At 41.8% G+C, this 243,575-nt stretch overlaps 3 protein-coding genes, 1 non-coding gene and 1 pseudogene across 4 annotated transcripts; 3 read left to right on the top strand and 2 right to left on the bottom strand.

Annotated features, from left to right (window-relative positions):
• Window positions 1-1,127: 1,127 nt before the first annotated feature.
• On the top strand, window positions 1,128-164,653 carry Ptpn13 (protein tyrosine phosphatase non-receptor type 13). Its single transcript, XM_051198176.1, has 48 exons — window positions 1,128-1,490; window positions 36,555-36,674; window positions 50,279-50,457; window positions 54,251-54,316; window positions 56,782-56,967; window positions 59,339-59,426; window positions 70,123-70,686; window positions 84,961-85,056; window positions 85,556-85,646; window positions 90,414-90,633; window positions 93,191-93,265; window positions 93,374-93,548; window positions 94,374-94,527; window positions 96,137-96,275; window positions 97,087-97,239; window positions 98,977-99,159; window positions 102,154-102,316; window positions 106,562-106,976; window positions 107,114-107,208; window positions 108,944-109,000; window positions 115,809-115,898; window positions 116,282-116,389; window positions 116,986-117,117; window positions 118,872-119,329; window positions 120,152-120,298; window positions 122,226-122,319; window positions 123,106-123,191; window positions 123,733-123,895; window positions 125,578-125,792; window positions 125,887-125,985; window positions 128,526-128,893; window positions 129,562-129,745; window positions 132,313-132,471; window positions 134,070-134,241; window positions 134,338-134,548; window positions 138,099-138,169; window positions 141,623-141,684; window positions 144,848-144,941; window positions 145,598-145,735; window positions 146,388-146,482; window positions 149,833-149,879; window positions 153,748-153,854; window positions 155,794-155,942; window positions 157,007-157,097; window positions 158,230-158,567; window positions 160,720-160,935; window positions 162,177-162,239; window positions 163,468-164,653. Exons 2-48 carry the CDS (start codon window positions 36,560-36,562, stop codon window positions 163,546-163,548), a joined length of 7,452 nt encoding a protein of 2,483 aa, XP_051054133.1. The 5' UTR covers window positions 1,128-1,490; window positions 36,555-36,559; the 3' UTR covers window positions 163,549-164,653.
• Window positions 139,438-139,955, top strand: LOC127232186 (60S ribosomal protein L21-like; annotated as a pseudogene).
• Window positions 164,654-169,469: 4,816 nt separating the features above from the next.
• On the bottom strand, window positions 169,470-183,746 carry Slc10a6 (solute carrier family 10 member 6). Its single transcript, XM_051198165.1, has 6 exons — window positions 183,366-183,746; window positions 176,961-177,079; window positions 176,100-176,188; window positions 174,722-174,894; window positions 171,659-171,816; window positions 169,470-169,895 (listed from the first exon to the last, which is right to left on the bottom strand). Exons 1-6 carry the CDS (start codon window positions 183,740-183,742, stop codon window positions 169,717-169,719), a joined length of 1,095 nt encoding a protein of 364 aa, XP_051054122.1. The 5' UTR covers window positions 183,743-183,746; the 3' UTR covers window positions 169,470-169,716.
• Window positions 183,747-199,351: 15,605 nt separating this feature from the next.
• Window positions 199,352-204,390, bottom strand: CUNH4orf36 (chromosome unknown C4orf36 homolog). The gene is made up of 4 exons (XM_051198179.1): window positions 204,297-204,390; window positions 203,700-203,834; window positions 199,771-199,925; window positions 199,352-199,536 (listed from the first exon to the last, which is right to left on the bottom strand). Exons 2-4 carry the CDS (start codon window positions 203,762-203,764, stop codon window positions 199,403-199,405), a joined length of 354 nt encoding a protein of 117 aa, XP_051054136.1. The 5' UTR covers window positions 203,765-203,834; window positions 204,297-204,390; the 3' UTR covers window positions 199,352-199,402.
• A 745-nt stretch (window positions 204,391-205,135) lies between these two features.
• Window positions 205,136-205,297, top strand: LOC127232500 (U1 spliceosomal RNA). Its single transcript, XR_007835376.1, has one exon. It is a non-coding gene; the product is annotated as a U1 spliceosomal RNA (small nuclear RNA).
• Window positions 205,298-243,575: the final 38,278 nt, after the last annotated feature.

Genomic DNA, 243,575 nt, shown 5'->3' with positions numbered 1-243,575 from the left:
ACCCAGGCTTGCAGCTCCCCTGGAGAAGCCACATGACTAGTGTCTCCATTTTGAGACGACCCATTAAGTAAATAATGATCCATTTAGGGGTCTCGGGCAAAATTAACTTTGCGTGCGCATGCGTGTGTATGTGTGTTAGTGAGTATAATAGAACGCTATGTAGTACTTCCAAGAACAACAAAAACTTTCAAACCCCAGATCACAAGATGCTATTCTGTTCACGAATTTTGCAAGGCTTCCTTACAAATAGTTGAAACTAAAATGTTTTAGTTTGCAGGAAAGAAATCACCATTAGGATACGCCTTCGTCAACCTGCAGTGTGTTTAGAAAAATAGTTTGTTAATCGTGTCCTTTTACTGGAAAAATTTAAACGTTGGGGTTACCAATTTCACAAAATAATAGGACAAGAATTCCCTTGACTTTTACGAAAACGTGAGCCTTTGAGATTTCCAGGGGCCGGGGCGTTTGGGATTTGGGGGCATTCGGGATTTGGGGCTGTGCTGCCACAGCACACACCCTTGGGAGTCCCTCCGCAGCTGTGGGAACCCCGCGGAGCTGTCTCCACTGTCCACACCGTTTCTCGGTTGCCGTGTAGCTGGGGGAGCTGGCATGGCGATGCTCGCTCGCTCCCTCCGCTTCCCCCTCAGCTTTTCACAGAGCCCGGGTCCGGCCAAGAGAATCTGGAAGCCAGGCTGCAGGGAGGGGGAGGGGTCGCTGAGATCGACCGGGCAGGGGTTGGCAGCCGCGCGTTTGTCACCCTCGCCCAGACGCCTTGCGAAAGTTGTTTCTGAAGTTGAGGAGCTGTGAGGATTTTGTCCTCAGGTCGGCGCCACGCAGGAGCGCGCGCAGCAGCAGCCGCAGAACTTGGCTGCGGCGCCATCACCCTGAGCGCGGGGGCTCAGTCAAAAGAAGAGCTCGGCGCCCAGGCCCCAGGCACCGGTCGCCACGGCAACCATGGCGCTGGTCTCCCCGGCGATTCGGTCCCTAGAGACGGGGCGGGGCGGGGCTCCAGGCGGACCAATGAGGCGGAGCGGAGCGTGAGGACCGAGACCCGCGGTCTTATCGGGGCGCGAGCGTGGTTGAGTGACAGGGAGAGGGGGCGGGGCCGGCGCGTCGGGCCGAGGAGGAGCTGCGCGTCGGGCGCGCGAGGAGCAGGGCCGGTCGCGCCGCGGCGAGGGAGGGTGGCACACCATGGTTACAGCGGTGCCTGGAGGACTCCGCGCCGCTGCCGAGCAGCTCTCCCCGGCTCTCCCGTCCTCCTCAGTCTCCTGGGCCGCGCCGCGCGCGGGCGGCCGTCGCTGAGGCGCTGCAAAGTCGCCGCGGGCCGGCGGTAGCTCGGCGGGGGTCGCCGCCTGGCGATGCTGCTGCTTCTCCGGCCGCCGTCCCTTTCCGCGCACGCCCGAAGCAGCTCGGGGAAGAAGACGCGGCGGCTCCCGCTCGGCGCCCGCGCGCTGCGCTCCGGTGCCCGCACCGGGGCTCCTCACGCTCCGGTAAGAGGTTCGCGCGTCCCGGCCGGGTCCCCCCGCCGCCCCACGGTCTCCTCGGTCCCGCCTGTCCCCTCGGCCTCCTCGGTCCCCTCGGTTCGGGTGGTATGCTTGGTGCGCCGAGGGTGGAAGCACGATTTGCAGGGTCACCCAGGCGGAGACCCCCACCCCCACCCCCGGAGTGGCAGCGAAGGGCCGTGTGGGTCGCAGCGAGCGACACTGCCCCGTGGAGCTGGTGCGGGCGGAGCGCGCGGCGGGAAGGGCTCCCCGAATCTGTTTCTAATTTCTGTAAATGATTGCGGAGCTGGTGTGGTGAGAGGCCGCCCTGAAGGACGTGTCTGTGAAGGGATCAGAGAAGGGGGTGGGCATAGGGGGTACGGAGCCTGATCAAGCCCTTCTGTTAGTTTGCCGCTTCTTTGCTCCAGGTCAGTTTTGCTGAATCTTTCTTTTGCTTGTTTGCGGGAGCGCGGGGAGCCGCAGAGTTAAAAGTTAAGCCAAAGTCACGGAACTTTGGAAATCTAATTTCCTTCTGTTGTGTGTTAGAGGAGTGGGGAGGGGGGACAGGGACACACAGGGACGAGTTAGTTGCACAGCAGTGCAGGTTGCTTTGGCCTCACAGGAGTTAAGATGGACATCTCCCCACATTTGCGACTAATCTTTTCGACAACCTTCTGTTATTTTCGCTTAATTGCATCTTTGAAATAACAAACGCGGTGACTTCATAGGGAGCTAGCTGCCTGGAGCAGAATTTACCTCTCTGAAAATGGGGCAATCGGGTTTGTTTTCAAGGCAGGCCCTGCACAAAATGTGGGACATCTGAACTGTGGGTTGAGGGACGCTGCTAATTAGGAAGATGTAAAAAGGTGTATCTAGAGAGTTTAATAAAGAATGGGAAGGGGGGGGGAGTACCAGTATTATGAAACAGGGTTGGTATTTTCCCAAATTCTTCATCTGGGTTGACAGGGTTGTGGTGAAAACCTGCTTCATTCTCTTTGCCAGTAGTGGTGATGAGGTACAAATTATTTCTTCACTTGAAGTTTTTTTTTCTTCTAAGTTCCTGAAGATAATGACTCAATAAATCCATGAATTCATTCAGATAAATACAATGATATCCAGTCCTACGGTATGCTTTGCAGTGTTTTTCATAACATTATGTTCTAAATTCCAGTTTTCCTGGAAGTACCTCTGGGAAGAAAGGAGAAGGCTATTAGAATTTAAAATAGAAATTATTCAGGATTAGTTAGGAAAAAGGATACATAGTCATAGTGTCTTTCACTTTCAACAATGAGAACTGTGACTTCCTTTAGCATTACTTAGATTTATTTTTGAATTTAAATTGTTCCACCAGCACTTTCCTTTCCTTTCTTTATTTTCTTTTCTTTTCTTTTCTTTCTTTTTTTTGAGCACGATTAGCAACATCCAAAAATATACTCGAGTTTTCACGTTGCAAGTACACACACACACACACACACACACACACACACACACACACACACACACAGAGTTCAGTTTAAAGGACAGATTGGAATACCACAATAGGGTGTCAGAAGTTGTACAACTTGTTTTATCTTCTTGTTTGTTTTTAAGATGCCTCTTAAATGCAAAATTTCAGCAGGGGAATTGACTAGCCATTTGTTTTAGGGTAGATAGTAGGTGTTCACCTTTTAGATGGGAGTGGGGATAGGGTGGGTATAGAACCCTAGGACCTTGCATAGGCTAGGTGAGTACTCCATACTAAGCTGCATACCCACACCTAGGTCTTTATCTTACAGAGCTTATCTTTTATTTAAGAGAAATGAGTCTAGCCATGTTTCACCTTTAAAAGATTAGGGGTTGGGTGGATGAGCATTGTTACTTGTCCATCAACAGCTGGATGTTTTTCCATTTCATCTTCTTGGCAAGTCCCAAATATGTTCTGGAAAAAAAAAAGTATCTGGGAAAACTGGAAATTCTTTTTTCTCTATTCTTCCACTTTCTTTCTGCCATTACAAAACCAAAGCAAAACAAACAAAGCAACAACAAAAAAACTTTTATAGTGTAGTCAAATTATAATTAATGCTATTCAAAATTGAGATGAAACCCGAGCCAGTACATTTGTGGGCATATTCTTATTTGGGATATGTTTTGGGAAGTCTGTACCTCTCATTAAAATAGTGAGTTTAAAGTATTGTTATCAGGCCTCTGATGCAACTGGCATGACTACTTTGAGTTCATATCACTTTAAAAAGTAGAAGCCTGAGAAAGGAGGCCTGATACTGCAGCTTAGGCTAGAAAGCTCTTCTATAATGGCAAAGGTAGGGCATTTGCAACTCTGGATTCTCCCACCCCACTTTCTTTCCTGAAGGTTTTTCTCCATTTAAAAATTAAATCGGGTCTGACACACAGGACCTTTTTTTTTTTTTTGAAAGATAGCTTTTCATCAGTAAATTGATATGAGCTAATTAAAGTTATAAATTTCACATCATATCAGAAGTTGCATGCTAGCTACACTGATTGAGGGGAAAGTGGAAACATTTTGTATGTTGTTCTGGAACTCCTTATGTAGACCAGGCTGGTCTGGAATTCACAGAGCTCTGCTTCCCCCTTCCTCCCAAGTGCTGGGATTAAAAGCATGCATTATAGCCTTCTATTCTGGTGTCATGAGCAGATACCTTGTTCTGTCCGAACTCTATCCCCAAATGTGTCGCCATTATTAATAGCTTGTAAAGCAGAAGGAAACCAATCATTTAATTATTTACAAAAACCAACAAAACAAAAGAGTAACTCCTAAGAGATCACATATAGAAGCTGATGTAGATATAACCCTTAAAGTGTTTCTGTCATGACTTGGTATCTGACGCATAGGATCTTCAGGAACAGAGGCTGCTATATTACAGACATCTACTTGTTTAGATGTCTGATTACCCTATACCTGCCCAAAGAGACTTGCTTTCTTCTTGTTTTGTTTTCATGATGAAAAAGTGTGAAAATGTTTTCAAAGGAACTGCCTGGAGCAGAACCCGTGCAGTGGAGTTCAAAGGACCCAACTGTCTGTCAGAGTTCTCCAAATCCCAGAGACCTTCTGAAGGCCATACCTCACCTGTAAATAATTCAACAATGTCTGCCTCCAGTTTAGCTAGAGGACGAGATTAAGTATATGCAGACATGGTTAAGTGCAAGTTCACAGTCTTGTTGAGCCTGTTTGCCCTCCTTGCTAAACTTTTACAGAATGAAATAGCATTCTTAACTATAGAAACTTGTGACTCTCCTGAGAATGTCTAGACCAGTGATTCTCAACCTTCCTAATGCTGTGACCCTTTAATATAGTTCCTCATGTTGTGGTGACCCCCAGCCATAAAATTATTTTGGTTGCTACTTCATAACTGCAATTTTGCTACTGTTATGAATCATAACATAGATATCTGATATGCAGGATATCTGATCTGTAACCTGGGGGTTTGCAACCTACAAGATGAGAACCACTGGTCTAGACAGCTTAACTCACATTTAGCATTAGAGTTCTTTTGTGTTGTTGTTTTGTTTTTTGTTTGTTTGTTTGCTTTTTACTTGAATCTGTGTTGTCAAAAGGCCATCAAAGAAATATCTACCTCATTTAGCATCTGTGCTTCATTTCTCATGTTGTTCCTAGCTTAGTGTTACCTAGCTACATTATACCTTAGAGTCACTTAGATAGGTTTTAATACTTTGTATGCTCAGATGTCAGCCATATCAAATAAAACAGCCCTTAAGGTAAGATCCAGGCATCTGAAGTTCTAGAAGCTATTCAAGAAATCATACCATAGAAACACCTTTGGAAGCAATGCTCTGGTCTCACCTACATTGTATAAAAAACTCAGTTCTCACAAAGGCACAATCTTTAATGTCATTATAGTCTTTCTGTGTGTATATGTATGTGTATGGGAACAACTGCACATGCATTTGCATGTGTCTTCTGAGTCATTTTTCTTCAAGCTTTTAATTTAAGCCATGTGCAGTCTATTTACTTGCCTTCTTCAATTGCTGGGGTTAAATCTGGAGCCTTGCTTATGTCCACTGATTCCATTCCAGCCTTGAAGTTTTTTTCCTCTAAGCTTTGTTTTATTTGTGTGTTATGCGTGTTTTTGCATGCAAGTATGTGTGTGCACTATTTGTGTCTGGTCCATGGAGTTCGGAAGGCAGCACTGGATACCATGGGATTGGAATTCCAGGCACTTGAAGCCTCTGTGTATGTGGGTGCTGGGAACTGAGCCTGGGTCTTTTGCTAGAGCAGTAAGTGACCGCAGAGCCATCTTTCCAACCCTCCAAAATTGTTCTTTTAGGAAGAGATAAGTGACATATCTTTTTTCTTTTCTTTTTCTTTTTTTTTTTTTTTTTTTTTTTTTGGAGGGTTGTTACAAGCAGTTTTTCCCCGCCCGCCTGTTCCCACAGCTGTGCCATCCCCAAATTACACACAGAGACACTGTATTAGATATAAAGCTGATGGGCAGTTACTAGTATTTCTTATTGGCTAGCTCTGTCTTAAATATTAACCCATTTCTAGTCATCTAAATATTTCCACGTGGTCTTATCTTACCGGAGAGAGGGCCCAGAATCCTATTCTCTCTGTCCTCCATGTTGAATCTCCTCCCTACTCCTTCCTGAATCCTCCTTGTCTCCTAGTCCTGCCTATCTTGTTTTCCTATTGGCCAACAGTGCTTTATTCACTAACCGATAAGAGAAACATTTACAGAATGACATATCCCATCAGAGGGGGTTTTTTTTTTGTTTGTTTTATTAATAAATTTTGTTGTTTGACAATCCCGGTTCTGCCTCCCTCATCCTCTCCTACTCCCCTCCCCCAGTCCTGCCAGTCCCCTTTTCCTTACAAATCTCTTACCCACAGTCGTGACCTTCTGTCTTGTTCTCACAGACTTTAACCAGGGCTGTCTTTGTGACCACAGTTTTTGAACTATCCATTAGAGCCTGGCGTGCTCACCAGTGGGTATGCAACTTGATACTCTGCCTCCCCATCTCCCCAGATGTTGCTGTATTGGCTGTTCTAGGTTGTCAACATGATTTCATCTAATTAAAAGCCAAATGACTGGGCACACCTATGAGGTGTGTTTGTTTTTATTTTTGTTCATTTGTTTTGTTTTGTTTTTTTCTTAATTAAATCATTTGGAGAGGGAAGATCTGTTGTTCTTTTGCTGCAGCTTATGCCTAAGAAACACAAACACGAGACTCAGCACCCACGTGGAGTTTATTGAGAGAAGGGAGAGAAAGAGGGGGTAGCTGGTGGCCAACGGAAAACAGGAGAGAGGGGGGGAAGAGAGAGAGAGAGAGAAAGAGCAGGGGGGCAGAGAGAGAGAGCAAGAGAGAGGCGCGCTTGGTGCACTTGCTTTAAAAGGGGGGCTTGCGCATGTGTAACTGAGTCCTCTGGCAGCCAGGTAAAGCTTTAGCCACCAGGTAAGGCTGATGTAGCAATGACAAGGCCATGAGCATCCCACCCATCGTGGGGGGCGGGGGTCAGCTGGCTGCTAGTTCCTAACAAGATCCACCTTTAATCTGGGCCACACCTTCTGCTGGCAGCCTGTATAAAGGACATGGAAGAAGGAAGCTTTTGCTCTTTGCCTTCTTGTTCTCACTGACAAGTCTGTTCTTTCACTAGAGCCCACTTCTTTGGACTCTGTCATATACAGTAGACCAGATAAGACATCCAGCCTCATGGACTGAACAATTGCTGGAGTCTTAGACCTTCCATTACTAGACAGCCATTGTCTGACTACCTGGGCCGGCCATTAGAATGTAAGCCATTCTAATAAATCGCACAAATATTTGTGCATGCATATATCCCTTCTGTGAGTTCTGGTCCTCTAGAGAATCCTGACTAATACAGTTGGCAACAGTTTCACAGGAAGTGATAGGGCTGTGTTATCCCTTACTCATCCACAATTGGTGGATGTAGCTTGTATAGGCCTGGTGCCAGTAGATGCAGCTGCCATCATGCCTAGAAATTGAATTGTGTAGTCCTTCTTACCTAATGGCTCCTCCATTCATTCTGTCCTCTCTTATGCAGTGCTCACTGACCCAAGGGGGGCTGCATAACTGTTTAGGCTGAGTCCTCAAGTGTCCTCTACCAGCGTCTTGTGCAGGGCTAAGTTTCTGCAGGCCCCTCCTTTCATTGCAAGACATGTAGAGATTCGAAGGAGAACATACCCATGTGCCCAGGTGGTCGAAAACCCGTTTCTGTTTGGTGGTGCTATTTGGGTAGGTTTAGGAGACATTGCCTTGCTGGAGGAAGTATGTTACTGGGGAAGCCATGTGCCATCCCCAGTTCTTTCTCTCTGCTTCCTGCTTATGGTTCAAGATGTGAGCCCTTGGCTTGCTACACCAGCCACCGTACTTCCTGACTGCCTCCTTGGCACAGTGGACTCCTCTCCTTTTGGAACCATAAGCCCAAATAATTCCTTCTTAAGTTGCTGTAGTCTTGGTGTCTTACCACAACAATAGAAAAGTCATTAATACAAGCAGTTTCTCTGATTAAAACTAAGTAGCCTTTGTTTGTAGGTATAAACATTGATATTTAGAATGTGGTTTGATGGTATTAATTCAACCAAGAAGCAGTATTGTATTCCTACCTGTATGTAGTCCAAGACCTCTTCTGTCATTGGTTTTGGACTGGGTTTGAAGGACTAGGTATGGATTCCCTCTTCGTGGAGCAGGCCTCACTTGAAGTCATCTAGCAGTTGGTTACCCCCAAACAGTTGTGCCACTATTGCAATAATGGGTTCTTGCCTGGTAGGCTGGTATTGTACTACCCAAAGTTCCCACTGGATAAGACCATGCAGTAGTATGAGAACCAGTAGCAGGGAGAAAGCTTCCTGATTACCTCCAGCTTGATTGCTCTCTGCCTTGCATCCAAGGTGTGTGATCTTGTCAGTAGTAGGTTCTTATGACCTAGCCCTGGAGAGTAACTTTCCTAGTTAGCTTTTTCTTGCTGTGGTATAACACCCTGACCAAAAAACACTTGGGAGGAAAGGGTTTATTTGACTTATACTTCCTTAGCTCATCCCTGAGGGAAGTTGAAGGCAGGACTGAAACAGAGACCACAGAGGAATGTTGCTTATTTCCTTGTTTAGCAAACTTCTTATACAGCTCAGGGCCACCTGCCCCTGGCATGCCACTTACAGTGGGTCCTCCTACAGAAATCATTAATGAAGAAATGTCCCACAGACATGTCCACAGGTCAGATCCCCTACAGAGATATCCTCTTTTCCAACTTCTGTTAGGTTGACAAAAGTTAACCAGCACAGTAACCAAGGCTCCCAAAAGCAATACAGGTTCTTGCCATTCTGATATAAATGAAGTGGGAAATTATATGGTGTGTCTTTTCTCACCATATAATTTCTTTTGGCAACCCTGACTTGTTTGAGAAGATGAAAGTTGTAAATTTTTTGGTGGATATTTAGTCATCCTAAAACAAATTATAGTAGATATTGGGGATCCAGTTATTCTTCCCTCTGAATTTAATATCTTGTGTCTGTCTGTCTATCTGTGAGTGTATGCCTGTATGTTTTGTTTTTGAGGTAGCATCTTGCTATGTAGCCCAAGCTGGCCTTGGACTCTTTGCTCTTCATTCTCATTCTCCCCACAGCTAGTATTACATTTGTGTGACCACACAGGGTTTCCATTGGATACTTTGAGTACTGCACATGCTCCTTGGGGAGTCTTGCTTATGGCAGTAAGATCATTTGGTACCTTTGTTCTTTGCATTATTTGGTACTTCATTCTTGGTAATATATCATTCATTCATGCAGTTGTTCAATGAGCACTTGGTCTACTATTGACCCACTAAGATGAGTTAATGTTAACATTTTAACAAAACAAGTCAATGTCTATTGTAACCATTCATAAATGTTTAGTTTTTATAAAAACAGAATCCAGAGTGTCATGCTTTGTTTATTCACATTTGGGGGTAGTTGGGAAGCACAGCATAGCAGAAAGAATTCAGATGTTTGAGTTTAGGTAGTCCTTTGTGTAAATTTTAGTTAATGGAGTGATTTCGGATTTTTTTCTGAGTTTGTTTCATAGAATGGAAAAAATAGTATCTACTTGGTAAGGTTTTGTAAGATTTATTTTTTAATGATAAATATACAAATAAGTTGAGTTTATAAGAATTCCATTCTTCTGTCTGCTTGAGGAAATAGAAGCCTAAGAAATAAATTTCCATAGTGCTGAGCCTGTAGCCTGAGTTTTCTCCTTATCATTCAGGGTTTAGCTGCCCTGGTTCACAGTTTTGTTTTGTTTTATTTTGAGGAGTTCTGCCTGTGCTTTTGTTTTCATGTGAGGTTTTTAAATGCAGCATAGCTGTGCATGAGCTGCTTTAGGATTAAAAAAAGGAAACAAGGTGGGTAAACCTATCCCCTGCCTTTGAAAATGTGACATAAGGGAGACCGATGAGGAATGCTCACCAAACCTTTACACTATAGCTAAGACAACAGCAACAGTTGTCAGTGTTTCTGTACATCATTTTGTTCCTGATGTAAACGGTTTACAAGGCTGTAAAGTCTTTCTAGCCACTTAGTGCTCAGGATTACTGTATTTTGAGAAATATACTTTAAGAAAAACTGGGGTGGGGTTGGGAGGAATGGTGGTGTCTATTGCCAAACTCAGTGGATAGTTTTTTTTTTTTTTTTTAAAGCATAGATAAGATAGGAAACCATTGTTTATTGTACAGTAATAAACAGAGTAGGAATTTTCACAAAGAAAGTGTGGGCTGAAGAAGAGAGAGGACTCACTCGGAAGCACAGCATGGTGAGCCAAACCTTAAAACTATTAGACATCCAAAATGAGCATGTTGTGTCCTAGAGAAAACAAGTGAATGCAGGAGAAAGTAAGTGTGCAACCAGAAGAGCTTGAGATGGCTTGAGAGAGTGGGGGAAAAGAGAGGATGGATCCTGGAGTCAGAGACCAGGCAAGTGTAATGCAGTGCAGGGAGTCAGGGGGGACAGTGGCTACCAAGCCTGGGCAGCTGGTGAGGTGAGAGCCAGGCTAGTAGGAGAGGAAGAACAGCCTGGCAGCTGACATCGCAGCCCAGCTGGAGAGTCTATCCCTGTGTTGATGCAGGAAGAGGGAGGAAGCAAATTAAAATTGAGTGTGTGTTGAGTGACAGTGAGGAGAGGACCCGAACCGATTTTTTTCTGAGCAGGGGATGGTCTAGACTGATTCTGTGAGATTCCTGTGGCAGGAAGAGTAAGAAAGACACTCTCCTGTCTCTTTCTTTGGGAGGCTCTGTCTGGAAGGAAAGGAGTGAGATTTAGGTGGAGGTATTCCTACAGAGCAGCCAGATCACTTTCCCTGGGAACCGGGGGAGGCTGTGTGGGTGTTTTCAGCAAAGTGCAAAATTGCTTTCCCCAGCACTTTGTGAATTTACACAGCAAGCCAGCTATTGACTGAATTAAATTTATTTACCGAGTACTTCTGCTATCTGACCGTTGTTAGAGCAGGCCAGGGGAGGATCTTGACTCTTGATAAAATGTGTGAGGTATTAGTTTCATTGAGAATACCTTGTGATAAACTGGCTGCTTGATCACTTAATCTAGGCCTGGAGCTTGTGTTTAAAATGAGCCAGACAAGCTGTAAATTCAGAGATGGCTTAAATGAAAACAAGTGTTTTCATTTGCCCAGCACTCTGCTATTGGAGCTGCATTTAATTTGCCATTGGGGCAATTTTACTGTCAGCCTCAGCTTTTATGCTTATTTATTGGTGATGATAATCACTCTGTTTCAAATCTTTAAAATAATTGGCAATGCTTTCTGAAAATTGTTTTGAGTACAAAAGAACTTTCCGTCCTCTTCTTAGAGATTAACGTTGAACTTGGCATGCATCTACTAAAAGTTTTGAAATGAATCCTAACTTTCCATCTAAATCCAGGTAAATGTTTTATCTGGTTTACCATCAAATGTGATTCAGTTCAATAAACATGGTAAGTATTTGACCACTTGATGTTAACTTTTTAAAAGCTTTTAAATTTATTTTGTGTGTGTGTGTGTGTGTGTGTGTGTGTGTGTGTGTGTGACACAGCACATGTGTAGAAATCAGGACAACTTTATGGAATTGATTCTTATTTCCACTTTATACAAGTTCTGGTGAACTCTGTTGTGAGATTTAGCAGCAAGAACCTTTGTTGAGCCTTCTCATAGGCCCCTGATGTACACTTTTCATTTTCAGAAAACACACGAGATTTCCTCACTATCTACAGATATTTAATCACTTAATCTGGAAACCTCATGATGTGGTACAAGATTCTGAAATGGCATCCCAATTAGCCAAGTCTTGACAGGTACACACACACACACACACACCCCTACCTCAGTGGATGTGACTTGAGTGTATATGGTACAAGATTCTGAAATGGCATCCCAATTAGCCAAGTCTTGACAGGTACACACACACACACACACACACACACACACACACACACACACACACACACACACACACACACCCTACCTCAGTGGATGTGGCTTGAGTGTATATGAAACCTCAAAGCCTGCCTCTACTACAGTGACACACTTCCTCCAACAAAGCCATATCTCCTAATAGTGACACTCTATATGAGCTTATGGAGCCAATTACTCTCAAACTACCAGGGTCCCTGGTTTTTGTTGTTGTTTTAATGAAGAATTTCACATAAAAGTTAAAAAGTGGGAAGATGCCCCCAATGGTGATATGTAAGAGGAACCCAGCTCATTTTCAGAGTGTTAGATTGTAAAGAATCTGTTGAATTGAGAATTACAATATCTGACCTAAAGATCCTTTTTAAATGTGAAATAGGCTGATTGATTCCGGTGAGTTGTATAATTTAGGCCAAGTGTTTGTTATAGAAATAAGAAGTACTTAGGCTGGATGGCTCCCTGCGAAGCTGGTTAGGTAAAAATATACTGATTTCAAAAAAACTGCTTTAATGTAGAAATCTGATCCTCAAAGCAACTCACGACATATGCCCCTGTAGTCTTTCTTTTTATAGATATGGAAATTGAGATAACACTAGATAAATTAATTTATGCAAAGTAATATAGATAGTCAGTGGAAAAGTCCACATTTTGCATCTATGCAATCTGGTTCCAAGCCTGCACACTAAGTATTTCAAGTAAAAATCATTTCTAACTTTTGGTTGGGACTGGAAATAATGAACTAAGATAAGCCTGATAGAGACAGTTTTCACCAGCTCTAGGCTGTGCACTTAGTGCAGAAAATCGTTCCTTGGTTTGTTTGACAGCTGCTATTTATAGAACTCCGAACTACTACTAAGTAGTAGTCCTTCCCTTTCTTACTTTGATCATCATTGGAGGGGTAGAGTTTGCACCCTAAGAGTTCTTGTAGACACAATTTAAATCTCCATTAGCCATATCTCTCCACTCTGTTCATACAATCTTTTTTTTTATTTTCAGGAATTCCATATCCACAGGCAGGTAGGTCACATGGCCATGTAGCTCTTTTGTAATGCAAATGTTTCTGTTGTCCACAGAAAGGCAGGAACTGTGTGGATTTTAGTAGTGGCAGATGTTTACCCTGCACTTACTAACCTGTGGATGTCTTTGTGTGGACTTTAGTAACTGTGGCAGGTGCTTACTCTGCAATGGTAACCTGTGTGTATCTTTAGTGAACTTCAGTAACTGTGACAGGTGTTTACTCTGCACTGGCTAACCTGTGTGTATCTTTATGTAGACTTTAGTAACTGTGGCAGGTGTTTATTCTGCACTGGCTAACCTGTGTGTATCTTTATGTAGACTTTAGTATCTGTGGCAGGTGTTTACTCTGCACTGGCTAACCTGTGTGTATCTTTATGTAGACTTTAGTAACTGTGACAGATGTTTACTTTGTACTGGCTAACCTGTGTGTATCTTTAGTGGATTTTAGTAACTGTGACAGGTGTTTACTCTGCACTGGCTAACCTGTGTGTATCTTTATGTAGACTTTAGTAACTGTGGCAGGTGTTTATTCTGCACTGGCTAACCTGTGTGTATCTTTATGTAGACTTTAGTATCTGTGGCAGGTGTTTACTCTGCACTGGCTAACCTGTGTGTATCTTTATGTAGACTTTAGTAACTGTGGCAGATGTTTACTTTGTACTGGCTAACCTGTGTGTATCTTTAGTGGATTTTAGTAACTGTGGCAGGTGTTTACTCTGCACTGGCTAACCTGTGTGTATCTTTAGTGGATTTTAGTAACTGTGGCAGGTGTTTACTCTGCACTGGCTAACCTGTGTGTATCTTTAGTGGATTTTAGTAACTGTGGCAGGTGTTTACTCTGCACTGGCTAACCTGTGTGTATCTTTATGTAGACTTTAGTAACTGTGGCAGGTGTTTACTCTGCACTGGCTAACCTATGTGTATCTTTATGTGGACTTTAGTAACTGTGGCAGGTGTTTATTCTGCCCTGGCTAACCTATGTGTATCTTTAGAATAGATAAAACAGTGTACTATACCACCCTGCAATATAGTCTGCCACCATCCTTCTTTATATCTAGGTCCCTCCCTGAGTTACTTTCTGCAAAGCCAGGAGGCAGGATTGCTGATGCCACTCTGATCTGCTTGTCTTCCTTAGCGTGGAGTGTGCCAATTCTCCTAGTACCAGGTAAATGTATGCCTGCTGAAAAGAGTTTTTGCAGAGGAAGTCCCCTTCCCCCATAGATTATCACATACTTTTCTTTTTCCTTACATTACCTAATTTGTCAAATTTCCTGACATTTTGACTTATTACCTAATTATAACATTTAAGATGGAAGTTTCCTTTTAATGGAGTTGCTAATACTGAATAAAACTGGAGCAATATCATTGTATGTTTGGGAAGAAGGATTTTCATCTGTTTCAGTTTCCTTAGAGGATGAAGGTGCAAGGAAGCCAGGTGTACTGTAGTTCTCAGTTGTTTTGTTTATTTATTTATTTATTTATAGACAGGTTCTCATGTAGACCAGGCTGGCCCCAAATTTGCAGAGATCCACCTGCCTCTGCTGGTGTGCTGGGATTAAGGGCCTGTATTCCATACCCATCCTTTGCATTTTTTAATTCAAAATTAAAAATATATATATATTTTTTTTGTGTGTGTGTGATATGTGTATATGCCTACTTGCCACAGTATGACTGTTGAAATCAGAAGACAACTTAGGGAAGTTGATTCTTGCCTTCCACAGTGGGTTCTGGGGGCTCACACTCAGGTCATGAAGATTGCACAGTAAGTGTCTTTGCAGCTGAGCCACTATACTAACCCTGTAATTTCTAAAACCATGTTTATTTTTTGACTTTTGTTGGTTTGAGCATGAGCACAAATGCTGGGTACTAAGTGTGCACTTTGTGTGCTTCAAGGTCAGGTTATTTTTCCTGATTTCATGGATTGAGAAAAATACACATCTTTTTAGGGATCTTCCATTTAGGAATTGGCTATTTTGATTATGATTTTATGCAATTCCTCTAAGTTAAAACGACATACAGCTTAATGTACTGGGACATTACTATACAGTTGTTTTTCTCCTAAATGCCTGGAGGAGCACCTGAAAAGGGCAACCATAGTGATGGGAACCACAGTGAACTGAAGGTTACCATAGCCCCTAACTCTTCTCCAGGATTTCTCCGAGAAATCTCTCTTAATTTGTGGAATCTTCTAATTTCTAACTATTGGCTGAAATGCATGCATGCATGCATGCATACATACATACATGCATGCATACATACATACATACATACATACATACATACATACATACATACATACCTTCTTTGCAAACTATGGTGTAGCCAGTTGCCCTGCCTACCAACCAAAACAAGTCTGTAGGCTAAACCAAGGCCGTGGCTTGGCAACATGTGTTCTAGTTTGTCGTAGCTTCACTCACATGGACTCATTGTACTTTCTTTTGACATTTATTGGGGGATAATAGTGACAGTGATTCCAAATGACTGATTAACATTTCCCCCTCACATATCACTGAAGTAAAGAACAGGCTATCCCTAAAACGGAAGGAAGATATCTTGAGTGTACATTTATCAGGTACTTGGTTTCCAAGGTTTTCTTAGAAAAATTTTATTGTCAGTCTTTCTCAGGGCTAGCCATTCCTTCTCTTGCCTTCACATTCAATATCTCTGTGCTGTTTCTATGACTGTTCTCATTGACCAGGGTTGTAAAAGGAAAACCCTTCTTAGAGAAACTGAAGAAGGAAAGTCATAGTGGATCTGACTTTAGCTGCACAAACTTGCAGGCATTCTTCCTCACAGTATTAACATTCCTTAGCCTTAACACTGTTCCTTTCAAATGGGCTTTCCTAAACAGAAGAATGGCCGGCTTTAAGGCTCTTAATGAAAGACCCACAGAAACAATCTAGGGATCCAACCTCTTAACCATGTAAGATCTGACCCCAGTCCATCCGGGGTTGGGACTGAGCAGCCGTTAACTGTGGCCTCGTTTAGAGAAATGCAGACAGCAGTCTGGTGAGAATTGTGCTTCTAACACAGGTGGAACAGCAGGAATGAAATTGACTCAACTTCCTGAAACAACTATGTAGACAAACTAACGAACAATTTTCAATACACTGAACATGAAGTAATGGAAGGCAGTAGTCCCCAAGAGGTGGGCATGACTTGGGCTGTTTAACTTCTCAGCTTACTTCATTGAAAGAGTTTCCAGGATGTGGGGGTGGGGTGCTGGGTTGTTGGAAAAATGACTGTCTGGGTTCAGATGCAGCTGGGTGTCAAGAGAGTCATGGAGAGACTACTGGAAGGTGGTGGGGCCTTTGAGTTTCCAGTCAAGTAACCAGAATCATTTATGTGTGAGGAAACTGCCTCAGGCCAAAAAGGAACCAAACAAAAGAACTAGAAGAAACATTTGTTTTTACGTTAGGTCCAGGATAGCACCTGTTCCTGCAAAGTAGCCTGGGAAATCTCAAGACATCCAAGTATATTGGGTAGGGTGCACAGAAACAAGTTGCCTAGTAGTATGCAACTGTTAGCTCAGACTGAGCCCTGGCCTGGATAAGCCTAAAACATTTTTAAAGCAAGACCTCAGAGAACCATACTTCCAATTCCTCAAATAATCTCACTGACTTTGTACAAGAGAAAATTCCAGCAATTTAAAATTCAGATATATAGCATCTAATAAAAACAGAGATGCAAATAAGCAGAAAAATAAAGAGAAGTAAATTAATAATCAACACTGACTCATGAGTCACAAAGAAGTTAACATTGGTAGGTGCACTAATTTTCATGTTGCATACTAACTGTGTTTGAAAGTTTAGAGATCCAGCTGTAAAGACTCAGGCATTATGCTACTTTGTCACCAGGCAGAAGGCACTCAGGCAGTACCCTTTAAAAGTCAGACCCCACCCACTTAAGCTCTCAGCCCCCCTCTGTGTATGTGTGTCTGTCTTTACCTCTTTTCTTACCTCCCCCTCAGTTAAACTTACACTAGAGTCATATCTACAAATATCTGTTTCTCCATTGCCCAGCGTCCATCACCCCCCCCACCCCCACCCCACAGGACTGGGATTCTCATTGTCCCAGCCCCATACTGGGGACTGCCACCTGCTGTCCCAACCCATTATTCATTATTCCTAATACCAACTGTTATGAACATTGAGGTTTTGGTATAAAATGACCCCAGCTGAAGTCTTGGTTCCCTGGCTGTTGAGGTAAGTAGATTTTGAGGGTACTAACTTTAGTGATGGGTTAAGTCTCCAAAAAATTCTTAGCTGAATGAGCTTTTGGAAGGTGTGGCCTAGTTGGGAAAGTGGGCCTCTGGGAGCATAGATTGACTTCTCCCTCTTCCTTCTCCCCATATTCTCTCCCAGCTTCTCCTCCCTTTTCCCCTCTTCCCTTCATCCTCTGTCCTTTTTCTCCTCTTCCCTCTCCCATCTTCCTTCCTACCCACTGTGAGGGGAGTAGCTTTGTCCCAGCATAGGTTGCCTACTGTCATGTTGTTCCTCACCACAGTTCACAATCAGTGGAGCCATGTGGCCATAGGCTGATACCATGATCCAAAGTCAATCATTTTTCCTTTAAGTTGACTTTTCTTTGGTATTTTTGTTATAGCAACAAAACATTTAACACAACAGGAAACTTTCTAAGATTGAAAACGAGCATCACTGAGTTGTGGCTCAATAATTCACGTGAAATTTGAAGCCTTGAAGAGGACAGAGGCATAAAATGAAAGTTTGAAAAAATATTGGCTAAAATTTTCTAAGTGTTATTAAAAACTATTAACTTATAGGTTCAGACTTTTCATGTATTAGGGCTCTCTAGAAAAACAGCACTTATAGAATGGGATATAGGTGTGTGTGTGTGAGAAAATTATATATATATATATATATATATATATATATATATACATATACACACACACACACACACAGGGAGAGAGAGAGAGAAAGAGAGAGAGGTGTGGGATTGAGAAAGGGGATTTATTGGAATGGAGACAGGCTGTGAACCAGCTAGTCCAACAGTGACTGTCTACCAACATAAAGTCTAAGAATCCAGAAGGTGTTTAGTTCATGAAGCTAGCTATCTCAGCTGCTCTTTAGTATATACTGGAACCCTGAAGAAGTAGGCGCTAATGCTGGTGGAAGAATGGACTTGCTAGCAAGGTGAGAGCAAGCAGGCAACGAGCAAAAGCTCCCTTCTTCTGTGCCCCTTATATAGCCTGCCAGCAAAGGTGTGGCCCAATTTAAAGGTAGATCCTCCCACCTCAATGGTCTGGATTAAAAGTGGGTCTTTCCACTTCAAATGATTTAATTAAGGAAAAAAATCCCTCACAGTTGTACCGATCCATTTGAGTTTCAGTTCACCCCAAATGTAGTTAAATTGACAACCAAGATCTACCACACTCCACAAACCTCGAGCACATGAAGGAGAGAATAGCACTGAGGTATATAGCGCTGTTGTCAGTCTTTGACAAAATCAAGTCACCAAAGAAAAGACACAGACTAGTTATAGAGGATCTGTGATAAGGACAGCAGTGCAGCCAAACTATAAAGTGCTGAGGAAGTTGTAGCCATAGGAAACAGCTTCCATAAACAAAGCTATAAGAAATGCTTTTAGAGATACAGTACCTTCAAAGAATTAACCATGAGAGCTTGTTGTTCATATAGAAGGTAATAATGATTACCAAATGTATCTACACAACAAAATGAAGAACTACAGATGACTACATTGATGGGTTTACACTCATACACATTCACATACTCAACAAGGAGAGAAGGAAAGGGGAGAGACATGTCTGACATTAAGAATAAAGAAGTGATAAATCTTGTATTGTTTACTTGCCTATTCACTCTGTTGCTCTGAAATATTTACCCTGAATTTGTTAAGTTTTATCACTTGGTAGTTGCAGTAAATACAGTCTGTAGACATCATCCTAGCTAAAACACAGCTGCCGCAACCTGTCAGTCATTGTCTATAGACATCATTCTAGCTGGCCTTAAAAGGTCCTTAAGGTTAACTTTGTATTCCATGGTTTGCCAAGAGGGTTCAGTATAACTGTTTAAATGACAAAGACTACAGTGCAATTGCAAAGAGAAAAGGCAATTGGGCAAAGTGTAGAGAAAATAGACACACATTTCCAAGAATTCTGTCCCACTAGAGTCACATTGGCTGTGTTTAATTCTCAGCAGTGAGTTGAGACAATGCCTGTGAAATGTTGTCTTCCAGGAATCTTTACTGAGAACCAGAACCAGGCTATTACTGGTAGTTGACTGTGTGGGCGCACTTGGTCTAATACATGTTTAAATTCCAGATTCCCAAAAGGAATGCAGGTGTTAGCAGAAACCACCTTGTTTGCACAAACCATTTAGACACAGTAAACCACTCAAAAGAGTTCTGGTATTGCTTTTTGGAAGTGGTGGGAACCCTCCTGCAGTGTAGGTTCCCAGATGTCAGCCAGAAGTCAACATTGCAAGATGACTTGCTGCTTGAACTCTTTCTGCATCTCTGTATGCAAAATAAATACTTTTCCTTTGCTAGATTCTGTCTCCCTAACGTTAGCTAGAGGTAATGGACGTGGGTTGCTGGTATTCTAACTGCAGTGATCCAAGAGTGCTGGCTTCTACATCTTTTTTTTTTTTTAGATTATTTTTATTTTCATTTTATTTGTTTGTCTTTTTATTCTCTGTAGCCGTAGTTGTCCTGGAGCTCACTCTGTAGACCAGACTGGCCTCCGTGTAAGAGATCTGTCTGCCTCTGCCTCCTGAATGTTGGGATTAAACATGTGTGTCTCTGTGTGGGTATATGCATGTGAGTATAGGTGCCAGATGAGGCCAGAGGTATAGAAGCTAAACTTCCTAAAGTGAGTCCTATAGAAGAGCAGTAAGTGATTTTTGTCTACTGAGCCATCTGCCCAGCCCCTCCCTCTGGACTCTCCCTGAAGATAAACATGACCAGCAAGAGGAGAACATGAGATGTAGCTGGGAGTGATCTTGAACTACTGCTCCACTGGGCTGCACTATATTGATGTTACTGGTGTGTGCTTGAGCACCCACACCTGTTTACATGTGCTGGGGACTGAACACCAGGCTTTGTGCATGCCAAGCAGTCTACCAACTGACTTCGGTTCCAGTCCACTGAAGACAAAATCTCTACCAGTAAACCAAACAGGAAATCGAAGTCCCACTTACAAAGCAAGCCAAGAACCCCACTCATAATTGCTTTTTGTTGGTTCATTAAAGACACTGCTTTTGTCTAAGCTACAGTACTGTATTTTTCCATGCAGAGAGCTTTGCCTGTGCTACTTTTAAAGTGATCACCTTTTGTAACATATGGACCTTCATCATTTCCAAGTTACTGTTTCTTGTTTTGACTCAGGAATTTTCTGTCCTGGAATAGAATACTTCTGTTGTAGTCTTTTAATCAAGTTGTTAGTGTAAATTAAGCTAAAAACTAGTTGTGATTGTCAGATATGTGTAAAATGGGCATTTACAGTAAAATACAATGATTGGAATCCATTCCTGATAGGAAAACTGCTTCCTTGTAAATGGGTTGGAACAGAACAAACAGTTCTGTAAGAAATGCAGAATTTGCTATCTAAAAACTTCAGTCCTGAAGAAATGCTACTGACTAGTAAGATGTAATAATGTTTACAAACACTTGTGATATTAGGCTACAAATTGTAGTCAGGTTTACAAACGATGAAATGCACTTAGAAAATGTTTGCTCACTCCCATTAGTCCTGGGAACAGGGCCAGAGTCATGCTCAAGCTAGATATGTTTGAAGTTTGAATTAAAAAACAGTCAAACCTGGTAGGAGTACAACCATACATATCCTGTAAAACATGACGACTATTTGAAGTTAGAGATTACCCTGGAGTCTGATTGTCTGTCCCCTTACAGATTTGAATAGCCTACTGAGCCATGTGTCTCGTCCTGGTGTATATTTTAGTACATTTTAGCTAATTTGTCAAGATCTCATGCAGTTTACCTATTCGTTGGAGACATTGAGTGACTCTTATGTTTGGGTTGCTGCTGGTTGAGTCTAAGTGACACTGTTGAAGGCTTATGCTGTTGCTTTGCTTTTATCTCATTTAACAAACACTTAAGAATACTGACTCTAATAGTGCAGATAATTGAAGACAAGTGCTGGGCTATATTAAGCCACAATTCATTTCTCAGTTGGTCTATGAATATAGACAAGTATTGTCAGTTTCCTAGATTCAGTCTGTTTTACATGACTGTTCTACAAGCACAGATACAGCCTGTTTTTAATCATTTAACCCTTTGGATTCCTATTTTCATCCCTTTCTGTCAACCTTAAGAATTCCTAATTATAGCAAGCAGGAAACAACTGGCCAGAAAAATGACGAGTTCATAGACAATATGACATTGCCTTGAAAGACCTGGTAGAGATCCTGTAGGCTCCCAGACAGACGGGGAGATCTCTGATAGTCCCTGCAGATTTGTTCTGCAGTCTGCCAGGAGCATCATGGAAAACACTAGTCTTTCCCAATGACAGGGCTTTACCATTAAAGAAGCCAGGCATGGCACTACATATCCATGATATATAAACTCAAGAGGCTTCGGCAAGAGGCCCATGAGTTTAAGACCAGCCTGGGCTTACACATTGGTGTGGCAATCTCTAAGGCTACTCTTTTGTTTTCAACTAAATCATGACCTTAAAGAACTTCCAGGCTGCTTTTGCCCTGAGCTGCACATGTTGTCTAACGTGAGCACTTACAGATAGTTAGCATTGTCTGAATGCGTGAATATGAATATGAGAGTAAGCAATTACTGATATTTGAGTTATCATTTAATATATACTTACTGAGAATCTGTGTGTCCTAGGCACACTGGGTCGCCACTTAATTAAACAAAGCCTACAGGTTCTGTAGCATATTGTCAGGCCTGGAGAATGCTGCGGAGTACTCTGTAATTGGATAATGATGTGAGAGAGACTGGTTGGGACTGGACAGAGCAGCTGCTTCACACTCAAAAGCCTCTTTGTGGAGTAGCAGTTGATCATGTTACTGAATGAATTGGCCAGCACCAGTCAGTCGCTAAGGCTGGAGTTAAGAGTGTCAGGACCAAACTCAAGAGAGTGAATTGTTGAAGTGGAGAGAAGCCCCATGAAGAACCATGGAGGGAGCTGTAAACTGAAGTCGTGTTGTACATTTTCATTTTAAGTGTGACGAGATGTCATGAAGCAGAGAAGTAATATGGTAGACTAGCACTGAAAAGGGAGGAGCTGCAGCACCCTGTTACCGTAACTTCACTGTATAGTATGTCACTGATCATGTATACATGGTCATTGGCATGTACAGTAAGTGAAATTAATAAAACCACGAAGATAATATTCCCAACCACAGTCACATTTCAGAAACTTACAACGAGCCTTCTGTGTTGTGACTGTTTGAGCAGTACAGACAGACACATGTCATGTAGCACTATGCTAGACAGTTAGGAGGAGTAGTTTGCTTTGTAGTGTGGCAACAGAGGCATAGAACTTTATTTAAGACATAATTTGAAAGTAGAGCCAACAGAAAGTTTAGACGAATGCTTATGGATATCAGGGGAAAGTATCAGTGGACTGATGCCAAGTAGATGATTTTAATTCTGTTCAAAACAGAGGAAAAGTCTAGTAGTTGGGATCAGATTCAGTCATGTTGTGTTTTGTTTTATATGGTGCTGGAGAATGACCGTAGGGTCTTTTGCATGTGAGGCAGATGCTTTGCCATTGAGTTAAATGTCCAGCCCCAAGAATTCAGTTTTAGGTTTGATAAATGACATTTGTTAGATTGATTATCTACAAGTAGCATTAGGTTTAGCTACGTGGAATTTAGTCTTGTAAAACTCATACAATTATGAATTTTATATTAATCATCTGCACTGAAACATGGCAGATCTATATACTATGGAGTTTTCCTGTCACCGAGGATACAACTATTTGTTCTATAAATATGTCAGAAAAATCCCCAGATTTCCAACTGAAGGTTGGGTATATTTATGAACCATTTGCCTGATCATTTAGAAACTCTTAACAAAAAAGTGAAGTAACTCTACCTAGAAACTACAAAAACTTCTAAGTGGGCATAAAGAACAATCTATACCAAGGCAGAGGAAATCAAGTGAAGAAAATGCTGAGTGAGATTCTTAATGCTTACAGAATAAGGGGGGGGGCATTTTGTCCATACACTGAAGAGTATATGACAAGCAGTTAGGCATGAGAGGCACCAGGAATGGCATATACTATTGGAAATGAGGGTGAGAGTTTACAGATTTCATGTGATCCTGGCATGGTAGCCGATGCCTGCAATCCAGCTTCCAGGACATTGAGACCAGCCAGGTATACGTGGGGAGGTTCCAGACCAGCCAGAGCTACAGAGTAAGACCCAGTCTGCTCTGGTTAGTTTTGTCAACATCCACAAATCTAAGCAGCTGGGAAAAGGGTGTCTCAACTGCAGAATTGCTTTAGTAAGGTTGTCCTGTGGTCATGTCTATGGGGCATTTTCTTGATTAATGATTGATATGGGGTGGTACCACCCTGTTACCTGGGCAGGTGGTCCTGGGAGGTCTAGAAAGGCAGACTGTGCAATCCATGAAGAGCAAACCAGCAAGCAGCTCCCCTCCATGGACTCTGCTCAAGTTCCAGCCTCCAGGTTCCTACTGCCTTGAATTACTTACTGCCCTGGCTTCCCTTAGTAATGGACTCTGAGTAGATGATGTGTGAGCCAAGTAAGCCCTCTCCTCCCCAAGTTGCTGTTGGTCACAGACCTCATCACAACAATGGAAAATCAAGCTAGAACCATGACATAATTGGAGAAAATTATGGTGGAGGGAATTGCAATGAAATGCTAAATGTCCAAGTCATTTTCAGGGGATTCCTCTACTACTGCTTAAGGAATTGCCTTTTATATGCTATATGGCAAGTTCATTATAACCCATCATCCCTTTTTTTCCTCTATTCTTTGTATAATTCCCAGTGATAAAATGGGATAAGCTAAAATTTAGCCCTTAGAACCACTAGAAAGTAGGGAGACTTGAGCATGGATTTAGAGAAAACACATCTGAGTGTATTGTTTCATCTATTATAGGGAAGCAGAAAATATACACAAATAAAGCAGACTTTGTGAAGGAACTGGAAATTTAACTGTAGTTGAGGATGGTGTATATATGCATATGTATATCAGCAGTGGTGGCTGTTTAGACATGAGGTCGTGACATAGTTCTGGGTCATGAACCTTGGAAAAAGTTTTTTGAGTTTTCACTACACTCCTCTACATGAATATATGTACTGTATTAATGAGCCATCATGTCATTTGTCTTACATATAGCACTTTCTTAAGCTATATTTCATGTACAAATACCACTTATTTAGTATTTTTTGAATGAGTCATTTATATATATGAAATTATTTCAATAAAATGGAGATAATAGATTGTATTATTACTACCTTGAATGGAATAAAAGTCAAATGTTCTGTAAGTAGAAGATAAGTACAAAGTCACTAACACTGTGATCTGTGAAAATACAGTTCTGTGTGCTATGGGCGGGTAGCTTGCCTGTGCAGCAACACTTCGACCTGGGGCATGTTTCTATCTGTTCAAAGGGGAGATTAGCAGCATCAACCACAGACTGGGAGTTCTGCCATTACCCAATCAGGAGAGCCAGGACAGAATTTAGAGAGCAGTTTGCATATTGTTGGCAAGCTTTTCTAGAATCCAATTTGAGAACTAATGTCTCTTATCATTAGCATCACTCTGAGAAAAGCTGTAGTTTAAGCCAAAGGTGATAATCATACATGCTAGAAAAATGTAGTATGGTGATAAGAATTTGTCTTAGGGTTTCTGTTGCTATGAAGACACACCATGACCACAACAACTCTTTTTTTTTTTTTTGTTGTTGTTTTTCGAGACAGGGTTTCTTTGTGTAGCTTTGGATCCTGTCCTGGAACAGGCTCTGAAGACCAGGTTGGCCTTGAACTCACAGAGATCTCCTGCCTCTGCCTCCCTAGTGCTGGGATAAAGGCATGCAGTACCACTGCCCAGCCAGCAACCCTCATAAAGAAAAGCATTTAATCAGAGCGACTTGCTTGCAGTTCAGAGGTTCAGTTCATTATCATCATGGTAGGAAACAAGGCAGTGTGCAGGCAGACAGGGTGATGGAGAAGGAGCTGAGAGTTCTAAATCTTGTTTAGGCAATAGGAAGTGGTCTCTCCCACTAGACATGGCTTGAGTATATATGAGACTTCAAAGCCTACTGCACAATGACACACTTCCTCCAACAAGACCACACTTATTCCAATAAGGCCACATCTCCTAATAGAGCCACTTTCTTTGAGGGCCATTCTCTTTCAAGCTCCCAGAGTCTACTCCCTTGTCCCCAAAGGCTTGTAGCCATATCATAATTCAAAGATATATTCAGTCCAACTTCAAGTGTCCCTGTAGGTGTAACAGTCCCACACTTCCTTAAAATTCTCAAGTCCAAAGTCTCTTCTGAGATTCATACAATCTCTTAATTATAATCCCCTATTAAATCAAAATAAAAAGCAGATCGCATACTTTCAATATATAATGGTACAAGATATACGTTACCATTCCAAAATGTAGGGAAGGGACATAGTTTGGAAATATTGGACCAAAACAAGACTGAAAACCTTGGGGCAAACTACAAACTCTGCATCTCAATGTCTGATGCCAAAACACTCTTGAGATCTTCAACTCCTCTCAGTTTTGTTGACTGCAGCATGCTTCTGTCTTTTGGGCTGGTCCCACTCCCTTTTGGCAGCTCTCCTCAGCAGGTATCCCATGGCTCTGGCATCTCCAACATCTTGGGGTCTCCTTCCTTCATGGCTTCATGCAATGGCCTCTCTAGGCCTCCATGCCTGGCTTCAGTGGCTTTCCTTAGTCACAGAAAGAAATTCCAATATTCTTTTCTTTTATCCTTGACCCTAGAGGCAGAACTACCTGGCCAAAGTTGCCAAGTTCTGCTGATTGGGGCTGAAACATGCCCCCATTTTTCACTAGCTTCCTGTTTTCAGTGGTTTCCTTCACTGCCCGAGCTTGGCTGTTCTGGAATTTGCTCTGTATACAAGGCTGGCTTCAAACTCAGAGATCTGCTAGCCTCTGCCTTCTGAGTGCTAGGAATAAAGGCTTATACCACCACACCCAGCTCTAAGCTTTTCTTAAATTGGAAGCTTAGCTGGGTGGGATTTTGCCCTGATGTCACCACTCCCTTTATTCCATTTCTTAATCTATTTATCTTCTTAAACACAGGGTTTAGTTCTGTTCGACTTGCTCCTTTTCATTATAAATCTGCATCAGAGTTAACACTAGTAACCACCCAACAGTCTATACTAAACTGTTTTGAGATTTCCTCTGCCAAGGGAATTAATCTAGAACTCTTCACCTTAGCTTCAGGCAAACTTTTCAGACAAGGGCAAAAAGCAGCCACATTCTTCCCTAAAATATCCCAAGAAAGATTCCCTAGGCAATATATTAAAACTCTTCACCTCTGAAACCTTTTGAACAGTTCAAGTCACTCTTAGCACCACTATCTTCCATGCTTCTCCTGGTATACCCCTTTAAGCAGTGCTTAAAGCATTCCTCTCCTTTCCTAACCCAAAGTACCAAAGTCCAAATTCCTTCAAACAAAAATGTGGTCAGGCCTATGACAATAATATTATAGTATCTTCTTCTATTTTAGGATTTCTGTTGCTATGAAGGGACACCATTACCACGGGAACTCCTATAAAGGAAAACAATTTTGGTGGCTTACATTTTCAGGAGTTTAGTCCATTATAATCATGGTGAGAAACAAGGCAGCATGCAGGCAGACATGGTGCTGGAGAGGTAGCGGAGGGTTCTACATCTTGCGCAGGCAACAGGAAGTGGTCTGTCTTACTAGGTGTGACTTGAGCATATATGAGACCTCAAAACCTTCTTTCACAGTGACACATTTCCTTCAACAAGGCCACACCTCCTAATACTACAACTCCCTTTGAGGGCTGTGGTAGTTGGAGTGCAATTGGCCCCCGTAATCTCATCAGGAGTGGAACTGTTATGAGGTATGGCTTTGTTGGAGTGTGTATGGCCTTGTTGGAGGAAGTGTGTCAACTGTGGGGGTGGGCTTCATGGTTTCCTATGCTCAGGATATTGCCCAGTGTATTGGTCAGCTTCCTGTTGCCTACAAGATGCAGGACTCTCAGCTACTCCTGCACCAAGTCTGCTTGCATGCTGTAATCACTGAGCTCTAAGTGAGGCCCCTCAATTAAGCATTTTCTTCTAAGAGTTGCCATGGTCATGTTTCTTTGCATAACAATAGAAACCCTAAGTCAGGGGCCATTTTCTTTCAAACCACCACTGAATTAAACTTTAGATTTTTCTCCCTCCTCATCTACTTTTCTTTCTGTTGCATAAGAGTTTCCTGCATTGAGCTCCTTAAAGAGAAAGAAGGTAAACAATTCAAAGTAGCTTCAGAAGTCCCTGAAACTGAGCAGATTCTTTGGGCCCCTCCCTGCCAGAGTAAGCAAAAAAACCCAGACTCCCTTTCATACAAGCCAAGATATGAAAATTCTGAGATCAGACCAGCTGCCTGGGAGATCAGAAATCAGCCAATCTGCCTGGAAGAGGTTTAGATTAGAGCTACCTGAAAAGGTCACTCTCCAACCTGATAAGCTGCCTGCAGGCTGTTCAGTGTGCTCCTTGTTCCCAGCTTTGTGAGCTGTCACCCATGCTGGGGTGGGGTGATTCAGTTGTCTGAGTCATTTCTGCGAAAGTAAGTGACCCCTCACCCACATTTCTGTTAACAGGATCCCCCCCCTCCAACGAAAACCCCTTGTGATTCACCAGGTTAGACTTTGATGGTGTCTTAGTCACTATTCTGTTGCTGTGAAGAGACACCGACGACCAATGCAACTATTATAACAGAAAGCATTTAATTGGGGGGTTGCTTATAGTTTGGCGTTAGAGAGGAAAAAACAACCAAAGCCAGTAACTTATTAAGTCCTTTTAACAGGACAGAGGAACTACTTCCTTTTGCTGTGTTTCAGGAACTAGAAAAAAATTCTTCACTGGCCCCTTTGTTTTTGTCTTCATCTTCTTTCTCCTCCTGCCCCCCCTTCCTCCTCCTCATCTCCCTCCTTCCCTCCTTTCTTTCTTTCTTTCTTCCTTTCTTCCTTCCTTCCTTCCTTCCTTCCTGCCTTCCTTTTTTCCTTCCTTCCTTCCTTCCCCTTCCTTCTTTTCTTCTTCTGTTACTACTACTACTACTGTATGAGCAGAAAGACTTAAAGTCTGGTGATTGTTTTCTTGTGAGTTTATAATATTAACACCAGTATATATTTTTTAAAAAATTATGTCAGTATTTTTGTACATGATCCTAGGTAAACCAACTGACAAAAATTAAGATTTGCGAATCCCAGTTCTTCTTTTTTAATCGTGTGTGTATGTGTGTGTGTGTGTGTGTGTGTGTGTGTGTGTGTGTACGCGTGCGCATGTGCACGCACACACAGGCACTGTAGGTGGGGTTTTCTGTCATGCCAGCCTGATCATAAATAACCACATAGAGACTTCTTATTAATTTTAAATTCTTGGCACATAGCTTAGACTTGTTACTAACTACCTCTTTCAACTTAAATTAGTCCATATTTCTTTTTTACAATATGCCATGTGGCAGTACCTTTTTATAGTTCTGCATGTTCATCTCTTGCTTCCCCTGTATCTCGTTTGTGACTCTGTCTGCCTTCTTCCCCATGCTGTCTTTTTGTCTGCAAGACCCACCTAACCTCTGCCTGCCTACCTATTGGCCATTTAGCCCTTTATTAAACCAAATTTGAGTAACAAATCTTTACAGTGTACAAAAGTATCATCCCACAGCAGATACACATTGTTGTTTATGAATGCAAGCATACATATGCCATGCTTGTGTGTGGAACTTAGAGGACAACCTCAGGCATCATGCATCACCTTCTTAAAGCTCAGTTCTGAGTGGAACATTTGGAAACAGAGGTCTTTGGAAGGACATCAGCACCCTGTGAACTCTGTATACCTTTTGCTTTTGCATGATTCCCCAAACTGAAAGTTACTTCATAACCCAACATTTCATGTCTATGTAGATAAGTAAAGTCCTTTGCTGATATGAATACAGAGAGGTATTCTTAGGCTGCTTCATTCATGTAGGCTCTTGCTCATGTTTCAGATACTATAATTACTGGGAAAGTTCATTTATTATTGGGTCACATTTCTTCATGCTCATTAGTCCAGTTCCTATGGTTAAGTTTTATTTCCAGAATCTAGAACCCTCATCTATCTTAGATATTGTTAAATAAAATCACTGGAGTAGAAATATTCTCAGAAATAAATGTCAAATAACAATTAACATTCTGTGTCCACATATATGTTTCTTTTCAAGTACCCCAAAGTTTATAACTAATTGATCCTGGGTAATAATTTATTTCTTGTCTATATTTAAGAATTGGGTGTTTCTTGTGAAACCTCCCCATTTCTCCACAAAGCACATAACAACTTGTTGTGTTTGTGATACCTCTAACTGGATGTTACCCCTACTTTCTGGCTTATTGAATTCTATACACCCAGCAAGCAGACTGTATGCTGGGGTGCATGGCTGGCTGTGGTGGTATAGCAGGAAGAAGTCCTTTGTGGGACACATTAACAATTCTGGGATTAAAAACTCTTATGTTCACTTTAGGAAATTTAATCTTAATTCAAAATGGTATCTCCCTTCTCAAAAGCAACCTCTCAATATCATCTGCCTTTACCTTTAAAATTTTTATTTGGGTTCTGTTCTATCCTTGAGTCATGGTTTTATGTCTCACTAATCACTAGGATTTCCTCTAAGGGCAGCATGCCCCCTTAACAAAATTTGTGCTCATGATCACTGTAAGAAGTACGAACAGATTGCCACTCTCTTGAACCCCTTTTAAAATACTTGTTTTCTCCTTTTTGGAAGTAAGACCTTACTAAACTGATAGGAAGAAATCATTTGTCCCACTTATTGTGGACAGTCATACATTTCCTTCAGAATTATTAATGTAGTTGGGTTGAGGGATGCTGCCCAAAACTTTGGAGAGCTTGTTGACAGTATGAACACAGTACTACTTCTGTAATCTGAAAAACTGTCACTAATGATGTACAGAGCATTCAGAGATTGTCGTAAGGTTATACGGAAGACGTATTGGTCTGTTTCTATTTTCTTTTTCTTTCTCCTTTTATCAAACATACATACATACATACATACATACATACATACATACATACATACATTTTTCAAGACAGGGTTTTTCTGTGTGACAGCCCAGGCTGCCCTGGAATTCACTCTGTAGACCAGGCTGGCCTTGAACTCACCGACACCCCTACCTCTGCCTCCCAGCTGCTGGGATTAAAGGCATTTGCCAGCACAGCCCCAGCTCTTTTAAAAATATTTTACTAGTCTACCTTAATTGTACGAAATAGTGGATTTTGTGATGACATTTTCATACATGTATGAATGTTTCATGATTATATTCACCCATTACCTCTCCTTCCTTATCTTCTCTTCCCAAGTCGTCCCTTCTGCATTTACTTTTTAATAGTTTCTATAAATAAAAGAAAACATGACCTATTTGTCTTTTTGAGCCTGGCTTATTTCCCTTAACATGATGATCTGGAGTTGTGTTTTTGTTTGTTTTTCTGGAAAAATATACTTTTGTTGCTGTGTTTTAAATTAAAATTATTTTTCTTTCATGTGGATCCCTTCCAGAAAGCCTTTCAGTAAGTGCTTCTATCTGCTGAGCCATCGCTCTAGCTCCAGTGTACAGTATTTGTTGAAGAATTTCATATCCGTGTTCATGAAGGAAATTGACCTATAGTTTATTGCATTCTTATCTAATTTGAGAATCAAAGTAATGTAGACCTGAGCCTGAGTTTGAAGTGCTTCTGTATCTTCTTTCATAGGGTAGTCTGAGGAGTGTTTTTGGTAGTTCTTTACAGGTCTGGTAGAAATCAACTGTGAGGAGAATGGGTTGTTGTTGCCTGTTACCACTATATTTGGACCTCTCTCTCCAGTAGTGCTTGTTGTATAAATTTAGTCCATCAATAGATGAAGCTTAGCTGTTCACCATTATTTTGTTACCTGCGGGTTGCCCTCATAATAGTTCAGTGAGCTTTATCACTTTAATTTTGATTTGAAGTTTGATTGGCCAGTATATTCGCTCTATCGTTGCGTTAAGATTCCATTTATTTAGAATGTAATTTTCCTGGGTGGTGGTGGTACACACATTTAATCCCAGCACTCGGCAGACAGAGATAGGGGTTCTCTGAGTTTGAGGCCATCCTGGTCTACAAAGTGAGTTCCAGGATATCCAGGACTACACAGAGAAAGCCTGTCTCAAAAAAAAAAAAAAAAAAACAAAAAAAAAAAAAAAAACAAAACAACAACAACAAGTATGTATATAGTTTTCCATCCTTTTATTTTCAGTCCATATGTGTCTTTATCCAGGAGGTGAGCTTCTTCTTGCAAACAGCAAACAGTTGGATCTTGTGCTTTAATCTGTTCAGATAATTTGTCTTATAACTGGAAATTAGTTTAGTTACTGAAAGATAACTGATGTCTCTCTTTTTCATTTTGCTCTACTGTGTTAATGCTGTGTAGTTCTTCCTTAATTCTCTTTTGACCTTAGTTGGCACTTATTTTGTTTCAAGGCATGAAGTATCCTGTCTGGGTTCTCCTGGGCTTGATGTCTCTGCTGTTACTCCGAGGGGCCAGTTTCTTAAGTAGCATAACAGTTCTCTCCTGCCTCTTATAGTTTTAATTTATTCCTGATTTGTGGCATTTCATCTATGATATGGGTTGGATTTTATGGCCATGCTAAATTAGCTTGATGTACTTAGATGTCCATTTCTTTTCTGGATTTGATGGCTTTCTGCTATAGTTTCTGTGAACAGGTTTCCTATGTCTTTAGTCTGTATCTTAGTTCTTGCTCTTATACCACAAACAAATAAGTTTGGTTTCTTAATAATTTTTGTTTTTGTTTTGTTGTTTTTGATACAGGCTTTCTAGATCTCAATTTTTGCCTCAATTTGTTACATGACTGAGGGTGAATTTGAATTTTTGATGTTTCTGCCTTTGTGTCCCAAATGCAGAATTACAGTCATATGCCAATAGGTCTGGTTTTTATGTGATAAACGGATCAAATTCCAAACTTTACATATATCAGACAAGCACTCTATAAACTGAGCTACACTACCAGCTCTGTCCTGAGGACTTGAGTGCTAGGATGGTCATGCTTGTTTTGGTGGTGGTTGTTATCGTAATGTTATTCTTCATCCGTCTTCACTTTCTGGGATTCTTCTGTCATCCAGATCTAGCATGTCAGTGAGTGCTATTTAATTTATTGACCTTTCCAAACCCCTCTCCCTTCATTCCTCCCAGTTCTACCCCATCTTCCCTCTCCCCCAAGAGTTCCCCCTTCAGTCTCTGTGAGCACCCGTGAGCCCTGCTTAGTTGGTTATGTGGGCCCATGCTCTCCTGGTGTGGAGAAATCTGTTTTTTAAACAGCTTTTCAACATGAAATTTACAGAGCCTGAAAGTCGCCTGCTTAGTGTATTCCTGCTGTGGCTTTAGTGTCTGCACAGAGTTGTGTAACTACTGCTACTGCTTACATTTGGGGGCATCTCATCCTCCAGGAAAGGTTTCCACTGTGCAGAACTTGCCCTCTGCCCTCTCCCATCCATGAAAATGTGGCCAGCTTTGATGACATGAGCCCCCTCACATGATGACATGTGGGACCTTGGGTGATAACCAATGTCTTCAAATGCCTGTGTGTATCAGATGCTGGTCTAACTCCAGAGAACACGTCAAGCACTTCACATGGTCCCAGTGCAACCTGTTTCACTCCCTGGAGAGGAGAGGAAGGCCCCTTCCCACACCCCTTCAGCTTTAGGGGAGACATGAAAACCAGCACAACCTTCTTCAAAGAAGCCCTGCTTGTGCAACTTTATGCAGGGTGTGTAGGCTTAGGAGCCATCCAACCGGTTCTCAGCCACTTTGGAAACTTGCTACAGGGTATACCTTCTTACAAGTCATGCTAGTATCTGATTGCTAATAGTATCTTGATGCCTCTGTTGAAACTTCAGTTTATTAAAACATTTCATGAGGAAGATAATAACCCACATATCTCTTAGCAATGCATCTGCTCTCATAATGATATGCTGTTGTTATAATGAAGCACATGAAAACCTAGACACATTTGGTGTGGGCAGAGGTAAATAACCTCATTTCTTACTTAGGCTTCTCAAGTAGTATATGGTTTTTATTTGTTTCTTCGGGATACATATAGATAGGTTAAAAGACAAAGTTGATCTCACTTGTAGCTGGAACTCTCTCTCTCTATGTTTCTCTCTCTCTATGTCTCTCTCTCTCTCTCTCTCTTTCTGTGTGTGTATATGTGTGTGTGTGTGGTGTTCCTAAATATATAAGTAGAACCTGCTCAGTCTGTATGTTACTTGTATGTGAATGTTTCCTGGTCTGACCATTTGGTATTGGATAACCAATTGAAGTGGGTTTCTCTGGAGAATACTTTCCCCTGACCTTAGCATTCCTTAGTTGCCTATAGTTCTTTGTCGAGGATTGAGGCCTATTGGGCTTTTCCCCTTCCATGTTAGCATGCCTATTGGTGATGTCCTTGTTCAGCTCATGTTTAAGCATCCATGCTGATGAGTCTGAATGTAGCTCTTGACATTTATAAGAGACACTCTCACAGCAAACTCTGTCCCTCTCTGTCTCTCATGATCCTTTTGACACCTCTTCCACAATGATTCTTGAGCCTTACTTTGAGGCAAGAGTTGTAGTGTAGTTACATCAGGTGATGTTACTGGGCTCTACATCTTTGCATTTTCATCAATTACAGTTTTATGTAATGATCTCTGTTTGATGCAAAGACAAATTTTCTAGTAGTAGTTGGCTAGACTTCCAGTACCAGGCATGGTTTTCCTCTTGTTAAGTGGGTCTTAAGTTCAATTAGAGAGTTGTTGGTTACCTAGAAGGTATATGTGCCAGTACTGCACCCTTAGGGTTATCATGCTGTGCTGGCCATTGTGTGGATCATAGGCACCATTAGATGTGTATGACTATTGGTTGCTTTCCTCCTTTGGAAACTTGCATGACATTTTCTGGTACCATGGAAGTTAGTTCTCAGGGAGGAGGCATTCACTCAGATCCATCTTTGTCTCTGGCCCGTGTGTCCAAAGTGCACAGTATCTTCAAGAATCCGAACTTTCCTTCTACCTCTGCTAGAAAACTAGCAGCAGTAGAATTAGCCTATGTTTCGGGAATCTCTTGAACAACTTTGACCAACAACTAAAATGAGGGCTTCTCATACCTGGCATTGTGGTTTTTTTTTTTTTTTTTTGCCAACCAGTCTATGGTTCTTGTAGGGATCATTGTTAGCTGGAACGGAAATTTTTATTTAAACTATATGTGTACATTTGTACACCAACTTGGATGTTTTACAGAATCCCTACTATTACAATGTTACCCTCCTGTATCTATCTTCCCTCCATCCTTACTATTGTATGTTACCCTCCCCCTGTATTTATCTTTCCTAACTAGAGGCCACCTGTTTTCCATTTATCCCTTCTGATCACTTGAATGTCTTCTTGGTGGTTGGGTAAATTCAGTCACCTGTCTAAACAGATGTCTTTGTGGAGTGTGTGTGTGTGTGTGTGTGTGTGTGTGTGTGTGTGTGTGTGTAGTAAGTTTCCATTGGCTTAAAATTTCTTAAAAATCAAAACAAAGATTCCTATGGATTTGTAATTTGTTGTTGATATTTCTCAGTTTTTTTTTTAACCCATAGTAAAATACTAGTGTAAGGACTAGGAATACTGTGCACACTTGTCACATTTCACTTAGTCTATGAACAGCATGATGGTATTCAACCTTGAGTATTAAGAATTGCTTTTAAGTGTTGGCAATCATAGTGGTACATTATGAATTTTAAATGACATCCCTATTTTAGATGAGTTAAAATGTGAGAAAATTAAATTGGGCATTATGTCATACCTGCATCCATACCTATTTGGAGGCTGGGGCAGTAGGAGAAAAGTTTTGGGCTAGATTAGTTAACAAAGCAGACACTATCCCAAGGTTTGAAGACGTAATGAGTATAGTTAAGATGACTTCTGCGCTTAAGCCGTGCAGTCCCTCCAGTCTGTTTATGACCCTGCTGGCATCTGTCTGTCTACCAGCTAGTGCTCATCTACATTAGCATCTCAGTTAGGCAGACTTTGGGGACCACAAGTCTCAGAAGTCTGTAAGGATCCTCTTCTCTGAGATCTGTTAGCTCAGGAAAATACACATGGGAAGACTTGAGAAGCTAAGTTTCCTCCTTCCCAAATTAAAGTAGAATTATTAAGCTCAATAGAAATAGATTGGCATATCACCTAGTGAAACACTAGAAAAGTTGTTATAAAAATACTGCCTCAGAGAAACTTTTCTGTGCAGTGTTAAGTCATAAAATATGGTCACAGACTTGACCTCTTTTGTCATCATAGCTACCTACCCAAAGGGGCTTCCCAAGCCACAGATGTGTAGTGATATATTATTTATGATGTTTTTTAAGCTTGCCTGAGGAGTCAGAAAGCAAAGTGAGGCTTAAACTATAGAGATCAGGCAGTGGTAGCACACACCTTCAACCTCAGGAGACAAAGGTAGACAAATCTCTTAGTTCATGACCACCATGGCCTACACAAGAGTGAAGAGGAACAGCTCATGCCTTCAATCCCAGCACTTGGAATCTCAAGCCTTTAATCCCAGCATTGGGGAGGGGTGGGTATATAAGACAGCAGCAAGGTCTCAGAGCTGGCATTCATTCTCCAGCCACACGAAGGATAGGAAGACTTTGAAGCCTCATGGTTCTCCAGCCACACCAAGGAGAGGTTACAGTCTGAGGTTGAGGTTTTGTGGAGCCAGGAACATCTTTTATTCTGAAGTAGAGGTGAGAGCTAGTGGTCAGATGCTTTGCTTTTCTGATCTTCAGCATGAAGCTTGAGCCCCAATATCAGTCTCTGGGTCTTTTATTTATAGTAACACAGATGGGAAATAGGTGCCAAGGGAAATGCCTTTCCTGGGAGCAAGGGGGTTAACTAAAAGCATAGTGAGTCTAGGAATAGTTAATTCCCTTCAGTGTAAAATTTTCATGATAACATATATCTTTACGAAAATCAGTTAATGTGCACAAGGAATGTGTTTGTATTTCATTTTCATCTTCTGATGTCTGTGGGGTCTTCTCTCTATTCTTTATATTTGAGATGGAAAGGATGAAACTTGGAGCTGAACATCAAAAACCTTGAACTATTTATTTCATCATCTATAGTTTGCTGACTTCCTGGTCTCCCATGCTTTCTATCTTCTCTCATGAAGTAGTCACCTTGGCTCTTCCCAGTAAGTTGCCTTTGTGGTTAATGCTCTTAGGCAATTGAGGGGCTTTCTTCTAGGTCCTTCACTTTTTCCAAGTTTAAGTCTGTATTTAGATTGAAGGCCACACTGAGAAATTAGGTAGAATGGCGGGCATAGCTTGTCTCTGATACAGAGACTTCTCTGATAAAAGTGAAGTTCAGTTGTTCATGGATGGCTTTCTCTTTTACTTCCTAGATAATATGCATGTGTCACTAGCAGAGGCCCTGGAGGTTCGAGGTGGACCACTGCAGGAGGAGGAGATATGGGCTGTATTGAACCAAAGTGCTGAGAGTCTCCAAGAACTATTCAGAAGAGGTAAGTTATGTTTTAAGACATTTTTGTTTCTGTCTTTTTTTTTTTTTTTTTTTTTTTTTTTTTTTTGCATGTTGAGTAGCTGAAATACAGATAACCAATAGTAAATTGTATTTCTGTTTCAGTAATCCTGGTTTTGGTAGAGTGTAGAAAGAATTGCTTCATCACGTCCTCCTCAGGGATGGAAAAGTTCAGTCTGCTAGTATTAATTTGAACTCACTGCATATGCCTGCCATAGCACGAGTCAGCACTTCCTATCTGTTGGGAGCTTATGTTCCAGTGCAGAAAGGAACTATTAATAAAACACTGATACAAGCAAATGTAACTATGTCAAGGTCGTGAAGCCAGGGCAGTCAGTGGCTCTGTAAGATCTCACAGGAAGATTTGACTTGGCTGACAGGAAGAGTAGGAAGGTTTCCATGCATGAAGTTTCCCCAGAACTCATGCCTCAAAGAACAGTAGGGGTTGGCCTTGTGAGGGGGTGAAGGAAACACCCTGGAGGCTGCTGTGGTCACATTCCTGTTGCTGCATCTTGGGCAGTGAGGACTGAATGGTGGTCACTTGGTCCAGAAGGCTGAATTGTATCTGGACATGGAAGTTAGTTGCACTTCGGTTGTCCAGGACTATTTGCTGTGGTGTGGTTCATGTCCCATGCACACCACCTGTGTGGACAAAAAGTTTTATCAACTGGAAGAATAGTCTCCAAAGTTTTGTTGGTGACTGGGCGTGGTATCACACACCTTTAATCCCAGCAGAAGGAAGGCAGAAGCAGGGGGATCTCTGTGAGTTCAAGGCCAATCTGGTGTACAGAAATACAGAAAGAGTTCCAGGGTAGCCACAGCCATTACATAGAGAAACCTTGTATTCCCCCCCCCAAAAAAATATAAAGCAAATAAATAAATAGCCTTCCAAGTGTGGGATCTGGACCAATGGTAGACCCTCCTGGAACCTTGTTAGATTGTACATGATCAGGCCTGCACCACAGAGACACTGAAGTACAAGGCTCTCAGGGGAATCCAGGAGCTTGTCCTTGAGGACATGGTGATGCATGCTGCAGTTTGAGAACAAAATTGCTAACCACTGTGTGCCATGGGAACTCCTTGGGGAGGCACAGAAGGGAAGATGAGTCTAGAGCAGATATGAAGAATGTTTGGAGACCAGGGCTCAGGAAGATGAATGACACTTGGGTACTGATACTGTTGATTTTGAGGTCAAGGGAGAACTTGGCCCAGGGTGCTGCATGTTACTTGGGGGGGGGGCTGCTTGTTCCCCAGAGGGACTGCTTATTACCTAGGGGAGGGAACTGCTTGTTTCCCAGGGATCTGCTTGTTGGAGTTGGTGCTTTTTACCCATTGATTTGGAAGACTGTTAACTGAGATATATGAAGACCTTTATTTATAGCTGGGATTACTCTAGATAACAGAATTCTTTATCTAAAATCAGTCACAAAACTAGCTTTTTTTTTTCTTTCTTTTCTTTTCTTTTCTTTTTTTTTTTTTTTTTTTTTTTTTTTTCCTTTTCCTTTTTGGTTTTTCGAGGTAGAGCTTCTCTATGTAGCTCTGGAGACTGTCCTGGAACTCACTCTGTAGGACCAGACTGGCCTCAAACCCACAGAGATCTGCCTGCCTCTGCCTCTGCTTCCTGAGTGCTGGGATTAAAGGCATGCACCACCATTGCCCAGTGACAAAACTTGCTTATTTTAAACAAACTCTGTTGTTCCACTTGCTTCACTAAACTTTTTCAGAAAATTCAGAATTATAGGGGCAGTCCAAAGTGTCGAAGTCTATAGCCAAAGCATAGATCGTATAGCCATGCTTCAAAGTTGTCTTACTCAATGGCAGTTAGCAATAGTCAATTAATATTAAGAACTTCTCTTTGTGAGGAATTGTGGGAGGGGCCAACGAATGGAAGGTGTTGTTGTTGCCCTTTGGGCATCGATTCAGATCAGACGGCTCTATGTAAGAAATTACCACTTTCAAATAGTGTGCCAGAGGAATGACAGAGACAGGGAGCACTACAGATGTTCCCAGGAGGGAGTGAGCAGCTCTTCCCTACACCGAGTGCCCATGACTCACGGCATGGGAAGCAGGATGCCTCCTCCCAGTACCCTGAGGGGTTTTCTTCTTTTGAGTTTCATAATTCTGCTTGTATTTACAGCTCTCATCTTTGAGCAGTGCTTGTTACCTAATACATGGGCACTTAACAATAAAGATGCATTGGCTATATTTTACAATTCACTGTGAGGCAGCTGTGTGCATCTGTGTCTCATACACTGTCCAGTGGGGATTGCTTACAGGATGACCCTCAGTGTAAGTAGCTAGCAGAATAATATCAGTAATAAGAACAAATTAAGTTTGACTCCTTTCACAATTGGGGAATCACCAGTTATTGTGATTGCCAATTGGCAATTTCGTCTTGTTAGGAAAAAGCAAATGTTTGTTTGATTGACAGGAAATCTTTGCATTTGATAATGCTGCATTGTTTTTCTACAAGTTTTTCTCATGACTCTGATACAGCAAACAAATGAAATTATTGCTAATCATTTAGCTGGGGATGGACTGTGGTTGTCTTGATGCTGTAGATATGTTTATCTAAAGTTAGTGGAAGATAAAATGTATATACCCCCGCAGATAAAATATGTATTCCCCCACAGATAAAATGTGTATCTCCCCCCACAGATAAAATATGTATCCTTCCCCAAGATAAAATATGTATTCCTCACCCTTGCAGATAAAATGTGTATTCCCTCAACAGTTTATTTTTCTGAGCTGTGTCTTTCCATCTTGGCCATCTTCATCTTCTTGTGTCTTTTGTATGAACCTTCTCTGGTTCTTGTTGGTGGCTTTTCCACAGTCGTCTTGAGCCTGCTGCTGTACATCCTTTCAGTGTAGATGTGCAGTGTCCTGCTGAAATCTCTGTGATAGGAGATGGGAGCAGCCCTCCTGGGAGAGTACTGAGCAGAGAGCAAGAAAATAACCCAGTCTTCCGTTTCAATTGAAGCTTTTAGCATCCTTTCAAACCTAGGTCTTTCTTACTGTTCTTCATGGGACATTGATGCTAGAGCATGGCCTTGTTGGAGGACACCATCTTCAGAGGAGCGTCTCCCCGAGAAAGGAGGGCAGGAAACTGTTACCATCCACTAACCATGCCAGAGACCCGGCAGTTGTCTTCCTTCTGTTGTGTCTTTTTGTAGCTCTGTGTCCTGAGTTTATACCACCCCTATAATTACTGATAAAGTTTTGAGGATTTCTTGTGGTTGCACATACGATCTAGCTTTGTAGATGCTCTGTGGTGAATGAGAAGAATATGAAGACTCAGTTTCTAGGCTGTAACTCGGGTTTGTTAATGATTGGATATGTGAGCTGTAATAATTCTTAGGGACAGTGGTTGATATTGATGGCCTGGAACTTTCCTTTTTACTGCTCTGAACACTGTTCTCTCTAATCTGTCCTGACCACTGCTACCTTGTGACCCTTGTCTTTGTGGTTTGCTGTATGTCTTCCCCCCATTTTCATGTATTCTGTGCTGTAACTGTAATACTTTTTTAATAAGTAGAAAGGAACATAGTTTTACATTTTTACCTAGGTGGGTAGTTGTTATTCTTTAACTTGAATATGATAATGGGAATGAAATTTCTATAGGAATTTCATCCAGGGTCTCAACACATTATGCCTTCCTAGTTATGTGACTCTTGATCTGTCTTTGTTGTCATTGTTTTGTTTGCTTTTCAAGACAGGGTTTCTCTGTGTTGCCCTGGCAATCCTGAAACTCTCTTTGTGGAACAAGCTAGCCTCACAGAGATCTGTCTGCCTCTGCCTCCCCAGGGCTGGGATTAAAGGAATGTACAACCATACCTGGGGTCTTGGTCTCTTACCTAGCTAATTGGGAAGTAGAACTGTATGGGCAGGGGAACACAAATATTTTTTTTAAAAGTAAAACAAACAAACAAAAACAACTCCTCAATTTCTCCTGCACACTGCTATGAAAAAACAATTGTATCTCTACATAATAGCAATTAGAAATTGAATTTTTCAGCTGATCATTTTGTAGAAATGTTAGCAGTTAAAAATATGAAAATAAAAATATAAAAAATTATAAATAAATCTAAAGAAAAATAAGTGAAGACCTATTTAATGAATAGAGAGCAAAATAAATGGAAAGCTATGCTTTGTTCCCAAGTGAGTAGACTTCTTATTAAAAAGATGGCAATTTTCTCTAAATCAGTAGTGAATATAATCCCAACAGGCTGTAGTTTTGCACAAAGTGAGAACATCCTAGAATTTATACAGAAAAGTATTGGAATTAAAAGTAGCTAAAACATATTTGAAAAGAAAAAAAAAAAAAACCCACCCAATGCTAAAGACTCAACACTGCCTAATTAGATTTACTATGAAGCTATAGCAATCAAAATAGGCAAATTAATTAATGAACATATAGAGTCCAAAGGTTAAGTCCTGCTTTGATAATGAACTTCAACTTTGCTTTCTGGGACTTCCCAAAGCCTTTATAGCAAAATAGAAGAATATTTTTATGGACTGAAAATTTTCAAGTGAATCTTTAAAAAGTAGGTTCAGCTTTTAAAAGAGTAGGCCCTACCTAGTCTCTTTTATTGCATTCCTATTTATCTGCTGTCATATTGAGTTGATTAAGAGAGTGTATCAGTTGTCTTGGACATGCTACATCTTGCCTTGTATTTGAAAGGCCAGAATTAACAGGCCCTTCAAGTTAAATGTGTTTGAACTAGATGAAATTGCCCTATTTGTTCCCTGAAAACAAACTATAAAACATGAAATTAAATTGAGTATTTGACATGGTGTAGGTTGTCTGACAAGTGTATGGAGCACTTGTGGAAAACAGTCCCCTACCCTGCAAACACACCAGCTGTGTATATTGACTTTTTTTTTTTTTTTAAACTTTATGCCTTCTAAATAGGCAGTTTAATATTTATTAAAGAGCTTAGAGGGGAAGGTTGCCATAGCTTTTGTTCTCTAGTCCCATCCTTGGTGAGAAATGTAGCTTCATCTACTGGATTTGTTTTCATTTTTACACTTAGAAGAATTTTTTAAAATGTAGGTATAATGTGTACAGTAAATAGTATTGTTCTTGATTGTACTACCTAAAGAAGAATAATTTCAGTTTAATTTCTCAAGAATTAAATTTTTATACAAGTAGTTAAACATTCCTTGGGTAAAATAGTTACTAGTTACACTTTTTGGCTTGCCATAACTCTTGATTTTGTTTTCCTTCTAGCTTTATAAGCTGCAACAACAATAACAAAAAATATAAGTGTCAAGGAAGTATATGAAGCCATATAAACACCATTCTTTTTAAATACTTGTTCATTTTGAGACAGGGTTTCTTTCTGTATAGCCCTGGTTGTCCTGGAACTCTGTAGACCAGGCTGGCCTTGAACTCACAGAGATTCACTTGCCTCTGCCTCCCAAGGATTAAAGGTATGCACCACAACCATCCTACTGCTTTTTTAAAAATTATTTCTTTCTTTACTTACATACTCATTTATTTTGGTTTTTCAAGACAGGATTTCTCTGTGCAATAGCCCTAGCTATCATGGAACTAGCTCTGTAGACCAGGTTGACCTTGAACTCACAGAAATCTGCCTGACTCTGCCTCCTGAGTGCTGGGATTAAAGGTGTGCACCACCATTGTCTGGCTTATATATATTCCATTCTATAATGAACTTGCCTATTGCCATAAAATTGAAATAAGGACAAGAACAAGCAACAAGTTTGTTGAGCTGTGGTCCCATCCTTTTATAACATTGATTTTTCCCCCCCACAGAAATAGCAGTGGTTCTCACTTGTGTTGGTGTGAAAATGTGAAATACTATGCAGCATCCTGTGTAACATATCCCTTCTTGAGAATTTACATGAAAGTGCTCTTCGGCTCAGAAACACAGGCCCATGTTGCTTCTTAATGACTTAAAACACCTAGAGTCAGACATTTTACAAGTATGTTTGGATCATAGTTGAATATCTAGCCATACAACATTGTAGGGCCAAAGTATTATTTATAATGAAATGAAAAACAATCTTTTGTGACCTGAAAAGTCCACAATGATGAGTTATAGTCATAGTGGAGCAGGGATGCAGGGCATGCTTAAAGCTTATGGCCTGTGGAATAAACTGAAAATGTAGACACATTTATTCTTTCAAGTGTAGTCAGCTCTCCACATGTGTGAATTTTACCCCATGAGTTCAGACAGCCACGAATTGAAAACATGGCTAGGCCTTGGTGGCTCTCTTGACTGAACACAGGCAAGGCTTTATCTTGTCATTATACTCTGAACAATGGCAACTGCTTACATAGCATTAGGTATTATAAATAATTATACAGGAAGATTGTATAGCTTGTATGTAAATGATGTACCATTTTATGTATAGGATTTGAGTATCCCCTGGTTTTGGTATCCATGGAGGGTTCTGTAACCAATCACCAAGTGATACTGACAGACCACATTATTATATATAATGACATTGTACCTGTTCTTTAGATAATTCATAGTTTCTAATAACCATTTATTTGTAGAAGAAATGTGTGGAGTACAGTTATAAAACATTTTATTCACAATTTGTCTTAATTTTTGGAGGTGTAATTTTATTGATAATAAGGTTTAGTTTGATTTATTTGTTGATAAAACATCATAGTCAAAAGTAACCTTGGGATGAAAGGCATTTATTTCATCTTTCAGGTAGTAGTCTACCACTGAGGTGATGGGACAGCAACCCGGAGGCAGGTGCTCAAGCAGGGCAGGAATCCGGAGACAGGAACTGAGGGCAGGGACCTGGAGACAAGCTGAAGCAGTACCACCATGGGGAAATGTTGCTCATGGGCTTCTCTCCAGTGTTGTTTACTTAGCCTGCTTTCTTGTATAACACAGATTACCTGCCCAAGCGTAGCCCATATCAATCAAGAGATGCTCAACAGGCTCACCTACAATTTAATCTTCCAGAGACATTTTCAAAGTTGTGGTTCCCGCTTCCCAAATGACTCTAGCTAATGTCTAGTTCAAAACAAAGCAAAACAAATCAGAAATCTGAGCAGGACAACTGGAAAACACAGGGAAGCAAAATGTAAATTAGAAAGGACAGTGTTAGTATGTGGGAAAAAAAACTTAAGCATATCTGAGATATGATGGGAAAGGAAGAGGGGAATGGAACTTCATTCTTAAACTGTTTGAGTTAGGTGGCTAGATGAGGTTGAGGAAGAAGAAAGTAAATGTTAGGACCAGCTTCCTCCACCCATGACCAGATAGTTGAACCTTATTCCTTTTAAACAGTAATAACTAAGATCTCACTAATTCTGTATTACCAAGTTGCATGATTCTAGGTTCTCCTAAAGAATCTTGCAACCACTTAACATAAATTATGAAGTGCCTGATTATCAGGAGCAATGCCAAGATTACAGTGGTGGGTGCTTAGGCATGCAATTTGAATCACTTGATGGAAGAAAGGAAAGGGAGGGGGGAAAGGGAGAGAGGCGTTCATATGACTGCCATTGTTAATAAATAAAATATTGTGTTCTACTCCAGTGAAATTTTAAAAAGCTCATAAAGTTGATTGATCAGATTGGATGACAATTTTCTATACTTTTGGTTACCAGACTTCTACAACTTCTATCATAAATAAAACAAATTCTAAAGCTGATACTATGGTGATTTATATTCACATAAATATTTTCATTAATGAAACCATGTTGTAGTTCAAGATAATTGCTAGCTACAGTAAAACATCAATTTGGCAAGTAGTGTAATTAGCTACTCGAGTACTAATTGGCTGGATTGTCAAACTTTAAGCCAGCTGTTCGAACTTGAGGACTTTGCTTACTAGGTGTGCCTTTAGTAGACTACTGAGAGGACAGACATTCCCCGAGGAATTTAATTCTAATTAGAGAACAAATTCACATCTCATAATACTTCCTTCTTCAAATGGTTTGCATTTCTAATTTGACTTGTAAGATAAAAGACACAACGATAAAAGAAACAAACTCAGAACTCTTCCCAGACGTGGAGAACACAGCAGTGTATAATCTAGTTTCTGAAACTCCAGGAGTTGTCTGTGCCATACTCCCTGTTGTCCTTTAGGAGAAAACAGTAATTGGCTGAGAGTAAACCTGAGTAGAGACTTTCCTTAGTTGTGGTGTTCACACTTTCTGTCTTTGAGAATTTTAATTACTTGGTATTGATGGAACTGTTCTACACACTTTTCCTAGTAATCCTCTCAACAGCTTTTTGGGCTCAGGGCTGCCTTCCAGATGTGGGAGGTGAGGGCAGAGACTAAGTTGCTCCTAAGATCACAGTTCTGAAGTCTGAACATCAGCTAAGGACTTGAACTTCAGATGACTTCTGCTCTTGTCTAACTCTAATTGAATGAAGTGCGCATTATACATATGAAGGTGTTATTCCGGAGGAATGAAAAGAAGTAGGCAGTTTCTCTGGTGCTTTCTAACTTTGTGGATAAGCTTTTGGATTTGGGTGATGTCTTTGATCTGGGACCTACTACAGTGCAATGTAAGTACTAGAGACTCAACCTTGTGGTAGCATACACCAAACACTTTTCAAAGACTGGCTGTATCAGAAAACTCAAATGACGTCAAATGCCTTTGAGAGCATTATGAGTGTTGTGCGTTGTCACAGGTGTACTTGAAAGCATTTGTGCAGTTTTATTTTCAGAAAGTGATTGTTCTGTCCTGTTTCATAGTAGAGAAAGTGACATTTAATAGTAATAGCAAAACTTAGGAATAAATAAGTTCTCAATTTAAAATTAACCACTGTTGTGTAATATTTTGTTTGTGTTCTGACAAATAAAGCTTGCCGGAGATCAGAGGGCGGAGCTAGCCATTAGTTAACCATGGAAGCTGGGTGGTGGTGGCTCACGTCTTTAATCCCAGCACTGGGGAGGTAGAGACAGGAAGTGATGAGATGGGGTAGAGACAAGAACTTGGCTCTTTTGGACGAAGGGTGGAGATGGGTAGGAAGCAACTGGTGCCTGCCATGGGTTTTCTGATCTTCCCAGTTTTTACCCCGATATCTGACTCCTGGTTTTTTATTTAGATTGATTAGATTGATTCTTCAAACCACTCTGTAGTATATACTATAATTTCAGTAGATCATAATCTATCACAAAATGCTACTGTGATGAAAATGCTGAGCCAGTGACCTGGTTCAGCAGATAAGACACTTGCCATGTAAACCACTTTAAAAAAAAAAAAAAAAAAAAAAAAAGAGGAAGAGAGAAAGAAGCAGAGATGTAGAGGAGGAGGGTGACAGGAAGGCTGAAATGAAGAATGAGTGTTCTAAACAGTATAGTTTCAATACTAACTTGTATCAGGTGATTGGTTTAATGATCTAGTCTATGAAAAGAATTGAAGTTTTAGTGAATTTGTATTAGAGGGTAACTTTATCAAATCCTTCAGCAGTTTGGACAGTTACCTCTGCATGGACTGTTGTTAGTGACCCTGTCAGAACACAGAACAGGGAGTCTGTAAATTCTCCACTGGAACTAGTTGAGCTGGAAACAGTTTTATTCTGATGTCTAAATTATCCCCTGGTGCTTTTGCCTTTATTCCCGTATACCATGTTTATAACCTAATTATAATAATTTGCCTAATATATTTTTTTAAGACAAGATTCTTGTTATGATCCCAAGATGTCCTTAAACTACTAAATAGCCCAGGCTGTCCTCAGACTTCCAGCCTCCTGAGAATGGGGAGTTATAGGCATAGTTTGAAGTGGAAATCTAAAGGAAATGGCAAGTGTCCAAGAAGAAAGCATGGCTGTTGAATGGTGTGTGGGTTTTTAATTAAGAGAACACTGTAATGTGCTCTAAGTTGTTTCTTTCATACCAAACTTCTGCTTTTTCCCAACTCCATGTCTAGCTGCTTGAAACTCTGTCCCAGCAGCCCCTCCCATGGAATGTTCAAGTCCCCAAACAGAACAGCATTGGCCACTGGAAATGGTTATATCAGATTCACTTTTTCATAATAATGAAATGACTTGAAGTACAGTCAGCACGCAACTAAAACATGGGACATGACACTGTAAGCTTCTGGAATCTACTTTTTAAATATTATTTTGCAAACATTCTTGGAAGGATTTTGAAAACATTTGCTTTAAATTCCTTCCTTTTAGTTTCAGGATGTGGAAATTAAAGAGTGATTCTAGCCACAACCCTTAAATTCCCTCACGTGTAAGTTTGCTTAAGGCGTTATAATTATTTAAAAATATATTTTGTGGTTTGACTACATTACCTCAAGAATCTAGTACTTAAATGCCGTGACTGTGTCTTAGAAGTTGACAGTGGTGCCTTTTGTGGTCAGGATTGCTCTACATTTACTACATGGCACTTTAAAATCACTTTGGAAATATCCGTGGTATTTCTGTGTGTTTTTAAAAGAGTAAAGTCATGGCAGCCCCCTCCACTTTATAATTCAGTTTCTCCATGGTTACTACCATTCTTCTGCCAAAATTGTTGCTATTCCCTCTCCAGACTTAATCTGCTGACTGCCTTTGGGTTGTCTGTTTCTCTGGAATCCAACCGTCAGTCACATGCAGGTGGACATTCTCCTTTTAAAGGGCCACATGCAGTTAAAACAAGAAACAAATATATTTTGTGGTGTTGTGGTTCAGGTAATTTTTTTATTCACAGAACTACCTTTTGTGTTAACCTGTTTCTCAGCTGTTTTATGCATTGTCTTCTGCTTATGTCTATAGTCTGTCTCCCCAGTAGTAATTGAGAGTCTAATAACAAATGACCTACATGCTCTTAATTATCTTAAAATACATAATGATTAAAATTATTCACATACATTAGATAATTATAAACACACAGACAGCAAAAGTTAAATATATATTTTTTCCCATGATAATAATTGTAAATGACGTTCGCTTTGCTGGTGAATGAATACATTTCTTCATTTCAAAGTGATAAGCAATATTATATTTATTTAGTTTTTACTTAATGTGTGTAGACACATGCATGCAGAGGCACAAGTATGAGGTCAGAAGACAACTTTGGGGAGTCAGTACTCTCTTGATGGGATCTGAAATTGAGCCCAGCTCCTCAGGCTTGCTGGCAAGTACCTTTGCCTGCCCAGCTGTTTCAGCTGCTCAGTAATGGGTTTTTTAGATTTCATTTTCCTGCCTCAGTCCTCTACCCCATGCCCACCCTAGGCTGGTAGTGGATAATTTCATCCTCAGTACTTTCTAGTTTCCACTGCTATGCTGAAGATGAGTATAGCAGGTCTGTGGGCGGAGGACAATGTTGGCCAGCCCTCTGCTGATGTGTTGGAAACCAAGCATCCAGGATAGCGAGACAGCACTTAGGCTTCTCGGTAGCACTGAGTCTATACGTTCAAAGTGATGGTAGGCATCCAGAGATTATAAGGACTGACTCTAAGAACTGGTCCTGTGCGGGGGGTGGGCTACCTAGTCCCTAGTGGATGGTCCACACCTGTTCCCATATGGTCAGCACCAATTTGCCCTGAGGATAATCGTTATAAAAATAATGACAATAATAGTAGTCGCAGTAAAGATTGCATGAAGTCAGGAAGAACACAGGTTGGTGGATTCCAGAGAGTACAGGTGATGGTAGGGGAAGGGTATAGATAAGGTCAAAACACTATGTCTACATGGATGAAAAATTTCAGAGAGTAAATAAAAATATGGTTCTTTAGAAAGAATTGGCCCTGAAGTTTAGAATCCCAGATTCCTGGTTCAAGTTCAGATGAGTGATGGGGAGCTGGCCAGAGGCTAGTATGAAGGACTGAGATAGCAGTGTGAAAGAATGGTATTAGAGGGGATTGTGATACCATACTTCAAACCACAGGTTGCTGGATGGAGGAGGAACCATCAGCCCTCACAGTGGGAATACTCGTCCCTTGATCTTCAATTTCCATCTTAATTATTTAATTGGTGATCAAACCTCATGACTTTCAGTACCATCATTACACCAACAATTCCCAGGATCGCATATCCATCCTTGACTTTACAGCACACACACTCCAAATCCAGCTGCCTCCTTGAAGTCTCCAAGTGAATATATTAAAAGGTCTTCAATAAGTCCCAAAGAAGAGTCTATTTCTGCCACTGCCCTCCTGCTCCCACTGCTGGCCTGTTATCCGTAGTTCCCTCTGTTAAAGTTGATGGCGACAACATTTTCCAGTTACTTGAATCAAAACCACCATCTAGATTCTTCTCCTGCTCCTACTCTGTCTAAACTTCCAGGAAGTTCTGTTATCACTACCCCCGGGGCCTTAGGTCATGCTGCTGCAGCTATCACTATGTCTGGGACCAAACAACATGCTACTGCAACCTGACTGCACAGTTGCATCTCCTTGCACAGATATTAATGCATTGGCTTCAGTCACCTAATGTTTGCTTCCTGAATGGGTAATCTGAAAAGAATCCATTCTAGACTGTTTTGTTGTGTCTCCTACATCTCAAGATGCTGAGTATCACATCTGCCTTGTTTGAATCATTTTCCATCTGAATTGTGTGTACTGATTGTTCATAACAAGAGAAAGTTTTGAACAGAAAATAATGTGTACAGTGGCTGGAATTTATTTTTATTTTTAAATTATATCTCATTTATTTGTGTGTTTCTATGTATACATAGGGCTTGCATGTGCCATAGCCTATGTGTAAAGGTCAGAGGACAGTCTGCATAGTTGGTCCTCTCCTAACCCACGTGGGACCCTGGGATTGACCTTGGTTTGTCAGGCTTGGCAGCAAGCTCCTTTCCTCACTGAGCCATCTAATGGGGCTAAATTTTTATTCATTTATGAAAATGTTTGTGGAAGATAACAGCATATGCAGGATTTCCCTGTTGTTATGGTCCTGTGAGACACTGAAGCGTGAGAACCTGAGTTTGGATTTTTAGCTCTTATATAAAACAACAACAACAAAACAAACAAGAAAAACAACTATAGCAGCATGCATGTGGAACTCCAGCACTGGGTAGGCAGAGGCAGGAGATCCCTAGGGTGTATTAGCTAGCCATTATAGCCAGTTGATGAGCAAAAAGTTCAGGAGAGGCATTGTTCAAAAAAATAGAGTAGGGGAGCCATAGAGAAAGATGTTCAACCTCAACTTCTCCCCTCCCTCACACCCTAACCACTTACCTAAACCAAGTTCTTAATCTTTCAATGTGACACCTGAAAATGAGCTATAGGAAGGCCAATGCATGAAGTTTTATGTTTATAGCCTGTGTCTTGAAATTAAAGTTTTCTGGGTACTCAGAGGAATGAAAAACAGAGAAGTGCTGATCCTTTCCCATTTCTATGGAATGAAAAACATAGAAATACCGATCCTTTCCCATTTCTATGTATCAGTATAAAACAGTGGAAACAGGCCTAACTTTGGTGACTAGACATTGAGTGATGAAGCCGAATAAAGGCATTATTGTGAACATGATAGTAGCTACGTTTACATGACACCTGCTCTCATATCATGTTAGCTCTGTGATGAAATTGCATGTTGATGTCTGTGAAGCTGAATTGGGGTATTTACTGAGGTGGTTGTAGAGTCTTCCAACTATAGTTTTAAACACTTACCGTTTCTTTTCTTTTTATTTTGTGCTCACACAAACCAGCGAGCATCACTGATCCTGCTTCCCTTGGCTTCATCATCTCTCCATGGTCACTACTGTTGATGCCGTCTGGCAGTGTGTCCTTTACAGATGAGAGTGCCTCCAATCAGGACCTTCGAGCGTTCACTGCACCAGAAGTGCTTCAGAACCACTCACTCACTTCCCTCTCAGATGTCGAGAAGGTAAATATTGTCTTCCTTTTCATTGTTGTTGTTAGTATTTTGGTAGAAGTAGGGCCAGATCACAACGATGGACCACCTTTACTCAGTTCATGAAAAAATCCTTTGAATTTAAAATAATTACATGTTGTAAGATGTATGTATGTATATGTATATTGTGTACACACATACACAAACACGCACACAGACATATATTCAGGAAAAGGTATTAACCAGAGAAAAAAATATGTTTTTGGAGAAAAATATTTTAAAAGGTGAAGCATAAATGATTCTGATGACTGAAGTATGCACTGTGACATTGACTGCCCAGGGATAAGGTAGGTGGACACAGTAAGCCCCTGAAGGCCAGTGGGGGTCTACAGTTCATGCAAGGAAAATGGAGAAGCCGCTTAATTTTAAGTAGGGAAGGGACAAGATCACACACTTTCAAGACACTGATTCAAGGTGAAGGATTGGATTTGCCAGGAGCAAGGCTGAAGATGGGGGCTTTAAAGTGCATGATGATGTACTGAACTGAAGTGGACATTTGATAATCAACAAGTGTAGACAGATACAAAACACTAACAGGATTTTGCAACAGGATTTTGAAGAAGTCTGAGGTGAATGAAAAATTTCCAATGAAAACATAGATTTTTCTTTTCCTTGTAAACTGGAGAAATGATCAGTTCATTTGTAGAAAGTGGGTAAGTGTAGAGAAGGCATCACTACCTTGTTGTGCCTTTGTTGTCTCTGTCCAGCAGTGACATCTCCCATTAACGTCTCCCACTTGCAGTCTACTCTGCAATCAGCTCAGCCTCGGCACGGTGTTACCTGATTGACGGTGCACCTGAAGATGCTTCTTACCATGTCCCCGTGTGCCCTCGTGCACTTATTGTTTTGGCCTTGTTTTCTTAGTGAAGATTTGTTATGGAAAGAGTCCTATTTGCCCTATTTAATACCGTGTCCCCTGTGTCCTGTACCAGTGATTCCTCACCTGGATAAACATAACTAGCAATATCGCCATCACCTGGGAATTTGCTGCTAGAGAAATTGTCACCTGTAATCTTAGCCCCAAGAAGGCTGAGACGGGAATTTCTCTAAGTTTGAGGCCAGCCTGAGCATTTTTCTCTTATTCAGACAGAGGGCTGATACCAATAGATACACTAAAGTGGATGGGGAGGCCTCAGCCCTACACACACAATTTCAGGCTGCTGAGTGAAACTGGGAGCGGAGGGGTGGTGCTCCCCAAGGAAGAGCATACCAACTGACTGTCCAGTGCCAACTGAAGACATACAAGTGACATGATACGCACTAAGCAGGTTCTGTTTAGGAACAGATATGTAATAATAATTTGTGACAACTGAGGCTATGTATTTGAAGGAGATTGGGGCAGAGTTTATGAGAGACTTTGGAGGGGAAAAAGGGAAGGAAGAAATGTTCGAATTATATTTAAATCTCAAAAGTTAAAAAAAATTTAAAAATTATGAAAAAGAAAGAAGCCACTTTACACATTAAAAAGTACAGACATAAAAAAGTACAGTGATGGCACATGCCTATAACATTTGAACTCAGGAGGCAGAGCAAATGGATCTCTATGAGTTCAAAGCCAGCCTGGTCTACAGAAGGAGTTCCAGGACAGCTGAGGCTACACAGAGAGACTCTGTTTCAAACCACCTCCCCCAAAAAAGTAAATACAATAATCTTAAAGCACTAGCACATCTAAAATAATCACAAATCAAAACAAATTAATCTTTTATTCTTTATGTGAAGCTTTTGAAAATATCCTGTGCATAGCTTCTTGAAATGTGGCTGAGGAGATGATGTGATCAGATGTGTGGTGTTGAAATGTTAGTTCCAATGGACATAGTCCTGGCAGAAAGGAAACCTACAAGTCTGGCTGTAGAATTGATCTGGAGATTAGTCAGAGGGAACGTAAAAGTCACTAAGAAGAATTAAAATTAAAAAAAAAATAAATGGAAGTACTGAAAATGGAACAGGTTTTCTAATCTATAAACTGGGAACAAATTTAGGTGGCAATATAAGAAAAGTGCTGTGACATTGTAAGAATAATGTCAACATTTTATTCGCACGTAGATTGTTTTTTCCACCATTTTCTAAAAAGAACTGGAAACAGGTTACAAGATTTAAAAGCAAAGTTTAGAAAACAGGAACCAACTAAAATACAGGCAATAAAACATGAAAAAGCTTAAGTAAGGCCACCCCCACCCCCAGATCCCCTAGAAATTAAAACCCTCACGTGATGTTAGGCAGGGATCTCTGGAGAACAGGGCCAACAAGATGTGTATCTATCAGAAAGGGGGACTTACTTACTAGATTGGTCTACACACAGTAGAGGCTGGGAACCCAGCCAGGGGCACCTGCACATTGGAGATGCAGAGAACGTGGTGGTTGCTCAGTCCACAGATCTGGTTCCCTCGGCGACCTCAGCCCAGGGTTAAATTTCTTGGACATTAATGGTATGTAGTGTGTGCTGGAAGGCTGAAGGATCCAGAGCAGCAGTTCTCAATGTGTGAGTCTTGACCGCTTGGGGGGGGGGGTTCTCATCAGCTCTCCTGCATATCAGATATTTACGATATGATTCATAACAGTCTCAAAATTACAGTTATGAAGTAGCAGCAAAAATAATCTTCCAGTTGGGGCTTACCACAACATGAGGAACTGTATTAAAGGGTTTGTTGCAGCATTGGGAAGGTTGAGAACCACTGCCTGAGTCTGGGGCAGCAAGGGCAGCAGCTGCAGAATATGCAGGCAGGCTTTTCTTAGGCTCCCTTACTAGGACATGGATGCTGTGTTCTCTGCCTCCTGCAGACAATCATGCATGCCCATCTCCTGCCTATCAGTAGGATCCCAGCATCCCCCTCTCCAGCCTTTCCCATGAAGTATCCTGCCAGCATCACAATAGGTTATTTTTGAGCAAATGACAGAAAGGTCCTTTGACTCCTCTTCTTTCTCCTCTCCCAAACCCACAAATATGCTAATCAAAACTCAAGTTAGATTTCCTCCTCACTTTTCAGACTGGCAAAAAAATCGAAATGTTATGTGGAAACTTTTCTATGTTGCTAGTTGAAATGAAAATGATAAAATTTCTGAATGGAGAAATATGATTCTTTCATTCTATGTATGTTTGTGGGCACCAGTGTGCATGTGTGCACAGGTACAACTTTCATATAATTTCAGAACCAGTTTAGGAGAAATGTCTGCATTTAAAAAATAATGTTCCCTGAAACGTGTAGCATAAAGTTTGGGAAACTCTTAGTAAATAGTACTGCTATAGACGCAGTGAAAAGGGGTTAGCTCTCCAGCAGTCAACACAGACACAGCTCTACGGGTAAATTAAAACACAAGGCAAGGTGGTGCACACCTGTAATCCCAGCCCTTGGGAGGCAGAGGCAGGTGGAATTCAAGGACTGCCTGGTCTACAGATCAAGTTCCAGAATAGCCAGGACTACACAGAGAAGCCCTCTCTTTGGAGGGAGTGAGATGGGGTTAGGGGAAACAAGGCATAGAGTCCATTTTAAATGTTATGTAACAGGATTAGGAATATATGTTCACGTTTGCATAAAGATACTAAATAAAAGCTAACAAAATGACTATTCATTGAAAGCATACTCTGAATTGATGGCAGGATTGTGTGTCTAGTCTAATCAGAGCCACTCTGACTTTTTATTTTAAACTCTTCTGTGCTTTTATAAAGTACAATGGAAAATTACACTTCCTTTGGAGCAAAGAAAGCATACTACTTGTTAAATTTTTTATTTTACCATGAAGTGATTTTTGTAAAATATTCTGTTCCTAGATCCATATTTATTCTCTTGGAATGACATTGTATTGGGGGGCTGATCATGAGGTGCCTCAGAGCCAGGTAAGTGAGACCTCACTTTCATATTGATACATGTTTACACTTTTAACAGGGCCCTTTGGTGTGATTGTGTGTTGTCCACAGGCTGCTCACATGTGTGCAGGCAGAGTGTCAGAATGAGCTAGCAGTGAGTGCTAGTGAACATGCTTTGAAGATATCCCAGGAATCGTAGCAGTCACTGCCAAGGTTTCAGTGACCCAGCCTGTGAGAGGCTAGGCTCTTCCATGTGAATAGGAGAATATTTTATTTCTCACCATCTCCTGATTTAGGAGCAGGATTTAAATGTCTGATGAGTCAATCTTGCACTAACAGGAGTGGGAGTAGCAGTTCTGTCCCATTCTGTCTATGGTGGCAGAGATGGTGCCTCTGTCTCAGTCAGCTTGTCACTGGGAAGTAGCACACACATCCCTGACTCAGCTGGTGGTAGGGAGATGGTGCCACTGTCCCAGGTGGCTCTTGGTGTGTCAGAACCCCACTTCAGGGCTCCTGTAGGGGCAGAGACACATCTGAGCTTAACTCTTGGGCCTTGAATTCTGATCATTGGGCCTGGTTTAGAATGTCTTATTCCTTAGATCTCTGTTCATCAAAGCTAAGTTGTAGCATTTAGTATTTCACTTAGGGCTAGGGAGAAGGCTCAGACAGTAAATTGCTTGCCTCACAAGCATGACAACCTGTTTGGATCTCTGTCACATACGTACAAGCAAGGCATGATGAAGCATATTTGTAACACTAGTGTCGGGGGATGGGGACAGGCAAATTTTTATCGCTCACTGGTCAGCCATGTTACTAATGGGTGGCTGTAATTTAGTGAAAGAGCCTGCCTCAAATAACAGTGTGGAAATGGATAGTGGAAGACATCCAATGTACACATACCTACAAGAGCATTCACACATAGCACAAACACCACACCACACCACACACACACACACACACACACACACACACACACACACACACACCAAAGTAAAGGGAAGAAGAGGAAAACAAAGAGGAGGAAGAAAAAATTTGGTTTATTTTAGTCGTTTATAAAAACAAAAGCAGCTGCATTTTTTTAATCTATCAGAAGAATTAAACACCTTAAGCTTTTAGTTCAAAATTCATGCATCTTAAAATTCATGAAGTGAATGATATTATTTAACTTAATTTACCTCTTGGAAATTTTTGTATATTTCCTTCCTTTCCTTAGTTTTAATTCTGTAAATATATGTGCAAAAGTTAGTTGTTACGGAGATATTGATGTTTTTGTCATGTAAAATAACTGTCATATAAAATGTAGCAGTCTGCAATTACATTTTGTATTTTTTTTCTAGTAGATGGAAATAAAGTCAATATCAATGATACAAAATAATATAAAGTCATACTTTATGATCATAAATCATTATCATTTTAGAAATGTATAACATTAATTTACAAATATTTAATATGTATATCTTGTATCGGACAAAGCACATGCTGTTGGCTATACCTGTGGAATCTACTGGAAGATACAAACAGCTAAGTAGATAATTACAACATGATGTAATGATTGCTCTGTTAGGAAACAAGAGCATGGCTGGATCTTCTGGTTAGATCCCAGGTTAGCATAGACTTTTTTTTTAAAGGATATCACATCTAAGCTTTGATGTCAGTGTTACCCAGAAGCCTTGGCTAGAGCTTAGACATGGATGGCAGTGGCTGGCCAGTATGTACTTTATTAGATCTTGAGTTTGTTAAACACATTTTTTGGGGTACTGGAGGTTGAACCTAGGACCTCAACGCGTGCCAGGCAGGTAGGCATTTTACAGTGAGCCATGCCCCTAGCCCAGCAGTGCGTTTTCATAGTCTTTTTAAGTGCTTATTGGCCATTTGGATGTAGAAACTTAAAAATTCTTTTTAATTAACAAATAATTTCATATTCTGATTTCTGTTTCATATGGTTAATGAGACTGCTCTTGAGTTATTTCAATATCTGGACTTCTACCTTATCATAAAATATCAACTTATATAGAGGAAATATATCTTATTGAACTCTGGATATTGAAATGCTGCACCTATTTCTCAATATATTTAAGCAATCAAAGAATTCCACTTCTGCAGACATCTTTAGTCCCAGCACTTGGGAGGTAGAGGCAGGCAGATCTCTATGAGTTCAAGACCAGCCTGGTCTACAGAGAGAGTTCCAGGTCAGCCAGGGCTGTGCAGTGAGACCCTGTCAAACAAAACAAAAACAGAATCTATCTCTTATCACAAAATACACAGGGTTGTTTTTGTTTGTTTGTTTGTTTAATCATATTTTATATCTAGGAAGACATGTTAGCTTCCTTATGTTAATATAGAAGGGTTTTGGGTTATATGGGTGAGCAAGACATAATTGCAGTGGAAAATAATTCATTTCCTCCAAGCATATGCTGTGTCCCTGAGATTCTTACAAAGGCTGTTCTTGTGGTAGATCTACTTAGCTTCTTCATGTGCTTTGCCTTTCACTTTAGCCCATCAAGCTGGGAGACCATCTCAACAGCATTCTGCTAGGCATGTGTGAGGATGTTATCTACGCCCGAGTGTCAGTGCGGACTGTCCTGGATGCCTGCAGTGCCCACATCAGGAATAGCAACTGTGCGCCTTCGTTTTCCTATGTGAAACAGTTGGTAAAGCTGGTTCTGGGAAATGTTTCTGGGGTAAGATACAGTTCTAACTTGAAAGCATAGTTATAGTTTGAAATAGCAGTTTTTGAAAATTAAGTATGAAAATGGAATTTACTATTTTAAATTTCATTGTTTACTCCAGACAGTACATTAAAATTTAGAATTCTATTGCAGTTAGTTTCCCACATTTTATGAAAGCCATTCATTTTTTTGTAAGTATTATATTTTAGAAAAGACTGTAGAACGTAATGTTTTCTCCCTGGGAGTCATCTGTCCTTCCTACTCTCCCCCTTTGATCTTTCCGCACAGAGCTCTTAGATCTTAATGTCAAAAACACTTAATGTGCCTCCTATTTCCAGACCTTTTTCTTGCCCTCGTTTGTCAGGACCCCCCTGTAATCTTCAACCTTCTCCACCTTCTCTGGTGGGAAGAGATCATGGTCTGTTCTTGCCTGAGATGTGGGTGCCTCCCTTTTCTCTCATCCAGGATGTAAAGAACTAAAGAACAAAATCCACATCCAGTAATCCCTCCTCTGCTCTTCATCCCTTAAGCTGTTCTATCTTGCTCTCTCTGGCTGGCGCTGTCATTGTGTTTGCTCACTCTTACCATGTGATTGATGGTCCTTCAGTGTGGGCCCCAGATTTGTTCGGTCACAGTGTTCTTTGCGGCTTTCTGGTAATTCCTTGTTTTTAGGTTTAGTTCCTCCATCTTAACCAGGATGCTGCCTGGTGAACAGAATATGTACTACACACTTTGTCATTTGGTGAGAAATGGACTCAGAGTTCTCCTAAACACATTGTGAGCTGTCTCCCAGTAAACCATGGAGATTGTATGATGGGAATACATGTACATAATGGGACTGATGGATGGAATTCTCTTCCTGTGACTGCTCCCATTTTATTTAATTTGTTTGTCTTACTTCTATATGTTCATTTGAGAAACAAAACTAAGCTGCTAAGACATGCTGTGAGATATAATGGAGACATATTTGGAAGCAGTGAGTCTCTGACCCAAAGGTCTTGCTGTTCCTTCCCTTCTGCCGAAGGTGTTATTTCTCCAGTGGCCATATCCGTAGCACTTAAGGTTAATCAGCTGTGAGTTAGTCAGCAGGACAGCTCCAGTGCCTTGGTTCGTCTAGTCTTACAATATAGTTACCTTAATTTTGAGCAGATATAAATTACGATCATTACTATAGAGCTTCTGTCTGTGTTACCTAAGACAGGTGTGAAGGTAACTGAGCTGCCTCCTGGTACTTCTTTCTACATGTGGCTTTGCTATTTCAGAGCATCTGTAATCGTTATGAAAAAAGAATGATGTATACTACACAAAGTTGTTTTGAACATTAGGCATAACATTTGTAATGAACTACACAGTGCCTGGCATAAACTAATTGTTAGCTAAATGGCAATTGTTATTAATAGCTGCCTCAGAAACAGACATTCACAAGTATGTGTAATATTTACTGTTTTCCTGTCACCAACAGTGTGGTATGATCCTTGACTGACACCAGTTATGTAATTCAAGGACAGCATCATTTCAGAAATACTTCCACCTAACTCTTCTCTTAAATATGAAATAAAATGCTTTGAACTGTGATTGTGTTACCCGAGACAGAATTTTAATCTACACTGGAAGTTCTGTAATGGAGAAATATTAAAATGTGTGTGCATATATACAAGCATGGACACATGCCTTTGACCACACTGACTATGCTTAACTTAGCATCACTCTTCTGTTTTCAATTTTAATCTATATTTATCCTGGTTTTGATTGTCTAAATAAATCAGTATTCTCTAACTTTTTATCCTATATAACAAAGAGTATGACCTAGTTTGGGCTTATTTTATATAACTATCCATGATTAATTAACGTCATGGAAATTTCCGAGCTCTGAAGCATTTTGTTACAAAGAGGATTCCGTGGAACATCAATTTAAATTGTCATTTGCCAGCATACCCAGTTTAAAAATTTAGCAGACTATGTAATTCTAGCAGACTGTACCTAGGAAATTACTTCTAAAATAACTTAAACCGGTGTTCTCAGTGGATAACTGCAACCAGAGGAAGTCTTATAAATAATATCAATACAGCTTTAAAATTGTATGTCTAATTTGAGAGATGAAAATAGTTATCAGGAAGAGACAAAATGAATCCCACAGTATTGCTTGCAGAAGAAGCTGACTTTACCCGAGTCCCCAGGTAGAGCACTCTGTTGCCTTAATGTTCCATGATGACTGGCCAGTCCTAGTCCCAATGAGTCTTATCCAGGCCATAAAATTGCAGTCTGCTATGGAGTCTCTGCCAACCAAGCCCTCAAGACTAGCTAAGGTGCTATTCTGTGGGCAGTCCCTGACAAAAGGGGGAGATCATTTTATCAAACTTGATTTTTGATTACCTATGTACAGACGGATCAGCTGTCCAGTAGCAGTGAACAAAAACCTGATCGAAGCCAGGCTATTCGAGACCGGCTGAGGGGCAAAGGACTACCCACAGGTAAGAGTGTGCTGATAGGAACGCTATAGACCTTAATCTTACTCTCTTGTCTGTGAAAATGGGCTGCCTGGTTTAGAAACCCAAGCAGTCGCTGCTGTGGCTCATGAGAATATAAGGATGCAGAGTGGAAGCCAGGAACAGAGAAAAACATCAGGCAGTACTAAGTAAACATTACAGTTATGTAAAAACCTCAACTGTCAGGGCTCCCACACATACTCTGTCCTTTCTAGTGTTTACTTACGTTATCAAGGTGTTTATATTAAAGTCAGGTGAAACCATAACCAGATGAGCACATACATGTATTTATGAACATTGACACCACTGAAGTGAGAGCCCCAGAGAGCAATACCACTCTTACTGCACGCTGGGATTTTCTAGTTCTCTTTTAATGCTCGTCACTAAAATGCTAATCACTGAATTGATTTCATGAGTATGTTCTAATTTGCACTTGTCAAATACTGCCATAGGTTATGGGATGCTTGGTAAATAAATATGGATAGTGATTGGTTATTATATAATGGGTTTTTTAAATTCATGGAAATTTTAAATATTTGAGATTAAAGTAGATATAAAAATATAGGGTTAAAAAAATTTTTTTTGAGACAAGGTTTCTCTATGTAGCCTTGACCTTCCTGGGACTCGATCCACAGACCAGGCTGGCCTTGAACCCACTAAGATCCACCTGCCTCTCTAAGTGCTGGGATTAAATTGTGCACTACCACTGTCCGGCAAAAGTGGGTTTTTTTTTTTTTTTTTTTTTTTTTTTTTTAAGTGCTAAGAACCAACCAGGCTTGTCTTTTTTTTTTTTTTAAATGAATTTTGATTTTATAGATTATATTTGTTATTTTCCTTTTATTTTTCATTAAGAATTATTGAAAGTCATGATAACAAACACTAGCAAGAATATTTTATTTGAGGTAAAAATAACTAGTATATCAAATAAAACATGTTATAATGTACAAGGTCTAATAAAATCAATTAGAAAAAATACCATTTTCTAACTTTTAATTTAACCAGACAACCAGCATATAGCTATTTTATTTAAAAAATAAAAACAAAACAACCTTGTGAGAAACCTTTCTTATAAATCTGCAGAGTTCAGAAACCTCCTAATAAAAAAGAATGTACTTCGAACCAGGGCCCTGTTTCTGCTGAAGTCAAGAAGAGCAGGACAGGTGTGTCTGTGGGGGACTGGCAGGACAGGTGTGTCCATGGGGGACTCTATGGTGCTCTAATAGGTTATATGCCCCTCTCTTTGTGGTTTGTTTTATTTGCTATAAATAATTATTATTATTTCTGAAAAAGTATCTTAACTTTTCATTTTGATATAGTAAACTTGTTTTTGACTAGGTCAAGATTCTTCCCTAATATTTATAATTTATGTATGGATAAAAAGTACTAAGTGGCAGGGGAGTAGGGAAATATGTATAGCTCAATTAAAAAAAAGTAGTAGAAGGGGAAAAAGTACAAAGTGGGGTTTGTCTACCTTAGTTTTTAGAATTCCCTGCTGGCAAGTAAGGTGTTTTTAAATCCTTTTTTGCTAGTGTTTCCTTTGCTGTCCTCACGTCCCTCAGATATGTGAACTATGTGAACGCACTCTGTGGGAAACAGTCTTGTTTCTGTACTAGGATTTAAACTATGATACAATTTGGACACTGGTGCAAAGAGTCTGTTTCAGTCACTGTCCTTCTTAGAACAGAATAACAACTGAGAATTATTTGAATGTCAGTAGCAAGTCACAGTAACGTCCTTTAAAGACTCATTCTGAACCCATGGGTGAGACATTAGACCTTCTGCCCGTCTTCCCACGTCCTTTCTTTCCCTCCCTCCCTCCTACATTCCCTCTGCCTATGCCCCCCACCTTCCGTACCTGTGCTCTCTCCTCTTTCCTGTTGTGTTCCCAGCTTTCCTGGACTTTCCCTCTGTCCTCTGCTGCTTCCAGTTATGGACATGTTGTATAGTTAACATTTATTAATGTTACTTGCTGACTTATTAAATATAATAGTATATAATAATGACTAATTCTTTTAGATGTTTGTGCTCTTTCAAGACCTCCCAAAAACCATGTGATACTTTCGTTCTGTTCCACATCCATCAAGGGTCTATTGGGGGGAAAAGTCACCCTGCCATGTGTAGTTTATAAAATTCTAAAGGCTGTGAAACATTAACATTAACATAGTACTTTTCATTACCATCAGGGTTTCACAGTTTTAATGTTTCCAACACAAATTGTTTATGGTATTTCATGGGTAGCAACTAGAGACCCAATTGAATCTAAATCTGCTTTGTAGCATATCCTACCTAGCAGTTTATTTTTGTGTTTTTAAATAAGAAATTATGTAAGTTCAGCTTCCTGAACATAAGAAAAACATGCTGATGATTACATTCATTTTACTTTGTAAATATTCAGTATATGAGCATGAGAAAGAACTTTGTGAGACAGTAAAATGTAGTAGAACCCTATTTTTATAATACAGCTTTTTAATGTTTACATAAAGAAATATGAGAGACTCCTATTATTTCACTGATTTGAAACTATGGGTGAGATATGGATTAAAATAAAGTCGTCTCACTGTCTTGGCTTATATTATTTGACTTTTTTCTTACTGTAACAAACTATTAAAAGTTTGAAAGTGAATTTTAATCCCTTTTATGTATGACTTTGATTTTGTATAAACATCACTCAGTGGCATTGCTTAATAGAACTTTAGAATTATGATTTGTGGATTATTTCAATGCAGATAATTCTTACAAACTAAGAAATCATTAATACATACTGATTTTATTCTGTAAAAGTTGGATGAGAATACAATCTCTCACAGCTCTAAAGTGAAGAGAATTTGTAAAGAATTACAATTTGTCACTCAGGTTAAATTAGTTGTTTTTCAATTTCCATTTTGGAGTAAAAATAGAATCATGCATTTCTTTCAGTTACATTTGGAGTAGAGATGGCACCATTGTTTTGGTTGCATATAGATAGCAACGAAGGAATCCTTCGATGTTCTTTGTCAGTGCTCACACGGTAGCAAGGATCTTACAGGAGCCATTTCAAGTTCCTTATTCAGTCTTACAAACCTCAGCAAAGCTGGAACAGCAAAAGTGGCTCCATAAGCCAGAAGCAATCAGCAGCCAGTGGTCCACAGCAAACACTTGTTCCAGAGGTTTAAGACTGGAGAACAATTAGCAGTTAAAGAACAGATACTCTGCTGGGGTGTTGATGTTCTTTGGGGCATCTTATTTCCCCTCCTTGTAACCCTACACTGCAATGAAACATTCTCTGAGCTAGAAACATTCTCTGTGCTATCTGTCAGTTAGAAGTGTCTATGGCTGGTGCTACAGTGTATTCGGATCCCTCCCTGTAATCATACACTGCCATGAAATATTCTCCTTAGTATTCTCCAGTTAGAAGTGTCTATGAATGGTGCTACAGTGTATTAGAATCTGGACCAAAGTGTTTAGTAAAGAAAGCAGTAGGACAGTCATGTGATACAGACCTGGGTTGAAAGAAGCAAGCCAATTTATGGATAATGCCTGTATCTGGTTGTGTGATTGCTGATTTAGTACTGCTTACTATTTTGTGTGTGAGTGACTGATCTGGAAAGGTGTCTTTTGAATCTTGCTTCTGAAATCTGTCACAAGAGTGAAGTCCTAAACTGGTGGGCGACCTGCCCCTACTTTGTTACTTAATACTTCGGTACTGATAGCATGGCTTCACTAGCTACTCACACAAAACACAAGCATTTCCTGCCAAGCGTTAGGGGAAACCTACACCACCGTCAGATAGGTGGTGATGGCTTCAGAAACTCAGGAGTGTGTGTAGATTCTGTGTCTGTTTTCTGTGTGCTTGAGCACATTGTTAAGGACAGCTGGGAACTCCGGAGATTCTTTTAATACTGAAGTTCCCTTCCTAGGAGTGCTGTGTCTTTTTGAGTCTGTGTGTGAGAGGAAACACGTGAGTTATGGGATACAAATTAAGGATAATATTAAATCACATATAATAAAAAGAGATAACCCATGATGTGCTTTGCAAGGAATTTTTTCAAGTTTAATTGAAATAATTGGGATATACCCCATGAAGACTTTTTATAGTCTTAAATCTTTTTTGTTTGTCTTTTGAGACCATTTTCTCTATGTATCCCTCTGTCTATCCTGGAATTCACTCTGTAGACCAGGCTGATTCCAAAATCAGAGATCTACTTGCCTTTGCCTCCCAGGAGCTGGATTAAAGGTGTGTGCCACTTTGCCCCTTTGCCCTGATCTTCTTAAAGCTTTTGTCTTTATTCTACTTATTGCTCCCTACTTGATTTTTAACAAACTGTACACTCTCCAGGAGAGTGTTATGGTTTCATTGTAAAATGGGATACTTATAATTGGTGATCATCTGGGTCTGTAAATTGAGCCCACAGCCTCCTGAAGAGAGAGTAAAGTCTACCTGTTATCCAATTTTGAGCAGTGTGATGTATCCTCCCCCTGTTCGAGAATAGATCTGAGGCTTTTATGGGAGCTTTCTGGTCTCTGGTTTCATTATTTTCAAACCAAACAAGCTTGTAAATCCCTCTTGGTAAATAATTACATGCCTAGGATAAAACAAGGCAGAATTAGAAAAGAGACAAAATTTAGTTTATATTGTTTTAGTTCAGAAGGATTCAGAATATTTCAGCTGGGTTAGCTCACTTCTGTCATCTTGACATCAGGGAATGTTAGCTCATACCCACATGTTGTAGATGAAGGGAATGAGAAACATGGAGATTGACTGGCTGGCATGAGCTTATAAGTTGATTAGGAAGATAGAACTAAAACCAAAGTTCCTTGATAGCAGTCTTTCTGCTAAGTGATGCTGCCTAAACTGGATTGTAAACATTTTATAATCAAGTCAGTCAACCATTTTTCTTTTGGGAGCTATTTTATAAGAAGCTATAAATATAAAAACAAGACACAGCCTCTTTTATTCTGCTTGGGAGTAAGGATATGGAAAGCCAGTGGAAGTGACTGAATAAATAAGGTGAGGTAAATAGTGTATAAATTTTACAGTGAGACAAGTGTCCTAATACGATCTCGTTGCTCTGCTGGTACAGTGGAAGGAGTGTGTCAGGATGAGGGGCTATCACTGTTTCTTCCACCTCAAAAGCAGCCCCAGTGCATGGCTGTCATTGAGTGTTGGCATCACTGCCCGGCAGTGGTCACAGCTGTCATGCTTTATTGATGATTGCAATGGTCTTTATTGTTTACTGGGTAAAATAATTCAAATAGTTTGCAACATGTTTAGAACTATGGAGAAAGCAGTCAAGTGGTATAGATTTTGTTTAGTCTCAAGCACAGATGATTAAATGGCATCGCTGTTATCAACACATGCTCTTTGGCCAGCAGGTTCAAGTGTCTAATCAGCACTAGCCTAGGATGCAATGATTCTTCTCACTAATATGACTAGGTCCTATATTTGAACTCACATTTTGTTACTAGATTAGTGAATTTTTCCCTAGTGCCTTAGCAACATAAAGTAACAATGCCCTTACTTCACTTAGTAAGCTTTGTGATTTATAGAATTCTTATTATTTTATTCTACATCTTTAATTTTACATAAAGAAGGGTCTTTATTTTACACATTCTGTAATGTGTAAATCAGGCAGTTGAAGATAGTGAGAGCTTCATTAGCATGATAGAATGTGATGACAGTCCTGCCAGACAGGGGTGTTTGGGTTAAACATGGTTTGTTTGGGACAGCTGACATCTGATTCTTAACATGTGCCTACACACCTACCTAAGAACACGTCTCCCTTTTATTCCAAAATTAAAATAAAACCAGTCATAGACAAAGAGATGCAGGGAAAAAACAAAAACAAAAAAGGTCAAAACACACTTAGCCTTGTTTTTCTTGTTTTATCCACAATGTTTTTCTCCCTTTAACATTTTTGTAACTTATAACTTTGTAACTCCTACACTTTTCCATTAGATCATTTGTGAGAGATCTTGTTTCACACTTCCATTTTCTGCCCAGTTTCCTCAAATGTTACCACTCCCCCATCTTTCTTCCTTTTAAGACTCTTTGTACTTTACCATCCTTTTTGTGGTCCCATTGGCCACCAAAACAGGCTTTAATTATCATTCAAGATTGTCTTTTATAAGTAATTGTCATGAGATTTTAAGTTTGTGATTATTATGTTGACAGGTAAGATTTGAAAACTTGAATAACAAATTGCACCATAGCTATATTTGATTTGGAGGAGCAAAACAAAGTTTTGACAAACTTTTAAGTAGATTGCTTTATTTTCACTATATGTTTTCTTGCTTTTTTTTTTTTGAAGATTTGTTTTATTTTATTTGTAGAATGAGCTTTTAATTTAGTTTGAAAACTTCATACATGAGCATTGCTTCTAGCTCACTCCTGCCTTTCCCTTCCAAACTTATAATTATTGTTACATATATACAACTATGTGCACACAGATAATCTAATGAGTCCTTATAGCATTGACCATCTTCATATGTGTTCAGGGCAGACTACCTATAATTGCACAAGTTTGGGATCTTGTCCCTGGAGGAAACTGATTTTTTTCTCCCTTTCATCACCTGTTGACCACCCATCATTCTTCATCCAGTGACAGAATTTGTGAAATTTCCACTCTCCATGTTGGCATGTCAGCTGATGATGTCATGCAAATATTGTTCAAGCAACTATATAGTTGGGAGTTCATGGGTTCATTTTCTTATGATGTCTAGTGCATGCTACCCAGTCTAGCAGTAGGCATCCTAGTCCCAGGCTTTTACAATATTTCTGCCCCCTCTTCTGTGATGTTCCCTGAGCCTTAGGTTTAAGGGTTGCATTGTTGATACCAGTTGGGTTTGAGCACCTCAGAGACACATTTAATCTCTACATTTTGAGCAGCTATGGCACCTGAAGTGAATTTGAATTCAGTCTGTCATAAAGGAAGCTTTGTTTGGGGTGAGGACAGCTACACTATACTTACCTCTGAATGTAAGAATAAGTATTTACAGTACAGTTTGAAATTGTGTAAGTTTAGGGAGATGGCAATAGTAAGTTATCCTCTAGAGTTTATGACCTCTTCAGTCATGTGTGGTTGGCCTCTGAATGTAAGAATAAGTATTTACAGTACAGTTTGAAATTGTGTAAGTTTAGGGAGATGGCAGTAGTAAGTTTTCCTCTAGGGTTTATGACCTCTCCAGTCATGTGTGGTTGGCTATGTCTGTAGTACCAGGCAGGAATCTCTCCCATGCAGCAGGCCTTCAGTTCAATCAGACAGGTGTTGGTTACCTCCAGTGAAAGTGCCACTGTTGCATCTTTGGAGATAAGTTGCCAGGCCAGTAGCTGTGGTTTGTAGCTTTACACTGGGATTCTGTTTGTAGGTTTTGCTGCTCTTCCTAGGCAGGTTGCATAGTACCTTCCCGTGCTGCAAACCCCGTCCACAGAGGAACTTCCTAGGTCACTTTCAGCTTTATTTCTCCAGGTCCTGAGTCTGAAATGTGTGGTGTCTTCAGCAATAGGATCTTACTTTCAAGTTCTGGAAGGACACAAAGGACAGTGGCAGTAGCCTATATTGTTTTAGGAGACTCATGTGTTCCCTCAAACAACAATTCTGGGGGTTGTGGGAGGTTCCCATGCCTGATGATGGAACGTTACATAGCTCTTGGGTGGGGGATACCATGTCCCCCTGTGACATAACTCATGTATGTATGAGTTATATACATATATATATATACACACACACACATATATATACACACACATACATATGTATATACATGTATAAACATATTTTAAGTAAGCTTATATAATAATATTTTTCTGTGTGTTTTAAATCCTCATGGTGTTATTTATCTCTCCTGTCTTACATCACTCTTCCCCCTCCATCCCCAGTTAATGCCCCCTTCTTTCTCATTGCCTCCCCCATAGCACCTTTCTTCTATTGTTATCCTCTTATGTGCATGAATGTTTTGCATATATATTTCAGTATCTGATTAATTTCCATCCATCCATAGAACAGAGTCTGTAAATCAGAAGCTTCCCGAAAGCCATGTAGTTAGCAGTTCTTTTAGGCCTATGTGGCCTGGAGAAGACATTCTTCTGGAGATACCATAACCAGTTAATATATTGTTGGTAAACACTAACAGTTTAATGCTCTAATGCAGACATACGCTTACCTCCTTCAAGGCCAAGAGACTGCAGTGCTTCTGTTAAGTATTTTGCTTGTATTACAATGACAGAGAGTTGGCTGCTTTGAGGAAGTCCTATTTAAAATAAAACCACGGCGGGGTGGGGTGGGGTGGGGGGGCCTGGAGAGGCAGCTCAGCAGTTAGAGCACTGGCTTCTTCCAGAGGACCTAAGTTCAATTCCTAGCACCCCTATAGTGGCTTACAACCTTCTGTAACTCCAGTCCCAGATAATCAACACCCTCTTCTGTCCTCTATAGGCATTGCACATACGTGATGTGTACACACACACACACACACACACACACACACACACACACACACACACAGAGGCATAACACCCATACACATAAAGATAAATAAGTTAGTTGATTTTTTGACAATACTAAAATAAAACTACTGAATGCAAAGAAACTGGACATGAGAAAGATCTTGAAAAGAAGAGGCAGAAAAGTATATTCTTATGTATAAGAACTCAATAGAGAAAAGTGTGGCTTAGATGAAACGAGGAAATAGATATCAGATGTAAAGAATTCAGTCCTGGGAGGTTTCCATTTCATGTGTGATAGGCTGTCTGTGATTTGTTGAACAGGTCAGTGACATGATTGAATTCACATCAAAGATAATTCTGGACATTGAAAGGGGTTGATAGAAGCAGCTAATCTAAGGTCACAGCAGTGATCTAGCCAGCCGTGGGTATGGTGCCATGGCAGTGGGATTGAGTATTTTCACAAGGTGTCTTTGAAAAATTTAAACGGTAATTGCTGATGGAGGTAAGAAGGATGAGTCATTTAAGAACAGGGCCCGTATTTCCACTTTGAGTAACCAGTTAGGCAACAGTGCCACTTACAGTATTAGGAAAGCCTGGAAAGGAATGGATCACTCTGGCAGCAGAAAACAAGATGAATCAACCTTGACCAGTCTGAGGTGCTCCTGAAGCATAGCAGCAGAAATTGAGCTATGTAAGACTGGAACTTCCCCAGGGGAAGGTTTTCAAATCCAGGTAGTACTTAAAGCGTTGTCAATAAAATTTTATAAGGAATAGACAAAGAAAGAATTCTGAAGTTGATACTCAAGAAAACCCGACATTTGGAAACACATTACATGATTAAGGAAAACCAAGAGTAAGGAGGGTGAGCAGCCCCAGCAAGGAAGGCAGGTGTGAGGGAGAAAGGGCACCCTTGAGACACCTTCACCCGGAACCGAATCACTGAGAGTGGCAGTCGGAAGGCCACCCAGGCACAGCGTAGCGGGAACCTGACCAAAGCAGGGAAGTAATGACTGAAAAGGAGGCGCTGGGAAGACAGTAGCTACAAGGACATGTGGTAATGGGAGGGACTGCTCTTGGTTTTGTTCTTGAGAAAGATTAGATTTTATTTGTATTCAAAGTGACAACTGGTAGATTCAGATGAATTTGTAAGCAATTTCTTGTTACCAACAAGAATCTAGTCATATTATACAGCATGTTTGTTTTCTAAGAGAGGTCACAGAATACATCAGAGAAAGTTGTCAGTGTTAGTGTTTAGGGCTATTGAGGAAACAACTTCAAAATATTTCCTACATTTTTTTTTTCAGTACTGGACAAATACCATTTTTGGTGTTGAGTCTATTGATTCATAGAATTAATATAACCAAATGGACATTTCTGGTATGTCTCCATATAACTTTAAAAACCAACAGAATAAATACCTGGATTTAACTCTGTTGAACTCTAAATATAAAGCTAAAATTGCCGCTACCAAATAGTGATGCATTCCATTCTAAAGGAAGAAATTTTAGTCTCTATAATAGTCTGTCATGAAAACATGGGTTCCTTTAACAATTTAGATGGAAATTATCTGGGTTTCAGACATGGTAAAATTTTCTGAATACATTATAGTTATAGTAAAATCTTGAATTTGGTAATTTCAAGTGTTAACATTTTATTCTTATGTAGAATACAAAGAATTATTTCTTCATTTAAACATTTATTTAAAGGATCAGAATGTGCCAGGACTTTTTACCTTGGAAACACATTTTAAGTTACATTTTTATAAGTTAAAAAAACTATAGTATACATTATGTTATCCCCAATAATTTCATGACTAATTACTACAAAATTACATCTACAAAACTAGATGGTATTAACGACTTTTATCTTCATTTTAAAACCAAATAGTTTACTTCTGGGGACTGAAATAATACTACTGAAAATTGTATGTTCATATGTTCATATATTATTTACGTTGTTTGTAAGAGCATTGTGATGCAGGCATAGCTCAGTGGCAGAGTTCTTACATGCACAAGGGCCTGGGTTCAATCCCCAGTAATGCCAAAGCAAAGCAGAGCAAAAAAAAAACAAGAGAGAGAAACCATGAACTCAGGAACTTGCACCTTCTGCTTCCACTCTCACGATTACCGTTGTCGTTTTCTCTCTGGTCCTCCACATGGATGGCTTAGGGAGCTGGCAGCGCTTTCCTTGTCAGTAGGGGGTTACGTTCTAGCTGATTTTCTAAAGGTTCTGCGCATACATGATAGACTCTTATCATTCCAGGAAGAAGTTCCACTTCAGATGTTCTAGACACACACAAGGCTCTACTCTCTCATCAGACTTTTCTTAACAAAGGGCTTAGTAAGTCTATGGGATTTCTGTCCATCAGAGACACACAAGATGAGGAAGATTGTTTCAAGGATATCCCATCCGGTAATAACTCCAGGCTTGAAGATTCTGAGACTGTCTCCTCCCCTTACCAGTTCAAAACTAGTAGTCCACACAAAAAGATTTTCCCTGGAATCAACGCACTTTCCAAGAAGAAGGTCTGGGCTTCGTCTTTGGATTTACATTGTACGACTGACAGGGACTTTTCTGGAGAGACTGGCAGGTACCAGCACTGTGACCCTGAGGTGGTAACAGGACGGACTTCAACCACTCCCAGAAGGAAAGAGGCCAGGTACTCTGAAGGAAGCATTGCCTTGGATATCTTTGGCCCTCAGAAAGTGGAGTCACTATATCACACTCGGGAATCACCAACTTCCTCTGCAGTATCAAGTGCTTTGGATCGAATTCGAGAGAAACAAAAGAAACTTCAGGTTCTGAGAGAAGCCATGAATGTAGAAGGTTAGTAATTCTGTCAGTGTCTGAGAGATAAGTGCATTAAAATACCTAAGGTTGTGTCTTAAAGGAAAGAAGGGTTATTAAACCATTCCACAAGTCTGATTTCCACTGCCAAGCCTTTGCATCTAGGCCACATTGACTTCTCTGTCAGTTTATGTTCACTCTTCTACCAGAAGAGTGTAAAACCCCAGAGTGTGCTATGAAGCCCTCCCTGCAGCACACCCAAATCCTCCCTACTGCATGCTCATGTCCTCCCTACAGCATGCTCAAGTCCTCCATACAGCCTGTTCAAGTCTTCCATACAGCATGCTGAAGTCCTTCCTACAGCATGCTCAAGTCCTCCCTACAGCATGCTCAAGTCCTCCCTACAGCATGCTCAAGTCCTCCATACAGCATGCTCAAGTCCTCCATACAGCATGCTCAAGTCCTCACAATGGCATGGCGAAGTCCTCCCTGCAGCATGCCGAAATCCTCCCTATAGCACACTGAAGTCCTCCCTACAGTATGCCCCAGTACACTTTAAATCTCTGAGCCCCAAGGGTCAGGCAGTTTGCTGTGCTGTCTTATTGGAGGCCTCAGGGAATGGCTTGTGTGGTTTGTGCTTCTCAGAAGCAGTAGGTCACATAGCTCTAGGGGAGGTGAGTTAGCTCGGTACCAGGTGGGCTGCAGACCACCAGCTTTCAAAACGGGCTCCACAATACAATGGCAGGTGTAAATTTGGGGTCTACGTTTCTCAAATCATGGTACTTAGGGATACAGATTTAAAGTCAGTCTAGATTTGAATTGATTATACCATTTCATGTCTATGAGTTTTCTTCTCTAGTCTGAGTTGTGCCGTCTATAAGATGGACCCAAAACTCACTGCCTAAATAGGAGGCCCCAGGGATCTGCTTATCCTTATCTCACTTCATACCATTCTCACCCCCATCACCACAGTGATAGGGTTACAAGCCTTGTCACCAAGCCTGGCTTGTATGTGGTTGAGATCAAGTCCTCATGTGTACACAGCAAAGAACTACCCTACCCTATCCCCTAACTCAAAACCATCGAAATTTTAGTAGTCTGTCCATAGACTGCCTTCCTTCTGCTAAGGGCCTGTTCTTAAGTTGAAGCATGTACTGTCCTAGTAAAAGACATACTGCAGTGTTTTCTTCAACTCAGGAATTAGGAAATAATGGATATTTCATTGATATTGTGAATTTGTGTATAATATGCATCTTATAAAGCACTAGTGCCTTTGTGAAGTAATTCAATATAGTCTTTACATGTTTGTGTGAGTACTTCATATATGGCTATATACTGTGTATGTGGGTAGTGCTTCTGTAGGCCAGAAGAGGGCACCGGATCCCCTGGAACTGGAGTTATAGATGGTTGTGAGTCACCACATGGTTGCTGGGAACCAAACCCAGATCCTCTGCAAGAGCAGCCAGTGTTCTTACCTGCCCAACCATCTCTCCAGTCCTGGTGCTGTGTATTCTTGATATGAAATGGTTTTGAGTCTTTTCTAAACTGGGAAATAAAATTATAAGTAGTTATAAGAAAGGATTCCACTCCTGAAGTCATGCCATCCCCCTTCAGTGTTACACAGCAGTAGGCCACATGTGAATAGTAACTTAGTCTGAACTTATGTCTGTGCGTTCCTGAAGATGCCAAGTAGAAATGTTTCTGTCATGGTTCAGATAGATTATATTTAACCTATGAATAATAAAGATACATAATGAAGATAAATAAAACCAAGATAAATATTTGTGATACTTAGAATGAGCAATATGTGTTCTTAATGTGAATATTGAAATAAAACCATGGTGCTGGGCATGGTGACTTACATTTTCAATTCCAGTCTTTAGGAGGCAGAGGATAGCAGATATCTGTGAATTTGAGGCCTGCCTGGTCCACATAGTAAGGTCCAGGCCATTCAGAACTATGGTAAACTATGAAGCTGAAGAGATGGCTCAGTGTCTAAGAACATTTGCTTTGCGGATGGAAGGACCAGATTTCATAAGAACTGAAACACTAAGAATCTGGGCTTGGATTTGCATTCCTGTAACATCATTGTTGGAATGCAGAGTCCTGCAGATCCTGGGAACATGCTGGCTAGCCATTGTAGCTGAAACAGGGAGTTTCTAGTGTTGTCGGAGACTCAGTCATAAAGAAATAAGGTGAAGAAGGATAGTGGACGTGGACGTACCTGTTGTCTTCTTCTGACCCACACGTGCATATACGCAGGCACACACACTTGCTTACCTGCATGCATGCTCTGCACACACTACACACACACAAAAGAAAAAGTAATTAAATATTGTGTAGCATTCTGATGTATTGACTTCAAATGATTATTATTTTGAAAGTTAATATTAGTATGGATTAGTAAAATGATTTTTTTAAAAATTTGAACCTTGGTTTGTGCCTTAAGGAGATCAAATACTAATGGAATGAAAATCTTTAAATTGTACTATGATTGTCAGTTTAATGTATTTTGGTTGAGTAAGTAACTTTTAATTGGACTAACAAAATACATCCATCATGTGATCTGTTTATCTCATGAGGTAATAGGTATGTTCCTACTTTAATAGAATGCAGATATACCAATGTGAGTCCAAATAGGTATTTTCTGTGAAGATAATACATGATATTTTTAGGTTTCATTTGTTCACATAACTAGTTATGATAGTACATCATTTCCAGATTTTGAAATTGTATGTTTATTAAAGAACATATATACAAAGAAAAAGCTTTCTTTTTGAAAGTACAGTGTGTTTTTAACTATTATTAATCTTTATATTGTGAAGATTTCAAAAGCATTTGCTGTCAGTAAAAACTTGCCCATGTTTTTCCAGAAGGTATTTTAAAACCCAGTAGACAAAACCTGAACATATGGATTTACTGCCCAAATACTGACATTATCTTAAGTAAGCCTCCTTTATTATATTTAGAAGTAGCAGTCAGTTACACTTGCTTTACTGGCATGTTATCTGTGGGGAATTCAAAAGCAGCAATTCCAATTCATTTTTTAGTTTAGGGACTGACTGGTTTCCAACTGTGTTGTCTCTGTGCACATAAAGTAATTTACACAAGCAGTGCAAACACAAGTAACAGCAGAGGTTGTAACTAGTCCCCAAATTTGAGAATAGAAAATAAATCCTATTTATTTCTTTGAATTCTCATGAAAATAGAGGTCTTTATATGATAAACCAAGCAGAACAGTCTACCTCACTAATGTACACAGTATTTATATTTATTTTTTCCTAAATGTTCATACTTCAACATACTCTTCAACATATAGTCTTTTGTGGACTTGATTCTGGCAGCTGCTAATGGATTTCAGTAATTTTAGGATTAGATGATGTCGTAGAGTACATCTTTATCCAAACATGGTCTTGGGCTTTAATAGCATACTCAGTATCCCAGAACTGGTTGATCATTGAGTTTCTGTCAATTGGAGGATTCTTATTTCCATGATGGATTTTTACAGTTTTAACTAAACATTTCCTGTTGTTACTTTAGTTTTAAAAAAAAATGTTCTGGGGCTAGGGATATAGCTCAGTGGCATAGCACTTACATTTCATCCCTGGCACCCCAAAATGAAACGGCATTTAAACACCCCAAAGAAAAATTAAATCACCACATTTAATTTGTTCTTTTGGGCAAGCAAGGAAGATCATTGCACTGATAGTGAACACAGTAGCCTCCTTCAACCTCACTGTGTCTCTGAAACAGACCCATCCTCATGAATGGAGCCTTTCCCGTAGTCACTTTCATTTTACCTTGGTAGATGTTAGCCACCCAGCTAGCCCAGTGCAAACCAGACCTTAAAGTCACAGAGTTTGAACTGAAAAGAATCGGAGTACAGCTGACTCTTAGCTCTTTGCCCAAGGCTCAGAAAAGTAAACTGACTTGTCAGAAGAGGTACACAAGCCGTTTTTCATGATCAGCCTGCATTTTAAACAGCCATGGGTTCTCCCATCAGTCACCCAGTGCTTTGAACTCTGCCATAGCGTTGTTCTATTGTTCATCTAGATTTCAGGACAAGATTACATACATGGTTAGTTGTTCCTTCCTGGGAATGTGGACACAGGATTTACCACCTAACAAGCCCTAATTTCTCCTTACCAAAGTTACATGTTTTTCAATATAATGAGTCAGAGAGCATTGGGAAAGAAAGGCCTCAAGGGAGACAGTGCCAGGGTAAAGACAGCACTCCATGGCAACCTTACTCTGCTGTAATGAGATGCTACTATGAGGTGCTACCATGGGAGAGTCGTATTGTTAGGGCTACTCCTGCAGCTAGAGATGAGGAAAAGACCTTTGAAAGCAGTGACAATGAGTATTCCAACTTCTCTGGGAACAGAATGAGAAAGTTGGGTGTAAGGAGTAAGGTTTTTCCTCCCGCTGCTGGTCTTGTCCCGCTGCCTCGACAGCCCCAAATAACACACCTGTATTTGATATAATGCTGTTGGCCCGTTACTTGTTTCTTATTGGCTAGCTCTGTCTTAATTATTAACCCATTTCTATGTATCTAGTATTTACACGTGGCCTTCTCTTACCAGGAAGCCGGCCGGCATTCTGCTTTCTCCAGACTCTCCATCTTGACTCCTCCTTACTGCTTTCTCTTTCCTCTTCGTCTCCTAGTCCCTCCTATCTTCCTTTCCTATTGGCCAACAGTGCTTTGTTCATTAACCAGTATGAGAAACATATACTGAATGACATCTCCCATCAGTTGGGATCAACAAAGACCCTATGAAAGAAATTATATTTAAAGCTTAAAAATGATAAATTATTACTATACCGTTAGTTGTTGACACATGTTTAGATGGTTCTCTATAGAAAGTTGGGCAGAAGCCACAAGAATTTTGTGTTAAGAAACAGTTTTGATTTCACTTTCTTTTCTTCTGTCTTAATTTCACTTTTTAAAAGGGGAAGCTGCAGAGATGGCTTAGTTATTATAAGCACTTGTTCCTCCAAAGAACCCAGATTCAATTCCAAACACCCACATGGTGAGGTATGAATGTAGCTCCAGTTCATGGGATCTGAGTTGTCTTTTAGACTTGGTACACAGATACACATTGCACAGATACACATGCAGGCAGGTAAAACACCTACACACATAAAACACAAATAAAGGCAATTTTAAAGGATTGATTTATCTTTATGTTATGTTTGAATGCTTTTCAGCATGTATGTATGTGTACCAGGAGGTCCTTGGGCCTCCTGTGCCTGAGGTTACAAGGGGCTGTGGCCTGCCATGCAGTGTCTGCCAGACCTCTGCTTCTCACTGCTGGGCTGGGTCCTCCAATCCCCGCCCAGTCTCACTTTTCTCTTCAGCATGAGACTGCTCCTAGTTGGTTCTTTTTGCTTTCTTCCTTGGTCTCACAATTTCTCACATTTCTGCCTCTCTGAACTGCATCTTATACCTGTGAAGTATGGTTTTCACTAGGAGTCTCTTGTGTTATAATTGACATGTACACCGTACACTTCCCCAGTGGTTTGTAATAGGCTCTCCGCTGTGAGAGACTGGTGTGTATGCAGCACTGTGAGGCCTGTGTGAGCAGTGTCCCACACCTGCCTGGGGATTAACAATGTCCTTCCCAGCTGAGGCCTGTGTGAGCAGTGTCCCACACCTGCCTGGGGATTAACAGTGTTCTCCCAGCTGAGGCCTGTGTGAGCAGTGTCCCACACCTGCCTGGGGATTAACAGTGTTCTCCCAGCTGAGGCCTGTGTGAGCAGTGTCCCACACCTGCCTGGGGATTAACAGTGTTCCCCCAGCTGAGGCCTGTGTGAGCAGTGTCCCACACCTGCCTGGGGATTAACAGCATGTTCCTCCTGCAGGCAGTGCTGCTCTGCATTTTGCATAAAACATAAGGTATTTTCTTCAAAAATTACAGTTAAATATTATTTATTTAGTGAGCTATGCCATCAGTCTATTTTACCTCAGAATTAGATATTGCCTCTATTGCTTCCTCCTTTCAAGCGTCCTGGCCCAGTTTTGTTATCCTGACAGCTTTGTTGTGAGGCCTAAAAGTCTCCTGGAATACATGAACACTTGCACATGTGACCTTATTCTTAGTTTTGAAGTTATAACATTGCATTTGAAAAGGTTCAGTTTCAGTTTTTAACTTTATAGTTACTTTAAGAAAAGCAAAGGGGTGGGTTCAGAATGCTCTAGTCCTCAGGGAGAGAGATACTGTCTGCCCGTAACTCATTTTTGTTAAGATCAAATGCTAATTATGAACTATGTCAACTTTTGCTTCTTTACTTTGTTTACAAATAGAAAAAGGAAAGTAAAAATATGGCTATATTGTTATCTTACATCATTTCATGAGCCAAAATAATAATTTTAAACTACTGCTGTGCTGATATCAGTTCCAAAGAAGTAAATACCAGTAAGTAGGAATGTGCTACAATATTAGTAAATAGCCACATATTGAAGATTCTAGTGACTTTATTATTATATCCCTAAGATTGCAAATGAGTTTTGTATATTTGAAGTACACTATTGTGGATGGATCAATGTGTTGGTTAGAAAGAGCCCAGGGTCTACAGTGTTTCCCGGGGCTGTCATTATGGAGTAGAACTATTAAATGCAGATACTGTGTTTGAACATGCCCACCATCTTTGAGAGCCACATGAGGCTAGTCTGCAATTGCTGCGTGCCTAGTGCAGCTGAAGGACAAGCTTGTTTTATTGATGAGGCAACACTGGCCAGTAGCCACCATCATACTCAGTGCAGGTTACATCAGCACTAAGTGAAGTTAGTCCAAGGTAAAGCTACTTCATTTCATGGGACACTGGTTTTAGAAGCATTTGTGATAAGGGGAGCAACAAATTACTCCTCAGTATAAATCAGAATACAACTAACAATAGGCATTTCTCTTCACTCATCAAATGGAAGAAAAATATGTTCAAGCAATAAGGAACACTAAAGATGCAAACTCTTTTGTAGCTATATTCAGTAGAGCAAAATGTTGATTTTGGATACACAAAAATAATACTTTTTGTTTGGAAAGGAAGGATCTAAATTAAACCTAGCCACTTAGAGACCTAGTTTGGCTTTGATATCACTTCCTGAGAAGTGCAGACTGACAGGTAGATCCTGAAAATATGTATCATAAACAAGTCTTACTAGCATCAAGTTTCATTGTAGAATTTAAAACCCAGCAATGTGTTTGGACTGTTGTTTGGTTAGCTTTGTTCTGTTTTGTTGTTTGGGCAGAGCGGGCCTCTAGCTATCCAATGCAGTTGACATCAGCACCTTACCCAGCTGAGAGCCAGCTGTTTTAATCTGCAGACTCTCTCCCTCTGTCTCTGCTGTTGTCAGGTCACAAGCCTGAATATACTTCTGGCATTCACCCACCCCTCAGTAGCTAGCATTCTGTACCACACATAAGCTGGAGTTCTCGGGTCCCCAGGTTGTCCCTGATCACTCACTCTGCCTCATCCTTGAGGCTTGCTTGTCATTCTCACCCTCCACCACTCCTTTTCTTTCTTTTCCTTTCTCTTTCCATACCTCCCTTCCACAGCTCCATGTATACATAAAGGGAAATAAATGTATATGTACTTACATATGTATATATAAATAAAAGATGCATGAACAACTTTAGTGTGTACCTACATATATTTGTAAATACAGTACAAGAAATTTTTCCCTACCTGCCTGCCAACTGATCCATATGAGGCTGTTTTACATTTCCCTGCCTCCATCCTTAAGAATGCCACTTTCAGCCATTGCCTGGCTCAGGAGTATTTCATCAGTCAGTTCAGGATGTGGCCTGTATTTGTTTATTTGAAACTACTTATTTTTAAAGGCTTGTTTTTCTGACTGTGAGCCTTAGAAATTTGTTCTGTGTGTTTGATTTCCACTGTGTCCCTGACATATACAAGCACACTACACATGTGCTTGTTAATATAACCTGGGTGTATCCCAGAGTGGCTGATGAAGAATGTTACTGTGCCTGGTAGTGCTGCTTTGGATGTAGAATTTAGTGATAGTCTCTGGTCAATTATGAAAGTAGTACAAATTCCCTTTTTGTCTACTCTAAGAATCAAATCACATACTCTGTCTTTGAACATTGAAGGAGGGCCAGTGAGGTAAGAACAACAGAGAATCCTGGAAAGGCATGGCCCACATACGACTCCACATTGCTCTGGGCCCCGGAGCACTCCGGGGGACCCGGAGACTTTTTGTCATGTCTGCCTCTGCACAAGCTTTACACATCTGGAATGGTTCGGGTCACAGAGCTTCTCCATGTATCCCTGTCCACTTTCATACTTCCAAAGTTTCTTCTTCCAGGTTCATTTGTTTACTCTTCACGGTCCACCTTCCAGGCTTTCATACTGTATTCTGCTGATCAGAGCACAGTGTGATTCGGAATAGAGTGAGTCCTAGAGAACACAGGGAAGATCACATGCAAGTATCTGCTCCAGAAGTCATTCCTCTGAGATAGAAGCAGAGAGGCTCGTCCAGTATACAGATACCCAGCAGTATAACTTGTTCTCTGCTGTTTGAAAATTGAAATACTCTGTTTATTAGGGCTATCTTCTTTAAAAAAAAAAAAAAAAAAGGAAGAAAAGAAAAAAGAAAGGAAGGAAGGAAGAAAGAGTGAATGAGGTCTTTAAAATGTTTAATGGTTATGAACTAGAAAATTTAAAAGTTCTGAACTGTTGTCATTCAAAATTGTCATCGCTTTCTAAAATGTCATTGCAATTTGAGTCATGTAGTAAAGGCAAAGAAATGGCAAGCTAAACATGGGTTCTTGTCACTGGGCTTGGCTGGGCAGCACCTCCTGTACATAAATGGTCTGAGCTTGACTCTGTGTCACTTGTAGTTTGTGCTGATTGGAAAATGATTGCATGAAAGCTTTGTGTGAGCTGAGAATCAATCATACGCAAATTTTCATACTTAAGAGTCTGATCCTTAACATCTAAATCACGCTGTTCATGACCACATGAATGAGTTCATGTGTTTAAGGCAGTGTGTATTGTAATAGTAAACACTGTGATTCTTGGTTGTAAACAATTTGTGAAAACATTGTATCCTACTGATACTACCTCCTAATTGTCAGTGACGTCAATGTGACAGTGTGATCGTAGAGTTGCTGTCACTTCTGTGCAAGTAAGGAAGGAAATTCTCAGAATGATACATAACCTAGAATAAGTGATCCCTTGTATACCAGTGTCTTTATTGTAGGTTACCCTACTACAGAAGGAAGATTGTACTGAAGGTAGAGGCCACATGAGAGCTTATAAGACATACATTTTGATAAGTGTAGGTCCATTGAACATTATCACCATTGTTAGTATTCAGAAAACTTAATACTCTGTAAATAGGTTTTTAGGAGGGTCTTGCAGGCTTAATTTTTCTATAGGTGGAGGTTTAAGGACATAGCTCAGTTGTTAAATACTTGTGTTGCAAGAGTGACAGTTTGAGCTCAATTTCTTAGAACCCAAAGAGAGGCAGGCCGTGACAGGGCACAACAATCCCAGTGCCAGGGAAGTGGGGATAGACAGAACCTTAGTCTCCATGCCACCAGCCTAGCCAGATCAGCAAGCTCCAAACCAAGGAGACCCTATCTCAAGAAACAGGTAAATAGTACCTCAGGAACAAGTTCTAAGATTGTTTAGCCTCTCTAGGCCCTTATGTACACAAGCACACATGGGCATGTGTACACATGCATGTATACAAACACAAAAATGGTCTGATACCAGTTAAAATTCTGGTTGGTACTGAGAAGTGCATATATGACACTCATTTATTTTTCAAAATATTTGAACAATGTCATAATCAGACTTTTTTCTTTCCTTTTTTTTTTTTTTGGTTTTTCGAGATAGGGTTACTGTGTAGCTTTGGAGCTTTGGAGCCTGTCCTGAAACTCACTCTGTAGACCAGGCTGGCCTTGAACTCACAGAGATCCTCCTGCCTCTGCTTCCTGAGTGCTGGGACTAAAGGCGTGCGCCACCAACGCCCAGCTGACTTTTTCTTAATTATACAGTTAATACTATTGTCCTGGGATCTGGACCAAATCCAGAGTGATAGAATTATACACTGAGATACAGATAGAAAACATTGCCAGTTGTGAGGTACATGCCTTTAATTCCAGCACTAGAGAGGCAGAGGAAGGCAGGCCTCTGTGAGTTTGAGGCCAACCTGGTCATAAAGCAAATCCAGGGATATCCGTGGCTACATACCTATCTCAAAAATCCAAAAAAGAAACAGATAAATTCTAGTGGCATCTGGGTCTTAAAAAAGCAAGGTGTTCGATGATGTTAGGATGCTTCATAAAAATATACGTTCTCCCTGCCTGCTACAGTCCAGGGCTGAGATAGAAAACCTTTTCTTTCTGGTCACTGCTGAAACCTCTGAGCATGTAGATCACAGAACCAAGGAATGTTGCCACCCTCATGGTCTGTAAACAAGAAACATATGGCTTCTCCATACCAGTGTCAGATGCCCTTGACAGAGGATGGGTAATTTTACATTTCTGAAATGGCTGATTATATTACTTAATTTAGAAATGGATGGGGTAATGGTAGCCTTTGTCTTTAATCCCAGCACTTGGGTGGCAGAGGGAGGCGGATCTCTGAGTTTGAGGCCAGCCTGGTCTACAGAGCAAGTTCCAGGACAGCCATGATGACACAAAAAAACTCTGTCTCAAGAAACCATGGGGTGGGGGGTGGGTTAGGAGAAAGAGAGAAAGGGACAGTGGGGGGAAGTTCAGTCTTACAAAGGTTAAAGATTTTTATTTAATAAGAATGACTGTGTGTAAAATTATGGCTTAGAACTTTATTCTGATTATAAACCTTTTTTAAAGCACAACTGAGAAGAAAATATGGTGTGTGACTTTTAATCTAGTTGTATCTACCATGTTATTACATGACTTGAACTTGGCTAATAGTACTTTAAGAAGCTCTCAAAATAAATCCCTTCCATTTTAATTACTATGACTGCTCCTATCCTTTCCCCACTGTAAAGAAGGAAGACATCTTCCTACCCTTAGTAGACAAAGTAGTCATGTAGTATGTTTGCAGAGAGCTAACCCTCCAGCCACATTCATGAGATGGTGGCACCCACACCATCCCCCACCTAGGCATAGCCTTTACAATGGCTTCTAGAGACAGGGCTGATCAAGGGAAGTACTCTTAAGAAGCTTTCACAGGGTTGAACAGAGTTGCTTTTGTCTTTTAGAAGGAACCCAGGCTGAAGAGAAAAGACAAAGCACAGACTATTAGTTAAAGGAAACAGACACAAAACAAGACCTGGCAAATGGGATTCAGTTTGCAGAAATCATTCAGAAACAGTAAATTCATGCACTGTTTTATACAGCATGAGAAGCTGGAGTTCAAGGCCCAGCATCCCAGGGCAGGAAACCTCTCTACCCCATTTTATAGAACATGTTCACTGCTTTGTAAAACAGCAGAGCCTGTGGTCTCTAAAGCCAGTCCTTTCCTGGGCCTTGCTAGTTGAGCAGTCCTCAAACTTGCAGTTCTGGGTTTGTGGTTTGGTACTGTTTCCCTGGAAAATTCCACATGGTATTAGCAGGAGAGGTTGGTAATAAGAAGACAAAAGTGCTTTGGTGCCTTTAAATGAAACAGTTCTTCCTAAACCACTGTTTAATGGGTGCACAATTTATTATATTAGTAAATATAAAGTAGTATTAAGTAACACTATTGTTTTCATTGAAACTACTGGTTTTTATTGTTGTTGTTATTTGTTGCTGTTTTTGTTCTTCTGTGGCCCTTTCAAATCACATTCAAATTCCCCAGGTGTATTTTAAACCCATTTCACCATGAGATTTCTCTGAAGAAAATGCAGTCATTCACAGAGGAATAGCACATACTTCTCAATTCTGAAACCTTTTCCCTTGATTAGAGTATTACTTAATACTCGTGTTGACAAGGCTGGGTGTATTCACGGTGATAGTATGCCTTGTTCTTCAGATGAACGTTATCCTAGAAACTTCCTTCCCATGAGTTCATGGCCAGGCATCTGCTTGTCTCTCATTTCTCAGCAAGACCCCAGCTCTGCCTGGGTTCCCCTAGTACATTGGTTCTGGTTCCACAGACATGTCCCTGTGGTGCCACTAAACTACTTCATTATTCATTAACTTCATTTTCTTTTAACGATTTCTGTTGAACACATAGCACAAACAATTCATTGTGTGACATTTCTATCCTCAAATTTTCAGACTGCCTGGGGGAAAGAAATAATCATCTTTACTTCTTTTGGTGACCAGCACTCAGGCTTCTCCCGCTCTTCACTTAAGGACATTTCCCATGGACTGCTCCCTCTGAGATCAACAAGAAGCCACAAAACAGTTTGGATACATTTCACCATAATCCATGCATCCTTAGCCCTTGGGCCACATGAAGGACCCTCACCACAGTTTCCCAGGATGATGTCTCTTGGTGTCTGGACTTTAGCCAGAGTACTCCCAGGATATGACTCAGTCTTTATTACCAAGTTACCTTCTGACATTGGGATCTTGAGATTTCACATCTTTTTGTTTATTTTTACCCCCCCCCCCCCTTGCATTTTTCCCATCTCGTTTCCTTCAGCACATTTTCATCAGCTTTTCCGATTATCATCTACAACTTCAAAAACAGGCTTTTTATCAGCCACCTGAAATCATCAACAGTCTGTCCACTAGGCCAAAAGGCTCTCTCCTCCAAACCACCAAGCTTATGGAAACAGTAACACATGCTTGCTTTCTCAGTTCTTACCATCTGTCCTCCTTTGACCTTTCTGTTCTGCTCACACTGTGAAAAATGATGTAAGCCTTGTTTGCATTCATCGACTCAGAAAACATTGTGTCCTTGCTTCATACTGGGCATGTGCTAGATGTAGGAAGTCACTCATCTGTTCTCGTGAGAGAGACGGGTCAGGATGGAGGCCCAACAGTTAGTTCAGCATGAGGAATCGGGAAGTAGGAGGAGCTATGTCCAGTTTGGTGCTTAGTTTACAGAGTTATAAAGAAAAGCCTAAACATCTCAAAGGAAAAAGGGATTCAGAGGGAGAAACGATTTCGGACAGGACTCAGCATACATTTCCAGGAGGTGACTACAGGCTGCTGAGCTGGTCACCAGCAGGTGTAGTGGTGCAAGTGAAGATTTTGTTTGAGGAAGAAATGGTTGATGAGCATGAATTTAGTTTTTGAGTTTTGATTTAAGTTTTTGTATGATGATCTTGGGACTGTGAGAAAAGTCTTGTGCTTTCAAGTAGATTCTTGCCACTGAATCTGCAGACTTTGAAATGTGTGACAAATTGTAGTGTGGACCAGAGGATGACAGTCCTTGAACAGCAACATAAGATCGTCTTTTGAAGGACTCTAGTTTCAGAGAATTAGAGAACTACAGTGAGTGCCCAGATTTTCAATCTAGCAAGCCCACTTCCTGTATGCTGGGCTATACATAGAGCAAGACTGTGGGAAGGAATGAGAGAGAAGAGAGAACCCAGACATCAATGGACAGTGCCCCACAGGGACAGGACATGATGGCAGTGCCCCACAGGGACAGGACATGATGGCAGTGCCCCACGGGGCAGTGGGGATTTAGAAAGCAGGGTTTGGTGGCTGGAGAGGCAGATCTTCCAGAGGATCCTGGTTCAATTCCAAACCCTCACATGGCAACTTACAATTGTCCATAATCCCAGCCCCAGGGCATCTAACACCCACTTCAATTCTCCAAGGGTACCAGGCACACACATGGTACAAAGACATACACTTTGTTAAAACACTCATGCATGTATAATAAGAATTAAAAAACAAACATTTTTATGCAGTATTCCTATTTTAGACCATGCTTGTCTCCTAGCCTCAGTCCCTTGCAGGAAGTACTCTGAGAAGTTTTCTATAGGAGCCCTTCCTGACAACTTCCTTCTCATTCTGGTAGAACTGAATTCCGGTCTTACATTGTGTGTTTGTGTACTCACCTTCTACATTGTAAAGTCTCCTGGATTGTGCTCTTGGATGTTGCTCCTATAACATCCATACCATCCTGAGAGCTTTGAGTATTCATTTAAGTCTCACAGCAGCCTTATCAGATGTGAAGTTACTAGAACTCCCCCCTTTTTAAAATTATAAATAAATAACAAAACAAGGAATAAATCTAGGTAGTCTATTTCCAGAATCCATGCTTTCAACCAGTATGCAAAGTATCTCTACACTAGATCCTAATTTTCTTAACTTAAAATAAAACATCAAATGTTCTAATCAGATTGAATGTGTCCTTTTTTTAAATTTGTGGGGCATTGCTAATAAACTTTCTAATTTTTAAAAATTCTTTTAGAACCAGTTCGAAGATACAAAACTTACCACAGTGATATCTTTAGTACCTGCAGTGAAAGCCCATCTATTATCTCCTCAGAATCAGATTTCAGACAAGGTAAGCGCCACCTAAAACAAGCAAAGTGTCTTTTTTAAGAAGCAACTATCAATATTTTTAAATAAAACTTGTCAAAATGTTAGGTTGTAAAATGTATTCTTTTAAAATTGTTATATCAAATAATAACAGTTTGATAAAACAGTGATACAATCATTTCATCATATAAGAAGGAAGTCATTGTCTTTAAAATTTAACATGACTAGCCAGGCATGGTAGTGTATACCTTTAATCCCAGCATTGGCAGGTAGAGGCAGGCAGATCTTTGTGAGTTTCAGGTCAACCTGGGTTTCAGGACAGCCAAGGGCTATAGAGAGAGAGACCCTGTCTAAAAAAGAAACAAGAAAATGAACACTAACAACAAAAAAGCTGATGTGACTTAACCTTAAAAGAATGTTACGGCATGTCATTGACCACATGGTGGTGATTCATACAAATTATCTTATTTCTGCTTTCATGTTTTTATCACTTCTACCATTATTCTATTTTTATTCACAATCAGTGAGACGAAGTGAAGCTTCAAAGAGGTTTGAATCTAGCAGCGGCCTTCCTGGAGTCGAAGAAGGTGGTCAGGGCCAGTCACAGAGACCACGGTATGGCTTTGGGAAACACTAATTTCCAGTCACAGGAGGATGGTTTTGGTTTTGCTTGGTTTGGTTCTCTTTAATTACAGTTGGCACTTGACTTTTTAAATTGCCAGTACTAATAGGTATAACACTCAAGAAGCTTGAGACATAGCATTAAAAGTCTGAGACATAGTAAACCTTTATTTCTAAAATGTAAATAGCAGTTCACTGTACTTTGAAATACTGGGGCAGCTCAACATGAATAGTTAATTAGATTAGTACTATGTAAGCTATTATGTAAAAAGTTAATTATTCACTCAATGGTTGGCTTCAAGAGGTTCTCTGGCATATTTCTATAGCCTGTTTGAGGCTATATAGTGTCAGTTTCACACTGAAATACTTGGCAAATTTCAGTGTTTTTGTGTACTAAATCTAGGGTAATTGTGTGATAGTTATATGTACTTTGTTTAAACTGAAAGAGTTTTTGGACAAGCAGTCACTGTATTGTGTCACATGTACATACTTGCCTTGCATAAACATAGAATGGTAGTTTAAAATCTATAACGTGACACTTAAGGTTCAAAGTTGGCTTGAAAATGTATTTTCAAATTGTGAAAACTCCTTAACCTCACTGTTTGTTTACTTCAGAACTAAGAGAATCTTCTGGGAAATGTTGAATGTTTGTCCTTAGCTAATGAATATGCCAGGCAGTGTCCTTACCTGTGAACTATTAATCGACTGTGTAATCCTAGCTGTGTGATTAAAAGGTATTCATGGCTTAGAATTCAGGTAGTTATGAACATTACTCCCAAGGTGCTTTTTCTTTCATTTCTTATAAATACCTGTGATACTTTTTTATAAAAATAATTTTCTACTTACATAATGACATTTTAAGTAGTACTTCCTTATGATGAACACACTCTTTGATCATTTTGAAACAAGTGGAAAGCAAAGCTAAATCTGTACTTAGTATTGCATTCTTTCCCAATAAAGCTAAAGCATTGGGAATTAACAGTAAGAAGCCAGTGTTAAGTACTATCAAGCTCAGTGCTGAATTAAGGGAAATTTTTATTTTTAGAATTTCATCCTCTATATCTCTGATTGAGAAAAATTAGCCTCAGTGAAAGAAGAAATGGAAATAACAACTAGAAAGCCCACTGGGGGTTGTGTGTTAACACTGATTTCAGTCTGTTACTTGAGGATGAATTCCTTCACAAGAATTAAGGCATCTTGGGAGCATTATCTGTTTTCTTAATAAGAATCTCAAAAGCATGAATCATGAGAGACTTAATTCTGACCCTCTAAGTCTTAGTAAGGGAATGTTAACATTAAGACCACCTTAACTTGCCCATCCGTGTTTTAAGCATAAACTGTCTTTGGAGACACAACTAAGTTAGAGATAAGAAAGAGTGGAGAGAAATCTGGGACACACAACACACGTTGATTGCTCAGTGTGCATATGTGTTGTTGCATGGAAATTGCTAAACTTCATTTCTTTTAACTAGTCCCATCATTTCCTGCCCACAGGATCACACATTGAGTAAAATACTGTCAAAATTCCTTCTGGAGGTGCAGGCTTTCCTGGGTGTGGGCCAAGGTTTCTGCCGGTACCTTGGCTGTGTCAGTGCATGGCCAAGCACTCCTGACTTGTTCTTCAGGCAGCGCTGTATTTGTCTATGTTGCATGCTTCCTTATGAGAAAATTTCCATTCCCTGTAGCTAGAATGAAGTGTGGAAACAGACCGAGGGTGCTGTTGAGCTCTGTTATGGGGCAGGGAAGACACTAACAGGAAACAGTGAGTCAGACGTAGCAGAGTGAGCAATTTCTGGATTCTGAGCTATCAAAAGTTTCTTCTGATGACTTAAAAAAGATATTCAAAGCTGCTTCCAAAGTGTGTCTTTAGCCTTTTTGTGCTAGCTTTTGAAGTGATGTCACACACTGTGTCTTCCCACAGCGCCCCTGCCTCTCTGCCATGGGTGTGTTAACAGTTTTCCCCTGAGCACATTAGCTGACAGTGTGTATCTCACTCCCCAGCAGTGCAGTACTTTTCCAGATTTGGAACTTAGTTTTTTGGTTCTTTGGGGGTTTTATTGTTTGTTTGCTTGCTTGCTTGTTTTACATCTCAAATGCTTTGGTTCATAATGAAATGTTTTACATCTATATTGGAAGAGATAAAGTGATGTCTTCTCTGCTGCTGCAATTAGTTTTAGTTAATGAAAATGAGTTAAAATGCATAGACTAGAGATTTTACTACTTTGACTCCAGGTAAAGGTAGACCATAGGACCAGACTCACAGTGCCTGCTGGGCACCCACCACATGCTAGATAGTTTCAGGTGCCAGAGACAGCTGTCAACAGCAGCACAGAGAAACAACTCCCCCAAGATGTCACCTAGAGATGAGAGCTAGGCAGCAGACTGTGGAGAAAAAGGAGGCAGGAATCTGTCATGCTGTGTTCAAGCCAGAATGCCACAGAGTATCTGTACTATGGCATGGGACTATGAGACTAAGACGCCCAGTGCAGCTCCGTTTTTGTGCATTTAGAATCCTTTTAAGCTTTTGTCAGGTTTTTACATGGAAATTCTTAACACACGTGTGAGCACCATTTTGTTGATGGAGTTTCTTTCCCTCTTGGTCCCATAGCTGTTTAACCCCAAATAAACACACAGAGACTTATAAACTGTTTGGCCAATGGCTCAGGCATCCTATTGGCTAGCTCACTCTTAATCATTAACCCATTTCTATTAATCTAAGTATTTCCACGTGGTCTTATCTTACCAGAGAATGTCCAAACCTGTTACTCCTTCAGCAGCTACATGGAGTCTCTCTCGAGGCCTCTCTCTGTGTCTCCCCAGAATTCTCCTCGTCTGGTAGGCCCACCTATATTTTCTGTTTTATTCATCAACCAATAAGAGAAAGGTATAATTGAAGAACATCCCCAATGGGGTCATATGCAAAGGAGTGATTACACTGACGGACTGACCTTAGATTCCAAACAAGACAGGGCAATGGAGAGTAATGACTGAAATGACAGTGCTAGGAGCAGGTAGAAGACTCGGTAAATTGACTGGCCAAGGAGAGCAGAGCACAATAGACGAGATCAGATTATAGAAGTATGGGAGACCAGAAGCAGTGGTTTGGGGACTACATGGTCGCCAGCTAAGGGAGAGAGGGGATCAGAGCGTCAGAAGACTCCCAAGAGAGATCCATGTATTGTAACCCTGAGTGGTGACAACAGCAGCAGTAGGAAAGAAACAGACAAAAAGCAGACTGAGTGAGACACTTAAGTCTTTAATTAATGATGAAAGCAGCCGATAGGATGGGGAACACAAAGCAGACACAGGCAGCAGGTGTTCTTATGTCTCCTGTGCTTAAGGGGGTTGGACTGTTTGGAAAGGTGTCAGTAGGTCTGGAAGCTAGATGGCTCAGTGGGCAAGGCATCTGCAGGGCAAGCACAGGGACCTGAGTCTGATAACAGCCAGGTATGAAACATCCTTTGGATCTAAGCTCTGGGGACAAGTAGATCCATAGGGCTCACTGGTCAACCAGCCTTAATAAACCAGCCAAGCCTAGGTCCTGTTGAGAGACTTTGTCTCAAAAACAAGATGGGCAGCAGCTCCTGGGGCTGATCTTTGACCTTCACCCACATGCACTCACACATACGAAAATATAAGAGCTAAGCAGAATTTCATTGACCTCCAAGGCCTAGGTCCACAGGATTAAAACAGCCCCTGTCTGAGGGAGCCACGGGCAAAGCAATTATTCGGAGGATGCTGGAGTGTTCCTAGAGGAGTCGGGATACAGGTCTGCCCTGTGAGACAGCATTATAGCAGTACATGAAAATACAACAGAGCAGGATGTAGACTGGGATGCCACTACCAAAAAACACTCTAACCCCAGACAAACCCCTTTCTCAAAGCAGCATCCAGTTCCTCAAGGCTCTGGTCACTATCTGAGTATCCCAGGCTTCCATTCTTCCTGCAGACCAGGCATTAATCTGGGGCTCCTACAGCCTCCCAGGCCTGTTACTCTGTTAAAGTGGATTAGGGACTTATTATTATGAAAGCTTGGCCAATAGCTTAGGCTTGTTTCTAACTAGCTCTTTTAAGTTAACCCATTTCTTTTAAGCTATGTTCTTTTATGTGGGTCGATCACCTTTACTTTGTGCCCATGCTGGTTGCTCTGCATCCTCTAGCAACTCTGCCTTTCTTCTTCCCAGAGCACTCTCTGTCCAGAAGTCTCACCTATACCTCCTGCCTAGATATTGGCCATTTAGCTTCTTATTAAACCAATCACAGTGACGCATCTTCATACAGTGTAAATGAATATTCCACAAGAGGAGATGTGACAGGAACCGGATTCAAAGGCCAAATATTAGGACAAAGATTCTCTGATCACCCTTTCTCTCAGGAAATTAGAAAATATTATAGTAATTTTATCTGGAACTGGACATATAGCTATATATGTATATAACATTTATAAGAGTTTTTATATGTCATTTCTCTCAGTGTCACACCATGTAATACCAACTCATATTCAGTTCCTAGCACTTATCTTAGGCAGTTCATAAATATCTGTAATGCCAGTAACAGGAGGACTAGCACTCTTCATCTCCACAGACACTTCACACATATGGTGTACATAAACTCACACAAGCACACAAATATATACATTAATTAAAAATAGTAAGTCTTTAAAAATAAGAAAATGTGTACCTTCTTGATATCATATGTGACATGAAGTGTCCCACGTGGTTTTTGACAGCCTTTATTTTTCTTCTCTTTTCTCTACATTAGACAATATGAAACATCCCTTGAAGGCAACTTAATCAATCAGGAGATGATGCTAAAGCGACAGGAAGAAGAAATGATGCAGCTACAAGCCAGGATGGCTCTCCGGCAGTCTAGGTTGAGCCTGTATCCGGGGGACACAATTAAAGCTTCCATGCTTGATATCTCTAGAGATCCACTAAGAGAAATTGCCCTGGAGACAGCCATGACCCAGAGGAAACTGAGGGTAAGGCTGTTCTCAGGCCAGCGTCCAGACTTTTTCTCTGAGGGCTATTAGCCAGACATTTTGAAAATATACTTTATGTTTTCTTCAGTGGTGTAGCCTCAGATAAGCTGTTCATGATGTAAATAACCTCTCACATGTGATCCTGTGTCAAACCTTACCAGATTCAGTGAGTGCTCCTGCGTGAAACCCTAACCAGACTCAGGGAGTGCTCCTGCGTGAAACCCTACCCAGACTCAGAGTGCTCCTGTGTGAAACTCTACCCAGACTCAGGGAGTGCTCCTGCGTGAAACCCTACCCAGACTCAGAGTGCTCCTGTGTGAAACTCTACCCAGACTCAGGGAGTGCTCCTGTGTGAAACCCTAACCAGACTCAGGGAGTGTTCCTGTGTGAAACCCTAACCAGACTCGGAGTGCTCTTGTGTGAAACCCTAACCAGACTATACATGCATGTATAGAGGTGTCATGAAACCCATTGTTGCTTATAAATAATATATACTAATAGAAAGTTGCTATAGATATACTAAAGTTGACCGTAGGTAAAATTGAGATTCCACATTAGTTCTCATTGGGATCAAGCATCTTGTTTGATATTAGAATCAATATTTAGCTGCTTATAATTATTTCATTTTTAAAATAGCACTATGCAGATTTTGAGTGTCTTAACTATACTTTTATGATATATATGTGTATATATGATAATATGCCTAAGCATGGTGGTACATGTCTATAATCTCTACACTCAAGAGGCAGAAAAGATCATGACTTTAAGATTTTCCTAGATGGCATAGAATTCCATTGCCAACCTGGGCTACATAGCGAGATCATATAACATGTATGTGTATTGCCAGGCATGCTATAATGTCTTTGTAGGAGGTTGGAGCAAGGTCATTGTCTAGCAGTTTGAAACCAGTCTGGGAAGCATAGCAAACCCATCTCAGGGGAAATATTTTTAAAAAACAAAAACATGAGTGACATATACATTATTCTTTATTCAGAGTAACAGGAAGTTACTTTTAATAGTAAGAAATTCATTCTCAGGATTTTGGCACAGATGGTCTTTTTTTGGAAAATTTTATCATCATCATTTTATGTATGGATGTTTTGCTTGCATATATGTCTGTACACTGCATGCAAGTCTGGTGCCTGTAGAGGACAAAATAACACATCAAATCCCCTAGAACTGGAATTACAGGGGTTACAAGCTGCCATGTGGATGCGGGGAACTGAGCTTCAGTCCTCCCAAAGGGCAGCCTGAGCTCCCTGCTGCTGAACCGTCTCCAGCCCTAAGTAGGATCTTCTTTATAATCTAGAACATTGCATTAGCTCCAAGCCTTGGGTCCTCTTACTACAATGTTCAAAGCAGGAAATGAGCAGCTCCATCTCACATTTTGAAGGGGGAGAGGATGGTTCCTCTGTTTGCAATATTTTTCTTTGATCACTAGACTTTTTTTTTTTTTTTTAAGTGTACATTGTTCTGCCTACATGTATGCTTGCAGGCCAGAAGAGGTCACCAGATCTCATTACAGATGTTGTGAGCCATCGTGCACTGGGAATTGAACTTCGAACCTCTGGAAGAGCAGCCAGTGCTCTTAACCTCTGAGCTATCTCTCCAGCCCAGCACTAGACCTTTAATACATTTTTTTTATAAACAAGCATTGAATTTAAGCTTCCTTCTCAAGAAGTATTATAACATTTCATTGCCCTGATCTTTTATATGTAGAATTGATTTCTAAGACACTGTAGAGTTCCAAAGTTTTTAGAGTGATAGTAAAATATAACTGGATGTACTATAAGTTAAATGGAAGAAATTTAATGAAATTTTACTAGTTAACTATTCTAACTAAACAAGTATCAAATGAAGGGAGAAGCTGGAAGTCATACACTATACTTTGGGCTTCAAATGTGATAATTTTGTACATGCATGACAAACACACACATGTATCTTTTTTGTAAGCCCTAGTGCAAGACCAGGTTGGTAGGAAAGAGTGCTTATAACAAAATGGCACCCATATGTTTACCTTATTGGTTGATGAATAAAAACTCTTGGCCAATGAGGCTGGAAGATAGGTATGTCTAGGAGACAAGGAGAATTCTGGGAGGTGTAGGCAAAGAGCAGTCGTGATGTGATCCCCAGAGGAGAGGACATGAGTCAGGTGCTCTCTGGTAAGAAAAGACCATGGGGAAATACATAGATTTGTAGCTGTGGGTTAATAATTAAGACAGAACTAGCCAATAAGAAACCCTAGCCATCAGCCAACAGCTTTATAACTAATATAGCGTCTGTATGTTCATTTGGGGCTGAGGTGGCTGCGGGACCAGGGTGGTGAGAAAGAGTGCTCCTAACACTTTAGTTTCAGACAGCCACATCAATGCATAAAGCATTGCTGCATTTCTATTCTAAGCAAATCCAATGTTCTCCAATGAAGCTTCCTATGTCTGTTATGTAGCACCTCATTGTGATGTGTGATTTTTTTTTTTTTACTCTTATACTGTTTTCCTTTTAAAGAAAGACTAGGATAAATAGTAAAAATTATTTATTGTGTTTATGTCACTTGCAGAATTTCTTTGGCCCCGAGTTTGTGAAGATGACAATTGAGCCATTTATTTCTCTGGATTTGCCACGTTCTATTCTTGTAAGTAGTAAAGCTGCTTTAGAAGATAAGATGAATTGTTCTCAAAAAGCAAGTCTAAATGTTATAAATGCTTCTCTTAATAAACACTGCCTTTTTCCCCAATGATAGAACAAGAAGGGGAAGAATGAGGACCAGCGGAGAAAAGTGAACATAATGCTCCTGAGTGGGCAGAGACTGGAGCTCACCTGTGACACCAAGACCATATGCAAGGATGTCTTCGATATGGTCGTGGCTCACATTGGCTTAGTGGAGCATCATTTGTTTGCTCTAGCTACCCTCAAAGGTAACTACATGTTTTAATTCACAGTTCAGAATGGGAATCTGGCCTCAAGATGACCTTGCGTACCTTCCCCTGCTGAGCCTCGTTTGTGGAAGGAGAAATTAAATAGGTAGATCATCGATGACAAACAGAAGGGAGTTAGCAAGTTTCCCTCTTGTGAGTCTCCTCCTGTATCCATGGAGAGCTTTTTAAGTGCTTGGTCTCTAAAAATGACAGTTCATTCTGTAGAATGACCCATTAAGTGTACAACTAGTACTTTTTTTGATCCTGGTTTACAGTTAGACAGAGTGACCCCAGAGGGTAGGAATGGCTAGTACCTAGCTCTAGGACTTATTCACCCTCCCTCTGACTAACTAGATAATATTGTTTACTGAAAGATAGTTTTGAGACAGAATTTCTCTTTATTTCCTAAACATTCTGTACAAATCAGATTTGTGGAATCATCATTCAGTTAGTAGATAGTTGCTAATATTTATAGACACACTGTGATGTGATGCTTGCCTCCCAGCATGTTTCATGTCCATTTATTTTGTCATTTGATTTTTACAACAACCCTATAATGCAGGAGCCACCAATATCCTGATCTTTCAGATAGGGAAATTGATGTCCAGAGTGGAACAGTAATTTACTCACAAAGGCAGTAAATGATGTGACCAGGAGCCAAGTCCAGGTCTGTCTGACTTTGCCCTGGTTTTGAAAAGACTGATGCACACTGAACCCAGCCATAGGCAGCGCTCAGAGCCCCACTGTGCCTCTGACAGTAAATGAAGACATCAAAAGGAAAGAAAACTTGGTGCTTTCTGAATGCCTTTCTCATTCTGTTTTCAGAGAATGAATATTTCTTTGTTGATCCTGACTTAAAATTAACCAAAGTGGCCCCCGAGGGATGGAAAGAAGAACCAAAGAAAAAGGGCAAAGCCGCTGTGGATTTTACTTTGTTTTTCCGAATTAAATTTTTCATGGATGATGTTAGCTTGATACAGTGAGTGCACAAGGGTTTCTTTTTCGCTCTTTCTGGCCCCACTCTGCTGACCTCTTTAACCTGCTGGCACTGAACCCCTTAATAAGGATCCACGACAGTTTCTTCTTCATTTAAAAGAGATGCACTGGTCCCTCTCTGTCCATGTTTTTGCTGCCATGATTTCAGTTACGGGTGCTCATTCTCGATGAGAAAATACTCTGGGAAGTTTCATCACCAGACAGTTTTCATTCATCGTAAGTTATGTGTAGTTCTGAGTGTTTTGATGAAATCTGTGTCACCCTTTTACACCTTGTGTAGGGCATGAGCTGTCCCTTCATCCTGTGTACCCATGCCATGTACACCTTCTGCCTATTGTTGCTCAATGGTGTCATGTAATCAGATCAGGTGTGGTAGCATTGCAGTGCTTGTGTTCATGTCATCACTACTCACAGATGGTTCCAAATCATGAGCGTGGTGACTGCAGCCCTGGCAGGCCAACGGGCTGTACTGTGTTGCTTTTAAGCAGGCAGGTAAAAGCTCTTGACATCATAAGGAAACAAGACACTGTGTGGCTGCTAAGATCTCTGTCGTCTATGCTTAATCTCTTACTGCACCTAAGTTAGCCTTTATCCTGTTTGTGTATGCTTAGGAAAATACAAATTATGGCTTCTGGCTTCCATTCCCTACAAATGAAGGGCAATGTCAGTATTGCCCTTAAATGATTTCTTTCTTGTTTTTTATTGAAAAATGAACAAACAAACAAAACAATACATTTCAGTCATACTTTTCCCTCCCCTAGCTCATCCCAGATCCATCCCACCAACTCAACTCCACATTGTTTTGCTCTTTAAAAAAAGAATGCAAACAAAATACATACACATATCAAAACAGAAAACAAAATATGTAAATGACCAATTTTTTAAAAAAGCCCAAACAAAGCAAAAATGAAACAGAAAATCTACAAATATGCCATTGAGTTGGTTTCCTGTTGGCCATCTGCTTTGGGCAAGTGCCTACTCTGAAGCATATGATTATAATCCCCAGTGATACTCTATTGGAGAAAGCCATTTTTTTCCTGTGCAAGCGTATATCAATTGCAGATAGCTCCTTAGTTAATGGTGGGGGCCTGAGTCTACGCACCCCTCTTGGCACTCAAACCCTGTCTGGTTTGGACCTGTGCATGCCTTGTGCATGCTACCAGTGTCTGTGAGTTCATGCATGCAACAGCCCTATTGTGTATGTATGACACTGTTTCCTTGGAGTCATGCACCCTAGAATCTTTATACCTCCTTTCCACATTGCACCCTGAGACTGAGGGGAGAGTTTGATGTAAAAAAAAAAAAAAAAAAAAAAAAAAAAAAATCCCATGTAGGACTGAGTGCTCCAGAGTCTCTCACTCTCCGCACACTGTCCATCTGTGGGCCTTTATGTTAGTTTCCACCTATTTCAAGAAGAAGCTTCTCTGATGATGGACAGACAAGGCACTGGTCCACCACACAGTTCCTTGAATGCCTTAGAAAAGCTTAATGGCAGTCTGAATTTGAAATGTTGGAAACTGCCTATATTCAAAGTCATCCCAAGGTTCAACATCAAAAGTCAAGGTGTCTGTGTGCATCTGTGTTTTTAACAGACACAACCTGACCTGCCATCAATATTACCTTCAGCTGCGGAAAGACATTCTGGAGGAGAGGATGCACTGCGACGATGATGCATCCCTACTGCTTGCATCCTTAGCGCTCCAGGCAGAATATGGAGATTACCAACCAGAGGTGGGATTGGTTTTCTCTTCTGAGACTGATTTTGTATTGGTAGATTTGTGTCTTTACTACATGTGTTTTGTTTTGCTTTGCTTTGTTTTTGGGGATCAAAACCAGGGCATGCTGAACAAGCATTTCCCACTGAGTTACATCCACAGCTTTGACATCTTTCTTCTTACCTTTAGCAAAATCATGTTATGTGATGGTTTTTTTTTTTTTTTTAAACTCCTTTGGTTCCTTAAAGTGCCCTAGTTCACCACAAACCCTCCCCATCCCATACTTTGTGTCTATACAATCGTATAGTGTGAGGTTTATTTTTCTATTTAAAATTGTCTTCTCTTAGAGGTTAGGGCTATCTAGCTCCAAGCCCTCCTTCTCGTGTGTTCTGGGGAATAAAGAAAGAGACTATGTAGAGGAGGTATTGGTGAAGCATGGGCTGGAGGACTCTACCTTCCACACAGATCCACACAGTGATGGGCTGGGAACCTGGCAGAGGTCACTGTATGAAAAACTGTGTTTAATGCTTCATGTTCCCAAATGAAAGAGACCTAAGAGGAAACAGGTGACAAGAGACTGCCACCCTAGCAGAACCCTTCGTCATTGCATTGCCCCTTAACTGTCATGATGAAAGACCCTCAAACATCTCCTGAAACTTGCCCATCAGTCTAGTTGTTGTGCTTCCCTGAGGAAGAGAGAGAGATGCATTCTGCAGAGAAGTAGAAGCATCCCATCTCCTGGCAAGAACTTTACGGCAGGAAGAGGAGGCTTCACACCGTGAAAGGCAAGTGAAACAAACGGCTTACCACAGCATCCTTCCTCCTAGGTCCATGGTGTGTCCTACTTTCGCCTGGAGCATTATCTGCCTGCCAGAGTGATGGAGAAACTTGACCTATCCTATATTAAAGAGGAGTTACCCAAGTTGCATAACACGTATGCAGGAGCCTCTGAAAAGGAGACAGAGCTCGAGTTCTTAAAGGTAAGCATGCAAGTGATAAGCAGTGCCACATGTTCAACATGAGCAAGAGTTGGAGGACGCATCTAAAAGTTAGGTGGCAATAAATATCTGGCCCTTCGAAGCCTCTGGGTGATCCCTGCCTAAAACTGCAGCAGTGTAATTCTCATTTTTGAAAGAGAAAATGAGGCTCAAGGAAAACATTATATTTCATGATGAGTAGCACCGTGAGGGACAAAACTCTCACTTGAACCCGTATCTACTTGGCTATTAATTGTAGGATGTCTTTATCCTATCCCATACTCTCAAAAACAAAGCTATATCATAAAGAAGAGAAAGTGAATTTGATGACTGAGTAGATGTGAGATGCAAGTTCAAGTTTACCATTGTTTTTAAGCTGGGAGTCAGTCCTTGTACTAGATGGTAATTCATGTAGATGCCAAGATGCAGAAAAGTGGCCTATAGGTTGTCATCATCAGGTCCCTATTAGCCTGCAAATAAAGTGCATTTATGATAGCAAAGGTAGGACTTAAGTAAGCTTTCAATATAATAAACTTCTCTATTGACAAAAGAATATTGTCATGTTGCTGCAGCCCAGGAAGAATAAACCTTCTGTTTGCTGGTCCGTAGTGTAGAGAGCTGGGCCCCTCGGCTCTACAAACACCTAAGAAGAGTCTTAATTCATTGATTCTAGGCATCCTTAAAGTAGGATGGACAGTAAGAAAGCCAAATTGAATCATTTTGTTTGAGTCACATTTAAAGTCAATTTGGGAACTCCGTTTTCCATAGCCATTGTGTTCAGTGCTTGCAGGAGCTAAATTTGAGCCTCCCTGCAAGCAGCACAGGTCCTGTTCCCCCTCATGACCACCCCTGTTCTTTTCCGCCTTTTTCATCTCAACCCTTAGGATAGCTGAGAAATGATGGATACAGCATTAGGATCCTTAACAATGGCTCTATATTTTTTAAAATATTATTCATGTGTGCACTTGTGCGTGTATGTGCACGCTCACATGAGTGCAGGTCTCCATGGAAAGGACAGGTGTCAGAGCCTCTGGAGCTGGTGTTAAGACTGTTGTGAGTCACTTATGGGTGCTGGGAACCAAACTCAGGTCTTCTGCAAGACCGTATGTGATCTTAACCACTGAGCCATCTCTCTAGCCCCGGCATCATAATTTTAATTGTCTTTCCTAATTACATATTTTACTGACCATTTTATTTTCCATTCATATAATTTCTCTTTTGATGTGTATACATAAACCTTTTTCAACCTCATTCACATCTGATTGTGTCTTAATAAAATACATTTTCACTATGTATTATAGATACTGATCATTTGTTGGGTGCATGCCTTACATATACTTGTCTCTCAATTTGTGTTTGTCTTATATCTTGTCACTGACTTCTCATGACCAAGTTTTTAATTGTTACTGCCACGATTTCTTGTTCCTTCTTTGTAGTAAACTTGCTGATTCTTTTGATGTTTTCCTTGTCCCATCTAAGTACTCTTGGCCTGACCAATCTTACAAAGTTTTTCAAGTGTGAGGAGGATCTCCGCTCCCATATTTAGGCCTGTGATGCATTTTGGGTTTGTTTTCACATACCGCATAAAGTCAGTATTGGGAATATTCTTTTGGAATGTGGATCCCAAATGTTGTAGCAGCTTGCTGAGAAACTTGACTATGACACTGAGTACATTGGACCCAGCCAGTTCTTCCCCATACACCACAGCTAATGGAAATACCACTCTGTTTGTTCCAACAGGTCTGCCAGAGGCTGACAGAATACGGAGTTCATTTCCACCGGGTGCACCCTGAAAAAAAGTCACAAACAGGAATACTGCTTGGAGTCTGTTCCAAAGGTGTGCTTGTGTTTGAAGTTCACAATGGAGTGCGCACCTTGGTCCTTCGCTTTCCATGGAGGGAAACCAAAAAGATTTCCTTTTCAGTACGTCCATTTTAACTGCTTTCATTATATTTTAACTGGTGTAATCAATTTTAATTGTAACATATTTACTGACTTTCCTTAGTAAACTTTAGTACTACTTAAAGCCCTGCTTTCCTTTTTAGTTATTGGTGGTTTTACTGAGAATTTATTTGTTTCTGTCTTTTTGGTTTTTTTTCCAAAGCATGGATGCATTCTTGACTAGTTATATGGTAAGTTAACTTGAGTTAAATTACAACCCACTTGAACTTTCTGTTCTATGAAAACTTACTGAAATATCCCTAATATTTTTAAGATAATGATCGCCCTTCTAACAAACCCTGTCATGCTCAAGAGTGGACCTCTCATAGCTCCTGTTATGTTAGTCTCAGACATCCAGGCACCCCTGAATTTAATAGATTAGTTCCAGTTTTAGATTTTAATGTCTACTCTTAGACATTAGAAAGATTCTAGACATTAGAAAAGTAATTTTTGTTTTCTTGTTGTTGTGGTTGCTTTTGAAGACAGGGTTTCTCTGTGTATGTAATCCTCAATGTCCTGAAACTCATTTTGTAGACCAGGCTGGCCTCGAACTCAGAGATCTGCCTACCTTTGCCTCCCAAATGCTGGGATTAAAGGCATGTGCTGCCACCACCACCTGCCTTAGAAAAGTGACTTTTAGGAAAATAGCCTGTTTAAAAAGAGCTCTAAAAGCATGTCCTGATTTTGACTGTAGCATATCTGAACACTGACACATCCTCTGGCAAGCCTCAGAGATGAACAAAAGTATGTTTATTTTTTTTTTTTTCTAATAGTCTGTGAGGATACTGCTATTTGGGTTGACATATGTTCTCACCAAAACAATGCCCATAAGAATGTTATGATGGATTCTGAAGAAAGCTCAACCCAGGCACCTCCAAGTCAGCCCTAGCCCTGGTGGTTAGTCTCTCCTGTGAAATCTGGAGGCCCACTGAGATTATCAGATAATAATTCATCCTTTCAAGAAAGCCCAGCCTACCCTCATCTTCCCCAAAGCACTGAAACCAGGAAATTACCTGGGTTTAATTTAATTTATTCAAGTGGAAACTTAAGTAGAGCAAATATTTGAAGGAAACTTAGGTGACTGGTTCCATCTACCCATCTCTGCTCTCTCCAGAGTTCCCTGGGTGCATATCCCATCCCTTCAAACCACTATCAGAATCACACCTTCTTCTAATCTGTCTCAAGCCAGCACAGTGTCTGTAATATCACTTTCCATAATTGCTCTGGACCTATGACTCACCACTGGTGGGCTTTTGTGATGCTAGGCCTGCAGCTTTTTTTGATGATTCTTCCTTTGGTATTAACACTTGATCACTAGATTTACAGATGTGCATTTTAGTGTCTTTGCCAACTACTTAACAGTTACTTACATTTGTTAGGGAAAAAATACGTAACTACCTGAAGAGTTACTAGGTATGCCTATAGACAAGATTCTGGTTTGATGTTACTATATTTTTAACTTATTCTAAAACTTGATGGGTTTCCTTTTTAACAAAGAGAAATTAGGTTCTGTCCCAGAGATATCAGCAGCAATATCTGCACAGAATTTAAGAACATTTCTCTATTTTATCACATTTATTATAATTTATTTCTCTTTTTGCACTCTGTTTATGGTATTTTCACATTGTTTTCTCATTATAAAGATCTTTAATGTAAATTTATGTAAGAAATATCTATTTATACATCAATAAGGCCAGCTTTTGTGAGCATAAGAGGCTTAGGGAACACTCACTATAACTTTGAGCTCCTATTAAATTGGGCTTTTCTATGCCTATTTCTGTGTTTTGAAATAAAGATCATTGAGACTAATTTGCATAGCAGGTAATAGTGGAATACAATTGAACTGCATGTAAGTGCCTTGGCTCTGTTGGATGCACCAGGGACCATTTATAAGCCTTAGCACAGGCCACGATTTCTGGGAAACTCTCTTTCATAAGATATATCTTTCAAAAAACAGTGGCTAAATAAAACTGATTTATTCTTTCCCTACTTTTTTTGAATTTGGTAAAAATACCCATCTCCAAATACTGAAGTATTCAGTGTCTCAAGTAATATCATCTGGTATCACTATATTGACATATTTTCTATTTTTTTTTAATCCTCCTCCTCACCTCCTGGCTTTTTGTCTGAGATGCCATGTGATCACACTGCCAAGATTAGTCTTGAGTTCCTAGACTCAGGTGACCCTCTTGCCCCATCCTACCATGTACTTGGGAACACAGAGATACCACCCCTGCCCATCTATCTATATTTTCCTTAACTTTCCAAATCTATCATCCCGGCCTTTATACCACCCAAACTCTCCTTATGAATTAAAACTCTTACCATTGCTGTTAAACTTTGAAATTTCTTTCAACTCTTCTTTACTCATGGAGTAGAATTCACAGTTCTAATCTTTTTTTATTAACATTTGTAAACAATCCCATCAAGTCAACTATAAATATTATTACTTTTAAAAATTATTTCAATCTGAGAGGAGCATGTCCAAATATATATTTCCCTGAATACTGTCTTATGTAACCCTGGGTACTTTATTTGCTTTTATTTCATGTGTGAGTGTTACTTCCCACATGACTGACTGTACTTGCTGTGCACTATGCCTGTGGAGGCCCGAGAAAGGTGTCAACTCCCCTAAACTGGGTTATACCTAAGTACTGACTGTGAAAGCCTGGGTCCTCTAGATGCTCTTAACCCCTGGGTAACTTTCTAAATTTCCCTTGATGAATGGAGTACATAGAAGCTACAATTGCTGAAAGCGGCAGTTAATACCAATTTATTTTTCAAATTTGTTTGGATATAGGAGTATAGTTCTTATATTTATATTTATGTGTATATATGGTATCAGTTAAAAGTCACTTATACGTAATAGTTGAAAACATAACTATCTCTACTTACTGATTACAAGTCAAAATATTTGGTCCTATAAAAGTCCCAGGAAAACTTCCTACTTACAGATACCTCTCATTACTATTATAGAAAAAGAAAATCACATTACAGAACACATCAGATGGAATCAAGCATGCCTTCCTGACGGACAGCGGAAAGGCATGCCAGTACCTGCTGCACCTCTGCTCCTCCCAGCACAAGTTCCAGCTGCAGATGAGGGCTCGGCAGAGCAACCAAGATGCCCAAGACATTGGTGAGTACAAGTGGGCACTGTCACATGACTCCAGGGGATGGGCATGGTTTTTGCCACGATTTTTAAAAAAAACTCAGAAGCTGTTCAAGATGAAAAGTTACCGGGTTTCTCTTTGCTAAAAGTCTGAATGAAATCAGCTCTCTGTTCCCTTGGAAAGCAGCACCGCAGACAAGCATGGACTCTTCAGAAGTATTTAAAAGGCTTAACCATGCTTTAGTTTACAACTATGAAATGATAGATACAAGTTTCTCTTAACTATCTGATTTCATGTGTATGGGTGTTTTGCCTGAATGTGTATGTCTACCACAGAGCCCACAGAAGCCAGAAGAGGCTCCCTCTGGAACTACAGTTACAAGTGGTTTTAAACTACCCTCTGTGCTGGGAATCAAACCTCGGTCTTATGGAGCCACAGCTAATGCTCCTAACTGCTGGGTCATCCCTTAGATCTTAATAGATTCTATCATGTGGGGTCCAGAGCTCTGAGCTCTGGAGAGGTGGGTGGTAGTTGACTTAGGTTTGAAGGACAAATGCTAAATAGTTTGGAAGTTAGTGTGGGAAAGAAGATACTGACAAGGACAATGGCACCCCTACAGTGAAGTCAAGCCTTTGAATGGTAGATTTTCCACCTACCAGTCTTATTTGATCATCCCTGCCTTGAGACATTGAAAAGTAACCATAGCAACCAGGACAATGGGTTTTCAGCTGCAGAAACAGTAAAGCTCTGGACAGAAATCTGCCCTTCAGAGGTGAAGTAGTGAAAGCCACTTCTGCACAACCACATGTTGAGATTTAAATGGTTTGAAGTCACTTCTTTCTGATAAATTCCTAAGACCTGAGTGGACCACTCTGGAGGTTGTGAGTGAAAGTTCAATGACATATTCTGGTGGCCCCGTGTGTCTAAATTCTCTTCTGGAATTTTCATGCTGAAGTCTTAGAAAGTTTTTCCTCTAGTATGGCCTGGGCATGGCAGCTCTAAGATGTTTCTCCACTCTTGGGGTGTAAGTGGAGGCCATGGGTTCTCAGGGCTTATGTGAGCCTGCAGAGTCTTTGGAAGTGGGAGCCCTAGGACCTGCATTCACTCAACTTTCTCCCATATAATTTTTAATATATGGTACCCATGGCTTTTACCACTTTACCTTTTATTTTCATACTTTGCTTTGCTTTTATATGTTTTTAATGCACAGTGATGCACCAAACCTATTAAAGGTGTCAACATTCCTTCCTGGATCAGTGTTCAGTACAAACCAGCACTGAACAATGAGAGAGCATATGTTTTTATACATGATAGAGTAGGGAGACTCAGAAGATAAGAATGTGAAGATAGTCCTCTCTCTCCAGTGTTTCACTAGACATGTCTCTAATTTTGAAGTTTTAAAAGTTTGGAATATCTACAAACATACAAGAAGATGCAAATGAGGGGTGGGATCTAACTCTAAAGAGAACCTGTTATGTCTCCTCTTTGCCTCACTTGTGGACAAGTGATTTCACACTATTCACAGTGTTCCAACTGAGACCTGTCAAACAAAGCCAAGCACTGGGTTTCTACTTGGAATGTCTGTTCACACTCAAAGTATCAGCTCTTGGAGCATTTTGGATTTTATATTTTCACATTAAGGAAATGCCTGACCTATAGTCATGCACGATTCTCAGTAAAAACTGCTGATGTGCTCTGGCACACTGCAAAAGCTCTCTGTCTTAGTCCCCGCATCTGTGAAATCATTGTCACAGTGGTAATCTATATATCAAAAGGGCGTTGAACAGTACAGACTAACCCATACCTGTAGAGCACTGTAAGCGTGTGTGGCAGGCAGGGTTGAGGACTTAGAACTAAATGGGAATGTGCCTGTCTAGCACACATGAGGTCCTGGGTTCGGTCCTCCCCTCTGCTGTGTCAACTTCTTCCTACCACTAATCACAGTGGTGGCACGGCTAGCACTCACAGTAATAGTGGCTAGCAGACACTACTACTGTCCCTCTGCCTCGTGCTTCTGTACCACGTAGTTTATACCACGCAGTAGCAGCAGGTTGTGTGTGAGTGACCTTAGGAAAGAAACCAAATTTTCAGAGTCTCCTTTTCTGTCTCCAGTTCCAGACTTCAAATAGCAAGATACCCTTGAACTCACAGAGAAAACACTCCAAGATGGTATTGCCTATATATGCTTTCCCATATTTTATAAAACTCTGAAAGGAATTATGTCCTTCTTCGAATTGGTTTAGAAGTAGCCATGCACTTATTTACCTGCCTAAACTAAACAAGTGAAAATTACCAGTATAATCCACAGGATGTAGGTAAGCTAAGAATGCTAATTCTATAAAGAATCCTAAAAGTCATTAAGTCCTGGTTTTCCTAATAAGGAAATAGGTTCAGAGTAAAAGTGTCCCTCCCCCTAATTAGATAATGGTAAGAATCCTGTGTGGTGTATAGTGTTGGTCTCCTCACTCCTTGCAAGAGTTTACATATAGCTAGCTTTCATGGAATGAAGAAATACAGCATTTATTTAGCACTTACCATTAAGTAGTAAGTACAAGGGAATAGCATAGTAAATAGAGTCTGTCTTGAAAAGAACCTTCGGGAAAGTAAACATCATGAGGAAATACAGATTGCTGAAGAGACTGAGCAGGTACAAACACAGATTAGAAGGAGCAGCTGCAGGCTGTGTGTGAAGCCAGCAAGGCTGTAAGTGTAAGGTGCAAACATAACACTGTTGTTAGACTACAGCTCCACTGTTGATGTTTGCTGAACTGTGTTCCAGGTAAAGGCAGTGGGGTCAATGAGATCAGCAGATGGTTATACTAGTATCCTATGGCTCCGTGGTAGGCCAGGACACAAAACCTATTGAACTAATCGCCCTTATTGCTGCCAGTTTTGGGTGTGGAAGTGTTTGCTGTCATTGAATTGATGGTTTACTTCTTAAAGAGTCCTGTCATAGTAAAAGAGACTAGAAATAATGTTATCCACTGCAGTTTAAAAAAAAAAAAAAAAAACCTGTAGATTAAGTTGAAGATGATTCTGGGAATTCTTGGGTACAGACAAAAATCTTGACTTCCACTTTTGTCATAGAAAAGGACCTCTGCTTCCGGTAATAGTGAGGCATGCTAATTCAAGGTTCATTCTGATGCATGAATATTATTAATGTTCTCAGAAATAGAAGATAAGTGAATCTAAGTCAGTAATCACAACATTTTCTTCTTAAAAGGAAGTTTTCCAGCTATTTGATATACTTGTCATACTTTACTACAAATAGAGTAAACCCCTATTTTGCCAGTTACAGTGTGACCCAGAAAATGATTTGTGATATGGATTGCCTAATTCACAAACAACAAAATCATGTGAAGCTCTGTCCCTAGGTATTGTATGCATATGACACAGTGATTTTGCTAATAGCTTCAAATGCCAAAATACTGCAGTGAGGATGTAGAATAACCAACGGCTTGGCCTAAAGTATGTCTAAATTTAACTTCTAGAAGCAGGCTTTTGATCTTCATTTATTAGTAAACAAAATTTATATATAGACAATCCCATGCTTATAGACACAAAAAGGGAAGAAGACTGGGGCCCCTTTGACTGTCCCTCACTCTGATACCTCGTTATTTCGTAAAGTGGAGATGGGAATAGTAGCATGAAAATTTGCCCTAAAGGCATTTGGTTTATAATGGCATTATTGAGCTACAACATATACAACATACAATTGTGGTGTGTTCATCTCACTGGTTTTTTTTTTTTTTTTTTTTTTTTTTTTGTATGTGTGTGTGTCCACGGAGTGTTATGCCATGTTCTCAATCTGTAGTAAGCTTTTTAAAAATACAGTAATAATCAAGGACTTCTGGGGAAAGCTCTCCTCTGCAAAGCTGATTTTTTCAGACATGGTCTCACCAACCCTTCTCCCCATTCTTAGTTTGCTGATATTTCAGCAGAAAAACTACGGGGGTAAAAAAATTCCATTGTCAGTGTGGAAAGCCATGACGAATTTGGAGTGTACACGTGTAAGTCACAAACATCACAAGATGAAAGAGAGTTAGTAGGTGAAGCAAGAAATGCTTAGGAAAAAGATTGAGTGGTGTATACAAGCCAGGACCCTTTAACAACTTTCCAAAACCCTCAGTTGCCAGCTTTGAAAGCTCCCAGCTAATGCTGGCAGTTGCGATTATTAAAACCTGCATGCTGTGTTTTGCCTATTAAAATGACTCTTCTCGTAAAAGTTCTGCAGTGTTTCCATCGTGTAAAGCAATCCTATTTCCTTGTAGAGAGAGCTTCGTTTAGGAGCCTGAACCTGCAAGCAGAGTCTGTTAGAGGATTTAATATGGGCCGCGCAATCAGCACTGGCAGCCTGGCCAGCAGCACCCTCAACAAGCTTGCCGTCCGACCCCTGTCAGTTCAAGCTGAGATTCTGAAGAGGCTCTCCTGCTCAGAGCTGTCGCTTTACCAGCCATTGCAAAACAGTTCAAAAGAGAAGAATGACAAAGCTTCATGGGAGGAAAAGCCTAGAGGGATGAGTAAATCTTATCATGACCTCAGTCAGGCCTCTCTCTATCCTCATCGGAAACAGGTCATTAACATGGAGTCCCTACCACCAGCCTTTGCAGAGTTGGTGGGAAAACCAATGTACCCGATGGCAAGATCTGACACAGAGTCATTGGCAGGACTCACAAAGCTTAATAAGTAAGGACATGATTGACTAACCGAAAGTAGATACTTGTAAATTCCCCATTTCATGCATTTGTGTTTGTTTAGACATTTTATTATTTTTGCCATATTCCATTGACACTTCCCCTCCTGCCTTCCTTTTCCCTCTTTAGTTCAAAGTCTGTTGCCAGTTTAAATAGAAGCCCTGAAAGGAGGAAACATGAATCAGACTCATCCATTGAAGACCCTGGTCAAGCCTATGTTGTAGGTCAGCACTACCAAGCTTTACTTTCTTCTCCCATAGCTCGTGTGCCTAGTGAAGTTAACAGAACTGTGTTAACTACCAGCCTGTTGCTGGGGATTCTAATTCTAAGTCAATGCTTAAAATGCCTCAAGTAAAAGTCAATCCCTGATTGAACTTGGGACTGCATCATGACAGTACTGCTTAGCTTCCTCTTGGTCCCTAGAGAGTACCTGGGCCTTGTACAAGCTTGGCATTGCTTTCCTTTGCCTTCTTCCTACCAGCCTGTGTGAGCGGGCTCTGATGGTGCTGTGTCTTCTTTTTGAAGAATAAATTTAGGTTTCTTTTAGCTTAAAAGAATTGGAATAGCCTCTAAAACCTTAGATAACTTTATGAAAAGTTTGTTTTTCTTTCTTTCTTTTTTTTTTTTTTTTTTTTTTTTTTTTCATTTTTGAGATTTTACCAACTTGTTCTTCAGGCCAATTAATTTCCTGAGTCATGAAATTGTATGACTCTGGGGTAGTAGTGTACTCCTATAATCCCAGCATGGAAGGGGACTGAGGTCATTTGAGTTCAAAGCCAACATAGCAAGACCCTGTCCCCATTAAAGGGGTGTATATGAAAGTGTACCTGCACATGTTGCTTGTGGGTATACCTGGGCATCACCATACGCTGAATAGTGCTTTGCCTTGTGCATCTTGAAAGGGAAATCCGGTTAAGCCTTCATCAAAAAGAGTAGATATTTGAGCCCAGAAAACTAAACTACTGTTCAGAATGTGAGCAGTTGAAGAGTAAAAGAGAATTCCGCTCCTATTGTATGATCAAACTCTTCTTATTTCTCTCCTTCAACCCAGAGTTATCCCTAACTACCTGATGTTAAAACTTATTTTTTCATTTTGTAGTTGGACTAGGGTATGTGAAATAAATGAAGTCATAGGAGAACACTACATTGTAGTTGATACATATTTATGAATGGAGGTGTTCACATCTTTCAGAGGTTACACTATCATCGATAGAAACTGAATCAGTGATAAGACTGAAGCAAATAAAAGGCAAGATTTTATCCCCCAGGATAAACCTATATTGAAAATTAGAGTAAGAGAGATTGGAGTCACATTTTAGGAAATGGTATTCCAAGTGTGTTTACATAAAATGAGATCTCATGAGCTCTAAGATTATCCTCTTTGGAAGGCTTCATTCTCCATGAAAAACCTGTGCTAACAAGAGAGCCATAGCTGTCCCATTACAACGCCTGATTAGCCTGCTGTGGGCGTGTGTGGTATATATTCCCAGCACTTGTAAAGAGGAAGCAGAAGGGCAAGCACTTAGGTAGTATGTTAGGCTAGCCTAGGCTATGTAGGATCATAAATAAAATAAACATATAAGAACTATTTATTTTCTGATTTTTAAAAAAATTTTATTCATTCTCATTGAATATTACATTTTCTTTTAACATTTGAACAAGTGTTTTTGAAACTCATTTCATTATTAATATTTCATGTTTGCTATATCCCACTGTCATTGTCAGAAACAACACATTTGAGCTTAAATATATGACCCAAAACAAGTAAATATGCTTAGTTGTTATTGAGAAATAAAAAGTATACCCTATGTCATAAGAGATTTCTCTCAGTGTAAATCAAAGAAAATATCACTGCCTTAGTGTTTAGGATTTTTGTGGAGCTTTCAGGGAAAAAAAAAATTTACTTCTGTAGTCTCTGGCCATTTTATAAAATGTCTAATAATTTAATTTATACCACAGGAATGACTTTGCCTAGTTCTGGAAAATCTTCATCCCAAGTACCCTTTAAAGACAATGGTAGGTTTACAAAATGTTTTCCCTAATTCCATCATATCCTTCCTCTTTTCTTGTACCTTACATAATGATTTGGACTTAAGTGTGGAGACTTTATTCCATGCCAAGAATTTAGGCCTCTGTCACAGTTAGAGAAGTGCAGTTTTCCCAGCATCGTGACAGTGTGATGGGACCTGTGGTTTTCGCTGTTGCTGGTAAAGGAAGTGGGAGGTTTGGAAAGGACAGGACGTTGCTTGGAAGGCTAAGACAGTGGTGTGGGTCCCAGGTAATGTTGAGGTGATTTGAAGGGGATGCTGTTGTTTTTTAAGTACTATGGAGTTGTATTCAAGACCTCTCAGGAGGATTTTCTCAGAGAAAACAATAGAGGCGAGCATTTCAGATGAAGGGCACACTCTAATTAGAGACATTGACACACACAAACACAACAGCAGGGCTGATGATGCAGTGTGCAGGACAGCATGACCTTGGACACACAGAGGGAACAGTTTTGACCGTTTTCCTGAATAGTGGGAGCAGAACTCAAGAATAAATTTGAATCTTCTCAACTTAGGCATCAAGGAAAAAGCTGTAGGAAGATAGCCAGCTGTGGACAGTGACTTGAGTCTATACTCAAACTGTTTATAATTTAGACTGAAAATGTTTATATCTTGCTTGATCTTTCTAAAAAGTTTTGTGGGTAGGAAACAATACTACATTATTATCTACATATATATGTGTATGTATATATGTGTGTGCGTGTATGATTTACTTTGCTCCAGCTCTTACCCTTAAATCCTGAAAGCTGAAATATCAAAAGCTTCTGAGAAACAAGCAGGTTGGCGATGAAAGTTAATGATGGCATTGAGGCTGGAGGCTCAACTGTTAGACTTGTTCTTACAGAGGACCTGGATTTGGTTCCCAGCACCCACAAGGCAGCTCACAAAGGCACCTGTCCTCTTATACCAATACCCACAGACAGATAGGCACACAGCACATAATTTAAAATAATAAATAATGATGGCTCTAAGTTTAATGCTAATTTTCTTGATAGTAAAGACAAAAAGGAAACTAAGAAGTAAGGTCAAACCATATAGAATTGGTGCTTTTGTAGGCTAAAACTTCATGCACATATTTCATTCTCCAATAGAAATAAACTTTCCACTTATTCAAGAGAATAAAATTGTGTTGGGGTAAAAATGTTTCAAAACTTATAAGTCTAGACGCTGTCTTACATACTCATGGAGAATGAAGAAGGGGAGGGGTATTTCTCACCTCTATTACAAATCCTCAGAAAAGCTGAAGACATCCTGGGAGTCTAACTAAACAACCATAAACATGGACAGGCCTCCTCTCTAGGGTCAGAACACAGACTGTTTACATGGAATGAGTTTTGATCACCTGTATAGTTCACATTATTTCACTCCTAACATATCCATGGTGGTAATAATATGGATTAAAAGTTAATAAGACTTTATATTACTTCAAGTTCTGTCCCCACAATACCCCCTCTCTGGTGGGTGTTAATGCTATTTCCTTTCCACAAATGAGAAATCAGAGATCAGCTCTACAGCGTGCAGAACTGGAGATCAGTGAGTCATGATCTGAATGCAGACTGTTTCCAGAGAACAGGCTCTGATCCACTCTTCAGACCCCTGTTGGCCTGACACTGCCTATTAGAAACAGGGCACTGTCCTCCTAAGCTTTGGAAAGGGCTTTGTTGATAATTGCTCTATAATGATAGCACACACATGTTTTGAATTAAATTCTGACAGACAAGAATATAAGTCTATATCAACTATCCATGACTATAGACTTCAGAATTTTTTCTCCTTAAATTTTTATAAGCCTTGTCTTGCCAGCTAGCCATAACAGAAGGGCCAGTCACCTGCCTACAGAGGGACCCAGTCCCTCTGTAGTTTTATTTTTTTTTTTTTTTATTTAAGAATTCCTTTTGAACCTGCCCAACTAAATGGGATGAAATGGTTGAGAATTAAGTTTTTGTCTCGTCAGTAGTGATGCACACCTTCAATCCCAGCATTTGGGAGGCAAAGGCAGGTGTATCTCTTGAGTTCAAGGTCAGCCTCGTCTACAGAGTGAGTTCCAGGACAGCCAGTGCTATGTAATAGAGAGGTCCTGTCTCAAAAAAAAAAAAAATTTAAAGAAATAAGAGTTCAGAGTAACACAGGACCTGAGATTGACTTTATCCTGTTTTAATGCTAATTATCATTTTATGGCCATTCTCTAATTACAGTGTTCAATGATAAATAAAATCCTTTGATACACTGCTCTGTCCAGTCAGATTTCAAGGGCCATTGTGATGTCAAATGCTAGTCTTCCTGTTAGTAAGATTCAGTTAAAAAACCTGAAAAACCAAACCTTATACTCAAAAATAAAAGTCCAAAGTGCCCTGAAAAAACTGAGCAGACAGGAAAACTCACTGGATGCATAAGAAGTTGACTGAGGAATGGAAGGAACTTAAGTGTTTATCTCACTGAGCCTTTACAATCTGTGCATTGTGTGTGTCCAAATAGATAATATGTAACTGTCTTAAATAATATGTGCTGATGCAGAAATTAAAGAGTGTATTTTCCCACCATAGTGGATAGCAGATTAAATAGTATCACAGAGCTGGGTGTGCTAGTACATACCTTGAATCCCAGCACTTGGGAGACACTGGGGGTGCACAAAATATACAAAACAAAACAAAAATAGCACAACAATTAAGAGAACCTGTTTTTATACCAATATGGTGCCACCGACCCATTAGCCCCAAGATTTTAATTAGGTCTCTTCCCTGGGATAATATTACACAAAGCATCCTCTCTCAAGAGTCTTCCACTCAGTCAACTGAGGCTGCCTGATATGGCTCAGGGGTAGTCTACAAATTAATAATAATAATAATAATAATAATAATAATAATACTGTTTCACATGCTTTGAAAGCAGTTGAAATACTACTCCACTTAATAAAATCCTATTGTTTCTTGAAGAGTTCATCTCCAGCCTTATCAGAAGAGAGTCATGCTGTCTTAAGATAATTGAACTCGTCACTATGAGTATTCTAACTGAAGACTGTGTAGCTTCCACAGGAACTTCTGAGGCCAGCAGGCCCTCATGCAAAGGCTTATACACAGTCCTGTCAGTGTTCCCCAGGTGACTGGGTATAGCACAGGCATGCTTTACTCAAAGAACTGAAAATTTCAAGTTAAGATTCTTTACTTTCAAATAGTTGGGGGGGAAAATGTTGCATTTACAATGCATGTTAGTAGGAAACAAAAATTATTTTGATGATATAATAAGTCCCCCTTATTCATGCATTCATTCATGCTTGTTTCCAAATAGTTAAAATGACCTAGTGTCTGCCTCACAACCTCACCAGCCCTCTTGGTTGAATAGAATTGCAGACAGGTAACTGTTTACATAGACATATGCTCAGAAATTCCTCCCAGTTAAGGAAGAAAACAGAAATGAAAAAGGTATTTTCAATATTTGCTGTGTACAGAGAACTGAAGGAGAAACCACACTCAGCTTGTACTTTGCTGAAGTGTTAGTCCTGCACAGGTGGCCCTGCTTTCCCCACTGATCTGTCACTGTATACAACACTACAGCTGAGCAAAGAAGATTTGGAAGGGGGCAGGGAGCAGAGTGTCCTTGCTTTTCTACTCAAGTATTCATTCAACTCCTGCTGACCAGTCTTAACTCTGTCCCCAGTCTCTGTCATCACCTGTGGCTCCTACTCAGGAGCATTCTATCCTGCTTCCTTGACTTGGTCACCTTCTTTATACCCAGCAGGGAGAAGCTGTCAAGGCTGTCACAGCTTCCTAGGACTGCTCTGTAGGCCTGACACCTACTTTTGGAATGCAGCCATTTGGTTGACATGATTTCCCTTTTATTATAAAAGGGTTTTTTTTTTTTCCCTGATAGTATTAGTAGCAGTCTGTTTTGTGCTAAAGCTAGAGCTTGGCTTTCTCACACATGCTATACTAGCTAGCAGGTTTCATATCCATTGCTTTGCTTTATATTCCCAAAAATGCCGAACGATGTATGCTGATAGGAAAGTTGCTCAGTAAGTATTGAAGGATAGTAAAATAACCAAAAAGTGCTAAAGTCACAGTCAAGAATCTTAGAATAAGCAAGCTCTGTTGCTTCTAATGAGGGAGAGAGGTGTGCATGTGTATACACACGCGCACAGGCGCGTGCAGACACATACACACACACACACACACACACACACACACACTCATTGGTGACTGGTCACACATGCCTCATAAGACCATTCATTACACTAGCAAGAGGCAGGGATACTCTCTATAAACCAGGTGGACCTTTACTTCACAGTTGTAAATAAAGTTCCATTTTAAACCCTTACAGGGTTACATGCCTTTTTATTCTTAAGCTACAATAAACAGGAGAATAACCTGGGAGCCTTCATTTCCCCTAGGCCGATTGTCATCTTATCCTGTCTGTACTGCCAGGAGATTTGCTTTTGTGCTAACTGTATGCATTTGGACTTACCAAGTACCATAGAACACTGAATGTCATCAGTTTCTAAATCTCCAAATCCCTAAGCACCAAGAATTTAAACCTGAGAATTGGAGAGGCGGGAGGGTGGAAAATTCAAAGTGACTGTTATCATTTAATTGCTTTGCAGTATATTTTCATTATATCTGTGTTTTTTTTTCTTAACTCCTCAATTAAGTATTTTATTATTTCAGTTATTAGTGTGGCCTTGTTCTTGTTTGCTTTATTTTGTTTGTGGGTCTTGCTCTATATTTTTTATGATCATTCTAACCGAAAACCAAAGCTCATTGGCTAGTTCAGGAAAAAAAAAAAAAAAAAGAGAATTGAGGATGTTTAGAGAGCTCCTCGAAACGTTATCCAGTGATATTCTGTGTAATTTCATCAGAAAGTCCTCAGAGATTCCACATCATCACCATTATTACTGACTACCTGTAATTTTTAATTCTAAGGGACAACAGACAGAACAGATGTGTTAGGATGGCCTTCTAGACACAAGGCTAAAGTCACTAATGACAGGAAGGGGGGGTGTGAGCCACAGACAGATCAAATGTGTTAAGATAGCCCTTAAGACACAAGGCAGTTTAAAAGTTTGGGGGTGGGCACACAGAAGTGTGGCCCTCTGTCCTGCTCAATAAAGTTCTGAAGTTCACTGCCAAAAGAAAGAACAAAAAGGACACAAGACCAAAGGTCAATGCTGACAGGAAGGAGGCCTATGAGCTGAAGGAAGATCAGATGTGTTAAGATAGCCCTTAAGACCCTGCTGACAGAAATAATGGTTCTGGTTCCCTCGGGGTAAAAGAATTTATTTCTAGACTTTGAAGTGTCACTTTTTATTACTTGGGCATCAATACGTTTTGTGTTTCAATTCCTATAACATATTAACACTAGTTTAAATCCATGCCTGGCCTTACATGTTGGAACACACAGCAAAAATGATCTGTGCGGAGAGTGGTTTCAGTTATTAGAAAAATGTGTGTAGAGGTGTAAGGAATTTCTGGTGTATGTTTCAGTGGAGACATAATCTCTAGGTTTTGATTTTGTCTTTGATTCTTACAAAAAGCATCAATATACTTAAGAACAGTATAGCCTTAAACTTGAAAATTCAATTTAAAACTTACCTTTCTGGATGTTAAAAACTTAACCAGCATGACCACTTTCATACCAGTTCATGACCAGTTCAGATCAGTTGACTCTGCAGTTGGTGTTAACATATTTGTGTGCATGCCTATATGTGTTTGCATACATATGTGTGTGTTTGTCTATGTGCTTGCACTTTTTAATATACTTGTCTAATGTGTCAATTAAGTGTCATGTTTACCAATTTAATTAAGAAGTTTGCGAATGATAAGAAAAAAAGTAAGAAATTAGGAAAAGCAAATTGCAATTCAGATGTTGAAATTCATGTAGATAATTGAGTTAACTACCCTGCCTAAATATGAAGTCATTAATTACTCTGGATGGTAAAGATGAAGAAAGTTAAATTGTTTACTCCTCATCCTCAAATGGTGACAGATGTGATAGACCAGTTGTTATTTTATATAAAATCCTCACAAGAAGTGGGTTTTAGAAACTAAATCCAGTTTATTTTTAATTACTGTTTTACTCAGGTGCTCACTAATACTATTTTACTAATTTATAAATCATATGTCAACATAATGGAGGGAATTTTTTTTTAAATTACAGATAGGGTTTTTCTACATGACAGCTCTGTAGAACAGGGTGGCCTCAAACTCACAGAGATCCACTTGCCTCTGCCTCCTGAAATTTTTATTTTTTACAGATTTTGTTTTTATTTTATGCATATGAGTATTTTGCCTGCATATATGTTAGTACAGCACATGTATGCAGTGCCCCCAACAGCCACCACATGGGTACCAAGAACCAAACCCAGGTTCTCTTCAAGAGCAAAAAATAATTTTTACTGTTCCGATTCGATAGTCCCTGAGAGAAAGTTTTAATATAATAATTGTCGAATAAACAATCTACTATAACGTAACAGAAGGCCTCCACAGTGGCGGCTGTCCAAAGCTCTGCTCCAAGTACACGTTCTCTGAGATTCATAGACTCATTGTCACTGAAACACACTGTTTCAAGAGGACGGTTTAAAAGGAACAGATGTGATGCAATATGCTTATAAATGATAAATCACTATGAAATGCTGTAACTGCAGTGACCTGAGCTTTTATTTTTAAGCAACCAAGCAAATCTATTAATATTTTGTTACTGTTTAAATTAGAGCAAGCCTATGATCTTAATGCCTCAGTTTATTCTGTTTATTTATTTATTTTTTTAATATTGCAAACTCTTAATAGATACACTACACAAAAGATGGAGTGTCGTGTCTTCCCCAGAAAGGGAGATCACACTGGTGAACCTGAAGAGAGACTCAAAGCTGGGCTTAGGTGAGTAAGTCACCCTGAGCATCCCCAGGAGAGAGGAAAGCAGCTGTGGCCCCTTTCCCTGCTTTTGTTAATTTACTTCTTGGTTAGCATGCAAACAAGTGGGTTTCTTTGTGACATTATGATGTGTTGCTTTTTGCCCCTTCCTTGCCCTTAACCTATTCCCCACCTTCTGAGCATCACGTCTGGCCAAGATGCTGACTTCCTGCTCAGTCCACTGTCTTCCTCCCCTGCTCATCAAATGCCAAAGATAACATGCAGTAAATACTTCTCTAAGACTTAATGATTTTATCTAAGTATCTAAATTTGTTTCAAACAGACAAATCATGAGTGATTAAAAGAACCTAGCTCAAAAAAACCTTTTCCTTAATGTTCTGTTTTTACAGGATTTCAAATTATTGGTGGGGAGAAGATGGGCAGGCTGGACCTGGGTGTGTTCATCAGTTCCGTTACCCCTGGAGGACCAGCCGACTTGGATGGATGCTTAAAGCCTGGTACTTCACATCTTGATGGTTTCCTGTGTGCTTTCTAACACGTGAATTTGGACAGAGGGCAAAAGTAAATTTAAGCAAAGCAAAAATGATGAGAAAGGGTGGAATATTTTTGTAAAAAAAACAAAAAAAGATTATTTATTTTGCATACCAATCCTCCTCTTCTGTTCCCTCCCCCACTGCCCTTCAACCCCTCCCCAACCCACTCCTTCATTTCCATTCAGAAGGTGTAAGTCCCCCTCCCCTGCCCACCTCCCCCATGGGAATCAACAAAGCATGGCATATCAAGTTGGGGCAGGACCAAGCTCCTCCCTCTTGCATCAAGGCTGGACAAGGTGTTCCACCATAGGGAATAGGTTCCAAAGACAACTCATGCATCCGGGATAGGAGTTCCACAAAAGACCAAGCTACACAATTGTCACCTGGATGCAGAGGGTCTAGGACAGTCCCATGCTGACTCCCTAGCTGTCAGTTCAGAGTCTGTAAGCTCCCACAAGCTCAGGTCAGCTGTCTCTGTTGGTTTCTCATCATGACCTTGATCTAATGTTTGCTATGAGTCTTGCTTTGTTCTTGAAAATACTGCCTTGTGCATTTTTCAGGAGACCGCTTGATATCTGTGAACAGTGTGAGTCTGGAAGGTGTCAGTCACCATGCTGCAGTTGACATTCTGCAGAATGCACCTGAAGATGTGACACTTGTCATCTCCCAGCCAAAAGAAAAACCATCCAAAGGTAATGCTGTGACAGGCCCATTGTAAATACCTCAACGCCTTGGCCCAGCGTGTTGGCCCCATGAATTGGATGTAGGCTGTTTATTTCCCATCTGGTAGTCTGACACATGCTTGTCTAGTTGTAATTTATGCATCATATAACTTTCATTTTGAGATTTTTTTTTCTGTATCACTCATCTTCAGTAATGTGAAAACTGAATTCAGTCTTGTAAAATTGATGTCACTTATATTCCCATCTCTTGATGTATACCCTGTCTTAGTCCTGTGAGAGAATTTGACCTTGTCGTTATGTGATTGGTATGGCTATGTAATAGCTGTCTGTAAAACCCTGCTCAACCATTAACTTTTATGAAAAGAAAATAATAAACCAGAAATTTAGTTAAAGCTAAACGACCACACTTTTACTGCCGAGACTAGACGGTAGTCTCCATCCTGCCCCGCCTCACCCCGATTTCATCGCAGAATTACTAAGAGTATTTATTGGTGAGGACAGCACATTCTGAAGCTCTCAGCCCATTTGTAGTGAACAGTGCTATAGGCAATAGCCAGGCACCAGCCCACAGTCTCCACTACCCAGACTTCATGCCCTGAACAGAGAGCCAATGGTGAAAATTAAGTTACATGTTTAGTGCACTTCAGGTGCATACTAAGAACTTAAGTGTCAGTTTTGACTGTCATAATTAATTATATTTTTCAAAAATAGTGATGGGGTGGGGGAGGGTACTTCTTGCCAAGTCATCTCCTGGCAGAGCTTGTGCACAAGAGAAGTTGGAGTGTCAATGAAGCCATGCTCACACTGGCAGTTACCCACTTGTGGGGTGGGGCCACATGGTTTTAACACCTCCATTGTAAGCTGTTCTGTCTCCAACCCACGAACTTCAAGGGCACAGTTTTCTCTCCCAATTTCTGTCATTTTCTTTAAAGCGACATGTTAGTATGAACCCAATTTATATAAAACAAAGAATATATAGTAAAAATTCACTCCATTTCCCAATGGAAACTGATGTATTGTCTTCTCTTTTGTTGGTATTTGTGTGGTTTATGTATGTGTGATAAGTGTAGAAAACACATTAACGTGTATTTTACTAAAATAGAAAAAAATCATAGGCTGGGCAGTGGCACACACCTTTAATCTCAACACTCAGGAGGCAGAGGCAGGCAGATGTTTGTGAGTTCAAGGCTAGCCTGGTCTACAAAGTGAGTTCCAAGACAGCAGGTCTGTTACACAGAGAAACCCTGTCTTGAAAGACCGATAGATAGATAGATAGATAGATAGATAGATAGATAGATAGATAGATAGATAGATGAGAGAGAGAAATTTGATAGTCTATGATTCTGTCTCATGTATTCGCATATGCATTCAGGTTTTGACAGGTGCTACCAATTTGCCTTTCAGAAAGCTTATCAATTTTGAACTTCATAAATGTATCCATCTTCAAATGTGGCATAATGTTTTATATTTTTGGAAATATAATAATTCATATAATTTCCTAGGCATTGGGGCACATGTCTTTAATCCCAACGACAAGTAGGCAGAACCAGGCAGATCTCTTGAGTTTAGCACCAGCCTGGCCAAAATAGCAAGTTCAGGCCTGGTAAACATAGTGAGGCCCTGTGTACACCCTTGAGCCATGTGTGTATGTGTATGCATGTATGCGTGCAAATATGTGTGCTTTTGTGTGTGTGTGTGTGCTTGTGTGTATGTGTAGGCATGTTTATCACTTGACTTACTGTTTTCATTGTTGAATCTTTTAGTGCCTTCTACTCCTGTGCATTTTGCCAATGGGATGAAAAACTACATGAAGAAACCTTGCTACATGCAGGATGGTGCTATAGACCCTTCAGAGGACCAGCCCTGGCCACGTGGCACTCTCAGACACATCACAGAGAGCCCTTTTGGGCCCTCTGGGGGCTTGCGGGAAGGAAGCCTTAGCTCCCAGGACTCCAGGACTGAAAGTGCCAGCTTGTCCCAGAGCCACGTCAACGGCTTCTTTGCTAGCCACTTAGGTGACCGAGGCTGGCAGGATTCACAGCATGGCAGCCCATCCCCATCTGTGACGTCCAAGGTTGCAGAGAAAATGTTCTTTGATGGCAACAGAAGCAAAGCTAAAAGGCCAGGCATGTCTGACACCAATGAGCTCTCTGACCGTGGTGATTCTGACATAGATGATACTGCTTACACCAGCAACCATGGTCACCAAACACCAAAAAAGGCACAGTTTAATTTTAATGTTTAGGGTGGGGTGGGGGCGCTTTTTTCTTTTAACGACACAGGAAAGTGGTAAATCTATTAGGGAGTAATTTAAGCTGCTACATGTCTGCATATCTCTGCAAAGGAAGAGTAGCATGTGTCTTCAGCTCCTGACCACTGCTGCCGCATTCGATGTTGACCCACAGAGTCCGCTTTGAAAACTAACCCTGAGATAGCTATGCTCAGATTAGGACGAGTGTCAATAAGAGAACTCTGAAAAACTGCGTATGAATAGCTGATGGGATGGGCAGTTGGAGCTGCCATGAAGAACCCATGTTCTTCTTAAGTCCCGTGGTGACAGTGGCAGTAGTGGAAAGAGCTCATTCTAGAAATGACAGGAATGGAAGCTCACATCCCCACAGAGGGTTCACAAAAGATGCAGTCTTCCTCACAAGAGCCTTCTGTCCTCAGGCATGGGGCTTAGCCATTGCTCCCTTGTTTAGACTGCAATTGCAAACAGAACCAAAGGAAGTCAGGTTGGTCTGCTGGTATGTGTTGACTAGAGCGTGGGCCTCCTTCCCAAATTCGGGAACATAAAATGCAAGGGGCACAGGCTCTTCCAAAGCTAAGTTCTAAATGAGTCTAGGTTTCCCTTTGCCTTGTCTAGTTTCACTTTCTGGTGTGAGTTTCCTACACGATAAAATAAGGGTGCCCTGAACTGATAGTGTCTGCAAAGTCCCCTGCCCAACCCCCCAAAAAAAGAAAAGAAAAAAGCTACTTGATTCCACTATCAGTTCATTGGGCTCTAATTAGAATCTTCTTTTGTTTGCTTTTCTTTGTTAAGGAACCTTCCTCCTCAATGAATACAAGCAACAAAACGGGCTTTAAAACTTTCTCTGCATCACCTCCTAAGCCTGGAGAAATCATTGAGGTTGAACTGGCTAAGAATGATAACAGCTTGGGAATAAGCGTCACGGTACTGTCTGCCAAGGTTTCGCCCTTTCTCTTCACTTCCAGAAGTGTAGCCCAACTGAATAGTTGAATTATTTTGCCTTAGAGGGGACATTTGTCAAATGTTTCCAAAAATCTAAAAATTGACTGTCTTAAAACTTTTTTAACTTGTACACTACTCTTTTTTTTTTTTCTTGTGGTTTAAAACAATTGGCAATTTCCTGTTCTTCATACATTAAATACTTGCATAATTTAAATATACCATGTGCACCTGACAGTGCACACTCTGCATGAGTGTGAAATTAAGAGCTGCTTTCTCTTTCATCTAACCCGTAAATAGCTAATGACCTCAATATTTATGTGCCAGTTCTCTCCAAGATACATATACCTTGTTTAAAACCTTCATTAACATATTTAAAACCTTTAAATAGAGGTTTCAAAACTGTACATATATTTTTAAGATAATGGCGATATGTACATAAACTATTTGATAAAATTACTTTAGAATCCTATAATATGTTATTCCTGAATTGCAACCTTATCATTTGTCACATTCTGGTAGTGACTGATCATCACATAAAGCAAATGGGTAAAGCCAGTAGAATCAGCACTGTAACATACAGAGATTAAAAGCCTAGTTCCTACATTTAAACTGTAGAGCTTGCCTCTCTCTCCTGCTCCCTTTATAATTACATCATTGTGTTATGATAAAAGAATGATACATTTTCATGAAAGGTCGAAAACAGATCTACTAGACCTTACTTTAGCACTTATAACAAAGCTTCTCAGAGGATCTGTAAAGATGGCTCAGTGGCCCAGGCCACTGTCTACTACTCCAGAGGGCTGGGTTGATTCCCAGCACCCACATGGCAGCTCACAACCATCTCTAACTCCAGCTCCAGAGGATCCAACACCCGCTTCTGATGACCTTAGACACTATACTAGAATCAAAGCACTTATACATAACAACAACAAAAATAATATTTAGCCAGGTAGTGGTGGTGCACACCTTTAATCCCAAAACTTGGGAAGCAGAGGCACGTAGATCTCTGTAAGTTTGAGGCCAGCCTGATCTTCAGAGCTAGTTCTAGAACAGTGAAGGATGTTACACAGAGAAACCCTATCTCAAAAAACAAAACAATAAAATCTAGATATATAGTTCAAACCTCTAGCCCAGCACTGGGGAAGAGAGTGAATCCCAGTGCTTTCTCATTGACCCAGGCCAGTCAAAGGTTTCATGTCCAGAGAGAGACCCTACCTCAACAATTAGAGAAGTGATTAAAAAAGACATCCAACATCGACCTTTAGCCTAACATACACACAAACACACACACACACACACACACACACACGTGCACTTGCACACATGCACACACACTTGCATGTGTACACACAATCTCTTCTACCAGTCGTTTCTGTTTGCTTGCCTCAGATTTTTCTTTTCTATCCATGTGTCTTTGCCTGGCTTGTAACTCACTAATGTAGACTCTGCTGGCCCAAAACTCTCAGAAATGTACCTGCCTCTCTCTCTCTCCAGAGAGCTATGATCGAAGGTGTGCACCACCACTCCCAGCCTCTTAAGACAAAAGACAAGCTGCTTTTTCCTTAACTTGCCAACTCTAAGATTGGCAGATACAATCTAATGTATATTCACTTGGTGATTATGTTACACTGATCTTGCATAGGTGGACTTTGCTATTTGCTTGCTCATAATGCATGACATAGAAAGGAAGAGGAGGTCCTCATCTATCAAGATGCAGCTGATTGACAGCTTTTGAGTTCAGTAAATAAATGAACTTTGCTGTTTTGGGCACTTAGCTAACAGTGTTGCTTGATGTTAAAATAACTGAACATGCTGATGCAATGTCACAGCCTTCTCTGATGACTTGAACCCTTCCTAGTGCTTGTATGTGAAGGCATGCAAATACTTCCATGTTAACACTCAGTACTTTGTCTTTTCTATTTAGGGAGGGGTGAATACCAATGTTCGACATGGTGGTATTTATGTGAAAGCCATTATCCCCAAAGGAGCAGCAGAGTCGGATGGCAGAATTCACAAAGGTATGATGTCTACATGGATGCAGGAATTACAGCACAAATGTCACAATAAATAAAAATTAAGGCCAAATGTGGTGGTGCTCGCTTTTAACCCCAGCTCTTAGGAGGTAGGAGCAGGCAGACCTCTGAGTTCCCAAGTCTCTGCATAGTAAGTTCAGGTCATCCAGGGTTGCAGAGAGAGACCCTGTCTCCAAAAAGACCGAGAAGGAAGAAAGACGGCATTATATGGTTGATAAGAACCTTAGAGTTACGTAAGAACATGCTCAGCTTTGAGGCCACATTTTAGGAAACTTGGTGACACCACCACAACTCATCTTCCCACTGATCCTGTAGCAGCAGAAGGTGGCTTCTTCCCTGCTCAGTATCCATCACTGACTGACTGTCCCTAATGTCCCTAAGAGCTAGCTAAAAAGGTGCTTTCATTCAGTCTGTTCAGGTACAGTTCAGCGTCTCTTTCTTCGTGATTTAAGGGTACTGCTACAAATTCATATTATTGTAGCCAGGCAGGAGGTGCATACCTACAATCCTGCACTTGGGAAGCTGCAGCAGGGGTCACACATTGTGCCAGCCTGGCTGGGGCAAGGCCTCACTGTGAAAGCCAATGAGGTTAATAGCATTCCCTTCACACAGTGTTTTTAATTATCAGAATACTTCAACAATATTCTGTTCTCTCCAAAATTTGTCCTGAGTCTCTCCCAAAAAAAATATGAAATAAACCACTGGATATTAAAAACCTAGAGAATTTTTTTTAATGATTCACTTCTTTGAAAGCAACTTCCTAACTTGCAGGTGATCGTGTGCTCGCTGTTAATGGGGTCAGTCTGGAAGGAGCTACCCACAAGCAAGCTGTGGAAACACTAAGAAGCACAGGGCAGGTAAGAGATCATTGACTTAGAACACAGTAATGTCGGTCTCATCCAGACCTGTCAGCCGGGGAGTCAAGGCCGGCTTCCTCCAAGTCAGGAAGCATGTACTTTGATAAGGTTTTCCATCAAGGAGGCTGAGTCTGTGCAGTGTTTAGCGCTGCTTAGCGACATCTACAAATATCTAATGTTTTTCCACTCTTGTCAACTTTCAACCCAAAAGTGTTCAAATATCTTTCCAAGCAAGAGTTGGACAATTATTTATAATGGTCTTTATAGTTAAAATGTCTGGTGACTTTCACCCAGTACCCAGATTATCTATAACACTCATACACATGCATATTTTATATATGTTTGTGGGTTTATGTATACATATAACATGTGTCTATTTGGCATGATTTATAATAGGATTTTCTCCTATTCTCATGCAGAAAAGAATAAAAACTTTATTCCTTCCGTTCCTATGTACCGAGCAATTAGATGTACAGAGTCCCCTAACTTGATCTAGCTTACCAGTCTTCTCAGTTGATGGTGCACTGTTGTGTTTTCTCAGGTGGTTCATCTATTGATAGAAAAGGGGCGCTCACTGACACCCAAAGAACCCGACCCTGCAAGCCCACAGTGCACTCCTCCAGATCAGGATGCCCAAGGTGAAGCCCCAGAGAAGACGGTGAAGAAAACAGCTCTTGTCAAAGACTACAGCTTTCTTACTGAAGGTCAGGCCTGCAGTTCAGGTCATGTCACTAAATTCCTCTGCCTATTCAAGTTCATACTTCAGTATCCCTGTTCTTGTCAGTTTTAAAACCCAGGCAGCACCAGCCTGACCAGAACATACTTGAAGATCTAGGACAGTTAAATCATGTCTGAATGTGACCATTTAATAGTACTGTAAATAGCTGTCAATTTTTCTACACACAGAAGTAATTTATCTTGTAGTATTCATTTAGTTTCTTCAGACATGGTTATGTCTCATTAATAAAAGATCAGCTCTCTCACCTCAAAAGCAGAATATACAGTAGCTACAGCATGTAGTTGTTACATTTTAAATAAAATTTGGTAAGGAAAAATTAAGTATATGTCATTACTAAGCATGGCTTCAAACCCATCTACATGTTAAGTTTTTATTTGTTTGTTGTTTTGGGTTTTAATTTTGAGAGAGGATCTTACTCCATAACTCAAGTTGGCCTTGTTACTCACACTATATAACCCACTGGCCTCAGTTTCCCAAGTGCTGGGATTGTATACCTATGCTGTCACCCCTTTTTTTATATTTCCCTTTATATTACCCTGCACAATAATCTACTTAGTATTTGCCAAATGCTGGTCTTCTTCGAAATGTGCCAGCCTCTATAGCCATAATAATAATTGGTAATGAGCCAAGAAAGGAGGGTGGCTGCTGCATGAGTCCTCATGAGGCTGGCATCCCCAGTGTCCTGAGATCCCATAAGAGGCTCACATGCTCTCAGTTTAGAATTAGTGATGGTATATACAGCAAATGTTTTCTTTCTTATATAAATTTCTATTCATTTCACAAATCTCAGTAACCCTAATTCCAGAACATAGACCAGCCAATACTACTGTTTTGACTATGAACTTGAAGGCAATGTACCTACTTGATCGCATTTCTCTTTACTTCTTTGTGTAATTCTTTCTGTTTCAATTTTTATTAATGTATTTTATTTGTGAGAATTTTGTTGGAATGTCATTATAACTTATCTGGATTAAATTAGGCCTTACCAAAACATAGCAGTATCAACTTGTTTTTCCTCACCTGAAGCTAGCATTTGTTTTGGTATCCTTAGTGTCTCTCTTCACTATGTACCTGAATTTCCCTGTAATCCTCCCCTCTCTTTTTTTAATTTAGTGTACTCCTTTTAAGACATTGAAACACAAATCCACTTGACGATTACCATTCAGACAGTTAACTTGGTGTTACATATGGGATTGGGGGTTGGCTCTGTCTGTCTGTCTGTATGTATGTATGTATGTCTGCAAAGCAGATTGGATCTCCAGCCTCCATGTGAGAACTGGGCAGAATGGATAGATCTGTAATATTAACTGGTGGCCAGTAACAAATCAGTGAGCTCCAGAGTCAATGAAAGACCCAGTCTCAAAAAATAAAACAACAGGTGGACAATAACAGAAAAGCACGTGACATCAACCTCTGGCTTTCATATATACACTCACACCCACACGCCACACACGCATACATCACACACATAAAAAAATAAAAAGGTTTCCCAACATTAGGAAGGGAGTATGTGACTACAGTAAGTTCTGAAAAAAGCATGTAAGAAAGTGTGTGTGTGTGTGTGCGCACGCGCGTGTGCACGCTCACTCATGTGCATGCACACAGCCTCATGTATACCTTCTTAATAATATTTAATTATTTCCCTAGATAATACATTTGAGGTCAAGCTGCTTAAGAATAGCTCGGGCCTAGGATTCAGTTTTTCTCGAGAAGACAATCTTGTGCCAGAACAAACAAATGCCAGCATTGTAAGGGTTAAAAAGCTCTTCCCTGGACAGCCAGCTGCAGAAAGTGGAAAAATCTATGTTGGAGATGTTATATTGAAAGTGAATGGAGCATCCTTGAAGGGACTGTCTCAGCAGGTGAGCCAGGATCTGAGGATGGGCCAGCGGGTGAGCAGTCCTTATTTCCTGCTGGCTCATCCTCATCTTCTCATCTTCCCTCATGTGTCTCCAGGAAGTCATATCCGCGCTCAGGGGAACAGCTTCTGAAGTGTCCTTGCTGCTCTGTAGACCCCCGCCCGGTGTGCTACCAGAAATTGATACTGCATTCTCGGTAAGGTTCTTAGATACTAAGATCCCATATTTGTAATAGCCTCAATTCACTCTCTACTCTTCTAATTCTAAACTTCTAGAAAGCTAGAGTTTCAGGAATGCATTTTCTGAGTGTAATGGACTTGAAAAAACAGTAAGTTACAAAAGTTTTGTGCCTGTTCACTAAGCTAAACAAAGACAGTCCTCATTGGACTTGGATAAAAATGCAAATGGAGCAGCATCTGAAGTTAGTGCCAGACCCAGCTTCCTCAGGGAGCCTTCTTACTGTGGTTCTCTGCCCATGACTCGTCACACTGTAGACTGAGTAGTGGTACAGGACATGGCCCTGAGTAGCTCATCTCTACATCACAGGAAACACTCGGGAAAGGACGAGTAGAAGTTGAGAGCCAAGGCTGGGAAAGTGTGCGGCTAAGACCAGGTCTTCTGGGCATGATGCTCCCATTGCACTTGTGAAATTACTGCAGCTCTGGTTACCTGCACAAGACTAGACCAACCAACAGTCAGTCATAGGTGGGAAGGGCTTGTGAGGTCCCACCCTTCCCTGAGACACTGTTGGCCATGGATGTTTGTTTGGGTGCCATTTCTTTAGTGGTTTAGCCCGCCACTGAAAAGTCGTCTGTGCCCCAGTGAGTGACTTCCCACTGGTGATTGGGCAAGAATCTAACTAAACTCAGTGGGTCCCACACAAAAAACAGATGGCACAAAACTAAAATGAGGACTTGTTGAGAAAAAGGCTCAAGCAGGAGAGGGGAAGTGAGAGATGGGAATGGATGAAAATAGTAACTAAAGCTCACTATTGTGAAGCAGTTAAAAAACCAAAAGCCAACGAGAATGTTTTTGTCACTTACAAAATCAGAATCTAGAAAAAAAGGACTATATTTATTTCTTCTATGTCACAAAGTAATTTAAGAATCCAAAAATGTATTCTGATGGCATTTTACAAGAAAATCTGCATTTGGCCTCTCAGCTTAGAGTTCTACTCCCCGTGGTGCTCTCTGGATCTGGAAGGAAAAGGTGTTTGAGCCAGGAGTTCTCACCCTCATATGGAGGGGAGGGGACCTGTGAGGAGGATATAACAGCAAAGTGGTGTTTCTGAAACTGTCATTAGAAGTAGCACTTGAAGAAACCATATTGAAGGGGCTGGAAAGAGCACAAACCACTCTTGCAGAGTCCACCAACAACTGCCTGAAACTCCAGCTCCAGAGAACAGGATGCCTTCTTCAGACAGGTGCATGCACATGCGTGCATACATGAACATGCACATGCACACGCTTAAGATACACACACACCAAAGACTACATTGGTTTGAAGCATCAGGCAGGATGGATTGAAAGCAGCATTCTTGAGTACATCAGTTGGTGAAGTATTTCTAGACACCAATTTGGAAATATTTGAAAGGGCCTTTGAAAACTTCCTGCGATTGACAACCAAGAGAATCCCACGGAAAAGCAAGCCACAGGGAAGTTTTCATGTGTGCAAACAGGCTCACCTGAATTTCTGTTAGTGCAAACAACTGTATATCCAGTAAAGGAGACTCAAATAAAACTATGATGAAGTCACAGCTGCTTCCAAAGCACATTTTAAAACTTCAGAAAAGAGCAGGAGAGAACGCTTAGTTATTAACACTTGCTGCTCTGGCTACTCATGTCTAGAGGACATGAGTTCAGTTCCCAAGACGCAGGATTAGCTCCCAGCACCCACATTAGCTCATAACTGCCTGTAACTACAGTTCCAGAGGACCCAGTGTCATCTTCTGGCCTCTGTGGGACATGCATGTGTGTGGTGCATGTACAATACATACACTCAGGCACATACAAAATCATAAAAAAATTTCAAAGTATATATTAACTTTTTTTTAAAAAGCCAGAAAATATTCATGATAGAATCCTAAATTTTGAAAATAGGATACAAAGTACAACGTATAATATAATTCTATTATAAAATGAAAGTCAGTTGGCAAGGTGGTTTAGTGAGTAAAGGTGCTTGCTGTAATAGCCTGACATCAGTTGGATGCCCGGAAATGATATGAAGGAGAAAAGAGAGAATTTACCTCACAGAATTGTCCTCTCAGCTCCACACGTGCATGTGTACACAATACTCACGCATACACACACACACAACAGGAATAAATAAGGTTTGAAAATAAAACGTAAATCAGGCTGGCAAGATGGCTTGGTGGGAAGGTCACTTGTTGCCAAGCGCAAGGACTTGAGTTCAGTCTCTGGAACCTCCCTCGGTGGACAGAAAGAACCAGTCACAAGTTGTCCTCTGGCCTTGACACATGTGCATTGTGGCATTTGTACACCAGCACAATATACATGCAAATTAATTAATGTAGTAAATAAGACAGTGTAACTCATACAGTATTAGTGGTTGTCATTTTATAATGTTTTTCTTTAGAGAGCATAAATTGTGTGTGTTATCAGAAAATGTATCTTTTCATATAAAGTACTGCTATTTAGCAGATTCATAATCAGCTGGCTGCGTCTAAAGATAATGCCAGTTGTCACCCTCTGATGTCCTTCACTGTATCCCTTCCAGACTCCACTCCACTCTCCAGCACAAGTATTTCTAAACAGCAGCAAAGAGCCTTCTCAGCCGTCATCCTCAGTGGAGCAGGATGCCAGCTTGGACGAGCCCGAGACATCCTGCGGAAACAAGGAACAACGCAAGAGTCCATCCAGGAGAGAGAGTTTCAGTGACAGCAGCATGAGTGGGGAGGATGACTCTGTGAGAGCTGCGGCCAAGAAACCAAATGTAACCTTGGCTTCAGCTTTGACTCAGACTCCGAGCAACATGCTGCCACAGGCGCACAGTCAACAGGAAGCACCCAGAGGCCAAGAAGAACCCACACGTACCATGTTTTACTTCCCTGGGAAAATGCCCAGCAAACTGGAATTTGAGAACAGGTATTTCCAGTGTTACATAGTGTGCAGAGCAGCTGGTGTAGCAGCAGCAGCAGCAGTATGTGTTCTAAGGATGCCCCATTTAGTGGGCTGGAGACAGTACCAGGCACCTTGACTGTTGGTGTCTGTGTGTGTTTAAGTTCATCCACACTTGCCTGCATTTTCCCCTACCCCTTGCCTGTCTTTCATCTGAAGTCCTGTCATCACAGATACTTGGAAGACTGAGGGAGGACAGAGTTAAAGGCCAGACAACCTGTGAAGTCCCTCTCTCAAATTAAAAAACAAAACAGAAAACAATTTTCCAAGAGCAGGAGATAAGAACAGAGCACGTGTTTATCGTGAATAAAACCCTAAGTTCAGTCCCCTTTTGAAAAATAAATATTTAAGTAAACAGGTAAATGACCACAAGAGTAAGATGTTGTTATTACCTCTCCTTTTCTTTCTGGGTTGAAATTGAAATTAGTCCCCCCAGTAACATTAGTTTCCATCTTGAATAGCAGCTAGGGATACAAAGTATGCTTGGGTCTAGCTTGTCTTGCTCTCCGTATGTAACATGCTACAAAGGCAGATGACAGCTAGTGAGGTTCTCACTCAAAACCGGGCAGAAGCATCGAATGAACATGGACACCGAAATGCATCCACAAATAGCTCTGTTTCCTTTACCTCTGTAGCCACCCTCCTCCACCGTCGCCACCAGATGTGAGTCCTGGACAGATGTGTCAGCCCCAGGCACAATTCACTGCTTCTGACTCGGTTGGAAAATACTACACACATCTTGCTTCGGAGCTGAACAAACCAGAAAACTTGACAACTTTGAAAAATGACTTGGGAAACCACCTTGAGGACTCTGAGCTGGTGAGCTGCTTTCTCCATTACAGACAGTTAAACAATTGTGGTTTTTCTCAGTGAAGGTATAGGTGTATGCATTTTCTGTTAGCTGGAGAAATGCTGTGTTGTAGAGTAGAGCCTGTTACATTTATAAATGAATAACAGCCCTCTCTGATGTTTCCCTGGTGAGAAATTAGGGGAAAGTGAAGGGTACTGTATATTGCCCGGACTTTCTCACCACCTTGCTGCCTTTTTGGCAGACACATACAGACAAATCCCCTGATTTTTCCAAGTCCTCGTAGCTATGGTGCATTAGGCTGCTGGCTTCAGAAGACTGGAAACAATTACATTAAATTCCATATGTAAAACTGCTAGCGCACTGCTTAGACACTACAACACACAGGTGCTTGTCATTGCTTTTATATCTTGAATCTCTGTGAATTACCTGTTAATTTTTTTAGTGTGTGTGCATGCGTGCACACATGCATGTAGATATGTATTCATATGAGTGTGTCTGTATGTGTGTTGGTGTCAGGCACTCTTTTTCTGGAGCCATCCATTCTGATTTTCTGATACACAGTCTCTCATTTGTCTGCCGCTTACCAAATAGGCTAAGCTAGTTGGCCAATGAGCTCCAGAGATGATTGTCCCTGCTTCTTCCATGCACGCACCATCATTCCTGGCTTATACCTACCGAGAGAGTGTGCATGTGCACTTATAAGTGTGCGCCTCTGAGTGCCACACATACGTAGTCACCTATGGGCGGATTCACATATGTGTGTAGATGCTTGTGAAGCCCAGAGGACAGTCTTGAGTGCTGTTTATTACCCATAAGTGCTGTCCACTTTGTTTGAAACAGGGTCCCTCACTGTCTCGGAACTCACAAATTAGGATAGACTGGCTGGCCAGCAAGCCCCAGGGAGCCCCCTGTCTTCTCCTCTCAGCACTGAGATGACAAGTGCATGCTATCACAGCCAGCTTTTATGTGCCAGGGATTCAGCTCAGGCCATCATGTCAATGTAGCAAGCACTTTCCTGACTACGCTTTCTCCCCATCATGAGTTAGTGAGTTTCTAATACATGAATATAATTTTCTTTAAAATTTTGTGTGTGTAACTGAAATATACTATTTAATATACATCAAAGCTATTTTAATAACCTTAAATAATATATATTTATATATGTAATAATCTTATACATATATATACATATACATATATATTTAAAACTATATATATATATATATATATATATATATATATATATATATATGGAGATGGAGAGATGGCTCAGAGGTTAAGAGCACTGGTTGCTCTTCCAGAGGTCCTGAGTTCAATTCCCAGAAACCACATGATGATTCACAACCATCTGTAATGAGATCTGGTGCCCTCTTCTGGCCTGCAGGGATACATGCAGACAGAGTACTGTATACATAATAAATAAATCTTTAAAAAAAAAAAAAAAAAAAAAAAAACATATATGAGAGAAAACTGAGAATTTCATGTATGTATAAAACATATTTTGATCATTCATTCCCCCCAATTCTTTCCCCCCACACTCCTTCCAGATCCATTCCCATCCCCCATCTCTGCCCAAGCTCAAACTTCTTTTTCTAAATAACCCACCAAGTCCAGTTTGCGCCAGCTGTATACTCATGGACATGAAGCCATCAACTGCAGCATGGTTGACCTGCAGGTGGCCACCCTCTCTAAGAACACTGACTCTCCCTTTCTCATCAACTTTGTCAGTGACTCCTCAGCTGGGGGTGCAGCTGGGGGTGCAGCTCATGAGTTCCTCCCTCCCATGTGCTGCAGCATTGACTGGGCAAGCTACCACAGCTGCCATGAGTTCATGAGTACAGCTGTCCTGTCATGTCCAGAGGACCCAGCTTCACACCAGCCCTTCCTGACCTCTGCCTCTTAGACTCTTCCCATCCCCTCTTCCACAGTAGTCCCTGGACCTTGGGGAAGGTGTATAATTCAGGTCCCATTTATGTCTAAACTCTCCATACAATAGTCTCTGTACTTCAGCTAGTTGGGAGTGCCTGCATGAACTGTTTTTCACTCTACAAAGAAACTTCTCTGGTGAGGTCTATCTAAAGGGCACTGATATTTAGGTATAGAATTAGCAAATTTAGAGGAAAGATTGTCTATTTACCAAAATAATAGTAGTAGTAGGCTGGTTCCTGGAGCCTGTGAATACTCCAACCATGTGTTCTTGGCATGAGTTATAGTACTGGACATGTGTCTTAGGGTTTTTATTGCTGTGAAAAGACACCGTGACCATGGCCTCCTTGTTTATCCTGTATGTGAAGACCAAAGGCAGGCTGAGGTGGAAGTCACTGGGGAGATCCTTGTCTGGCATGTATGAGGCTCTGGCATATATGAAGCACTGGATTCAATCTTCGCTCTTTCAGATGGGGGGGGGACTGAAGAACAGGAAGGAGGGAGGGAAAGTGTCTTGAAACAAACACATAACTTCATACTTAAAAACACCACATTCTTGGAAAGAAAGGAACATTCTATCTAGAATTGAGAAGACTTCTTGTGGCCAAGTTAAGTCAGCTTGAGATTTGGGTTTCTTCTCTTTCCCTAGGAAGTGGAGCTTCCCATTACCCTCATTAAATCAGAAAAAGGAAGTCTGGGTTTTACAGTAACCAAAGGCAGCCACAGCATTGGCTGTTATGTCCATGATGTCGTACAGGATCCAGCCAAGGAGGATGGCAGGCTGAAGCCTGGAGACCGCCTTATAAAGGTGAGACATTTGGGGGGCTGGAGGAATGTTCAGCAGTGTAAGAGCACAGGTTGCTCTTCTAGAGGACCTGGGTTTGGTTCCCAGCACCAGCACATTGTATTACAACTTGCCGTAACTCCAGTTCCAGGGAACTCAGTGCCCTCTTCAGGCCTCTGCAGGTATTGGGCACATACATGGTACAGACATAGATGCACAAAAGATACTCATACGCGTAAGATAAAATCTTTTTTAAATGAGACATTTAAGGGGAATGGGGCTATTTGTACAAATGTGACTATCTTAATCCATTTTTTGTGACTTGCAAAATTCCTTACATAAGCCAACTTTGAAAGCAAAAGAAGTTTAGTCAGCCCACAGTGTGGGAGCTCAGCCTTAGTGAAGGCACCACAACTGTCTTAGTCAGGGTTTCTATTGCTGTGAAGACATACCATGACTATGGCTCTTACAAAGGAAAAACATTTAATTGGGTGGTTTACAGTTCAGAGGTTTAGCCCATTGTCGTCATGGTGGGACATGGTGGCATACAGGCAGACCTGGTGCTGGAAAAGGAGCTTAGAATTCTACATCTTGACCTAGGAAGTGAACTGAACTAGGCATAGCTTGAACATAGGAGACCTCAAAGTCCACCCCTACGGTGACATAACTTCCTCCAACATAGGCCACGCCTACTAATAGTGGAGCTTCCTGTGAGGTTATGGGGGCCAGTTACATTCAAACTACCACAATACCTGTGTGAAAGTAAGTAATCACTTCTCAAAGAGATGCCGGAGTCTGGGGTCCCACTGCTGATTCTACAGGCACACCCCCTGACTGGACTTCACCATTTAAAGGTCCCATCACTGAAGACCTAACCTCTAACACACGAGTCTCTGGGGAACAACAAATTAGCCACATGCAGACCATATCAGTGACCAAAAGCAAGTCAGCACTGGAGAAGGAAGATGCTGAGTTAATTTGACAGATTCTCTGGTTTATGTTTTCATTACCCGCTTCTTTAAAAATGGAGGCTTCAGCAAAGCAGAGTGTCACGTGCCTGTAATCCCAGCACTTGGGAGGTAGATGTGTTAGTTAGGATCAGAAATTCAAGGTCACTCTTGACTACATAATGAGTTCAACATGAGACCCAAAGTGGGGGTGCACAGGCAACATAGCCCAATGTGTAGAAAGCATGTATAGCTTGCATAAAGCTCTGGAGTTCAAACCCCAGCACTACATAAACCTAGCTCAGTGGCACAGACCTGTAATCCCAGCACTTGGGATGTGAAGGCAGGAGGATGAGGTCATTCTCCAATATAGCCTTCATAACATACCTGCTGGGAATTGCTTCAACTGCAAGTCCTTTTTATCTCTTCAGCATCTCTCAAGTGCAGGAGATAGCAAGTTTCTTTAATTCTGGAAGATAAAATTCATATTTTAGTGGAGCAGTAAGATGCTTGTTCATTTATTAGTGACTTTATATAGCTTACAATGGCTTGATCATTGTCCCTATGATTTCTGCAGGGAACAGGATCCTAATAAAGATGACATCACCGTAAATCTAGTACTTGTTATAATCAGGTTGTCTCTCTCTCTCTCTCTCTCTCTCTCTCATTTTGTAGGTTAATGATACAGATGTTACAAACATGACCCACACCGATGCCGTGAATCTGCTGCGAGCTGCACCCAAGGTCGTCAGGTTAGTTCTTGGACGGATCCTAGAGTTACCCAAGATGCCGGTGTTTCCCCATTTGCTGCCTGACATTACAGTAACACGCCATGAAGAGGAGTTAGGTAAGAAAAGTACGGGCTTTGTTAGGTATGACTTTCTTGGTATAATTAAATTCAGACTCCTGTGACTGACAAACGACTGTTTTCTGTTCTTTGAAGGCTTTTCTCTATCTGGAGGTCGTGGCAGTCCACATGAAGTGGTATATATTAGTGACATTAACCCAAGGTCGGCTGCTGCTGTTGAAGGCAGCCTGCAGCTATTGGATATAATCCATTATGTGAACGGAGTCAGCACACAAGGGATGACCTTGGAAGAAGCAAACAGAGCATTGGACCTGTCATTTCCTTCAGTGGTGCTGAAAGCAACAAGGTACTGGGCATTGCAGAACTACTAATTCTCAGCCATCGAAAGAGTAACATTAGACAAAGTTCCTGACAGAGTCTAAGAAAACAAGCAGGCAAGTGTTGCAGCATGATTCCAGTTAATAAGCAATTATCACATATCAGAATGTCTTCAGTTGCAAGTAACAGAAATACAGCTCTGGAATTTGTTTTGCATAATTTCAAAGTAATAATAAGGTAGTCACAGGTTCCTTTTTGCTATTTTCCATTATCCCCTGTTGTATCAGTTTTCTCTAGTGGTCAGATGGTTGTGTCAGTTATGTATCTTAAGCCTCCACACCACACCATCTAGAGCCATCTTCCCCTGGAAATCTCTGCAACCACCACTGATAAGCAGCGAGTGCCTGGGATTTTGATAGGATCACTCTCTGAACTGCAGCAGAAAATGGAAATAAACCAGGTGGCTTTGGGCAGTTATGCCTCATTCATAGAGCAAGTGTGGCATCAGCCCTCCTGGAACTCATGTTAGCTGTTGAGGCTAACAGTATTAGATGCAAACAGAGGATAGTGTAGAGGATAATGTTAAGAACACATCCCCCATGGAGGGATAACTGCCTTAACCTAGAGACAGGCGAGAACTCCTAGTCCCTACTTCAAATGACCTGACAGATCTACATGACCCCACATGGATGGCATTGCCCTACATGTGGAATTGGGGTGGGGGGGATAGAAGGGGATGGTTCCAGAGAGGGTAAAAGGGAGGGAGGGAGGGAGGGAGGGATCAACATGTAAAATAATAATTAAGTTTTAAAAAACTACATTTATAATTATAACCAAAAAAAGAAAACATGGGTATTGATTTCCTGTGCTTTCTCTAACAAAGTACTGTAAACAACACAAGATTATCATCTCTGCAGTTTGTTTTTTGGGTCAGAGATACAAATAGATCTCATTGGGATTGGGACCAAGTGCATCCTGGACTACATCCCTTCTGTCGGTTACAAGAAGAACCCAGCTGCCTTGCTCTCACCACTTACTCACCTTGGCTTCTCAACCCCCCAGTGGCCAAAGGCAGTACCTGCCATGCTCTCTGCCTCTATTGCCCAGTCTCTGGCTTTGATTTGATTTTTCTGCCTCATTCTTGACTTGTTAGGGCTCCAACAATGACAACAGGTTCCTAATAATCCAAGTTAAATGTCCCATTTCTTTTGCTCTGTAAAGTGGCATTTCACAGGTTCTCTGCACTGTGGCATCATCAGGATACAGATGTCACTCACCATGCACAGCACCCATAAACCCAGACTTTCTAGGTTGTAGACTAAGCCAAGCTATGTGAAGGAAAAATTGACAGTGTATCTATGAATAATTTCTTCCAAAATACAGGAATAATTTCTTCCAAATAACAGGAAAACCATTGATAAACCTGCTTGTTCTTTTTTGATTGTGTACTTTTCCCTAATCCCTGACCTGACTCTCTGAGTGTCTAAACTTTGGATTTGATACACTGTTGTTTTCCTCAGTGAAGGGGAATAAATGGGAAAGAGAAACTATTGTGTGGAAATTCACATCACTCAAAATTAGGGGAACACTTTTCACTCAGTCCTGGGGTGATGTTTAGTTCCCTTTCTTCCTGTCTTAGCTGCTGTCTCTACAGATGTCACAGTAATGTCCTCCATGTTCTTCGTTTGACTCTCTCTACCCTCACCGTCCATGATAAATAATACAAGCAGTAATAGAAGAATAGACATTCGAGGTGACTCCATGTCAGGAATTATGAAGGGGTAGAATTTACTCCAATTAATTGCAAGCTAGTGACTCTAGCCTGTTACTATTAAATGGATTCCAGCAGAAGATGTGCCTCAAGAAATAAAAGGACTTTTGTTGCTAATGGCACAGCAAGCAGCATGAGCTATGTAGATTCCATGTTTGTTCAGAGACCCTAGAGAAGGTGTGTGGGGATGTGATGGAGACCATACATAGTAAGTTTGGTGTGGATTCCATGTTTGTCATGAGGCCCTAGAGAAGGTGTGTGTGGGTCTGATGGAGACCACAGTGAGCTTACATCACAGGAGAGCATTATTATTGAAGTTACCTGAGGAACCCTCATTTTATAGCAGCCTGTGAAGAGGGCTGGGTTTGGTTGGTTTGGTTTGGTTTGTTGAAGGGGATGCTGTATATCTCAAGGTTGTTCCTCGAAAACATAGCCTTGAGACATAGCCTATGTTAAAGATACAAAAGCTTTCCATTCTTAAGCAGCTCAGAAGGAACATACCAGCATACTGAGGGTGTGTAGTATATGCATCTGCCATCACACTGCCTTTATGTGTCCTTGAGTATCAGCAGACTGATATGCTAGTCCCTATCCCCAGGGTGCTTGTTCACTTTGTGGCTGCTTTTGACCTTGGGAGGTACTGTTCTTTCTGTGATTCTTAGAATAAAAGGTTGGTTTTGTTTTGTTTGTTTGTTTTTTATACCCTATTCTGAAAGAGAGCATATTCATACCAAAGGCTCTCTATATAAAAAAAACTTGGTAAACTTAACCTTTGAACTATTTCCTGAGTTAAGTTCTCCAGTCATCTTGATTACTATGTCCCAAAGTGGGATGAGCACCAGCATAGAGTGCTGAACTAAACCCTGCAGAAAGATTGTGTACAGAAGTTACTCTCAGTAGAGATACAGTTCAGTCTGCAGCTGTCATTAACAATAGTAATAACAAGGACAGCAGTAGATGCTGAGTGTAGTGGTGTGTGCATGCCTATAATCCCTGTGCAGGGAACTCAAAGCAAGATTTGTAGTTCACGTACCCTTGCTACAGAGCAAGATTAGGCCAGTCTGTACTAAGTGAGAGGAGAAGGGCAAAGAAAAGAAAAGAAGACACAAAAAAAGCCATCCTTCATTTTCTTCTTTTTTTAACCTTTGTGAGGAGAGGGTGGGGGAGGTGTGAGTACATATCTCACTTGGTATGGTGGATTAAAAATAGTCCCCAAAGTAAGTGGCACTATTAGGAAATGTGGTCTCATTGGACTAGATGCCATCTTGTTCGAAGAAGTGTGTCTCTGTGGGGTGAGCTTTGAGGTCTCCTATGCTCAAGCTACTCCAGTGAGACAGACTACTTCCTGGTACCTGCAAGATATAGAACTCTCAACGACCTCTCAGCACCATGGCACCATGTCCCACTACGATGTTAATAGACTGAACCTCTGAGCCAGCCCCAATTAAATGTTTTCCTTGTAAGAGTCACCATGGTCATGGTGTCTCTTCACAGAAATAGAAACTCATAGTGTAGACCTCACTTTTCATTTTGTTTAGAGAGGGCTTCTTGTTCACTGTTGCCTATGCCAGGCTGGCCTTCGAGTTTCCAGTGTTGTTGAATTATCCTGCTTCCATATTACTTCTCACAATAGGAGCAAGGGGGTTACAGACACACATAGAGAATTTCATTAAACCCTGTCCACTCTTTGCAGGGTGCCTGGGCTAAGCCCCTAAAGTAAAGCTTCTAAAATGACTAAAAAGTGATCCAAAGGGTGTTTAAACTGCTTGAAATCTTTATAATTGTTCTTTCTTTGTCTGTTCTACAGAGATGGTTGTCCAGTGATGCCTAATTCAACAAGATTTGCCATCTCAACACCCAAGATCACCAAAGCCAACGGTATGACACATTTACTTTCACAGGGCTTACAGAGAGGTAACTTCCTTCCTGGACAGCAAGTTGGGTAGTGTCATTAAACTTTGTCTTAACTCTCTAGAATGCTTTACAAGATCTAAGTGAAATTAAGTGATAACATCTATGAAACTCAATATATATTAGAAAAGTAGGAGAGCAGAAATGTATACCCAGTGGACCTGAAGGTGTAAGTCTGTGTATCCTCAGAAAGTCCCCTGGTGCTTATATAAGCCTCCATTTCCTATCAGTAAAACAGTGCTAGTGTTGTAATAGTGAGGTTCTAATGAGATATATAAACCACTGAGTAATTTATACAGACACTTATGGGATGTGCTAGGGACCTATCTGGGCATTGTGGATTTTTCAATGTGCAAACCAGTATCTACATCACATGGTAGCATAGTGATAGGAACAATAAAAGAGCTGTGGTAGCAGTTGTCTTTACTGCTCATTTAGATGAAGCATTCATGTAAGTGCTGTAATCCTCATACTAACTGGATAATTCTGAAATTACTGTTGTATCATAGCAATACACAGTGAAAGAAACTGAGGCACTGGGAACCTTGATAACTTAGCCCAAGCCCACTGTCTTAGTTAAGGTTTCTGTATCTGTGAAAAGATAACCATGACCATGTCCACTCTTATAAAGGAAAACATTTAATTGAGGTTCGCTTACAGTTTCAGAGGTTTAGTCCATTGCTGTCATGGTGGGACAGGGTAGCTTTCAGGCAGACGTGGTGCTAGAATGGTGGCTAAGAACCCTGCATCTTGGAGGCAACAGGAAGTAAACTGAGACACTGGGTGTAGTTTGAGCATATATGACACCTCAAAGCCCACCTCCACAGTGGCACACTTCCTCCAACAAAGCCACACCTATTAATAGTGCCATGGCCTTTGGGGGCCATTTTCTTTCAAACAACAAAGATAATAAAGAGTAAATTCAAATTTTAAACCCAGGAAATCTGATTCCCAGTTTGTCATATGATCAGGACCTACAAAAAGCTTTTATTGCTAATGCTTAGAGAGATATTAGGCACAGAAATGCAGGTGAACTAGAGTGCTATGAACTGTGTACTGTGTTCAGAGAGTTCTTCACATTCGAAAAGAATATTGGCATCCAAATGCCAATAGCAACTGCTGGAAACCATGCCGAAGCAGTTTGTCTATTTGAGCCAAGATTCACTCCCTGCTCTCCATCAGTTCATTTTCCAGCGGACAAGTTCAAAAAACACTGCAGAGGTTTTTGGCCGTGGCAGCCATCTTCCAGTAACTCGCCAAAATGACAAACACCAAGGGAAAGAGGAGGGGCATTCGCTACATGTTCTCTCGGCCTTTAGGAAGCATGGAGTTGTTCCTTTGGCCACGTATATGCGAATCTACAAGAAGGGTGATGCTGTAGACATCAAGGGAATGGGCACTGTTCAAAAAGGAATGCCCCACAAGTGTTACCTTGGCAAGACAGGAAGAGTCTACAGTGTCACTCAGCATACCCTGGGCATCATTGTAAACAAGCAAGTTAAGGGCAAGATTCTGGCCAAGAGGATTAATGTGCGGATTAAGAGCAGAGACAGCTTCCTGACACAGGTGAAGGAGAACGACCAGAAGAAAAAGGAAGCCAAGGAGAAGGGCACCTGGGTTCAGCTCAAGCGCCAGCCTGCTCCACCCAGAGAAGCACACTTTGTGAGGACAAATGGGAAGGAGCCTGAGCTGCTGGAGCCCATCCTATATGAATTCATGGCCTAATGTACAAAAAGAAATAAAGACCTGGACTGTAAAGTGTTTTTCTTTAAAAAAAAAAAAAAAAAAAAAAAAAAAAAACACTACAGAGAACTTTTCCTGCCTGTCTGTCTGTCCGGGCCCAGCACCCTGTGGAAAGAACCTCTGTCTGCTATCTGGCTTGACTCAATGGAAATAAGTTCCATGGGACAAAGAAGGGAAAAGCATTAGAAAGCAAGAGAGGAGGTTGCGAATAACCTGCCTAGGATGTCCTGTGGTATGCTGGGAGGACTTTCAGATCTAGTAGCTTGTTATTGATAGGCTTTTAAAATTATTTTTCCTGGAGTTCTAAAAAGTATTATATTGCTTTCAAATAAAATGAGACAATTCCTGGGGTCTGTGTAACAACCACCACAGAGGTACAGAAATGTATTCATAAAAGTCCCTCAGCCTTACCCTCCTGCAGCATTATCCACAGGTTTTATCAGATGGAACCCTGAGAACCTGTGTGCTACAGAGAGGGGGAAACTCAGTATTTGATCTAGAAATATGCTTAAAGAACTTTCCCATTTACCCACGTGTGGTGCCTGCGCTAAAGTGCCTTGTGGGATGAACCAAGCAAGTGTCTTCTCCCATACAGTAACAGAGTGAGCCCGGTGCCACACTTGTGACAATGCAGCATTGTTCCCATTCAGGTAGGATCATTGCCATTCCAGGTCTCCTACTTGAATCATCCAGTCCCAAACAGTTTGTTTTGTTTTGTTTTGTTTTGTTTTGTTTTGTTGTTTTGTGGGAGTTGGTGCAGGTCTCCCTCTGCAACCCAGAGTGGCTTCACATTCATAGGAGCCTTCCTGCCTCTGCCTCTCAAGGCTGGAATTGCAGATATAAGCAATATACCTAGCTCCCAAGTCAGCTTTTATATGTACTATTTTCTCTTGAGGATTTGTTTCCCCACTCTCGTGTGGTGGGGGAATCACACACCTGAAATTCCAGCACTTGGGAGGTGGAAGCAAGAGGATGCAGAACTCAAGGGCTTCCTCAACATGTACCAAATTGGAGGGCAGCCTGTGCCATGTGAGACCCTGTCTCAAAACATGAAGAGTTTGGATGATTTTGTTTATTTTAAGTTAAACCGTTCTATATTTTATTCCACTTGTTTTATATCATTTGTATTCTGACTTCTTTTCATATACAATTAAAAATAATATCTTTAGAAATACAGGGTTTTTCTGGGCATTGGTGGTTCATGCCTTAGTCCCAGCACTCAGAAGGCAGAGGCAGGTGGAACTCTGTGAGTTCAAGACCTGCCTGGTCTACAGAGCTAGTTCCAGTTTCAGGAAAGCCTCCAAAGCTACAGAGAAACCCTGTCTCAAAAAAAAAAAAAAAAAAAAACAAAAAGGAAGAAAATAAAGACAGGGTTTCTTTATTTTATATGGATCAGAATCCTTTTAAGTTTTTTTCACATTGATATATTGTGCATAGTGTGTGTGCACACACACTCACGCCACAGCACATGAATGGAGTCAAAGAACAACCTGCAGGAGTTGGTGCTCATCAGCTCAGGTGTTCTTAGTCTTGGTGACAAGCATGTACCCTGTTGATCCATCTCACTGGCCCCTGCATTGGAATTTCAAATCTTTAGAGTTAAGTACTTTGAATGATTTCTGTGTCTCCCTTGTAATTTCAATTGTCTCACATATCACTCTGTGCTGTTCCTTTTAGGCCATACCAGTGTGGAACCTTGTGGCCACCCTGCCCTCACACCTAATAATTCATTCTCCAAGGTAAGAGAAAATCTCCTTTCATGTCATATTTACTTTTAATAGCCAATGTGCTTATGTCTCACACCAAATTGATTTTGTAATTAAATGTTCTTAAGCAGATATGCTAACAGTAGGAGTCTGTGATGAGCTGAGGCTTTGCTAAGAAAACGCACAGTGCCTGCACCCTTTGGTACATTGGCTTTTGTGGCTAGTGGCTTGGCTGCGTAACAGCAGCAGGATGTTTGGTTAATGTATGTGCACCGTTCCTTCAGTTGTTCCTTGGGCTATAGGAAGAGAAGTGTGTAATTAACAACAGAATTGCCCTTTCAGGTTAATGTTAGCCACCAGTAGCCTAAGAAGGACAAATCTGTGGCTCTGGAAAGGCAACAATATTAGCCAAAGAAATAGACTCGCCTGCTTTAAAAGTGTTAAGCAGTGTTTTCCAGATGATAAAATGAGATATTAAACCATTAGGATTCGCAGAGAGGAATTTGGATTTATTTGGCAAAGTTTTAAATGCTGTGTGGGTTCCACTTTGTGTTCTCTTCAAGAATACCATTGGTTTGAGTAGTATTTGTTTTTGTTTTCCTTTGTGTTATGTGATTTTTCTGAAAGGATCACAGCGGGATTTGTATTTTATTGGACTGGTTCAAACTACACTCACCCCATGAGTCTAGTCACATGCTCACTATTAAGCTGTCTGCTTGTATAGGATAAAAGGCATGTCTTCCAACTTAAAATGCTTTTTTCTTTAGTAATTTGAAACAAATCATACCATCTCAACATAATTCTGAACATGAGTTGGGTTTTCAAGAAATTTTATATAGTGAAAAGAAAAGGCCATCCTATGCCTTTCTGATATCACACCATGTCATGGCACACACTTTACATAGTAAGTCCTGAAACATGCAGCAGCAGGCGCCATGGTTAAGGCAGAAATGACTGTAACACAAAAGTAGCATTGTGTATGTGTTGTTTGCAAAAAGCTTGCTTTCCTGCTGGTCCAGATCTTCGACTTTACACAGCTGAAGCTACTGAATTTTCATAGGTTTCTACTGTTACTCATGCTGGATAGTGTTTGTTTCCTTTTTAAGCATCACTGTGTTGAAAGAAGTGTAGAGTTTCTATTGAATTAACATAAAATCCTAAAAACTTGGGGCATTTATTATTGTGAGTGCCAACATTGCTGTCCGGAATTCAAATGTTCCAGGAAGTCTCCTTGACAGCATTCTGTGCTGTAGCCCAGGCTAATGCCCAGGCCATGATTCTCATGGAAAATGGGAATCCTGTGGGCTCTACATGACCACCTTATGAGGTGTAGTTCTGTCCTATCTAACCCTTAGTAAGAAGAGTTAGGCCTTCTGAGTGAACCATAGTGATCCAATCATCTAATTTTACAGTTTGTCCAAATATACCTTCTTTTCTTTGGTGTCTTTTTTAATTTTTATTTTTTCTTTTATTGAATAGAGATTATTTTCCATGCAATATAGTCTGATCATGGTTCCCCTCCCTCAACTCTTCTGAGATTAATGTTGCCTTCTATCAGAATCCAAGCCTCAAGCTGGAAAACAAACAGGCATCTAAAGAATAATAATAATAAAATAAGATAAAACAAATACAAACAAGCCAGAATAGGACAAAACAAACAAACAGAAGAGACAAATAAAAAGCACAAAATACACATGTAGACACAGAGAGACACATGTTCACATACACTGAAATCCTTTAAAAACACAAAACTAGAAGCCATAATGTATACAAAAAGGATCTATAAGATAAAAAGAATAAAAATAATTTATACATAAAAAATTTTAAAAGCCCTGTCACAACCTCATGAGGCAAAGAACTCCCAGAGATTCCATTGAGCTGATTTTGTGCTGGCCATCTCCTGCTGGACACTGGGCCTAGCCTTAAGAGTGATGTGTATCCCCAGTGAGACTCTGTTGGAGGGAACCAGTGTTTTCATTTGTGAGTGGTTATCAATTGGATGGGTAACTGGAGACCAGATAGGCCAGGGACTGAGAGGAAAACCAAATATTATGGTCTGCTAAAGTAACATCCCTCATACCATTCTGTTAACACTCACAGATCAGTTTTTTTCCTCAGCCATCATCAGAAGCTTCCTGCTGCAGTTGATGGGAACAGAGTCCACAGCTGGACAATATACAGACAGTGAGAGGTGGGAACAGACCCAGAGACCACAGCTGGACAGTGTCCAGAGAGTGAGAGACCTTAGAACATTTAGTCTCTTCCCTCAGGGCTCAGGGATTCCTGGGAAGAGGAGGCAGAAAGATGGGGGTGGGTATGAAAGATACTAAAACACAGCAGGACCGACACACACAAACTCAGTGTGCACAAGGCCTGTACTGGTCTGTACCAGACACGGTCCAGAAGGAGAGGAGAAGAGAATATACCCCCCATCCCTATCGCAGTAGTGATGTCCTTTTTAATTGTGCTGGGGACTGAACCCAGCTGTGCAAGTGCTCTAGCACTGAACCACATGGTTGCTGCATTATCCTTCTAGGCTCTCAGCTGCACTGGAAACTAGCGGTTCAGTTCTGTAGATATAATACTTACATATTTACAACCCATTGTTATGTCCGTAAACTCACAGAACTAAACTACACTGCAAAGTCTGTAAGCCTAACAAATGGTCAAGCCACTAAATTGGAGTATGCATTCATGCAACACACTCATAAGTAATTAAAAAGTTGATTGTCTTTTTCTAAGAATAGTGGTGCATACGTATAATTCCAGTGTTAAGGAGGCTGAAGCAATAGGAACATGAGTTTGAGGTGTCCCTGTGCTATATAGCAAACCCTATCTAGGAGGGAGGGAGGACTAAAATTAACTTTATTCCTTTTTCTCAACTTCAAGGCCTTTGTAATGCCATTAAACTTCTCTAAAATGTCTTTTGGAGGGCAAATGTCAAGAAAAATATGCCTCTTGAGCAATCTAATAAATTTAAGAAACAGCACAATTCCAGATGTGTTCAATGATAGGAGCCCTCACCCACCCTCTTTACACACTTTACTCCGCAGATATTTTCTAGTAACACAGACACAAAGTACAAAAATGTAAAACGAGTGTGCACGAAGCAGGAAAAGGGGAGGAGCCACATCCAGCCCATCCCATTTGTTAACTAAATAGTAATCTGGTGGTTTGCTGTGGTCTCGTACTTCAGGTTAATGGGGAAGAAGTAATCGAAGCTGTGTATCCTGGAGGAAAATGCCCATCTTCTCAAATGAGGGAACCAACAGACGGAACTGAAACCAAAGGTAGTTTTCCAATAAGCCATCCAGTTACTGGAGATGACCAAAGAGTTCAGTAACAAAAGCAGGCCAGTTAGCCCTCCTGCACCTCGCGTGCCTGCACAGCTTTAAAGGGAGGATTGATGGGAGACATCAAAGTGTAAGAGAATATAAAACTAGCATGGTTGGTGCATAGTATGCAGCTGTCCAGCATCCATTCATCCCTAAGGCTGAGATGACTTGGGAGGTTGAAAACACAGCTACTGTGTGTGATGTTTCCTGCATGCTGTGGGGCAGCCTTCATAGACTACCAAGTGGTGTATAAATTTTATGTTGGGGATATTTTACCCGGCCTGTTATATTGTTAATCTTCAGAAGACAACATCTCTACTTCTTTAGTTAATAAATAATTTGACATTAATTTTAGGAAGTAGGCATCATATTGTTAATGTTTCATGAAAAGGTGTATATGTCCTATATTGAGTTTTGGTCTTTTATTTCTAAGCTGCATTTGTGTGTGTGGGTGTGTGGTTACCACAGCAGCCACGTACTTGTAGACTGACAAGACTAGGTCACCATGTCCATCCTTCAAAGGAGATACTTAAAACTTCAGTGTACCTGTCATCTTAAGATCAAGACTGTCCCTTTCTAAGTACTTTTAAAATCAAAAACTGTTTTTCAAGAATCTGACTCCCAGGATGATGACATCTATGCTGACCCTCAAGAAGCTGAAGTTATCCAGTCCTTGCTGGATGTTGTGGATGAAGAAGCCCAGAACCTCTTAAACCGGACTAATGCCGCCAGAGCAGCCGGCTCTCCAGGTCAGTGACACAGACGAGTAAATCAGTGTGCCCAGGAACTCACGCACATGTGTGGGGAAAGTTGCTGAGTAAAACTGAAATGCATTAGCAATACCATCATCAATTTTTAGACAGTGTTTTCAGAAATAAAATATAATTTATTGTCTTTCCCAAGTTGGTTTGTGGGTGAAGTACCTCATTAGTTAGACTTGAAATGTATCATTGGTGATGTTCATGGAGCTGTGGGTAGAGTGCTTGCTTAGCATGCAGGAAGCCCCGGGTTCAATGCCCAGGACCATGTAAATAATGTATGGACTCAGGGATATCATGTTCACTGTCATCTTCAGCTATATAGTAAGTTCAAGGCCAGCCTGAACTACATGAGACTGTCTAAAATGAAAAAGTATCATACATGCCATAGCTTTTATTTATAAATGTATTAGTCTAAACATCTTCCCCTCCAGTTAACAATAATCCAGTGTTAGTTAAAGCATGGCCATTTCATAAATAAATGTAACTAATATTTATAATGTGTATCATAACACTTACTCTTTGCTTCCCCAGTATGAGCATTGGTGTGGTCTATTTACTGCCTTCTTTTATGGGTAAATGAAAACTTTCAGCTGCCTTGGTGCATTTCTTAGTTCCTCTTGGCCTGTATGTTTCTCTCCAGATATGCTGAGGACAAATGGGGAGGCACCAGAAGAAGGAGGAGCAGATACGGACTGTGATGGCTCTCCGTTACCTGAAGACAGCCCTGAGGTGAGGGCTGCGCCTGCAGGGATAGCCTAGGGCACTGCACTTAACTAGGATTCTGTTCTAACCCAGAGGACAAACGATGGCAGTGTTGCTTATTTTACCAACAGATAATTTCTTAAGGGGTGGAGGAAGGTAGAGTCATTTTTATTACATCACAGTGTCATCTGTACCCAGCAAAACTGAATCATCTCTCAGTTGAAGGAAGGAATAAGGAAAGGGGAGATGGAGAGGGAGTCAAAACCATGCTGACTTAGACTCTTACAGTTGTCCACTCACCCCTCTATCCTACATGCTACTCAGAAACACAAGGCTATGTTCACTATTTACTTTACAAATATGTATGGATACCAAGAAGCTTGTGGCTTCTGAGTATTTCTTAATGCATAAAAATGTTCTTTGTTATTATGACCTATAATAACAAATATTTATGTCAGAAAACCTTATTATATTTACTTTTAGTATATATTTTCATGTAAAAATTACTTAAATGTAACTGTTATTAATGTAAAATTCCCTTTTTGTTTGCTTGCTTGTTTGAGATTTTTTTTTTGTTGTTTTTGTTTTTTGGGTTTTTTTGTTTGTTTGTTTGTTTGTTTTGTTTTGTTTTTGAGACAGGGCTTCTCAGTAGTTATGAAGCCAGTCCTGGAACTTACTCTGTAGACCAGGATGGCCTCAAACTCACAGAGATCCATCTGCCTCTGGGACTAAAGGTGTGTGCTCACTGCCCATCATAAAATTCCCTTTTAATCTTTTGTCAACTCATCTTTTCCACTGCTGTGAAAAAACATGACCAATGCAACTTACAGAAGGATATATTTGGGTGTGTGGCCCCAGAGGGCTGAGAGTCAGTCATGGAGGGAATCCTATCAACAGGCAGCAGGTATAGTAGCTGAAAACAAAAGTTGAAGATTCCAATCTTAAACCTCAAGCAGAAAGCAGAACAAACTAAAAATGGCAGAGTATTTAAATGCTAAAAAGCAGTGACATACTTTCTCTAGCAAGGCCACACCTCCTAAGTCTCCCCAAACAGTACCACCAGCTGGTGACCAAGCACCTAAATGTCCAAGATTGTGGGGGACATCTCATTCACACAACCACAGATAGTTATTGATAAAGCTTGGATGTCTACCTACCCTTTCATCATGCATTTGAAAGCAACTGTTGAAGAGTGGGCAAGTCCAAGGTCAACAGAGCTGATAACTTGGTAGCACAGGAAGGGTCCATATGTTACTTTTTCATATACATCTTACCATATTGTCAGAAATCTCATTTTCATTTTATGATTGTTCATGCCCTCTTTCCATATGAGGGAACACATTTGCCTCATTATTCCTAATTTTCAATTGTATAATAGACTAAATCAGCCATCTACTTGAGAGTGTTGTTGGTTTTTCTTTTTTATAAAACAATAGTTTAGCAAAGATTCCCATGTTTGTACTATAAAGTCATATTTCTCACAACACAAAATAATTTTAAAAAGTTAAAGTGACCAAAGTGACCGCATCTCAGGTCCCATGATTTCCTTTGAGTCCCCCCTACCCAAGCAGTTCACAGGAGCAGGCACTTGAGTTGTCTTACCTTATCACACCTGTGACCTTATCACACCCATGACCTTATCACACCCATGACCTTAGCATGCCTGTGATCTCATACTAATTATCACTTTAAGGCACCATCTGCAAATAATAGCCACAGTGGAGGTTATGACTTAACTCACAAATTTTAGGGTGACATATTTCTCTCTACATACATGTGTATGTTATACAGATTATATTTAACCAGTTGTAAAATTTTATTCACAAAATAAATACATGTTCTAGGCATAAACTCATCCAAAAAATGTACAAGACCTACATTATATAAATTGAAACTATACAAAGGACCTGAAAAGTTCATTTTTTTTTCTCTTTAATAGTAAACTCTAAAATTAAAATTCTCTCCAGAGTAACCCATAAATTAAATGTGGTTTTATAAAATAATTTTAACCTTTTTTTAGTGGGAGATAAGGTAGCCAGGAAAAATGATTATAAAATTCAGGTGGAAAATTGGCATGTGAAATTATCTGGGACAAGTTAAACATTCAGGCTCACAGGAGGAGAATATTTCTACTAATTACCACAAAAATGTTCTGTAATTCATTTTCCCAAAGTGCAAGTGAATCCTGGAAATACTGCTCTGAGAATGATGCTCAGGGCTGGGGAGATGCTTATGAAGTGTCTACAGAGCCAGTGCAAGGGCCTGTCTGCATTTGAATCCCCGGTCCCTGCATGGATAGAGGGTGCAGCAGCACACACCTGTAATAACCCCAGTGCTGGAGGCAGAGAGAACCTATAGCAAATACACCCTGAAGAGGAGGGAAGCACACCACACATACTTGGAGCTCACTGGACAGCCAGACTATCTGAGTTTATGAGCTCCAGCTTAATATGTAAGGTGGAAAGCACCCAAGGAAGACACTGGACATCAGCCTCTAGCTTTCACATGTACACATCTATACACAATGCACACACATACCCATGTGAACACATTCACACAACTACACATACAGAAACATACAATGCACACAAATACATAATTCTTAAAAGCAAATACTTGCAGCCAGACCATCTGTAGTGATAAATAGCATTTCCTGGAGAGATGAGGTGTGTACTTTGAATCATTTTGAACTTAAGCTACAGAGGTGAGTCACAGGTTAGGACCCAAACTCAGTTCCCAGAACCTACTTTGGGAAACTCACAACCCCTGTAAATCTAGCTCCAGGTGATCTGACATCCTCTTCTAGTCCCCAGGGGTACCTGCACTCAGCACATGCACACACCCATAATTAAAGTAAATCTTTTCTTAAAAGGAATTACCTGAGCTAAGGATAAACAAAGAAAGTAATTACTTTTAACCAACAAAGCTACAAGAGTGCTGAAGACACCTTGGCCACTTTGGGGAGTGTGTTATCTGAATGTCACATGTGCCTTTGCAATATGACAATAATAACTTTAACAACATAACAAGTAACTCAGAAAAAAAAATTTAAGGTCGGAAATGGAGACATAGCTCCATGGTTAAGAGCATTGGCGGCTCTTACTAAAGGACCTTGTTCCCAGCACCCAACCACATGGTAGGAAGCTCACCTTCCATAGCTCCAGATCCAGGAGGTCTGGTGCCCTTCTCTGACTCCAAGGACATCAGGCATACACACACACTCACATACTCTCTCACACACACACACTCTCTCACACACACACACACGTACATAAGCAGAACAAGTATATGTAGCACAAAATTAATTAAAGAAAAACATTAAGCTTTATGAGATTGGTTTTGTTACAGTAAACTAATTTGACTTTTATTTCTCTTCATTGTAGTCAGTGAATGGCTATGAAGAATACAAAGAAAAACCAAGCAATGAAAGGTAAAACAATAATTTTTCAATGTGTGTTTAACACTTAGTTCTTTAAAGAAGTAAAGAATTTTTTGTTTTCCAATATAAATACTGATCAAATTATGGAACCATGGTTAAATATAGATATGTCTCTTTTTTTTTTTTTTTTTTTTTTTTTTTTTTTTTTCCTGAGACAAGATTTTAGCACATCATTGATTGACCTGGAACTGTGTAGACCAGGCTGGCCACAAACTCACAGAGATCCACCTGCCTCTGCTTCCCGAGTGCTGGGATTAAAGGTGTGTACCATCATGTCCAGCATGAATGTTTTTTTCAAGTTTTGTTATAAGTAGATTCTCTTGATGTAAGAAAATGTCTTTATACCTATTGCTCAAAAAAAAAAAAAAAAATAGAAGAAGAAAGAAAGAAAGAGTAGTACGTTCTTAATCATGATTTAAGGGGGGATTTCAAAAGAAATTGTGTCAGAAATAATGACTCCTGATAAGATTATGGGTAATTTTTTTTTTTTTGTCTTTTTTTTCCTGTAGTTTCAGATTTGTAAGTTTTCGTTAATAAGAAAATGAAACCAGGGTTGGCAATATGGCTCAGTGGATAAAGGTGCTTGCTGCAGAATCCATTGATCTGAGTTCAATCCCTGGGATCCACATTGTTGGAAGGAGAGAACTAACTCCCAAAGATTGTCCCCAGTTGTACACTGTGGCAGATGTGCAGACATACATAATAATTAAATAAAATATAATAAAAATATTTCAAATAATAGGAAACCAATGATGTTAGGAAATTCTTTTTTATTTTTTGTCTTGCTCTTAAGAGAAAGTCTCACTATGTAGTCCTAGCTGGCCTGGAACTTGCTATGTAAGCCAGGCTGGCCTTAAACTCATGAAGGCCTTTCTTGGCCTCCCAAGTGTTGGGGTTAAAGGAATCACTACCACACTCGATCTAGGACATTCTGGGACATTAAACCCTACAAAAACTCTCTCTTGGAAAATAGTTTCTAACACAAATAAGATTTTTGTAATATATATCTAAGGAATATTTTATATGTGTATATATACGTATAAATTAATAACAAAATGATTGAACAAATTTTGTTTTATACTTGACGATAATCACATGATGTTATGTACATTTTTCTAGAAAGGCAAGGTAACATTAAAATTTTGATTAAGCTAGAAAGGAAGGAACATAACTTGATAAAGTCTTGAGGGGCTAGAGAGATGGCTCAGCAGTTACGAGCACTTGGGCTTTCTCAGAAGACCTAAACTTGGTTCTTAGCAACTACATCCAGCCCCTCACAACTGCCCAGCTTTGGGGGCGGAGGAGGGGTCGGGTCAGTACCCACTTCTGCTTGCCTGCCTGGGCATACACACACAATTTAAAAAATAAAGTAATGAAAACAGCTGTACGCCTAATCAGCAACAGACATCCAAAAAGTAGAGTCTTCTTTATTGGACAGATAAGGAGGGAAGGATAGTTTGATCTCCCGAGAAGACAATTAAAAATACCATTCAAATATAAGTTTTTGTACATTACTGATTCTTGAATGTGCTCTTTTTTTTTTGTTTTAATATCATTAAAACCATGAAAAAATGTAATACAGTCTACACTAGCGATTTGATTCCAACTCCTATAAGAGGATATTCTTATAGAATCATAATGACAAATAATTGCAACATTGTCTATAGTAGAAAGCACCATTTAAAGAAAAAAGGATAAATTGGAAGGAGGGGCACTATGTACCAAGCAGGCATTCGAAAGAATAAGAAAAAAAGGAACACCTTATGGGAAGCCTGCCAAAACATGTCTTGTAGACAAAGTATATAAACTGGAATGCAAAATCAACCTCATGGATGCTAGAGAGGTGGCTCAACTGTTAAGACTGCAGACTGTTCTTCCAAAGATCCCAAGTTCAGTTACCAACAACATCATGGGGCGGCTCCAGCTCCAGCTTCAGGGTGGACATACACTCTCATGGATGTAGAACTTACAATTAAGTATAAACTGCAGCCCACAATGAGTTGGAGCAGAAAAACAAAAAAAAAAAAAAAACAACAACAAAAAAAAAAAAAAACAGCAACAACAAAAAAACACAATAACAATAAAACCAATATGGGGTCCAGATAGCTCAGCTGAAGACTGGAGTTTGGTTCCTAGCACCGACATGGCATTCACAACCATCTGTAACTTCTGAATAACCTGCTGCCATCCTCTGACCCAAAGGAGCACATGCCTGTGGCACATACAAACACATAGACAGTGGCACACTCATAGACATAAATAAATGAGAAAAAAACAAAAACCCAACAGGATAGTTGCTGCCCTGTTTTTGACATTTGGGGAACATTAGCCTGAGCCCCCACTTTAATAGTGTGTACTGGTATCCTCAGACAGAGAAAGGCACTTAGTTCCCCTGACCATCAGAAAGTGAAAAACGTGAGATTTTTACCTCACCTACACCTGAACACTAATTTTCTGCCTAGTTTCCTTGTTTCTGTCACCTCACCAAGGACGATCTTGAACTAGTTTTCCATAGCTACAACAAAGTCCCTGGAGTAAATCATACACACTGCAGGAAGAAAAGGTGGGAGCCACGGTGTCTTAGGTTTCAGTTGATACTGCTTGGCCCTGTGTCCCACTATGTGTTGGGACAAAGGTACCCTGATGGTGGCAGGAGGCAGAGAGATGGAGGAGAAGCTGAGATCCCCTTCAAGAGCACATTTCCAGCAACCTCACCTAAGTCCTGTCTTTTGAAGACTCCGTGCGTGGCTCCCCATACACTGTTAGCTCTGGTCCAAGCCTTTAACACGTGGGAACAAACTTAAGATTCAACTCATAGCAGATGTCATCGTCTCTGTACCCCCAAAATAATGAGAACTTGTGCTGAGTTTCATTACATTGAATGAAGCCAAGACTGTCTTCATCCACAACTGTGGATAAAGACTATGTCCCTCCACAGGGACATCTTTAAATCGTAAAAAACATCCTCATGATGCAATAGTGAGAGGGAGGGCTAGGAAGATGGCGGTCAGTAAGATGCTTTGTGTCCAAGCATGTGAAGCTGAATTTGAACCTTAAAACCCATACTGCAGGGAAGCTGAGTGTGGTGCTGTATGCTTGAGACAGACACTGGGAACATAGAAACGGGCAGATACCACAGGCTTGCTGACTGACCTGGCAAGGTCCATGCACTCGTGAAGCAAAACCCAAGGTAGACCTCTGTCCATACAAATGCACATGTACATGCATATCCTCACACACGTATGCACATAAGTGAGAGGGGAGATATGTACTGATTAAGAAATAATGCTACCCATGCTGACACTAATAAAACCATCCTTGAAGGTAGTCCTTCCATCCAAGATTCAAAGACCTGGAGTCTGTGTGCAGGTAAAACTGCTACTGTGCACTTAGGTTCATTTCATATCTACCGAACGTTTCAAGAACTGTGCATTAGGGAGCCTTATCTAGACTTAGAGGTTCTTGTGTTAAACTTTTGCTATGTTGCTCATGCTGGTCTCCAACTCCAAGGTTCAAATGATCCTCCTGCCTCAGCCTCCAGAGGAGCTGACAGCACAGACATATGCTACCATACCCAGATTGGATTTGACTTTTTTTAAATCAAAGTTTAACTTTTTGCATGTAGCTATTTATTATGTACATATACCTGTTATATGTGCATATGTGTTGCAAGTGTAGCTGTCAGAGAATAACTGTGGCTGTTCTCTTCCATATGAGTCCCACGGATGAAACTGGGCCATCTCACAAGCTCAGGGCTGTCAAAATATTGTAGTTGTTATAGAGGAAATAAGTGGCTTGAATCATGGTCTTTAAAATTATCTTGAAGATAAAAATATTTCAAATGTGTTTGTTGGCACAGCGTAACTCAGGCATCACAAGAGGGGGAGTCTGTGGAAGATGGAGTAACACGGAGAGGAAGCGGTGACTTACCAGTAGAGATGACAGACCATGAGGATGCCAGCAAAGGCAAGGATTTCATTACCAGTTTTTTCATTAAAAACAATAGGTAGGAAAACGTGCTTTAAAAGATGGTTTTTACAATACATGGATGTTATTTGGCATATGAATATGCATTTTGATTTTATGCATAAAGCTAATTCACACACAGACATTGACTTTGGATACCAAATTATTTGCATACCTATAAGAGCCTAAAGCTCTCAGTGGCTTAGGGTAAATAAAACACAAAGTACATTGACTTAAAAATTTGCTGTTCTGTAATAAGAAACCAAAGAGTCTGTCTTACTGCCAGTAAAACTGGGGGAGTATTTGGAGCGCAGGAATGGCCTTATCCTCGAATGCCAGCCTCTTCGGGTGCCTTTGCTCTGTCCTCTCATGCTGTTTCATTTTGCAGACGAGCCAGTGGAGAAAGACTATAGCTTCCCTTCTCTGTGCTCGTATTTGTTAATGTTATATTACTGTTGTGAAGTTTTATTAGGTTTATTATTTGAAGTCTGTTCTAGTTAGGGTTTCTACTGCTGTGGTAAAACATCTTGACCAAAAGCAGCTTGGGAAAAGTTTATTCACCTTACACCTTCTGTTGATGGTCTACCACTGAGGGAAGTCAGGGCTGGAATTCAAGGAAGGGTACAAAGCAGAGGCCTTGGCGGATGCTGCTTACTGGGTCCTCCCCAAGGCTTCCTCAGCCAGCTTTGTTAGAAAACCCAGAACCACCTGCCCAGGGATAACGCTGCCCACGGTAAACTGAGTCCTCATAAGTCAATCGTCAATTGGAAAAAAAAAAAAAAATGTGTCAAACACACAGACTTGCCTGAATGCCTTTCGATGGAGGCATTTTCTCAATTGAGTTCCCTCTTCCTAGATACCTCTGGCTTGTGTCAAGTTAGGGAAAAAAAAAAAAAACAGAAAACCTCCAAGTCTTGGTTTGCTTTTGGTACCTCTGTCTAATCTGGAATTTGATTTGTAACATAAATCAGGCTGATCTTGAACTCCCACAGATCAGGCTGTCTCTGCTTCCTGAGTGCTGGATTACTCAGGAAGGTTCATGGCTTGAACCTTCTTCTACTTTAGGTTGACGGTTGCACACAGTGCTCCCATGGACTCCTGCAGTCCTTGCTCATCCACCTAGCTTTTGTGTTCCAATTGCATTCACACTCCATCATCGAAAGAATTACCATCATTTCGTATGAGCAAATTGTGCATCCCCACTAACCATGCCCCAGCCAGACACTGAGCTTCTGGGGGATCCTCTCCAGTCCTGTATTCCTCATGGGGCTCAGCATTACTGCCACCAGCACAGTAGCTGCAGCACCACCATGCCCTAACCACTCGATGGGTTACAGAGTCTCCTACTTTGTCTGGGATGGTAATTGATTTCTGTTATAAATAGTTCAGACAGCGGGCACTCACCTGTACCCAGGCTCTTCTGGGGTTCTTGTTTAATTCAACTCCTGAACAGCCCAAGAAAAGCATTCTTCTGCAGGGAGAGCACTACCAAACACCAGGATACCAGCATTTGGAAGCCAGGGGTGGGTGGTGAAAAGGGGAAGCCCGTCTTCTGAGACCCATCTCCCGATGTGTGGGATGCCTGGTGTCTTTGTCTCCATCTTCCCCAACACCTAGGAGCTAATGTAAAATAGCAGAGACTAGGTAGGTTTTTCTCATATACAAAGTGCCATTAAAGCCAAGGAAAAGCGAACGCATGCCCTTTTCAAAACTGTAGCTGGGAATCACAAGCCCTTCAGACTGTAAGCAGTGGCAAGGTAGCTCCTTCGAGGCTAGGTGAAGCAGCTGTGCAGTAGCAAAGGCCAGGTGGGCTGCGACATCAGCAGTCATCTGCGCTGCTCTACAGAGACACCCCTTTGTGTGAGACATGGCGAATGAGATCTCTTACTCATTAAATCAGCCCTGGAGAGAACTGCAGTCATCTGGTCCTTTCTGGTAGGTCACCCCTTCTTGACAAATGAGGAGCTGGCTGCCCTGCCAGTGGTCAGAGTCCATCCTTCCGGCAAATACACCGGCACTCAGTTGCAGGCCACCGTCCGCACGCTTCAAGGGTTGCTTGACCAAGGGATCCCTGCTCAGGAGCTACAGGTAAGTGGCTTGTGCGTTTATTTGATGGAGAATGTGTCCTTGCTAGCCCAAGGTTAGGAAAAACTTCCAAATCTTGGAAAATACCGCTTGTTCTCCCACATTACCCTTACTTCCAACTCTAAAAGCACCATCTTATCTAATTATAAATTAATTTTCCCAGTGAGGACCTTAACTAAACAAGGTCATATTAAGTGCTCAGAACTAGATAGATTTTTCTAATGATATCCTCCATTCCTCACAATAAAATTAATCTTTTTAAATAAAAGAGATCTGGACATGATGGCATATGCCTATATTCCCAGCCCTTGGGAGTTGAAGGCAGGAGGATCAGGAGTTCAAAGTCATCCCAGCTTCTGTTGGCACAAGCAGCTGCTGCAGCTACACATGACCCTTTTGGAGTGCGCAAGTCGGTTTGCTGCCCTTGCTCCTGTTCCCTGATGACAAGAGAAATACAGCCCCACTGGGCTTCTGTGGTAACCTTGTCTCTGTCCTTCAAACCGTTGGCTTTGTGGCTCATCCTCTCTTGCCACTGAAAGGTTTTCTCTGAGAGCTGCTGCCATGTGCTTGTACTTATCTTTTATGAGTGAGAGAATGAATGAAAATAAGGAAGAATTGAACTTTGCCCAGTGGACTGCCTAACCACAGCAATACCGTACACAGTGGCCTATGACCCTACAGATCATCTTGTCTACAACAAACCACACACTGCACGGCCTGTGGCCCTGTGACTGATGGTACTGTCAAGAAAATACTCTGGATGTTGCCTGAAGATAAACTTGCTTCTGTGGGGCTTTTTAGAATGTGTATACAGACATTTTTAAACTGAAACTAAAACTTAGGTTAAGAAGTGCTATCTATTAAGTAAGCTGATTATGACATGTCCAGTCAAAAGTACTTACAGCTAATACCTTCAGCAGTGAGTGGCTCACCAAATCCATACTGAAGTCTCTGTTCCTTAGCACTCAAGTCAGTCAGCCCTGATCAGTACAGCAGAGGCATTTTTCTTGACTAGATTATGACTTTAGTCAACAAATTTAACCTTGTGTCCATTTTGTTACTTGTAGAATCTTCAAGAATTAAAACCTTTGGATCAGTGTCTGATTGGACAGACTAAGGAAAACCGAAGGAAGAACAGATACAAAAATATCCTCCCCTGTGAGTTCCAGTGTGGCTCTCACTGAGTGTGTGTGTGTTCCTGTGAGTTCTGGTATAGATCACTGAGTGTGTGTGTGTGTTCCTGTGAGTTCCGGTGTGGCTCTCACTGAGTATGTGTGTTCCTGTGAGTTCTGGTGTGGCTCTCACTGAGTGTGTGTGTGTTCCTGTGAGTTCTGGTGTGGATCACTGAGTGTGTGTTCCTGTGAGTTCTGGTGTGGCTCTCACTGAGTATATGGGTTCCTATGAGTTCCAGTGTGACTCTCACTGAGTGTGTGTGTGTTTCTGTGAGTTCCGGTGTGGCTCTCACTGAGTGTATGTGTGTTCCTGTGAGTTCCGGTGAGGATCACTGAGTGTGTGTGTGTTTCTGTGAGTTCCGGTGTGGCTCTCACTGAGTGTATGTGTGTTCCTGTGAGTTCCGGTGAGGATCACTGAGTGTGTGTGTGTATTCCTGTGAGTTCTGGTGTGGCTCTCACTGAGTGTGTGTTCCTGTGAGTTCCGGTGTGGCTCTCACTGAGTGTGTGTGTGTTCCTGTGAGTTCCGGTGTGGCTCTCACTGAGTGTGAGTGTGTGTGCAGTGTGAGTTGAACTGTTTATGACTCCCCTGCTAGCCTCACACACAAGTATGTATACACGGGCAGAAATCATCCCTGGTATCAGGTAAATGTAGATTGCAGTGCACTAGCTCCTTTCAGTGCTCCATGTGCTCTGAAACTCAACCGTGGCCATCTTGAACATTTGTGGAGATACTCCTAAATTGGTATCAAGATACCGACGGAAGTAACAAAGATGTTTGTGTTTCTCTAATTGCTTACTATGATAAGTTCTACTATGATAAGTTTAATTTCAATTACGTTATCACATTAATTACACATATTTACTCTATTATACATAATATAAAGTATATATTAGCAAGTACCGAGTTTCATAGAAAGCCACCAAGCTGACACCTTAGATACAGTATAACAACAACATAGCGTGGACTGCTGCCATTTGAAAATGTCCTCTACCAAAGTATGTGGCAGCAAGTGCATGGAGAGCTACAGGAGCCATCATGACCTTTGACTGGTTCTGTGTGAAACGCGTGTTGACAGTGCATGATCATGACATGGACCTTTTGCTGTGGACATTCACAGATGACACCACAAGAGTGCCTCTTGGAGATGACGGTGGGTACATCAACGCCAGTTTCATCAGGATCCCAGTGGGGACACAGGAATTTGTCTACATTGCCTGCCAGGGGCCTTTGCCCACCACTGTGGGGGATTTCTGGCAAATGGTTTGGGAGCAAAACTCCACAGTGATCGCTATGATGACACAAGAGGTGGAAGGGGAAAAAGTCAAATGTCAGCGCTACTGGCCGAGCATCCTGGGCACAACGACCATGGCCAATGAGAGACTGCGTCTGGCTCTCCTGAGAATGCAGCAGCTCAAGGGCTTTGTCGTGAGGGTCTTGAGCCTAGAGGACATTCAGGTGAGTCGTCTTCTTTTTCCTAAGCCTTGTCTCCTCCCCAGAAAGCAGGCCTGCATGTTTCCTGTGATCGATGCAGGGGAAGTAGGTCTCATGTAGCCCAGGCTGGCCTCAGAATCAATATAGAGCTACACACAGCCCAGAAGTCCTGCTCCTCCTGCTTCTGCCTCCTGGATGCCAGGGTGACAGGCATGTGCAGTCCTGAAAACCACAGCCAGCAGCCAGTGCAGTTATAAGTATGGCCCTCACAGTTTCCTCTGCTGGATGCTGTGTTAGGACAAAAGTGTGATGCTTCTAACGTGTCATCATCCTTTGCCTAGGAATAACTAGTGCAAACTAGGGTTAGGTTAGGGTTATAGGGTTAGGTTAGGTTAGGGTTAGGTTAGGGTTATAGGGTTAGGTTGAGGTTATATAACACACAGAGAACCTCTGTTCTTTTTACGCTCCAACATCTAAGTAGACTAATCCAAGCTCTTTTTAAAAATCTGTGACTCTCAAACATGCCTTGTACAGGCAGCTACCGCATTAGAGTGCATGAGCATTTGTACTATAATAGCTGTTCAGATGCTTCCCACTACAGTGTCAAACACACTGGGTAAATTTAGTTCGGGTTAGCTCAGTGATCATCCCTCATACATAGCCACCCTGTTTGTTTCTTCAGCATTGGACTCCCTTGCCTGGTGCCTTCCCAGAAATATGAGCTATGTGGAGCCGTGTTTGCTACTGAATATTCACCCTTCTTCAGTTTTGTTTGTTCTTTCTCTGTGCATGTATGTGCTTGTGTGTACATAGCTGTATGTAGGTACATGTATGTACAAGTACATGTGGAGGCTGGAGGTTGGTGTTCGAATCTTCCGTTATGACTCTCCACCTTTTTGAGAAATGGGCTCTCACTAAACATGAGATTGAGCTGCACAGGAGGTCCTCCTGTCTCCATCTCCCCAGCACCGGGACAAGGGGCATAGCCACGCCCAGCACTTTCTGTGAGTGCTGGGATCCATATTCCGGTCCTTGTGCTTGTGTGACAAGCACTTTACCCACTGAGCTGTGTCCTCAGGCCCCTTTCTTACTCTCTTCTAGAAAAAAAACAGAAAGAAGAGATACATTGATTCACTTCAGTTGGCATCATCTAAACAGTATGTGAGAATGTCCTTTGTGATCCACTATTCTACAAAATAGTCAAGGTTTCACTCTTATTAAACCTAGACATTTTAAATTGACACTAAGGTTGCACATGGTCCTGTACCATGAAATGTTTTAATACACCTGTTACCTGTTATTCAGGTTGATACACCTGTTACCCATTGATCAGGATGTACACCTGTTACCCATTGTTCAGGTTGATGCATCTGTTACCTGTTGCTCAGGGGAATTTTGTTGCTTGTTACTCCTCAAGTGATTTGATCATATATTATACATGTGGTACTAGAACTCAAACCCCACACTGGATCCCAGTGTTCAGCATTTTCCCAGCAGACAAAGCCATTGCATACCTCGTGGAGCTCAGTCCCTGAGGAAGAGAAGCTGGAGTTAATAGCACTGTGGGGAGATGAAGCAGAGAAAGCAACAGTTGATGGATAGTGACATGTAGGTTGTACATTTGGTAGTGGGTCAAGGAGGGAGGCTTGAGAGGTTGCATTTGAGGGAAACTGAAGGAGATAATAAAGCCACAGAAGATTCGGACGGGGTGGGGATTTCCCTAACTGGAAAGAAAGCATAAAAGTTCTAAGACTGAACATTATAGTGTTTAAATGAGCCCACAGTAGCTAGGTATGACTTTGGTCTTGTGTACACAAGGGCTTGAATACCATTCCCAGCCTCTAGGACTGTGGGAGCCGTACAAAACTAGAAGCTCTCTTGATACAGTTTTCCTATATTTCCTTTCTCTATGTTGCTTTGAGTCACAGTGTTGCTATATATCTCTAAGCTGGCCTTGAACACTCCATCCTCCTCTCTTGGTCTGAATTCTGGAAATTAGATATACACCATCATGCCCACTTTGTGAATTTATGAAGCCTTTTTATCTCTTCCATTTTTTTTTCTTTTGGTCTGATCCAATATACTACTCAAATTTGATAGATCACAATGATGTTATGAGGGACTGACTTAGGAACAGTGTGACACTGTAGCTCACTCTGTTTTTTTACACTTTCAGACAGGAGAGGTGCGACATATCACTCATCTGAATTTCACTGCCTGGCCAGACCATGATACACCCTCCCAGCCAGATGATCTGCTCACTTTCATCTCCTACATGAGACACATCCATAGGTCAGGCCCAGTCATCACACACTGTAGTGCCGGCATTGGACGTTCGGGGACCCTCATATGCATAGACGTGGTCCTAGAATTAATCAGCCAGGATCTTGACGTGAGTAAAGATATTGTTAAATCTACTATTTAATAATGTAGCTATTTAAAACTGTAATAAATTTTTGTGGGCACTATCCTTTCTTACCCATTACAGTTCATAAGTTTCTCTAAGTAGTTATTCCTAATTTAAAAAATATTACTAAAAGCACTTGGGAAGCAGAGACCCAGGATACCAGAGAACCTTTATCAAGCAAATAACAGTATGATCTTACTTTTGGCTCCTAGGTTAGTATAAAACCTAGTTAACTGACAAAATATCTTGCATTTACATATACATGTATGCATACTCTGATATATATACACACACAGAGTGTGTGTATATACATTAATATACATATGTGAGTATGTATATATATATATACATTCTGATTAAAACCACTGTCTCTTAAAGGATTTTAGATGAAGCAATTCTGTCTTGTGCTTGATAGTATTAAAAACTGTGATAAATGAGGAAATGAGGTGGGGAAAACCCAGCAATCCAGTCTGCCTTTGCTTCAGATGCTTTGGTGTCAGCTAAATTAAAAAGATTTGGAATTTTATTCTGAACAGCAGTATCTGAGCAATACTGCTTATATTATTTTTTTATAGTTTTATGAAATGAACTAAATTTCAGAGGAAGAGAACTTCTGTTGACGATTTTCAGACAGTAGACTCTGATTCTTAGAAACATAAATATTATAAAAAGTCAGTTTATGGAGCCATTACATGTAGGAGAGTTCTTACAGTAATAAGGAAAGGCAGCACCAGATTGGTGCCCAGCCAGATTGTCAGAGAGACTTCATCCAGCAACTGATGGAAGTAGATGCCAAACATTAGGCAGAGTTCAGGGAATCCTACAAAAGACTAGAGAAAGGATTGTAGGAGCCAGAGGGGTAGAGGACACCACAAGAAAATATAGAATCAACGAACCTGGGCTCATGGGGGCTCACAGAGGCTGAAGGGAGCCTGCACGGGGCTGACCTAGGCTCTGCATAGACATGACAGCTGTGTACCTTGGTCCTCTTGTGGGACTCCTTACAGTGGGAGGGGCCATTTCCTAACAGAAACAGACGGGGAGTAGATTGGGAAGTGAGAAGAGAGGTGGTGGAAGAGGGACAGGGAGCAGAGGAAGAGAAACTGCCACCCAGATGTAAAAAGAATGAATAAGTTTATTTGAAAAAAAAAAAAAAAGAATTCTAAGGGGAATCAGCTATTCATCTTCCGGGTCTATGTCTAACGCACTGCTGTGTGTCCTGGCAGTTCGACATCTCTGACTTAGTGCGCTGCATGAGGCTACAAAGGCACGGCATGGTGCAGACAGAGGTGAGTCTGTGTACACTAATGAGGATTCATTTTGAGACTCTGATGTTTTTAAAGTGCTCTTAAACTCTATTGGTTTTGTATTTTTTTTCTTTTGGGGTACTCTTGCTTTGTTGCCCAGGCTGACCTGGAACTGTTGGGCTCACTCTTCTTGCCGCAGCTGTTCAGGCAGCTGAACTATCCAGGAGAACAAAACCACTATGCCCAGCGATCTCTCTCTCTCTTTTTTAAGATGTCTTTCCATATTGCAGCATAAACCCAACATCTCTTGTCATAAAGAACTCCCATGTGAATACTAGGAGTTTGTCTGATGCTCTATAAGAGCAGCAAGTGCTCTTAACTGTCTCTCCAGCCCACTGTGACTTCTTTCCATTTATTTTCTAATTCATTAGTTCTTTTCCAGATAACAAAAAAAAAAAAAAAACTCAGATCTTAGTATCATGAGCTTATGTCTTAATTTCACCATAAGGACTCATTGTCAAGGCTTGTTGATTTCTGTATTGAAAGAAAAGCTATTTCATATTTGTTACTTTAAAATTATGTTATTTTATTTTATATTAAAATTATATTTTAATTTTTACTTCTAGCTGGGCAGTGGTGGTACGTGCCTTTAATCCCAACACTTGGGAGGCAGAGTTAGGCAGATCTCTGTGAGTTCAAGACTAGCCTGGTCTGCAGTGTGCAGCCATGGCTACACAGAGAAACCTCATCTCAAAAATAAACAAATAGGTAGATAAATTTCATTGCTGTGTTTTTGCTCTGAAATATTTAAAGAAGTTTGTTTTAATAGATTCTTGACTATTAATTTACTTACATTTTAAAACAACAACATGAGTTCAGTAAATGTAAAATATCCAGATTTTAGAGATTGGAGATACAGCTCAGTAGTAGAGCACTTGCCTGGGAAGCACACAGCCCTAGGTCTGGTCCCCAGCACCAAAAAGTATAATAAAATCACACACAAAGAGAAAGATTTCTTGGGATATTTATGCAATCCAGGATCATTCTACACATAGCCATTGGCACTTTGCCATCTCTCTTTTTTTTTTTTTTTTTTTTTTTTTTTTTATCTATTTGTTTTATAATTTTATGGTACTATTACAGTTCAATTACATTCAGCATTTAAACAAAAAAGTTCATAATGCCAAATTTCTTAAACCTCAGTGGTATAAACTTACATTTTGTAAATGAAGTCTCTCTGCCCCCCCTCTTCCCACCACCTCCCCTCCAGGGCCAGTATGTTTTCTGCTATCAAGTCATCCTCTATGTCCTGACTCATCTTCAGGCTGAAGAACAGAAGGCACAGCCATGACTCCCCAATGACTGACAACGGCCTCCAATGATCCCGTGCCCTTGCAGGCTCCTGCCCCACTCAAACCAGCAGCCAGGCCAAGCAGTCACAATGACGATGTTCAATCCCTCACCCTTATAGGAGGGCGCTCCTTTGAGATACACATGACAGAATGCAGTGATTACAACCGCTTTAACAATGATGGTTATCACAACTCGTTTAACGTAACCTGAATAAGGCGTGTCTTAAGAAGGAGTGTTGTGCCCAGATTCTGAATCCCAAAATCACCAAGAGACCCATTCCAATACAAAAGCAGAGTCTTTTATTGTTGTTTAATGCGCTAACTGCATTTAACTCAGGTCCTTCATCCATCCGTTCATCAAGGTGGATGGCTGGAGGAGGACCCAGGGAAGCCACGAGGTGGGGAATTTACTGGGCAGATTAAGGGGAGTGTCTAGGGTTATACAACAGTCTCAGGATTGGTGCACTTCTGGGCTCAGACAATCTGTCCTGTCTTGATTGGTCAATGGTTGCTATGGCTAGTAGACCCTCCCCGGGTGGTTGCTATGCTCTGCACAGCACTGTTGTGCCACTTGTACCATAAAGCACATCCAGAGTCCTGCCAGCTAACTTCTGATCGGTTCCTTGCCACGAGGTATCTGACCTCCTAGTGACCAGGGCAGGCCCAGCAAGGTCAGACATGTGCTGAGTCAGAGGCCTACATGTCTGTTCTGCAGCCTGTCATGGCTGCTAAAGCAGGGGGCTGGTCCCTTCAGGAGGCAGCATCTGATCATAGGGGACATTGTTACAAAGGCACACTGCGTCTATTTTTAATGTACCAAATCTTGTTTATAGCAAATTTTCCAGTATTTTAATAAAGTAGATTTATTTTATAGAGGATACTTGAAGCCAGTATTTAAGCTTTTAATGACAGTAATATTGGCATAGAAAAGAAACTAGCAATGTTTACTGTATCGGTTTCTAATGTTTACTATATACAATTTCCTGTAATATATTTATATACTTTTCATGAAAATGGAGTTAAACCGCTTGTACCTGTGTCATCTGTTTTTAATGTGTCATCTCACTTTGTAAATAAAACCACACCTTGAACTTGGACAGCCAATTCAGGAGTCTTCAGTTTTCTACTTAACAGTATCCAGGCCTCTGGGAGCCGGGACAGCTGCACCCCAACTTGGCCATTTCCCATTTGGTCCAGCCATACCAGCCCCCTGGCATGAGGGTCATTATTTGGCTTGCTTTTCCCTGACTTTGAATGGCACCACACTGCCAGCTTGTGTCCCTCACTGAGTGCTGTGAAGCCCCCACCATGGTAACGTTCAGAAAATACAGCTGGCCAAGGCTTAGTGAGAGATGATGATCACCTCCCTGGGTGTTGTTTGAATTTTCCTAGCAGGAAGGACAGCTCATGCTCCAAGAGGGTGCCCGGTGATTCTCCGAGCACCATGCTCGCTTACTCCACCAAGTCCTGGCTCTGTCACCCTACTCCCTACCTCTCCACCATCCACTTTCTAGCACCCAGGTCTCCAGCATTCCTCCTCCAAGCCTGCCCCACTTCTGAGCCGTTTCTGATTTTACCTAAGAGCATGTTCTAGAAGCATGTCCATACGTTAAATTGTAACTATCATTGGGGTTGGGGGAGGAAAGAGGAAAAGGGGGTCTGTTGTTATCAGAGGGTGCCAGGCCACAGAGAGCCAGGGGCCAGCACGGCTGGGAGTCGCCGGCTGCCATCTGAAGCCAGCACTGGAGGAGAATTTCTGGAAAGAATGTAGCTGAGAAATGGAAATTGGAAGAAGATCAAGTTGAGGTCCCTGGCATCTGAGGGGAAGGCTTTTTATAACTGTGTCTCTGCCCTGGTCTGGGCTCAGCTCTACCCCATGGAATGGCAGGGCCACTATGATGAAAGGGCCAGGTAAGAAGGGCCAGGGTGCCAGGGGACACATTGGAGAACTCATGTCTAATCCGTGTTTGCTGTGTGCTGGGAACATTTGCAAAGCATATGGTGCTTCAGGCAATGACTGATTCTAGTTTACATTATAGTCCTGGGAAGCCGACAGCCCAGCAGTGTCTCTCTGTATTCCCGCCTGTTCTAAGAATCCGGGGTGATGGCTGCTCTGTGGGTGGATGAAAGCACCCAGGCAGGCCTGGGCCACTCAGCACAGAGAACAGCTGACACGCAGGGCAGCCTGCCCCCTGAGACAACTCTGGCTTGGAAGGGGAGACCTGTGGTGATTGAAGTTGTTACTAAATGGAATTAGATTTTGTTCAAAGGTGAAGTCTAGAGAGGATGGGACTTGTGGAGAAAACGGAAGGCATGTGCTCTGTTGGTAGAATGGAAGTAGTTGGGCACTTCCTCAAACACTCAAGAATACCTTGTGGTCCAGGCTCTTCCAGTCTATATAACTGAAAGAAATGGCTGTATGTTAGCGTTTTCTAGAGTTCTTGATATTCATAATAGCTGTACTACAGGACCAGCCCAAGTGCCCATCTGGATACACAATGAATTATCCTCTAGCTATCAAGAGGACTGAAATCTACCACCATCCGGAAGATGGGTGTAACTGGGAAACACCATGTCAAGCAAAACAAACAAAAAATAAGTTCTCTTTTATATGTGGAAATATAAGGAAAAACCTGAAGACTGGTCATTATTAGGGAATAGGGAGGAGTTTGGGGGGCCAGGTAAGGTTGGGAGAGGAATGCCTGGATATGGCCAATGCTTGCTGCACACATGTATGGAAACACCATTGGGGACATGACATGTACAGTTCATATGTTCATATGACATAATGGCACAGTATATAGTCATGAGCGCCACAGAATGGAAAATTTCAATTTAGAACCAGGCATGGTGGCTCACATCTGCAATCCCAGCACCAAGCCTAGGATTACCCAGTTGATCTTCCCTCTTCCCAGATGATTCCAGCTTGTTTCAAGTCAAAAAACAAAACAAAAGTAAGCCACCCACCAGGCTTTACCCTCTGTTCTAGGAAACAGACGTCCCTGCAAGCAGCCTGGTGTTAGACAGAACCAGCGGCAGTCTTCAGATTACCATTTGTGGACTGGTGTTTCTGTCTAACAAAACAGGCCTTCACATACCTGTCCCCCTCCTGGAGACTCCCTAAGTGGTGAAATCTGACCATATTGCTGACTCAGCAGAGTGTTGGATTCTACATTTTCTGAAGGTGCCCATGTAGACAAACATCCAGAAACTTCTTCCTCATGAATCTTCTAAACCTATCGGTGATGTTCCTTTTGGATCTTAACCCACAGCACTTCTGTCCATGGTCCTCTCGGTACTCTGTGGACTTCCCCTAGACTATGAACTCCCAAGGGAAAGAACCCTTTCTGCTTAGATTTGCTTGTCCTGTGGGGCCAAGTGTGGCACAGACTAGCCTCCCTTTGAACATTTATGAAGTGGAGAAGTAGGAACCCCCAAGCAGCAAAGCAACAGGAACTTAGGTTAATTAACACACACACACATGACTCAGTGGTGAGGAATATTTGTTTCTCTTCCAGAGGACCCAAAAATTTATGTATTTACTTATATATATGTATACATACATATATATAAATAAAATCAGAGATGGCCCAGTGTTTAAGAACATTTGATTTGTTGCTCTTGCAAGAGACCAGGGTTTGGTTCCAGGGGATTCACCTCCCTCTTCTGACCTGCAAAACACTTACACATGTAAAAATAAATATAAAAACAAATATTTAAATGAAATCCTTGGCCTGGGCAGATGGCTCAGTGGGTAGAACATTTTCCTCATGAGATGACAGGACTGAGTCTGCATGCCCAGAACCCACCTACAACTAGATACAGGAGTGAGTGCATCTATAATCTCAGGGCTCCTGTGGCAAGATGAAAGGCAGAGACAGGAGAGTCCCCAGAAGCACTGCGCAGCTAGCCCAGCATAGTGACTAACAGGAGACTCCATCACATATGTGGTGATATCTTTCTTGCACAAATAAAGTCTGGAGGTCAGAGAATGGAGCTTGCCACGGAAAGTGACATAGCTGGGCAGAGACAGGGTATAAGCAGGGAGAAACAGGAACTCACTCTTGTCTGCTGAGATGCTAAGGAGGTAAGGTGTGCTGTGGCTTGCTCCTTCTGATCTCTCAGCATCTTCCTCTATATCTGACCCTGGCCTTTTGTTATCTAGACCAATTAAGAACTCCTTTTACACACATACACAAAAGTAAGTAAGGACAAATTTTTAAAACAGGATTTTAATACATTGCACCAAGAATGAGGGATAGGCAAGTATTACACTCATGAGGTAACAGGAAAGCATATGGGAAATGTTTCTAATAATGTCAGGGTAGGTAGGTATGGATTTTACTCATTGTCAGGCACCATGTGGGCAAATACCCACTACAGAGAGCAAACAACTGAAAAGGCCACACGCATTCTCCACAACTCATAACCTTCAGAGAAAACTAGCATTCCAACCCCTGGCCTTTACAGCATTTTCTAAAAGACTGATAAAGCTAAAATGTGTGAAAAATGTAAGTCTCTACAGCAAGAGACCTAATAAGGAAACAAGCTAGGAGATCTTTGACAACATACAGGACAAAGGTGCAGCCGCCTGTAACAAAGTACGAATCAAGTAGCCAACCACGGCAGTTTTGAACACTGAAGAGGCTGAAGCAGGAGGATTTTTGAAAGCTTACAACTACCTTAGACATCCCGCCTTCAAAAAAGGCAAAAGAAAAATATCATGGAAAAAAAGGCAGGTCAAACACATGAAGGAGAAAACGAACATAAAAAAAAGTTCTAGTTCATGATTTCTATATAATTTTAATGACTTGTTTCCACAAATCAAAGCAATGAAAAAGTTAATTCTTAAACTAGTGAGACTGAACAACAGAACCCTTCCGAGGCAGAGCAATCGGCCCAAGATTTTGAGGAGCAGTGGACCTGCCCACTAGAGCTGCAGGAAGGAGCTTACAAAGACTTGAGCATGAGGGCCAGGGTTCATAGCAGTGCTCCACTGTGAGGTATCTAAATACCCAGTAATAAAGAGGAATTAAATAAATTACACAATTTATATATAAATTGTGTTATATATAAATATATATATAACACAACACTCAGACGTAGACACTGTTCTGAAGAATGAGGTAGGTAACACAGATGTATGAAGGTGCTCTGAGATCATCATCAGTCCACTGTCAGAACACACAGGAAACAAGCTCCAGGCTTTTTAGATGACTTGGTACACAGGGAGACTCAACTCATGAGTTCTCTGCTGTTTTGGCGTTTCTCTGCAAGTGCTGTGTCTGCTTTGGAGGTGCTGGGCACTTGTTGGTTCCTCTCTGGAGAAAGAACTATCCCTGATGTTCACTTTTTAGATTCTTCTCACGTTTTTATTCCATTCTCTCTCAGCTTGCATTACGTTACACACATACCCAAAATTACAAATGCTTGCTCCCTTAGCAATTGCAACTGGGGAGCCTGCATGGGACCAACCTAGGCCCTCTGCATGTGGGTAACAGTGTGATCTGTTTGTGGGGCCCCTGGGAGTGGGACCAGGACCTGTCCCTGGCACATGAGCTGGCTTTTTGGAACCTATTCCCTATGGTGGGACATCTTGTCCAGCCTTGATGCAAGGGGGAGGAGCTTGGTCCTGCCTCAACTTGATATGCCACGCTTTGTTGACTCCCATGGGGGGGGGGCCTGCCCCTACCCTTTCTGAATGGAGACAGAGGAAGAGTGGATGGGGGGGTGAAAAAGGGAGGGGAGGGAACGGGAGAAGAAGAGGGAGGGGAAACTGAGGTTGGTATGTAAGATAAATTACATTTTTTTAATTAAAAAAATAATTCCATCGCTGAAACTCATTTTCTCTTAGCGTATCTTCTCTAAGATCTCCAGGGCCCCTGGTCAAAGCCAAGGAGCCACATGGATCTAGACCTGCTCCATCCTGTGGTGTGAGTGATGTCACTACACGGTGTTGTCTCTCAGCTTCCAAGGGAGATACCTACTGCTCACTGCCAGCCACCACTCGCTGTCCCACAGGAGACTGGATGAAAAAATGTTGCATATTCACACAGACCTGCCAATGATGTTTGCTCATCAGAGCATGGTCTTTACTGGCCATGAAGGACGATGGAGGGCCAAGCTGGCCTGTGTCTCCCACTGTTCACATGAAGGAATGTGACTGATTACTCAGCAACCCTGTGCTGCTGCTCTGGCCCTGATGGCCTGAGAGTTACAGCAGCTCCGTCATCTTCCTCCAAGAAAGCACTGGTCTCTCTGGGCTTGTTCTCATAGCCTGCCTCCGGGCAATCTGGGTGCTGCCTCCTGCGTTCACTCTTCTGCCACCTCTTGTATGCCTGATATGCTAAGTAGAAAAAAAAAAAAAAAAAAAAAAAAAAACAAGTAGCATAAAAATCACTTTAGCAGAGTACAATCGGGGACAGTGCATACTCATCTGTACTGCAGGAGAGTTGCTCAATTCGCATGAAAGGTGTGTGGAAACACGGGGGAAAGAAGTGAGAAGAGAAAGCTGTGGAATGGAAGAGTGCTGGGTATCAGAATGGCTCTTTCTATGTAGAATCGGGATGCACCCATCACATTTCTGAGCTTATTCACTCACTCAGGCAACAAACACTTGTGGGGCGCTTAACTGCATCAGGCACTTGCCCAAGTGCTGGGATACAGCTGCAAAGAAGCTCACCACGATGTTTCTTGAAAACTTTGGGTTTCAGAACTGGCAGTTTGTTCTTCTAATAGTATCTCCATATCCCACGGGAAAGTCCCAATCCCAAGTGTTCCATACATCATTATTATCATACCAATAGCATGTGATAATCAGTATGTGTGCTGGGTAGTATTTCAACATTGGGTACTGCAAAACCTCAGGAGACAGAGCCTAGCCAAAGGAAGTGCTTCACCAGGGTCACAATTTGAGGGCCTTTATAGCTTGACTTTGCTTGCTGAACTCTCTCTGCTTCCTGTGTGCAGATGAAATATGACCAGCTAGCCTCCTGCTACCCTGCCTCCTGCCATTATGTACACACACCCCACCCTCTATAACTGTAAGCCAACGTGAGGTCTCTCATCTTGAAAGACCTAAAAAGTAATGTTAATGATGGACTAACCTAAAAACCAATATCTGTTCCTTGGAATTTGCTAGCTTCCTCACACAAGGCCCTGAGATAAGAAGAATTCACACTGCCCCTCCTTTCCTGTGAGTCAACAGGTGGTAAATAGGGTCAAGAGATAGCTGTAACTCTGGTTTGCCCAGACAAGATTAATTAGCACACCTGAAGCCCTAAGGTCTGCTGACCCTAATAGTAGACCATCCGGCCTCCAAGGGTCACATACTCAATGGACAGAGGTTCCCATTCCCTCCCTAAGCTTGTGGGGTTGCCTTTAAAAACACCTGTGCCCGGGGGAGGGGGCTTCTCCCTAGCCTGCGTGCTGGAGAAGCCATTTGAGCAAACGTTTCCTGTTCATTAGAGCCTCTTGCGTTTTGCAGCAACTGGACTGGACATTGAGTTCTTGGGGTATCGACCGAACCTGGAAGACTCCTCATTCTGAGGGTCTTACAATCTATAAGTTACTTTGGGGTACTGCATTTTACCACAGCAACAGAAAGGAATATCATGTACAATCAATATTCCATCAGTAATCACTAACTTTACTAGAGCCTATTCCAGGGACCAAGACCAAAACAAATTGATGTACATGTACATATGTGTATTCATACCTTCTTACAATTTACCTCCCCCCAAAGTAACTCATATTTGACTGAGCAGGTAGGAGAATAGCACATGTGTGCATAAGATTGCACTGTGTCTACACTTGTATATACATGTTAGGTTTGTATTTGAAAAATCCTCCACACCAGCTGAGCCTGAATTTTCCATCTCTGGGGCCCAGAAGTAGCTGAGTATTTGAGGAAGCTCACAGCTCTGAGTAAGACAGGACATAAAAGTTCAGTTATCTGTGGTTTCAAGATCTCACTCAAATGGCTTTTAAAATATTTTCTATGAAACACCCACTGCATCAGAGTATCCTGGCTTTATACTCCGTGATCCCCAAAAGTGTGAGGCTAAAGTTACATCACAAGGGCAGGACATGCAGAGGAAATTCACTCACCTGCGACAATGAGGAGCCCATGCAGCACTTGGAAGAGTCCGTAGGCCAAGGCAAAATTAAACAGCTGGACCAGGTACTCGGCAGTGAAGGACAGCTGCAACATAGCGACACACAGCTGGATGTTCTGAGCTCCTGTCTCTATGGAAATCGTCCTGCACCTGTCAGTGAACAGATTGAAGAGATGAGAACTAACAAAAGGGTATGTTCATTGACAATTACTACTGGGATCCTCTTCTGTACATGACAAAGATGCCCCATGGAATAGGGCCTCAAGAACCCTGGCCCAGGAATCGGAGTAGAAGGACAAGAGGCACACCCGGAAAGATTCACGAACAAGTTGAACAATGATCAGGGCCAGGAGATGCCATGGACACTCAGCAAAGTGGCAGCAGAGGTTCCAGAAAGCTTTGCAGAGTAGTGAAACTACAGAACTTGAAGAGGTCACCAATACCAGGGGAGTGACAGCAAAGAACGTGTGACGTGTGAGCAGGCACGAGTGTGAACGTGGCTTCTTCAGGAGGGGTTTCTTGTACTAAAAGCCAGTCTGCATGCAGAGGAGGAATGGAGGAGACCAAAATGGGAAATTGAGTCAGAGGTGTGCAACTGAACAAAATAAAAAGCATGCCAAAACTCTAAATGAAAAACAAATGTCAGAAAGATTGCTATGATAAATAATAAATTTTATAATAATAATAATAATTCAATAATAAATTTCTCTTTGTTGGTTTTCTGGCCACAGAAAATGGAATAAATCTTACTTGAAAATGAAAAATGATAGGAAAAGGAATCAATGGCAGAAAGCAAGCTTGGAGGGTGGATCGAGCAATTCCATTTGTCTCCAGTTTATAAGGCACTTGCAGCCTTCATATATGAAATGAAAGGTTAAAGGTGCTTTGTTGGAGCCAGGATTCCACATAGACGCAACAAGGTGTGAAATGGGACAAGTTCTGTTACACACTGTATTCCTCCTACCTTCCTGCAGGGTACACTTCCCTCAAACTTCCTAGCTTGATGTGCCAACACTGCAGAGCTGCAACTCACCTGGACCATTCAGACCATTCGCAAAGCAAATGCAGTCATCTCTGGCCTCATCTCTGTCAGGCTAGGGGATGCAAGAGAGAGTAGATAGCTGACAACACCTTGGCATGAGAACTCTTAATTTTTCTCCAGATCCAGCTGTCAATCTCTATTACTTACTATTGACCTTGGAAGCAAACCTAGGTTCAAATCCAAACTCTACTTTCTAGCTATAGGAACTTGGTTACATTCCTAATCTTCTCTGAAGGGCTTGCTCATCGGTGGGTGGGATAATCACAGCTCCCTGCTGTCAGGTTGCAACAAGAAGAAAGCAGGGTTGGATGAGGCGGGGCCTCACCCGGTGCTTGCGCAATGCTCAGTGGTGTTCCTGGGTAGAAGAGAGCAGGGAGTAGAAGCCAGCAGCAGCGAAAGAGAAACCCAAGCCTTCCCCACCCAGCCTTTCGAGTCCAGACACTTTCCTGTAATCATCCCCATTTAAAAATAAACCTACTTACTGAAAAACAGAAAATACTCCCACGAGTTGCAAAAGAACTGAAATCACCCTTGACTTCCCTGCTCTAAATTGCCATTTCTTCCAGTATTTTTCCATGTTATTTTTTGCCTTTTTTTCCCCTACAAAGTTAGAAATCAACAATTTTAAACTAAAGTTTAGCTCTGGATCATCATCCAACATTGGGATTGTTGCATCGGACCTATCACATGCATACATGACCCTATTGTTAGATATTTAAATTGTTTCCCTTTTTACCTTATTAGAAGGCACTGTGATTAGCATCTTATTCATCAGTATTCGTGTGTGTATCTGATCGTGCTAGCACTAGAATAGATTAAAGGTGAAGACACCTTTAATCCTGTCACTCAAGAGGCTGAGACATGAGAACCCAGAGTTGAAGGTCAACCAGGTCTGCATAGCAAGACCCTGTTCTCAAGCAAAGTAAACGTGCTGAGTTACTAGTCCTAATTACACACGAGGCTGCTTATACAACACTAAGTTGCATTTCAGAAAGTTAATGCTGGTGCCTGCCACTATTCCCCCTCGTTATTATTCCATTGCATTCATGTCATGACATGTGTGCCAACATGGAGATTATCATTTTTAAGATTTCACGATATTTATAAATGTATAACCCAGTCCAAATGGCAATATTTAAGACAAATTCCTATGTCATTCTTAACAAGTAATTCTTTAAAAATCTGGCACACTGAACAAGGATTTAATTTCTTAAAATTTACCCATGCCCTACTATGATCTCTACATTGAGCAGAACAAGTTCACCCCTGATATTGACCCATGGCCTTCACACACCACCCTTCTCAGGTTCGTAGTTGAGACAGGGTCTTTTTATGTAGTCCTAGCTGGACTTGAACTGGTCAGAGACCAGCAAGCCATACTAAAGCCATAACTCTACATTCATAAGCTACAACGGATGCTGACGTTTATGTCAACTTGGCACAAGCTAGAGCTGTCTGAAGGAAGGGAACCCCAATCAAGAAAATGTATCCGTAAGATCTAGCTGTGGGACATTTCTTAATTGGTGATTGATGGGGAGGCCGGTGGTCCTGGGTTCTATGAGAAAGCAGGCTGAATAAGCCATGGGAAGCCCTTGCAGCACTCCTCCATGGCCTCTGCACCAGCTCCTGCCTCCAGGTTCCTGCCCTGACTTCCTTCAGTGATTGCCTGCAATGTGGAAGTGTAAGCTCAGTTTGTTTTTGGTCAAGCTGTTTCATTGCTGAAATAGTAACCCCGACTATATTAACCCCATTCATGTAGCTTTTGTCTATGTACAGAATCACCATAAGCTTTCTGACCACAAGCAAAGTGAAACCCTTCCTGTTTCCTAGCAGAGCCAGTAAAGCCTACCATGGTATGTGCTCAACATACCTGCCTTGGAAAAGCTTACAGAGCCTGGCAAGAATCAGAGGTAGAGCTTGTGTCTAGCACACACAGGTCTGAAAACCCGAGTCTCGGCATGTGCACGCATGCACAAGTGCACTCACACGAGCACACCTTATAGATAACTATACCTTTGCCACGATTGGTGGGCGAGGAGTGCCAGCAGGAAGCCAGCAGCGTGGCCAATCAGAGGGAAAATGAAGCTGATGATCAGAAGAGTGACATCTGTGTTCCATCCCTGTGCCAGAACCACACCAGTGACTGCCACCACCAGAAGGAGGATGCCACCAACGATGGCCCCGACCTATAGCAAAGCAAAAAGGTCAGCGTTTGGGAGCCACAGGTGAGGTTCTTCCCCGGTGAAGCCAAGCTCGGCACAGGCATAAAGGTTTAAACTTTGGCATTTACTGGGTGCATGAAACCAGATAAAGTGAAGGCCTTTCTTCACAGGCATAACTATGATGAAGTAGATTTACAACTAAATAACAGATGGGGTGTCTCTGATTGGGAACAGTACCATTATGCAATGGTACAAAAAAACCACAAGTACACAGAAAGGCTAAAATGGGATTTTTAAAATGTTGTCAATTAAAGAAAAATAATTAATGACAAAGTGCTTGAAAAGAAAGTTCCCATAGTCACACTGCCCTGTTCTGTAAACATCCCCCCTCCCCCGGAATGTTCTTTTAAAGTGAAAGGGCCAAGTATGGGAAGGGAAGGGCCTCCCTCACCTGGCCTCTCTTGCTTTCTTTGGAGCAACAATGGGCATTGTTCAACTGGGACAACGCCCACAGAGGCACGGTGAGCTCAGGCTGGACCAAACCATAAACTCCAAGCTGAAATAAACTCCAATTGACCCCCAAACACTCATTTCTTCCTAAATGTAAAATACAGCTAAGACTCTTTTTCAGCTTTGAAGAAACACAAACCTCTGCCTTCTGATGTGATGTTAAAGTCATTTTAGCAGGAACACTTATTTCTCATATAGATAAAAGACAGCACTGCCAAGCAAGGGAAGGGAAGGTGACTAGGTTCCCACCATTCCATGGCCAGCCCTCAGCGCTTTCGGGATGATTTCTCCCACACCGTGTCACTGATGAGGTCAGGAGCCCTTGCTTGTGTATACCAATTACAACTCCAGTGGTGTGTGTGTGCCTGGGAATGCTTTGGCAAGACAGCTCTTCAGCCCTCTCCTGAGAAGTCACCATGTTCCCACACACTGAGGTTCCATCGTGCATACCATACTGCAGGGAGGAGCTTCACCTTGCAGGTACTTGTGGGAAGCCCAGGGAGGGACAGGTCCTGGACATCCCAGGCCATGTCAGGCCTGAGTGTTTCTGTCCACTAAGAGCATCATGTTTTCCAAGATGTCACAAACACGTATGGGCCACTAGGAGTGACAGAGCAAGGCTCCCAGACAAAGGGCAGGACACAGGCTGTACTGGGACAGCTCATTGGTTCAGCCTTTTCGTCTCTGGTGATGTTCTGTGTGTAGGCTGGGGTGCTGACCTTAAGAATGACTTTCGCTTGCTTTGGCCACCTATAATTCACATAGACACCGAAGGCCACAGGAACAACCAGGGACCCAAGGGTAATTCCTAAAAAGAAAGAAAATCCATCAGACAGTGTCCCCTCCCCAAGGGCCCCATACTTTCCCAGGAACTTCTATTTCAATTAGTTAACAGCTTTGAAATAATTTGGGGGGGGGACAGTTTGAGATACAGTTTCTCTGTGTAGTCCTGGCTGTCCTGGAACTCAACTTTGTAGCCCAGGCTGACCTTGAACTTAGAGATCCACCTGCCTCTGCCTCCCCTGTGCTGGGATTAAAGGTGTGCACCACCACCTCCTGGCAAGACAATTTTTGAAGGGTATGTGCTACTAATAAATTCCATCATACCTGGGCCACTGTTTCTCTCAGAATCCTCCAACAATCAGCCATAGGGACAACAGAAATACACTGGTGAAAATGAGAACAGTCCCTCTCAGTCTATGACCTTCCCAGCCAGGGGGCAGGGCTCATAAGAATATGAACCATGGTTTGTGGACACCTAGTCAGTATGAGACACACTGTGAGCTCAACAAGTCTCTCTTCTTCATAAATACACTGCCTCGGGCATTTCACTACACCAACCAAAACCAGCACATAGGGGCTAAGAGTCTGGGTGTTAAGGTCAGAGTCCTCAGGTCTACACTGCATGATCTCCATCAAGTCACCTAACCTTGCTAACCCTGAAAGTATAAGAAGCAGAACTAGAAACTAGGAGGATTGATTTAGATGATGCTAAACACTACATGAAGAGATTTGTAATTATCTGTCATCTGTACCATTGTTATTGCTCTTCCTACTCATTACATAAGCCCCATACAAACCTATGCTCTGATATGGAATGGTGAGACTCTGCGTAAGGTTCCAGGACCGGGTGTAGAGGTAGAGGCAGAGAGGCATCATCCCCAGGGCAGCCACTGTGGAACAGGTGGTCATACTGACGCTGAAAGGAAAGTGAGACTCTTAGGAGGGAGAACCAGAAACCAAGGACCTGTCCCTTACTACTTTAGTACTTAGTCTTGGGCCAGATGTGGTGGCTCACTGGATAGAAAGAGACAGGTGGATCTCTGTGAGTTCAAGGTCAGGCAGGTCTACATAGTGAGAACCCCATCTCAAAAGAGTTAAGACTGTAGTCTTTGCCAAAAGCAACCCCTAGAACCCACTTTTTCAAAGCAACTCCACTTTCTCAGAGATTACAGGGGATGAACGATTAGAGAGTTCACTGCTCTCAGCTCTAAAGAAAGCATCCCAGAATTTCTTAAACCCCTTTGGGGCTTGGATAAGACAAGTTAAAATACCAAAAAGCTGACTAAACACCTGTCTGGTACAAAGTATTAAATATTAGGAAGCCATCAGAACACTTGTGTAAGATTCTGGCTGGGTACAGAAGAGCCTGTAGTTACTGACTCCTCATGGGGAACATTGGAAAGCATGAACCAAGTTACGGAATCCCAGAGAGAGACTCCATGAGAGATGGTGGACTGAATTAAAAATATTCCTCCAAACCTTCTGGCTAGGAACAAACATTGACTTGAAATGACTCTCACTTCTGCAGCAGGACTCCTCCAAAGTGAAACCCCAGCACCAAAAGTCTAGAATTTTCTGTCGGATAGATACTTGCCCAAAGCTTGTGTTTGCAGTGTAGACCACTATAAACATGGTTAAGCCCTTTGACGTCTCTCGAGAGTGTTGAGAGGCAGATCTCATCATAACCTTATTACATACTTATTTCTCCAAAGCCCACCCTATTTCATGCTTCCAAGTTCTTCTTGCCTCCTCCATGAATAGTCTGCCTTATCTGACCTCCTCTTCTTATCTAGGGGAGCTCTTTGAAAATCGGAGTATATAGCATTTTTCATGATTCAAACTTTTTGGATAAATTTACTGTTTATTGTTGACTTTGTTCATGATATTTGTCATAATTAAAATTTATGTAGTTAAAGCTGTTGGGTATTTTGCCAGGTGTGATAGTGCACCCCCCCTTTCATCCCAGCTTTCAGGAGGCAGAGGCAGGTGGGTCTCTGTGAGTTCGAGGCCCGCCTGGTCTACATTGTGAGTTCCAGACCAGTCAGTGCCACATAGGGAGACCCTGTCTCAAAAAACAAACAAATGGAACAACAGAAGGCCTCTAAGTTCCTCATCCTTGTAAAGATGTCCTCCATTCCTGGGGGCATTCAGACATCATCTACATTTTACTTCTTTATGGCTTGATAGGCTATGTTTATATTTGTAACTCATTTGAAGTTTTTATTTTATGAACTAAGACATGAGGCAAATGTGTGGGTACATTTTGCTCAAATAAGCTGAAGTACTTCCTTTATCATGTACTAAATAAATGCCCAAGTTTTTCAAACATTTTTGGAAAACTCTAATTTAGCCCACTGGTAAGTAATTTTTTTTCCTAAAGAAATACCAGACTTTCTTAACTAAATTGTCTCCATGAAATATAGGGTTGCCAGGCAGTTCTGGCACATGACTTGGGAGGGAGAGGCAGGTGGATCTCTGTGAGTTTGAAGCCAACCTGGTGTATGCAGTGAGTTCTAGGATAGCCAGGGCTGCACAGAGAAACTCTGTCTCAAAAAAAGAAATAATATAGGGTCAATATTTCCACATAAATTTTTCTTTTTAAACTTTTTCTTCTAAAAAAAGTTTTTGCATATCTTTCTGTCCATATAAAATCTAAAAATATTTTATTCTGTCCAGAGTAGCCTCTGGGGTCAATCCCCAACACTCAAAACAAAACAAAGATGTCTTCAGCTAAGCTAGAGGAAGACCATCATTTTGCCACAGTTCTTAAACCTGTTTCCATGGGGATGGTACCCTGTTTCCATGGAGATAGTACCCAGGGAAGTTTTCCAAATGCTTGACCTGTGCTGTATGCCTTGGCTCTCTGCTTACCAAGTCCTGGAAGGAATTCTACATTGCATCACATTAATCTTGAACTGTGGAGTCTGGAATGCTCCATACCACCCCCATATGGTTTTGGCTCCAGCAGCAAAAGGGTAAGATTCCTCACTGTAAAAAAGTTAAACATCAGCAAGACTGAAACCTTGTCCCCAACCTCTATAGAATCATTCAATCCTGTGATACATTTGATGGTTCTGCAGAAGGACAAGAGAAGACCCATCTGCTGCGAACACCAACCAAGCTGGAACCAACCAAGCACAGAAACTGAACTGCATTATGTTTAATGGGAAGCCACGCCTTCCAGTGCCTGCCAAGAAACTCCAATGTGACATCAACACAGGATGTGGCCAGCTAGGTCCCTCCACTGTTCACATGGTGGAAAATCGCAGGCATTATCTGACTTCAACATAACAAGATTCCACTCGCACTAGGAAGAATGGCACCACCAACTATTGCAGAGAATAATGAGACAGGTTCTGCAAGACTGGACAAACAGGTAAATCCTGAACCTCCCTTACAGCAAGGAAATGGCTTGTTCCACTAAAAGGCAGTAAGTAGTCAATAACATTCTACAATTGGGGCTTAAGTTATTCAAATGTTGTTTTAATTTTAAACCCAAAAAATCAAGAACTCCAGTTCTCCAAGCTAAAGACATATCTGTTTCCATAAAAGTAGAAATCTGGTTAGCCAATGGACACCAGTGCCCCATAAGATTACATCCTTATAAGCTATTGTAGGACAGAGTTCACAGCCAGTGTTTATCGAGTGTTGAGTACTGTGAACCACATTTTGTACCTCAAATGTTTTTTTTTGTTTTTGTTTTTTGTTTATTTTTTGTTTGTTTGTTTGTTTGTTTTGCTTCTCACTGTTACGATAACTGTGTAGATGTCATTTCTATCTTGATATCAAATAAAATAACGTATTACTTGAGTCTGGAATGTCTCCCGATAGGCTCATGTTTTGAAGACTCAGTCCCCAGTTTGTGGCACTAAACTAAGTGCTGTGGAGCCTTCGGAAGGTGGATGTGGCAGTCAGTGTGGTGTCCACCTAGCTTGCAAGAAGCCTTGGGTTTGAATCCCAGCCCTGCAGGAAAATAGGCAGGGTTTCACATGCATGTTTTACATGCCTGTAATCCCAGCACATGGGACGTCAAGAAGGGGAGATAAGAAGTTCAAGGTCATCTTTGTCTACATAGCAAGTTGCACCATTCTGTCTTTAAAGAGGGTCTGGCTGGCAGAGGTGGGTCAGTAGGGGCAGTCCTTTTGAAACTCGGCTACCCAACTCTGGTTTTCACCCTTGTCTTTGTTCTCTGTACCACATGAGCAGCCACTGCCTCGTGTCCCTGCTGCTGAGCCTTCCCTGAAATGACGGACTAAAATTTCTCCGACACTATGAGCTAAAAATAAAAGTTTTTCTCCCTTAAATTGCTTCTGCCGAGCATTTTGTCATAGTTTCAAAAGTAACTAATGCAAGTTCAGTCTCAGTTCCCTCTCCAAAAATCTGAAGTGCCAAAGGCCAGACCAGGTCAGACCCAGAGGCTGAAGACCTTCAGTCCCTAGTAGACCAGGTCAGATGCAAAGAATCACTCACTACTCTGCCAAGGACCAAGGCCTTCAGCTCAGAGGGAAAACCGGGCACAGAAATACACACCTGTATTTGCAGGACTCAGAGGGCAAAGAAAGGGAAAAGAAAGAAAAGTTCAAGGTCATCCTTGGCTATGATTCAAGTTTGAAGCCAGCCTGGGCTACATGAGACATGTCTCAAAATAAATCTAAAAATGGAAGGAGGCTCAAGAGAAATTCACTGGCCAAAGCTGGCCACCAAGCTACACAGACACCACCACTAATGTCCAGAATCTGTTTTTGTAGTTAAGGATACATACACACATCTGCCACAGATATCAAGAAGTTGTCCAAGCTGCCCTGGATTGCTTTAATAAACAGTTTTCAGGGGGAGGGAGGGTGGTTATTGCAGTAACACAGGCAAAAGACACGGTCACTGCGTCACTCATTTATCCAGGCTTTGCCACCACCAGGCCGGCACTGAGCACACACGAACAAAGCCTCAGGTAAGACAGACCTGGTAGGTAAGGCTAGCAAGTTGCACAGTTGCAAGACCTTCCAACAGGTGACCAAAAAGTTACAAATTTGACATTCTGGGCACAGAGGACAGGCAGCTCCATCAGATGAAATATTAAAATTAGGGTAGGGCACTCAGGAGGCACAGGCAAGAGGATCTTTATGAATTAAAGGCCAGTGAGCTTAGGGAAGCCAAGGCTATACACTCAGACCATCTCAAAAAAGAAAAGGAAGGAAGGAAGGAGTAGGAACTTGGGTTTTACCATTCCTTTCTCATCCCTTCCCTGTGTTTCATAAAAACAACTGCTCAGAACTCCTCAAGTGCACATGTGCAGGCTGGAAAGCTGAAGACAGGGCCACAAATACCTACCTAACTCATTTCATGCCACGTTATCTGCAGTAGTCAAAGGGTGGCATGTGCTGTAATCCCAGCAGCACACAGGCAGGAGGGTCCAGGCCAGTCTGATCGCCATACTAAGTTCTAGGCCAGCCAGGACTACATAAAGAGACCTTGTCACAAACAAGAAACAAAAGGTAGAAACAACTCAGTAGCCACCGAGGAATGAACAGGCAAAGCAGGACACACACAGTGTGTCTAACAGAGGAGGACCCCAAAGGGTGTTAGGCTCAGTTAGGCAGACAGACCCCAAAAGACAAATATCGTGTGAGTCACATATATGAGACATCAGAGGAGTCAAACATGAGATGTAAAGCAGAATGGATGTGTAACAATGTGAATGTTCTTAATGCCATTTAATATTGCTCAAATGGTAGATTTTATTGTGTGTATTTTATAATGATTTAAAGCTAAAGGTAACCTCAGAGAGTGCTTTCCCAATGTGGGACTGAGAGCCAAGCATGGTGGCCTGTGCCCGTCATTCCAGCACTTGGGAAGCGGAAGGAGGAGTGGGAATTTAAAGACATCTTTAGCTATGGATGAGGTCAGCCTGGGCTACGTGAGATCCTGGCTCACAACAAATCAAAACAAATGTGGAAACTGAGGTGCAGTGTAACCAATGGCTCCATGGGGCTCAGCTCCTTGAGCAGGCACTGTGCTCTGTTGCCTGCCTCGTAGATGACAGGTCAGTTGGTGGATTGTGCTAAGTAAGAGGTCTAAAGTACACAGAGAGAGACACACACAAACACACACTCTCACATGCATACAGAGACAGACAGACAGAGAGAGACAGAGCTCAAGAGCACTGAACTTCAAGTAGTGGTGTATGAGTGGAGATACAAAGCTGTCAAGATTTTTTTTCAAGTGGGTAACAATGGGCATTGCCATACAATTACTTGTCTATGTGGTATGCACCCATTAAAATGTATAGGCGAATTCTGTTCAACACACTAAATATTCAGTACACGCAAGAGAGCTAGAGAGAGCCCTGAAGCTGCCTCACTGTGGTCAACTCCCACTTCAGTCGTCAGTTCTGACGCATTTATTCCTATATAGTAAATCTCAAGTAAATGGCATACACATGCAAAGATTTACATTTATATGGAATATTTTCCCTAGGCAGGATGTAAATGTGTTTATAAGCTAGAAAGACCATTGTTTTTTTTTTTCAAACTCCCTCCCCCTCAATACTGACTCAATTCTTCAAATGTTGTTCTACTTCTCATCAAAACATCTGACCCCAAAACTGTGGGATTCATTCACCATAGTTAAAATGGGTTTAAATGACGGGGTTTAATTTTTCCTGGATTGTTTATCTACCCCATCAGTATAAGCTCTGGTGTAAGCCTAAAGGAGACAAAGGTTTATCGTCGTATTTCTCAGCTGCCCTGGAGTCCTTCATGCAGGTTCTTAAAACATTACTTCTCAAGAAGGACGTCATGGAGACACTGTTGAGAGCAATGTGGGCGAAAGAGACAAAATGAAAAGAAAGAGCCGCTTGGGTACCATTACCATCACTGTCATTAGCTATATGGGATTATCGGTGCTGTCCTGGGAAATTACAGTCAGGGATGCCAACAGGCTTAGAATGAGTACAAGCTTAAGAAAAGTCATCTCTGCATATGAACGGCATCCCATCCATGACTCAGGGTAGGAAAAGCTGCCAAGAAAGCAGAAGTTGATTGCAGCAGAGTGAGCTTGGAGCTGAGAAAGACTGCCCAGGTCTCACTGATGTTTGTAGTACTTTCCACTCAGAACTACCCAGAGATTGCAAGATTTTGCACAAAAGTGTCCTTGACTCCCAGTCAGACAAGGAAACCCTGTAGAGCTTCCCTACTGTGACTTACCTGAGATCCATATCTCCATCAACCCAGAAGGTGAGGACATTAGAGATGGTGCCCCCAGGGCAACACCCCATGATGAGGACAGCAACAGCTTGGAAGGGTTTCAGAGAGAAGGCAATGGCTAGCAGATAGGCTGTCAGAGGCATGAGCCCAAACTGACAGAGAAGTCCAACCGCAATGCCCCAGGGTCTTCTGAGGTGTGACCACAGCTTCCGAATCTCCACAGAACATCCGAAAGAGAACATGACCAGACCCACCATCAGGGCTGACACCACGGTGAAAACAAGCTTCAGGGTCCCGCGGCCCTCCATTCCCCCTGGCAGCTCTCCTTCCATGCTATTGGCAGGGCAGGTGGAGTTGCTTGAGGAGTCTGCACTCATCTCATCTCATGAACTGGACAGCAGGAACACACAGAGAGGAACAGCGGCAGTGAGCACTGGGCAGGTCTATCCGGATACATTTCCTAATGGTGCAATACAGTAACGCTGGGGAATCCTTCCAGTTGCTGTTGGCCAACCACATGATTCGCCCTAATCTGATCAAGTTATTCACAAGTGACATTGTAAAAGTAATGTAGTCAGGCAGGAAACTCAGCAAACTATGTCAAGCACGGCTTTCCATTCCTTTCTCACTAACCACTGAAAGTCCAAGTGCTGGGAATGAGACAGACAGACATATTGTCGAGTGGAAAAGACTGGCCCCTGTTGACAACATCACATCATGTTCTAGGGAAGTAGGGCCAGATGCCAAGACATAATTCCTCCAAATTCAGCAGGGATTTCAAACAGCCAGGATGCAATGTTATGCAGATGGAACGACTAAGTCAGTAAAAAACAAAGGCAGCTGTGCCAAAGCCACGCCTCACAGCATTCACAAGACATTTCAAATACTAAAAGTGAAACAAGGCCAGCCTGGGAAAATGTTGGCCTTTTCCTTTTTCTCTTCTTTCTCTGAGGACTTGTGTCTAAAGGCAATAGTTAAACACCTGCAAGAATAAAATGGTATTAAGCACCTGATCTCATAAAACATGTGGAAACTTGTTTCTTTCCCAATGTAATTCAAGAGAGCTGTCATTTTCTTTTGGAGACTTAAGTCTGCTTTGTGACACACACCCTTCCAAAGTGTGGGAGCCTTGCAAGTGCACGCCATGGAGCACTTGCTCCGAGGACCATGCCTGATGCCGTACAGTGGCCCTCTGCTCTGTGCATTCTAACCAGGTCCGAGGGGAAACGTCACTTAAGATACAAAATTCCTAGGCCATCAGCTGCCACCTTCTTCTCACTGACAGCAGAGGGCTTTTGTTTGCTTGTTTGTTTTGTTTTGTTTTGGAGGGATTGGGTTTTTTTTGTTTTTTGTTTTTTCCCCAGTGTGCAGAGTGGGAACAAGGCACACTTAAAAGAGATGTTCACTATGCATTGCTTATTCTTGGGTTAGCAAATGTGTTCCATGACAAAGCACTCAAGGCATGCTGGCTGTATTTTGTACACTGACTGGCTGCAGGTTAAGCTATTCCAGACATATCCTGACAGCAGCTCTGGAACTCTCAGCACTTGGAAGGCAGAGGCAGGCCAGTCTTTATGAATTCAAGGCCAGCCTGGTCTATTAGTCAGTTCCAGGGCAGGTAGGGGTATGTAGAGAGACTCTGTCTCCCTGCTTCCCCTCCCCAAATTGAAATCAGCAGGCACAGAAAAAGGCAGGCTGTGTAGACATACCCACAATGAAAGGACTAATTCAGGATCTTTTCAAAAGCTAACTTCAGAAATGAAAAGGGACAAAATCCTAGAAAAGAAAACTCACCAACACCAGACCTGAGGGTCTAGCTCAGTAAAAAAAAGGCCTCCCTAGCCTGCCAGGCCTGAGGGTCTAGCTCAGTGACATGGTCTCCCTCGCCTGCCAGGTGAAAGGGGTAGTCTAAACTCAGACTTCACTTTTAATAATTTACACTGGGGAAAAATTGTATAAATGTGACAAAGACTTAAGTTTCCATTCCACTCTTATTATTCATACTAGAGAGAAATAAAGGAACCAGACTCTCACTCAGCCCCCTGCGTTAGCAGCCATGACAGGCTACAGAAAAGACACGTAGGCCTCTGACTCAGCACATGACACAAAGAAACTCCAGATCCCCTGGCCTCCCGGAGCCTAGGGCCAAAACTGAACACAAAGAAACTCCAGAAACACACACACACACACACACACACACACACACACACACACCAGATACTTGGTTTCTGGGAACTATTTGGTCACAAAAGAAACTCTAAGGGAGACCAAAAACTCCCCTGTAGTCTCCAGGATAAAATTCTGAAAATTATTGATATCTGTGTACAACAGACCACCTGCAAGTAACAAGACAAAGCCATAGAAACCACAGAATGTTCCCTCTCAGCACTGACCAGTGGGAATAATTGGTACACAGGTATTCCATGCCAAAATATGACTTTGAGAAATTCTCCTGATTATTCCCCAAATGTCAACCAATCAGAAACCAACCATACCTACTGATGTAATCCTGTGATTTTTTGCCTTTAAAAACCTGGCAGTAGACAGGGAACTTGCTTCTTCTGGTGGCTGCTTCGTCAACCCGCTTGACAAGGTTCTTGTCATAGTTAGATGAATAATAAACCTTATGCATTTGCATCAACGGATTTGTCTCTCCCTGGTGGTCTTTGGGAATCTTCATGACTTGGGCACAACAGGGACATTATGGGCTGCTTAAGAGGTAAACATTTTCACAAGGAAAAATGTTATGATAACTGAACAAGGAAAGAAATCAAGATCAAATGGTATGAGTAGAATGCTCCCAGCTATTTTAAAATAATAAACAGAAATGCTGGGGGCATAGCACGGTGATAGAGGACAAGGTTAGCCTGTTCAAGGCCTGGGGTTAGATTGTTCACAACACACACACACACACACACACACACACACACACACACACACACACACACACCACAATTATCATTGTTTTTAAACAAACAGGAAGAAAGACCATGGTGCTTACTTCTAGCTAAAGAATTATTGCTTTTTAGTCCTCTGTTTTTTTGGTTTTGTTTTTTGTTTACATTTGTCACCTTTAAAAGAACTGTTGACCAATATTTTTCTAAGAAGAAAATTGGGAGACTGAAGAAAGAGACCTGTGACTAACCTCAGTAGCTCCCGAGAGGGTAACAACCTGATGACTTGTCATGAGGAAACAGATTGTCACAATGTAGCAATTTCCATCTGTGTTCTTAGTTTTGCATGGGGGAGAAGAACAGATAACAAAGACTTCCAGGTAAGGGACATATGCAGAAACAGGAGGTGGCGTAAGGAGGAGGGCTAACCTGTGAGATCACAGTCAGAGAGGGTGGAGAATGGAATTGCTAGGTACTTCCCCTGAATAGCACAGGGCCCACCTTCAGGGGGAAACAGCCAGGGGCAGAGAGAAGCACTGATTAATGAAGCCAGGAGCTCACCCTGGACCTGTCATCCGTGCAGAATAGGACTTCTAGTCCTCTTCCTAGGTGTCTTTTCTGGCCTCAGTTTACCAGATTATCAGTTATTTAGACTGTAACTATAAATTCTCAACAGTTGTTTAAGTACTGGAATAATGGGTAGGAAATGTATCACAAGTTGTAATAAAAGACATTAACCAGGTTTGTCCGAATGTGAGAAAATTCTAATACAGATGCCCCGTTAGAACAGCCACGTTTAGTGAGAGTCCCTGTACCCCAGGCCCTCTGATGGGCCCTGACCATCTCTCTCTGTGGTCCCAACTGCCTGTCAAGTAGACCATGAGGGAAATAGCCATCAAGGAGATTAAACAGCCACCTGGCTGAGTTACTGAGGCAAGAGGCAAGATGTGGAAGCCACTTTTAAGTCTAAACTATGGAAATAAATAAAAACCACAGGGGGCATTCTGGCCTACACCTGTAATCCAAGTTCTACCAAGACAAAGGCTGGTGGCTCTCTGAGTTTGAGGCCAGCCTAGTCTAAATAATGAATTTCAGACAAGCCTGATGACTTGAGTTAATTTCCATATAAGCACATGAAAATAAATAAAGCTCCTCTATGAGTTCTTAAAAATAAAAGATGCCTTTAATCCCAGAAGGCAGAGGCAGGTGGATCTCTGTGAACTGGAGACCAGCTTGGTCTACAGAGTGAGTTCCAGGACATCCAGGGCTGTTAAACACAAAGAAATCCTGTCTCAGAAAACTAACTAAATAAATAAATGACAAAAGCATGTATACTTTTATTTTTATTGTATACTCCATTGTTACTGATACTCAAATTTAATGCCATGTCCTGTTGTTATTATTTACCTAGACCTTTGGCTCCTTTATATACAAGTACTAAATGATGCAATAAATAAACTAATGGACACTAAAAGAGTGTGCTGGAAAGGCCAGCACTCTAATTTGTTCTCTAATGTGCACTAATTACTTGGTTTAAACATTGGTGATCCTAAGCACAAAGACTATTTCCTAGTATGTATTATGGGTTCTGAATTGCTTTACAGTAGCCTTGCTAAGATACATAAACAATCTGGGCATGCTGACACCTATAATCCCTTCATTTAGGATACTGAGGCAGGAGGATTGCCATGAGTTCCAAGCCACCCTAGACTACAAAATAGCACCCTGTCAAAACATACAAACAAGTAAAAATACAGAAGCAAAATGTCCCAATGTGAACAACAAAAGAGTGTTCATCCTGTCCTTCTACACTTTCTTCTTTTCATTTATTTGTTTGTTTGTTGTAGGTTTTCAAGACAGGGTTTCTCTGTGTAGCCCTGGCTGTCCTGGAACTCACTCTGTAGACCAGGCTGGCCTCGAAATCATGTATCTGCCTCTGCCTCCCTGGTGCTGGTGTTAAAGGTGTGTGCCGCCACCGCCCGGCTCCCCTTTCTTCTTTCAGTGGTTTCAATTTATTAATGAAGAGATTGGCTTGTTTTTCTGTAATCCTTTTGCATTTTGCTTGACAGTTTCATATATTTTAAATGATTGACTTTAACTATTTTTCTCCCTTACTTCCCTTCTCCATCCTTCCCCTCTCTTGCCGAAGCCCTTCTCACCAAATCCCCCTCACACTCTCGTGTTCTTTTTGTGTGTGAACCGCTGAATTTAATAAGAGTCACTTGCCCAACTGGGGACAAGACACAGGTGCAAGTGTCTCTCCTTTCACAGCAGGGAAGGGCACAGCCAAGGGGCTGCAGAGTAGTGTAGATATCAAGGTCAAACATCAGAGGAACTCCCATGATGGCACCATGAGGGCCAGAGTGTGTCATTGGATTACAGATGAGCAGCAGCAGTATACGTTCCAGCCAGTCTGATATGACTGCCTGTGGTACCAAACAACATTTTTATGACCCCAAGAACCACACCCTGAAATCCACAGCATCATCAGCTTCCAGGTAGGCACCCACAAGTGTGCCAGCCAGAGGCATGACAGCTCCAAGGATCCAGAGACACATCTAAGACACCAAGTCAGACACCATCAAATGCAACACCATTGTGGATGGGCTACACGGGTCTTTGCCCTGGGGACGAAGGTGTGTAACCCAAATATTGACCACAGAACCCGTAAGCCAACGGGGGTTCATCCTTACTGCCAGGAGGAAGCCAGCTACTGAACACCCACATTAGTGTCTTGTGGTGGATTTGGTGGTTTTCTGTGTTTTGTTGTGGTTTTTTTTTGTTGTTGTTGTTGGAAGTTGAGCCTCACTTTGTAGCCCTCTCTGGCCTAGACTTCACCACAGCCTTCATGCTTCAGCTTCCCGGGGGTGGGATGACACCCCCATCATGCCCTGCTTTCTCTCTTCCCCCATCACGCCCTGCTTCCCAGGTTTTTGTGTTTTGTGGTCATCCCTGCCCCAACTGGAAAAAGGGGCCACTGGTAGGGGATTAGTGCCAAGCAGTGGGCAAGACCTTAAAATACTGAGGTGTTTGCAGGGAACTCATCTGCTTCTTTTAAACCCCCAGACCTGACCCTCCCAGTAGCCCAGTGGGGAAACTGAGGCTGGAGTTGGATGACAGACTGAGAAGTGAACCCGGATGCTCTAAGGTCCTGCCTGTTTGAGTTCCTGTCCTGACTTCCTTCGATGATGAACAGTTATATCAAACTGTAAGCCAAGTAGACCTTTCCTCCCCGGCTTGCTTTTGGTCAAGGTGTTTCATCTCAGCAATAGTTACCCTAACTAAGACAAGTTGGTACCACGTTTGTGGGGTATTTCTGTGACAGACCTGAACATGTTTTGGGGAGGAGGATTATGGAAGGACTTTCAGCTGGAAAAATCATTGTGTGTTGAGAGTTTGGTGAACTGTTCTGTGTGAACTTAGAAGATTAGAATGTTTAGAGCAATACAGACGATGGAGGCCCTGGCTTGTGAAATTTCAGCGGAAAGCAAAGACTCTACTGGGCCATTTGTGTGAAGAATCTGTGGTGTCTGGTCAGCTGGGGCTGAGAAATTAATGGTGATTAACAAGAGACCAGCATCACTGAGGTGAAATCTTCTGGAAAGTGTTTCCTCAGGGCCAGCACACAGAGGCTGGGTTCTAGAAGCGGCCAAGGTTGTACCTTGCACTGGCAGCAGAACTTGGTGGCATAAGAGTCACCCAGATGGTGCTGGTTTTGAAGGCACAAAGGAGTCATAGAAAGTGGCTGAGGCTTAGCACTGTGTGCCTGAACAGAGCCCAGGAAATCCTGAAAGTGCAGTCTGGTTGCAGCAGAAGACCCAGCATTTTGGAGACACCAGGGTCATGGATGGTCACCAAGAACAGCAGCAGCCGTGGAATGAAGCCAGCTGGAGCAGAGGAGACGACTGTGTGTGCTGTAGAAGGTAGACGTGAGTGGATCCCAGACAAGGACTCGAAATTATGTACACTGTTGGGGTTTGGTTTGGTTGTGCAGCAGTGATGTGGAACCTGATGTAGCTCAGGAGAAAGCTGTGTGTGAGAAGTAACCCAGACCCTTTGGAGGAACCTAGATCATGATTGAATGAATCCCAGACATTGAATATTGAATTATTAATGCTGTTGGAGTTTGCTTCTGCTTTGTTCAGACTAAGACTGTGTCCACGTTCTTCCCTCTTTAAGTAAGAGCTTTTTATTTTTTTTTTTTTTTAATTTCATAGGAACCCATAGTTGAGAGAGCCTTTGAAATTTTTAAGAGAAATTTGGGGTGTTTAGGAGACTTTGGATTTCTACAGACACTGAACTTATTTTTTAATGTTTTGTTTTAAAGATTTTATGCTTTAAAGGTTTTCTGCCTGCACGCATCATTAAAGATAGTTGTGAGCCACCATGTGGGTGCTCGGAATTGAACTCTTAGGACCTCTGCAAGAGCAGCCAGTGAGTGTTCTTAACTGAGCCATCTCTCCAGCCTGAGACTGAACTTTTAAAATACTTGAATTGGTAAAGATTGTTGGATTTTTTTAAAGTTTGTAATATGTTTTATAGTTGTAGTATCAATCTGAGATCTTGGGAATGAACTAGAAAAAAGGAAAGATATGCCTTAAAAAGTATTCTCAGGGTGACAAGGTCAATTGTGCTGGCTAACTTTATGTCATCTTGATGCAGGCTGGAGTCATCAGAAAGGAGGGAACACCAAGTGAGAAAATGCCTCCATAAAATCAGGCTGAAGGCAAGCCTATAGGGCATTTTCTCAACTAACATCAATGGAAGAGGGCCCAGCCCATGTAGATGATGGATCTCTGGGCTGGTGGTCCTGGGTTCTATAAGGAAGCAGGCTGAGCTATCCATGGGGAGCAAGCCAGTAAGCAACACCCCTCCATGGCCTCTGCATCAGCTCCTGCCTCCAGGTTCCTGCCCTGCTTGAGTTCCTGCCTTGACTTCCTTCAGGTATGAACAGTGATGTGGAAGTGTGAGCCAAATTAACTCCCTCACCCCCCCCCTTGCTTTGGCCATGGTGTTTCGTGGCAGCAACAGAAACCCTGACTAAGACAATCAGCTTCTAGGTAGTCATACACTATTGCACTAGAGGACACATCTTGCCTTGTAGGTGATTATTGTGGCTTAAATGCTTCGTAGCTGGGTAAGACTGATGTTGGCTTTTCTCTCCCAGTGGACCATGTAGCACCTCCAGGCACTACGAAGGCTGACTGACAGAAAGGAAGCATCCAGCCTGACTCCAGTTTGATTTCTCTATGCCCTGTGACTAAAATGTGCTGCTTCCAGGAATTGGGTCTTACCATCAACTTCTACCAAGCAAACAAGGCAATGGCCATAGCCTGTATTGTTTGTAGAAACTTTGGGACCTCCCTGGCCAACAATTTATAGGGAAGTGGTGTACACCTGACATTGAAATTTGATAGCCTGTGGCTTCTGGGAGGAGCATAATCTATTCATGGAAGATATCTCCATTTAAAATGGGTTTTTATTGTATTTTCACTAATCTTATAAACTAAGCTTCCATATAATTTTTTCATATATTTAATTTGCATTACCCTCCCTGCTCTCCTCCTCTTTGGTACCCTCCCCACTCCTCCCTGATTAAACTTTTCTATTATTTTATTAACCATTCATGTTTTTTTTTTTTCTTTTGAAAGAAGAAAGTTCTATGGAATTCAAGTTCCATAGACAATTTTTAAAGCTGGCGATTGGCTTTCTTGATGTTGAGCTTTTCAAGCTCTTTCTGTAAACATCAACCTCTGTCACAAGGATTTGGGGAGGGCTTTCTCCCATTCTGTTGGCTGCCTCTTCACTCTATTAGTAGATTTCTTTGCAGAGCAGCCTTCAGACTCTGTGAGATCACACTTGTCCATCCCTGTGTGTCCTGAGCTACCTTTTCACAAAGACTTTACTGGTGCTTGCTTCCCTCCCTCCTCTGGCGGCTTCAGAACCTCAGCTCTAACACTGAGGTCTTTGATCCATTTGGAATTTATTTGTGCAATAGGATGGATGAGGACCTAGTTCTTTTTCTACATGTAGATAGTCAGTTTTCCCAGCACCATTTTTTGAAGAAGTTACCTTTTCTTCAATGCCATATTTGCCACTTTACCAAATCAGGTGGCTGTGTGTTGTGTATTGTGTGCTGGTATCATAATGTTATCATTATAGTTCTTGATATCAGAATTTTTGATACCTCCAGAAGTTATTATTTACAGGATAGAGGGGCTTTTTGTGCATTGTAAGAGTTGTTTTAATTCTGTGAAGAATTGGCCTGGCACTTTGATTGGGACTGCATTAAACTTAGATTGCTTTTTGTAGGACGGACATTTTTGCAGTATTGCTACATAACAATGAGCATAGGAGGCCTTTCCATCTCCTGTGCCTTTTTCAATTTCAGTTGATTTCAAGGCATATTTTTAGGCTGTTGTGAGTGGGTTTCCTTCCTTGATTCCTTTCTCAGTGTGTCTACCATTGGTATATAAAATGACTGGTTTTTAGAAGTTGATTTTGTAACCTGTCATTTTGCTGAACTTGCCCTTCAGATCTAGAAGTTTCCCAATGTTTACCTTAGGGTGTCTCAGGTATAGAATCATGTCACTTACAAATAAGGCTACTTTGGCTTCTTCCTTCCATATTTGTATCCCTCTTTGGCTTCTGGCACTGTATTGAATAGGAGAGATTGCAGTGAACACTCTTGTGTTCCTAATATCAGTAAAGATGCCAGTGTTAGTGGAGTGTTTCTCCATGTGCCATACTCTTGACTACAGATTTGTCCTAAGTAGCCTTTATTGAGACAGGAAGTATCTCCTCCATTTCTAGTCTCTCTGGGGATTTTATCATGAAGGCATATTAGATTTTGTTTTCTGTATTTATTACAATGATCATGTGATCTGTCATTCAGACCATTTGTATGACAAATTGCACTACTGATTTATTTGTGTTGAGTCACCACTGTGTTTGGAATAAAGCTGACTTGATCACAGCAGGAGAACTTTGGGATGTGTTGAATTTAGTTTGCAAGTTTCTTACTGAGAATTTTGTGTTCATTAGGGAGACTGGTCTGGAGACTTCTGTTGTTTTTGTCTAGTTTCAGATTCAGGATAATACTTTCTTTTTAAAGATTTATTATTTAATATGTACACAGTGTTCTGCCTGCATGTATGCCTGCATGCCAGAAGAGGGCACCAGATCTCATTACATCAGATGGCTGAGAGCCACCATGTGGTTGCTGGGAAGTGAACTCAAGACCTCTGGAAGAGCAGCCAGTGCTCTTAACCTCTGAACCATCTCTCCAGCCCACATAATACTATTTTTATAGATTTTTGGAAGTATATCCTCCCTTTTTTATTTTATGGAATAATTTGAGAAATTCTAGTATAAGTTCTCTTTTTGCATGACTTGTAAAATCCTGTGCTGAATTCATCTGGACCTGGGAGATTTTTAATTATGATTTCACACTCCATTTTTATAGATCTTTTAAATTATTTCCACTTTGTTAACTGTGGGATGCTCTCAGATGTTCTAGTTCAGTGCAATGTGAAATGTTAATGCACAGCCTCCTCATTTTCTGGATTTCATTGGTACCTACTGTAATATCATCCTTTTCATAGCTAATATTAATTTGATTCTTCTCTATCTTGGTTAATGTGGCTACGACACTAAAAGAGAAACCCACTCGCTGTGGGCCAGTGTTCCATCTCAGCAGAAAAAAAGGCCTTGCTGAGAAAGTCATACAACCCGAGTTCACTCCCCAGGACCCAAAAGGTGGGAAGAACTGACTCCTGCAAGTTGTCCTCTGACTAAAATCCAGACACATAAACTTAAAACCTGGACATTCCTACCACTATCTTACTCAAATCTGTTTTTTTAAGATAGTAAAACTAACAATCATGTCAGTTATATTGTTCAGTAGACTTTTGGAAACATAGTTCTAAAGAAATTATTGGAGGCATTAACTGTGGGACTCACGGATTAGCGGCAGTAAGTAACCTAAAAGGAGCGCATTCACTGTACAACCAGGTTGTGAGCTACAGAATAAGCATGTAGCATTCATGTCATCATGGCACAAAACAACTTCATACAGCTCTCGAGTATTGAGAATTTCTTCTTATTCGTGTTCTTTTTATTCGTGTGTGTGTGTGTGTGTGTGTGTGTGCGTCCTGATAAGTTTCATTATTTGTTTACAGTGAGGACTTATTCAGAGAAGCATGGGCACCTTACCAGCCATAAAAGAAATGTTTCCTATTTGCAACTTCTCTTGAAAACATGGAAGATTTTCCCCTTGGAGAAAACGGAATTGCAAATTTTTCCATGATGTCACTGTGACATGGCATCAGTAGGGCAGGGCTGAGAAGTCGCTGCCCTTCAGCAAGAATCATGTCTGTAACTCTCAGGTCTTTGCACTACTTCTTTATACAGCCACTGATTGGTTTTGGTCATTGATGCTACTTACTCAATGCCTGTGCTTGGGCTCACACTGCTCATCTTACTTGATACTGGGATGAGCCAGTTCAGAATGGCTGTCTTTACAAGATACCAGGATGAGGTGGTTCATAAATGCCTGTCTTGATACCATAATGAGCCAGTTCATAAATACCTGTCTTACTTGATACTGGAATGACCAGGGTCATAAATGCCTGTCTTACTTGATAACTGGGATAAGTGGATCATAATGCCCATCTTACTTGACACCAGGATGAGTGGGTCCATAATGCGTATCTTTCTCAATCTTAAAATCCTAGAGTGGATGTCATACCCTCAGAATTGTTCAAAACAAAAACAAAATGTCAGGCCTGTTGGCATTATAGACACACCTTTAATCCCAGCACTGTGGAGGCAGAAGTGAATCTTTGTGAATTAGAAGCCAGCCTACAAAGCGATTTCAAGAACCATCAGCACTATCTCATGTGTGCTGGAAATCAAACCTGGGTTACATGCAAGAACAACAAGTGCTCTTAACTTCTAAGCCATCTCTCCAGCCCCTGGATTTGGTCCTCAACAAAGTGGTGGTATAGATGCAAGGTTGGAGGTTACTGAGAAAAGTAAACTGAACAGTCCACTCCCGCAGCAGGGACTAGCTCTTTTTTACAAATGCCTGCATTTCGAGGGGAAGTTATAAGGCGTGCAAAGAGTTCTGTAGAGTGGTTGATGGTTAATAGAGACAACCAGGGAAAGTGAAGAAAATATGTAAGACTATGGAGTGCTAGACCCTAAACCTGCCATCTATATTACAAGAAACTTCTTCTGGACATGACCAGAGACACTGTGCCAATGAACTCCTGGCACAAGATCTTCACAAGATCAAGCAGTCCAATCAATATAAGATCCCTCCCACCCCTGCCTGAGAAGATGGCACTTAAGGGCTTGCTGCTCCAGGAGGGAGAGTGTGTTTTCTTCAGCAGCCCATGGTCATTGTCCCACACTCCAGGAGTGCATCATTGAGCATATGGGTAGCTCTAATTAGTTTACCCATATGGATAGTCTAATGTGGATTTGTTGTTTGGTTTGGGGGCATTTAAGTTGCAGGCAGAATGTGGGGAGATAGCCTGTGAGGAGTTAGAGAAGGGAATGTCTCTGTATATGCTTTAAGTACATGGTATTCACATATGAAATTACCAAAGAATAAATTTTAAAATGTGAAATTACCAAAGAATAAAGTGTATATGCTTTAAGTACATGGTATTCACATATGAAATTACCAAAGAATAAATTTTAAAATGTGGCTCTAAAACCTTCACTCAAGAGCTGGAGAGTTTGTTCAGCAGCAAGGATCACAGGCTATTCTTGCAGAAGACTAGGGTTCAATTCCCAGCACCCACATGCTGTCTATAATTTCATTTGCAAAGGATCTGATGCCCTCTTCTGGCTCCCTAAGGCACCAGGTACACATATGCTGCACAAACACACGGGCAGGTAAAACACACAAACAAACATTTTATAAAATAGAGCCTTCACTCAGGTTAATTTGCAATGCTATCTTTAGTTTTCTACAAGCATTTTCAAGAGATCCAAAACATGTGCCTGAAACTGTTATGTAGGCCTAGAGAGATGGCTCAGCCATTTAAAGGCTAGGCTCACTACCAAAACATAAGACTTATACAGCTGCAGAAGGCATTTCCCTCTCAACTAAAGAAGAACTGCTATGTCTTCAAATCCGTCTTTTCTCAAGACACTGTTAGATGTGTTATTTGGGAAAGTTTTAGGTAAAAAAGAAATAAAAATGCCCATGTTCATTAACTCTCACAGCAGCACAAAGACTAGAAACCTAACATAACCCGTATCTGAGGGAAGATATGATATGTGTTACAGGCCCTAGAAGGTCCTGAGAGCCAACCACAAGCCACTATCTGTGTTATGGGGAACTACAGGGAGATGTTCAGATGTCATCTTTCTGTACACAAACTATCCAGGGTGCTCTTAAGACAAAGAAAGATGTGACAAGCTATTATCAGGGATGACACCACTTTTTAAACATAGACACCCCAGAACTTCCATAAACATAGTGTGCCGCGATCCTGGAACCCTGCCCAGGGGCTGCAAGGAAATAAAGGACAGGCACCCTGACACACATACAGAAAAACTGGGGTCTCATGGAGCAGCACACAAGTAACCAGTAAACTCCATGTGTTTAGTGTGTGCAGCTTAGCTGCTTTTAAAAGCAGGTTCCTGGAGGCAACAGCCTTGGGCTATAAACGGGAGGAGGAAGGTGCAGTTAGGGTACCATTTTTGCACATGCTGATCAATACTCCACAAACATCTGAGCTTGGACCAGAGGAAAAAGAGGGCTTTGCCAATTTCCCTTGGGTCCTATTCATGGTCCACATCAATAATACACATTCACTTGGGATGTGGTCATGTCTGTCTATGTGTCTGTCTGTCTCTCCATCTCCACCCCATGTGTGTGTATTAAAATATTCCATCTGGTAGGAAGCTCCTTAAGTTGTGCAAGAAACTAACTCAAAATAGCTTCAGGAAGTCCGTGAAACTGACCAGATTCACTAGGCTTCTCCTTGCCAGAGTAGACAAGCCAAGATGCAAAAATGACTGCTATCTGGAAGAGGTGTAGACCAACTGAGTCATTTGGAAAGGACACTCTCCAAACAGTTGAGCTACCTACAGGCTGTGCAGTGTGCTCCAGGTCCACAGCTTTTCTGAGCTGTCACCATGCTAAGGTGGGCTTTGGGGATGCAAATCCCCATCTGTGAATCATTTCTGCTCCTTCACTCATGTTCCTGTAAGTAACTCATGGTTCACCAAGTTGGATTCGGGTAGTGCTGCACTTTGGTCTGCTGTGGGCTCCCCTGCTGGGGTGAGTAGATGTGTGTTGAGTCCCCCTAGCAAAAGTTGCCACACAACAGTGTGTATATGTGCACATGTATGTGTATGGGCATGTACAGGCCATGATATATGTGTGGAGGTCAGAGGACAGCTTACAAGGGATGCAAGTCCCAGGGAATTGATTTAGGTCATCAGGCTTGGGAGCAAGAACCTTTACCAGATGAGCCATCTCATTAGTCTAGTGCATTGCTTTGAATTAAAATAGTAGGTCACATGACTTGAACACACACACACACACACACACACACACACACACACACACACCTCAAGATCTCACTCAGTACCTAGGCTGGCCTCAGACTCACAATCCCCCTGCCCCAGCCTCTAGCCTCCTGCATGTTGAAATGGCAGGTGGACATACCACACCTGATTTCAAGACATTTTCTGAAAAATGTCAACAGTTCTGGTTTCCACAAAAGTTAACAGAGTCAGGTAAACACCATCTTTTATACCTAGATTATAATGGTACACCAGGATGGTAACACCAGAAGAATTATCATTTTGCCCCAGGCAGTTCATCCCAAGATGCCACTATGAACTAGTTGCCATTGTCATCACCACTTTGCACATAGATTTGAAGAAAAAGTCACCTTGCCCGAGTCTACCCAGCCTGAGTCCCATTGCTACACGTAAGTGAAGAAAAGCAAGTCTAGAGTCTGAGTTATTTTTCTGTTGCTCAGTGCTGGAGACCCAAGCCTCACATGCACTCTACACACCCATCCAAGGCTGAGAGTTTAAATACCATTACATCACAGAACTTTCTATGAAGCCAGATGAGAAAATCCTAAGGTCTCTGTTGAATCACCTTTTTATTTTTTATTTATTTATTTTCTGTTTGTTTGTTTTTCAAGATGGGGTTTCTCTCTGTGTAGCTTTGGAACCTGTCTTAGAACTAGATCTGTAGTCCAGGCTGGCCTTGAACTCACAAAGATCTGCCTGCCTCTGGAAGCAAGGATGTGGTGGATTAAAGGCTTGAGTCACCAACACCCAGCAAATCAACTTTTTTTTTTTTTAAAGTGCTTAAATATAACATTAGTATCCAAATATGCTTTATTGTATGCAAATTCTAGAAAACTTGGTTCATACAAATTCAGTTCTTTCCAGTTAATTCCTCATTCCCCAGCCACTCTGTAAATATGAGTTTTCCTCTTTGTCCCTTCACGTCCCTTTCACACGCACATGCTGCACCTGCTCCATGTCCATTGTAGAAAGAACATTAGCCAGAAGGCAAGTGACTTGACAACTCTTTTTCAGGAGAACAAAAACAGAGAAAGTCTCTCTTTAAAGTACCACATGATAAAGTGTTAAAAAAATGAAGTGTCGCATGAGAATAATAAGTGACACTTTAAAAAAAGTGATAGCTGAGGAGCTACTGAAATGTAATCTACCATTTTCTTAACCAGAGGAAGGTGTGCAGTTTCTCCTTTTTAAGAGAACTTCTCTCTCACCGTCTTTCTGAGAACTCTCTTTAGGATCTCAAAGACTCACAGTCCCAATGTTTCTTCTTCAAGACACTGCCTCTCATGAGGACTGTCCTCCATGCCATCTTAAAAGCGTGAAATGAGTGACACAAAACGACTCAACTCCAGGTGCGTTTTCATCTACTTACAGGGAGGGCTGCTGAATGTGACACAAAGAACAAGAGTGTGGCAGGAACCCAGGAGTTCAGTGAGAGTGTCCACCAAGCCATGTTGGAAAACACTGGCCCGGTCACCCTTAGGCACTGCTGTGTCTACTTGACACCATGGGAAAGTCAGAGACCTCCATCCCTGTGGATGCCGGAAACAGGTTCAGATTTAACAGCACAGCGGGTCACTTGGGTTGAAGCGGTCTTCTCAAGCCGATTCTCTGTTGCCTTAGTGCCACCTGGATCTCCTCACGAGCCTTCTCCTGACACTTCAGCTTGGTTAGGCGCTTCATTTCACACTCGTTTTCAACTTTGATGGCTAAAGGATAAAGCAAATGAAGCCAACTGAGGGGCATTTTCACCTGGTACCCACTCAAAGCACAGAGCAGGTGGACACCGTTAAAAATTAACAACTTGACCAAGGACAGTTAGGAATCATGGGTGTGGATAAGAAACTTAAAAGTACTGTGATCACTAGCAGATGATAATTGACTCAATGATTAAAGTAGATTAAAAAACGAAGAAGAAAATAAAAGGAAGAAAGGAAACTCACATTGTGCTGAAGGGAGCAGGCCACCCTTGATGGTTTTGCATGTTGCTAGCTTTATGGGACTACCAAATGCAATTTCTCCCAAAAACGGCAACCTGATGTTCGTTAAGTTTGTGTACCAGGTCTTTGTGAGCTGTGCAAGGTCCCATGGTTCCTGTCTGAGGCAAAAGTTCATGAACTTATTCAGTTTTTCGGGCATGCTATGTGAAACACAGACATCTTGCTATCTTGCTACCTTTCCCTCCAGATACCCTGGTAAAGACTATGCCAGAGTTTGTTCAAAGTGCAGTAGCCTACAGCTCCAGCCAATCCACTAATGCAATTGTAAATAGGAACTATAAGCTACAATGTCTTTTTTTTTTTTTTTTTTTTTTTTTTTTTTTGGACACAGGGTCTCACTGTGACACCCTGGCTAGCCTTGAACTTCTATAGACCAGCCTGGCCTCAAATTTAAGATCTGCCTGCTTCTACCTCCCAAGTGCCGGGTTTAAAGGTGTGTACCACCATACCCCCCTGCAATGTCTTTTGTGGATTAAATATTGTGAGCTGGATATGATAGAGCACACTTGCAACCCTGAGAGTGGATAGACACAACTACAATCCTAGTACTTAGGAGGCAGAGGCAGAGGATGATGAAGTTGAGGCCAGCCTCAAATGTATTGTAAGTTCCAGAGCAGCCTGGTGCACACATGATAGAACCCTGTCTTAAAAAAACAACAAAGAGATGAGACTGGAGAGATGGCGCAGCAGTTAAAAGCACTCGCTGCTCAGTGCACAGAGAGATATACTTATACACAACAAATAAAGAAGTCGCATCACACCTTGATCAGGTATGTAGCATATACAAAGACTTCATATATAAACTGGAGAAATAAATGAAACTACAAACTACATTAAAATGATTGCTATGGACTTTAATATTGCTTAATTCTGAGGGACGAATATCAGCTACTTGTCTCTTATCTGCAGTCCATATTCCTTCAGCCCCATTTACTTTAATGAGTGGGGGAATACTATGTGACATATGCCAGCCTTTGATTTTTTCCCCTCCAGTTTTCCTGATAACTTCACCAGGCAATTTGTTTTGTTTTGTTTTGATTTTTGAGACAATGTTTCTCTGTAGTTTTGGAGCCTGTCCTAGAACACACTCTGTAGACCAGGCTGGCCTGGAACTCACAGAGATCCACCTGCCTCTGCCTCCTGAGTGCTGGGATCAAAGGTGTGTGCCGCCACCACCACCTGGCTTATCACACAATTTTAGGAAGTGACTTAACAATGTCAAATTATTATAGAAGCAGTTTAAAAAAATCACAAAAGGGACTAGAAAGACAGCTCAGAGGTTAAGAACACTGGCTGCTCTTCCAGAGGTCCTGAGTTCAATTCCCAGCACCTACATGGTGGGCTCACAGCCATCTATAATGAGATCTGGTGCCCATTTCAGGCCTGCAGGGGCATATATAGGCATAATACAGTATACATAATAAATAAGTTGTTAAAAAAAAGAAAAAAATCACAAAGATACATTTATAAAAATTCTCACTCTAATTTAAAAAGACAAAAACCAAAACAGATTTTAAGATGGTTCTGCAGGTCAGAGTTCATGCCAGCAAGATCAATGACTCAGACTTGATCCCTGGGATCTCTAGTGGTGGGAGAGAGCCAACTCCCACACACTGTCTTCTCTGACTCTCCATGAATGCGCTGTGGCATGTGTTTTGTTTGTTTGTTGTGGGTTTGGTGTGTTTTGTGTCTTATTTTATTTCCTTTGATTTTGTTTTTCTCCTAAATTGCCCAGGCAGGTCTTTAATTTATAATCCCCCTGCCTCAGCCTCCCAAGTGGCTAGGATTACAGGCCTGTGCCACCTGGCCTGGCTAAAATTACACTTGTAATGATATTTACTTGAATGGTACTTTATGTAATCCAAGGTCTAAGCAGACACAACTGACAAAACTAAGAGGAATGAATCGTAGCTTCCCTGCCACTTTAGTCATGCAGCCTTTAAGGATATACAGATATCTTAGAGCATGATTTAAAAAGGAAACCTTGCTTGACTAATAATAGTAAATGCCATAATCCAGAGGATAGGAGTTAAAAAGTAAAAGTCAAGCATGCCTGTGCATGACTTTTAATCCTGGCGCCTGGAAGGCAGAGGCAGAAGCCGGAAGACAGCCTGGTCTGCACAGCCAAACAGCTCATTCGGGCGAGCTAAAGTCACACAGTAAGACCGTCTCAAAACACATTGTAAAACAAATGCAATTCTCTAAGGCAATACCACAGATCGCAACTACTGTGTGGTGGTAGCAATGCATGTTCATTATGTGTTCCCTGTATGGCAGGCAACCAGCAGGTCTTAGACATGTGTCAGTTCATTTGCAAGTCCCACCACAATAGATAAGCATGCACTGTTACAAACATGGGAGGTAAGACTAAGACACAGGGTACAGAGGGAGCCAGGCTTGGAGCCCAGGGCTCCAGACTGAAAAGTCCATGCTGACATACACTGCCAAAGAGGATGGGAAGCTAAACTGACCCTTTGCACACCAACTATGGAAGTGCTCTATACAAGTGTTGGGACATTTGTATACTCTAAAGATGTGTGTTAAGATGGCAGCTGTAAAGGTTTTTTTGAATTCCTGAAACAAAATAAAGAAATACAGACATATAAATTTAAACATATATGTTAAGAAACCTGCCAGGTGGTGGTGGCACACACCTTTAATCCCAGCACTTGGGTGGCAGAGGCAGGGACATCTCGTGCATTTGGGGCCAGACTGGTCTACAAAGTGAGTTCCAGGAGAGCCAGTACTGTTACATAGAGAAACTCTGTCTTGAAAAACCATTAAAAAAAGAAAGAAACCCACTATTTTATATGCTAACCTAAAAATTAAAATGTTTTTAAATAAGATGACACAACCTTCCCCAGAATATCATAAACATATGACTGTGGTTTGATCAACCTAGAAACCTGTCTGCTCATTTCAAAGTCCTTTGTTGTGAGGACCAAATAGATTGTATCTTGGTTGTAACTGTCAACTTGACACACTCTAGAATATGACCTAAGAAGGAACTCTCAACTGAGGGATTTCCCAGATCACAAGGCCTGTGGGGGCTTATCTTGACTATTAATTACATAGGAGGGCCCAGTCCATGGTGGGCTGCACCACTACCTTGGGGCAGGTGGTCTGGGTATGTGTGGTTAGTTAACCATACACACATGTATGGGCATGAGCCTTGAGCCTGCCAGCAAGCAGTGTTCCTCTGAGGTTTCTTCTTCAAGCTCCTGCTTAGAGTTTGTGCTCTGGTTTACCCTCAGTTGTGAACTATGATGTGAAAGTGTCCTGGAAAAGACACCAAATAAATCCTTCCCTCCCCTGTATGCAAACTTTGAGTTCTTAGATTTTATATAGGTGTTTTGCTTGCACATGTGTATGTGAATTCCTGTTTTATGCCCACTGGGTTCAGAAGAGGGTGATGGGGCCCCTGGGACTGGAGGTAAAGAGCCAGCACGTGGGTGCTAGGAACCAAGCTGTGATCCTTGCAAAAGTAGCAGGTGTCCTTCATCCATGAGCCATCTCTCTAGACCCCATTTGTGTGTTTTTATAAAAGTAGTATTTGGGAAGCTGGAAGATGGGTTAAGAGCATGAACTGCCTTTTCAAAGGACCGAGATTTGGTTCCCAGAGGTCTTCTGGCCTCTATGGGAACCTGCTCAAACACAGTGCACAGACAAGGAGGCACATACATAAAAATAAATATTTTTTCAAGTAGCCTTTTAGAAACAAAATCCAGACACTTTGAAATGCTTTCATACACTCCATTAACTTGCTGGGAACAGGAGAGTGCCAAACCTGTCACAAATTCCAGCAATGCTACAGTAGTGTGTGTGTGTGTGTGTGTGTGTGTGTGTGTGTGTGTGTGTGTGTGTGTACTTACACTTTATAACAGCTGCCCTTCAAAATGGTCTGCACTGTGTTCCTTCTTGGCAAGCCATATGCCATGGCGAATGATCACAATCTTTTCCTTACATAGGAGCCTGATGTAGAGTCTCCGATGCTCTATTCACTTTGCCTGAAAGAACAGCAACAGTCCTAGTTAACAGTTCTAATTTGAACATTTTATAACCATATAGTCAAAAAGTCATGACAAATCTTTGAGGGGTGTCAGGAAACACTTTCGTAAACATTCGCTGGATCTGAACCCTGAACATAAAAGCTGGTTCTATTCGTTCCCAGGAAGTCGCTCCATAAGTTCAGCCACCATCTAAGGAGAGGGAAAACCAGGTGATGGTTGTCTGTGCGATATTGCAATTGGCAGCCTGCACCCTGGCACCATAGATGCCTGCGCCTGAGTCCCCACACCGGATCTCGCAGCTGCGCGCCCTTGTGGCTGTGATAGGGACCCTGAAGCTCTATACCCCGGCATGGCCAAGCTTGCACTGGACACCTGCAGTTCCAGACAGAACCGGCTGGGGCGGAGCAGAGAGTTGCCCTCTTGGCCCTCCCGCGCCCATCCGCTCCTGACCCTCTGTACCCGGCTGGAGCCGCGGCCCGCGACCCAGGGCGGCACGCGCTAGGCGCACATGGCCGCGCACTCGCAGCCGCCCCGCCACGGACACGCGCCTGCCTGCTTGCTCGTGATCCTGCCTGCTCCTGCTCTGGCACAGGCTTGCTTGCTCATGCGCTCCGGCTTGCCTGATGCCCTGCGTCACCCGCCTCCTCAATAAAGGGCTTTGTGTGCTTGCACAGAGTGCTCGGACTCAACCCGTCCGCGGTGGGAGTCATCCCTCACGAGTGGGTAACAGCCTCTGTGCAAGCCCACGGTCAAGGCTCTGGCTCAGTTTCTACAAAGAGCAGATGGATTTGTGTGGATCGTCATCAAAAGAGTGACCACGGGGGTGGGGGCGTGGGGGGAGTGGGGGTGGAGGGGTGGCAGTCCATCTAGTCACTTCTTAGGGTGTCAAGCAAATGGTAGCACAACCCATGGTTTGCTAGAGCTGCTTCTGGCTAAGGCCAGGACCTTCCCAGTGTCCCTCCTCTGAGCTTAAGACTTCCTAAAGCAAGGAGAATAGCTTATGTGTAGATTTCCTGGGTTGTAAGGATTATAGATAATTTTTAAGAGTCTCTGACCCATGGAAGGGACAGATCATATCATCGTGAGTAGTGGGGACTCTTTAAAAACGTAGCGAGTTCCAGGGCCAGCTTTTAACGTCAAACACACCAATCCCTTTACCTGTCACACTTCTTTCCCGTTTGGTTTTGTTGAGAGAGTCCAAGATGACCTAGGACCACTATATAACCCAGGGTGGCTTTAAACATGCAAAGTCATCAGGCTTGGCAACAAGCTTTTATGCCTGAGCCACAATCCAACCTATACTTGGCTGGCAGGGGAGACATCATGATCATAAAGGTAATTTTCCCAGGGTGAGTCTTATCCATTGTATTCTGGACGTGTGGGGCCCTGCAAGTCCCCCAAATGTAAGAAACTCCACTGCATAATTTGTGGTAGTGGGGAACTATATTTACACCTTCGCCTGAATAAGGAGAAGAGTGAGCAAGGTAACAACAAACAAAACATTTTTACAGACATGTGCCCTACGATGATCTAGCAAACTCTCCTCCAGACCCATTCATAATCCTTAACTATATCAACAAAGAATATACAACACCACCACACCCCCACAGCCACAGGAGAAATAAAACAACATTCAAGGAGGTGGAAGAAGGCTACCCAATAAAGACCTGCAAATAAAGACCCTTTTCTGCATTTTCTATACCAAATTTGGAGCTGAAAACCCAGATTTCGTTCCCAGCACCTACATGGTGCTAACAACCATCTGAAACTATTGTTCCAGAGATTCTGACTCCCTCTTCTGGCCTCTGAGGGCACGCACAAACATGGTGCACAGACATATATGCAGAAAAAAATACCCTAACACATAAAATAAAAATAAGTCTTAAAGACTGGAGAGATGACTCAGCAGTTAAGAGCTCTGGATACTCTTCCAAAGGACCCAGCTTCGAATCCCAGCACCCACATGACCATTCACAGCCCTCGTAACTTCAGCCCCAAGAGATCTGACTTTATCATCTGACCTCTGCAGACACTACATACAGGCAAGGAGAAAACACTCTTACACACAAAAAAATATTGTTAAAAAAAATCTGGGTGGTGATGGCACACACCTTTAATCCCAGCACTCAGGAGACAGCAGCAAGTGGATCTTTATGAGTTCTAGGCCAGCCTGGTCTACAGAGTGAATTCCAGGACAGCCAGAGCTACACAGAGAAACCCTGTTGGGGGGGGGGAGGAAATACCAAATACCAAATTCTAGCAGGAAGGGACATAGGGTCAGTAAGAAAAGATAATGAACAAAATGTAAGAATATATACATGAAGTTCCTGGGATAAATCCCATTATTTTGCATGCTAACTTAAAAATAAATTGCCAAATTCTACCCCTCTTTTCTTCTTCTCTTCCTCCCTCCTCTTTGTGTCTCTTGTTTATGCCCATCTTCACCTCTCTCTCTGTCTCAGTCTCTTGCCCAGTTAGCATCCCTCGTTTTAATTGTTTGAGTGAGAGCTGCTGCCACCTAGTGTTAAAATTTAGAAAGAAGACTGCAGAAAAGAGGTGTGCCCAAACATAAACTCAGTAACTAATATCGTTTGCCATGTTTTAGATGGTCACTTAATTACTACATGATTGGCGGCCTGCTGGGATTAAAGATGTGTGCTACCACTTCTAAGTTTTTATTGAGCTTTTATTTTTTTCAAGACAGGGCTTCTCTGTGTAGTCCTGGCTGTCCTGGAACTTGGTCTGTAGAACAGGCTGGCCTTGAACTCACAGAGATCCTCCCGCCTCTGCCTCACAAGTCCTGGGACTAAAGGTGTGCGCCACCACTGCCCAGCACAATGAAAACTTTAAGACAATGAAAAAAGAAATTGAAAAGTAAAAAGATTTGGAGAAGACTTCCAGTTCTCCTGAATTGGCAGAATTAATACTGTGAAAATGACTAACCTACAAATTCTATAAAAGCCCATCAAAATCCCAATGCTATTCTTCCTAGAACTAGACAAAAAAAGAAATCCTAAAAGTGTTATGGAGACACAGAGACAACACAGCAATCCTGACCAGAAAGAAGCTTCCAGCAATGCCACAGTACCTAACTTTATACTGCAGTCTCTCACAGTGACAAAGACAGTACAGTGAGGGCACAAAAGCAGACATTAGACCATTCAACATAATAATAAACCCAGAAATGAACGTACACAGTTATAGCCTCCCAATGTTTTATGAAGGGGTCAAAATAAATATGGGAGTGGAAAAGCCTATTTGACATATAGTGCTAGGAAAAACTGGATACCCACCTGTAGAATAAAAATACATTGTTTTATCTTTCTGCACAGAAACCAGCTCAAAATAGATTAAAGACCTAGTGCTAACACACTGAATTTGCTAGAGCACGGTGTTGAACATTTCAAAATACAGGCACAGACGGGGGTTTCTAAACAGGACTTGGGTAGCAGGAAGAAATCCCTGAGTTAGAATGAGATCACAGCAAAGCAAACCAGCAGCAAACTGAGCAGCTGGTCCATGGGGTGCAAGAAAGTCTCAGCAGCTCTACAGACAGGGAGTGAATAGTAGAACATATGGGAAGATCTGCAGAAATTAAACTCAAACAAATTGCCAGGTGTTGTCACACATACCTTTAACCCCAGTGCTTGGGAGGCAGAGGCAGGAGAATGGAGTTCGAGAACAGCCTGGTCTATAGTGTGAGTTCCTGTATAGCCAGGGCTACATAGAGAGATCCTGTCTCAAAGAAACAACAAAAAATAAATAATAACCTGCAACCAGATGGCACATGCCTTTGATCCCAGTACTAGGAGGCAGAGGCAGGTGGATCTCTGAGTTCGAGTCCAGCCCAGTTTACAGAGTAAATTTCAGAACAGCCACAGTCACATAGTGAGACTCTGTCTTAGACTAGTCCCAAGACAGCCTCCAAAGCTACATAGAGAAACCCTGTATTGAAACAATAACAAAACAAAAAGAATAAAATTGAGAAATTGAACTGGGTATAGTCAAGTTTGCCTTAATCCCAAAACTAGGGAGGCAGTGGCAAGTGGATCTGTGAGTTCAAAGCCAACCTGGAGCCCACAGTGAATTCCAACTCTGGACACAAGGTCCCTCTGCCTCAGAGGGCACCACATTCATATGTACACACCCACATATGTAACACATACACATATATATTCAGTTGAAGGTAGTTCATTTAGTCGGGGCAACACAGGACAGGAGGACCTGAAGTGCAAACTACATCCAAACTCTCGTCTTTTCCCAGCCTTTTCCCAGTACTAGGCCTCAGTACTCATATGTGAGACAGAGTCGATTGTGCATACATGCATCATGGTCATAATTTGAGACTGCATATTAAGATATAAGAGAAGGTTTAGCACATGCTATAGAATAAATACAAACTCAGTATTTTGAGAATTTGAAAGTAAAAATTTAGGTCAGACAAGGTGAAGCACAACTTAATCCCAACACTCGGGAAGTTGAGACTGAAGGACATAGAATAAGATGTTTCAAAAACTCAAACAGAAAGTTAAACTTAGTTTTCTGTATCCTTCCAAAACAATAGAAAGAGGCTTGGAGGAACGTAGTCAAGGGAGTGCTTGCTAAGCAGGTGTGAGGCCCTGAGTCTGAGCTTCAGGTAAGAAGCCAGGCATGCTGGTGCTCACCTGCAATCCCATCGCTGCCCAGGAGTAGGGAGGGTCCTCAGGCCTAGCCTACTTGGTGCTGTCTCAAAAACCAAGGTGGACAGCTCAGGAAAGACAATAGCCAAAGTTGACCTATGGCCTCTACATGCATGTGTACCCCTGTGCACATTCTCCTGCACACAGAGGGGTCCTGTGTGTCACTACCCACAGGAGACTGTCAATCCTAAACTATTAGATGAGCAAATGATCAGTGGAAAAATCTGCAACAACCAAATCTTGGGAAGTTATGCAACATTTTGCTTTTTGCTTATGGCCCTTCTGGGAAGGCAAAAGAAGTTTTGTTTTATGGGACAGGTTATTTTAATATGGTTCAGACTGATTCCCAATTCCCCCATGTAACCCAGGCTGACCTCAAAATCATAGTTCTCTTGCATCAACCTCCCAAGTATTGGGATCCTAGGTAGATGCCACCATATTTCCAACCAGAAAAATTCAAGCAGATACAAGAACAAGAGATTAATGCAATGAAGTCACCACACCCTGTACCCAAGTAACAGTTGACCCTCAAGGTCGGTTTACTGGAAGTCACCCAGGAGACTTCCAAGGCACACCTCTGAGTGTGTGTTTCAAGACAGGACTAATTGGAGAGGAAGAAACCACATCTCATGGAATTGGAACTTTGCACAGATACAGGGGAAAGAAAAAAGCAAACAAGCATATAATCGCCTTTCCCTGTCTCCTGACTGGGATGAGGTGAGCAGCCTCCAACACACTTCCCCTGTCATGATGCTTTGCCCAAGTTCATGCAGGGACTGAAAGCTTTGAAACCATAAACCAAAACAAATCTCTCCTGTTTTTAAGGTATTCTGTAGGGATTTTGGTGTCAGTGACACAGAAATAACTGAGAAATTCATCAGCCACTAACAACATGCTTCCAACACCGTTTGCTCTGTCATTTCATGCCTTTAAAACGTGTTGATCTGCTTGGTGTAGTGCTGTAATTCCACAACACCAGAGGTAGGCAATTAAGAGTTAAAGGCCAATTGCAGCTACACATTCCAGGCCAGTATGAGCCTTTTCAAAAAGAAAAGGAAAGAAAGGAAGGGAAGGAGAAACAGGGGAGTCAGAAGGGAAGGGGGTGTCGGAGAGGTGAAAAAAGGGGAAAGAAATGTCTTCAAAAGCTCCCACCTTCAACCCCAGCACTCAGAGGCAAGCGACCTCTGTTAGTTCACGGCCAGCCTGGTCTGCATAGTGAGTTACAGGACAGCCAGAGCTACATAGTGAGACTCATTTGGAAAGAAAAGAAAAAGAAAATTCATTGATCAGTTATGTCACTTTTATTCTTTTTCTTGTGGTGATAGGAATTGAACCTCCCCTCTACCAATTAAGCAAGAGTCCAGCCCTGTCTATTGAGACAGAGTCTCTCTATGGCTCAGGTGGCCTTGACCTTCCCAAAGATGGGATCCCAGAGTGTTCCTGCCTAGTTGTGTCACTTTTTAATATTTACTTAAAATAAAATTAAAAATAGATGTCTCTGGAGCTGAACATTTTTTTAATTTTTTTATTATTATTTTATTTAATTTTATATAACAAAGTCCAATTAAATGAAAACAAACATTTATAGACAATATTTGGGAATTTGGGCATCGTTCTTTCCAAACTACTTCCTGCTGGTAAGGGACGCTGTCATGGGGGATTCGAAGAAGATTCAGAAATCCTGGCTGTAGTCTGTAAGGCTGTTTTGTCCAGCTGTTATGAATGTAGGATCACCTTGTACTCTGTTTCAGGCGGTCTGGCGTGATCAAACCACATTAGTCTGAAAGGAATCCACATCTTTTCATTTTCTGTGGAAACAAAAATAGAAATCCTTTTCCCCAGTAACTTGTCCTTCAACTTAAATTTTGGAGTCAAAGCATTTTTTTAATTTAATTTATTATTTTACATGTCGATCCCAGTTCCCTCTCCCTCCCTCCCTCCCCCCATCCCTCCCTTCCTCCTTCTCTCCTTTTTACCCTCTCTGCCCTCTCACATGCACTCTAAACACCCTCCCCTCCCATCCCCTCACCCCAATTCCATATGTAGGGGAATGCCATCCAGTTGGGGTCATGTAGATCTGACAGGTCATGTGAACTAGGGACTAGGGCTTCTCTCCTGTCTCTAGATTAAGGCAGCTATCCCTCCATGGGGGATATGTTCGCAAAGTCCTTTTGTGCACCAGGGATACATCCTGGCTCCACTGTCTGAGGTCTCTTAGACTGCTCAGTCCTTCTGGCTGAGATCCATATTCAGGGGGGGCCTGAGTCAGCCCCATGCTGGCTTCCCAGCTATCAGTCTAGTGGCCCTTAGCTCCTCCTTGTTCAGGTAAGCTGTCTCTATGTGTTTCTACCGCATGGTCTTGTCATCTCCATCTGCATCTGGGTTCTAGTTCGACTCAGTGTTTATGTATGGGTGTTTGATCCTGTTTCCAACAGGTATTAGTTGAGAGCTCCCTGGAGAAGTTAGTTGTTGATCTCACTCTCTGGGAAGGGCATTTATGATAGCCTTTCCATGGAAGCTGAGATTGTTAGTTGGGAGCAGTCTTGTAGTTCTCTAGATCTTTCTTTGTGTTCAATTTTATCTTCAAACCAATATTGGCTCCCTCTTTTATGTTCTCTTTCTCTGTCTCTGTCTCTCTCTTTCCTATCTTCTATTCCTAACCAGGCTCAATCTTCCTGGTCGCACATGTTTTCCTTTCCTCCCCCTCATTTTCTCCTACTTCTCTCTCCATTCGCTGTCCTCCCCCACTATACCTGAGCTCTGGGGGACTTGTCCCTTCCCAGTTCTGTGAGGGACTTTATATGAATCTCTTAGAATACACCTTGTATCCTAGTTCGTCTGGTGATGTGAATTATAGGCTGGTGATCATTTGATCTAGGTCTAAAATCCATATATGAGTGAGTACATACTGTGTTCCTCTTTTTGTGACTGGGTTACCTCATTCAGGATGGTTTCTTCAAGTGCCATCCACTTGCCTGCGAATTTCAAGATACCATTATTTTTTTCTGCAGAGTAGTATTCCATTGTGTAGATGTGCCACATCTTCATTAACCATTCTTCAATTGAGGGGCATCTAGGTTGCTTCCAGGTTCTTGCTATTACAAATAGTGCTGCTACGAACATAGTTGAACAGATGTCTTTGTTGCATGGATGTGAATCCTTTGGGTATATGCCTAAGAGGGGGATTGCCGGGTCCTGTGGTAAACTAATTCCCATTTTCCTGAGGAACCGCCATACTGATCTCCAAAATGGCTGTATGAGTTTGCACTCCCACCAGCAGTGGAGGAGTGTTCCCCCTTTCTCCACATCCTCTCCAACATAAGTCATCATAATTTTAGCCATTCTTGCATGTGTAAGATGGTATCTCAAAGTTGTTTTGATTTGCATTTCCCTGATAGCTAAGGATGTGGAGCACTTTCTTAAGTGTCTTTCAGCCTTTATGATTTCCTCTATTGAGAATTCTTTCTTCAGTTCTGTACCCCATTTTTTAATAGGGTTATTTGGTGTTTTGTTGACTAGTTTCTTCAGTTCTTTGTGTATTTTGGAGATCAGGAGCTGGACATTTTAAAACATTTTTCTAATGTAAAATTTCAGACTGAGGTCCTAGTGGCTGGAGTGAAAATCTGCATCTGGGAGAGGTGGTTTCTTCACCTGTTTCTTCCACTAAAGAAAAGCACTCACCACACCGTAGGTCTGTAGGAACAATGACAACTGATGGCTGTACCTCTCCAAGCAAGAGAGAAGCCCCCCAAGCACTTTTCCAGCTGTACACTTGGCACTCCTTTTGTGTCAGGCAATTGTTCCAGCTCAGTCTAGAAGCAGGTTTTACAAGAGACTGAGGGCTTGGTCTTGGCTCTGAGAGACACCGGGGAGACAAAGAAGCACTTTAACAGCGCACCTGCGGCCTCGCCAACTTTGCTGGCAGTCAGGCTATCTGGTCACAGTGGGGTGAGATTAAACAGAATGTGGAGTTGAGAGGGGAGCACTCTGGGTTGAGAGACCCTCTTCAGTGCTCCCCTGGCCTCAGACACGGCCCTCTGCAATGTCACCACACTTAACTTCCAAGCACAGGCATTGGTCCAAACCCAAGCCTCCTCAGGGTCGAGGCCTTACTTCACATTCAGCTCTGTGTCAGGCTCCTGTTTTATCCCAAGCAGCCATAGCAATCCCTTCATGGTATCTGAACAACAGTTACTCACAAAACTGGCAACTGATAACGTCAAGGAAAGGTGGCCTAGTGACCCGAGATTGGTTCCAGAAAGATCGAGTCCTCATTACCCAAGAAAACAGTTTGCAACATCACTGGGGCTTCTTCAAGTTTGGATTATGGTTTTTTTTTTTTGTTTGTTTGTTTGTTTGTTTTGTTTTGATTTTGGTTTTTCGAGACAGGGTTTCTTTGTGTAGCTTTGTAGACCAGGTTGGCCTTGAACTCACAGAGATCCACCTGCCTCTGCCTTCCAAGTTGTTTATTTTCTGTGTATATCTGTGTGTGTGTGTGTGTGTGTGTGTGTGTGTGTGTGTGTGTGTGTATGTGTGTATCTCTGTGTGTATGTATACCTTTTGTGTGCTGGTGTTACAGACCCAGAAATAGGCATTGTATCTCCCAGAACTGGAATTACAGGCTGTTGAAAGCCACTTGACGTGGGTTCCGGGAACCAAACCTGAACACAGTAAGAGCTCTTAACCCCATACCATCTTTCCAGCCCCATGCGTTGCCATATGATGGGCTCCATGATAATGTTCAGTGGGCAAACAGGAATATCTCCCAAAGACCCTCATCAACCACAAACAACTCAGAGGCTATGCAGGCTGGGTGACCTTGAAGACACAGCCATTTCCCAGGAAATTCTCAGCTCAGCAAGCAGCTGAGTGTGGACCCTTCAGAAATGATACCAGTCGGAGCTGGGCATTGGTGGCACACGCTTTTAGTCCCAGCACTAGGGAGGCAGAGGCAGGAGGATCTCTGTGAGTTTGAGGTCAGCCTGGTCTACAGAGCTAGTTGCAGGACAGGCTCCAAAGCTACAGAGAAACCCTGTCTTTAAAAAACAAAACAAACAAAAACCAAGCTTTTATAAATAAGTGCCCCCCATCCTCTTTCGGATAATGTGGGATGGTCATTTAACCAAAAGGACTCCTTAGAAAACTAGCAGGGACTGGCCATTGGCCTGGAGTATTGTAGAAATACATATTCTTTGAACTTCATGATTGTTCACTTTTTGGTGGTTGGGGGTGGATGAGACAGGGCCTCATGATGTAGCCCCAGCTGGTCTAGAATTTTCAAGAAAGCTGCAAGCCTTTGAACCTGAGCATAGACGTACACACAGCACATGCGTACACACACACACACACACACACACACACACACACACACACATACACACCCCTGCATTCACACTGACACACACATTAGTGTGGTGTCTGGGCACAGAAGGGTAGAAGCAGAATAGCTAATGGTAGGAGTGGAAAGAGGATTTGGAGACGAAAAGAAAAAAGATGTTGCTGTGTTGACTTAGTTGTAGTCAGGGAAAACACAACTTAAAATCCTAATTTTGTTTTAATTTCCCTTCCTGACATGACCCAGGAAATTAAGCAAATGACTTTCATTTCTCTATTTCAAGCACTGCTGCCTTCTCCTTATCCCCCTCCTTCTTCTTCAAGAGAGAGACTACTCAGGCTAGTCTCGAACTTGCTACCAAGGATGACTTTGAGCTTCCAATCCTCCTGTCTTCACCTCCCAAGTGATGGGATTAGAGGCCAGGGCCACCATACCTGACTGCTCTTTTAAAAGTTTGATGGAATTCTTCAGCCCTGATCAAACTGGAACTCACTGTGGAGCCCAGGCTTGGGTTAGTCTCAGTGCAATCCTCCTGTCTCAGACTTCCAAGTACTGAGGTTACAGGTGTGAGCCATGATGCCCTACTGCTGGTTCTGATGTCTCTTTCTTCTCTTTCTTAGACTTGCCTCTCATTTTTTAAAAATTAGAAGTCTTGGGCTGGAGAGATGACTCAGCAGATGAGAGCACTTCCAGAGGATCAGGGTTCGATTCCCAGCATCCACCTGGCAGCTCACAACTGTAACTCTAGTTCCAGGGCTTCCAATGCCCTCCCACAGACATTCATGCAGCCAAAACACCAATGCACATAAAATAAAAATAAATTTTAAAAGCTAGTGGTCATTATTTTAGTAAATATTGACTGAGGCTCATTATGTGCTGTGTTTGCTGTTGGAGCAGGTGACGTCCCAGATTCTAAAAGTGGAACTTGAGACTTATCCAGGTAAGTCATGGATAGCCCCCCTAAAGCAGTGATTCAGGAGGACAGCCTTAGCAGTCAGGGTACACTCAGCAACCCCAGGTCACTGCTGGCCAGCAGGGCCTGCGCAGGGGAAGAAGAGCAGAGCCCAGCAGGGTGGAGAGGAGAGAGCAAGGGCAGTATTACCTGCATCTATTTCAAAAAGACAGAGAGCAGGGACGAAATCACCTCTCCTGCTGTTCAGGGTTCCCTGCCCAGTCTCTGGGGCTTGACGACATCCTTGGTACTGGAACCCCAGCTTGGCCAACCTAACTTGATATATATGAGGGACTGGGTTAAGAAATTATGAGAAGAGCTAGGCGTTGGTGGCACACACCTTTGATCCCAGCACTCAGGAGGCTAGCCTGATCTACAGAGTTCCAAGGCAGCCTCCATAGCCACAGAGAAACCCTGCCTCTAAATAAATAAATAAATAGAAAGAAGGAAAGAAAGAAAAAAGAAATTATGAGATTATGAGAAGCTAGGCATGGAGGAACATGCCTTTAATTCTAGCACTCAGGAGGCAGAGGCAGGAGGATCTCTGTGACTTTGAGGCCAATCTGATTCATGTAGCAAACTCTAGGACATCCAGAGAGACCCTATCTCAAAAAATAAATAAATAAGCTGGGGTGTGGTGGTGCACGACTTTAGTCCCAGCATTAGGGAGGCAGAGGTAGGTGGATCTCTGTGAGTTCAAGGCCAGCCTGGTCTACAGAGTGAGTTCCAGGACAGCCAGGACTGTTACACAGAGAAACACTGTCTCTAGAAAAAGAAAAGTTAAAATAAAAGTAAAAGATATGATGAGAATTCCCAGGTGACAACATGACTGAGGTTGGTTATCAAAGCGAAGTCTAAGCGTGCTTGTCTGGGTTCCAAGATGTTGGCAACTCCTAAACATGTCTCTTAGTGGCCTCTTGTGTCTGTGCTATGGATTTCCTACCTGTGAGAAAGTGGCTACGTGAAGGAGATGTCACCTAGTAAATAAATATATAGTTGATACCCAATAGTGACAATAGGGGCATTAAGGATGGTAAGCAGGTTTTCATACCTTTACGTAACTTAACGACTACCAGTTACTTCTACCTCTTCTTCTGAAGCAAGATCTCACCACATGACTGGCTGGCCTGGAACTATATGAAGACCAAGCTGGCCTCACACTCACAGAGATCCATCGCTCTCTACTCCAGAGTGCAGAGATCAACAGTGTGTGCACGACCTCTGGCTAATCACTTCACATTTTAATCTACCCTTTTAATCAGATGCAGAATTATGAGGTATGGGACTGCTTATCTGTCCACATGAAAATAATCACCCTGTATGAAATAAATACACATCTTTCTACCATGCCTGACTTATGTCACCTCAAATTCACTTCCCAAAATATTCTTCATATTTCCCATAAGGTTTGAAATAAATAAAACCCCGGAAGAAGGGAGAGAAAGATAATATTGCAGCCACATAATGATTTTTAAAAATGCCATAACTTCCAGAGAACTAGACCACACCAAAGAGTTTATGGTGGAGGTACTGTTTTATCCCATGGGACACTGGACAGAGGTGCAGCCAGCACTCTGGCAAACACTGAAACCAAGAGAAGGCGGGTACTCATGACTCCATCTCTCATGGCATCCCTCTGCCTTCACTACAGACCACTTGTTTCTTCCCTTGCCAGCTGGATTTCTCTGTTCTTCTGAGATGGAAGGGATATGGTTGCTCTTCTGAAGTTTGTTTGAAGGGCATAGAAACTGACTTTCTGTCCCAATACCACAAAGGAAGAATTGAACTGTTTAAATCCAGAGTCAGCCTTTCTTCCCTGAACCAAGCAGGCAAGGGAGGAGACTTCAAGACAACCTGAAGCCAGGAGCCCCACTCTACAGAAGACTAGAGAGCCCACCCCTAGGTGAGAGATTACAGACTGTGAAGTCCTTGGACACCAACACACTGACTTCTTTATTGACAAGGACAATGAACTCCCCTAAAGCCAATCAGAGATACATGGTTCCTCATGAGGACTCAAAAAAAAAAAAAAAATTCAAGTCTTCTCTACTGCTTCCTATGGAGACTGATAGGAAGGGAGACAGGCAATGAAAAGTCATCAGCCTCAGTGTATGGACAGTACACTGTAATTAATTCAGGATCAATAATTAAACAAAGTACTTTGTAGAACGTAGTAAGCATTGTCCATTGCCTTCCTGAGTTGTTCCTCCTTCTTCCTCTCTCTCCCTTCTTCAGGTATCTGCTCCTCTCTGCTGAGCTCGTATAGACACTTGCTAACCCTATGGAGGAACTGTGACTAGCCTAGCTTTCTCTTCATACCCAGTTGTGTCTGATGGCATATTCTGTCCAGTGAGATGCTATATTAAGTCACCTGTAACTTTCTGAGAAAGATTCCTTCAGGCCTAAACAATATATAGATATAGACATTCCATCTCCTTCCTCTCTGTCAGCTCTGCCTGGATAGTTGGATACAGCCGAAGCTGGTACCATGATCTTGTAAGCATGAAAATTACACCAAGAAAAGAGAGGAGAGCCCTTCATAGTGGCTCACACTCCCAGCGCTAGAGTTAAAGGTATGCACCACCATGCCTCGAAAAAAAATAAAATAATCTTGAACAAAGAAAATTGTGGTCTCTAAAGAAAGGAAAATTGTGCTGTGCAAGGGACAGGGCAACTTTCTATATAACAAACTTTGGGGGCTCTGTTTTTCTTTTTTCCTTTTTTATTCTTTTATTTTTATTTATTTTTTTGTTTGTTTGTTTTTTGTTTTTCAAGACAGGGGTTCTTTAAGTAGCTCCGGCTGTCCTGGAACTTACTCTGTAGACCAAACTGGCCTCAAATTCATAGAGATCCACCTGCCTCTGCCTCCTCAGTTCTGGGATTAAAACCACCAACACTACTACCTGGCAACATCTCTTTGTTTTTCTATGAGTGTAAAAAGTCTTCAACTTGTGATGAAAAACAATAATGACAAGATTAACAAGAAACAATGAGGGTTGGAACAGAGGCAGGTGGGAGGGAGCGAGGGAGGGGGGAGGGAGCGAGGGAGGGGGGAGGGAGCGAGGGAGGGGGGAGGGAGGGAGGGAGGGAGGGAGGGAGGAAGGAAGGAAGGAAGGAAGGAAGGAAGGAAGGAAGGAAGGAAGGAAGGAAGGAAGGAAGGAAGGAAGGAAGGAAGCTGGGCAGATCTGGCTGGAGAAACACAGCTCAAACATCAGGCCAAAGGATGGAGCACGCGCCCTCTAGTGGGCAAAGTAGACAAGCAGCCCTGGTGTCCCAGCCTGCCTATAATCCCAGCAGACAGGAAGAGGCAGGAGAAACAGAAATTCAGAATCATATAAAATAATATATTTCTCCATGGTGGAAGAAATGGAGGTCATTCTGTGTGGATGAGAGTGTGGCAAAAAAGACAAAAAATAAGGGGTGGGGAGGGACGGGCACAGAAGCAAAGGACCGGGAATTCAAGGTCATCCTTGGACATATACCAAGTTTGAAGCCAGCCTTAGATCCTCAGGACTCTCTCAAAAAGCCAGTAGAGAAAGCTTGGCATAAAACAGTCAAGTCACAATGATAATGAATCATGGCAGAGCTGCATCCCCTCAGGGAAGCTTGGGGAAACTGAGGCAAAGAATATCCCTGACCAGATGGGAGCTCAGATGGGGCAAGGGGACGTCTTAGACTGACTCACGGGGCACAATGTCTTTCCACAGGGTTTCCCCTTCCGTTAGCTTTGGGAAATAAAATCAGACTATCCTAATCGCTCTCTTCCCACCCCATCCTTCCTTCAGCCGGTGCTTGGGAGTGCCCAACACACGTCACCTGGCTCGGGCTAAGCCTTATCTACAGACGATAAATATAAAAATGCTGCGTGTACGTCTCCCAGCTGGTGTGGGCGATGGAAAGCCCCTGGAACTGCACCAAGCCCTTCTCTTTCTGGGCTCACACAGCCGTTCTGTAAAGTTTTCTCAGGGTTTTTGGCTTTGTTTCTTTCTGGGATTGATCCTGCTGCCGCTGCAGTGCACATCCCCCGGGACTCCAGTGAGAACACTCAATGCTCATAAATTGCCAGGCGTTTTTTTCTTACTGCTGTTTTTTTTTTTTTTTTTTTTTTTTTTTTTTTTTTGTCCTACTGTCTCAGTTCAGGGAGAAACTGGGTCTCGGAAAGGTTAAGAAAGCTGCTGGCTGCACATCACTTAGCTAGAAAATCTAGAGAGGATCAAATCCAAAGCCTCACCACTGGATCACTTGGAGCCCTGGTGCACTCCTATGAGCCCCCCCTCCCACATCCCACACCTCCGCACCCCCGCTAGACAGGGTCTCAGGGGCCAGTACCTTCATCTAAAGGTCTGCTGCATTACCTGCTCTCAACAAAGATTTACAAGTTAAGATCTGAAACCAGGCACATGCCACACACTTGCAGTGCAGGAGGAGGCAGGAAGGGTCAGAAATTCAAAGTAAGGGCCCCGCAAGAGTAAAGATCCAAATTTGGATCTCCCAACTCACATATAAAATCAATAATGACAGATCGAATCTGTAACCCCGGACTGGAACTTCAGTGAGAGGGAGAGAGGCATGAACATTCCTGGAGTTTGCTGGTCAGCAAGTGTAGGCATGATCAAGCTTCAGCAGGCTTGGTGAGACTAAGAAAACCATTCCATTGGGGAAGACCAATTGAATAAGATATTCAGCCAGTGCACACCTTTAATCCTAGCATTTGGGAAACAGAGACAAGGGCATCTTGTGAGTTTGAAGCCAGCCTGGTCTACAGACGGAGTTCCAGGGCAGCCAGAACAACACAGGGAACAGTCTACAAAACAACAAACAAACAAAAACAAAGAGAAGAAAAGGAAAGAAAGAAGGAGAGAAAGGAAGGAAGGGAGGAAGGAAGGAAGGAAGGAAGGAAGGAAGGAAGGAAGGAAGAAGTTCTACTTTGCAAATTGATGGTAGGGCACACCTTTAATTCCAGCACTCAGAGGCAGAGGCAGGAAGATCTCTATTAGTACAAGGTCTACAGAGAGAGTTCCAGGACAGCCAGGGCTACACAGAAAGGCCCTGTCTTGACAAAAGCCAAATAAATAAATAAAATACATAAGGACAAAATAAATAAGGACAAATAATAATAAGAAAGAACAAAAAGAGGCTGGAGAGGTGGCTCAGAGGTTAAAGTTCTGGCTGTTCTTCCAGAGGTCCTGAGTTCAATTCCCAGCAACCACTTGATGGCTCACAACCATCTGTAAAAAGAGATCTGGTTTCCTCTTTGGCCTGTAGGGATACATGGAGACAGAACACTGCATACATAATAAATTAATAAATCTTTAAAAAAAAAAAAAGAACAAAAATACTTGAAAATCCAAGATGTAGATCAATGGTAGGAACTCCACTTAACATGATTCCCAGCCCCAAAACAACAAAACTAAGTCACTCTGCAGTAGGGACAATTAATGTCTGTACTGAACATATTCAGATGCTCTCTATGGCTGCAGCCTAACCAACACAGCTTACAAATCATTTTCATACAAATTTGGTATATTAGCATTATAGTATTAGTATGTTAGTATATTAGTATTATAATATTAGTATTTTAGTATATTAATATTATAGTATTAGCACTTCAGTATTAGTATTACAGACCTACAGCTGACCTCAAATATATAGGATGATATGTGCAGGCTAAACGAAAATGGTCTAGTAGACCATTTTCTATAGGATTTCAGATCCATGGAATCTTTTCTGGGGTGGAGTTTCAGAACCCATCCTCTGGATACCGAGGTGTGACTATTTTGTCCATTGTTGTTCACATTTATACACTTAAGTCATCTGTAGTCTAACTTTCCACATGGTGTTAGGAAAAGAGCCCATTTTATTGTTTCCATGAGGCCCCAGCTTCCCATTTATCTATATGTTCCTGTGCCAACAACACTTGACTCAATATTTATTTGTTTGCAATGTAAACTATTTTTTACTTCATGTTTCCAACATTGACTTAGCTATTTAGGGTCCTACCCCCCCCCACCTTCTCCCACCCCCACCCCACCCCCATCTGTGAAATTTTATCAACTTCCTTAAATTTTTGTTTTATTATTTGTTTGTTTCTGAGGCAGGCTATCTCTGTATAGGCCTGGCTGTCTTGGAACTCACTATGTAGACTAGGTTGGCCTTGAACTCACAGAGATCTTTACTATAGTTTTAAATTTTTCTCCGTGAAAGTAGCACTGTTGAGAAGAAGGGGTGTCCTGTGGTTAGGAGAACTTGTTCTTTTTCAGAGGAGGCCGAGGTTTGGTTCCCAGCACTACGCTGTGACTCAGAACCCTCTGGAACTCCAGTTCCAAGGGATCTAATGCCTTCTTCTGACTTCTGTAGACACATGGTATACACATGGTGCACATACATACATGCAAGCCAAACAATTTATACACATAAAATAAGTAAACTCAACAGTGTTGAGCATGAAAGTTCAGATCCAGCACCCTTGTAACAAGCCAGGTGTCTAGTTCATGCCTGTAACTCCAAGAAGGGTGGAAACAGGGTGCTGCTGCCTTGGAGCCTAGCCAAGAAAACAGGAGCCTGATTAAGGGATAGACGACCTCAAAGGAAAGTTTGATCACACAGATACACACACACATAATTCTTTATGTATAACTAATGCTTGGGAGGCTGAGGTAGGAAAATGTTGAATTTTGAGAAAAGAGGGTTATGTATTTAAAAACAATCCAGGTATGGTGGTGCAAGCCTTAATTCCAACATTCAGGAAGCAGAGGCAAACAGATCTCTGGGAGTTCAAAAACATGCTGATTGTAGATATTGATTCCAGAGTGACCATGGCTACATAGAGAGACCCTGTCTCAAACAAAACAAAACCCTAAACAAACAAAAATCTCAAGGGGTCAACAAGTTGGCTCAACAGCTAAGGATACATGCTTCCAAGGTCACTTCCCACCCCCACCCCCCCACACACATACAATAGGAGAGAGCTGCATCCTGAAAGTTGCTCTCTGACTTTCACCTGCATACTCTGGTACACACACGAATACATATGCACAAATGTGATATATAAACAAATGTAAAAAAATATATATAGCAAATTTTACGATGTGAAACTCCATCTTTTTCTAGTTAAACTTCAACTGCTTTGTTATATGCTTTAAACAAAGCCCTGCCCAGCAATGACCTTGATGGCTGAAAAAAAAATTTGCCCCTTGTGACTGCTGACTATACACACTTAAGTTTTATTCCCAAATCCCCCAAGACATGTCTATCTGTCACTCTGGCCTCATTTGGGAAGCTTATTGCTACAGATGCCATTTAGTTAAAACGAAGTCATGCTGGACAGGGTGGGTTCCAATCCAATGGCCAATATCCTTATAATAGAGGGAAATTTGGACACAAATTTATAAGGAAAATTTCATGTCAGCATACTCCAAGATTTCCAGAAGTTACCAGAAACTGAACACAAGCAAAGAAGACTCCTCTCCAAGACTGTCCAGAAAGAACATGGCCCTGTGAACCTTATTTCAGATGTCTCATCTTGAGAACTGAGAGGCAATGCACTTCCGATGCTCTGTGTGTCTGTTTATGTTGCTGTCATTTAGAGCAACACATCTCTTTTGTTTGTAATAAGAAGGCAGAAGTCTGTCCTTCCCTTGGTTCATGTATAGATGGGAACAATCTGGCCAGATGGTCAGAAGAGGGGACAAACTAAAAGTGTGTTATCAAAGCAGTAGGGGAAGGAGGTATGTCAATGGGCATTTCTTAGCACAGACACCATCTGTAAGATATTTCTGTCTTTGTGAGCACTGGCCAAAGGAGGCCCACTGAGAGGATGCCCTTAGTAACCAACACAGTAACATCCTCTGTGGATGCCAAGCAATCTCTTTGTTTTTACTCTGTGGACCAACACACAGAGTGGCCATGATGGCAAGGGTGGACGCTAGGCAACAATGTAGACTTCTAACCAAGACTGACCAAGACTGGCCAGGTTAGCAATGTTGCTGGGAGCCTTTACCTGCCATTGGCAGACACCAGCATAAGCACTCAGATAGGGCACCACTGCCTAAGCGATCAACTGCTACCTGGTGTTGGAGGATTATACTGGCACACATGCGGAGTCTGTGCATAGACGATCTTTCTTCATCTGCCAAGGCCTCCCCAGAATGCTTTTTTTTTTTTTTTTTTTTTTTGCCATAGTGCCATTCCATACAGCATGGCTTCTGATCACAAGAAACTCATTCATAGTTGTGGGAATGAGCCTGTAGAATTTAAACACTCCATCAGCTAGAAGTGGCTAAAGGCAGAATTACCTATGACACTTGCGTGACAAAGAATGTTCAGGATGCTAAGGCGACCACTAAGAGTGAGTGGCTTACACGGACAGTAGAAACCATGAAGAGTGAGTGGCTTACAGCAGTAGAAACTTATTTATCTGGGTTCTGGAGGTTGGGAGTCCAAGAGGAAGATGCCATCAGGTGTGTTATGCAATGAGGTCTTTCTTCCTCAGAAACAACTCTCTAGCCCACTCTGTGCCTGACTGCTGGAAGAACAAAGGATATCTCTACACTCTTTTATAGAATCAAATTGGTGCTGACCTCAATTGTGGGGAGCTCTCAAAGGCCTCATCTCTAAATCCTATTTATTTTGGGGGTGCTTAATTTGCAAATTAGGAATTTAAAGAGGGTCCACAGTGTGATGAATTACCTTTAAGGACAGGATTCTGTCTTGCAAGGTTCTCTGTTTGCCTTAAATGGGGGGAGTATTTTACCGCCATCTCTTCTATAGCAAGAATATACAGGTCTAGACATCAAGATTCAAGATCAGTTACTCGGGACAGTTACTCATGAGCAGTCCTCTCAAAAAGTGTTTCTTCTGGTCTTGGCAACTCTGAGGTTTGCTTATTGAACTTATTCCCCTAAAAGGAATACTTCTACCACAATATGGCACGAAGCCATCAAATCAGAAGATGGTGGTACCACTGTATCAAACTTGACTGTATCAAACCTTTGTCACAAACTGGTGGCCAGGAAAGGTCTCTGTGCTGAAACAGTGGCTGATACCAACAAGCAAAAATCCCAGCCACCTTGGGGAGCTGCTGCCCCACGGGTGAAGTGGAATGTCTGGGATACAGGTATTTCCAGGGCTAGCCCTTCCCACTTCAATACCCAATAGTGCATACTAATAGAAAACTGTAACAAAAAAATCATAAAGGCATTGAAAATGCAGTACCTTGGGACTAGACAAATGACTTAATTTTTAAGACTGCCCTTCCAGAGGACATGGGTTCAATTTCCAGCACCCATATGGCACCTAAGCACTTCTGCAACTCCTCACACAGACATATACGCAGGAAAAATACCAAAGCATATAAAATAGAAAGGAAGGAAGAAAGAAAGAATGAAAGGAAGGAAGAAAATGCAATACCTCATGTCTTAAAGTTTAGGTCACTTCCCAGGCCAGCAGACCAGTTGAATCTCTGAGGGCAAAGTAAATATAAACTATAAGAATTAAGTAGTGGCCCTTACCAGCAGGAAGTAGTTTGGAAAGAACGATGCCCAAATTCCCAAATATTGTGTATAAATGTTTGTTTTCATTTAATTGGACTTTGTTATATAAAGTTAAATAAAAAAAAAGAAAAAAGAAAAAAAAAGAATTAAGTAGTGGAAAAAGGAAGTATCAACTCTGCAACTCTGGCCTCAGGACCAGCAACAAAGACAGGGATTATGGTAGTTTTGCATTTGTTTTCATTATATGCATGCTGATTTATAAGTATTAATCATTATTTTATGTCCATTATAATTTCATATTCAGGCTTTTAGTAGTTGGTTTTACAGAATATTTAGTAGAACCATGACTGACAATAAAAAGTTATCAGTAGCTGGATATGTTGGGGCATGTCTCCACTCTCAACACTTTCCAGGTTGAGGCAGGAAAATCAGGCTGGGCTATAGAAAACTCTGTCCAAGCTGGGCATGATGGTGCATGCCTTTAATCCCAGTACTCAGGAGGCAGAGGCAGGCAGATCTCTTTGAGGCCAGGCTGGTTTACAGAGTGAGTTCCAGGACTGCCAAAGCTGTTACACAGAGAAACCCTGTTTTGGAAAAGAAAGGAAGGAAGGAAGGAAGGAAGGAAGGAAGGAAGGAAGGAAGAAAGAAAGAAAGCCTGTTCAAAATGAAAATTTAGAAAATACAGGCAATGACATTAAAGGCACTTGCTGCCAAGTTTGAGTTTAATTCCCAGGGCCCACATGGTAGAGAGAACTGATTCCTACAAATTGTCCTTTGGCTTCCACATATGTGTGATGTGTGAGGTTAGAATGAGGTGTACCTGACAGTCTTGGGCATTTGATAATTGGTCCCCAGTTGGCTACTGGGGAAGGCCTTAGAGGGTATGGCCTTGCTGGAGGATGTGTGTCACTAGGCAGGCTGTGAGAGTTCAAAGAGTCACACCAAGTTTCCAGTTCACTCTCTGCTTCCTACCTGATTTGCCTCAGCCAGATGTGGTGACGCACACCTTTAGTCCCGGCACTCAGGAGGCAGAGGCAGGTGTGTGTTAGCCCAGCCTAGTATACAAAGAGAGTTCCAGGACAGCCAGGGCTACACAGGCAGAGAAACCCTGTCTCAGAACACCCCGCACCCCAAATGTGAGTCCTCCCTTCTGCTCTCCTTTGTTCACGGCTTGCTGATCTGACTCTCACCCCTCTGGAACCATAAACCAAATCCACCCTTCCTGTTCTTGCCTTGATCATGGCATTTTATCACAGCCACCACATGCAGCCAGATACACAAAATCAATAATAAATGTTTTGTTTTGTTTTTCAAAACAGAATTTCTCGGTGTAACTCTGGCTGTCCTGGAATTCTCTCTGAAAACAAACTGGCACTGGCCTTGAACTCACAAAAATCCACCTGGCTCTGCCTCCCTAGTGCTCGGATTAAAGGCCTGCACCACCACTGCCCAGCAATAAAATGTAATTTTTAAAGTAGTCAGTGTTCAAGTAATTTTTCATTTTACTTTTTAAACTTAAAATAAAATACATAAAGCTTAGAGCTTATCATTTTAACCTTTGTGGGGTATTCGGTCCTGCGGATTGAACCACAGAGCTTTGTCCATGCTCTACCATGGACAAACAACTCCACCACAATTTTAACTACTTTTTACTTATCATGAAATACTTTCGTATTTTGTGCAACATTTACTGTGCAACTACCCGATTCCACCAGTTTCTCTATCTCCACTAACTGAAATTCTGTATGTGTTAAGCAATCAGCTTTGGTTTGTCCTCCAGGCCTGGGCTGTGGCAGCTGACATTGTGGCTTCCCATCTCCATGGCTGTCCTGGCTACCTCCTATAAGTGGACTCCTATCACATTCGCCTTCCTGTTAACAGGCTTTGGTGGAGGTGAGGAGTATTGGGGATTGAAGCTGGAGAGATGACTCAGCAGTTGAGAGCACTGATTGCTCTTGCAGAGGTCCTGAGTTCAATCCCCAGCAATCACATGGTGGCTCACAACCATCAGTCATCTATAATTTGTTCTGGAGCCCTCTTCTGGCATACAGTTCAGGCTTACATGCAGGCAGAACACTGTGTATATAATAGATAAATAAATCTTAAAAACAAAAAAAAAGATGTATTTTGCTTGGCATGGAGGTACACACCTTTGATCCCAAGACTGGGTGAAGAGGCAGAGGCAGGTAGATCTCTATGAGTTCAAGGCCAACCTCAAAGGTACAGGACAGCCAAGGCTACAAGAGAAACACACACACTTATTTTATTTTTTATTATGTGTGTATGAATGTGTGCATGTGAGTTTGTACATGTGATTTCAGTTGCCCATAAAGCCCAGAAGGGGGTACAAGACCTTTTCCAGATGGAATTATAGGTTGCTGTGTGCTGCCCTATGTGGGTGTTGGAACCCAAACTCAAGTTCTCTGCAAGACCAGTACCTGTAGTTAACCACTGAGCCATCTCTCCAGTCCCAGTCACTAATCATTTATAGTCTTTGATTGGTTTAAGTTTTTGTTTGTTTTGTTTTGTTTTTCGAGACAGGGGTTCTCTGTATTTCTTTGGAGCCTGTCCTGGCACTAGTTCTGTAGACCAGAGAGTCACCTGCCTCTGCCTCCTGAGTGCTGGGATTAAAGGCATGCACCACCAATGCCCGGCCTCTATCAGAGGTCTTATATAACTCATTAATGAATGAAGAGGTCAGTAAGATGTTACAACTAGATCTAGGATGAATTCAAAGAACCGCACACATCTAGACAGCACAAAGTTTAATTTTTCTTTATTTTTTGGTTTTTTGGGACAGGGTTTCTCTGTAGCTTTGGAGCCTGTCCTGGAACTCACACTGCAGACCAGGCTCTCTTCAAACTCACAGAGATCCACCTGTGTCTGCCTCCCAAGTGCTGGTGTTAAAAGTGTGTGACACCACTGTCCAGCAAGTTTTTTGTTTTTTAAGTGTGCAAGATGAACTAGGCATGATGGTGAATACAGTTGCAATCTCAGTGCTTTGGAGGTGGAGACATCAGTGTTGAAAGCTATCACTGCTACATGTAATGAGTTTGTAGCTGGCCTGGAATGCATGGCATTTTGCCTCAAATAAATAAACACATATTAAGTCAAAACAATAAGATAAGCCTGAAAAATTAAAAATCAAAAAACTAAAATATAAAATATATAAAAATAATCTAACCAGAAATAAATAAGCTATATTTTCCCTAGGAACAGTCAATTTTACTTATAAAGGTCAAAATAATCTGTATTATTAGTAATTTTCTATAAATTAAGGAGCTGTAAAATAATCTCCCATCTCAAAAAACAAAGCAAAGAGCTAAGGCATGTGCTCAAGACAGGCTATGAGGTCACCATGCACAGATAGGGCTCAGATTCACAGCACGGGTGGATACGAACCTACAGTACTGTGTGGAAAAAGGAGAGGAGGGGCAGCACAGGTTGTCTATCCCCTTTTATTTCAACTGTATTTTCCTTTCTAACTACTCGTGCAAAGTTAGGTCTCATCCATAGAGGGCAGTAGAGAGACACCGAAGGCACCGCGGGTCCCTCCCCACCCAGCTGGTTCCAGTGACTAGGAGCACAGCCTCCTGGAGCAGCACTCCACCTCCGACCCAGAGGAAGACTTTCTGCTCACCATCCCTGATCTGACCTGGGCAGCGGTCTGAATCCCAGACCATCACAAGGTCTCTTCTAGGTCGGTCCCTGGAGGCATGTTCCCTGAGCTCAAACTTCGTGTTACATTTCTCCTGATGAATTTTCAGTACCACCATAATTTTCGTTACCACCATAATTATCAAATCTCTCCTTTCTTTCTTTCTTCTTCTCTTCCTTCTCTGCTCTACATGCACGGGGTCTTGCTATGTACCCCAGGCTAGCCTGCCACTAAACCATCCTAGTATTTCTTAAATTTCAGGCACAGTTTAGTGGTAGACTGGCTGCCTAATGTAAGCAAAGTCAGCTCCCAGCACTGCAAAATAAAAAGTGTGATAAACAATAAATTAGCACATTCTGTGTCCATTTCAATTCCTTCTTTTGCTGAAGTGTCCATTGTATCATTTCCCAGTTTCTTAGATTTCCGTTCTGAGCTGTAACTGATATCTTTTTCCTTTGAACCTAGCTGCCTTTTCCTTTTAAAGACTACAACAAGTACATCTGTACTTTTTGTTTTTCTTCATTTCTCAAAAACATGACTGTGTGTGTGTGTGTGTGTGTTGAGACAGGGTCTCATCACTATGTAGTTGTGCCTGGAGCTTGCTATGTAGATTAGGCTAGCCTAAAGGCATGCCTGGCTTTTTTAATTATTATTTATTTATTTATTGAGACAGGGTCCAGTGGCTGTCCTGGACCTCACTCTGTAGACCAGGTTGATCCTGAACTCACAGAGATCCACCTCTCTCTGTCTCCCTAGTGGAGTGTGCTGGGATCAAAAGTGCCCCACCACACCCAGGTCAAAAAGTCATCTTTAAAGTGGGTCCTACAAACTAGTTTTGGGGTGTGTGTGTGTGTAAACTCTTCTATTTTGTTTTCTTGAGGCAGTTTTACAGGGCTCAGGCTGGCCTCCAACTCATTATGTAACCTAGTATGACTTGAACATCTCATTATGTAACAGGGATGACCTTGAACCCTTGTTCTTCCTGCTCACCTTCCAAGTTCTGGGATTAAGGGCTTGTGCTACCACATCGGTCCCTTCTCTTTTCTAACTTTGATGTGTGACCTTACTTCTAACCCACGCTGACTTCTGTCTCAGAATTCTGCCTCAGTCTCCAAGTGCTGTGTTTGCTGAAATGAGCCATCGTGGCCTGATATGACAATTGGGCTTTAGATGACTATTGATTCAAAATTTTAAGTATAAAATTCTAGTCTCAAAGGGTTTGTTTTTTGTCTTTTAGCATTTAAGGAATACTACCATCTTGCAGCCAGTATACCTTTGAGAAGTCTAATAGCACAGGTTCTCAGTTTCCAGAAGAGATTGTCGTCTTTATCGTTAATGCTCTTAAATTCCTCCATAATGTGTCTACTGTGGACTTTTCTTATCTCTTCCCTTCGGTGCTCTATGAACCCTTCCAACCTGAAACTTGACTCTGATTCTATTATTTACTAGGACATGCCCTCTTCCTTCTCTGCCCCAGAACAGCACAGGTCCTGGAGCAGACTGCAAGGGGAGGGCAGTGGCTGGGCGCCACTCAGCACAGCTCATTTCCCTTTAACTTCTCTTTCAGACTCATCTCCCACAAATGCTCACATTAGCTCCTCTGGCAGCCATGGTTTCTTGTGTTTTATTCGTTCGTATTTGCAGCAGGTTTTTTCCCCCTTATTAGTCTTTAACCGCTGAGCCAACTCTCCAGCCCCCCTACTTGTTGGTTTTTAGATCAGGGATCAAGAAACAGCATCCTAGAGGGGTAACTATCTGGGTTCTGTGGGGACTGTTGATGCTTGTTTCCACCGTGTGTGCGCTGTCGCTGCTCTTCCCCACGCTGTACTGGCTGTGGACGCTTTGGTGTTACAAAGGTTTAGTACAGTGCTTAACTAGAGTTTAGGTGCTGATGAAGCTTACATTTGTACTGACTGTCTCTTTGCAGAAAGAAAAGGTTGACCGGGTAGTGATGGTGCATGCCTTTAATCCCAGCACTTGGGAGGCTGAGGTAGGCAGATCTCTGTGAGTTTGAGGCAAGCCTGGTCTATACAGAGAGTTCCAGGACAAACTCCAAAGTTACACAGAGAAACCCTGTCTTGAAAAAAAAAAAAAAAAAGGAAGCAAGCAAGGAAGGAAGGAAGGAAATAAATAAAAGCATGATGAGCCTGGGACGTACCTCAGTTGGTAGAGTGCTTGCCCTACATGCATGAGGCCCTGGGGTTGATTCCCCAGCAGCTCCTAAAACCAGGCATGGTGTGGTACATGCTTGTCATCCAAGCACACAGGACACAGAAGCAATAGAAGCAGGAAGACCAGGAGAAAGTCAGGTCACTCTCTTAAGCTACATAGGAAGTCCAAAGTGAGCCTGAGCTACATGAGAGGGAGAGAAAAAACAAAAACAACAACAACAAAAAAAACCCAAACAAACAAAAGGGGGAAAAAAGGCATTAAGGCTTTAGTAGCATGCACCTTTAATCCCAGCATTCACGAGGCAGAGGCTGGTGTTATCTTTGCGTTTGAGGCTAGCCTGATCGACATAGTGAGTTTCAGACCAGTGAGTCCAGTGAGACTCTGTCTCAAATAAAATAAGCCTGCCTCTGCCTCTTGAATGCTGTAATTAAAGGCATGTGCCACCATACCTAGCTTTTAAAAACTTTATTTTAAAGAAAAAAGTTTGAAAACCTCTATTCCAGAGTAGGAGTGAACCCAAGTTCTCTTTCTAGCTCATGAACCTACAATCCCTTGCCAGGGATTGTTGAATGCATAAATTAAAAAGTAAATAAATAAATGTTTTGAAGGACAGATACTCTAGCACACGTGCACCCACACACACCATGCTATGCTAGAGACCAAACCCAGAGCTATCAACCCACTATATAAGCCTTCTACCATTGAACTAAACACACAACAACTTGACTGATACCTTTTCTTTTTTCTTTCTTTTCTTTTCTTTTTTTTTTTTTTTTTTTTTTTTTTTTTTTTTTTTGAGCCAGGCTTTCTCTGTATTGCTTTGGAGCCTGTCCTGGAACTAGCTCTGTAGAACAGGCTGGCCTCAAACTCACAGAGATCTGTCTGTCTCTGCCTTCCAAGTGCTGGGACTAAAGGTGTGTGCCACCAATGCCCAACTCCAACTGATATCATTTCTGAAGAGAAAGCTGAGATACTGCCCTGGAGTGTCAAAGCAATCCAGCTTAAGGGATGAAAAGTAGTCCAAGGCATTGAAAGAAGAATGGAAGAAGCTTTTGTAGCAGAACAGAATGTGTTACAGGAGGGAAGCTGATGTTGGCCTTCCTGAGGCCAGATATTCTCACTGTAGGTTAGACCAAAAAATACACATGAAGTAATCTTGGCCATTTCATTAACTTTGTTTAGAGTTAGGAAAAAGATGTTTTCATTAAAATGTACTATTTAGCTGGGCAATGGTGGCACATGCCTTTAATCCCAGCACTTGGGAGGCAGAGGCAGAGGCAGAGGCAGGTGGATCTCTGTGAGTTTGAGGCCAGCCTGGTTTATAGAGTGAGTTCCAGGACAGGCTCCAAAGCAATACAGAGAAACCCTGTCTTGAAAATCCCCCAAAAAGGGCTAGAGAGATAGCTCAGAGGTTAAGAACACAGGCTACTTACTCTTCCAGAGGTCCTGAGTTCGATTCCTGGCAACCACACGGTGGCTCACAACTGTCTATAATGAGGCCTTCTGGCCTACAAGCATATATGCAGGCAGAGCACTATATATATAATAAGATAAATATTTAAAAGAAAAACCAAAAAAAAGTACTGCTTATCTATTTATCGTATCTTTATTATGTATACAATGTTCTGGATAGGCCTAGATGCCAGAAAAGGACACCAGATCTCATTATAGATGGTTGTGAGCCACCATGTGGCTGCTGGGAATTGAACTCAGGACCTCTGGAAGACCTCTAAGCCATCTCTCCTGCCCCCAATAAAGGTTTTTCTTAAGGCAAAGACAAAAAGAACAATTTAAGAAATAGTCTCAGCCCCCCTCCCCCAAACTGGTGGCAAATGGGGCCTTGGTGGCACACATCTCTGACCCCAGCCATCAGGAAGTAAGGGCTGGTGGACCTCTGTGAATTAATCAGGACAACATAGGGAGACCCTGTCTCAAACAACCAAAAACTAACCCTGCCCCTATACACAGAAGAAATAGTCATTAGTTTAATGCCATTGCCACATGTGCAGAGCTAATCTGGTTTTAGTAAAATAAAAAGTTGAACCACGTAGTTTAAAGGAAAAGGAGTCCGGGAAGTCTTGAGCCTCAAATGGCTTGCTTAAGAGGACTCCTGTGGCAGCTCTGTGGAAAACAGAGTACAGAGGGGATATGGGGGCAGCAGGGTGGGGAGCAGAGTGCAGCAGTGAACATGAGCCCACACTCACTCTCAGACTTGTTAGAAAAGGTGACATCAAGTCACTGGGAACCGGGTTTCACACGATGCATTCACAGTGGAATCCAGATGGCTCTTTTCATGGTAACCAGGTGTGCAGTGGTCATGTTTGCACATATGCCTCCAGTAGTCCAGAATTTCTCCATCTGCACACAATCTATACCTGGCTTTCTGCACATTTTATGCCATGACCTTAGGGGTTAGGACCACAGCTTCACCACTGTAATTAGTTTAAGTACATCAGTCAGAGTCATCTTTCCACAGTAGTCAAAGCAACTTTCTGGAACTAGAAAGATGCCTGGTAGTTAATAGTGTGCCCAGGTGACAAAGACTTAAATAGTCCTAGGGAATTGACAGCTGAAGCTCTTAGAGAATTGGCATTGGTGGAAGAGGAATTACAGATGGCACACGTGGATAGGGTAGACCCAAAGCTTACTGCGCTTAACTGCATTCTAGTCATATTACCCTCTAAGTATCTCCCTACAGGGAGTTTAATGCAGAGGGAAGATAGTATCTTAGAGTGGATCTTTTTACCACATAAACTGAGTAAAAAAATAAATAAAAATTTATGTAGAAAAGATCTCTGAATTGATTCTAAAAGTAAAATTGAGACTTCATCAATTAGTAGGAATAGATCCAGCAGGGATTATAGAACCTTTTACTAATGATGAAATTGGCAAATTATGGGTAGAAAGTGAACCCTGGCAAAGAGCCTGTAGTAATATTTTTGGAAGAGGTTAACAACAATTATACCAAGAGCAAGAGGTTTAAAATTATAAAGAGAACTAGATGGATCCTTCCTTGAATTGTATGGGAAACACCAATATCTGGAGACCCGAATTCTATACTGATGCAAGTAAATCAGGAAAAGCAGGTTACAAATCAGAAAATTTAAGTACAGTGGATCTAAGTCCCTACAATTCTGTCCAAAAATCAGAAGCAAATGCTGTTCTCATGGTGTTAATGGATCATAAAGAACCTCTCAACATAGTTACTGATTCACAATATGCAGAAAGAGTTGTTTACATATAAAAACTGCTGAATTTATACCAGAGGATACAGAATTGACTTCATTATTTATTCAGTTACAACACATAGTTATTACACACATAGTTAGGGACAGGAATTATGTCGTATAGTACACATCTGATCTCATACAAGTCTGCCAGGCCCTCTAGCACAGGGTAAGAATGAAATTGGTCAGTTATTTAGGGGGAAATGTGCTAAAGGCCTAAAAATTTCATTTTAAAAATGCTATGTCAATAGCAAAGGTTTCAAAAAAGTCTTTTCCATCACTTGGCAACAAACCAAGGAAATGATGAGGAAATGTCCTACTTATTCTTTGTATAACCAAAGTCTACTACCTGCAGGAAGTAACCTAAAAGGTACTCAAAGGAATGAAATCTGGCAAATGGATATGTTCCATTTTGTAAAATTTGGAAAATTAAAGTATGTACACCACACCATTGATACCTATTCATGTTTTCAATGGGCAACAACTCTGAGTTCAGAAAAGGCTGATTCAGTAATTACACATTTGCTAGAAGTCTTGGCCATCATGGTGTATACCTGCACAAATAAAGACAGACAATGCTCCAGCATATGTCTCTAAGAAAAATCAAACAATTTTTTGCTCATTATGATATAAAGCATATTACAGGTATACCACACAGTCCTCCTGGGCAGGCAGTTATAGAAAGATCAAATCCAACTCTTAAGGATTTGCTAAATAAACAGAAGGGGATGATAAAGAGCCCCAGAAATAGACTGCATAGAGCTTTATTAACTTTGGATTTTCTGAATGCTAATGAGAAAGAAACAACAGCTGCAGACAGACATTGGATAATAGAAAAAACTACAAAATTAAGTCAGCTAATGCACTTTAAAGATGAGTTGACCTCTGAATGGAAACCAGGACATGTGTTACGCTGGGGAAGAGGTTTTGCTTTTGTTTCCACAGGTGAAGAAAAGCTGTGGATACCTTCAAAATTGCTAAGGTTCTATTTGAACAAGACCCCTCTTACTTAGAAGAAATGATTGTTCATCAAGCAGCATGGCATTTAATCTAAACTAACCTATAAAACTAACACATGTTTTTCATTTGATCAGATATAAAATGCCAAATGAGAACCTCCCCAGAAATTTAGGGATGGGGAAGGGTTTTATTTTTGTGTTTTCAGGAGAATAAAGGGGTCCAGCTAAGGAATAAGGAGACCATTGGACAATTGAGACATCTGAAGTGTAGTGCCCATGCTACATCCTGTTCCACTAATCAGGGGAAGGCCTAGAGATTTAAATAAAAAACAAGACAGCAGGTCATTCATGCAACAGGAATGATGGAATGCCGAATGCTGTTTATTGAGGGGAAGGAGCTGGCGTATATACTGACTCACAGCACAGTGGAAAACAAGGGTCAAGCCTGTAAGTTCTCAGGTTTAGTTCCTCCCCAGCAGATGTGTGTTAGCAAATCAGGAAGAGCACCAAGAACTACTCTGGTGCAAGATGTTCCAGCTAATAGCTTCAGGCTTGCTCAAGGTGCCTCTGGGTCCATGTAAGGCCCAAATTAAAGAAAAAGAACAAATAATCCAGAAAAATTGTTCCAAAGAAAGGAATAAATTGATTGATTGGTATATCATATTTCCAAACAGGATAAAATTTCATAAGTCTTCCTAAATGTTAGTTTCTGCTTTTTTCTACAGACATAATGCAAATGGTTCTTTTGTAGTCCCAGTCCAATTAAAGATTAAAAGCTGGCTTTGGAGTTGGAGTGTGGCTCTCTCCTTCTCTAAACCCAAGCATGCTTATTAAAGAAAAATCAAGATCTCTATCTCACGTCAGAAGAGCTACCTGATATGGAACACAAGAAAAACAAAAATTTAAGGATGACTGTATTGCCATTGGAAACCCCTATCCAAAACCAGTTCATTCATTTTCCTGCCACCATGGATGAAACTCCTTCCCAGAGCAATTAAATAACCTAATGCCTATTGAAAGAAAACATATTGTTCTGTATGAAAAAAGAGATTTACAAGCTAAAACAAAAAAAATCAGGGGAAGCCATAGATCAAATCTGATAAGGATTAGATTAGGAAACTCTCCAAAGTTGGGGTTTGGGAAGGGTTTTGTTTTTGTCTTTCCAGAAAAATGAAAATAAACATCTTGAGGAATTTAAGACCTTTGGACAAATACGCATCCAAAGAAGAAGGGAGAAATACCCAGAAAAAAACTACCAAGAAAAGGAATAATCTGCCCTAATGCAATCCCTGAAATCTCCAAAAAGAAGATTGAATCACAGCAGGGTGGAGATCACACATAGTTAATCCTATCACTAGGGAGGCAGACATGGCTGGATTGTGAATTTGAGGCTAGCCTGATCTACAAAGTGAGTTTCAGGACAGCCAGGAATGTTAACACAGAGAAACCCTGTCTCGAAAAACAAAACAAACAAAGAAGATGGAACTCCACAATGACAATCTTTCCAGGACTATGATGCAGCATTAAACTGAACAGCCCCAACTAAAGATTGGCTTTGGACTACAAACTGCTCAGACCCATTTCCAGGAGGTCAGCTGATATGACCCAGCCTCACAGACTACTCTAGCCAGGACTTGAGACAAGCCCTGCACTTTCCCATTTATGCAAAGACTGAACAAAAATGATACAGTTTAACAGTTAACCCAAAATTTTGTTTTCAGGATCCCCTAAATATGCCATTGCCCCCAGATAGCAGGAAGTAACTTTAAGAACACAATACCCACATTCCCAAGAGGCGGGGTGGGTGGTTTTTGGTCATTTAATAGGTTATGGATATATGTCAAATATATATGCCAAAGATGGATGCCCCAACATTGCAGAGAAACCTTGGGTAACTTTCCAGACAGTCATCTGTTTTTGTCATTTCTCACACTTTTTGGAACTTACTGGTTGGTAATTCCTGCTTACTCAGTTGATAATATTTCTTTCTGAGGTCTCTGAGGAAGTTGAAGACTAGTTAGTTTAGTTATTGTTTTCATTGTTTACCAGAGTCAGAAAAGAACTTCACTAATGATATACAAAGTGTAAAAGGTTTGACAATGCAAATTAGAATAGGAAATAAATTAGGTACAAGACTTTGAACTCACCAACTGGAATAATGAACTTATTGCCTGTATATATTATATATACTTATTTTTTATTTAGGGTTTTTTGTTTTGTTTTGAGACAGGGTTTCTCTGTGTAGCCTTGGAGCCTGTCCTAGAACTAGCTCTGTCAAACAGGCTGGCTTTGAAGTCACAGGGATCCACCTGCCTCTGCCTCCCAAGTGCTGGACTAAAGGCATGTGCCACCAACACCCAGCATTGTATATAGTTTTTCTTATGTTAGTTGCGGCCTTCCTTTTGTATTAGATGAAAGAGGGTATTTGTGGTGATATATTATTTATGATTTATTAAAGCTTTCCTGAGGATTCAAGAAGTAAAGTCAGCCACAAGCCATAGAAGCCAGGTACCCACCTTTAATCCTAGCATCCAGGAGCTAGGAGGAGGAGGAGGAGGTGGTGGTGGTGGTGGTACACACCTTTAATCCTAGGATTTGGAATTAAGAGATGGGCAGATCTCTGTGAGTCCAAGGCCACCCAGGGATACATGAGATTGAATCAGGCTAAAAGAGTAACAGATCACACATTTTTAATTCCAGCACTAGAGGGGTATAAAAGATAGGAGGATTGAGTTCTAGGCATTCATTCTCCAGCCACGTTAAAGATACGCAGGCTCAGTATCACAGCGGAGAGGAAGACATTCAGTCATAGGATTCTCCAGCCACGCTGACAAAGGAACTCCCCAGCCCTTTTAGAGGTAAGAGCTCTTTGGCAGCTTGGCTGCTTTGCTTCCTTATCTTCAGGTTGAACCCCAATATCTGTCTCTGGGTCTTTTATTTTTCCTACAGTTCCCTCTGCTGGTCTCAGACTAATCTGGTCCTCCTTCCTCATTTTTCTCCTCTTATCTTCAGCACCCCCAAGTCTGGGTTTCTTTCTTCCCTTCCTATTTGGGTCCTCTGACAAAGGGGCAGTAACTCCTAACCATGGAGCCATGTCTCCAGCCAACCCCTTGTCTTTGTTTGGAAACAGGGTCTCATTTGTAGCCTTGTCTGGCCTGAATTCTGTATTGTAAACCAGACTTGGAGATCCCCTTCCTCAGCCTCCTGAGAGTGGAGATTCCAGGCTTTGCACCACCAGGAGCATGCATTCTGCCTGGCTCAGCCTCTCGGGGGCTAGCTAGTTTTCCTAACACAAGCCTGTGTTCTGCTCTCTAGTTGGTTAGTACCTGTTTACCACTTGTTAGGAGAAGCTCATGCCTTTGAGTTGTACGTAGAGTGATCTGGCACAAACATAGTCCATAGTTCTGGTTTAAGGCACTTGGATATTTCTCACCACAGAACCTAGAAGACTTCCATTGACAAGCATGCCTATGTTGTGGTGTCAGGGAGCATTCACAGCTGCCTTTATCTCAGTGTCATCTTCTCATCCCCTTGGACTTGTCAGGTGTTTGGGGATATAGCCTTATGAGCATCTGTGAGTCCCAGGGGATTCTCTTGTTTGTTTGTTTGTTTGAAGTCAAATCATAGGAGAAAATTATCAGAAAACACCTCAGGAGATTCATATGAGGAATAAGCTGAAATGAACCATCATTGTATCAAAGGATTTCTTTCCCCATTAGTTTGTGCTGGTTTTGTACTTGTTTCATTTTTAGATCACTGTTTTCAGACATTGATTTTATCATAGAAGAAATACAAACAGAAGTGTGTGTGATTGATTATGTTGCCATCATTAAGAAATTAGGCCTATCATGGATATACAGGCCTCAAATCTCAGCTACTTGGGAGGCTAGGGCATTCAGAGCCAGCCTAGGCATTACAGTGGGACCCTGCCTCACAAACAAACAAAAAAACCACTGGAATTTCCACTGAGTGCACTAAAACACATAATTGAAGAATCTCTGAGACAAAGGGGGTGATGGGCTGGTGTGGTAGCACACGCCTGTAATCCCAGCACCTGGGAGGCAGAGGCAAGCAGATTGTTGAAAATTTGAGACAAGCCTGGGTGATTTAAGGAGTTTCAGAGTAGCAAGAGCTTTATAGTAAGAATAAGACTCTATCTCAAAAACAAAACAAGAACTAGAACATAGAAGAAATGTTGTTAGTGAAGCTAAATACCTGGAGCTTTATTACACAAGTTGATATTTGTTTGACTCAGTTTTAGTATCTACCTCCACCCTTTCCCCAAAGGCAGGGTTTCTCTGTGTAGCCCTGGTTGTACTAGAACTCAATTTGTTGAGCAGGCTGGCCTCAAACTCAGGGATCTGCTTATCTCTGCCTCCTGAGTGCATAATTTAAAGATGTATGCCACCAAGCCCAACACCAAGCCTGGCTTTAGTTTTTGTTGCTTTAGCTGGCTTATTTTCTTTCTTTTACATTTATTATTTATTTGATGTAGGAGAGGAGGCATGGGTGCCATGGTGTGCACGTGGAGGTCAGAGAGTAATCTGTGGATGTCTCGGTTTGCTCCTGATGCCTTCTGGGTCTCAGGCATTGAACTCACATTATCACACTTGGTGGCAAGTGCCTTAACTCACTGACCCATCTGGGCAGACCTCAAACTCTCAATTCTCTGGCCTCAGACTGTCAAGTGCTAGGATTTCAAGCATTCAACACTGGGCCTGCCTTTATTTAATTTCTTTAAGTTGTGACATAAATTGAAAAAACAAACAAACAAACAAACAAGAAAAAACTAAACCAGAATGCAGCTCATTGTTAGAGCACTGGCCTAACATGCACTCTGCTCTAGATTTGATCCCCAGAAGCTTACAAATATATTTTTTAAACAAACAAATAAAATAAACTGTATCTTAGCCATGTAGAACATGGCCTGAAAAAAGGGGAGAGAACAGTAACATTTACTTATTTTTTTGTGGTGATATATTATTTATGATTTATTAAACCTTGACTGAGGATTCAGAAAACAAGGTCAACCACAAGCCACAGAAGCCAGGTACACATCTTTAATCTCAGCATCCAGCAGCTGGGAGGTGGTGGTGCACACCTTTAAGTTTAGGACCCAGGATGGTGTGTGTGTGTGTGAGTGTGTGTGTGCTAGCATTTGGGTGCCATGGAGTCCAGATCTCCGGAGCCACCCAATGTCTGAGCTGGGGAGCAAACTGTCCTCTGGTCCTCCACAAGAGCAAAAAGTGTTCTCTACCACTCAGGCATCTCTCCAGTCCTGATTTAAGTACTTCTAAAATGCCCAGTTTCTGTGAGGAAACCAATCAGCATTGGTGCGTGTTAACACTGCTTACCAACTCACAGGTGCCTGCCTCCTCACTGGAATCTGTTGTGAGCTGTTGTGAGTGAGCTCTCTTTGTCATGGTGTGTTCCTCTCTTGGCACACAGCCTTCAGAAGATCACAGAAGTGAAGAAGGTGCTCTCCAAAGAAGAACACCATCACTCTCAAATTCAAACAAAACACTAAGCTTCCAGTATCAACATCATATCCCTCTGGCCTTTACAATGAGTTATACACATTAGGGAAAAAATATATTAGGCATATAACAACAACAACAAAAGGCTTAAACACTCATCAGATACGTTTCTACTAGAAAATTGTAAGAATGGCCCAAACACCAGAGTTGATTCCTGCCCCACTCTGCCTGAGCTACGTGAGAAAGTGTTTCAGATAAATTAGCAAACACTTAGGGACAACGACAAAATCCCTGCTTCACCAGGGACATCAAAATTATTTTCACAGTAAAGAAAATTAACAGTCTCGCCATGGGGACATGTGGAAAGGCAAGCAGCACCTATGCTACTGAACTGAACCCCCTGTATTTTGGAAAACAATCCATGCGAACTAAAGCACAGTAGTCAATAGTGTTTAATTTGGAAATGCAAATATTTATCGATCTGGTTTTCAATTTTGTGAACAGTGGAGGTCTCATGAGGGACAAAACTGCACTTAATTGGAAGGGGGGGGGCACATAACCTAGGAGGAGGGATTCTTTTTCATGGGTTGTATTTACTTACATAGGCACTGAATTACATCTAAGTAAGCAGACTTTTTTTTTCTTTGTTTTGTTTTTCGAGACAAGGTTTCTCTGTATAACAGTTCTAGCTGTCCTGGAACTCCTTTTGTAGAGCAGCTGGCCTCGAACTCACAGAGATCAGCCTGCCTCTGCCTCCTGAGTGCTGGGATTAAAGGCGTGTGCTGCCACCAGCCACCAAGCTGACTTTCATAATTAAAGGCAAGTAGCCACGTGTGAATTTCAGGGCAACCAGGGCTACCTAGTGAGAATCTGTGTCAAAAAGAGAACACTCGTGGGCGTGACCAGGAACATTTCATACATCCTGGCTCTTTCAGGAAAGATTGGGGACAGTTGATTAGCTTGCTCTGGGTGGGTCTGTACCACAACCTTCTCTACATCCATTAGGATTCCCAGCTGTTGAGCGAGCGAGCAGAGCGCTAAGGGCCGGAGGCGCAACTCCAGAGCCCAGCTTTCCTAAGTCACTTTGTGGCCGGCCGGTGATATTGAGCAGAGTTTCGGTTTCATTATATGAGAAATGGGAACAACGTATCTGTTTAAGAAGGTTGCTGAGAAGATGAAATGGGCCTGTGAGTGAGCCCTTTTCAGCTGTAAATCGTCCCCAGATGCTAGTTGTTATCGCCATTAAAGGACATGAAATCCGTTTCAATTGTACAGGAGCTTGCAAAAAGCCTCCTTGACACTTTCCATCGCAACTTGACCCGGAGCTTAATCTGGTTGTCAAGCCAAGGGGTTCTGGTGTCCCCGCAGCAGCCTGGGGCAGGGTCACCCACGCGGTCGGCGCGGTCACTGCCGTGTTCTCTCCGCATCCGCCTCCCCCGCAACACGATCCTCCCACCCGCGTCTCCGCTGGAGGATCGCGATGTTCCTCGCCTTTGGGGTGGCGCGGGACGGAGGGTGTGGACGGGGCGGAGCTGGGCCGGGTGGGGGTGGGGTGAGGCGAGGGGCGTGACTTGGCACGGAGGGCGTGGCTGAGCCTCCAGGCGTTCCGGGAGGCAGATGCCCGAAGCTGGCAGAGCCCGGTGCACTCGGCCCGCAGCCTGCACGCACCGTGGTGCCGGCTGCACCCTCGGACCCCCTTGGCTCTAGAGCCGAACTCGCGTCCTTGCATCTCAACAGGTCAAGGGGGGTGACGAGAACGCCCCAGTGGGGATTGGAGAAAGGAGCTGAAAGGTAAGCCGAGCACTACGTGCCCCGGGCTGGGAGCCTGGGGGTCCTCCTGGTCCCCGGCGCCGCAGTCGCGAATTTGTCGGCAGCCAGGCAGCCCCGCACTCTAACTCGAGGCCGGGCTTGCCACTTTCCCGATGGGAACCTTTCGGCAGAATGAGCGCACAAGATAGGCGCGCGCCGCCCCTGTCTGCGGTTCCGCTGCAGGTAGCTTCCAGAAACCCAGGGGACGAGGACCTGAGAGGTCGTTCGTCCACCCTCGCTCCCGTGAGCCTCGCGTCCTGCGGGAAAATGTCCCGTTGTTGGAGCCTGGTCCCTGAGTTGCGTAACAGGAGTCCCAGAAGTTTCTTGAGTACAGCCAGGTTCTTCCCTCCTCCGCTTCCGACCCTCCTTCCCCCAGCATCTGGCAGGAGATTAGTGGTACCTACCCATCCCTTCTAATTGTGATGGAGAGGAGGTGTGGGGCGGTGGTCAGCATCCTCCGGGCAGAGAAAGTTGGAGGCACTTCTAAGAGCTGCGGTTCCAGACGGAGGGAGACTGCCTTTTAAGAATAAGGGTTGGCAGTTTCTCTGGACGCTACCCCCCCACCCCCACCCCACCCCCACTGTGTTCTCCCGTGCTGGGTCCTCGGTCACTGAGCCTCTAGCACTTGGTTAGCGAGTTACAGAGGGACAGTTCGAGGGGGAGCACGAATTGTACGCTTCCTGTGTGGAACCCTACTTCCCTGAACGAAGTCCTGAGGGGCCTTCCAGCGGCTTGCGGTTTGGGTTTTTCTCCACCAATACTGTTATGCAAATCGTCCTAAGACCCTTGGCTTTGGAGGTTGGGGCTGTGTCCGAACCAGACAGAGCTGGCGGAAAGCCCTGACTGCCGGCGGTTCCATTTGCCTAGCTTTGTACTCTTTTGAAGGGTAGGGTGGGATAATTTTAATCCTGTTGGTGCGCCATAGGGGGTTTGACCGGCCGCTGGGGAACTTGGCACATTGAAAACCTTCAGTGCGGAACCATGAACCGAGATTCAGACGCAGTGCTGCCTGGGACAGTTGCAAAGTGGGAATTCTGAGCTCTGCAATGGAGGAGGTACTGGAGGAGTTCTAGGAGTGGGCTATGCGCAGGATTCAGGGCAAGGTCATGCAAAATGCACGCAAGGTGGGGGTGGGCGGCAGCCCTCTCTCAGACCTAGGCGGCGTCAGGCTCGTGGTCTTAGATGGGGGCTCGCAAAGGGAAAACACTGAAATTCTTCCCTGCGGCTTACAAACACCTAGATATGGCCCTGCTTGAGTGTTTGCTTCCTCTGTCTAATGTATTTCCTTAGCTTGCCTTTCATCTTTAGTGGGAAGGATTCCGTGAGCGGGTATTCTAGAAATAGATTCCTAAGAGATTGAAAACTGTCGATGGCTCTCCTGCTTCATTTAAAGGTGATTTCTTGACTGTGTGGGGAAGATAAACATGCATAAAGGAAGGGGGAAATGGAAAGCTAACAGTCCCGGGGAGAAGAGAGAGAAGATAAATTCTAATTAAAGCCAGTAAAATGCATTTGAAACCAGTTGTGTCCGAGGAGAGCAGACTTAGGAAAGAAAGGCTTTGGGATGAGAGGGGTCAAAGAGGGGGATTTAGGGGGAGACCGAGTTTTAGACAGGCATGGTTTTTGTTTTGTTTTGTTTTTTTTGAGACAGGGTTTCTCTGTAGCTTTGGAGCCTGTCCTGGAGCTCGCTCTGTAGACCAGGCTGGCCTCGAACTCACAGAGATCCGCCTGCCTCTGCCTCCGGAGTGCTGGGACTAATGCCTGTGCCACCAATGCCCGGCTGTGTGATTGTTTTTAGTTTTGAAATGTTACAAGTTTGCTGACTCTGGGGATGCGTGCGGTACTAGCAGGTTCGATCCCGGGAGTATCTTTGCAGTCTGAAGAAGCTGGGGTGTTACAGATTGGCGTTAATATGTCTTGTTCATTCAGTGCAGAAAGTGCATTTCTATGGGGCCCTTGGCTTTGGTCATTTTCGTAAC

This window comes from Phodopus roborovskii, unplaced genomic scaffold (genome assembly GCF_943737965.1).
Source record: "Phodopus roborovskii unplaced genomic scaffold, PHOROB, whole genome shotgun sequence".
Lineage (NCBI taxonomy): Eukaryota > Metazoa > Chordata > Mammalia > Rodentia > Cricetidae > Phodopus > Phodopus roborovskii.
The sequence above is the reverse complement of the archived record's forward strand: the minus strand, read 5'-3'. Positions and strand labels throughout refer to the sequence as shown.

Coding starts and splice junctions, on each gene's coding strand:
- Ptpn13 (XM_051198176.1), top strand. CDS start 36,560: ATGCATGTGTCACTAGCAGAGGCCCTGGAGGTTCGAGGTGGACCACTG. Junction 54,317..56,781: donor ATGAGGTGCCTCAGAGCCAG/GTAAGTGAGACC, acceptor CTTTCACTTTAG/CCCATCAAGCTGGGAGACCA. Junction 132,472..134,069: donor CTGGAGACCGCCTTATAAAG/GTGAGACATTTG, acceptor CTCATTTTGTAG/GTTAATGATACAGATGTTAC.
- Slc10a6 (XM_051198165.1), bottom strand. CDS start 183,742: ATGAGTGCAGACTCCTCAAGCAACTCCACCTGCCCTGCCAATAGCATG. Junction 176,189..176,960: donor CATTCCATATCAGAGCATAG/GTTTGTATGGGG, acceptor CTTTCTTTTTAG/GAATTACCCTTGGGTCCCTG. Junction 171,817..174,721: donor GCCCACCAATCGTGGCAAAG/GTATAGTTATCT, acceptor GTTCACTGACAG/GTGCAGGACGATTTCCATAG.
- CUNH4orf36 (XM_051198179.1), bottom strand. CDS start 203,764: ATGGCATATGGCTTGCCAAGAAGGAACACAGTGCAGACCATTTTGAAG. Junction 199,926..203,699: donor AAGGGCAGCTGTTATAAAGT/GTAAGTACACAC, acceptor CTTTTGCCTCAG/ACAGGAACCATGGGACCTTG. Junction 199,537..199,770: donor CCTGCTCCCTTCAGCACAAT/GTGAGTTTCCTT, acceptor TTTATCCTTTAG/CCATCAAAGTTGAAAACGAG.